Source organism: Mobula hypostoma, chromosome 12 (genome assembly GCF_963921235.1).
Source record: "Mobula hypostoma chromosome 12, sMobHyp1.1, whole genome shotgun sequence".
NCBI classification, from domain to species: domain Eukaryota; kingdom Metazoa; phylum Chordata; class Chondrichthyes; order Myliobatiformes; family Myliobatidae; genus Mobula; species Mobula hypostoma.
This window is the reverse complement of record NC_086108.1, coordinates 41,476,906-41,765,263: the sequence shown is the minus strand read 5'-3', so window position 1 is coordinate 41,765,263 and position 288,358 is coordinate 41,476,906. Positions and strand designations below refer to the sequence as shown.

Below are 288,358 nucleotides of genomic sequence, written 5' to 3'. Positions count from 1 at the left end.
TCATTACCCAAGGGACTTAGTTCAAACAGGATACATTCAGCAATGCAGACTGCTGTGAAATGTTATGCCATATATTTACACCAACAATATGTTGACTGTTTTGATTGTTCCTGAGTCATATCATAGCCTATTTGACAGTCTCTAATTTATTTTCCGTAATTAAATAACTGCACAGCTTCCTAGCATGCAGCCTATGTATTGTGAGAAATAGAAAGATAATGACGTATTTTTGATTCTATAGAAATTGTAATTGTGGCAAAAATTGCTTGTTGAAAGTGGGAAATTGCCTGTGGAGATTTTGGCACGCTGTTCTGCTTTTTGTCAGCCGTACGTATCGAAATATCAACTCAGCTCTAACTTAGTGACTGACTACCAATTACAAACTATGTCATGGAACCAAGGATATTGATGTCTGAGAGTTGGGATTGCAAGACTTGAGGGTGGAAGGTCTGCTACAATTTAATTTTGTTCATATCACATTACTGGTTTAAGGCTGGTCCACAGAGAGAGCTGGTCTGTTCCACATGCTGTCTCTAGACTAGATGATTGGCAGTCTTAATGGTAAGCATACCTTGATCCTGAACTAGTTGCGAAATTTGGTTTAACTATTCCTTAACATCTTTGAAACATGTGTGCCCTCCCTACCCCGGCAGTGCACATTATAGGTGCCATATGTATTTGCATCTGATCTTTCCTTGAATCTTTTCTCATTCTTTCCAAACATCCAGTATGTCCTCTTTGGAATAGATGCCGATAAAACTTATTTATATTGGATTCCTACCCACTTGACTACCCTTCCAAATGATGAAATTGTCTACAACAGTTGGTGATAGACTTACATGTGGCATCTCAAAGTCAAAAAAAGTTTAAGCATCTTACCAAGTTAGAGAGGATAAGCAGACCTGGCCACTTTTGCAGCATTGAACGTCTCCTCTTTAAATACCCACAGTAATCTGACCTCAATTACCCTCCAGAGTAGAATGTTCTAGAGTCAACGCTTTCTCTGCGAAGAAATTCTTATTCACCACTGTTCCAACTGACTTCCTCTTTCCTTGTAACTATGTCCTTTTAAGGAAACAGCTCGACGTCTACCCTTGATGCCCGCTTAGGATCTAATATACTTCATATCTTACTGGAGCTGAGAGGGCGGTGTGCAGGAGCGAGATATACCAGCTAGTTGAGTGGTGTTGCAGCAATAACCTTAAGCAGTGTCAGTAAGATGAAAGAGCTGATTGTGGACTTCAGGAAGGATAAGATGAGGGAACACAAACCAATCCTTGTAGAGGGATCAGAAGTGAAAAGAGTGAGCAATTTCAAGTTCCTGGATGTCGAGATCTCTGGTCCCAACATATCGATGCAGCTATAAAGAAGGCAAGACAGTGGCTATATTTCATTAGGAGTTTGAAGAGATTTGGTTTGTCAACTAAAAAAGTCAAACTTTTATGGATGTACCGTGGAGAGCATTCTGACAGGCTACATCAATGTCTGGTACGAGGGTGGGGTTACTACTGTGCAGGACCGAAAGAAACTGCGGAGAGTTGTAAAATTAGTAAGCTCCATCTTGGGAACCAGCCTCTAGTAACCAAGACATCTTCAAGGAGTGGTGCCTCAGAAAGTCGATGTTCATTAATAAGGACCCCCATCACCCAGGGCATGCCCTGTTCTCATTGTTTTCATCAGGATGGAGGTGCAGAAGCCTGAAGGCACACACTCTATGATTCAGGAACGGCTTCTTCCCCTCTTCAATACGGTTCCTGAATGAGCATTGAACCCTTGAACACTAACTACCTCACTTAAAAAAAAAATATGATTTCTATTTTGCACTATTTTTAATCTAGTCATAAACATATAGATATATATATAGACTGTAATTGATTTACTTTTTTTCTTCTTTCTATATTATTATATATTGCATTGTACTGATGATGTTAAGCTAACAAATTTCACGACACATGCGGGTGATAATAAACCTGCTACTGATTCAGAATCAGCTTTCCCTCTAACCTGTCCATGGGACCTGATGGTCATCACCTCAGCATTAATATCTTTCTAATTGCTCTTCCTTCAGGGAGCAGACTAACATCGTAGGGAGGAGCTAACAGTTGTGCTGCCCATCTTTCCTGCTTTTCAAGATGTAGAGGACAATTTGGAGTTTCATTTCAATGCAAAGATCATATAAACTCATAAAGTAAATCAGGAGTGAAAATAAAACAAACTACAGATGCAGGAAATCTGAAATTAAAAAAAAATAAAGGAAATGCTTTAAAAAACTCAACAGGTCAAAGCATCTGTGGAAAGTGAAACATTTCAGGTCTGTGGCCCTTCATCAGAACTGGGAAGGGGAGGAGAGAATACAGAAGGCGGCTACTCAGCCCCCCCCAAATGTGAAACACCATTTAGTGAGAGCAAACTGATCTGAAGTTAGAATCAGAATCAGGTTTATTGTCACCGGCATGTGATGTGAAATTTGTTAACTTTGCAGCAGCAGTTCAATGCAATACATAATTTAGCAGAGAGAGAGAAAATAATAATAATAATAATGATAATAAATTAAATAAACATGATAAATAAACAAGTAAGTCAGTTACACATAGTGAATAGATTTTTAAAAATGTACAAAAACAGAAATGCTGCATATTAAAAAAAAGTGAGGTAGTGTCCAAAGCTTCAATGTCCATTTAGGAATCGGATGGCAGAGGGAAAGAAGCTGTTTCTGACTTGCTAAATGTGTACCTTCAGGCTTCTGTATCTCCTGCCTGATGGTAACAGTGAGAAAAGGGCATGCCCTGGGTGCTGGAGGTCCTTAATAATGGACACTGCCTTTCTGAGACACCGCTCCCTAAAGATGTCCTGGGTACTTTGTAGGCTAGTGCCCAAGATGGAGCTGACTAGATTTACAACCTTCTGCAGCTTCTTTCGGTCCTGTGCAGTAGCCCCTCCATACCAGACAGTGATGCAGCCTGTCAGAATGCTCTCCACAGTACAACTATAGAAGTTTTTGAGTGTACTTGTTGACATGCCAAATCTCTTCAAACACCTAATAAAGTATAGTCACTGTCTTGCCTTCTTTATAACTACATTAATATGTTGGGACCAGGTTAGATCTTCAGAGAACTCGACACCCAGGAACTTGAAGCTGCTCACTCTCTCCACTTCTGATCCCTCTATGAGGATTGGTATGTGTTCCTTCGTCTTACCCTTCCTGAAGTCCACAATCAGCTCTTTCGTCTTACTGACGTTGAGTGCCAGCTTGTTGCTGCGGCACCATTCCACTAGTTGGCATATCTCACTCCTGTACACCCTCTCGTCACCGCCTGAGATTCTACCAACAATGGTTGTATCATCAGCAAATTTATAGATGGTAATTGAGCTATGCCTAGCCACACAGTCATGTGTATACAGAGAGTAGCGCAGTGGGCTAAGCACACATCCCTGAGGTGCGCCAGTGTTGATCATCAGCAAGGAGGATATGTTATCACTAATCCGCTCAGACTGTGGTCTTCCGGTTAGAAAGTTGAAGATCCAATTGCAGAGGGAGGTACAGAGGCCCAGGTTCTGCAACTTCTCATTCAGGATTATGGGAATGATGGTATTAAATGCTGAGCTATAGTTGATGAACAGCATCCTGACATAGGTGATTGTGTTGTCTAGGTGGTCTAAAGCCGTGTGGAGAGACTTTGAGATTGTGTCTGCTGTTGACCTGTTGTGGCGATAGGCAAATTGCAATGGGTCCAGGTCCCTGCTGAGGCAGGAGTTCAGTCTAGTCATAGCCAAACTCTCAAAGCATTTCATCACTGTCGATGTGAGCGCTACCGGGCAATAGTCTTTAAGGCAGCCCACATTATTCTTCTTAGGTACTGGTATAATTGTTGCCTTTTTGAAGCAAGTGGGAATTTCTGCCCGTAGCAGTGAGAGGTTGAAAATGTCCTTGAATACTCTCGCTAGTTGGTTGGCACAGGTTTTTAGAGCCTCACCAGGTACTCCATCGGGACCTTCCGCCTTGCGAAGGTTCACTCTCTTTAAAGACAGTCTTAACGGCGGCCTCTGAGACAAAGATCACAGGGTCATCAGGTGCAGCAGGGATCTTCACAGCTGTAGTTGTGTTCTCCTTTTCAAAGCATGCATAGGAATCGTTGAGTTCATCTGGTAATGAAGCATCGCTGCCATTCATGCTATTGGGTTTCACTTTGTAGGAAGTAATGTCTTGCAGACCCAACCAGAGTTACTGTGCATCTGATATCACCTCCAACCTCATTCAAAATTGTCTCTTCACCCTTGAAATAGCCCTCCGCAAATCATACCTGGTTTTCTGGTACAGGCCTGAGTTGCCAGACTTGAATGCCACAGATCCAGCCTTCAGCAGACGACGTACCTCCTGGTTCATCCATGGCTTTTGGTTTGGGAATGTACAGTAAGTCTTTGTAGGCACACACTCGTCCACAAAGCTTTTAATGAAGTCGATAACAACTGCAGCATACTCATCCAGATTCAAAGATTAATCCCTGAATACAGTCCACTCTACCGATTACTAAATCCTCTTGTAGGAGATTTAATATTCTTGTTTCTGTTCCATAGTCCAGAAGACTGTGATAGATATTCACTGTCCAGGACCAGGGGTCACTTTTTGCCAAGCTCTGCTTTCTAAACACAGCAGGTGACACTTCTAAAGATCAAAGAGTTGATTTTGAATTGGTTAAACTTCCAAAAAGTATTCTTTGTTTAGCTTCTGGTCATAAGCAGGAACCAGTTTTTAGAGCACAGTGTAAGACAGTGAGGTAATGTTAATTAAGTTGAATCAAACCAGACAACACTGCCTAAATTATTTAGTTCAACAAGTTTGCAGACCAGAATGATACTATCACTTAACACATCAAATAGTTGATCTATTAATGGTTGGAAGGTTTTTATGCTTGAGAGAAAACCTCACAACATTAATAGTGGGTTTCTAGGATATCTGCCCCCAGAAACTTTTAGACCATTTGTGTAAAAAAGGTAGTTGAAAATATATTGCATGTATGTGTGAAGATGGAGAAAAACAGTATAAGTATGGAGAGCAGTCAGGCTTGGTAGGAATGGTCCTGGAATATCAAGAAGAATGACAGAAAGACGGGGTGAACTCGAATCTATTCCTCTGTATTTGATTTCTGTAATGGACAATTTATTCATCTGCAATGCATTGCAATATAACTTCCCTTTAGTGAGGATTCCCATTGCTATATATCAAATAAGGTTTAAATCTATGTTTGAATTTAGAACTTTACTGTTAGCAAACTCTATACCATCAAAAGACATAGGAGCAGAATTAGGCCATTTGGCCCATTAAGTCTACCCCGCCATTCCAGCACAGCTGATTATTATCCCTCTCAACTCCATTCTCTTGCCTTCTCCCCATAAATCTTGACACCCTGACTTATCAAGAACTTATCAACTCCTACTTTAAACATGCTCGATGACTTCACATCCAAGGCCATCTGTGGCAGTGAATTAAACAGATTCACTACTCTCTAGCTAAAGAAATTCATCCTTATCTCAAGTTCAAGTTTATTGTCTTTCAACTGTAGACATGTAAACCACCAAACAAGACAACATTGCTCCGAATCAAAGTGCACAACACAAAGTATAACGCACACAAAAAAACACAGGTAATGTTACCACAAATAGGTCAACAAATAATAAAGTGCGTACATGAAACATGTTAAAAAGTAAGCAGTTTAACGCTACTGGCACTTCATGCGCGACGAGACCTGAGTGATGGCAGGGAATCCCCTTGTCTTACGGCTTGGGGAACGAAGCTGTTTCTAGTCCTAATGCTATAGTACCTCCTACCTGATGGTAGGGGGTTCAAAGAGGTTATTGGATGGATAGGAGGGATCACTGACAATGCTAAGGGCCCTGCATATGTAGCACTCCTGATAAATATCTCTAATGGGTGGAAGAGAGACCTTGCTGATTCCTCCAGCAGTTTTCACAGACCTTTGTATGGACTTGTGGTCAGATGCCTTTCAATTCCTGTACCAAACAGTGACGAAGCTGGTCAGGACACTTGATATGCACTCTTGATGAATGGGACATTCTGTTCTAAATGGACGTCCCTCTGTTCTGAGGCTGTGCCGTCTAGTCCTAGACTCCCCCACTATAGGAAACATCCTTTCCACATCCACTCTATCTAGGCCTTTCAATGAGATTCCCCCCTCATTCAACTGAACTCCAGCAAGTACAGGCCCAGAGCCACCAAATGTTCTTCATGTGTTAACCCTTAGTTCCCGGAATTGTTATCATGAACCTCCTCTAGACCCTCTCCAATGTCAATCCTTCTTTTCTCAGATAAGGGGCTCAAAACTGCTTGCGGTACTCCAAGTGCTGTCTGGCCAATGCCGTAAAAACCTCCTTTAAAATAAATCTCCCACATGAGGCTCATGCATTCTTGACTGAGTAAACTCCTGCTTACTGTGAGTTGATGGTTTCCCCCATTTATCTCCTGCTGTTGAGCAACTTGCCGATTTATTTTTGAAACAAAGTTGCTGATGTCTGAATGGCCACTGAGGATACTGGAGCCTGGGGAACTCATGGGTTTAATTAAAGTTGCTCCCGTTGGAAAGGCCACTGACTGAGTTTACTGGAGACTGGAGAGACCATGGTTTTTCCTGTTTGTAGTGAGTTAGGTTCAGGAGTTTGGTGCAGGATGTGGTTCCCATGGGAGGATGTAGGATGCAGAGAACAACAGGAAAACAGCAGGAGTTTAAAACTGACACTTTCTTTCTGGATATAACCGTTTCCTAAAAGGTCTGAGTTTCGTTGTTACTAGGAGTGTGCTCCTGATAATTGGGAAGTTAGTTTTATAATCTTGGCTGGGGGAGAGAACCAAAAAAGCAATGATCAAAGAATATTTGAAAAAATCAAGCAATTTTTGTCACATCAATTGATCTGTTTGGAAGTATCAGCTGAGTATCCAGTGTAAAGCAGTGATTCTTTTCGATGAACTCCTCAAATGCAATATATTAATCAATTCTGATAGTGCTTTACTATCGCTAGCAGGAGTTTACTGTACTAATCAACAAGTGCTGGGAATAGTTTAGTCATTTGCGCTCACTTGTTAAGTGGGGCTCTGCACCTCCCATAGTAAAGTACAGTGCTCCATGTAGATGGGATGAGCGTTAAAATGTGGCCACCAAGTATCTAGGTGCTAAGTGGGTTTCTTGACAAAATCCAGTGCTGCTCAGTCACATTTTCTATGCTATTGCGATTATATGCCTGCCAATATGATATTGGATGTGAAGCATTGGATTCTTGGCCGATCTGAAATTGTGAATATATTCTTTATCTGCACAGCTTGCCACGTTAAGTTTCTGCTCATTTCATTTCTGCATACATATAGCGTAGCATTCACTTTTAGGATTTCAATTCCAAGTATAATGCTCTTTCAAATTATTTGGTTCTGAACACACCTTGACTAATAAATCCACAATGATGGGAAGTAACAGATTTGTCACATCATCAGTCTGGTTGAGGGGATAAAATCATATCATCCATTTGTATCTAGTGTTAGTCCAATTTCACTAAAATGCATTTTTATTAAGAATTTGAATTCCAATTTTAAATACAGTGACTTTTTTTTTGATCATGTGACAGACCGTAATGGGATCTGGTACTTCCATTCATTGTGCCTCAGATTTATTTTAATTTAGATCCACATGAACTCCGTTTTAATTTTGTTTTTGCACATAGTTTGAATGTAATGGGAAGAACATGTCGTTGGTCTTCAGAGAATCGTGCAATGGATGTCTTAACAGAACAGAATTTGTTCTGTGAGACAAGTGACTGTGCAGCTCCCATTAAAATCATTACTGCTGGAACTGGGGAAATGTCTGTGGCAGACAGGGATCACTTAATACAGAAGTGATCACTAATACAGAGCACTTTGTGTCTGTTTTAGGTCTGGTGGTATATAGATTCACATAATTCTATTTGTCTCCAAACTTGGATGATCGGCTGCACAAGCAGTAATACATGTATTCAATAACCTTAGTTCACAGCTGACAGAGGTTTGTGGTATGGCCTATAACAAGATTGAACTCTTATTGATTTTTCATAAAAGTTTAATAAGATGGTACAGATCAAAAGCTTTGCGGGATTGGCAGTATATTTCTATTGCATGCAATGTGATTTTTTTTTAGATATGTAACAGAAATTAATGCTGCAAGAACATGTCTGGATTTAATTTTCAGCCAAGTCAAGCCTGATCATATTAACTTAATTCTGTCAAAGGGATGAATTTAACAATGCTTTTTAAAATAATCAACTACAAAGTGACGGAATTGCAATACCTGAGCTTGTCATTCATTGATGTTAACCTGAAGTAGGATCCAGTCAGGTACAAATCTAATCCATTTTGCTGCAGTGAAAATGGTTGCCATGGTTTTGGACACCATAATAGCATAGTGGTAAGCACAATGCTATTATGGCATGGGGTGTGAGAATCCGGAGATCAGTTCCGGCGCCATTTGCAATGGGTTTGTATGTCCTCACCCTGCAATGCGTGGGTTTTCCCTGGACACTCTGGTTTTCTCCCACAGTCCAAAGGTGTACTGGGTAGGTTAACCGATCATTGTAAACTGCCCTGTGATTAGGTTAGGGTCAAATCGCGGTTGTCGGTGGGGTGGCTGGGGTGGTGCTGCCTGAAGGGCCGGAAGAGCCTTCTCCACACCGTATTGCTAAATAAAATAAAAATAAAAAGTAATGCACGATGCTTATAACATGTTTGTACATGAGACACTTACAGATACCCATTTAAATACAAGGGTTAAAACTTAGGGCAAATGATCATCGACCTGAAGTGTTTCTCGTTCCACTGATGTGGCTCTATCTATTTTTATTTCAGATTTCTAGAATCTACTTTATTTTCCTGTCTTGTAATTGCCCTCTTCTCCTTTGGGGTAAGCAAAAAGCAAGCTAAGTGTTGACCTGGGCCACTATGAAGGCAGGAAATGGTCGCTTAGATGTGCTCCAAATTCAGTGAGTGGGGTAAGCAATGTGTTAAAATACACGTTGACATCCAGTTCTAATGATCATTTTGGGGAGTTCTTTTTCTGCAGTGTTTCACCAGTTACAAACTGAGTTATTGGGACTAAATGAACTTGACTGAAAAATGGGAAAGAATGAGAAGGGGGAGAGAAGCTGTTAATTAGCTGTTGCTACTGTTCAGCAACACTGACTTGACACATTAGAGGAATCTAGCACAATGATTGGTACACTTGAAGGAAAACCTATGCACGAGCCTTGAATTGGATTTTTCTAATGGCTTTAAACTTCAGGATTGCCACAGTTAGTTACTAGTAACACCAGTTGACCACTGAACTAGTTGACTTTAAAATCCACACATGCTCTGCTCAGTGACATTTAAATTCAAACTCTAGCTTTCAAACAACGAGAGTAAATATTTTGCCTATCAGAGGTGACAGCACAGTTGTACTGAGGGAGAGACATTGGGAATCTCAGCAGTTACACTGATCCAATGATGTCTCAGGGTATCAGATCAAAGATGAGGAGCAACAGTGGAAGAATGACTCAACCCAGTGTCAGCACAAAATGCATTTCTAAATATGAAAAAGCTTGGCCGATATGACCTGACAAGAGACTAAGGCAAGGAATTAATCTATTTGACTTCTTCCTCACTAACCTAAGTTCACCTTCTGTTGTGTGGGACAATCATCAGATCGTGCAGTTCATATTAATCATCCATGTAGGGCTGCAGCCAGTCAGTAGGATGTATTCAAATTCAATCCCTGACCTCAAGAACATTAAAAAAAATAGGAGCAGGAGTCAGCCATACAGCTCCATAGACTCCACTGCACCATACACTGGGATCACAACTGACCTGTTCTTAGCCTTAACTTCTCATATCTATCTGCCTGTTCCCCCTTTAATACCCGACTACCCTATTGTCCATAAAATCTATCTCCACCTGAATATATTCAGTGGTATATTTTCCACAGTTGCCCAGAGTAAAGAATTCCAAACACTTATGACCATCTGAGAAAATAATAGCCTCCTCCTCTCTGTTTTGACTGGTTGACCTCTTATTCTAAGACTGTGCCTCTATTTTAGAATATCACTCAATGGGAAACAACGTTTATCCTGCCTATCCCCTGCTGAACCTCACTTTCAGTGGCATCATCTCTCATTTTCATAATATTTAATCAGTGTGGGTGCTACTCTCTTATAAGGCACCCCTCATTCCAAGAACCAATTTAAATCTTTTCTGAAATACCTTCAGTGCAAGTGATCTCCCATAAATTGAGGAGAGTAAGACTTTACGCAGTGCTCTGAGTTTGATCTCACTAATGTCCTATTCAGTTGTAAGAAAACACCTCTACTCTCAAACTCCACCCCCTTACCAATAAAGGCCCAGATTCCATTTGCCTTCCTAATTCCTGGATTTGTGAGATTAATTTGCAAGGGCTTCCAGATCTTTGTACAGAAGCATCTGAGGTCTCTCTCCATGTAAACAATATTCTGCCTTACTATTCTTCCTATTATTTTGTTACATAATATTCCATCTACTAAATTTTTGACCACCCGGTTGACATTTTTACATTATACATGCTTGCCTCTTTGTGATCACTTTATAACTTGTCCTTGCCTAAAGTTGCATTGTCAGCTACACAACTCAAAATCTTGCATCTGAGCCAATATTATACAGTAAATTGCAAGTAGTTGAGGCCCCAAGATTAATCCCTGTAGCACCTCATTAATTACAGCTTGCCAACTTAAAAATAGTCTCTCGGCCATTCCTCTAAGCATGCTCATATCACTGCAAATGTCATGCCCTTTTGCAATCTGGGAACCTTTAACCTGGCACATTATTGAATGCCCTTCAATCAGCCTTGACCTTCAAAGCAAGGGTCCAGCTCTGGCACAATGAGAAGAAGAGTGTCCAGCATATTTTAAAATGTACTCTCAACCTGCTGATCACATATTGGTTAACCATCATGTTTAAGACAAAGCTAAACAATCTCTTAATCAACAGATCAGCTTAGAGCTCTGCGGTCCTTTTACATCCGTTGATAAATCACACTGGGCAGTTAGATGGCTGAAGTGAGGAAGTGGCTTCAGGAGCAGATCGGTCCTTGATGATGGAGTCCAGCAGATAAATGTCTTAGCGAGGCAGAAGCATTTGCAGCCGTGTTCAGCTCGAAGTGCTGAGTGGATGTTCCATCTCGACTGATGACTGACATTCTCACCATCATTGATGCCTGGTTCAGCCAATCTGATTGACTCCATATAATGCCATGAAATCTCTGAGTTCACTAAAATTGCTGTGTGGTCCTGACATCATCTAGTTATGTAGAAGATGTGTTCCTGAAATAGCTGTGCCTCAAGACAACGTATTCTGGATAGTTTAGGCACAAATATCTCTCAGCATTATGGAAAATATATTTATCTATAAAAAGCAGGGAAAAAAGAATTGTTGCTCCTATCTCTCTCTCTCAACTAATCTACTGTCAAACATCTCAAAGTGATAGAAGGTGACATGAAATCAAATCTCAAGCCCAACCTATTCAGCTGTTTCTTGACTTCATTATGGCCTACTCCATGGCAGGCTGTAGAGTTCAAGTTACTGGGTGTATTTAGGGCAGAAATTGATAGGTTTCAGTTTAGTGAGAGGGCTAAGTGTTATAAATAAAAGGTAAGAGAATTGGGTTCAGAAAAGGGAAAAAAAAATCAGCCATGGTTGAATGGGGGATGAGACTCAATGGACCAAATGGCCCAATTCAGCTTCTATGTCTTGTGGTCATATTTAAATGTGGACTAATGAGCTGAATTCACAAGATAAAGAGAGATGTGCCCTTGATCTCATTTCAGTTTAGAGTTATAGAATGATGCAGCACAGAACCACGTCCTTTGGCCCATTTAATTTTCAGTGAACTATCATTCTGCCTAATCCCATCAAGCTCCGTTTAAGGAGTTCCAGTAAAATTGAAGTCAAAGGAAATCAAGTAGAAACTCTGTACCACTTGGAGTCACAGTTAGGACAAAGGAGAAAATAATGATTCTTTTTATGAGGGGAGATTTGATAGAGGTATACAAAATTATGAGGGGTATAGATAGAGTAAATGCAAGCAGGCTTGTTCTGCTGAGGTTGAGTGGGACTACAAGTAGAGGTCAGGTTAAGGGTGAAAGGAGAAAAGTTTAAAGTTTATGGGCAACATGAGGGGAAGCTTCTTCATTCAGAGGGTAGTGAGAGTGTGCTACAAGCTGCCAGTGCAAGTGGTGCATGTGAGCTCAATTTCAACATTTAAGAGAAGTTTATGTAGGTACAAGGACGGTAGGGGTATGGAGGGAGGGTTATGGTCCTAGTGCAGGTCGATTGGAGTATGCAGTTTAAATGGTTCAGCATGGACTAGATGGGCCAAAGGGGCTTTTTCTGCGCTGTACTTTTCTATGGCTCCATGGCTCTATAAATGCATTTATTTCCTGGGATCTGAGCATCACTGACAAGAACAGCATTTACTACCCAACCCCAAAAGTCCTTGAGGTGATGGTGAGTCATTCTTTTGAACCAGTGCACTCTATTTGGTGGTGCTGATGAGAAAAGAGTTCCAGGATTTAGACCCAAGCAATGTTGAAGGACTAGCAATAGATTTCCATGTCAGGATGGTCTTCAGTTTAAATGCGAACCTACAGGAGGATGGAACCAACGCTGTCTTCTTGTTCCTTCATGATAGAGGACTCCAGTTTGGGGCTGGGATTGCCACTAGAGTGGGTAAATAACTACAGTGCATCTTGTAGATGGTCCTTAGTATATCACTGGTGGAGGGAATGAATGTTTGGGATGGTTCATAGGTTTAGGTTGGCTGGTGGCGCAGTGAGATCAGCGCCGGGCTCGAGAACGGAGGTTCCCGAGTTAGATCCAGTGACAGACCGCCCCCATGCGCGCTCTCCATCTGCGCCGGGTTGATGTCGAGCTCGCAACACAGCCTCGTAAAATAATACTGTGAAATGTCTGTGCGAGGAGTGGTGCCCCACACAGCCTTTCGAACTGCACCTTGTAAGGCATGAAAATGCCCGACGCTGGCCCCTCAGGTCTGAGTCAACGTCATCATCATCATCATCGCCATCATAGGTTGCTCATCAATCAAGTTGGTTTTGCCTGGATTGTGACAAGCTTCTTAAGAGTTTATAGCACTATATTTAACCAGATAATTCCATCACATTACCTATCTGTGCCTTACAAATGGTGGAAGAGCCTTGAGGTATGAGAAAGTGAATCATGCACTTCAGGATACCAAACATCTAAGCTGCTGTTGTGGCCATGCTATTATTGTGGTTAGTCTAGGTGAGATCATGATCAGTGTTGATTCTAGCACATTGATGATGGGGCCTTGGCATTGGTAATGCTGTTGGATGCCAAGGTTAGATGGTTAGATTCTGTTGGAGGTGGTTGAAGATGGTCACTGTTGGGCACTTCTACTGAATGTGTGTTGTCACTCATTAACCAATGTATAAATGTTTTCTAGGTCATTCTGAATGCAGGCACAGTCTGCTTCATCTACTAAGGAGTTGCGAATAGAATTGAACATTGTGTAAACATCTCAAGCATCCTGCTCCTCACCTTCTGTTGGAAGGACAACTACTGATGAAGGTGGTTATGTGATGGTATTGGGTTTGCTGACTGCAAAGTTTTAAACTCAAACAAAGATCTTAAGCCCTCTCTGATATAGATAGCTATGGGTACCCTCACTAAAAGACGGTTATATTGTAACAACCTGCGCCTCAAAAACTAATTCACTTCCCTGTTTATTTTCTATGGCAAGTTTAGCTGCCAATCCCCACTAATCGAGTGGTGCTCCCCACCCCCATCAAGGAGGAGATACTTCCAGCTAACAAAGTAGTTTAAACACAGTTAATTATTTTTAGTGATACACATTTAAATCCAGACAAAATTCTTAAAGCACGTTTAAAATTCTCAGAGGATCTATTATCTTATAAAATATTTCCACATTTGTAATGATTTCTAATCCATAAAGGAATTCTAAAACACAGATAAAATTCCTATAAGCTAAAAAGACATATCAATGATGCAAACAAATGAATCATATATCACATAAATTGAAGGCAGAGGAATGGTTTCTAGTTTTCCCCCTGTTTCTGTCATTCTTCTTGATGTTTTTAAACCATTCCTAATAAGCCTGAACTGCTCTCTACATTTGCACTGTTTTTCTGCCACTTGAATGATCTCACACGCATATGAAATTTTTCAGATACCTTTTTACACCAACAGTTTAAAAGCTTCTAGAGATACAGTTTCCAGTTAATCCCAATTAATTTTGTGAAGCTGAATCTCTTGAGTGTACAAATCTTCCGGATATTAACAGATCTATTTGATGTGCTAAGTGATAGTATCAGTCTGGTCTGCAAGCTTCCTTGAACTAAGTAATTTAGCCAGGTTGTCTGTTTTGAAACAAACCCAGTTAAATAACCCCATTGTTTACAACTACAATTCTTGAGAAGTCAGACTAAGCACTGTGAACCAGCATACTGAGTTCTACGGACAGTGTATTTGTCTGCAAAGCTCTCCTTTTACCTTCAAACTGTTAATTGCTTGCCATCTACATTAAGAACTGAAGACTGACTCAAGTTTATGTCAAGAAGCTAAACAAAGAATTTTGTTTGGAAGTTTATCTTACTCAAACACAACTCTTTGATCTTTAGAAGTTTCAGCTGTTATGTTAGAAAACTGACTTTGGCAAAAATAGGAAAGCCCTCCTAGCCCTGGACAGTGAATTTCCATCACAGTTGACACTCAGACACTGCAGAGAGACTCTTTCGGTAATATTCTGCTGATATGATTTACCTCCAGTAATCGCAAACAGCTTCCTATGTGCAATATTTGCCTCCAATCATGCAGTGTTTGTCCTTCAATGTCGACCGACCTTGGATCTACAAAAATGTGTCTGTGTGAAGGGTATTCACTCTCACATCACCTCTGGAATACAGCTCTTTGGTCCACGTTTGGATCAAGGCTGTGATGATGTCCGGAGCTGTACGGTGTGGGCTAAACCCAAACCTGTCATTTGCAAGTTATTGGTTTGTAAATTCTGCATGTAAGTACCGCTAACAACAGCCTCCGTGACTGATGATTGAGAGAAGACTGACTTGACAGTATCTAGCAAGATTCGATTTGTCCTGTTTTTTTGTGAGCAAGATGTACCTTTGCACATTGTCAGCTAGGTGAACTGATGAAACTCTACTAGAGCACCATGGTAGCACAGCAGTTAATCTGATGCTATTACAGCTCAGAGTTGCATTCTGGCACCATCTGTACAGAGTTTTTACGCTCTCCCTGTGAATGCATGGGTTTCCTTTAGGTACTCTGGTTTCCTCCCACGTTCCAAAGATGTACTGGTTAGTAGATTAATTGGTCATTGTAAATTGTTCCATGATTAGGCTCGGGTTCAATAGGTGTGTTGCTCGATGGTGAGACTCGATGGCCTGTTCTGTGTTGTATAAAAACAAAATAAATAATAGCATACTTAGTGATGCAGCTAGTTCTGGAACACAGATCTTTACTACTAAAACTACCTTATTGTCTGATCCTGGAGCCTTTGCTGTATCTCTTGATCTGAACCATTTCTTGTTATTAAATGGGTTCAAGTAAACTGACTGGAAATTGCACCTGTGGATCTGAGGAGGAAGCTGAGATGGATTTCCTCTTCCATGCTTCTGGCTGAAAATGTAAAAATCCCCCCTCCCCACCCAACACACACACACACACACACACACACACACACATTCTTGAAGTTGTGGATGATTTTGAGGTTCTTGTTAGTTGTTTGATTTCCATGACCATTCATGATCATGGTTGGAATTGCAGAGCTCTGATTTGTCCATTTGTTGCAAGATGACTCTTCTTTCTTTTGTTTGCTTCTTGCTGTTTAGACACATATTCCATCTGCACCACTCTGGCACCTCATTATTATCTGGTGTGTCTGCTGTTGCTCCTAGTAAGCACTCTCACTCCTAACTGAATCTGGGTTTATTCCTTGCTGTCTTGCATTGCAGAACATGTCAGGCCTTGATATTACACTTTGCGGTGGCGTACATTTATGCTGCTGCTAAAGATCCGGTGTGGCTCTTGGATACCCAGTTTTCAGCTGCCAATCCTGATCCAAGTCTATTCTATTTACAGCATGATGTTCTTGGGATGCAATGAGACCTTATCTTCACAAGGAATATGCTGTGGTCACAGCTGCCAAAGCTATCATGGACAGATGCATCTACCACAAGTGCATTGGCGAGGGAGATGTTTATCCCTCATATACTTTTCACATTATCTGCTGCAAACTAAACCTGGCAGCCTTGTCCTCCAGTAGCTGGGGTATCTATGTAAAAACCAGGCAAGTGTAGAAAGCTGGCATGGTGAGGAGGGAGATGTGGTGGGATGGGCGTTGCGGGTGTTGAATGGTGATAGGTCGACTGAGCTAGGGAGGAAGAGGCGGAGGGAGGAGGTGGGAGACTGGATAAAGATGCAGTGATACACCACATGAATACAAAACAAAATGCAGCAAATACTGGAGATCTAAAATAAGAGCAGAAAAAGTTAGGAAACCTCTGCAAATCAGGCAGCATCTATGGGGAACGTTTTGATGCCCTTTCTTGTAAGAAGCAGCAAAGAGGGGAAAAGAGGATGTGATGGTCTGTGATAGGATAGAGGGCAGAAGAGGTTAAAGAGCAAAAGAGCTGATGATGCAAGATAAAGGAACTGGGTAGTGGGAAAGGCAATAAAACAGTGGATACTGCTGCTGAGTAAAGTAGAATTGGCCTCATCTGCACACAACTCTAAATGTAGCAAAAGAATCATCGAGATCTTTCACTTATCCCTGAAGTGTCTGGCGTTTAGACAATATATACAAAGTAGTTTCTTCCTGCCTTGTTTCAGTTGTGTAAGGTAACTGACAACATGTCAACATGATTTAACTGTCTAAGTGAGGAAGCCATCACTTCAATTGAACAATGAATCTTTTCGTGACATGTGAGAGAGTAATGGATGTCCAGTACAGCATTAGAGAACAATGACCAGCACACTGTAGCACGAACATAGCATTTATAGAAATTGCACTTCTGGGTATAATCATCAAATTAAGAGTACAGTTTTGCAAAGATAGCATCATTCTCAGTGTAGCCCCCCTGGCCACCCTCAGGGTCGCTCGGCTCGCTGTCGTCTAGGGAAACAGCCTCGGCCCCGCCAAACTGGGTAATTAGTTGGTGTGGATGCTGTGTGAGGTACCCCATCCCGCCCAAATAACAGACAATACACCAGATGCAATTAAATGATATACAGTTTATAGATATTACTGGAACTATATAATTAAAAGAGAATAAAATATAAAAGGAAAATAAAAGGCGCCACACTTATCAAAGTTCAATCTCTTCGTGCACAAAAAACCCATTTGAGCTCAAGGACCTTCTTCTTCACCCCGTGACCCCCTCGGACCACCTCGACCGGCCGCCTGGGACCAACAACGGTGGTCGACCAGACGCTCCGACACGAATCCATCTCCGTCTCCTTGCCGAATGTCCCGCTCGGGGTCCGACCCCGTTAGCGGACTCACAGCACCTCGTCCATCCTCTGTCTCGCTCTCCCGCCTTCTGCTCCAAAACCCCGCGCATACAGTATCTTCAAATACACCAAAACCATAACAACTATCCCAATTGGTTAATAACGTATTTCTTATCACCCTCTAAACCACAACAAGCTGCTAGCGCAAACTTTCTCAGCGTTTAAGACAACAAAGCAGCATTCTCCAGATTAACATAACAAAGATGCCATTTTAATTAGCCTCCGCAGTAACATAAAAATCGAAACCCCCTTACACTCTCCCCCCACCAAATAAAGTCATGTCCTCATGACTTCTAAATAACTCGCCACCCAGTCCTACAGTCACAACAACACACACATACACAGATACACACAGTGACAGTGCTCCCCAAACAGTGGACCTTACTCCCGTCCCACGGGCGCTAAATAGGCCAATCTATCTGGGAGCTTCTTAACCCTCTGAGACCTCTGTACCCCCTCACCTAAACCCAAAAGGCTCAGACACTACTAGGGATACCTCGGGCCTGCTTGCCAACTCCTCTCTCACTCAGGCCACCACTACAGCTCGGACCCCCCCAGTCCAGTGTCCGGGGCCCCGCCTCTCCTCCTTCCCAATCCTGCCGCAACTCAGACTGCCCACAGCTAACCCTCCCCACTACACCTGACTCAGTGGGAGAAGGGCCAAAGGTCTCTTCCTCAGTCACGGGGAAGTTAGCGAAAGGCAGCATGTTCCACATGTGCAGCACATCATCCTTCGAATCCGTATCCTTCCTCATTCCATCGATCGGTAGCTGCTGTTTGAGTTTCTCCAAACTGAAACATTTAGCCGGGGCTACCCCTTCAGCCTCCTGCAGTCGAGACGTCAGCTTCTTCGGGGACTCCTTCAACTCTCGCCACAGCCTCCGCAGTTCTGACTCAGGGTTCCTGGCCATCTCAATCTGGGACGCAGTTACCCCACCAGCTTCTTCCACCCTGACCTGAAAAGCAGCAGTTAAAGAATGTTCAGCCTCCGGTTGTTTCTTCCTGAGGACGTCTTCCAGGTCAACGTTCAGTTTTTCCACTTCATTTAAACTCGCGATAGTCATCTTCAGGTTCCTTTCAAGCGTCCGCCTCCCCTTTCCGAGATCTGTCCTCCATTTCTTTACCTCCTCGGGAGTGTAGTCAAACTCCCCTCCCTGTGCTCTTGGTTTTCTGTTGACCTTAGTCAGAACACTTCCATGATCTTCTCCAACTTGCAAGTCTTCCAATCTGTTCTGAATCGACGTCTTGAGTTTCTGCTGATCCCTTCGAAGGCGGGTCATTGTTTCTTCTCGCTGGATTAATTCGTCAGTATATGACCGCAGTGCTGTGCAAATCCCCTCTCTTCCCTGTGTCTCATTCAGATTGACGACCTGGGTTTCCATCCCCCGGTCCACCACCGTCTGTCCCAACACCAGGAAGTTCAACTGGTATGTTGGGTCATTTTCCTCACATTGCACCAAACTCCTCCGGCCAAAAACTCCTCCACATTTGACACTTCGCTTCGGTCGCCCGGGCTCAGCCCACTCGCCTCGCCTCATAGTCCCCCCAGGCGAATCCAAGCTCTAGGCGGTCATCCACATACATCAAAACTCCACACACCTTCACTTCCCCCATGGTCTTCCTCATGCCCCGCGGGAAGGATGCAGGGGCTCCGGATATGCCCTTGGGTATCGTTTTGGATCGGAAGAATCCTGGGGAACTAGTAAAGGCCATCTTCAGCTCAACAGCCGCACTCCTCAGGATCTGGCAACATCCACCCCTCAGATGCAGCACATTAAACCACGTCGCGTAATCCCCACACACGCTGCCTTCATCTCCCACGCCACTAGGGTACATTTGCCGCGACCTCTCTCTCACTGAGGTGTCTTCAGCGGTCAACTCCCCTCCCTCGTGGTAGTTCGGAGCGTCTACTAAGAGGGTCTCACCCTCAGCTACTTTCCCCAGGCCGTACCACCGCTGGGTCTCGTTTAAATTCGGTACCGGCTCAAGGCTGCTACACACGTCCTCCGAAGCAACTCGACACGCTGGGTGCCCAGACAATGCCCCCATGAACTCCAGGGTCATTAACCAATCATCGGCTTCTGGATAACTACTGCCACTAGTACCCAAAGTCTCCGGTGCCCTTGCGGTTGTCAAGGATAAATGCTTCAGACACCGGTTGTAAAATGAACTGTCCAACAACTTGATCTGCGCCCCGGGGTCGAGGATAGCTTTAGCATCGCTTCCCTCTATTCATATTGACACCCTGGGGCGTAGTCCCTCTAAGCCTTCAGGAATAGGGTCTTTTCCTTGCGGAAGTGCAGTGGTACATTGCTGGGAACGTGCTTCCCCAGAGACCCCAAGCCTTTCCCCCAATGGGCCTCTACTAAGTTTCTCGATCCCTCTCTGATCAGCTGAACAACTGATCCCCTGAAATGATCCCCCTGGCACTACAAGCAATTTAGCCGCCCTCCTCGCCAGAGAAGACACACTGAAAACTTTCCCCCCTCTTTCAAATAACTGACAGCTGTCACTATGGTGTAAGTGAACCTGACAGCTCTAACACCGTCACCAGCCTGCCTACTCAAACTTTCAACCAATCCCTGTCGCTCTCCCTCAACTGAGCACTGCCACTCATCTAACAACTGAGAGATCCGCTCCGCCCACGTCTCGCACGCCTCCGCCCCTCCTGGGGTGGACACTTATCCCAAGTGCCAGGCGGAGCCTGCCAGAGCTAGAACATTTATTCGCAGACTCTACCTCCAAATCAGACCACTCTTCCCTCTCTCTCCCAACCGCAGGGACAGCCCCTAGTGCCACCTCCAACTTGTCAATGCTAGTCTGAACTTGAACAAAGACCTCACCCACCACGCATACAGCAATAACCAGCAAATAACCCACAGAGACACACATTACAGATTTAAACAGGGCACCCACACAGCATACCAACAGACTCAAGCATCCTGGACAAAGCCCCCACAATGTAGCCCCCCTGGCCACCCTCAGGGTCACTCGACTCGCTGTCGTCTAGGGAAACAGCCTCGGCCCTGCCAAACTGGGTAATTAGTTGGTGTGGATGCTGTGTGAGGTACCCCACCCCGCCCAAATAACAGACAATACACCAGATGAAATTAAATGATATACAGTTTATAGATATTACTGGAACTATATAATTAAAAGAGAATAAAACATAAAAGGAAAATAAAAGGCGCCACACTTATCAAAGTTCAATCTCTTCGTGCACAAAAAACCCGTTGGAGCTCAAGGACCTTCTTCTTCACCCTGCGACCCCCTCGGACCACCTCGACCGGCCGCCTGGGACCAACAACGGTGGTCGACCAGACGCTCCACACGAATCCATCTCCGTCTCCTTGCCGAACGTCCCGCTCGGGGTCCGACCCCGTTAGCGGACTCACAGCACCTCATCCATCCTCTGTCTCGCTCTCCCGCCTTCTGCCCCAAAACCCCGCGCATACAGTATCTTCAAATACACCAAAACCATAACAACTATCCCAATTGGTTAATAACATATTTCTTATCACCCTCTAAACCACAACAAGCTGCTAGCGCAAACTTTCTCAGCGTTTAAGACAACAAAGCCGCCTCACCCAGATTAACATAACAAAGACGCCATTTTAATTAGCCTCCGCAGTAACATAAAAATCGAAACCCCCTTACACTCTCCTCCCACCAAATAAAGTCATGTCCTCATGACTTCTAAATAACTCGCCACCCAGTCCTACAGACACACAACACACACATACACAGATACACACAGTGACAGTGCTCTCCAAACAGTGGACCTTACTCCCGTCCCACGGGCGCTAAATAGGCCAATCTATCTGGGAGCTTCTTAACCCTCTGAGACCTCTGTACCCCCTCACCTAAACCCAAAAGGCTCAGACACTACTAGGGATACCTCAGGCCTGCTTGCCAACTCCTCTCTCACTCAGGCCACCACTACAGCCCGGAGCCCCCAGTCCCGTGTCCAGGGCCCCGCCTCTCCTCCTTCCCAATCCTGCTGCAACATGATTTAACTGTCTAAGTGAGGAAGCCATCACTTCAATTGAACAATGAATCTTTTCGTGACATGTGAGAGAGTAATGGATGTCCAGTACAGCATTAGAGAACAATGACCAGCACACTGTAGCACGAACATAGCATTTATAGAAATTGCACTTCAGGGTATAATCATAAAATTAAGAGTACAGTTTTGCAAAGGATCGCATCATTCTCAGTGAATTCCAGTCCAGATACAAATGAGATAATATAGAATCGCTTTGGATGAATAATTTTACCAAAAATATTTTGGATTATTTGACAATGCAGCCTAATTCCCCATAATAATTTGAAAGATATGTCATGTTGCAATTGTGCTTAATGGCAACTCCTTCTAAGTTTATCTTCTCCCTTAAAGTGAATTTGATAAACAGCTCTTGGTCATTGAATTGCTTTGAAAGGTGTCAAAGTTTAAGCTTCATCCTGCGTAAATGTTTTGACTCTAAATTTGAATGACCCACAACAAATAAAAGTCTGACTTTTTAATTTTAGTACTGATTATGAATGTGTGAAATGTGCTGGTGTTGTGGTAAATGACGGATGCTTACGAATCATAAGATTTTGATTCTAGTGGTTTGAGATTGCTGTCATGATATATCACCAAATACACGTTTAGAAGAATTGCTGATTTTAATATTTGTAATGAAAATGCTCAAGTTCACTTATGCTTCTTTGTCATTTACTTCTATCATCAACCATTTCTAATTTTAATATAACACTATATTTATTCTGATTTATGACAATTCTAGTTACCATTGATTGTCTGATAGATGATTAAGTTCAAGTTCCAATTGTGGATGGCTTTAATTTTCACAGTTATGAGTTGGAGGAAAATTCTTCCCACCCTTTACTGGATTTCGAGTAGTTCTTGAAATGTAGGACAGTAGAGGCTTTGAGTAAGATTGATGGTGGATCTAAACCATAATCCTGGATGTTACTGCATTGAATAAAAAAGGCGATTTTGCTTGAACTCTTAAAAGGATGAGCTCCTTAATTATGCTATATAATCAAAACCACTGAATGAACCTCATAAAATGTGGTCACATACAGCTAGTTGTTGAGTTTATTTTTAATCCAATGTAAGACGCAGCGTAAAATCATGATGCATCAAGGTGGGAAAATTGAAGACAATAATATTTTTCAGGAAATTAGTCTTTAAAGATCTTGGCAGACTTGCTCTTTTGATGAAACGCTAGTTTTATTTGGGGAGATTGAAAATCTGGCTGAGTGGTACCATAACAACAACCTCTTACTTAATGTCAGCAAGACCAAGGAGCTGATTATTGACCTCAGGAGGAAATCAGAGGTCCATGAGCCAGTCCTCATCGGGGGATCAGAGGAGGAGAGGGTCAGCAACTTTAAATTCCTCAGTGTTATCATTTCAGAGGACCTATCCTGGGCCCGTCATTGAAGTGCAATTACGACGAAAGCATGGTGGCACCTCTGCTTCCTTAGGAATTTGTGAATATTCAGCATGATATCTAAACCCTTGACAAATTTCTGTAGATGGGTGGTGGAGAATATATTGACTGGCTGCATCACAGCCTGGTATGGAAACACCAACGTCCTTGAAGGGAAAAGCCTACAAAAAGTAGTGTATATGGCCCAGTCCATCACGAGGAAGCCCTCCCTGTCATTGAGTACATCTGTATGGAGCATTCATCATTAGGGACCCCCACAACCCAGGCCAGGTCCTTGTCTCACTGATGCCATCAGGAAAAACATACAGGAGCCTCAGGACTCTCACTGGCATGTTCAAGAACAGTTATTACCCCTCAGCCATTGGGTTTCTCAACCAGAGGGGATAACTTCATTCACCCCATTACTGAAATGTTCCCATAACCTATGGACTCACTGTCAAGGATTCTTCATTCCGTGTTCTCGATATTTATTGTTTATTTTTTCCCCCTTTCTTTTTGTTATATTTTGCACACTGGTTGTCTGCCATGTTGGTGTTGACTTTCATTGATTCTATTAAGGTTATTGGATTTATTGAGTACTCCCACAAGAAAATGAATCTCAAGAGTCTATGTGGTGACATGTATGTAACCTAATCATAAATTTACTCTGAACTTTGAACTAAAATGGCTGCTGTTAGCCTTGCCTTGTACCTAAATTGCAGTTCAGGCCATTGAATAGACATGTCTCAGTAACTACAGGTGTTATAATGAAGACCTCAAAACTGTGTTGAAAAGTTTCAGCCAAATTCCAAAACCAAATTGGCACATGATTCTAGACAATAACTATGGGTTTTAATTCACCTGAAATTACTTTTATGTTAAGAACAGCCACTCTTTAAAGGAGGTTCATCTCTCCTGATTGCATTGGTCTTATTAAGTTTTCACTGGTTTTGAGAATGAGGACTGGTTTGGCAATATAGAATAGGGAGTATTTGAAAGGAGACTGTAATCTGGAACGAACGGTGGGATACTGTTTTAGCTGCAGCATATTCAGTCATCTCTGGGACATTCTGCAGTGTTAATGATCATCTAAACTCAAATTTATAATGAAAGCCAGTGATGGCTGAACTTTGAAAGCGTTTCTGTTATATTTTGGAAAATATATTTTGTTCAGGCTCCTGTCTAACCTATGCTGTTGTTGGACTCCCCCTGTGTTATACATGGACCTAATATTTATATTGAAAGGAGCCCAAGAAGAGTCAGATCTGACCTTTGCACAAGTTTTTTTTTGCATTCGCCTGTCAGGAGGGTGGCAGTAGAGTGTTGTGCTTGGAGATATATAGAGGTTTGTGAGGGCTGAAGCATCTGTTATGGAGATTCTCAGCACAGGAGGGCATGCCCTACGAGTTTGGAGAAATGGTGGAGCTTTCACTGAGTTCCTGTAGGGTCTGTGTGGATTGGCTGAGGAGTGCTAGCCTGGAAAACCAGAAGTTCCCAAAAAACTGTGACCCAGCTGCATGACCAAAGGCTGGAAGGTAAACAGTTTTTAATCTTCCCAATCACAACTGATGTACCTCAGGTTGTCCTCAGGTTGGCTCACAGAGTGCCTCACTGATTACATCAACTTCTGTGTGGGCTGCAATGTTCTGACAAAAACTGTCCTTTATTATTCAAATAACAAGCCATGGGTGACAAAGGACATTAAGGACATCCTGAATGCTAAAAAGAGGGCGTTCAGAGATGGAAATAGGGAGGAGCTGAGGGCAATACAGAGTGACCTGAAAGCCAGGATCAGGGAGGCTAAAGACAGGTACAGGAGGAAGCTTGAATGGAAACTCCAGCAGAACAACATGAGAGAGGTCTGGAGGGGGATGAGGACCATCACTGGGTTCCAGCAAACTAGCAACAGAGGAGCTGAAGGCAGTGTGGACAGGGCCAATGAACTTAACCTGTTCTTTAACAGATTTGACATTGTGGCCCCTGCCCATCCCACACATGAGCCATCTGTTGTCGGCCCCCAACCAGCACATATTCCACTCTCCCCTCCTACCCCTCCTCACAGTCCCCCACCCTGCTCTCATGACTATACCCCTTCCCCACATGAAACCACCACGGTGGGCTTCACAGCTGTACAGGTGAGAAGACAGCTGAAACGTCTCAACCCAAGCAAGGCTGCAGGACCAGATGGTATCAGTACCAGGGTGCTCAAAACCTGTGCCCCTCAGCTATGTGGAGTACTTCGCCATGTCTTCAACCTGAGCCTGAGGCTCCAGAGGGTTCCTGTGCTGTGGAAGACGTCCTGCCTCGTCCCTGTGCCGAAGACGCCGCACCCTAGCGGCCTCAATGACTACAGACCGATGGCAATGACCTCCCACATCATGAAGACCCTGGAGAGACTTGTACTGGAGCTGCTCCGGCCTATGGTCAGGCCACACTTAGATCCCCTCCAGTTCGCCTACCAGCCCTGACTAGGAGTTGAGGATGCCATCGTCTTCCTGCTGAACCATGTCTACACCCACCTGGACAAGCCAGCGAGCACTGTGAGGGTCATGTTTTTTGACTTCTCCAGTGCGTTCAACACCATCCGCCCTGCTCTGCTGGGGGAGAAGCTGACAGCGATGCAGGTGGATGCTTCCCTGGTATCATGGATTCTTGATTACCTGACTGGCAGACCACAGTACGTGTGCTTGCAAAATAGTGTGTCCGACAGAGTGATCAGCAACACTGGGGCTCCACAGGGGACTGTCTTGTCTCCCTTTCTCTTCACCATTTACACCTTGGACTTCAACTGTTGCGCAGAGTCTTGTCATCTTCAGAAGTTTTCGGATGACTCTGCCTTAGTTGGATGCATCAGCAAGGGAGATGAGGCTGAGTACAGGGCTATGGTAGGAAATTTTGTCACATGGTGTGAGCAGAATTATCTGCAGCTTAATGTGAAAAAGACTAAGGAGCTAGTGGTAGACCTGAGGAGAGCTAAGATACCGGTGACCCCCGTTTCCATCCAGGGGGTCAGTGTGGACATGGTGGAGGATTACAAATACCTGGGGATACGAATTGATAATAAACTGGACTGGTTAAAGAACACTGAGGCTGTCTACAGGAAGGGTCAGAGCCGTCTCTATTTCCTGAGGAGACTGAGGTCCTTTAACATTTGCCGGACGATGCTGAGGATGTTCTACGAGTCTGTGGTGGCCAGTGCTATCATGTTTGCTGTTGTGTGCTGGTGCAACAGGCTGAGGGTGGCAGACACCAACAGAATCAACAAACTCATTCGTAAGGCCAGTGATGTAGTGGGCATGGAACTGGACTCTCTCACGATGGTGTCTGAAAAGAGGATGCTGTCTAAGTTGCATGGCATCTTGGTCAATGTCTCCCATCCACTACATAATGTACTGGGTGGGCACAGGAGTACATTCAGCCAGAGAGTCATTCCTTCGAGATGCAACACTGAACGTCATAGGAAGTCATTCCTGCCTGTGGCCATCAAACTTTACAACTCCTCCCTTGGAGGGTCAGACATAGGCTGGTCCTGGACTTATTTCATAATTTACTGGCATAATTTACATATTACTATTAACTATTTATGGTTCTATTACTATTTATTATTTATGGAGCAACTGTAATGAAAACCAATTTCCCCCGGGATTAATAAAGTATGACTATGACTATGACTAACAACACACACAAAACTCAACAGATCAGGCAGCATCTATAGAAGGAAATAAGCAGTTATACTACGGGCTGAGACCCTTCATCGGGCCTTATGAAGGGTCTCGGCCTGAAACACGACTGTGTATTCCTCTCCATGGGTGCTGCTTGGCCTGCTGAGTTCCTCCAGCATTTTGCATGTGTTGTTCAATATTCCTAGCATCTGCAGAATTGCTTGTGTCTCAGGATCTCCTAGATGCTGTTAACTATTGTTGGGAGCCAGAAGATCAGCATTTTTTTCCCCAAGTCCTACAATTCCAGACCAGTTTTTCATTCTGTGTGAAGCCTAACCAGGGTGAACCTGCACCAGTAAAGCTCAGTTGTGTCCTCACAGCACTGTGCATTTTACCTAGTGGGGACCTAGTGAGAATGGGTGGGGGTTGAAGTGAAGAGCAGAGAAGTAGACTACCTTTTAAAAGGTATTGCATCACTGTTTATTCTTTTACAGAACTCCATCTACATTCTGAATATTACAGTATAAACGCTGATTTATACTTCTGCGTCAAATTGATGCCGTAGGTATCAACCCGTAGTATAACTGCTTATTTCCTTCTATAGATGCTGCCTGACCTGTTGAGTTTTGTAGGTACGGCGTAGCTGTGAATCCTATGCAGAGCCTACGCGGATCCCTACACTGTAGCCTGACGCGCACCTCTCCCAAAATGTAACTACGCGTCGCGGCAACGCAGACCGCAACAACTGTGATTGGTCTGCTTGGTAGCATCGCATTTCCTCCTATGCTGCAATAGCTTCCCATTGGGCGACTGTAGGGTGGGGAAGGAACTCTGGCTGCAATGCTTTCCATAAAGCTTTACAGATCTCCGAAATTGTGGAGGACACATTTCGCTTTTACGAAAAAAGACGCTCGCTTTAAACTTGTTTACCCCGAGAAAGACTACCATGACCACGAAGCTTTGTGCGGGCAGGTGTGTGCGCATGCGCGACATGCCCGAATTGCAGAGCAACGCAGGCACACCAACGCACAAGTATAAATGCTCACAACGCGCATAGGCCACTTGTGTATGTTGCGGTGTCCATTTGACGCAGTATAAATCAGCCTTAATCCGTGTGCAACCCTCTCTGCAGACTCGTACACCAATGGCTCGTTAACTAACCCTGCTAATAGCCACAAAACTCAGCTGTGGGAAGGCTGTAATACACATCAATGGTCCGTATTCCTGCCTGTGGCCACCAAACTTCACAACTCCTCCCTTGGAGGGTCAGACACCCTGAGCCAATAGGCTGGTCCTGGACTTATTTCCTGGCATTTACATATTACTATTTAATTATTTATGGTTTTATTACTATTTAATTATTTATGGTGCAACTGTAACAAAAGCCAATTTCCCTCGGGATCAATAAAGTATGACTATGTATGATCTGGGGTTTAAGCAAACAGGAATGTCAGGATGTTCTGATTAAGGGAACCTCGATTTGAGCGAATGTCATGTAAATACTACACATACGTAGTTATTGGTAGCCTAGAAAGGACAGATTGTACACCAGCATAAAATTATAAAGAAAGTATATTTACCAATTTTCAACTTTATCAGACAGAGAAAGGAAAAGATAGATAAAAGGGCCTGTTACAGTTAAACAAGTCTAAATGAGCACATAGACATTGGAGCTCATTTCTGCAGTAGCCGGGAGTAACTTTACTTATGGCAGTAAATTCTTTCACCAACTACAGGTAGAACTTCCCTTCCTGGAATACTCCACCTCGTGAAGCACTCCTTACAGTAGGGGCACCCCTTCGGATGGGATCCCCCAGGCATCTTCCCTGCTGCTCTCCTTTCTACACCTCCCGCCTAAAGACCCAAACCAGACAACTGACCTTGAGAAAACTCTTCCTGCTCCGTCTGAAAATGTTCCATGCTATGCCACTGCTGATTGGCTGACACAACATGGCTCCTTATCTTCAGCCGAAGGCAAAACACTCTTACCAGCAGAACACACTGCTTTTCCAGAAAACTGCTAAAATAAAAATACCTCACAGCATAGCAGTAGAGCATCTGGGGGACAGTGACCACCACTCCCTGGCCTTTAGCATTATCACGGAAAAGGATAGAATCTGAGAGGACAGGAAAATTTTTAATTGGGGAAAGGCAAATTACGAGGCTATAAGGCTAGAACTTGCGGGTGTGAATTGGGATGATGTTTTTGCAGGGAAATGTACTATGGACATGTGGTCAATGTTTAGGGATCTCTTGCGGGATGTTAGGGATAAATTTGTCCCAGTGAGGAAGATAAAGAATGGTAGGGTGAAGGAACCATGGGTGACAAGTGAGGTGGAAAATCTAGTCAGGTGGAAGAAGGCAGCATATATGAGGTTTAGGAAGCAAGGATCAGATGGGTCTATTGAGGAATATAGGGAAGCAAGAAAGGAGCTTAAGAAGGGGCTGAGAAGAGCAAGAAGGGGGCATGAGAAGGCCTTGGTGAGTAGGGTAAAGGAAAACCCCAAGGCATTCTTCAATTATGTGAAGAAAAAAAGGATGACAGGAGTGAAGGTAGGACCGATTAGAGATAAATGTGGGAAGATGTGCCTGGAGGCTGTGGAAATGAGCGAGGTCCTCAATGAATACTTCTCTTCAGTATTCACCAATGAGAGGGAACTAGATGATGGTGAGGACAATATGAGTGAGGTTAATGTTCTGGAGCATGTTGATATTAAGGGAGAGGAGGTGTTGGAGTTGTTAAAATACATTAGGACAGATAAGTCCCCGGGGCCTGACGGAATATTCCCCAGGCTGCTCCACCAGGCGAGAGAAGAGATTGCTGAGCCTTTGGCTAGGATTATTATGTCCTCGTTGTCCACCAGAATGGTACCGGAGGATTGGGGGGAGGCGAATGTTGTCCCCTTGTTCAAAAAAGGTAGTAGGGATAGTCCGGGTAATTATAGACCAGTGAGATTTACATCTGTAGTGGGAAAGCTGTTAGAAAAGATTCTTAGAGATAGGATCTATAGGCATTTAGAGAATCATGGTCTGATCAGGGACAGTCAGTATGGCTTTGTGAAGGGCAGATTGTGTCTAACAAGCCTGATAGAGTTCTTTGGAGGAGGTGACCAGGCGTATAGATGAGGGTAGTGCAGTGGATGTGATCTGTATGGATTTTAGTAAGGCATTTGACAAGGTTCCACACGGTAGGCTTATTCAGAAAGTTAGAAGGCATGGGATCCAGGGAAGTTTGGCCAGGTGGATTCAGAATTGGCTTGCCTGCAGAAGGCAGAGGGTGGTGGTGGAGGGAGTACATTCAGATTGGAGGATTGTGACTAGTGGTGTCCCACAAGGATCTGTTCTGGGACCTGTACTTTTCTCGATTTTTATTAATGACCTGGATGTGGGGGTGGAAGGGTGGGTTGGCAAGTTTGCAGACTACGCAAAGGTTGGTGGTGCTGTAGATAGTGTAGAGGATTGTCAGAGATTGCAGAGAGACATTGATAGGATGCAGGAGTGGGCTGAGAAGTGGCAGATGGAGTTCAACCTGGAGAAGTGTGAGGTGGTACACTTTGGAAGGACAAACTCCAAGGCAGAGTACAAAGTAAATGGCAGGATACTTGGTAGTGTGGAGGAGCAGAGGGATCTCGGGGTACAAGTCCACAGATCCCTGAAAGTTGCCTCACAGGTGGATAGGGTAGTTAAGAAAGCTTATGGGGTGTTAGCTTTCATAAGTCGAGGGATAGAGTTTAAGAGTCGCAATGTAATGATGCAGCTCTATAAAACTCTGGTTAGGCCACACTTGGAGTACTGTGTCCAGTTCTGGTCACCTCACTATAGGAAGGATGTGGAAGCATTGGAAAGGGTACAAAGGAGATTTACCAGGATGCTGCCTGGTTTAGAAAGTATGCATTATGATCAGAGATTATGGGAGCTAGGGCTTTACTCTTTGGAGAGAAGGAGGATGAGAGGAGACATGATAGAGGTATACAAGATAATAAGAGGAATAGATAGAGCGGATAGCCAGCGCCTCTTCCCCAGGGCACCACTGCTCAATACAAGAGGACATGGTAAGGGGTGGTAAGTTCAAGGGGGATATTAGAGGAAGGTTTTTTACTCAGAGAGTGGTTGGTGCGTGGAATGCACTGCCTGAGTCAGTGGTGGAGGCAGATACACTGGTGAAGTTTAAGAGACTACTAGACAGGTATATGGAGGAATTTAAGGTGGAGGCTTATATGGGAGGCAGGGTTTGAAGGTTGGCACAACATTGTGGGCCGAAGGGCCTGTACTGTGCTGTACTATTCTACGTTCTATGTTTAACCGGGGTACCGTGTGAAACTACAAATTATATCAGTGCAAAATGGTTAAAATTATTAAATAGTTATTTCTGGGAGTCTTTCAGTGGGTAATAGAGATAGGTCCAACACTGGTGTATGCTTTTGTTTGGGATCTTAAGGTAAATTGAGTTGGCATTGACTTACTTTTGCATTTTCTTTCTTGCATATTCCCTTTTGGGTATTTTGGCTAATTAGTTTGAAATTCAGCTATTCTCACCTTCATAATGTTTTGGGTGGAGCTGATTCGGAGAATAAACTGGCATCAAAGAGAATTTGTCCTTTTTAAGAAAAGAAAGCTACTAACAACTTGCTGATATCAAAACATCACATTAGAGTATTATTTGAAAATGCATTGATGGCCTGTCGAGGAATTCCTCATGCAGATAATGGATTCGGTGGACCAATGTCAACATGTACCTTGGCTTAGTTGGTTGTTAATATTATTACTACATTAGTGTATCCAAAGGGTTTTATTTTTAGACCATAATTATACAATTGCAAGAACAAAATAGGGAACCTTGTGAACCTTTTGCAATTATCTGGTTTTCTGCATAAATTACTCAAAATGTGGCACAATAATAGAGAAACACATTCTGCCTAAACTAATAACATACAAACCATTGTACTTCTTCTTGTCATTACTACAATCACAGTCTAGGTTCAAAAAAGTATGTGAATTTCTGGGGTAATGCCTTCTACAAAAGCCAATTGGAGTCAGGTGTTCCAATCAATGAGATGAGATTGGAGGTGTGGGTTGTAGAGGTGCCCTGTCCTTTAAAAAAAGACACACAAAGTCAGGTTACTGACAGAGCCTGCTCTTCTCAAGAAACATCTCTTTATGTGCACCATGTCTCAATCAAAGTAACTTTCAGAGGACCTTAGGAGAAGAAATGTAGAGAGGCACAAAGCTGGACAAGGCTATAAGAGTACTTCTAAAGATCTGACTGTTCATCAGTCCACTTTAAGAGAACTTGTCTTCAAACAGAGGAAATTCAGTGCTGTTGCTACTCTCCCTACGAATGGGTGTCCTTCGAAGATCACACCAAGAGCAGAATGCTCAGTGCTGAAGAAGGTGAAAAAGAACCCAAGGTTTAAAACAAGAGACCTTCAGAAATCTTTAGAACTTGCTGAAGTCTCTGTTCATGAGTCCACTATAAGAAAAGCACTGAACAAGAATGGTGTTCATAGAAGGACACCATGGTGTAAACCACTGCTCTCCAAAAAAAAAATTGCTGCACATCTGAAGTTTACGAAAGACCACCTGGATGTTTCACAATGCTACTGGGATAATATTCTGTGGACAGATGAGACAAAAGTTGAACATTTTGGCAGAAATACACACTAATTTAGATGATCAGGTTTTAGATGATCTGAGCAATGGGATCAACATGCACAAAACAGCACACCTTAAATCCTTTACCATCATTTTGGGGGATTTCACCCAGGCCATTGTGTAAAAAAAATCACTAAATAATTACCATCAACAGATCACTTGCAATACCAGAGGAAACAACACACTGCACCATTGTAACACCACCATCAAGAATACCTACTGTGATATTCCATGCTGTCACTTCAGGAAGTCTGATCACCTGGCTGTACTTCTACTTCCTGAGTATAGGCAGAGACTGAAGACTGCAGCACCAGTAGTGAGGACCAAGAAGGTATGGACAAGGGAAGCACAGGAGCGCCTACAGGACTGCTTTGAATTGGTGGTCTGGACTGTACTCAGGGATTCATCTTTGTACCTGGATGAGTATGCTGCAGTCATTACCGACTTCATTAAAACCTGTGTGGATGACTGTGTGCCTACAAAGACTTGCTGTATATTCCCAAACCAAAACCTGTAGATGAACCAGGAGGTATGTTGTCTGCTGAAGGCAAGGTCTGTGGCATTCAAGTCTGGTGACCTAGGTCTGTACCAGAAAACCAGGTATGATTTGTGGAGGGCTATTTCAAGGGTGAAGACAAGTTCGAACGAGGTTGGAGGTGACATCAGATGCACGACAACTCTGGCAGGCTTTATAAGACATTACTTTCTACAAAGCGAAACCCAATAGCATGAATGGCAGTGTTGCTTCACTACCAGATGAACTCAACGCCCTCTATGTCTGCTTTGAACGGGAGAATATAACTGCAACTGTGAAGATCCCTGCTGCATCCGGTGACCCTTTGATCTCAGTCTCAGAGGCCGATATTAGGTTGTCATTAAAGAGGGTGAACCCTTGCAAGGTGGAAGGCCCTGACGGAGTACCCGGTAAGGCTCTGAAAACCTGTTGCAACCAGCTGGCGGGAGTATTTAAGGACATTTTCAACCTTCGACTGCTACCTCCCACTTGCTTCAAAAAGGCAACAATTATACCAGTGCCTAAGAAGAATAATGTGAGCCGCCTTGATGACTATTGCCTGGTAGCACTCACATCGGCAGCGATGAAATGCTTTGAGAGGTTGGTCATGACTAAACTGAACTCATGCCGCAGCAAGGACCTGGACCCACTGCAATTTGCCTATCGCCACAATAGGTCAATGGCAGATGCAGTCTCCATAGCTCTCACATGGCATTAGACCACCTGGACAACACAAACACCTATGTCAGGATGTTGTTCATTGACTGTAGCTCAGCATTTAATAGCGTAATTCCCACAATTCTGATTGATAAGTTACAGAAACTGGGCCTTTGTGCCTCCCTCTGCAATTGGATCCTCGACTTTCTGACCAGAAGACCACAATCTGTGTGGATTGGAGATAACATCTCCTGTTCGCTGACGATTAACACTGGCACACCTCAGGGATATGTGCTTAGTCCACTGCTCTACTCTCTCTGTACCCATGACTGTGTGGCTAGGCATAGCTCAAATACCATCTATAATACAACCATTGCTGATGATACAACCATTGTTGGTAGAATCTCAGATGGAGATGAGAGGGTGTACAGGAGCGAGGTATACCAGCTAGTGGAGTGGGGTCACAGCACCAACTTTGCGCTCAATGTCAGTAAGATGAAAGAGCTGATTGTGGACTTCAGGAAGGGTAAGACGAAGGAACACATACCAATCCTCATAGAGGGATCAGAAGTGGAGAGAGTGAGCAGTTTCAAGTTCCGGGGTGTCAAGATCTCTGAAGACCTAACCTGGTCCCAACATATCGATGCAGTTATAAAGAAGGCAAGACAGCAATATACTTCATTAGGAGTTTGAAGAGATTTGGCAGGTTAACAAATACACTCGAAAACTTCTATAGATGGATACTGTGGAGAGCATTCTGACAGGCTACATCACTGTCTGGTATGGAGGGGCTACTGCACAGGACCGAAAGAAGCTGCATAGGGTCGTAAATTTAGTCAGCTCCATCTTCGGTACTAACCTACTAAGTACCCAGGACATCTCCAAGGAGCGGTGTTTCAGAAAGGCAGCATCCATTATTAAGGACCCCCACCACCCAGGGCATGTCCTTTCCTCACTGTTACCATCAGGTAGGAGGTACAGAAGCCGTAAGGCACACACTCAGTGATTCAGGAACAACTTCTTCCCTTCTACCATCAAATTCTTAAACCCATGAATGAACACTACTTCACTTTTTAAATATATTATTTCTGTTTGTGCACGATTTTTAATCTATTCAATATACATATATTGTAATCGAATTATTTATTTATTTTTACTTTTTTGTTTTTATGTTATGTATTACATTGAACTTCTGCTGCTAAGTTAACTAATTTCTTGACAAGTGCCAGTGATAATAAACCTGATTCTATTTTTGGAGCAAAAAGGGCGCTGCACACCAACACCAAAACCTCCTAACAACTGTGAAACATGGTGGAAGGATCATCAAAGTTCGGGGCTGCTTTGCTGCCTCAGGGCCTGGACAGCTTGCAATTGTTGAGGGAACTATAAATTCAAAATTGTATCGACATTTTACAGAAGAATATTAGGGTAGTGATCTGTCACCTGAAGCTTAATAGAAGTTGGATGACGCAACAAGACAATGATCAGAAAGACAGGAGGAAATCAACAAAGGAATGGTTTAAAAAGGAGAACATTCATGTTTTGAAATGGCCAAGTCAGAGTCCAGAGCTTAACCCAATTGAGGTGCTGTGCCATGATCTGAAAGGGCTGTTCATGCAAGATATCCTAGAAATATTGATGAACTGAAACAGTTTTGTTTGGAGGAACGGTCTAAAATGCTTCCAAGTCAATGTGCAGAACTGATCAACAGTTACCGGAAGCATTTGGTTGAAGTTATTGTTGTACAAGGGAGTCAGACCAGTTACAGAAAGCAAAGGTCCACATATATTTTCCAACAAATACATGCAATATTGGATCATTTTTCCTCTGTAAATAATTGAACAAGTAAAACTTTTATGTGTTATTTATTTAATTGGGTTCTCTTTATCTAGTTTTAGGACTTACATGAAGATCTAGTTACATTTTAGGTCATATTTATACAGAAATAGATAAAATTCTACAGGGTTCACTAACTTTCTAGGACCACCTGCCTTAAGGAAATATATTTCTGCTTGTTACATTAGAAGCACCTAGAAGAGTTGGAATAAAGTTCCTACTCTAATGCATATTGGTGATCATTAGGTTAAGATCTAGCATTTATTTATCAAAGCCTAAGTGTTTTTATGTGTATGGTCCTAATACAAAAAAGGTAAGTCACTCTTTCCAAAAGTATTCTGGAATTATATGAACAGTGATTCCAATGAATTTGTGGACATAGTTCAACAGCTCCAGACTCTGGTCTTATCCCAGTTGTTGCGATGTTTCTGTTAGTATGGGATGAGGAATCACAAAACTGAGGTTTCCAAATATTCCTGTGATATTTAGGAGTATAAAGAAGTCTGTATCACTAAAACCATGTACTACTGCTCCATCAGTCAAATAATTAGACATCCTTTAGACTAGAGTGAGCCAAGTTATTCTGTTGGTTAATCATTGACAGTTACATGCTCTCATTTACTTTTCCAACACTATAAAAGGAGATTTAACCACCCTGCCGCCTATCATTGATAAAGGTACATTCCTGTCTGTCAAGTCACAGTTTTCTATGCAGCTGAACTAATAAGTAAGAGAGAAGCACGAAGAGTCAGAACAAATTAACTTCAGGAAACCCTTAATGCCTTTCTCACAGTTGCTCAATACGTGTCCTCCGTTATTTATTGATTATTTTGTTGGTATCAAATACAAGCAAGTCTAGCAAGTGTCTTGCACCATTTTAACTTGTATGCAAATTTCATATTAAAAGCAATTTGTCTTTATTAAACCAAATATTCATACTAGCCAAGATCAATGTAGAGCATTAAGATGTTATTTGAGAGATTGTTTCTGATCATGTAAAATTGCAGTTCCAACATCTGTTAAAATGGCCCTTAAAATTCTCTTAACACGAGCAATATAGAGATATCTTAGCTTGTCAGCTGACAGTTGAGGAGCATGTGGTTTTCGTACAGATGCTTGTGGAATTGTGATCAGCAGAACACAGCTCTAAGGAGCAGAGGTTATGAATGTACACAAGGTGCCTATAATGAATGCTTCACAATATTTTCTTTTGATTGATTGACACATTTACTCTTTCCTATAAAAATTTGGTATTGCCTGTGTGAATATTTTAATATTGATTTTTATTTAATCACATTACATTAAACTATAATACTAGGACTTTCTGAAGAGGAATTAATTGCAGAATGGAGCTGCCATCATCTTAAACATTCCCAGTGACCCAGTAAAAAATAAACTCTTGCACAATATTGTGGATGTAATTTTAGTTTCAAAATTCTAATTCACATAAAATTGTAAAATGCATTTTCAATAGGTTAGAAATCTTTCATTATTAAAGTACACAGAATTATACAAAGATAGTGTTGAATGTGTAAGCAAAAATATTTTTTTCAGAATTTAGAAAATAATTGTATCTTCTAAAATATTAGAGTTAGGAAATATTTCAATCCTCAAGGCACAGTAGCAATCTGGAACTCCCTTCCACAAGTACCCTTTGATGGCTTGGTCTGTTGTTAATTTTGAATGTGAGAATGAGAATTTTTTGTGAACCAAAAGGTTAAGAAAATAAAAAAAAGCAGAATTAAATGGAGTTTGATCACAATCAACTGCAATCTCAGTGTTGCAACTGGGGTTAAATTACAGTTCATGCATTTGATAATGGAATGATATGCTTTGATTTTATATAGATACCAAGCTCAAACTTCACTTTTCAAATAATAAAAAAAACACAATGCTTTGTTTTTATATATGTATCAAAGTCATAGCAGGAAGAATTTGTGTACATATAATTATTGAATCTTTATTTTATTCCAAGCTCCAGTATGAGGTTGAAAGACTATATTACTGTGTTCTATGTTACCCGATTCTGTAATGCTATGACAGTAATTGACCTTTTCAGTAACAATTAAATATGTGCATAAAGATTTCCTTAGGATGCTGTACATTTGCACATCCTTTCTGTTTAAGCTTTTTCAGAATTTCCTGTGTGCACTTATAGCCAAGAGAAAATCGTTTTTAGCAAAGCACAATGAACCGAGTATTACTGTCCTAACTATTATTTCATGACAGTGAAATATCAAGAGATAAGAGTAAATAATAATTAACTATTTGGCACACCAGCACATATCTCATTGATGAAGAAATCTTTTAGTTAATGGCGTTTGGAACAGAGGAGATTTTTCTTTTTGTGTCTTTTTGACCATATATTACATGTAGGTCAGAAAATCAATGCAAGAAAAGATCTATAAAAATGAACTATTATTTAGCTGCAGCTTTCTCACAGTCTATTACCATAATATTGCTGCTCCGTGAGCTAAAAGTAGATCACATTGTTATTTTGATGTAGATTTTAACTTCCTCCTCCCACCTGGTGAGCATAAGCCACAGGAGGTGTTAAAGTTGTCCAAACTGCACAGACTCTGCCCAAGCCTGTTTTACCTTTACCATCTGAAGATCAATGGTTCCATTTAATATCAGCGAATGTATACGGTGTATAGTACCTATAAAAAGTATTCACCCACTTTGGAAGTTTTCATGTTTTCTTGTTTGACAATATTAAATCACAGTGGACTTAATTTGGATTTTCTGACACTGATCAACAGAAAAGACTCTTTCATGTCAAATGAAAACAAATTTCTACAAATTGGTCTAAATTTATTACAATTATTATACACAAAATAATGGTTGCATAATTAGTCATCCCCTTCAAGTCATTATTTGGTAGATGTACTCTGAGTCTGTGTGGATAGGTCTCTATCAGCTTTGCACATCTGGACACTGCAAGTTTTCCCCATTCTTCTGTACAAAACTCCTCAAGCTCGGTCAGACTGCATGGGGATCGTGAGTGAACAGCCACAAATTCCCAATTGGATTGACAGCTGGACTCTAACTTGGCCATTCCACGCATTAACCTTGTTGTTTGTAAGCCAGTCCTGTGTAGCTTTGGCTTTATGCGTAGGGTCATTCTCTTCTCGTTCCCCAAGCCACAGTTCTCCTGCAGACTGCATCACATTTTCCTCCAGGGTTTCCCTGTATTTTACAGCAATCATTTCATCCTCTACTTTCACAAGCCTTCCAGGGCCTGCAGTGAAATATCCCCATAGCATGATGCAGCCATCACCATGCTTCACAGTAGAGATTGTGTGTTTTTGATGATGTGCAGTGTTTGGTTTATGCTAAACATAGCATTTAGCCTGATAGTCAAAAAGCTCAATTTTGGTTTCATCAGACCAGGGAACCTTCTTCCAGCTGACTTCCACATGCCTTGTGGCAAACTCTAGCCAAGATTTCTTTATACTTTTTTTCCAACAGTTGCTTTCTCCTTGCCACTTTCTCATAAAGCTGCGACTGGTGAAGTACTTAGGCAACAGTTGTTGTTGTTTATGCAGTCTCTTCCTTCTCAACCACTGAGGCTTGTAACTCCTCCAGAGCTGTCATAGGTTACTTGGTGGCCTCCCTCACTAGTCCCCTTCTTGCACAGTCACTCAGTTTTTGAGGATGGCCTGCTCTAGGCAGATTTACAGCTGTGCCATATTCTTTCCATTTCTTGATAATTGACTTAACTGTACTCCAAGGGATATTCAGTGACTCGGAAATTTTCTTGTTTCTTTCTCTTGACTTGCGCTTTTCAGTAATATTTTCATGGAGTTGCTTGGAGTGTTCTTTTGTCTTCATGGCGTAGTGCATGCCAGGATACTGGCTCACTAGCAGTTAGAGCTTCCAAATACACGTGTATTTTTATTACAATCTGTTTAAACACCTTGACTGCACACAGGTGATCTACATTTAACTAATTATGTGACTTCTAAAACCAGTTGGCTGCACCAATGATAATTTGGTGTGTCACTTTAAAGGGGTGAATACTTATGCAATCAATTATTTTGTGTTTTATATTTGTAATTAATTTAGATCACTTTGTAGAGATCTGTTTTCACTTTGGCACAAGTCTTTTTCTGTTGAGCAGTGTCAAAAAAAAAATCCAAATTAGATCCACTGTGATTCAATGTTGCAAAACAATAAAACATGATAACTTCCAAAGGGGAGGAGGTGAATACTTCTTATAGGCACTGTACAGCCTGAAATTCTTACTGTCCCCAGACATCCTTGAAACAGAAGAAAACTCTCAAAGAATGACAGAGAAACGTAAGAACCCCAAAGACCCCTGCCCCCTCCTGTGCATAAGCAGCAGCATCAAACCCTCCCCTCCCCCACATTCTAGCGTAAAGAATCAGCATTCGCTGCACCCATCATGCCAAAAACAGCAAAGCTCCGAAAGAGAGACTGTAGTCCACAGTGCATCAAAAGCTAACTGTTCGCTTCATCATTTTTGACATCTCACAGGCACTCTCTCTCACTAACGCTCCTTCCACAGTGAGAGGAGAGACAACAGTCGCAATTCGATGTTAGTCCGTCCGAAGTGTTGTTTTTTATTTCGAGATCCCGTACTTGAGAGTTGGCAGAGAGAGAGAGAGAGAGAGAGAAAATGAATGACTATGCATCACCGGTTGGTATGGAGGTTCCATGGCACAGTATCAGAAATAGCTACAAAGGGTTATAGACTCAGCTAGCTCATCAAGGTCACAAGCCATCCCACCATTGAGGACATCTTCAAAAGACAATGTCTTCATCGTTAGGACTCTAACCATCTGGGTCATACCCTTCTCTGATTGCTACCATCAGTATAAAGGTACAGGGGCCTGAAGATGCACAATCAGTGTATCAGGACCAGCTTCTTCCCCTCCGCTATCAGATTTCTGAACAGCCCACAGACACTACCTCACTATTTCTCTTTTGCACAATGTATTATTTTATTTTATTATAATTTATAGTTTCTTTTGTGCCTTGAACTATACTGCTGCCACAAAACAAGCAAATTTCACAACATATGTCAGTGATAATAAACTTGATTCTGATTCCTTGTAACGTGGATGCCATTGTCTGATGATCTCTTTGGCAGCTCAGAGGATACAGGCCCACTGACTGACTCATCAGGTTGCAGGAGAAATAAATTGACATTTTGGTAGGATTACTTCAAGACAAAGGGTGCAGCATTCTTCCTGGCACATGGGAGCAGTTCTTGGATATATATTGCCTCAGGCCATTCCTCTGTCCTCTTTCTGCCCATCCACATCAGCCGTTGTTAGGAAACATCTCTCAGCATTTCCATATGCCACAGCTATTTCCTGGATCCACAGCACCTTTCCCACCGGCCTTGAGGAGAAACATATTAATTGGATGCTATCTGTCTACACCGTAACAGATGGAAACCATGGATTTGGCTGAGCACTGACATAGTGAGGTGCTGCTGGGGCTGACTTTGGATGATGCAACCAGGCACTGGGTTTTTGTCACATTTTGTGAGCATCAGCACGGGTGCTGACATGCTGGGACTGTGAACATGGTCTCAGATTTGAGTTAGCCAACAGCAACCTTCTAACTAATACTCGTTGTCGTGGCTATCCCTCGAAGTCGAGGATGATGGTCTTCGTTCTGTTGATCTACTTATGGGCTCTCAAGTGGCTTACGAGTCCAATCTTGGCTTTGAAAGTTCTTTTGCATTCAGGACAGGTAGTTCCAGATGGCAGATTGGGCTTTGGTTGTTGCTGCCTCTCTTTCCATTTTCTTCTCTTTTCTTCAAATTCTGCACATCTGTTGGCTTCGAAAGTTGCCGTTCTTTCTCGGATGATGGCTTGCCAGAGTTTCCTGTCCTTGGCATTGGTTTCCCAATTGTTGATGTTGATGTTACAGTTCTTCATGTTGGCTTTTAAGACGTCTTTCAATCTCTTCTGTTGTCCGCCTCTTTTACGTGTGTCTTCTTTAAGCTGGGAGTAGATTTGTTTCGGCAGACGTTTGTCTTTCATCTGAACAACATGAGCGCTCAATCTTAGTTGGTTCTTGATGATGTAGGCTTCAATGCTTGTTGTTTTTGCTTCATTTAGCACACTGACGTTGGTTCTTCTATCTTCCCAGCTGATATTTAAGATGTTTCGAAGACAGCGTTGATGGAACTTTTCAAGTGCCTTCAGATGTCGTCGGTATGTTGTCCAGGTTTCTGATGCGTACAGGAGCGTTGGGATTACCACTGCTTTGTACACTAACATTTTGGTGTCTGTTCGGATATCATGATCATGAAAGACTCTCGTTCGGAGACGTCCAGAAGCCTGAAGCCAAACTTCCCAAACGTGCAGCAAAAAATTTTACTCAGATTAGTAACATCCCTTTGCAGCTAAGTGGCAAAGTTCTGTGCATTGCTATTATTTTCATTGGACGGTGGATGTCTGGTAATATATCAGAGCTGTATATTCACTTCTGGTTTTCTGTTGTTTGAACTTTAGATTGATGGTGTGCAATAAAAAACAGGATTGGGACGACCTATCTACTTTGTACTCAGGTTATAAGGTTTCACAATATTTACATTTTAAAGACAACTTCAAAACTCAAATCCTAACACTGTTTCTAAGCAGGCTACTCAACTTTAGACGTGTTCCCAAGTGAAGTGAATGCTAACAAATACCTTGACCTATTGAAAAGCTCTTCTGCGTTCCCAGGAACTAATGTTATCCCAGTTGTAAAACCCAGTATGGGAGAGTAATGTGTAAATTTGCTTCATGGCAGTATCACATTGCAGCCTTGGTGTGATTATAGAGTACATTGGTAACATCAGTGCATCTACCCACACCCATTTAAATTGATTAGTGGCACCTGCTGTGTTGAAACCACGCTGCATTTCCCCATAAGCCTTCAATCCAGCTCTTTAATAAATTGATTACCAGCTTTGGGTGATTCACACAGCTCCAGGATCATTAATTTTATCTGTTAGCACGGAAAGCTGATTTTGTTGAGGTATGAGCAGGATGGCAGAATTCAGAACCCTAGGATTCAGGTATAAGAACCCAGATGGCACAGAGAAGACTTTCCCCGTCTGAGACGGAGGTAGAGATTTTGTATTGACCTCACTACCTTAAGCCTGGCAAAGAGGAAATCACCACACAAGATTACAGTCTTGCAGCCTTATTAAAGTGCCCCTGCATCAACTTCAGACAGAAAACATTTCAGAATCCCGTGGCAGATCACAACCAATAACACTGTCCTAGCTTGCATGAAAGGAAAAGGTGCCTGGATAAGGAAATGGAAGATAGTCGAGTCTATTGCACAATGTCTCTGCAATGTTGTGAGTGGAGGATGAATTCAGTATGGGGTGCAGAAGGCAACAAAAGATTCATAATGTACAGTGGCAAAAACAGCACTGAGATTGACTATAATAGGAAATCCAATGTTTTGTTGGATTTGATGACCCTAAACTGGAATTGATATAGAAACAAACCTGATGCAGCAATAAACAGTGATGTGGGACCAAAGCTGATGTGATACTAAATCTGATTGTTGGACTGAATCTAGTGTTTTATACTGTCTTCAGTTCTTCATCACTAGCATAACTTTTTAATGTCGTTTAATTGCTCAATTAAACTTAATTGTTTATGTGTCTATGAATAAAAGACGAGCAAGACTTGGGAGAAATAGGCTGTAGGTATGTAGTCTTGAAGATTACGGAGGAGGCTGCAATTTCATACAATACGGCCACGTGCACAAAGGTTGTGTACTGGCACCCCGATGAAATCTGTAAATTGATGTGGTAATCACATGATTAAAATACTATACTGCAATCCTTATATTGAACTTTCATGGGTCCCAGTCCTTTGGAAGCTTATTCTCCTGAGCAGTTTTATAGAACATGGAACACTACAGCACAGTACAGGCCCTTCGGCCCTCAATGTTGTGCCAGCCTTTTAACCTACTGCAACATCAATCTAACCCTTCCCTGCCACATAGCCCTCTATTTTCCTTTCATTCATCTACGTGTCTAGCTAAGAGTTTTCAGAAATGTCCCAAATGTATCTGTCTCTACTATCACCTCTGGTAGTTTCTTTACTTACCTCTGACATCCTCGTTATACTTTTCTCCACTCACCTTAAAACTCACCTTAAGTGTTGGGCACGTGGCCAAGTGGTTAAGACGTTCGCTTAGTGATTTGAAGGTCGCTAGACCAAGCCTCAGCTGTGGCAGCATGTTTGTGTCCTTGAGCAAGGCACTTAACCACACATTGCTCTTGTGTCTGTGCGAGGAGTGGCGCCCCACACAGACTTAATCTGCACCTTGTAAGGCATGAAAATGCCCGATGCAGGCCTCTCATGGTCTGAGTCGACGTTCCCTTCCCCCCTTAAAAGTATGCCCTCTTGTATTAACCATGACACCCCGGGCAAAAAGGCACTGGCTCTCCGCCGTATCTCTGCCTCTTAACATCTTATACATCCCCATCATGTCACTTCTCCCTTGTGGCACTTGTCCTTGAAACTGTGCTAAGTGCGATACTTCCCTCTACAGTTCCTTAACAGACCTTACAAGTGAAGTGGCACTTTATCTGTAGGTCTGTCGGAGTCATCTGTTGTATCTGGTGCTCCCGGCGAAGCCTCATCTGTGTAAATGAGACCTGATGCAGATTGGGGACTGCTTTGACAATCACCTTCGCTCTGTCCACCACAAAAGGCAGGATCTTCCGATACCTACCCATTTCAGTTCGACATCCCATTCTCATACTTGCATGTCTGTCCACAGTATCTTCTACCGCCACAATGAGGTCAAACGTCAGGTTGAAGGATCAATACTTCATATTCCGTCTGGGTAGCCTCTAATCTGATGGCGTTAGCATCGATTTCTCTAACTATCAGTAATTACTCCCCCTTTCCCACTTCTCTCTTTCTTCTGTTCCCATTCTGGTTACCCTCTCACCCCCTTCTATTCTCCTTGTCTGCCCATCACCTCCCTCTGGTTCCCTTCTTCCTTCCCTATATTCCATGGTCCACTGTCCTCTCCCATTAGATTCCTTTTTCTTGAGCCCTCTACTTCACCTCACCTGGTCTCACCTTTCCGGTGCCTTATTCTGCCTTCTGTCCACTTCATTTCTAACCTTGATGAGGGGTCTCAGCCCAAAATGTAGATTATTTATTCCCCTCCATAGATGCAGCTTGACTTGCAGGGTTCCTCCAGCATTTTCTGTGTGTTGCTCTGGACTTCCAGCTTCTGCAGAATCTCTTGCTTTTGTGATTTACAGACATCCCTTCATTGTCACTGCATCAAGATTCTGGAAATTTATCTCTGTTTTCTGTGTGGAGTTTGTGTGGGAGTTTTCAAGTTCTTCCCATGATCTTGTGGACCACTCTGCTTTAGCCCTAGTGTAGGAGGGTGACTGTATTTTCAGGATGGATCTGGTGGTTTATGGAACAGAGAGTAAAACAGGTCAGTAAATAGGGGAGTGGGAGTGGTACAGATTTGATGGACTGAATGGCTCCCTTCCATGTTGCAAGAGAAATAGCATTGTTGGAGTACGTTTACCAGAAGGAGAGCAGGAATTTAGGAAGATGGGTTATTTAAGGATGAGCAATCAATGTTGAAATTGCCAGAAGCCCAAAAATGTTTAGAAAAATGTTGGTAAGAACACTGCCAAAAGTGGAAATGCATCTTGCCAAACTGTGCAGAACTTTCTGGTCTTAAGTGACTTCAGAACTACTTGGTTAAGATGTGGGAATTTAACCTGCCCTCAGCTCATATCTGGTGACTGGTGTTGGGAACTCAACTTGGATCTTGGGTTGAATGATCGCAGGATCTGTTACAATTTGGCTTCCTGCTAATGTTCGTTATATTTTCTTGAGATAATTATTTGAAGCTCAAGTTTAGATTTCTTTCTTTCACACCCAGAGAGGAGAACAAAAAATGCTCAACAGTGATTCAGTTTATCATGTGAGTTCTGTGTTGATAGCCAGAAGTCAAAGTGCCAGGAGATTACCAGTTTTACTCAGTAGATAAGAATACAGTGCTGCCGTCGTACTCCATGTTACTCAACTTTCAGTGTTATTTCAAACGGTGGAAATTACAGTTACAAAGATAAATACTCAAAAACTTTATTTCTATGGTGAGCTATTTCATCTGAGTTGTAGCTGCTATTATAACTAACAGTATTTTTTTAATCCTCTAGTAGCCTTTTCAGTGGTAAGTTGCAAAATATGATGCAGAAATGTCTAGGCAGTTCATAAGTATTAAGTACACACCTTATTTCGAATCCATTAGAATGTAAAGGCTTAAGAAGTGAAATCGGCCGTATGGCCCCTTGAAACAGCTCTTCCATTATAAGAGCTCTTGTGCCAATTTCCACTTTTCTGCTCAATCCCCACATTATGAGGGTCTCTTCAATGAAAAATCTATTTATCACTGCCTTAAATATATTCACAAGCTAGACATATGAGGTACAGCATTATGACATTCTCCGAGTAACTTTCCCAAGGCTCTAGCTTTGTAGATCGTCTTCCCTATCGGAAGATTGTAACCATTGCAGCCCGGCACAGCAGCCACTAAGTGTCTTTGTTCATCACAGGACCTCTCATGTCCTGATGATTTAATTTATTTTAATTAATTTTTTTACAAGTTCCTACAATGCAACAACAAAAAAAAAGTAAAAAAAAGAGGTTTATACAGTGCAAAACAAACATATCAAATGTACAGTTCATAACAGTTAAGGAGAAACACTCATAGTAGAATCGTATAAAGTTAGTTACCACCCCACCCTCCTACTACCCAACTTCCAAGCCAACCTTATAATATATAGAAAAGTTTTCTATGATTTGTTACATCAGTGTAATTTTAATAAGGTTTATTTCCTAAGATTAGATGGCCTTTGATGGGAAATGGGCAATTTTCCACTTATTCACTGCAATAGAAAGCTTGGCCCCAAGGTTTCTTCAATCATTTAGTTCATCTAGCAGGCAGCAGGAAACATTTCCATTTTTTTTTACGGCAATGAAGGTCAAGTCTTCCTTTTAAATGTTATTCTGTTTGTAGTATCTGTGCTGTCTCTAATCCTTGCTTGGCAGTGAAATTCTTGAAATGTCTCATTCTAAAAAACACAGTTGGGATTCTTCGTTTCATTTCTCACTTTGACCTTAGATTACAGTGCTAATTTTGAGCATGTGACCTAAAGTTACAGCCAGCCAAAGCACTCATTCTAAATCCTTGTGTATGCTGTCTTTATGCAGGTGTTGCCCCATTTAAAACAATCAGTTTTAATGCTCTCAATCAAGGCTTGTATAATGTTACAGGAATGTCGTCTGTATGATGACACTGGCAATTGTAACTTCTACCAAGAAGCTTTCACAATTTTGCTTCTGATCTTTGTCCCATTTTTAGACAGTGACTCAATCATGCAAGACTTTTTTAAAGCTATCGGTCTCCCTTTGAAGTCCACCATTGCTGTGAGAAGGATGAACTCAGGAAATGATTTTGTTATGTAATTTTTTAACTGTAAATTAATAATAATTAATACAATAAATTAATACAATGAGAGAGGAATTTGTTTGCAAATTTATCTACAGTTTAATATTTGGAATACAAACATTAATAGAATTTCTGATTTATAGATAATGTGTTGGTTCATTCATGAAATTCCCCTAGTACTCCTTAAACACTTGCATCAGTCCTCTTGTTTTAACATGGAGATTTTTTGATTAGCTAAGTTTATGTAAGTACGTTTAGCATACACATGTTAAATTCCCCTGTGTGCACTATATTTTACATATATGTGAGGGAGGGGTTGGTGTGGAAAGTGAAATTCATGATTATTTCAAGGGTTTATAACGGTATTTGGTAATGGGAAGTACACCTCTAAGGGGAATTTTGCCACTCTCTGCCAATGGATTAGATAGCAATGCCTCTGCGAAGTTACACAATACTGTAACTTAAAGCAAATTAATTCAGAAGTGTCTAGCTCACTTTAATAAGAAGATTTCACCTTGAAACTGTTCTCATCCACAGGCAGAAGGGGAAAAATGATGGAAGTGTAACGTGCAAACAACCATTACAATACACTGATTCTCCTCAAAGATGCTCCCTCTAAGTCTGGGGTTCCCAACCTTTTCTATGTCATGAACCACTACCATTAACTGAGGGTCTGTCGACCCCAGGTTGAGAACCCCTGCTCTAAGTTGTCCTCACAATGACAATAAATCAGTAAAGTAGGAACTCATATTGTCCCATGCATTCTAAGTTGTCTGCTGTTGCGCTTTAGTAAGAGGTTTCAATTCAATGTTACATTACTTTAGTTTCACACAAAAGGCTATACTGTTCTCAGGCACCACCACTTCGGTGTAGCTCTGGAAAATGTCTCCCTGATGTACCTTGGGTTAATCTTAATGTGCATTTAGATCTCCCAGGCCAATATTCCTTTTTCTTTTTCAAGCTCTTGAATGAGAGGGATGTTTAACTTTGACAGAAACGTGAGGGGATGGCAGAGTAACTAGCAGGAGCTGTGATAGGCTGCTGACAGGTTGACACTTGGGTGCTTATCGTGATAAGAAACAGTGCTAAACTAGAGCAGAATGCAAACCAGTATTCCCTCTGCTGATCCAATATCCCTTTGATCACATTATAGTTTAATAGGGTGTGTCACTAGTCTAAACCTTCAGCTGACTGCCATTGACCAGGATTTATATGTATTGTAACTTTGCAAGAAAATCACTCAAGGGGCTACTGGTAGCACTTGTTCATGCAGTGTTTGGGCTACAGCATTTTAAATATATCCCTTCCAGTGGAATCAGCCTCTTTTATCCCTCTTTGACTTTGGCCTGCCAGCAGTGGCCAGGCATGGCATGGTTACCGACATGTTTAATGGCCTTCTTCAGCTGTCTGTTTGGAGTGGGGTTTCTGAATTGAACAAACAGATGCCTGCAATGAAGACATATGTCCTGCTCTAATTTCTCATATCTCTGGTTTTTTCTTCTTAATACATCAACATGCAATTTGTCTTCTCTGAAACAATAGATGGGCACTTTAGCTGTACCTGACTTCTAGAGCAAAGCAATGTAAAGGGTGAGCTGAACATCCGACCCTGTTCTAATTAACAATGGTTTTACTATAGGTTGATGTGATAGTTTCATCACTGAACAATGCTACAATGGTTTTCGAAAATGTTACAGCGGCCAAGAAATTGATCATGTTGAAAAATATGAGGGTAGGTCTCAGGGGGCATGACAAACAAAAATAAGACATTCAGCAGATCATGCAATGTTTTAGGAAGGGAGTCAGTGTTCACGTTTCCAGTCCCAGATCTTTTATGAGTGCACACAGGGGCCATTCGAAGTTTTAGGGAATAGGTGGTCACACGGATGAGGGGAGAGAGCTGCATGTATCTCACAAATGCTTACAGGACCCAAATGAAATTACAATCAATGTCTCATCATAATAATTTGAACTTGCAACCACTGGTATTCACCAGCTTTAAGGAAATGGACAAATGGGAATCATTGAGGGTAGAAGGTTATAGGCGTGTAACTGCTAATGGACAGGCAGACAGTATTGGAGGAACCAAACAACTGTGAGACTTGCATGGTAGACCCCTGTGTCTCTGGGACAGGGGTTTCCAACTTGGGGTCTACAGACTCTTCAGTTAATGGTAGGTGACCATGCAGTAAAAAAGGTTGGGAACTCCTGCTTTGAGGCCCTAGTACAGCAGGATCTTCTTTCCATCCTACTTGGATACTAAGACCGTAGGTCGTAGAAGCAGAATCAAGGCATTCAGCCCATCAAGTCTGCTCAGCTATTTGATTGTGGCTAATTTGCTTTCCTCTCAACCTCATTCTCCTGCCTTCTCCTCATAAACCTTTGACACCCTAACTAATGAAGAAACCTGTTCACCTGGGCCTCCACACCCATCTGTGGCAATGAATTTCACAGATTCACAACATTTTAGCTAAAGATATTCCTCCTCATCTCTTATTTTATTTAAAGCTACAGCACAGTAGCTCCCCTGATTTATTTAATGTGTACAGTGAAACAATATTACAAAAAATAAGAGACATCTTGGGAACGCAAACACAAGGAAATCTGCAGATGCTGGAATTTCAAGCAACACGCATAAAAGTTGCTGGTGAACACAGCAGGCCTGGCAGCATCTATAGGAAGAGGTACAGTCAACGTTTCAGGCCGAGACCCTTCGTCAGGACTAACTGAAAGAAGAGATAGTAAGAGATTTGAAAGTGGGAGGGGGAGGGGAGATCCGAAATGATAAGAGAAGTCCTTGATCATTAGTAAAGAGGAGTGACTTGAGGTTTGGGGTCAATGTTACTAGTCCGGCCCCCAGACCAAGCCATAATATAAAATAACTCTGTGTCTAGGATCCGAAGATTGTGAGGTAATTTGGTTGAAACACTTAAGCTTGTGACGGATCTTGATGGGGTGAATCTGGAGAAGATGTTCTGTCTTGTGGAAGGATCTAAATCCATGGCCACTGGTTAAAAAGAAAGGGTCAACCATGGAAGTTAGAGATGGGGTGAATTCTTCTATGTCTTAGAGGATAATGGAAACAGGGTCTGAGTATCTTAATGCAGAATCCGACAGATTCTTGATAATCAAGAAGATGAAAGGTTATCAGAGAGAGTTAAGAGTACACCTCTTATCTCATTTCATATAAAGTTCCATCTGTCATCTCTCTTCACTCTCCTGCAATCATTGTGAGGCATTTTAGCATCACTTCCTCCCTCCACTCATATTACTCTTCCTAAATTTCAAAATCTCATGACCACACATCCCTGATGTGTTATACTCAAAAGATTATTTGACTAAGACATAGTATAATTTACCATTGTTTTGTAGAAGCCCTCCCTTCTCATCCAGGCAGACACTACCTTACAACAAGAGTCTATAACTGGGGGTAGCTGGCTCCATCTGAAGATTTTAACTACCACAGGAGGGAAAATCCTGGTATTTGTAGGCAGGGCACACCATGACGTATCGAGTGACAATGTTCATATTGTTTCATATCAACCTTCTTTCTTGATTTCTATTTTACTCATGAAGTCTTGTGACCTACTGCTGCTTTCACCTAGCTCTATCTTGTTGTTTGTGGATTGGACTCTGTAGTTCACATTACAATATGTTTCTCGTTTCTGGCCACTCCCTTTTTTGTTGCTATTTTGTGTGATTCTTGTTCTGGATGGACTAGCTCTGTGGCCTTAAGTTATTGAATGACATAGTGCTAAATTGAACTGAACTGAACTGAACTGAATATATCTGGCCTGTTTTGATGATTTCTGGTTTGGTGTTTTATATTCTGTCTTTTTCACTAATTTTTTTTTGACATTTGCGCAATTTGTTCTTTCTTTTTGCACATTGTGAGTTTGATGTTTTTCTTTGGTCAGGTTCTGCGGTTTTCTTTCTTTGTTTCGTGGTTGTCAGTGGGAAGACGAGTCTCGGGGTTCTTACTGTGCACATACTTTGATTATAAATGTGCTTTGAATCTTTGAATCCGGTTCCTTTGCAGTGTAATCAAACCCATATTCTCCTTCATTTCAATGTTCAAAAAAACTGTGTCACTTTAAGCAAGGGTGGACAATCTTCCTCAGCTTAGAAATATTTGGATTAGGTGCAGAGTAGCACACTCAGCTCTTGAGCTGCTCTTCGATTCAGGAAAGTCCATGACTTACTTGTGGTAATCTCACTACAGATTCTGCCTCGTGAAAATTCCACGACCATGCTTCTCTTGCCTTCTGAGAGAATAGAATCTCACCTACTCTCATTCTTAAGTGGACAATGCCGTATAAAATAGCGGCCCCGCTTCTAGATTCCACCACAGGAGGGAACATCCTCCCTGTCAAAACCCCTTAGGATCCTGTCTGTTTTAATCAAGTTGTCTGTCCGTCTTCTAAAGTGTAACTCACTTGAGCTGACCATTCTCGCAATAGTAGATTGGTGTCACGTGTTCTTCAGAGGACATGCTGGGGGAAAAGTCCAGTCATCAGTTAAAAGTCAACAGGAACAAACACAGTATGGTGGTGAGGTGAATAGGATGCCCTGGGTTCCAGTGGAGAGAGGGTTAGATAATATACTGGTTTTGCTACTGAAGCCTTGGACATAGGCATAGATGGCCTGAGCTTTTCAAGTAGGTTCATGGTCATGTGCAAGGAAGTATTAGGTGTATTGGGCAACTTGGTAGTTAGCTTGTACACAATGGCTTAGAAAATGGAGGAGTTTAGTTCCAACTTACATTGCGCCATTGTGCAGAACAGAGTTTCTAAAAAGACCGAAAAAAACCCCCAAAATAAAAGACTGATAACTGAGAATTGAGTTCACACTGAAGCCACCTTTTAAAAGATGACATCTTTTATTTAGTTGTTCTATTTTTTTGCAAAAGGATCTTTTTTTTGTCAATGTGCCCGCTTGGGCTTTCGATTGTAGGTAGCCTTGAATCTTTTATGTGGTGTCTGTACAATTTAAATGCCACTGTAAGGTTTAGTGACTGAAGAGGCTGAATTGTGTGTTTGTATTTTGAAACTGACAGATTGGTTTTCTAAAGCGTGTCCATTGTTCTGTTAATTAATGGAATGTTGGAAATGTTGTCGTAGGCTTCAGAGATTGTCACCACTGAATAGAAGAAAAATCTAAAGCTTTCATTAATACAATCCAAAGAACATCTCCAAATGCTCTGAATTTATTTTTATTGGTATTTGATGTAAACCAACATTACAAAATAGAACTTACTTTGTACCCATTATAATTTTATAATGACTTGTGTCATATGGAAGAGATTGAAAATGTGCTTTTTCAAAAAAGATGTGAGTTAATGTTTTAGCTAGCAACACATCATATTTCAAAAATATTGCCCAAACCTTAGATTTTGTACAGATAACTGTTGTAATAGAATTATATTTTATTTTAGTGTGCATTATACAAATAGATGATTAACAAGCGTTCAAAGAACACGGGGGGGAAAAGTGATAATCAACGTTAGAGAGTTGTGTTGGATATATTTTGCAGGAGCAGGTGGTAACTGTCAGTATATCTTTACCCAATTAAAAGGGATTGGACAGTTACCACTGGGAGTACAAATCACTCATCTGTGACTCTTTTGAAAGATAGTAATAGTTTCCGGGACATTTAAGCTCTTAAAGAGAAAGAAATGCTTCTCCTTGTCTTAATTCAATATATATTTTTTCAAAAAAATCTACCTACAGGGTTGCAAACCTGCCGGCCCGCTTCGCAGTGGACAGGAGAACATGGAGGATGCCTGCAGCCTACACGTTCCTTTAGAGCTTGAGGATCACTCTTGCTATTCGCTGAACGTCACATCAATGAAGCGAGTTGGCAGCTTGTATTTGGACTGATTAAATCAAAATGACAGGTGTCCTTCCGACTTGCGTTGTGCACTAGTCTGGAAAGTGACAATGCTGTAATGGATCCTCTGTGTGTGGTGCAGTAAGCTCCTGAGTGTCTTTAAAGAAACTGATGAAGTCGATTGATAATGGGTGTTCTGTCATCATTAAGGTTGAGGCCACTCTCTGCTACCTAAAAGTTTTTTTGTCATTTATAAGATCAAGGAGGTTAGCCTCCAGTTTAGCTCCAGCTGTGTTTCACTTGACTTAAACACATCAGACAACAGTCCTCTGAGGAACGGCATATTGAGTTTTTGTTGTAAAATAGCATGAGCAAATATTATTCATCCAGCTCTTTTTCTTATATTTAGAATATGATTACTGACGGAAATGATTAATCAAGTTGAAGTCAGCAAAAAATCATGACTGCAAATGTTTTAGATGTGTCCTAAGATAATGGTCAAAGCATCACAATTTAATTAGCAGAAAGATCAGACACAATAGCAGACTGTTTAAAAAAACTGGTGCAATGCATTCAGCCATCTTCAGTATCAATTAGAGCTGGTCCCAATGGATAGTAACTGGACATTGGCAATGCTATGTAAGCTTATCAAAAATTTTAAATAATTTAGTCAATGATAATATAAGGACCAGAACTAATTCTTCTTAGAAATGGACAGACAAGATTCACACCAGATCAAAATGAGGTTTTGCATGATGAACTCATTTTCTGATTTGATCACATGGTAATTTTATTTTATCAGATTTTTTTTTAGTTAGTATCTGTAGGATTGACTATGAAATATCTCATTTCTGGTAAAGGAATGTTGTAATACTGATGATGTGTTGATATTTGGGACGTGTAAAATTAATGATTGTCCTCATCTGTTTTTTATGATGGCTAAAGTATTTCATAATAATTGTAATTATGCTAAATTAACAGAAAATCATAACTCAAAGGACTAAAAACTCTCCACATAGTGACGAGGTTTATGGTATGTCACATTATTGTCACTTTCTACATGTCATACGTTTAAAAATGAATTGTAGCTGTTATGAATATATTGTAATAGGCTGTGTGTGTGACCCTGATTTTGGTTCTGTAGTAAGTGAAATCGCTTGTCTATGTGGCATTCTTGAGTTTCGCCCAACTGTAGGTACTTACGTGCAGAAGTGCTTTTAGAGTTTTAAAGCATAACTAATTACTTCTGCATAGATTTTCAATGCTGTTAACTGTTCTAAAGTGAATAGATGTTGATGTGCCATTGGTTTTGAAAGATAATCTGCACAAATACACTTGTAGATAGTATTCTAATATTATTGTAAAATAAGTGGCCCAAGACTATAATTTTCTAGTTAACTATGGAACAAATACAGGAGCTATAGATTAATGTTGGATTATATGATATTAACTAAGTAAACCAGACCCTTGAAACAATTGAAGAGAAAATGGACAATGCTTCATTTCAGCTTATTCTTGCAATCTTCTGATGCCTTCACGTATATATTCATTATCCCCAGAAAGAATGGAGATTAAAAACATAAAAGGTAAATCAAGGTAAGATTAAGATTAATGCTTGAAAGTGTTTCTTCATGAGGAATGTCAATTCCGTCTTATTGATCAACAAAATACTAATTTCCCCCTCAAAACCATTAAATTATTTCAAGTGCAAAACCAGGGATTTTGCCCTAAATTTTTTGAATTCTGCTCATTCACAGACTACTTATTGTATAAAGAGTTCAATGATCTCAATCCTTAAGAATATCTCGTATCATTCCAAAACATATGTTCTATTTTTTTGTTACGCAATTTAATTGTAGTGCTTTTTGTTAGCTGTCTCTTTAGTTGCTAAGCTGGAACGCTGCTCCATCAGTCACCTTTGCTTAGCTGTAAAACCAAACAGGCCAACTTTGGTTTGTCATAGTGATCAAACAAGTAGTGAGCTTTCCAATTGTATTGCCTGTCCGATCAGCCTGAGATGACTGAATGCACATGTGAGTTGGGGTTCAGTAGCTTGACCCAGTGAGTGATGGCTAGGTTATTTTCTGGACATGAACCGTATTAGCCTGTGGTGCAGCTTAGCACTTCTTTTCTGTGTAGTTTCCACCCCATGAGTATTATGTGCTTCTTGGTGACCAAACTATGGTTTCACCAAAGCACTGTAATGCTAATGAGGTTGATTGCAGATTATTGTTATATTAGCTGAGCCAGGAAGTTAGAAATGACACTTGTCCCATCCTGGAGAGGGAAGATTATGATTGCTGCTCAAAATGTGCATAGACTCAGTGAAAATCGGGTCAAATTGCCAACAACACATTCCTACCCCGGTAACAAAGCTGGTTTACAGTATTTGACTAGTGGCCTTTTGAGTGAGGTCCTGTTAGCTGGTGCTTAAGAAAAGCTGTGCCTTAAACGGAATTCCAGATTTTGGAGAGTTGGAATGTGGAGAATCAGGTTTTGCGTGCAGGAATTTTAAAATGCTGGTTTCTGAAGAGACGTACATGTGGGCTCTTGGCACTGTGGGTGAATGTGCACACATTAGTTTGTGTTGTATGTATTGTTGCAATGATGGTGGCTTACAATGGGGACAAGGTGACCTTCTTGTCCCAAGTTGTGTACGTCCCTGCAAGGAAATAGGATAAGCAAGTCAAATAGAAAACTATTGTCTGCTAAAAGCTTTTAGGCAAGCAACAATTAAAATGACTGGAAAGATGAGAAAATCTGCAGATCCTGGAAATCCAAGCAATGCACACAAAATGCTGGAGGAACTCAGCAGGCCAGGCAGCATCTATGGAAGAATAAACAGTCAATATTTCGGGCTGAGGCCCTTCATCATGACTAGAAAAAAATGAGAAGTTAGAGCAAGAAGGTGGGGGAAAGGGAGGAAGGTAGTAGGTGATACGCGAAACCGGGAGAGGGGAAGGGGTGAAGTAAAGAGCTGGGAAGTTGATAGGTGAAAGAGATAAAGGGACGGAGAAGGGGGGAATCTGATAAGAGAGGGTAGAAAGGGAAGAGGGAGGTGATGGGCAGGTAAGCAGATGAGGTGAGAGGGAAACAGGAATGGAATGGTGAGGGGGGAAGGGCAATTACTGGAAGTTCAAGAAATCAACATTCATGCCATCAGGTTGCCGACTACACAGACGGAATATGAGATGTTGCTCCTCCAACCTGAGTGTAGCCTCTTCGTGACAGGAGAAGCCATGGACTGACATGTTAGAATGGGAATGGGAAGTAGAGTTGAAATGGGTGGCCTCAGGGTGTTCCTGCTTTTCTGGCAGACGGCGGGTAGGTGCTCGGCAAAGTGATCTCCCAATCTATATCGGGTCTCACTGATATACTGAAGGCCACACGGGGAGCACCAGATACAGTAGATAACCCCAAAAGACTCACAGGTGAAATGTAGCCTCTCCTGGAAGGACTGTCTGGGGCCCTGGATGGCAGTGAGGGAGGAGGTGTAGGGGCAGGTGAGGCACTTGTTCTGCTTGCAAGGATAAGTTTCAGGAGGGAGATCAGTGGGGAGGGATGAATGGACAAAGGAATCGCATAGGGAGCGATTCTGGCGGGAAGTGGAAAGTGGGGAGGGTGGGGTGGAGGAAAAGATGTGCTTGGTGGTGGGATCCTATTGGAATGGCTGAAGTTACGGAGCCGGATGCTGATGGGGTGGTAGGTGAGGACAAGAGAAACCCTGTCCCTGGTGGTGTGGTGGGAGGATGGAGTGAGGGCAAACATACAAGAAAAGGAAAAGATGTGGGTGAGGGCAGCATTGAAGGTGATGGAAGAAAACCCCTTTTCTTTGAAGAAGGACATCTTATTAGTTCTGGAAAACTACTGGAAATCTGAATAAGGAAGATCGGTTGTTTCTTGAGAAGAGCCAAGAGATGACCTTACCTTTCTCTTTCAGAAAGAGATTAGCCTGTTAAGCATTCTATCCACTTTCACTTCCAATCTGAGATTCCTGGTTTTACTTATTGCTTTAAAAAAATCTGTACTAAGTCTTTTTGGGTTCAGAAATAAGGTAATCTGCTCGTATGCTTACATTTAGACTCAGTCCTATATCTTAAACTTTAATAGATAGCAAGTCCCACAATGGAAATTGATAGAAATATTTAATACATCAATGGAGAAAGCTGGAGACAGACACCCAGTTTAGGTTATAAAGACAGCTATTGATGGGAGAACTTATGAAATTAAACCCTAACCCTTGATGAGGCAAGTAATAAAGGATGTTTAAAAACCTGTTGGGACACATGATACTTTAGCATAGAATCTGGACGTGGCAGTCATGAATTGTTTTGCCCCCATGCTTTTGATGGTATGACAGTAACTGTCCACTTTATCATATATCTGAGTATGGGTGAGGGTGTCTGGGGGAGCAACTGGGTGGCAGTGTCTCTGTGTGTAACCTGAAATCATTTCCTTTTGTGGAATGAGGTCGGAGCATGTTACTTACTATTGACTGCAAACAGTAGTATTTAATTTTTGTTTTATTTTCGTTAGGTAAAACCTGTTGCGGTGTAACACAAATAACATGACAAAGATCTTGGACTCAACAAACGATATGCCGTGCATATCATTATTTATTGAAATACTGAAAAATTCCATCAGTGTAAAGAAACTCTTGGCAAGAAGTGACGTGACAATGCGTCATTCCACGTATTATATAGTACATTTAAAGTTAGGAACCAAGTATCTGCACACTGAGCAGGAGTTGAATGGTCTGAAATCCAAGGCAGCTGCAGAACATTAGCAATACATAGAAAGTACTGACTAGACAGAATGTCTGTTCACACAAAGTAGTACAATAATAAAACAGTAGAAGCAACATTATTTTGTGTTCTCTGCATCCTTTTATATTTACTACCAGGGCTTGCCAGATAAATCATTTATCACAGCCTATTTCAGTGAAGTACAGTTTTGGGCAGTGTGAGAGGTACCCGGTGGCCTGGCAGAGTCCTTGAAATCCCAAGGTAGAACTGTTCTGATTGAATTCTGTGCAATACACCCATTTAATACTCTCTAAAATAATTGTAAACAACACAACAGAGAATTAGCTTCACAATGTTCTGTAAGACATCAGTAAAGGGATTTCCAGGCAGCTAAGAGTACAGCGAGGAGACACAAATCTACCCCTCTGTTATGTAGCAGATAAAGCTAGTTCAGTGCTTATGTCCATTGAAGTAAGTATCACGGTTTTACATTCTGCACTGCAGTGAGACCACGGAATACAGAAAACATAAGCTAACTACAGTCTTTGGTATAGAACATATAGTTTACAAGACAATTTATTATTTAATGCAAGATTTCAACTTTAAAGCTTTCTGCTTAGCTAAAGATGAAGCCATAGTTCACATCATTTGCAACAGATTTATCTTTTCTTTATATTATCAGATTCGTACAATATATATAATATATATTTAAATGAACTGCTTGATTCTTTTTAAGATATATGTTTGTCCCTGAACTGGCTGTAGCTGCAAATTTTTGAAAGGTGCTACAATGAACAAATATGCAGTTATTTGGCTTTGTCATTCCTGCTCTCTTCCACAGAGATGAAACAATGGAGAAATAAATTAGTAACATAATTCTCTACAGCATAAACTATTGATGTACAATATAAACCGTACAATTCCAATAACAAAGCCAACAATCCTGAAAAAAATCTAATCGATTATACAATTCTACAAGTCATCATTGTGGCCGAAAATCTATCTGTTCAAATTAAAGTCTTAGTGAGATTCCCTTTTTGATTTTAGTGTCTCACGACATAAAAATTAAGTACTGGTAAAAAAGTTACCAATCAAACATAATTAAGGAAATCATTGCTTTGCAATTCATGTCATCACAGTTCTTTCCCACAGGAGCTAGTAAATGTAAACACCTTTGTTTGCAGAATTTACAGTATTAATACTTCAATTATATTCTCTCGCATATTCAGATTCACAGAAATAAGGCAATACTCTACCTAACTGTGACATCACAAATTTAATACTACTATGCTAAGTATTAAGAGTTGTGAATGTGAGATGAGCTTTTGAAATCCCAGATCAAGTTATAGTTCACTTTTCCCTCTCCTTTTACTGTTCTGCAGCAGGCTTTGGTCTTCAAATAACGTACACGCTTTGGCAAAAAAATCCTAATGGGTACGTTAAGGTGGTTGTCAAACTAATTACTTGACAGATGGTTCCTTGAAGCCTTTGCAGGCCTCACACATAGATGGGCTCTTGTGATCTAAGTGAACAAATGGAGAAAGAAGCCATTCTACAGGCAAGCCTTCAGATCCCCTATCAGGTACCACACCGACGATCACTGGGGACATTGCTTTGGGGAGGAGGAGGGATCAAGTAGATTATGGCAGCTCATTACTAATACCAGGTTTGCTTCCTAACCCACATGCTTTGAAATCTCAGGGTTTCTTAGTGCACTTGAGCCCCCAACTGTATTGCCATTAGTGCCCAAACCACAAGCTTATTTTTTATATTTCCCAGAATTAGTGATCTAGCCGAAGAAATTAGAAGTGAGTGTGAGTTATTTATTTGATCGGTTTGACAAAGTGAACTCTATATGAGTAAGCGCTTCCTGAAAGGCCTCACAGAGGTTTCCTTTGCGGATGAGGGATGTGCAGTGCTGTTGTTCTGGATTTACAGTTATCAGATTCCATGGCAATACCCTGATAGAACACTTGGCTTATGATGAACAGATCTCATTATAATGTCCCCTTTCCACTTAGTGCACCAAAATGTTTCTCGTTTCTCCCTTTTAAAATTACAGTTGCTTGGTGCAGCTTAGAATTTCTGCACAAGACGCAAAGGCCTCGGGGCTGTAGTCTAGGCTCGCTTGGCATGCAGCATTTCAATGAGAAGGTTGTTGCAGGGTACATCTCCATTCAGGTGCTTGTAGTAGAGGTATTCTTCGGCCTGCATGCTGATGGCCCGAATTTCAGGTAATCGCAGGAGAAGCTGTCCAAACTTGTCCGTTTGCTGAGGATAGTTACATATCGTATAGTCTAGCAGTGCAGCATTAACTTGTTCCTGTACACTCTCAACCAGGTGGTAGTTCTCCAGGTTTTTTACATCTGAAAGAAACATCAGAACTATGATCAATAAAGAGGCTAAAGCAGTCAGAGGTGAATGAAGAGGGAGCGGGATGCGGGACGTGGTGGTGGCGAATGAGAGGAACGTAGCAATCCAGAAAGCACTTAAGTCTTAATTTGCAGTTGAGCCCATTCTAAAAGATGGAATGTGAAATCATTAGTTGTTTTGAAATGAAGAAGACACAAATAAATAATCCTTGTTAATTAAAAGTAGAAAATTAGTGCAGCAGGTAAATACATAGGTGATGGCCCAACTTATCTAAATAATCTACTTAGTAACTGGGATCCACTGGCATTAAAATCCTTTCACTTTCAAGCAGTTATGGTTTGCAGGTTTGTGGAGATGATAACGCTGCTGCCTTTCACCTATGCATTTAGCAGGCAGAACAAACTGAGCTAAGGAACGTTAAGGTGCATTTGGTGTGACTTATATGCACATTAAACATATTAATCTCACAGTGTAATGTGTCTGAAGCACGAGAAACCATGTTGGGAAATATTCTGACAGCTACGAAATCAAGAACCAGTCCCTTTTTGTGCCGCCTATACTTCCAACATAAATGAGTTTTAATGTCTGACTAATTTACTGACTTGAGTTTGAATGAATATCCAAACATTCTGTTGTAAATTACAGTTAAAACCCGACAACATTCTTGTTTCAGTCCGACATGTCTAAATGATTCTGAAAGCTTTTGACCTGCACACACACTGCTAATGAACCATCTGGTACAGTCGGATAGCTTATAAAATAATCTTCAGCACAAGCCTTTGGACTGAGAAGCTTTTTGACTGATGAGTTGCAGGTAAATGAAGTGCAAGTCCTTCACAAGGGATACTCTATTGGAATACCCTTTGACCTTATGCCAACATTAAAAAGCACATTTGAAATTTCCCCGTTTTTAATGGCTGCTAAAGTGCTCCTAATTCTCACCGGTTCCTCATGGGTAAAAGGGCACTATGAAAGGGATTGTACATTAAAATAGTCTGTTTCACCTCCGTCTATTGCCAGCACTCAGTGACAATCAAAGTAATCATAAGCTTCCATAATCTCTATTGTAAATGTTCTGCTATGCTGTAATTACTGATTTTTAAAAAATGCTATTAAGTATCTACTACATTGTATGCAAGGTCCCTGAGGAATGTTTTTCCTTGCTACTATTTGAGTGAAAGAGACTCTTTTATTGTAATCTAGACTGAAGCAGATAATTCTTCAAAGACGATTCTGGGATGCAGTTTTCTCGAGGCCTGTGGTACACCTTCGAATTTAGATAATATTCAAGGATTGGCCACTGATTCTTCCATCAATCAAATGTAGGGCGAAAAAAATTCAATCAATACCAGTCATTATTTGCTCCCTGGGTTATAAATACATTCTAAGACTCTATCGTTGTGAGAGCTCATCATCAACTACCCCCAACCTCCCTCTAATACATAAGAATCTGATACATAAGATTCACTTTTAGTTTTGCGCAGTGTTAAGATAGCTTTATGAATTGATTTGATTATTATTACTTCAGCTATATGAATGACTCTATTTATATCAGCATGACCTGTGTGGAAACATTCCAAGATAATCATTCCATATTTTCTGTTGAAAATTAAAGGGAAGTGCATAAAAATGAGGCAACTACAACCAAAAGCCTGGAGAAGAGTTTACAAAGCAAAATTAAAATTGTGAATTACTGTTAATCATAGCCAGTAGGGAAGCATTGTTTCTCCTGAATCACTGTCTGTGTTATCCTTTATAATCCATTAAATATTATTCACTTAGGGATTAATTAACATTTATTTGCGAAATCCAGCCCCTCTAAATTATTGTGTTGTCTATCCACAGGAGTTAATAGTGCAGACCATTGATGTTGCTAAATCTATTGTTCAACACATGATGCCAGCAATATACTATACAGTGTGTCTGTTTGTAAGTTTTATTGGGTGTGTTTGAAATGCTCCATCCAAATGGTAGAATTTTACATGGGATACAACAAAGTTAAACAAAATAATTTCTGTATCTAACTAATGCAAATTGCTATTTTGAGCATTCAAACTTCACAGCAACCTAACAGTGCATGGATCACTTCTGAAATCTTTCCCTGCTGACTTGTGTATATCATCATTCTTACATGTTATTTGAAGACATAGTGTCAGGAAATGTAGAAGAGGTTTGACCCAAAAGCAGAGCATCAGAGACGGTTCAGCGATGACCGATAACTTAAATATCAGACTGCAAAATAATAAGCCATGGGAGGGCACAGAATGAGAGAGAACAGATACTAATCACCACAGGTAACAAGGTGCCTGAAGGCTAGGAGCAACTGGTGGAGGCTAACTGGTTCAATGGGAGAACAAGGATGTGAGCTGGGTTTAAATAGGCTGCAGCTGTGAGTTGGAAATGAGCGGCAGGTGACTCCTGTTAGTTGGGTGGAGACTGCGAGATGCCTGGCTGTGTAGGCCTTGATAGAAAGCCCTCTCCTACAGCTGGCACTCGACGTTCCAGGACGATCCAGATGGATCCAGTGGAACTCCTTGATGATGGATCCAAGATGAAACAGAATGGCACCCAAGACCTCTCCTCTGGGCCACATCCTTCCTAGTCAACCAGATACTGCACACACTGTTCGCCATGATGTGAATTCATCAGATAGTGAACAGTGTACACAGGACCACCTTCCATCATCCTACTTTCTGGAGGTGTAGGCTCAATGGGTTGAGTGGTCTATGGACAACAGGTTTGAGGTAAGACACGTGGAAGGTAGGTGAGATCCTGAGGATCAATGGCAGCAGGAGATGTTAAGTGACTGAATTGAGTTGATGGGTAATCTTGAAGGGACCAAGGAATAGGGGTAAGAACTGCCAGAAATGGTGCATGGGCGGATCCCCTGTGTACAGCTAGACACGGTCTCCTGGCTGGAATGGTCTAGCTAGGTGCAGCAGGTGGTAGTAGGAGTAGCTGGCAGTTAGTATGGCCCTCCATGCCCTCTGCCAAGCATTCTGGCAATGGTGAACCAAGACCCAGTCAGTTGGGACCTCCACTGTTGTCTCCTCTGCACGGAACAATGGGTGTGGGTAGCCATGAAGTACTTCGAAGGGTGGCAGAAGAGGTGTGTATATTGTAGGACAGTTTGCCCCCCAAAACAGACCCTCTTCCAGATGGAAGGACTGGAGGTGGCGAAGCAGCACAGAGACCCCTCCATTTGCTGATTAGCCCTTTCTGACTGACTGCTGGTCTGTAGATGATAGCCGGAGGACAAACTCACTGAGGTGCAGAGGAGGGAGGAGAAGGTTTTCCAGAAGTGAGAGACACATTGTGGTCTGATACAAATGTCCTGTGGGAAATCGTGGCAGCGTTTTGAAGAATAAGGTCCACCATTCATTGGCAGGTTAGAGAGCGCAATGAAGTGGGTGCTTTGGAACTGGTCCACCACTGTCATGATCACATGGCCCCATCAGGAGGTGGTAAAACTGTGAAGAATTCCATGATGTGGGACCCCAGGCATCCAGGCATAGTCAGTGACTGCAGGTGCCCAGAGGGCTGCTGGGTGGAGGGATTAGACTGGGCACATTGAAGGTCAAACTGATGTACATCTGAAATCAGGATAGTTGGAGATTTTGAAAGACATTGCCGAGTATTCCCAGAGGCCAGTGGGTGTTGTAAACACCATTTTCCACTCATCTGCCTGGTAGATACTGATTGGGTTCTATGCACTCCGTAGATCCAGTCTGGTGAAGATCTGGGCCCAGGAGATTATTTTGAATGTGCTATCCATCAAGGGGAGAGAGTAACGTTTCTTAATGGTGATTTCGATGAGCCCATGGTAGTTGATGCAGGGATAGAGACTCCCATCTTTCTTTTTGACCAAGAATGCTGCACCAGCTGGGGCCTGGGTTGGTCAAATGAGGCCTTGTTGTAGTGCTTCAGCGATACAGTCATTCCTGGCTTGGGTGTCAAGAAGGGAGAGGGAGAACAGAGGACTTGGGGAGGGGTCAATCACAGTTGTGTGGTCTGTGAAATAGCAGGGTGCTGGCTACGTTATGATACGTCTGAAGGAGTTTAGTGAGGTCAGAGGTTTTCTCCATCTCCACGGATTTACGGGGTGAAGTCAGCTAAGGTTGCAGGCAGGTGGGTCCCCCAGCTCAGCGGTGACCTGGATGACCAGTCAAAATGAGGGCCGTGAGTAGAGATCAGGGCTAATCCAAGATGAGAGGAGTGTTGGAGTTGATAAGGAGCAAAGTGATGGATTCGGGATGCTTGCTGATGCTGGTGTGTACAGGCCGTGTGCATGCTCTGATCATCCCGTATCCCTAGGGGCATCCATCCATCAATGGCCATGATGCAGAAGGGGTGAGAGACAGGCTCAGTAGGGACTCCAAGCTGCACACACAGAGTCCAGAAAATTGCCTGCTGCGCTGGAATCCAGCAGAGTCTCCTGTGCATGTAGAGCCACCAGGGCGTGGAGGTGGACAGAGAGAGTGAGTCTAGCTATAGTGATGGAATGAGGGGCTTGAGGGGGGGAGCTTACCAGTTATAGGGCCCCTCGTCTCTACCTGGTAGTGCCGATTACCCGTCGCCGTGGGGACTTGATGCATAGTAAGCGCACAAGTGGCTTCTCTGCTGACATTCATGCTCTGGGGGTTGGGGTGGGGGTGTGAATAAGGGAGCTGTCACTAACTGCGTAGTTCTAGTTCTGCAGGCATTGCTGATTGGTGGTCCTGCAGCCTGAAATAGTTCTGGGAATGGAACTGGTGTTCCGGCTGGGGATTTGGAGGGTTGTTCCCTAAGATGCTTGTCAATACGGAGAACAATAAGGGTTTCGAGGTCAGTGGGCATCTCCTGGACAGAAAGCTCATCTTTCAAATGCTCCGAGAGGCTGTGACGGTAATGTTCCAGTGGTGCTTCTGCATTCCGGTTGCACTCTGCCACGAGGGTCCTGAGTTCTGCGGTGTAATTCAGCACCGAGAGTAAGCCTTGATGCAGCCGATGTATCTGATCTGCTGCCTCCCTTCCATGTCCCAGATGGTCAAAAACTCAACACATCTCAGCACTGAATTCCTCATTTTTATTGCAAATGGTGGTTTTATTGTCCCTGTTAGAGATGGCCCAGGTGAGAGCTTGCCCAGTCTAGAGAGAAATGACAGAATAAATCTTGACCCGGTCTATAGAATACAGAGATGGCTGGAGTTCATAGTGTAAGCACTGGGAGATGTGGGATCCATTGAAGCATTCAGGCACCGGAATCTGGGGCTTCAAGGGAAGAGATTAGCTGCCGTCTGGTTGCTGTATGAGATGGATAGTTGGTTGAGATTGGTGAATAGATTGTCAATGGTTTCCTGCAGCTTCTGGATTGTGTTCTCATGTTGACGGACAATTTCCTTTAGGCAAGCAAATTTTGGTGGATCAATCATGGGCTCACCATCCTGTCAGGAAATGTAGAAGAGGCTTGACCCCAAAGCACAGCAGAGGAGATGAATTGGTGATGATCTCTAACTTTATTAATAGACTGCAAAAATAACAAGCCATGAGGGGCCAGAGAACAAGAGAGAACAGATACTCTATAGGCAACAAGGGAACTGAAGGCTAGGAGCAACTAGCTGAGGTGGGCTGGTTCGATGGGTGAGCTAGGACTGTGGATGAGAGCTGGGTTTAAATAGGCTGCAGGTGACAAATTGGAAATGAGTGGCAGGCGACTCCAGTTAGCTGGGTGGAGACAGGGAGGCCGGTGCAGGCCTGACACATCGGAGTCTTATTGCCAGTTTTTATTTGATGAATATCATGCTTGTTTTATTTTTCTTTTAAAAGTTGTAAGGGATGGAGGGCTACAAACTCCTAGTGCTGCAGGTTACAGGAGTACTGGCAATATTGCCAGTCTGCTTGCTGGAGCCCCTGAATAAGAAGCAGAATTTTCTAAGTATGTGGATACTTGGTGAGGTAAAAGTTTGATTATTCTTTCAGGCTTGTTCCACTCATAACCTACTTGTGAGTTTGATTGTGTGGAGTATATCATGTCCTCGAATTATTAAGCCATGCCTTAAATAGTGGTATAACATCAGAAACTACCTTGTCCACTGTTATCAATGTTGTTGCTTTACTAAAAGATTATTCTGAGTATTTGGGTATTCACTGGAGAGTTTGGCAATTTTGCCCTCTCACCCTATTTTAAAGGCCACTTGTTCACCTCACCTTCTATACTGTAATTTTTTTCCTCTAGAGAATCTTCCTTTTTTTTTACACCTACCCCCACCCAGTGTCTCAAATTAACCTGGTTATTTAAAAACTTTTCTAGAATAATTCAATATTTTATGAAGTGAGTAGCTTGATTGTAGACTTTGTCTACTGGTATTTTCCGTGCATCCTCATCTCAACATAATTTGATGCTCCCCATGTGCATCACAATGCCCGACATGTTTTATTGATAATTTCTCAAAGATTGGCACAATGTTAGTGATCACTAGAAAACTTTTCAGTGTTTAGTTTGCCAGTGAAGATTTATGTTTTGCTTTCATTTGATATTTTCTTGCAGGTAGACCAGCTCGCCTTGAGTCACTGAGCTGTGTGGTTGTATCTCACAGGATTGTGTTTCCCTCAATTCCACAAACTATGACTTAATACAAAATAGGACCTTTACATATTAATGATTATCAGTTCATATATGCATTATCCTCTATTCAAGACTGCATTAAGAATCTTCTGCTACATCCCAGCCCATCTGCATAATTGATTATCTTTAGATAGACTGGGGCCAATTTACTTTCAACTCATTATCTGCCCACAGAGCTTCACCTCATCAGCAATTTTAATCATACCACCATTCTGTAATATTCATAAGTATTGTAAGCAACAGAGATCCTGGAATTTACAGCATCATTTTCCACCTATCATTACTTCAGTGTTACGCTAGTTCTGAGACCAGGCAATCTTATCATCTGCCTTACAAACCACAACCTTCTTATTAATCCCACAATGGAAATTTGTTGAACATAGTTTGAAAATCCATGTAAACTTCTTCAATTATCAACTACCATCTCTTTGGCCCAAATTCTATGTCACCTCCTGCAATATGCAACCCACTACAAGTGTTCGGCTTGTAATGTCAGGGTGAACGTTTTATTTCTCCTTTGTACTGGTTTGGTTATCCTGAGTTGGCCAATATTTATCTGAAAAACAGCTCTGATTATCTCTCAATTTATTTTTTTTTACAGCTCAGTTTAGTAGCCTTTTTGTTACTTTGCAACTGCTGGCTTTTTTGATGTTTTGTCCACATTCCTTATTTAATGGCTTACGTCTTGTTATTTTACTCTATCAAAAGGCAAGTGGAATTTAGTTTACTGTTAAGTAGTAATCAATATATTCTTCCTGCTTCAAGCTATAAATATGGCTTTCTATTTAATTTTTCCTCAGCCTCAGCTTGGAGCTTTGACATCTTTTTGCATTATGGTCCAGATTGTAGGTTTTCATGTGGCTTTCTTTGTCATATGTTTGTGCATGAGTGCTTGTTAACATTTCATAACTTGCAGTGTATTTATTTCTATACTGTAGTTTCTTTGTCTGCAAAGCTAAGGTGCAACTCAGTCAGTACATGTTCACATCAGTTTGCAGTATAAAAGGAAATTAGTTTCTCCGGTTAGCAGACGATTTCCCTCCACGCCTCTCTGATGTAGTGGGGAACCACGTATGAGGCAAGTTACAGCAATGGTCTGCCATTGCCTTCTGCCAGGTTAGTTTCCAAAGAGATCACCAGCTCGTAATCCAGCATGGATGGAAGCATGCAGGGGAGCCGGCTGGATTCGAACTCGGGATCTTTCGTCCCGAAGTCTGATGCTGATGTCACTACGCCATCAGCCGGGTCAAAAGGAAAGTATCTACTCAAATTCCTTTGTTACTTTTTTAAATACCTTGCTTGCTGATACAGGCTGAATCTGTTTAACCTGTACTATAATGAACATATAGTAAATTGGCTGTAATCGTAAGATTTTTCACCTCATTCTTGACCTCTGAAGAACCTTCTGGACAATATCAGCTTCAGTTCTCCAAAATGCTTTTCTCTCCAGAGATGCAGCCTGACCTGCCAAGTGTTTCCCAGCATTTTCTGTTTTCACTACCACAGTACTGTTGGTGCCAGTGTGAAGGCAAATATTCATACCTAAACTTTACAGACAGCAGCATGCCAGTAACTACCACTCTTCTCTGAATAAGTTCTGTAGTAACCCAATGCAGGATTCCACTGAAGTCCAACATCACAGCGTAGCCAAAAACTCCCAAGCTGATAGTTTGGGACTTCAGGGATCCTAATAAATACACAATTAAAAAATCCAGAACAAATTGCATTGATGCTTAAGTGACAATGGTTACATACTAAACTGCTGGCCTTCTCCATAAAGTTTGTCTGAAATGCCTCCCAGACTGAATGTCACATCCAAGGCTAATTCTCATCTTGGTGCTGTCCACGTATTTATTAAAGGTGACTGGGTAATGCCCAGAAGAAACAACTTTGTCCATGTTACTAGATTGTGAAGGCTAATTGCTGCATTTGCATTAGCTATATGATCAGGATAGATAAGCTGCCTAGAATCTGGGACTTTTCCTCTCAGTTCACCTCAATTTATCAGAATCAGATACATATATATATACATATAAATACTGAGGAAGTGTTCATAGGTTCACTGTCCATTCAAAATCTGATGGTGGAGGGGAAGAAGCTGGTCCTTAAGTGTTGAGTGTGTGTCTTCAAGAACCAACTCCTCTTTGATGGTAACGATGAGAAGAGGGCAGAATAAGAATGAGATCTACAGGAAAGGTGCTTTGTTATTCAATGAAGCAAATCAAATATTCTTTAATCATAAACACAAGAGATTCTGCAGATGCTGGAAATCCAGAGTAACACATACAAAATGCTAGAGGGACTCAGCGGGTCAGGTAACATCTACGGAAAGGAGTAAACGGTTGATGTTTGCGGACAAGACCCTTCGGCGGGTCCTGATGAAGGGACAACTGTTTATTCCTCTCCATAGATGCTGCGTGACATGCTGAGTACTTCCAGCATTTGTATTTTATTTACTTACTGATTCAGCATAGAGTAGGCTATTCCGGCACTTTGAGCCATGCCATCCTAGAAAACCTACAACCCCAGTTAATCTTAACCTAATCATGGGACAATTTGCAAAGGACAGAGTAACACATACAATCCATCTAGCATGACCTTGGACTGTGGGAGGAAACTGGAGCACCTGGGGAAAAACCCAAGCATTCCACAGGGAGGATGTAGAGAGACTCTTTACAGAATGGCATTGGAATTGAACTTTGAACTCTGGAATACCCTGAGCTGTAATAGCGTTGTGCCAATTGCTACGCTGCCCTGGCCCCCGTTGTATGTGTTACTCTGTCCTTTCACCTATGATTTATAAAAACAGGGAATTCCAGGATTCTTCTGGGGGCAATGAATTGGAGAGGAACTTGAAAATATAGGAAATGTATTATGAGTTAGAGATACCAGGTTTTGAAGTGCTAGTGTAGAAGCCTTGGTGAATTGCTGCACTTAAATTGAATTAATTCAATTGGCTGGTTAATGGTTCAGTGTTAATGGAGTTCAATAGGATACTGAAATGGTTTATCCAGTCCTTACTTCTGCCTTAAAATGTTCTCAAGTGCTTCATTCTTAATGTGGCAATGTCTTGTTTGGAGGGTGTTTCAAAGACATTTCTTTTAAATGTTTAACTGTTTGCCGCAGTTTCTGATTGGATGTAAGAAGACTGCAGAGCTTTGATCTGAGTATTTATCCTATCTGTAACATGTGTGGTCCTGTTGCAGCTTGACCAGTTTTGAACCTCATTTTTGGCAACATGATATGTTTCTGGGATGCCTTCAACTTTCCTGACTCAACAGGAAATGATGACAGGAGTGCAGGAGGTAAAGTTCAAAGTAAAATTTTATCATCCAAGTGCATATATGTCACCATATACAGCCCTGAAATTAATTTTCTTGTGGGCATACTCACTATAGAGTCATTAATGGAAAGTACAGCCCATCTATAGTCCATGCTGAACCATTTAAACTGCCTACTGCAATTGAATAATATCTCGAATATAGAATAATAACTATAACAGAATCAATAAAACACCATCAAACTGAAGTGTTCAACCAGAGTGCAGAAGACAACAAACTGTGCAAATACAAAAAGAAGAAACAATAATAATTAAATAAAGAAGCAAGCAATAAATATCGAGAACATGAGATGAAGAGTCCTTGAATTTGAGTCCATTGGTTGTGGGAACATTTCAATGATGGGGCATGTGAAGTTATTTACTTTGGTTCTAAAGCCTGATGGTTGAGGGGTCGTGACTACTCCTGAATCTGGTGTTGGAAGCCCTATACAACCTTCCTGATGGCAGCAACAAGGTGAGAGCATGACCTGGGTGGTGGGGGTCCTTGATGATGGATGCTGCTTTCCTGCAACAGCATTTCATGTAGATGTACTCAATGGCTGGGAGAGGTTTACCCATGATAGACTGGGCCATAGCTACTACTTTTTGTAGGATTTTCCATTCACTGGTGATGCAGCCAGTCAGTAGGCTCTCCACCACACATCTATAGAAGTTCGTCCAACTTTTAGATGTCATGTTGAATCTCCACCTGCTCCTGAGGAAGAAGAGATATTCTGGGCAATAAGGATTCATAGTGTTGTGAAATTCTATTCTGCTGCTGATATTAATGTATAGTATGAGAAAATGGAAAGGATGGATACCATCTCTAGATTGATGCTGCAGTGGATTGTCACCACCACACACGGATAGAAGAGACTGTTAGAGGTAGCTAGAGATGGAAAGGCAATGTATGTTTTTTTTCTCCTGTTCGCTCTCCCTTCACTTGCTATTTCAATTATACAATATTTTAATTGTTAATTGAGTCTTACACAGTTATTGAATAGTTGGTTAGAATATATTTAAATATGAACGATTAAAATTTCTGTTGAGCTCAAACATTGTAGAGAATAATGCATTATGCTGTATGATAAAACACCGAGAAATATAATGAGTTGTGAGTGAATATTTAGCCTTTCTTGACAAGTTCAATTGTTGTAATTAGTTAATTCTGAATGAAATACTATAAATATTTGTAGAAAGTAATTCCAGTGCTGGATTACTTTCTCAGATACTTTATTGAAGAATGCTTAATTAAATCATTTGGCTGCATCGGATTTAACTCTTTGGTCCTGAAGCATGCAGGCTTCCAGGAAAGTGTTACCATGCCATTTCATTCAGGAAGTTCAATATAATTTTAAAACTAATTGGAGCAATAAATAGAATGTAGTCCTTGAAAAGAATAGTAATTCAAGCATGTATGCAGTTTTACTTTCAATAATAAGTGATATGCCTGAGGTGGCCTTGGATTCAGCAAACCATTACCAACCACCATGATGGCTCTTTGCCAACTAAAAGAGATGAAGGGCTGGGGGAGGAGTAAAAAAATGAGACAGAGAGTGAGAGAGAGAATGATCGAATGAGATATCCAGGATAGCTCTCTATCTCTTCCCACCTTTCTTTCCCATCCCCTCTGCCCCATCTTTGATTTCCAGCCAGTCTTCTTTCTCTCTCCCATTACTCCTACATCTCTCTCTGCCTTTCTCTCTTTCCCTAGCCCATTACTATCACGTACAGTTTATTTGACACTAATAAGAAGCCTATGGTAGATGGACCGAAGGTGCGTGAAACAAGAATAGGCATTATGCAGTTTAGTATGCCAAGCTGAATTGACTGCTTACAAGGAAAGTGTGCACAATTTATGGTGGCTCACAAAATGACTGGAATACAGAACAATGCCTCCGACTGAAACAATATCTGTGCACAATACATCCTTTGCATCTTTTGTACATCCATTATGGAGCTTGTTGCCCCATCCCACAAAGCAAATTTTTTTTTGTAACTTGGCTGGAAACTAGCAGCCATTGAAAATCTGTTCTTATATTTAATTCCCCATGAAGTCACAGATTATTGTTTATCACTCTCATCATTTACCACCAGCAGAGATTGAACATTCCACTTATTACAATGTTAAAGTTAAATATATAGTTATATATATATATATTTACCGACAGATTATATCATTAGCCTTTCCAAATCAGAACTGGGAAGTGGTAATAATTTATATAAACACACTCAAGGCAGAACAAATATCACTGAGAATTCCCCGGGGATTCCTTCTGCTTGACTGTTGTAAATTCACCTTAGAGGCCAGAAATATTGTAAGACAGAGTTTTTGCTCAGAATTTAACCAACATTAAAGTAACTAAATCATGTTTGTGTAACAAAATAGGAAGTTCCTCTATGTTTAGGTAATTCTAGATGAATGTAGCAAAGTTTCTTTTACCTTATAGCCATAATGAAAACAAATTCTTTATGATGCTGAGTGGAATAATACTTTACAAATTAACTGCTTTGTCATTTTACAATCTGTAGATGAATCATAAAGGTTCTTTTAGTCAGTAGATTGAAACGTGAAAGTTTCAATGTGACAACCATCATCTCCAGTCACAAACCACCTCAACTGCCTTCACTGTTTAAAGCTGTTTTCATTACATTGAAACTGCTTCTCTTTCATCCACTGACAAAAAAAAAATTAATGATTCATCTATGACCAAGTATCCTTGCTAACTCTAGGCTATGTTAAATGTAGACCTGATAATATTTGAATTCATACCATCTAAAGAGCAGCAGGCAGCAATTTGGATTTAATTTACATTGCAGCCAGGTGGATTTAAGGTTCCCCCTCCAAGTTCGAATTTGATGAAATTAGAGTAGAATTAACCTGTCTGCTCCTTCGAGCCTGCTGCAGCGTTCAGTTGAATTGCTCCAGGGTTTAACTCCTCTGCATTTTCCACATAACCCTCAGTTAGATGAGCTTTTAAAAAAAATCTATCTTTAAGTAGCTGCAGTGGCCTAGCCTGCAATAAACATCAGAGACACCCGCACTCGACAAGAAATTTCTTTGGACCCTCTGATTTGAAAGGCTGTCCCTTCATTAAAACTTTCTGACTGGTAGAAACTTTTTAACTTCTGTCATACCCTTGTAAGTTCTCATATGGTTGAACAAGATCATTCTTCATTCTTCTAAATTTTAAAGACTACAAATCCAGTTCTGGAAGTCATTCATGGAATGACAAGCCTCCAATTTCCGGAATTAGTACAGTAAATTTCTTCAGGACATCTCCAATAATAGTAACACACACAAAATGCTGGAGGAACTCAGCAAGTCAGGCAGCATCGAAGGAGGGGAATAGATAGTTAACAGTTCAGGTTGAGACCCTTCATCAGGACTGGAATGGAAGGGGGTAAAAGCTTGAATAAGAAGGTGGGGGTATGGAAAGGAGTACAAGTTAGCAGGTGGTAGCTGAGACCAGGTAAGGGGGAAGGGGAGTGGGTGGGGGAAGGGGAAATGAAGTAAGGAGTTTGGATGTGATAGGTGAAAGAGGTCAAGGGCTGAAGATAAGAGAGGTCAGTCAGTTAAGGAAGTAAGGGAAGGAGGAATGGTGTTCTCTTTATCCCATTGTCCACTGTACTTTCCTATTAGGTCCCTTCTTCTTCAGCCATTGACCTCTTTCACCTATCACTTCCCAGCTTCTTACTTCATTCTCCCCTCCACCACCCACCTTCCCCACTCACCTGGTGTCTCCCATAACCTGCATTCCTTACCCTCTCCCAACCTTCTCTAGCTTCTGCCCCCTCCCTTGCCAGTGCTGATCATTTGCTGAGTTCCTCCAGTATTTTGTGTGTCTTGCTCAAGGTTTCCAGCATCTGCAGAATCTTTTGTGTTTCCAATAATAGTACAGTGGATTCTGGTTAATTGGGGCAGCCAGTTATCTGGGACAAGTCTTAAAGAACACAAACTAATTGAGAACCAGGATTCCCTTCATTTATTTGGGACAATATGCCACTCAACTGGGGCAGTAGATGGTTGCCGAACAGTTTCTAACTAGTGTTAGTTGGGTGAGCTTGCATGGCTGTTAGACGCAGCACCGTATTTCGAGTAAACAGTTATTAAATAGTGTCAGCTGCATGTATTTATCTTCAAAAAGTAGTGGTTTTTGTCACTGGTAGTTGGCAAAAAATAAAAATAAGACAGTTCAGAACTTTTTGCTAACTTTTTGCAACAGTTTCTTCCCCCAAGCCATCAGAATCCTTAATACCCAGAGTCTAGACTGACATCTACATCATTTATTATTATATTGTAATTTGTCCTCTACTGTGCCTATTGTCTTGTTTATTATTTATTGTACTGCCCTGCACTGTTTTGTGCGCTTTACGTAGTTCTGTGTAGGTCTGTAGTCTAGTGTAGTTTTTGTGTTGTTTACATAGTCTAGTGTAGCCTTGTGTTGTCTCACTTAGTCTAATGTAGCTTTGTATTGTTTCATGTAGCACCATGGTCCTGGAGGAACGTTGTTTCGTTTTTACTGTGTACTGTACCAGAAGTTTATGGTTGAAATGACAATAAAAAGCGACTTGATTTGACTTGACTTGACTTGAAGGTATTGATAATCATCTTGAAGGCTACAATGAAAATGAAGGTTTGAAGGATGCAATTATCAACAGCATTTAATGAAGGCAGTTCATTATCTGCACTAGTTGTCTGCACTGATTCTGTTCACTAACAGTCAAAAGAACATGATGTGGATGAATTGCTCTGTCAATAAGTATTAGGAACTAATACACAGTTTTATAGTATTTCAGTAGTACTGGTAGTGTTATAATTTGTTCTGTATTCATTTAAATACATAGTGTGTTACTCAGTTTGTCCTTTTTTATAACTTTTTAACTATTTCAATTAAACTTTGTCCATTTGGTGCAGCTGCTTAGTTGGGCCAAAGTATATTAGTCCCAATATGTCCCAATTAAATGGAATCCACTGCCTAACCTTTCCAAAACTATACTGGAGTACTCTCGGAGTGGCTTCAACAACATGATGTGGGATTGTAGTGATGCTTTCCTGTCTTTCAGCTCTGATGCCCAGCAATAACAGCAATGTGCCATATGTCTTCCTAACCACATGCTTCACTTGCATGCTAGGTTTCTGTGCTACAATGTGCCATATGTCTTCCTAACCACATGCTTCACTTGCATGCTAGGTTTCTGTGCTTCATGCGCAAGAACACCCAAATCCCTCTGTACTCTGTTCATTTCCAATCTTTCTCCATTTAGAGTGGTATGCCTTTTGATTCCTCCTACCAAAGAGGTTAGCTTCACATTTTCACATGTTAAACTCCAGTTGGCAAGTTTTAGCTCTCTCAGTTAACCAATCCTTATCTTAGGGCTAAATCCACATATCTTCAACTGAAGCCTGTCCATCTATCTATTTTACCATCATCAACAAACCTCACACAGATTTCCTTCTTCCAGATGACTGTACAAAAATCTCTTATTTATCTAATACTTAGGCATCTGGAACTCTCAAGTAACCATGAAAAATCTATTTGATTAGCCTCAAAATATAGAATTGTAGTGTAAAAGATTGTTATTTAGAGGGGCAAAGAGATGGCATTATCAATAGGAATTTATTTAAAGGCCTGTGAGTGATGTGTAATGATACCTTCTTAGAGTAATTCTCATGCAACCAGAACCCCCAATTTGTGATGAATGCTGGCTGAGAATATGTCATATCGCAAATAACTGAGGGCCAGAAATTCACCCTTATGAGTGGGTAGCTACAACCTACCTGCCCAATAAAAGACCCATTTATTCAGATTTTTATTTTTCTATGTGATAATCAGTCCTTACTTCCCCAACACCATGAGCTCTTGGGTCTGTCTTTTTAAACTGCTTGTCAAATTAACAGATTTGATTACAATAACTAAACATAGCCAGAAGTGCATGAAATTTCAAAAGTTACATTACTGTTTTATCTCTGACTCATGTTAGAGTAATAAGTAAGTCTTTCTATTAATGTCCATTTGATAATTTATGTACATGAGGATAGCATTCCTCAAAATGGTAGCACATCAAATAATATGTTTATGCACAAGCAAAGGCCAAGCAATCTCAAGCCTGTCCCTGCTAAATTAGACTGCATTTTAGTAGCTTATCTTTATGAAAATGAATTTCATCAGCTCAGCAAATGCAAAAAAGCCAGTTACCATTTGCATTGACTGAAGAGCTTGGAAATCACCACCAATGAGTTCACATCAAAGAGTAACTTAGCTGGAAAATATGAAATCATTGAGATCTACAACTCTGTCCATCATTGTATTTCCAGGAAACCAGTAAAGATACCAGGATGCATTCTTTAAAAGAAACGTATGAGTTATTTAAACATCATGTAGGTTATTCAGATATCGGCCTGTAAATATATAATGCTAATAATGTATTCACAATGTTGAATTCTCAATCATGATAGCACTGCTAATATACATTTAATTTTGTACATAATGTATTTTTCAATCATAAATTTCCATTGTACAGATGTATAATGGAGCTTATAATTACGGTATGACATGTTAACATGCAGTTTCCATTCTAAATGTGGACATAGGAATTTATGAGAAAAATATAAAAATAACATTGAATCATGTCTCTGTGCTATTGATTAACTACTCCCTCTCTACTACATCCCCTTCATCAGAAATCAAGGCTTTCTCCTAACTTGTCACTTTCACTACCTCAATAGATTGATTCTTACAGGTTTGTGCAACCAATTCTATTTTAAGTTCCTATATCCACACTTATAATCAAAACTGTCTTTTTATAGTTGAGGTACTGACTTCAAAATGGAGATTGAATTGTCCCTGTATACCCAGGCCTAGATATCTCCTGCCCTTGAACCTCATTTCAAATGAATGTTATATTTTGCCTGGTAAGCAGTTTCATAGAAATCTACATATAATAAAATCAGCACAGACCTCCTTTGTCATTAACAAATGATGAAAGTACAGCAAAGCAGAAGTCTTTTTTTGTACTAGTCTTTTTCCCTGAAGTTATAACTTACTCAGTATTGGGCAGTTTAGAGATAATTTTATATACAGTATTTCACCAACATTCAAAACTAAGTATGACTGATATTCATAAGAAAAATAAAGAAGGATTTCCAAGCAAAATAGTCATCAATTAATTTAGATTAAGTAATTACATATTAGTAGATGAGTGACTGTGCCGATTTGAAATTAACAACCAGGATAAGAGATATCTCAGTGTCCTGAACTGCAAGATTAAAAACAGAATGGATTATTGTTGTAAAAATGCGGTATAAACATGCTCAAACTCTTTCAAGCCTCATTTTCTCCTCAGATACTAATAGAGCATGAAGTGTTGCAAGTATATTCTACAGTTCTTCTTTATGGCTCTTTTGATCAATTTTCCACCCTAGACTCAGCATAGATATTTGCAATCATCCCTTTCAATGATCCATTGTACCTATGGGACCTTGTGAATGCAATGTCATTCACTGATGCTTTTCTGCTCCTCAACGACACATGCAGGAAGGTTAGAGGATTAGAAAGGGAATGAAGAAGGAGGAAAAGAAAACAAAAATGAAAAAAGGTCACAGCTTCTGCTTGTGATTATGGCAATTTTCCTGAGATATTTCTCACTGATGCTGTGGAATTGAGAGTGGCAGATATAAGAATTAATTTCCTGTAGCTGTCTGTTCAGCTGAAGTTTCAGTATAAAGATACCAAAAGCAGAATAAGAAAATATTCATGTATTATACAACTCATTTTGATATTTTTTACTGCCTTTTTGTTAGGAAGACACTTCTTGGGAAGTGCATGGCAATTCTGAAATTGGTCAAATTTAAAACTTGGCATCAAAGGAAACTGCTGGATTTAGGGATAAATGTAATATTGCTTTAAAATTTAAAAGTCATTTTTATCTTTTTCCACATCTGGGAGTGAGAGCCATGCTAGACAAAGTGAAAGGAAAGGAAATCCAGTGTGAAGTCACAGAATGGATTTTGTAGACAGCTGATAGCATAGGCTTTGCTTCTATGTCCCTGGATTTTAAATCGATACATTAGCACTATTCTCATATATTGACTTTGATATTGGCACCAGTCGCATGCATCCAACAATAGGGCAATTCCTGTCCAGCTCCTGGAGAAGCAGCAAACACACCTGCTGCATGTTGGCATAGTACCAGTGACAATGGAAATGTTTGGAGCCTTCTTTATTACAGATCTACCTGCTGTTTTGCCAAAAATGTGTGTAATCATTATATGTTTTGCAATTTCTTGTTATTGTACAGTTGAGCGGGAATATCACTAGCATCCTAACAAAGAAATGGAGACAGCCTGCGGCTTGAATTAGGTTCCCACTCCCACACACTCCCCTTGCTAGATTTCTGTCCATATCCACGTGACTTAAAAAGATCATTGTTACAGTTAGTCTCCGAAAACTAGTGCACAATGGAGCCTATAGAGGTGAAAGTTATAATTATCGCTTTGTGACTGAGTTATGATTTGCATCACTCTTACTGCTGCTTTTCTTGAGAAAGCCTCCTCTAACGATTTTCAACCTTATTTGAGTTCCTTGATTACTGTCCCACCATTCGTGTTCCAGGTTTTCCAACTTCAGATGCATGAGAGGCAGCAGCTAATTTAGACTGATTATTTTTTCATTTTGTTGAAACAGATGTAAGCAGTTGATGGTGATTGTTCATAAGGAATGTAGCCTTTCTAACAGGGGAGTGAAATCAGAAATCACAGGAGCAATGGGACTTCAAGTCCTTGGGGCAGGATTCCCTAAAGGTTAACTTGCAGGTTCAGTAGTTAGAAAGGAAGGCAAATGCAATATTAGCATTCATTTCGAGGGATTAGAATATACAAGCAAGTATATAATGCTGAGATTTTATAAGGCCTTGGTCAGACCACACATGGAGTATTGTGAGCAGTTTTGGGCCCCTTATCTGAGAAACGATGTACTACACTAGAGAAAGTCTAGAGGAGCTTCACAGGAATTATCCCGTGAATGAAAGGGTTAACGTATGAGGAGCATTTGATGGCTTTGAGCCTGTACTCACTGAATTATAGAAGAGTGTGGGCATCCCACTGAAACCTATTGAATATTGAAAAGCCTAGATTGAGTGAATGTGGAGATGATGTCTCTGATAGTGTGAGAGTCTAGCACCAGAGGGCACAGCCTCAGCATAGAAGGACGTCTCTTTGGAGCAGAGATGAGGAGTAATTTATTTAGCCAAAAGGTAGTGAATCTGTGGAAGTCATTGCCAAGAAGGCTGCAGAGGCCAAGTCACTGGGTGTATTTAAAGTTGAAAATAAATCAGCCATTATTGAAAGGCGGAGCAGACTCGATGGGCTGAATAGCCTAATTTTGCTGTATATCTTACAGTCTTATATGTGTGGAGGTATAATTAAACGACAGCTCCCTTTCCCCTTCAATTTCCTGAGACAGGCTGGAGTTGCGTTATACCGTAAACTTGCTCTAACTGCCAGCACTGCTTCAAGAGGGCAACCTAAGGACTTGAGTGACATCGTGGTCATTTTTGGTGAAGGTCTGCCGGTTCTCCTGATCTGGTCACAGAAGTTAAACTTTGTAAAGCTGCTGTCTATATTCTATATTCACAAGGGTTACATTCAATTTTCCATTGGTACTATAAATAGAAAAGTCTCATCGAAAGGGTTGGTGGAGATGATAATCGATCTCTCTAATGCAACTTATGCTCACATAATAAAGATAGCAATCAATTTATATAGCATAAATGCCAAGAGCAACTGCGGAAACCAACTCTATCAATGCCTATTAGTAACTGTCCACTTTCAATTGGAAAGCAATAATGGTTGTATTAATGGGTTGTATTGGCCCAATGCCCAACTGGATCATTTAATACTTTTGACTGTCCCTGACCTAAAGCTCTCTGTGTACACCCACAGGACTTGCATGTTGGCAGCCGATACCGGCTTTCTAGTTACCTACTCAGTCCTGTGGCTAGGAGAACCTATTGGTTGAAAAATACGAAACAAGTATACTTTTCTGCATTGATTTTACTTTGTACAATGGGTCAGATCATGCTGATCAGGCCTGTCTCTCACAGTTGACTACCTGCCCTCCTCTCTGAAGCACAGACACATATTCCTTCCACGGCTGTGCAGTTCCGAACACACTGTAGCAGACATTCCACCCTGCAAAAACTCATTTCGGGGAGGTAGCACCATCAATTTGCAGGAGACTCCCGGAACTTCCGGGAGAGGTGGGATGTCTGCAATAGAGTAGCTCCTTAGCAGCTAGCCAGCTAGTTTAAGTAACGTTAGCTATGCTAATGAATGAATGACACCTGATAAACTCACCTCAACATGTCTTTTACAGTCTTAACCCACCATGGGCAATAGAAAAGTCACTGTTGCAAACAGTGCAGTGAGCAACACTGTCATTATTTTTGACCCCTATTAGGCAGGGGTACACTTTAGCGTAGTCTGGGGTGAGGTACGTTTTATATTTTCTTTTTTTGGAACACTCTGCCAAGGCGTGCGTGTGCTCGCTTGCTTTCTCGCTCTCATGCTCTCTTGCGCTCTCTCTCTCTCAAAAAAATTGGTCTCCGGGACATTGTATATAATTTGTGGGCATCAGGGAGCCACTATCAAAATGCGAGAGACTCCCGGAACTTCTGGGAGAGGTAGGATGTCTGCTGTAGGTTGGGTGCTGTTGTCACTGATTCTCACAGTGCTGTTGACATTCCAGGAGCTGGTGAGGGTCACGAGCAGCAAAAAGTGAGGACTTTCTCGTTGTTTTAACATGTATATGCTTCACACACTTTAAATTCTTGAAATTGATTTCAATTTAAAAAATCAGCTAAAACATATTTAACTGATGTAAACTATTTTGTTCATGTCTTTAATTAAAACAAAAATCAAACTTCTTACCTTCATTAGCTTTTCACATGAGGCCACCCTGTAGTGTTAGGTATTGCTGGTGCAACCTGAGAGGACAGTTAAGAACTGTACCTGGCCCCTCAGCTCATCATGGAGCACGTATGAATTTGATGATAATTCCAGGGGTGCGGTGAAATGTCTGTTGCACCCAGGTCTGGTGACCAGCATGTTCTGTATTGCCATGCTACAGTACTCAGGGGCAAAAGTGCTGCAGTAGTCAATGTTCCTTTGTGGAACTGTGAGCTCCATATTAGCATGATGTACCCCTGAACATAATCAGCAACGTTCAATGCATGAGTAAGGCGATTTGAAATAAAGAACTGAGGCCAACCTATAATGCATGAACAATAGTAAAATGAATATTTTCTATTTACTTAAGATTCAGAACCTTCTGTTCCTTATGAAATTGCATTTTAAGAGTGCCAGATATGTAAAATTGTTTCCTCTATTATCTTTTCAATTTATGCATTTCACCAACTGAGTGATTATGCACTGGTTGATTTGGGACTGGAAATATTCATCATAATCAAACTTTTTTTTAGAATAAAGGGTACAGGTCTATGTAGTAGAATAGTCCTTTATCTAACTCAGTTGAACAATAGCACATTGGCCCTGGATGTTTGAGACTACTGTGTGCAAATTTACTGAAACTTTTAGCTGAATTTCATACTTGTAAAACAGCCACAAAGTACTGATTGGGGCTGGGGTGGGGTGGCAAGGAGAGGGGAGAGCTCAGATAAGAACTGTGCGGCACAGTGGATCCTAGATTCGTGGAGGAACATCAATGAAGACTGGTAGGATAGATGAAAGTGTCAGCCAATGACTATCTCAAACAAGAAAGAGTTTAGTTATGTACACTTGGCATTCAGTGGCATTATTATTACTGAGACCCTAGTGCCAACATTCTTGGAAACACCACTGACCAAAAGCTCAATTGGATCAGCCATACAAGTACTGTAACTACAAGATCTGGACAGAGGATGGGTTTGGAAGCCATAGATGTACTGGGAGCTCCACTCTCTACTGAATATAGGACTGCAGTGTTCAAATCAGGTGACCCTGAACTTTACAAGAAATCAAGATGTGACCTCTGTAAAGCTATCAGGGATGCCAAAAGGCAATACCAGTCCAAAATAGAGTCCCAGATGAGTCATCAGTTATGGCAGGGCTTACGTGCTATAACGAGCTACAAAACAAAACAAAGCCAGGCAGCTTTGCCAACAACTGAATACCAATTGAATATAATTGAATACCAATTAGCTGAATGCATTCTGTGCACGTTTTGAACAGAAGGGATTGAAATGTCACCACCCACCCTGACAGCCTCCAATGCACCTGATCCCACAGTCACAGTTGTGGATATAAGGTCAGTTGTCCGGAGAATGAACCACGAAAAGTATCTGGCCCGAATGGTGTCCCTGACCTTGTCCTTAGATACTGAGCAGGCTAGCTGGTGGGAGGTATTTGCAGACATTTTTTAAAAAATTCTTCCTACTTTAATCTGACATTACCACCTGCTTTCAGAAGACCACTATCATCCCGGTCTCTAAGAATAACAAGGTAATGTGCCTTAATGACTCCCACCCAGTGACTCTGACATTACCACCATGCAGTGCTTTGAGAAGTTGGTCATGGCACACATTAACTCAAGCCTCCCAGACAACCTCAACCCACTGCAGTTCACCTCCTGCCAAAACAGATGGCAGATGCCATCTCTCACTTACCTCTGGTGCATCTGGACAATAAAGATACTTATATGTCAGACCATTGCTTATTGACTACAGCTCTGCCTTCAATACTATAATTCCAATCAAACGCATCTCCAAACTCCTATATATGGGACACATTACCTCCCTTTGCAACTGTATCTTTGACTTCCTGACCAACAGACTGCAATCAATACAGTAAGCAGCAACATCTCAACCATGATTAAACACCAGGCCCCCACAAGGCTGCAAACTGAGTCTCCTACTCTACCCACTGTACACTCATGATTGTGTGGACAGTTTCTGCTCTAACCCCATCTGTAAGTTTGCAGATGATACCATGATAGTAGGCCTTATCTCAAATAATGATCCATTGGAATACAGCAAGGAGATAGAGAGCTTAGTGACATGGTGCTCCGGATAACAACCCTTCCCTCAGTGTCACAAAACAAAAGACATAGTTATTGATTTCAGAAAGACCACGTGCTCCTCTTTACAACAGTGTTGAGGTTGAGAAAGCTGAAAATTTCAAGTTCCTAGGAGTGAACGTCACGAACAGCCTGTCCCGGTCCAGGATGCCGCAGTCAAGAATTCTCACTGGCACCTCAACTTCCTCAGGAGAGGGAAGAAATTTGGCTTGTCCCCTTCGATCTTCACCAGTTTTGAAATGTCCTACCTGGATGCATCGCGGCTTGGCATGGCAACTGCTCTGCCTGCAACCACAAGAAACTGCAGAACGGCGTGGCCACCGCTCTGCACATCACAGAGAGCAGCCTCCCCTCCACGGCCTCTGTTCACACTTCTCGCTGCCTTAATAGAGCAGCCAGCGATCCCAGCCACTGCACACTTTCTCTAGTCTCCCCATTCCCATCTTGAGCAGCGTTTACAAAGGTACCACCAGGCTCAAATACAGCCTTTATCCCACTGTTATAAGACTACTGAATAGTTCCCTGGTATAGTAAGGTGAACTTTTGACCTCACAACCTACCCTGTTGTGACCTTGCACCTCAGTGTCTACCTGCACTGCAGTTTCCCTGTGACTGTATCACAGGTGGTGAATATTGGTAGCTTGGGTTGAGGCATTTGATGCTTAGTGTAAACTATACAACCTTATTCTGCGTTCTGTTATTATTTTACCTTGTACTACCTCAATGCATGTTGTAATGGAATTGATCTGTATGGATGGCGTGCAAGACAAGTTTTCGACTACACCTTGATACATGTGACAATAGTAAACCAATTTACCAATATATCCTTTGATGAATGAGAATATCCTAGATCTTTTCCATAACCTACAAGGCACAAGTCTGAAGCTTAATGGAATACTCTTCAACTACATTCATGCAGCTTGGTGCTATCCAAGACCAAGCAGCCTGCTTGATTGGTGCCCTATAAACCACCATAATTATTTGTTCCCTCTACAAGTGGCTGCAGTGTGTAGCATATATAAAATACCTTTCAGTTAGTCACTCAGGCAATCCTCCTAAAGAAAAACTCACTACTGCCAAGAGCTTCAGTTACATGGGAACACCATGATCTGCAGGTTCCCCTTCAAGTCACATACCATCCTGACTTGGGAATATATCCTTGATCATTTATCATTACTGTGTCTACATCTGGGAATTTGCTGTCCCGCTGTGGGAGTATCTTCACCAAAATGCTTGTGGCTATCCTCCTGTTCGACAACATTTCAAGATAGACAATCACTACTGGTCGTACCATAACATCAAGTGTAATAAGAATTAACACATTAAAATTTAAAAAAAAAATCCAGATAGACAATCACTACTGGTCGTACCATAACATCAAGTGTAATAAGAATTAACACATTAAAATTTTTTTTAAAAATCCAGAACAAACATAAAGGTAAATAAATATAGTTGGCTAAAATATTTTAAAGAACAATTTTGGTTGCTGTCTAAGGACAGAAACAAACCAGTGAAAATAAATTTGGCATTGCAATAAGAATAAAAGCAGAAAGCACAAAGCAAAAATAAAACAAATAAAACTTAACCTCATGTTATTCTCATGTACAATAATCTTTCTCTTAGCAAGAGATTCAGTCAGAAGTTGTTTCCTCTGATGTTTATGGAGCTTCTTGGCCCTATCACTTGGCTAGCTCAGAGGAGGTGTAATGGAGTTAGTGCTAAGCTCCAAGGATGCCCCAGTGCAGCCTGTCTGAATGAGCCGTGTAGTGAACTCCCAGCATGCATTAAGGCAGCTTTCCATCGAAGCATTATCAACATATTCACATTCTGCAACTGGGGAGAAATTATTTATGATTGACAGCAGTACTGTATCAAGGCATAATAGTTACTTTACTAGCCTTCTAAAGGGCTGGGCTATTTCTCTGCAGAATTTAAGTTAAAAATGGAAAATTTGAATTTAGTTTTGAAGAATTTTGAAATAAATAAAAACCTGCTCTGGGTAAAAGTGACCATGAAAATGAAATAGATTCACAAGTACTTTTCAGTGAAGGAAATGCAATGTTCCACACTGTGTGCCCTGGTACGTGACTCCAGGATCAATTTCCTCCCTCCTGCACCCCCACCGTGGTTCAGGAAAGGCAACTATCACTTTGGGGCAATTAAATGGACAAAAAAATTCATTGCTGCCTACAATATATGTCTTGAGAATGAATTAAAAGTATATTAAATAAATGTTTTCCATTAACATCCATTTATTTTCTAAATAGAAATGCACTTCTAACATTTGCAGATTCGTTTATTAATTGAAGGGAAACATCTGCAGTTGAGGCCTTTGTGTTTATGTTGCTTACCTTCTAAGAACCAATCGAAACGCATTAGCATTTCAGGCAAAAGTGTCTCAGTTAAGTTGTATAGCCTGTACCCCACCTCAGCGTTCTAACTTGCCGTCCATATTTCTCAGAAAGATCTGCTAATGTACAAAACAATATTTCCTTACCTTCCCTGCATATAGAAATAAACCTGTGGATGCAAATGCAAAGGAAGCATGCCCAGAATTACATGTCATTGGGGTGCTGGGAGGAGCAGAGTGTCTAATTATTATTTTTTAGTGATTGAAGTGGATTGGGAGCAGTGTGGAAAAGGCTGGGCAAACCCAAAGCATCACATACAAAATAATGAAAGAATTCAGCAGGTCAGGCACTGTCTATGGAGGGGAATAAACAATCGATGTTTTGGTCTGAGACCCTTCATCAAAACTGGAAAAGAAGGAGGAAGAAACCAGAATAAGGTGGAGAGAGGGGAAAGAGTACAAACTGGCAGATGATAGGTGAGACAAGGGAGGGGGAAGGTGTGTGGATTGGAGATGGGGATGAAATAAGGAGCTGGGAGGTGATAGGTATAAGAGGGAAAGGCCTGAAGGAGAAGGAATCTGATAGGAGAGAACAGTGTACCACAGGAAAAAGGAAAGCAAGAGGTGATGGACAGATGAGGAGAAGAGAAGGAGTGAGAGGAGAACCAGATGGGGAATGGAAACAGAGAGATAGGGATGGGGCAGATATTACGGGAATTAGAGAAATCGATGTTCATGCCATCAGGTTGGAGCTAACCAGATGGAATATGAGGTGTTGCTCCTCCAACCTGAGAGTGACCTCATCGTGACAGAAGTGGAGGCCATGGACAGACATGTCAGAACAGGAATGGCAAGCCCAAATTTTACTTTTCTCATGCCCAGGACACTTTCAACCAGGGAAGTCAAAACAGGATTTAGCTTCCTCATTTATTGACCACTTCAGACTACTGCCAGATGCACGCTGAAGAGAGATCCATCTCAAACTGGTGCTCTCTGAAACACTGGTGACTATGTATCATACATCTGAATGAAAAAGTGAGGGTCAGAATGGACTAGACTCTATTTCACTGAACACAAAACTATAGCATGCTCCTGCAGGTGCGGTAATATTGAAGATTTTGCTGCCTGTTACTTTCAGCACTGATCTGCTTTGGTACAGAGATTATTCATAAATAGGTCTGTACATATATGCCTGCGATGTTGCTGCTAGCAAAATTTTCATTGCGTTACTTTATCATACTTGAAATAAAATTGGCTTGGCTTGACTTGATAAATACATTGTTATTGTACTGTAACATATTAGGAGACCAAATTGCCCAAGAGATCTGGATGTGTTCAGACATTTCAAACAGAACGAAGACCTCTGCTTGGACAGACTATGAATCTGGGATGTTTACTGATTCAGGGTACTAAATCTCTCTCTACCTCCCGTCACTGGATTCCTCGTGGAAACGAGCAGCAGCCCTCCATTTTGCTGTGATTCTATTACATCATGCTGATTGGGAAAGAGACCTTCCACTTAGATCCTACAATAAGTCAGACGTGATGTAGAATCCAAAACCTCACTGATCTCCATGGTAATTCTTGACAGCAAAGAGGAAGTTCTCTTTAAATTATCTTACAATAATGTTTTAAATTATTTCTACAGTTCTGTGCTTTAATAAACCAGAATTAGAGTCAGGTTTAATATCACCGGCATGTGTCATGAAATCCGTTACCTTAGCGGCAGCAGTACAATGTAATACATGATACATATAGAAAAACAATAAACAGATGAATTATAGTAAGTATATATATGTATATTAAATAGTTAAATTAAAAATAGTAGTGCAAAAACAGAAATAATAAAAAGTGAGGTAGTGTTCATATATTCAATTTCCATTTAGAAATTGGATGGCAGAGGGAAAGAAGTTTTTTCTGAATCACTCTGTTGTGTGCCTTTTAGTTCCTGTACCTGTTTCTTGACAGTAACAATGAGAAGAGGGCATGTTCTGGGTGATGGGGTTCCTTAATAAAGGACGCTGCCTTTCTGAGGCACTGCTCCTTGAAGATGTCTTGGACACTATGGAGGCTAGTACCCATGATGGAGCTGATAAATTTTACAACTTTGTGTAGTTTCTTTTGGTCCTGTGCATTAGCACCCCCCCCCGCCCCCCCCCCCATACCAGACGGTGATGCAGCCTGTCAGAATACTCTCCACCGCATATCCATAGAAGTTTGAGGGGTTTAGGTGACAAAGCAAATTTCCTCAAATTTCTAATGAAATAAGGCTGTTGTCTTGCCTTCTTTATAGCTGCATCAATATGCTGCAATCAGGTTCGATCCTCAGAGATAATGACACCCAGGAACCTGAAATCGCTCATACTTTCTACTTCCGATCCCTCTATGAGGAATCGTTTGTGTTCCCTCATCTTACCCTTCCTGAAGTCCACAATCAACTCTTTGGTCGTATGGACATTGAGTACAAGGTTGTTGCTGCGACACCACTCAACTAGCTGGTATCACTGGCTTCTGTATGCTCTCCCATTTCCATCTGAGACTCTGCTAACAATGGTTGGCAGATGCAATAATGGTTGTATCATCAGCAAATTTATAGATGGCATTTGAGCTATGCCTAGCCTAACTAAATTTTAATTAAAATGTTCGCTGATTTTTCACTTTTTATAATTATTTGCATCAATAATAGTTTTTTTAAATGTCTCTGAACGCCATAATTGCCTTCTGCCAAATGTTATGGGGCACAATTTTGAGTTGGATGGGTGGGGTGAAGGAAGAGCCCACTAGTATACCACGCATAGCTTAATCACCTTTTGGATCTTGTCACTGAGCTCAAATATGTAGAGAGCAAGTGAGATAAGCTTCTTGTATCATCCCAGGTGTCTGACATTCAGTCCAACATGTTTGGACAGCCCATAGTACGTAATTTCAGTTGTTCAGACAGCATGATTAACCATTTGTAACTAGTCAGACTGCATGAGTCTCAAATGATACTTATAGCGTCCACCATCCCAGCAAACTGTGAGTTATATACAGGGCTGGATTTAGTGGGGATGGGGTCCCTGGGTTGCAGGCACTGATGGGCCCCTGCCGACACTGTAAAATGCTGTACCAAGGAAAAAAAGGCAAGAACAAGAGCAAAGGTTGTATTGGTCTAAATATCAAAGCTGTGGACCAAGACATCGGTTTAGTACAATATGTAGGCTATAAACTTACAGGCCTTAAGAGGGAGGACAGAAAGTAATGCAGATTCTTAGTTTGAAGGACAGCATCTAAAGCACTCAAGAACTGACCTAGGCTTAGTTGGCTTAGTAAAGTTATGAGGGAGATGAAGTATGATGTACCCTATCTTAAATCTTTATTTAGCTGTTGCTGCAAATACCATAGGCCTTATCTCTCAAACAATGCCAAAGCATTTTTATCCGGTATTTTTCCCAACCGTGTGTTCTGAAAAAGTAAAATGGAAATGAGAGACAAAATGGCCAAGAGAGATGGCACTATTGCAAACTAAGAAACTTGAAAATACTCCAATAATCTTTTTGAAAAATGAGATCTAGCACATACTAACCTACTGCTGTGCTGTGTGGCTTGCAGAGTAAAGACCACTTATTACTTACTAGGTTTATCACTGGAGCCTCGGATAGCCAGTCACCTCTCGACCAAAAACTTCACAACCGTCACCACTCTTCTCAATACGTCAGTCCAGTAGACCAGCGGTCCCCAGCCACCGGGCCGCAAAGCATGTGCTACCGGGCCGCGAGGAAATGATATGAGTCAGCTGCACCTTTCTTCATTCCCTGTCACACGCTGTTGAACTTGAACATAGGGTTGCCAACTGTCCCGTATTTGCCGAGACATCCCGTATATCGGGCTAAATTGGTTTGTCCCATACGTGACCGCCCTTGTCCCATATTTCCCCCGCTAAGGTAGAGCGTTCCTATGCAACCTTTCGTGCTGAAATGGCGTAAAGCGAAGAAGCAATTACCATTAATTTATATGGGAAAAATTTTTGAGCGTTTCTAGACCCAAAAAATAACCTACCAAATCATACCAAATAACACATAAAACCTAAAATAACACTAACATATAGTAAAAGCAGGAATGATATGATAAATACACAGTTTATATAAATTAGGAATAATGTATGTACAATGTAGTCGGGAAGATTAAGCCAAAACCGATTTGTGGAAATAAAACTGGCACGTACGCACATGCGCACATCACACAGGTGCCTGCGCAAGGCTTCATGATCATGGTAGTCTTTCTCAGGGCAAACTCAGGAGTCCCGTATTTGACTGCTACTTTTGTCCCTTATTTGGGAGTGAGAAAGTTGGCAACCCTCACTGTAAAGGACATGTTGAGGTGAGTTTAACCCTACTTGAACACCTCCCCCCAGTCAGCCGGTCGGCAAGAATATTGTCAATAATAAACCAGTCCGTGGTGCAAAAACGGTTGGGGACCCCTGCAGTAGACACACTCTGACTTGAACTGTTTTTGCAGTTCTGTATCTATTCTTCCGCTGTCAGACGCTAGTGTAACGTAGGTCAGTATCGTTTTCCTGTCGTATTCACTATTTTCATGCTCTCCTATGCGCTCAGCGGCACGTTTCCAGTCGCTAAAGCCAGTTTCAAAGATGGACCGACAGTTACCATCACTGAAGATATGACATGCAAAACAAAACACACAGCCAGTGGATGGGGAATATAAGAGTCATTGCCTTGATCTGTACTCACCATTGTGTTTGAAGTGAAATTTGGAGAAAAAACGTCTTTGCTGTTTGTATACTCGTTCTGAAGCTTTGATATCCACATTCCTATTCTGGCAGGACTCCGGCCCTTTCTTAGCCCAGTATGCTCGGACTGAATTATGTAACGTTTCCTTTCCCCAGCGAGCAGGATCAGTGCTGTAAGGATCCTCAGTAGCGGTTACGTTAACATTAATGGCAGCCCGACTTGGTTGTTCGGAAGCCTCTGTGGTCAGGAATCCTAAAGTCATGCTCTCTGCCTCTTCAACGTTAGTTGCTGACTGTGGCAAGGACGGTGGTCCTGTGCTAACCCCGGTGCTAGCGCTAGCTGTTGAACAAGTCTCCATTTGTCCACTGGTCTCAGACTGTGACAAGAGCGATGGTACTGCTGCATCATCAAGAACAAGTTTAAAAAATTCTGTCAATTTCAATGGCTTTTTAATGCTTCTTTCTCACGGTCCTCTTTTTCTTGTTTCTTTTTTCCTTTCTGTGCTCCACTCTCATATTTTTTTTTGTCCACCATGATGGTAGCTACCTATCTTGGGCCCCTCTGCTGCTCTGGCCCCTGGGCTGCAGCCTAGCCTAGCCCTGCCCGAAGTCCGGCCCTGGTTATATAGGGAGCAGTGCATAAGATGCAGAGTTGGATATGATTTTATTAACATTCGGATTCCATTAATGTATATAGTTTACCAGATATTCTGCTCTGAAATGATAAGCAAGAAAGGGTTGAATTAAATCGAATATTCACTGACTATTGGTAAGAAGGGGCCTAAAATGACAGAAAATCATTCTGGGGTCAAGTATCTGGTCTTGTTTTAAAACCTAGAGAAGCTCACAGGCCTGTGGTTGGAAACTGCTCACCTAATGAGGTCATTAAAGCCAAGCTTCCATCAATAATTTTTTGACAAATTTTAATTAATAATTCATTGAAGTGTCTTGGGATGTATATTTTGTGTGTGAAGGACAGTTAATCCATATTGCAGATTTTCCTTTTCTTTCCCAAACTTTGACGACGGTCTAAGTGGCAATACCTGCTGACTAAAGAAACGTGCTGTCATATACATTTGTTTATTCCAAGGGAACGTTACCATAGTTATTATGGATGAATAATAACAGCAGTGAACATTTATCGATGTTCATGGGAATTTTATACACATTTTGGCTGTTTCTTCCAAAAAGGAAAACTCTTTATGGAAAAATCAAATTAATTTTTTTATGTGTATCAAAAATCAGGCATGGTACAAGCTAGAACAAAGTTTCCATCACCTCTTATCTACGGAAAAGTTTGTATTTGCTCTTTATTATACCCTTCAAATACAGTAAGTGACTCTTTATCCAAGTATTCAAGAGTATATTTCCTACTGTTATTAAGGAATAAATTTACTAGAGGGATGAGGAAGTAGTGATAGAGATTCCACTCACAGCACTTTGTCATTGTGCATTCTTCAATACATGAACTCGGAACACGACAAAAAGAGGTGGCCACAGTTATCATGGTTGGAATCACTATCCTGCGATTTTGTCTGAGAGTGTGCCCAACTTATGTGCACTCCACCTGGACACTATCAGGATAAATGATTATCAACAGGGACCCAGTAGCAGCTTGAAAATCAGTATCAGATAGAAAATGAGGGAAGAAATTATCCTTGTCCTGAAAAGATCTTTGGACCCTGTGTCCCCACAACGCTGGTACATCACACTTCTTTGATACACTGCATTTTGAGGAGCCTGACACCTACCACACCCTTTATAGAAAGGAAGGTATTCATTGATCTCATGTGAAGAACAAACATGACTTGCTAAATCAATCAGTTGTGCTCTTTTGATTCATTGGGTATTTGGTCTTCTAATCACATTGAAGTGCTGACAAATTATATAGTCAATACATGGTCTCTGGAGACAGGCAATGGCATTGAGTCCAGCCAAGTGAATATCAGTTACGTGCCCTAGAAAGGTGCCATCAGTTTTTCATTCTTGATTTGAGTTTTTTTGGCAAAAAAGATGATCAAATCTTCATTTTCTCTATATTGTGCTGAAGGGTTGTCCACAACGTGTGTTAAAACTTCAGTCCAGGAGTGGTGATGAAGTCTTTCCCTGGGATATTGGTGTGTTCTGTGCTGACCTCCACAGTTCCTCACAATTAAATATGATATATTGTTGGGAGTTTATCCTATGGTGATTTCTTCAATTTGAGCTGGTATCTTGACAGGCCTTTGTTATTAAGATGGATAAGATGTGATAGATTTGGGGATCATTCAACATTTTCTTCCAAAGTCTGAGAAAGTGACTTTTAAAAAGTGGCAAGAGGGAGTGAGGACATTAATGCTTCCGTAATGGTGTAAGTTGTACATGTATATTTTTAAGTTCAGTATCCTTACTGTTATGACTACTCAATCGTACATGAGCAGCAGTGTAGAGAAAGACAGAAGTAGCTACTTGGATGGTCTCTAACAAGCACCTGTAGAATCTGTAGAATCTTCTGTAGAATCTCTGCACAAGGCTTCAGATATTCAGTATTCACTGTCATAAAACACTTATGGGACCAGGTGGGCTAATCAGTATTAACAAATGTTTCTTTAGAATTCAAAGGATATTTCATGACATGTTTTGTGAAATATCACTAATCATTTTCCCTGCTTTGACAAATTGTTTTGACAACTTGAATGTTGGGGTAGAATTCATTTCATGGTAATTTTGAATAGATGTCTAGAAACACTTTTCAATTTGTGCTGTTAAAGTTATTGACACCAGTTATTTCAAAATACTTGGCCCCACCTTCACTGATGATACTAAAGACTTCTCTGAGATATTACAGAAGCATGAAATGAAGGCATGTCCACTATAAATAATAAAAGATAAAATCCCAGCAATGGATCAATAAAGGTGAAGAATGAATAATTAAACCATTTGGTACAGAAAATATGACTTCAAATTGTTTGGTGTTTCATGAAATAGTCATTTAAACAAAGAGAAAGGAGCCACTTTTTCTTCAGTGCAGTTGGTCAGAGCATGCACCCGTCACTATTCAGTGGCCGAATCAAGCGTGGTGATGAATCAGCAAATAGGAAAAAGATTGAAAATTTACCTGAATGGTGCCACAACAACAATGGCTCACTCGATGTCAGCAAAAAAAGAGAGCTGGTTATTGATTACAAGAGGAGGAAACTAGAGGTCCATCAGCCAGCCTCATCAGGGGATCAGAGGTGGAGAGAGTCAGCGACTTTAAATTTCTCTGTGTTATCATTTCAGTCCTCGGCCCAGCACATAAATGCCATTACAAAAAATGCAGGGCAGTGTGTCTACTTTCTTAGAAGTTTGTGAAGATTCAGCACGTTATTTAAACTTTGACAAACTTCCATTGATGCACAGTGGAAAGTATACTGACTTGTTTTGTCATGGCCTGGTATGGAAACACCAATGCCCTTGAACGGAAAAGCCAACAAAAAATAGTGGATATAGCCCAGTCCATCACGGGTAAAACCCTCCCCATCATTGAGCACATCTACAAGGAGTAACATCGCAGGAAAGCAGTATCGATGACCCCCACCATCCAAGGCATGTGCTTCTCACTACTGTCATCAGTCTGCTGAACTAGAGGGGACAACTTCGGTGGTAGCATCCGTTAGTCTCGTGCGACCATGGATCTGCGCCTGGAAAGTCTTGCTTCAGTCTGTGTGGTAGAGCAGCGTCTGTTGTGGCTGTAGAGGCCCACACGGGAGTGACAATCTCGACTGCAGTGACTGCACTTGAAGGTGCTGTCTTCCAGTGTTGTCTTGGTGCTGTTTTTCCGACGAGTGTGCTTTTCTTCAGCAGCAAGCCTCAGCTTCTCTTCTCCTCTTTTAAGAACTTTGCATAGTTCCAGCCTCCAGCGAGAGTGATCGCTTGCGATGTCCTCCCACCTCTCGACAACTTCACTCACCCCAATACTGACCTGATTCCATAACCTATGGACTCACTTTCAAAGACTCCACAACTCCACTTCTCGCTATTTATTGCTTGTTTATTTACTTATAATTATGATTATGTTTTGATCCTCTGATTTTTGTGTACAGTTTGTTGTCGTTTACACATTAGTTCTTTGTTCATTCTGTTGGGTGCAGTCTTCCATTGATTCTATTGTGCTTCTTTGTTTTTACTGTGAATGCCAGGAAGAAAATGAACCTCAGGGCTGTATATGATGACAAATATGTACTTTGATAATAAATTTACATTGAGCTTTGTTCAGGGGCAGAATTATTGAGAAGTTTTCTAATTGTCTATATGAACTTCATCTCACTGGATGCACGCAGCACTATCTACAGCTTATGTTTTATGCAGTATGCATTTAGTATCTCTCACAAAAACTATCAATTTGTTTTCATAATTTTCTATATTTTCTGTATTTCCTGCTTCACCCACAAAATAAGGGACATGCACTGATCTGGAGGTCCTGCTTTCCCATATTTGGAATTGATCCTCCAAGTACTCCTTCATGCAATGGGGCTCCAGGTTATGCTCATTCCCTCCCCGACAAGCACAGCTCCTTGTGTCCACTGCCTCCTAATCCCACTTTTCCTACCTGGAGGCACAGAATCTTTCTATCTGGTCTCTTTTCTCCTGCACTGTCAGCGTACAATCTGCTGCCCATCTCCTTTACACTAATGCATCCATTCATCTCAACTCCATCTCTTTCCGACACTCAAAATAGATCTGCCAAGCTAAAACCCCCTTAGTGCCACAAGAAGAATACACATTTTATCTTAGATAATTTACAATAACATCATATATCTTCTGCTTCAGGAAGAATTTTAGATCAAGGACAGTTTTTAATTTAAATGTAAAGTTACTATGGGGTGAACATTTAATGCAGACTATTACTCCGAAGTCATGTAAAATAAATTGCAAGTTCACATGTATCAAGTGTCAAACTCTGAAGGGACAACACACTAATCAATTTACTTATGGAGAGGACAGTTAAGGTAGCTGAAGTTCAATGCTTTTACCAAGTGGCGCAGTTCCTCGGTGTGCAAATTGCTACAAATTGCTCTTGGGATTCAATGTTCTTCAAAGGAATTGAATAACCTGTATGCACTCTGAATGTTCCCAAGAGTTGAAATCACTGTAATATCACTGCACAGTTACATTAGCTTAGCTCTTGCAATGATGTTCTCTTGCCTGAGTCAAAGACTTAAGCCCCATTCCAGAAGCTTGACAACACCACGTAATGAATGGACTCAGTTTTTACAGGGTCCACAAGTCCAATTTGTCCAAAAATACAGAAAGAGGTTCTCAATATAGTTGCTATACCTCCAATGAATGGCATCAAAAGCACTTGAAAGATAAGAAAGAGGAATAATATATAGGAGAAGGAGAGAGGGAGGAAGGAAGAGGGAGGGTGAGAGGAAGAGAGCGGGAAAGTAGGGGAGGGGGGAAGAGGGGAAAAGGGGAGAGGGAGAGGGGGAGGGGACGGGAGGGAGAGAGATAGATATCTAGTTCTGCCGCAAATAGGAACAAACAAAAATTTGTATATACGGGCAACACACACAAAATGCTGGTGGAACGCAGCAGGTCAGACAGCATCCATAGGAAGAAGCACAGTCGACGTTTCGGGCCGAGATTCTTCATCAGTGCTTCTTCCTATGGATGCTATCTGGCCTGCTGCGTTCCACGAGCATTTTGTGTGTGTTGCTTGAATTTCCAGCACCTGCAGATTTCCTCGTGTTTGCACTTGTACGTACATTGAGCTTTGGAAATTAATTATATTTTGGGAGCTTGTTCGTAAGTAGGGGTTCCATAATTTGGCCCATGAAGGGCCTATAACCCCTAGGGTAGGTTACTGTGTACTTGCTGAGGGGAACCCTATTTAGCTACATTCAAAATCAGAATCAATGTTTGGGGCAAATGTGGACAAAGTTCTCCAGACATGGGGAAAAAATCAAGTATAATTCATGGTACAGATGATAGTAAAGAGGATTGTCTAAATTTACAAAGGGATCGAAGCCAACCTGGGAAGTGATCCAGACGGAAAAAGAATTTAAACTGAGCAGAAGTAAGAAGTTGCACTTAGGTAAGTTAAACCAGGGCAGGATTTATACAGGAAATAATAAGGCCTGGAAGGTGTTGTAGAAGATAGAGCTACAGGTACATAATTCCCAGTAAGTGGAGTTGAGGTGTTGAGGAAGGCATTTCACATACTCGCCTTCATAGGTCAGGACATTGAGTACAAAGTTGACAGTACGTTACAGCTGAACAAGACGTTAGTGAAACTGCTCTTGGAATACTGTTTGCAGTTCTAGTCACCTGGGTATAGGAAGGATGCCATTAAGGGTAAAGGATAGATTAACAATGATATTTCCAGGACTGGAGGGCTTGGGTTATAGAGACTGAATAGGCTGCAACTTCTTTCCCTGGAGTGGAGGCTGTGTGGTGACCTTAAAATCATAAGGGTCATAGGTAACGTGAATGGCCATGCTCTTTATCCAGTTCTTCACTATGAGCTAGAATAACGCTATTCCTAATACATAACAACAGTGATTTGTACTTTTACAGCATTATTCACATAGGTGATCATGTTAGAGGTAGATCACATTTGTCTCATGAGTTAATTGGACCCCAAGCTAAACCAACCAGACCTAAAAATTTAAGGAATTTTTTCAGCATGTAAATTGGTCACTCAGCTAATTGGCTCTCATGGAGTTCACTATATAAGCCCTTTCCAATCTTTATCTGTCTATATCAGGAGGAAGTCACCAACATCCCAGCTAAAGTGATGGCCTTAAGAGAAGAGGTGGTATTGGTAGATCTTGGAGTGTGAAGCTATAAAGATACAGCTACTAGTGGAGTGAAAGGATGGTTGATGGACATTATTGGCTGGGCTACAAAAAAAAATCCACTTGTGAGGCAAAATGGGGAGAAGTTGAGAGAAGGAGCAAACTGACATCGTGAAAATCAATAATGAAGGCATTATAAGTGTAAATAATGGAATGACAAACATGTAAAATAATTTCCTTGCATCAGTTTGAGCCAGAAGACAGCATTCTGAATACTCAAATGATGCTAATACTGAAGAAGGGTCAGAACTCACTAAATTTAATGCAAGTGGAATATCAATGAAAATAATGGCATTATAAAATGCACAAGAGTGAGTTATTTCTTCCCCAGATGACCTAAAGAAACTCAGTGAGCACTTTCAGATCTCAGAATTTCCTGACTTCTCTCGATTCCTGATTCATTCCTGAAATGTTCCAATCATTTTAAGAAAAGAGAGCATGATAAAAATTAGCAGGAGATTATTTGAGTCTATGGTGAAAGAGCTAAGCAAACTAATACAGCGTGGATTTCTGAAGGTTTGATCGTGCAGGAGAAAGTTGATAGCAATTTTTTGAAAATTGATAAAGGCATGGACCATGTAATGTCAATGGAAGTTGCTTTCATGAGCTTCCAGAAGTCATCTGTTAAAGTCCCTCATCAGGGATTATTAGCAGATATTAAACAACCATGAGCAGGTGTTCTATGTGGCACAGTGTGACCAGTTGCTTCAAATAAATGTTTGTGCTGGACCCTTAGTTTTTCATCCTACTTACAGAAGATTTGGTTGGTTGGATAGAAAGCTACATATTGAGTTTTGCTCAAGACATATGGATAGGTAGATATCTGGAATTGAAAGGTTAAATTAATAAGAGGAATATCTAAACTAGGTTTATATGCCCTGAAATTTAGATAATCTAATAATTATCAAAACAACAGATTAGCTTTAAGAATATTCTTATTGTTAATGATAGTGGAGCATTGCACATGCTGTCAAGTGCCAAATGCAAAGTAGTCAGAATCATCTTCAGCCAGAAATGCCAAATGGCTAATTCACCTTAGGCTCATCCTGAGGATGAACCATTAGCCCTTTTCTTTCACTTTGCCTCAAAAAACAATTGGGGACACTACATATGATAAAGGCCCCTTTTTTAAAGAAAGGGGCTTCCCTTCCTCCACTATCAACTCTGCTCTTAAACGCATCTCCCCCACTTCACGTACATCTGCTCTCACTCCATCCTCCCGCCACCCCACTAAGAATAGGATTCCCCTGGTCCTCACCTACCACCCCACCAGCCTCCGGGTCCAACATATTATTCTCCGTAACTTCCGCCACCTCCAACGGGATCCCACCACTAAGCACATCTTTCCCTCCCCCCCCCCTGCATTCCGCAGGGATTGCTCCCTATGCAACTCCCTTGTCCATTCGTCCCCCCCCATCCCTCCCCACTGATCTCCCCCTCCTGGCACTTATCCGTGTAAGCGGAACAAGTGCTGCACATGCCCTTACACTTCCTCCCTTACCACCATTCAGGGCCCCAAACAGTCCTTCCAGGTGAGGCAACACTTCACCCGTGAGTCGACTGGGGTGATATACTGCGTCCGGTGCTCCCGATGTGGCCTTTTATATATTGGCGAGACCCGACGCAGACGGGAGACCGCTTTGCTGAACATCTACGCTCTGTCCGCCAGAGAAAGCAGGATCTCCCAGTGGCCACACATTTTAATTCCACATCCTATTCCCATTCTGACATGTCTATCCACGGCCTCCTCTACTGTAAAGATGAAGCCACACTCAGGTTGGAGGAACAACACCTTATATTCCGTCTGGGTAGCCTCCAACCTGATGGCATGAACATCGACTTCTCTAACTTCCGCTAAGGCCCCACCTCCCCCTTGTACCCCATCTGTTATTTATTTTTATGCACACATTCTTTCTCTCACTCTCCTTTTTCTCCCTCTGTCCCTCTGAATATACCTCTTGCCCATCCTCTGGGTCACCCCCCCCCCGGCTTGTCTTTCTTCCCAGACCTCCTGTCCCATGATCCTCTCGTATCCCCTTTTGCCAATCACCTGTCCAGCTCTTGGCTCCATCCCTCCCCCTCCTGTCTTCTCCTAGCATTTTGCATCTCCCCCTCCCCCTCCAGCTTTCAAATCCCTTACTCACTCTTTCTTCAGTTAGTCCTGACGAAGGGTCTCGGCCTGAAACGTCGACTGTACCTCTTCCTACAGATGCTGCCTGGCCTGCTGCGTTCACCAGCAACTTTGATGTATGTTGCTTGAATTTCCAGCATCTGCAGAATTCCTGTTGTTACATGATAAAGGCCAGCAGTTTGCCCAATATCCCAGTTGCAGTGCCAAAGACATGCACTCCTGAGTATGCCTCTACTCCAGAACAAGTGAAGTACATGCATTTTATGACTAGAAACATGTATCAAAGGCAGAAAAAGCCCAATTAGGTCAATTACTACCATTTCAGTCCACCCTCTGTCATCAGTATATTGATATAGGGTGCCGCCAAGAATGCTATCAAGCAGCAATGATTTGTCAATAAATTTGTCACTAAATCAGCATTTTGCCTAGACCACTCGGCTCCAGAGCTCATTACACCCTTAATCCAAACACGAACAAAAGAAATAAATTTTAGAACATTGCAAGAAATTATCTTGGGACATTTGACTGCAGCATTGGGTAATTCAACTGAAGAAAATTGGGTGGAAACTACTTAAATACAGTAGTTGAAGGCCAATCATTTCAAATTCAGTGCCACAGTTCTTCAGGTCGTGTATCATACCTATCCATCACAGTGAAGGGTGGGGTTATGGATACACACTCAATAAATCTAGTTGTAGATCTTCAAAAAATGAAGTAATCAGTGCACACATACAGGAGGACCTGGACAATATACAAGCTTGTCTGATTTGGAACAGTTAACATTTCTACTACATAGATGTCAACCATTTATCTTCTCCAATATCAGAGACTACACGACCTCCTCTTGATCTTCAACATCACTGAAATCAGTATCCCAGGCAGGGTGTGGTTCGCTGTTAATTGTCAACTCAATTGAGCCTATCAGAGGCTGTTCATCCAGTGGGAAATTTCCCACCTCCTGTCTCCGCAAACCCCCTTCACCATATATAAGGCTCAGGTCAGGTGTGGGATGGAATTTTTGTCACCTGCCTGGCTGAGGGCAGCTACAACAAGAAGCATAACTATCCAGGATAAAATGGTCCATCCCTATCCATCATCCTGAACGTTGCCCTTACTCCACCACAGATGTTGAGCAACACCGTTATCTACTAACCACCAGTTATACTGTAGTCATTCACCAAGGGACCTTCCACAGCACTCACACGGATTTGTGATCTCATTATCTTGGGAGAGCAAGGGAAGCAGGTATCCTCACAAGTTTATCTCTGATTTACTTCCTCAGATCAGGTCACTCGTCTGAGTGCTACTGGTACCATGTAACCCAGTACTACCTGTTGCATGGTCGGGTGGTCGGCGACTAAACTGGCTCCCCCACCTGGATTGCCTGGTGAGGATGTGTGGCTTGACACCCTGCAGGACAAAAAACAAGACCTGTCAAAGGGCAGATGAACCCTCGCATAGTGAGGGTTCTCAACTAGCAAACACGTACTGTGAAGCGCGGAAAGGGCATTCCTTGCATCGTAGCTTGGTCTGGCCACTCACTGCAACAGAACTACCCCCAGCTGTCTTGGACCCCACCATGCCGCCGGATCCGGGAGGGGATGTCGAGAGGGTGGGACTGGACCTGTGCAACCCCCTACTCACCTAAAATCTATTCACGCACACGCTGTTCCTTTCTGAGGAGTGGGGTACCACCCCGATAACTGACTGAAAGGAACCATCATCATCCTATGGGCTGGATAGCCAGAGAGAGAGAGAGAGAGAGAGAGACTTCCTTAGAGATCCCAGCCCATTCTCACTGCTGAAAATTCTCGAACTTCTGATTAAACAACGCAGTAGGAGGAACTTCACTACACATACTGCAACAGTTCAGGATTTTACTTAACACCACCTCTAACAGACAATTAAGCACGGAAAATAAGCTCTGACTTTGTCAAATGTTATTTCTTTTCAACTTAAGGCTGTTGAGGTATATGGGGCAAAAGATGGACATGTACTTATACCCAATTTAGCCATGATAATTGAAAGGGAGATAAAAAAGACTTATAGAGTCTTTACCTCCTCTAATGTTGTCCGAAGTGGGTAGAATTGTATATGCAGCTTCAAAGTGAAAGAAAACTGAAGGTTTGGAGGAATTTGAACAGAAAGATGATTATTAAAGTGTTGTATGATTGGGGGACAGGTGGAGGCTGGAAACTATAAATGTAAGGATAATGCACTTAAGCGATTGAATACAAAACTTTAGGGCTTTGGTTGAACTCAGAGTAATAGAAAGTGGGTGATGGGATTCCAGCCAGGGATGCAGTGGAAAGCTCAAGTTTGAAAGTGGAACAATGCATTTCATCAGCAGAAGAGTTAAAATATTGCACAGAACTGGATAATGTCCCTGAAGTGCAAATGGTTGATCTTTGTCTTGGACAGACAATCAGAATTAGGTTTACTTTCACTCACATAAGTTGAGAAATTTGTTTTCCAGCAGCAGTATAGTCTAAGATATGACATATATTGTAAATTACAAAAATAAATAAATAGTATAAAAGGCACTATAAAGATGTAGTGTTTGTGGACTGTTCAAGAATCAGATGGTGGAAATCCACTGAAATGTTGTCCCTCAGGAACTTGAAACTGCTCACCTTTTCCAGCACTGACTTCTTGATGATGACAGGAATGTATTCTCCAGACTTACCTACGCTGAAGTCCACAATCCTTCACTTTTCTGAAATTGAGTGTGAGGTTGTTGTGACAGCACTCAAACAGCCCTCAACTTGGGGCAACATCAGGCGGGCTTTCAAATAGTATGGGGGTGCAGTCTCTGATCATGGCTAAGGAAAGTTTTGGAGTACATGTTAAGGCACAAAATCTGTGTGGCTAAATTGGATGTCTTCAGTTTTAAGAGTTTGGCTAGATAAATAGTGAATAGACGGTCAAAGAATCAAAAGAGAGACATAAGGAGTACAGTGGAGTTGTGAACATCACGGATGGTGGAAATTTATATCAGGAAGCTGCGATTGCATGTGGTGCTTCAAGAGAAAGCTTTATTTGCCTTAAGTGGGCATGTAAAATAGAGAAGTGAGTAGAAGTCAAGTTTACTTAATAGTAATTTCAATGATTGGAAAAGGTTGACCCAAATTTCCAATGGGTGGGGAAAGCTTCCCACTGAAATTTAAGGAACAAACCCTCAAGAACTACATTTTGAGACAAACAAAAGAGACATCCATGTGCGAATCAGGAATGATTGGAAAACTTTTGGAGGCTGAGAGTAGAGACTGGTAAACATCCATTAGATCACTTTATGCTTTTACACTCTTTACTCTTCGGTGCTCATTAAACAGCGAGTCTGATAGAACAATGATATCCTCCCCTTTGTCTAAATGTCCAGTGCTGATGGTAGATATTGATTTGTCTGCTCTGGGTTCTAACATTGATACACGATGGATCAACAAGAAAGAATATCTGAGAAATCAATATATTCTTTGTGATCACAGCCTATGACTATTAACCAGCATTCCTTTTTCTGACTTTCTAATCAACATACGTGAACAAATTTGTTACTGCAATTTGAATAGTGTTCTGCAATAATCAAATATATGTCCATTAGTTTCCACTATGCCGGTAAAGCATAAATGTTAGTACCTTTACCTTCTATTAAAGAATTTGTTTTATTTGAACAAGCAGGTAATATGCCTACCATGTGGCTTTCAATGCCATATCATTCAAGGTGTCTAGATAAACTCCAGTAAAATGCAAGCTTATAAAGCTTACCTTAATACTAAACGAGGCAGTATGAAAAGGTTATTATCAGTTTGGTTTCTTGATGAACTCTTCAGCTTCTATTGATATGCAATATCAAATTTTGCATCTACTATTGCTATCTGAAATGTCTTCAAGCATCTGGTAGCCAAAGTACATAATGGACTTTGAAATGCCCCTTTTGAGATCATTAATATCACAGCATAATTGCCAGCAGTTCTTCCTAATTTAGGAAAGACAAGCATGTACCACTGTACCTTCTCAGCGATATCTTCAAAATCTTCCACCAGAACAGTTCCTTCCACGGTACCTTCAATACCAACTTAAACTGCTATCTTGTCAACTTCTGAAGGAATTGACTGCTAAGAACTTGTGAAGCTGGAGATTCCCTTTGCAGCTGCTTACAGTGAACAACCAGCAGAGCTATTTAATTTCTACGTACTACACCAAGCTTCTGCTGTGAAACAAAACTTACTCCTTCCATCTCCTCCATTCCACAGCTGAAATACAATGGCTGCAGCACCTTGATTGATAGCTGAAGTTCTTTTCAAACAAAAAACTGATGGAAGCTAACAATGGTACCCTGACTGAAAATGATGGGGAGTGAATGAAAAATGTCTACCCACTGTTAATATTTATGGATTACTTGAAATAGTTATCAAACATTCATCGCTTTAAACATGATGCTCTTTAATATGAATTTATGGCTCTCTTGCTAACTGGGAATACATTAAACAATTTTCTGAGAAACATGACTTTTCTAAGATGACTGCTGACTGTCTTCCACATATGATATTTCTTCTCTACAACTTTATTTTCAATCTCTCTACTTATCTGACTTCAGCAATAACTAGGAACTAATCATATGTGGAGCTATTAATCGATAATGCTTAGATCTCTTGGGGTTAGAAAGGGAATGTGTTCTGGAAGAACTAGGCCTTAAGCTGCTCCTGTATCGAATATACATATGGAGAAAAATGGGTGCTTGATGTTCACCTGAACTCAGCGGGGTGAACAGCATGTTACCATACTACAGTATCTCCCTTTATCAGAGATGCCGCAAAACTCTATCAGAGTCACCTTATGTTCAGATATTTCTGCACCTAGCGACACTTTGTGTACATCCATGTATATAATTTAATATTATGTATATACAAGGAATCCTATATATATACACACACACACATACACACACTATAAATGTATGTATGCTTTTATATTTATAATTATTGTGTTTTTTATGCTGCACCAGATCTGGAGTAACAATCATTTTATTCTCCTTTACACTCATGTACTGAAGATCGACAATAAACAATCTTGAATTTATGTCTTTATTCAAGGTTGATAACACTGAATGATATTTTAGTTCGCTTCAACCTGTAATTCTTTTTCAGAACCTGCTGTTCTTATTTGCTGTCCTCCATGTTGTCCTCAAATCATAAATTTTGCCCTGTCATCACCAAGTTTCCAATTATCTGTTGCCTTCAGCAGCTATTTCCCATAATTTGCATCATTAAGTAATTTTGTGTTGAAGGGTGACGAAGTTAAATAAACAGGGCATGTTGCAGATGAAACAGAAAGTGCTGGAAATACTTAGCAGGTCAGATAATATCTATGTAAATATCCACGTACAGAAACAGGGTTAACGTTTCAGGTCAATAGACTATTCATCTGAAGCTCCTTTTATTAGATCTATCCAAGATGCCCGGTCTGGCAAATTCTGCACAAAATTTATCTGCATGGAACTGTAGTAATCAGCTCTTCACCAACATCTAACTGCCAATTTGTAGCTTGTCTCATTTCTGGCTTGATATCTTTTCTTTCGCTGCCTCCTGGACTGAGGATCCCACAGAGAAAATACTTGCGGCTATTTTTCAGTGAAACTGAAGGAAAATAATATAACAGCATGTCAACTGGTTGGGTGGTTGCACAGTAGGAGCATCTATTTAACTTCTGGTCAGATCAAGAATTAATCAGCAGAAAAGCATTAAGTGCCAAAATAATAAGACCTGCAGGATGCAACACTTCCTTTCATCAATCATGGAAATAGTTACTGCCCTGAATCTTATTCATTACTAGGCATTTACACATTTGAAACTATTTACCACAGAAGTAACTGCTTCGGCATATTTTGTGAGTGAAGGCAGTCTTTTATTGACTGTACTCAGTTTTTGTAACGTATCATCATTGTCAGCTTTCTACTGGCTCTCCATATGAGTGCAAACCTTGTTAAAGGTTAAAATCCATTGACTGTTATGGTGTTTCTTACCTAATGTTTCTTTTTTCATAAGTTTTCCCTTGATTTTATTTTAAGTGTCTCAGATTCTCTTGCTTGTCACACCTCAAACAGTCCAGTGCTCACAGTTCCCAGCATGGACCAGCTTTCTTTCTTGTGTCCATATTGATTAATCTTAAACTCTGAACTTGGAAATGACTTATATACATGAACTGCCAAACTGCTTTGCTTACTAGAAAAAAAACTCCTATTATCTTGCAGTTAATTAAGACGTACCAGCAGTTTTATGCACCATAATGTGCTTCTGCCAACTCTCAGAGGTGTAAATATCGAACCGTCACAGCTACTGAATGTTAATCAATCTTTACAGAATTTAAAATTATTTCATATATTTAAGAAATGGTAATTTGCAAACAGTGTTCTCTTGTCTCTGGAGTATGTAACCACAGACTCCCTTGTATGCACATTATAAAGAAATGAACATCAATTTTGACAGCTGATAGTATTTGTGGTTAATTAGGTTATTATTTCTGGGAATTCAATAGAAACACTACCTCATTATTCCTTTTTAACACTATTTATTTATTTTGTAATTTTTAGCAATTTTATGCCTTTGCACTGTATTGCTGCTGCAAAACAATGGATTTCGTGTCATATAATAAGGTAATAAACCTGATTCTGATGGTCATCTTGTTGCTAATCTAGGCAGATTTAAGCCATTAGTGGATATGAATTATGCTGCTTTTAATCAATGTTCAATGGTATTCTTTGAAAATTCATTGCTCTTTAATATGAATGCTTTGTGTAAGAATTGTACTCAGCTCTAATGTTGGTCTACATAATTACAACTGCCAGGGTTATCCGTGTTAGAATAACAATATAAAGTTGCATTAATTGTCATTCCAGCCAGCAGAACTGCTCTTTTCAGTGAGAGGTAATCTGACTTGATAACTGATTGCTCATTTATCAATATCATTTCTGTGGCATTTTCCTCAAAAACATTAGTCGTGTTTGCCTCTGTGACTGGAAACAATAATAATTTCAACAAGAAATGGATAAATTTTATTTCTAAATGTGTGAGTGAATATTCCATCTGTGCAAAGTGGGTAATGAAATTGTAAACCATCTATTTGGAAAACTACCTACAATGTGTACTAGACCTTGTGGCAGAAAAATCCTTCTACTAGACCTTGTAGCAGAGGAAACTTTCACCTCTTTGCTATTTAGTTTGGTGCATACTTGCATCACTTCTCGCAGGGCTCAAACAGGGCTTAATGCTCTAATGTCAATGAAAAACAAAACTGGAATATGTACCAACCTTGTGTTCCACAAATATTAACAGCCACAGTCTATCTTGTGGCTGAGACGATCTTGAGTTCTAACTGAACAGAATTTAAAATGCAATGTGCCAATATTCAATTATTGTTTTAATTAGCTATTATCTTTATATTTGCTCCAGGATAATCTCTCAGCATACTTTATACAATGTTCGGATTTACAGTGTACTATGACCTGAGTCTACAAGGTATAGAAAAATGCTTGGACACGCTATACATCAGAAGCCACACTAAGTGGTGACACGATGCAGGGGCTAGGGCACTCAGATTTACAATTACAATGGCCTGACCTTTTGGTTGGTTTGGGACATCAAGCCGTGTCAAGACTCTGCAAATATTATCAGCCCTTCCCCCCACCCCCATTTGTGTTCAGTAAATATCATCAAGCTTTGTGTAGAATGTCTTTGAAACAATCCACAAGACAACACTGTCAGTTTGCTAAAGCTTCTGTTATCAGGCAGGAAAAGCAAAAAACATATCCTCTGCTGCACCATATAACATGTAGACAGAGTAGATTAAATATGTATTGTCAGGTCAGGTCATGGTGGTGTTTAAACTATCTTGGTCTTTCTTTACACTGGTTTGCGGCAGTTGAATGGAGTCCATTGTTTGACATGCATGCTGATTAAATGTTTACCATTTCAGCAAACCCTGATGTCCCAGGCTGAGTGAGATGCAGGGAATCAATAGTGCTCAGCAATTATTTGCCCATTGATAAACCCTTCATTTTTAAATGAACTACATTTATCTAAGGCTTGACAGTGATTGTAATGTGGTGCCAGTCACTTGGTGCTTGTTTCAGATTGTGTTCAGTGTAAAGACAAGCTGCTGAGTAAAGAGAACATGGGTCAAGTAATGTCTAAACTCCTCTTTATTGGCACTTCATTTTACAGGCACCCAGTCAAATGCAGCCAGTGACAAATCGTCGCTTATCTCCTCTGCCAAGTTCCATTAACACAAGCCCTAACTGTTTTACCCATTAAAGCTGCGCATGTACTGGATTAAAACTCTATTAACTTGCATTTACTTTTAGCTTCCCTGACCAGGAACTAAAACAAGGTCAAAGATGTCATCTGATCGGATTTTCCCAGCTCATTTCACGAGTACAGTATATTGTTCGCATGCAACCAGTGTGTGATTTGCAAAGTCACGTAGTAAGGCAAATATGTTTCTTTCAAACCAAAGGTTCTGTGCCTTTCCATTTTGATAGATGGTTGCCATATGAAAATAACTGTGTAGCTCATGTGTACTGCATATTGATTTGGATTGCATGCTCAAATCAACTAATTTTTCTCTCCCAATGTTAATATAAAACATTCACATATAAGTAATTCTGTCTATTATTCGCATTTCAAACAGGCCTCAAATATAATGTTTTACACTTTCCTACCAGTAATCACCTCTAATAGTTCATCCTACCATCCTCATGTTGATTGATTGTGCCAACCTTCTCCCAAGTTCACACCAGATGACCACCCAGAAGCGTTTGTTGGCAGCATCAATGCATTACTCACTGTCCTTTGCCCCAAATGTCATTCCACTGCAGATCACGGCCTCAATAATTTGCAAGCATAGTCAAAGCAAACTCCAAAAACTGGACATTTGAAAAAAATCGTATTTGAATAACACATGCTATGAAATAACTGTTGAACCAACAAATCTGACCATTATTTAATTCTGGGTAGATTTTGTCTAAAAAGTGGTTAAGATTAAATCATCCAAAAAATATAATTTGCTCTATCAACATGCTGTGCCCTCAAAGCTCACGACAAAACCATGTAGTTTGTATTGTAGTATTAGAACCGCAGCCTTGCCACACTAAATGGATAATAATTCTACAATTATCCACAGGGAGGAATATGACTTGCTATTACAAAGTCTTTTCACACAATCTAATTCTGAGAATGTCACAATCAATATTAACAATTTCTCTGATATGTGGTCTTAACTGAATTTATTTTCCATTCCTGAGACCAACCATGTTGGTGTATTGCATTCCTTTGAAACAAATGAGTTTGTCTCCTTGATTAATATTGGTCAGCTCTCAGTGTGCATTTTAAACAGCTTCATGAAAGGGGATTTTATTTTCTTTCTGTCAGGTCAGAACAATAACCTCAGACCAAAGTTTTGATGTTAAGGAAATTGTTAGTGCTGGAAAAAGGCACTGAGGCAGAAGATTTTGCACAAGTTTGACAGACATTGGAACAAGTTTGGAAGCTTGATGGTTAACTTCTGCTCCTACTTCTCGTGTTCTTATGCAAAGCTTGGAACCTGTCACTTTGAGAACTTCCACTTTGTCAAGGGATAACAGAGGCAAGGCTGGACTTTACACACAACACATTTATACATGTATGAGGTCTGGGATTCACAATTGCAATACCTCACTGAATGTTCGATACTTTAACGCACTAATCCTCTGTGGCCTTTATCAAACATAGCATGGTGCCTATAAAACTTCCACATGTAAACAATGCGGATGTCCATATTCTTCTGAGGAAAGTGGATGAACAAAGAGTAAAGCTTTTGGCCAACTTTTCATTTTAGCTTTACAGATGTTAATTTTTCTGGAAGCCTGTACAAATCTTCTGTTGGCTTTCCATGTGCTATATGAAAGAAGTTGCACCATTTAGCAGCACAGAGGTGAACCTAGCACATACCTCCTGCATTTGTTCAAGTAACAGTAGAGCCCTACTTATCCCAATAACATCCCCATTAAATGGAAGCAACCAGAGTGAGAAGTTATTTTATCCACAACATTCTCATCCATGAAATGTTATAAAGCAGGCAATCATTTACGGATCAGCAAAACATTCTTAAGGAGCTTGGTAACATAACCTTGGTTTTAGTGAGGATGATAGAAGTGAGCCTATAAAACATATACACTGCGTCTTGTTGCTGACATCTGTAATTTTCTGCATACCTACCTGTTGAATAATGCACAGAGCGATAATTGCCTCCCTGCTAAGAGCAAACACTCTCAAACACAGCACTTCAGTTAATTCCATATCCAGGCCAGTTAGTGCAATGAATTGCTCAGCAAGGATAAGGATATTCAGCTTCTCTTCGTTAATCAAACATGAAAAAATGAGAGATCCACTAATCATCCTGGGAATTTCTTCTGCATCACGGGCAATTCATAAGGAGCCCTACCAACAGAGCAGGACCTGCATTCTCCGCTCTGACAGAGTAGTATTGCCTTGTACATGGGATCTGCAAAGAGGCAATTATGGATAGTCACCTGCCTTCTTTTGCAGTCCCTTAACGACCAGTAGCTTGGCTTGCATCTTCCAGTAGTTCAGAATCAGGTTCATTATCACTGATATGTCATAAAATTTGTTGTTTTTTGGCAGCAGTACAGTGCAATACCTAAAAAATTACTATAAGTTGCAATAAAAAATATAAAAAATAAGTAGAGCCAAAAGGGAGCAAAATGTGAGGTAGTGTTCATGGTTTCATGGTCCATTCAAAAATCTGATGGTGGAGGGGAAAAAACTGTGGCCTTTCCCATATTATTGTAAATATCAAAGTTGCTGGTGAACACAGTAGGCCAGGCAGCATCTCTAGGAAGAGGTACAGTTGATGTTTCAGGCCGAGACCCTTCTTCAGGACGAAGGACCTTGGCCTGAAACGTCGACTGTACCTCTTCCTAGAGATGCTGCCTGGCCTGCTGCGTTCACCAGCAACTTTGATGTGTGTTGCTTGAATTTCCAGCATCTGCAGAATTCCTGTTGTTATTGTAAATATCTGCCAGATGGATTACAACTTTGGAAGCACAAGGGTTTACACAGCCTGCGATATCCCCAGAGGGGCAAGTTATGCTGGGGCAAGAGCAGGGCTATTAAGAAGTTTAAATAAGATTAATGAAATTATCTAGAATTAAACACCTAGCATCAAAAAATGTATTCTTGAAATTACTAGATTGTTGTAGAAACCCAGCTGGTCACTAATGTCCTTTGGAAAAGGAAATAGGCTGTCTTTATCCAGCCTGGACTATGTAAAAAAAGCTGTGCGATTAACTCCAAAATGGCCTGGCTGACCATTAAGTTGATTCAAACTATAACAGAAAAATAATGCAAACACGAGGAAATCTGCAGATGCTGGAATATCAAGCAACACACATAAAAGTTGCTGGGGAGCGCAGCAGGCCAGGCAGCATCTATAGAAAGAGGTACAGTCAGGACGAAGGGTCTCGGCCCGAAACGTCGATTGTACCTCTTCCTATAGATGCTGCCTGGCCTGCTGCGCTCCCCAGAAACTTCTATGTGTGTTGACAGAAAAATAATGAATGGGTTCCAAAGTCATCAGTAAATCTGCAGAGTGAAAACATTAATGATAGGTTTTTCCGATGTAGATTGATGGTAGTTGAAGTGCACCACTGCCATCCTTTGGTATTGATATTGGTATTAGTTTATAATTGTTACATGTACCAAAAAACAGTGAACTGCTTGTCTTGTACACTGTTCATACAGATTAAATCATTTCACGGTGCACTGAGGAGAATAATAACAATGGAGAACTGTGTTAAAGCTACAAATAAAATGTAGTGCAGGTAAACATAAAGATCATAACAAGGCATACTGAGAGGTCAAGAGTTCATCCTATCATACAAAAGGTCTGTTCAAAAGTCTCGTAACAATGTGATAGAAACTGTCCTTCAACATGGTGGTACTTGCCTTCAGGTTTTTGTATCTTTTGCCCGATGGGAGGGGAGGGAAGAGAGAATTCCTGGGTGGGTGGTATCCACCAACCAATAATAAAACTGACTGAATTGAAGAATTCTTATAAGTGAAATGAGGGAGCAAAAAGCATAGTGTCACTGTAAAATAGTTGCATTTTATTTGTCGGTAGCCCTGGGAGGCTTAATATGTATGAGATAATTCCCTTATGATTACCAACTACCATTTTCTCTTGGTGGATTGATTAGTGCTCCATTTTTTGCACGATTCTTGGCAGAAGCAGGATTACAGGATGGGTTATCAACGGCCACAACAAAGATCAGCTTAGTGGAGTCTGAGTGAGAGTAGGACATGGTTTTCAAATTGGAAAAGCAGCTGGAGATAAATCAGAATCAGGTTTATTATCACTGACATATGTTGTGAAACTTGTTTAGTGGCGGCAAAGAACATCTTTAAAAGATTGAAGATGGCATCCTCACCATCTAGGATATGCCCTCTTCTCAATACCACCATCAAGGAAGACCACAGCCAATGTTGTAGGAACAGCTCCACCCTCTCTACCATCGGACTTCTGAACAGTCCATGAACCCATGAACGCTAGAGAGCTGCTTGTTGACCCTACACATCAACTTTAAAAAGCGAATAGAGTCTGTTGGGACTTGTATGTGGACCTTGAGATCACAGAATGAGTTGGGGACAGCTCCTTGTGATGTTTATGCACCCATTTAAAAAGTGAATGGGGCCTGTAAGGACTTGTCTGTGGAGTGGGAGATTGCTTGGGTTATTGGTAACCTAGCAAGGGTCAATAAAAAGAAGTGAGGTTTATGTGGTCAGAGTTTGGTTCAATGGGCTCTGGTGACAACAGGCAGAGACTAGAACTTAAGCTTGAGAATTGACAAAGGTAGAGGATGGTGGTTAAGGCAATGGAATACCCCTACAGTAAGATGTAGGATTGCAGGGTACCTAATGGTCTCCCTGATGACAACATCTTCAGGAAGTGCATCCAGGTTCAGGTCCTGACTGACAAAGTCAAGGAACTGGAGCTGGTGCTGGAAGTACTCAGGACCATTTGAGATGCTGAAAGTACCTCTGATGAAACTTTTAGTGAGGTGGTCACACTCGGAGTGCAGACACAGTACTGCACATCGCTGTATTTGTCAACATGAAGCAGAGAGAGAGTTTGTAAATCTGGTGGGAGTGAAGTACGTTGGAAATGGCGATGGTGGAGTGCCGTGGGAGGGGTGTGGGACAGCTGGCAGAGAAGGAGTGCTAGGGGTGGGCGGGTGCGTTTTCAGACATACCTAGCCCTGAGACACCAGGCAACGTCATATAATTCCAAATAATTAGTTTATTGATCATTACAGAATCTCTCTCTGGTGCTTCCTGCTCCCTCCCCTCTCCCTTCCCTTTTTCCCAACCATGTTTCCCCACCCCCTACCGCCTTCCCACTCTCAGTCCATATTAGAGACCCATATCAGAGTCAGGGTTTGTTTTTTTGTAGCAGCAGTACAATGCAATACATTAAATAACTACAGTACAATGCGAAAGTCTCAGGCACCCTAGCTGTATAGACTTTTGCACAATACTGTATTTTGGGTAGAACTCAAAAATAAGAAGGATGCAAACTCTCTGATGAGATCATACTACAGACCCCTCCCAAAAACCACTGGGACGTTGAACAGATTTTCAGGCAGATTAAGGAAAAGTGTAAAAACAATAGGGTTGTTGTCATGTGGAATTTCAACTTCCCTAATATAAACCGGGACCTTCTGAGAGCAAGGGGTTCAGATGGGGCAGAAGTTGTCAGGTTTATCCGGGTTGGGGGGAGTTCTTAAATCAATATGTAGATAGCCCAACAAGAGGAAGGGCTGTACTGTATTTGGTGTTGGGTATTGAGCTTGGACAGGTGACCAACTTTTCAGCAGGTGAGCAGTTAGGGAACAGTGACAACAACTCCTTAAGTTTTAAGACAGCTATAGATAGGCTAAGTATGGACCTTGAGGGAGAATAGTATGTTGGAGCAAGGTGAACTATGGGAGTATTAGGCAGGAACAAGGGATAGTTAATTGGGAACAGTTGTTTTTGGGCAAGTCCACATCTGACACATGGAGGGTGTTTAAGGAACAAATGCACAGAGTACAGGACAGGTAAGTTCCAGTCAGAAGGAACGACAAGAATGGCAAGGTAAGAGGATGTCGGTAGATGTGATGAATTTAGTCCAGAAGAAAAATGAAAAGTATGTAAAGCATAGGAAGCTAGAAATCAAGACCGGAAGAAGCTGCAGAAGATTGTGAACACGGCGCAGCACATCACACAAACCAATCTTCCGTCCTTGGACTCACTTTACACTGCACGCTGTCAGAGCAGTGCTGCCAGGATAATCAAGGTCATGACCCACCCAGCCAACACACTTTTCTTCCCCCTTCCCTCTGGGAGAAGGCTCAGGAGCTTGAAGACTTGTACAGCCAGATTTGGGAACAGCTTCTTTCCAACTGTGATAAGACTGCTGAACGGATCCTGACCCGGATCTGGGTTGTACCCTCCAAATATCCGGACCCGCATCTCAGTTTTTTTGAACTACCTTACTTCCAATTTTTATATTTTCTATTTATGATTTATAATTTAAAATTTTAATATTTACTATCGATTTGTAATCCAGGGAGTGGGAAGCGCAGAATCAAATATCGCTATGATGATTGTACATTCTAGTATCAATTGTTTGGCGACAATAAAGTATAAAGTATCAAACAAAGTCCTTGAGGATTATAAGGGCACCAGAAAAGAACTCAATAAGAGAATTAGGAAAGCCAGGAGGGGCCATGGAAAGTCCTTGGCAAGTAGGATTAAAGAGAATTCCAATGCATTCTATATAAACATCAAGAGCAAGAGAATAACTAAGGGAAAACTAGGCAGCTGGTAGGACCACTCTAGGATAAAGGGGGAACATTTGGTTGGAAGCAGAGCATGTGAGTGAGGTCCATAATTAGTACTTTACATCAGTATTTACCAAAAAGGATGTGGAGGATAGGGAAATTATTGCTGAGAGTATTAATAAGCTAGGGTATTTTGAGGTAAAGCAGGAAGTAGTGTTTGGTCTCTTAAAGAGCATTAAGGTGGATAAGTCCCCAGGGCATGATGGGATATGCACCAGGTTGTTGAGAGAGGCAGGAGATTGCTGGGGCCTTGACCAATATCTTCATGTGCTCTCTAATCACAGGTGAGGTCCCGGAGGAATGGTGAGTGGCTAATGTTGTTCAAGAAGAGAACCAGAGATAATCCTGGACTTTGGTAGGTCAAATGCAAAGGTACTGTACACTCTTAAGGGCAAGACCTTTATCACTGCTGATGAGCAGATGGATCTTGGGGTATAATTTCATAGCTGCCTGAAAGTGGCTACATAGGTGGATAGGATGGTTAAGGCTGTATGTAACATGCTTACCTTTATTAGTTCAGGCATTAATTTTAAAAGTCAGGAAGTTATGTTGCAGCTTATAAACCCCTATTTAGGCTGCATCTGGAGTATTGCATACAGTTCCAGTCACCCCATTATAGGAAGGATGTCGAGGGTTTGGAGAAGGTGCAAAAGAGTCTTACCAGGATGAGGCCTGGTTAGAGGGCACGTGCTGCAATGAGAGGTTGCACAAACTTGTGTTGTTTTATCTGGAGTGACGAAAACTGAGGGGAGATTTGATAGAGGTTTATAAGATTATGAGACCGTATAGTGATAGGCATCCATTAGTCTCGTGAGACCATGGGTTTGCACCTTGGAAGGTTTCCAGGGCACAGGCCTGGGCAAGGTTGTATGGAAGACTGACAGTTGCCCATGCTGCAAGTCTCCCCTCTCCATGCCACCGATGTTGTCCAAGGGAAGGGCATTAGGACCCATACAGCCTGGCAGACCAATGTGTGGTTAAGAGCCTTGCTCAAGGACACAACACGCTGCCTCAGCCAAGGCTTGAACTAGCGACCTTCAGATCATTAGACAAACATCTTAACCACTTGGCCACATGCCAACTTGCGGAGGGAACGAGCGCCTTACATCTCCTTTGGTAGAGACATATCTCCACCCTACTACCCAACAATTACATAATAATGATTAAGTTATTCCGCCTAACTTGTAACCTTTTAATCTGTTATTTTCCTCATTATACTATTACCATCTGGTTATGGAACCATCTCTAGTTCAATAAGGAGACTAGAAGTGGATGAAAGGAGGTCCTCCAATATACCTGAAAATGAGTTTGCTGATTGTTTTACATGTGTATTAGACTGCAGATGCAGCACCCAACAGGTGAGTGCTAAGTGCTGAAGGATCCCACAGGCAACAGAGGAGATTATTATTGTCGTCCTGCTATATCTGGAAGTTGCCAATTAAGCAATCAATGAAAAGAGATATTGATTAAGGACAGATTTGTTTTATTTTTACATGTACATTGAAACATCGAAACATACAGTGAAATGTGTTGTTTGTGTCAACAACCAGCACATCCAAGGATGTGCTGGGGCAGCCCACAAGTGTTGCCCCGTTTCCAGCAGTATCATAGCATGCTCACAACTTACTAACTCTAATCCGTACATCCTACATGGAAGAACACCGGAGTACCTGGAAGAAACCCCTGTGGTCATGAGGAGAACATAAGAATTTCTTATAGACAGTGGTGTAATAGAACCCGGGTCATTAGTGCTGTAATTGTTTTACACTAACTGCCATGCCACTGGGCCACAAACAGTAATTTTATAAACATCATTATTTTCAACAATGACGGAACCTGTCCAGTGTAAAGGTCAAAATGGCAATGTTTGTCCATGGTATCCGCTTTACAGGTGCTAGTGCTCAGAGAAACAATGTAAGCACAATGGTTACAAGGGCCAAGCAATGGCCATCTCCAACTGAGAAAGCTAAACCACAACCCCTTAATCATCACCAAAAAAAAAATGGAGCCTTAAAACCATATGAATGAAGTGGCTGCCAGGGCCTGGGCAGTTTGTGACTCGCCTCCCCTCTCTTCAAAGCCTTCCAGAATAGAAAGAGCAGACTGCGGGAGGAATTCAGTGGGTCAAACAACATTTATACAGGGGGTGGAGAGGGTTGAGACCCTCTATCAGGTTAAGGCACAGCTCCAGAGAATGGATTGTCATTTGCTGCAGTCAAGAAAGTCAATACCACCCAGGTAAAAATAAAGTGCTTTAAATTAACACTTATTCTACCACTTGAAACATTCCCTCCTTCCACCATAAGTGGTGTGTAGTTTGGGGTGTGGATAGACCTTTGAAAGCAGCTCCTGAATCTAACAACTAGAAGGCTAAGGACAGCAAGTGTATAGGAAGGCACCATTTTCAAATTTGGCACCCCTACATAGCATCCTGAGTTAGAAATGTAACACTCCTCTTGCCAATTCCTTCAATCCGCTGGGTCAAAATCCAGATCTCCACACCTTGATTTTGAGGGAGCACATAAAATGCATCGGTTCAAAAAAATATACTCACTATCACTCCGCCAGAGCAGTTAGGGATGAGTGATACATGCTGACCTTGCCCATATCATGGTAATGAATAAAAAAAATATGAGATGCATCTAAATAATTTACATCCACTTGGAGTCCAGCCACATAGCTGATGGCTGTTAATCAGAGGTTTTGTAGTAAAGGGAGTGGAATCGTGTGGTACTTAAAGAACACAGTAATAGGATATGTATTTGAAACATAACCTTCACAGTTTGAAAATAAAATGTCTCTTATACAGATCTCCAGTAATTTCTTAATTAATAGAATTTAAATATTGAGTACAAGACATGAGGAAAAATACTGATATTTCCAAAGAATGTATTCTGAAACAAATTTCAGCAGCCTTCTGTGTGCAAAAACACAGCTAAGTGACACTGAAAGTGTAAGATATAAAAGCAGAATTAAGTTTTGATAGATTTGTCTAGCATTCACACATGAAGGCGACCTCTTCAGTGTGGTTTCCATGGTAGTCACAATCAAGAAATAAACAGTTTTTACTTATTGCTTTTAGATTTAAAATATGCTTAATTCAGCAGCAAGTTTGCAACTGACTTACTGGTCCTTCATGCCTTGAAATTTCATACCTGCAGGGATCCCAAAACTAAGAGTCAGAAATACTTTCACCAATACATGAGGATTTCAGGAGAAAAGTCTTTACTCAAGAGTGGAGAGATTGTGGAGCTGAAGCTAATGTCACAGATGCATTCATGAAACAACTGGTAATCCATCTTATGGAGTTAGTAGAAATAAGATGGATGATGAACCTTGCAGCTTAAATCTTAATGTACTTTAAAATTCTATTTATTTCTATAACTTTGCATTGTCAATCCTTGTTATGCAATACTACTAAGTGGATGCCAGAATCAGTGTAACACTTTCTGACACAGCCAACAATAGGTGCATGACTGATTTAACAGAAAGAGGACACAGTTAACTACATTGTGCGCTGAGCACCGCAGCTACATTTATTTAAATTGTTGTGATGTGATGAATTCTCCATGGAAATGCAGTATATGAATGCAAACTATTTTGTAAACCATAATTAGACCAAATAACAAAACACCTGCAGTTCATGTTTCAGCACATCCCTCACATCATATGCATATTTACAATGTGGATGATAAGCTAAAGTCGATGCCTTCACTATAAGCAGTCTTGTTAAAAGGTAAATCTGTGCCATCAATAATATGGCAGAGAACGCTGTGCTTCTGACATAAATATTTATCATTCAGTGCAAGAGCAAATGACCTTTAAAACTTAAGGCATTTATCCTGCACATGCAGTCTGTCAGGTGTGTGCATTGGCCTATGACCAATCATTGACCAGTCCATGAAAAAGTCACTTTACCTGAATTACATGAAATACTGCGCTTAGTTATCCTGCCCTGCTACCTATTGAATGAAACCTCACTCTGTCAGAGCTCGCCCAAATTGATGCTGGTCTGCAGTCCAACCATTCACCACAGCAGATGATATTCAAAGCCTAACTCAGTGATTTGCCTCCTTTGTTTTAACACTTTTATGCACAATTTCAATTAATTAATCTTCCCCTGACCTGGATGCATTTCTTCCATCACAGAATTTAGAGGGACAAAAAACAATATGTGGTACTCATCTCCCCAAATGTTCATGAACCACGTACCAAGCAAGTTTTATTTTGCAGCTTACTTCAACTCTAATAAGATTGCTGGAAGAGGATTGAATAGTTTTGGTAACTTGCAGAGCCCATGTACTTTGATATTATTCAGCAATACATTCAGTTTCTTTCAAAACAGATATGAATTTACATTTGTAGAATAAAGTTACCACATTTCTTTATGGTTTATTTTGTGGCATATCACAGGATATGTTTCCTGATTTAAATATCAGTAACTGTGCAGGGTAGATGCAGCTGGCAAGCATAAGGAGCAAAGCGCTAAAGCAATCCAAGATACTTATTTCTGCGATTGCTGTCTGTGGAGCCTTTTTTAATTAACAGCACTGATTATTTTACAGGATTCAGGAACATTTGCACACATATGTATATAAACCACTTGTTAAACAGACTATTAATGAAGTAATCTATGTGATACTATTGTGGTGTTATATGGTACTAGGATAAAGTGCATTAATACATTTTATTAATAAAATGTTTATACATTATTGCTTATACAGTGATGAAAAATGATAATGACACTGACACCAGAGTCATGTTTACAATCAGATAAATTATTGAACTGGTATCTGGAGGACTGGACAATTTACTGGAGTCACAGGTTCAATTACCACCACAGTAGTGGCCAAATTAAATTCAAGTATTTAAATAAAAATAGGATGTTGCCTGGATTGGGGAGCATGCCTTATGAGAATAGGTTGAGTGAACTCGGCCTTTTCTCCTTGGAGCGACGGAGGATGAGAGGTGACCTGATAGAGGTGTACAAGATAATGAGAGGCATTGATCGTGTGGATAGTCAGAGACTTTTTCCCAGGGCTGAAATGGCTAGTATGCGAGGGCATAGTTTTAAGGTGCTTGGAAGTAGGTACAGAGGAGGTGTCAGGGGTAAGTTTTTTACACAGAGAGTGTGAGTGCATGGAATGGGCTGCTGGTGACGATGGTGGAGGCAGAAATAATAGGGACTTTTAAGAGACTCCTGGATAGGTACATGGAGCTTAGAAAAATAGAGGGCTATGGGTAAGCCTAGGTAGTTCTAAGGTAAGGACATGTTTGGCACAGCTTTGTGGGCCGAAGGGCCTGTATTGTGCTGTGGGTTTTCTATGTTGCTATGTTTCTATAAGACAACTGGCATCAATAATAGTGAATGGAAAACAACAGGTTGTTGAACAAAAAAACTACCTGGCTCGCCAGTCTCCTTTAGGAAAGGAAATTGCCTAGTGTTCCATTTCTGCATGCTTTGGCTTATATAATGTAACTCCAGACCCATCATTATGGTGACCTAATTGTCATCTGAGATTGCTTTTCAGAAGAATTAAGGATTGGCAATAGATGCTGACTTTACAAGCAAAGGCCACATACTATGAATGGAGTTGAAATTAAAAAGAACTGTTGCATGAACAATGAATCACCAAAGTTTGAGATATCATGAATCCTCTTGCAAATCATTGGATCTTGTGTTAATATTCTGCAGGCACAGTTCCTTGGCAAATCATCTCGAAGCTTATGCTTGCCAACTGCAGATGACACTGCACAGTTACTGATACTCAAGTTTGATGATATATGCTTTATCTTTCATATGCTTTTGATTTCTATTTTATAACAATGTCTATTTAAGATGAAGTAGACAACAGATGCTGATGGACTGCTGAGACCTCATTCTACATTGCTTCTACGCCAGATGCACATCAGTATTCCACCTAAATATTTGATTAAGTAAAGAATGTGTAGATGGATTGGATCAATACCTAGTCATTTCTCTTATCTGCTTTCCATCCAGTGTGGATAATGAATGGGGAATGAGTGAAAAGCCTTTCTAGACTAGAAATTTAATTCTTCGTTTATTCTGCAATCTTTCACTAAAGTAAGTTTTTGTCACAGCCAGGAGCCACGTCTATCAGACTATTTGACCACTAGGGCACAGACTGTGGAGACATTATGTGATTGCGCATGATGTTTGCAAACTCCAATGTGCCATGGGACTGACGCATTTTTATGAAGAAGCTGCAAGGCGAGTGGGTTCAGATCTGAGGAGATCTTTGTCCCCTAAGACTTCTCAGGGAGCAAGTACTTCAGCAAAGTGGAAGGGTATCAGTGTTTTTGACAAGAAACACCTTGGTACGATACACAGTACAATCCTCCCTCAGCATCCCACAAAAGAAGGAGTAAAACCTGATCAAATATGTTGAGCCTCTGGATACCCGTTATGGAGGTGCTCATGTTTAAGACATGCATGGCGGCTGGTCTAGCATAAAGGGTAATTAGATAAAGCTGAAGATTAAGACTGGAAACATCATTTACAGTCATGATGCTTCTCAACGGGCATGAGCTATGGGCATGAGGTACACCTGGGACAGCCCAGAGTACAGCAAACCTGGGCACAAAATGACCACCTGTAAAGCCCTAGGTCTGCCAAGTTACAGGACGAAAGCTAGATATAGCAACCTGGGTAGGAAGACAGGTCACCTCTTAAAAATCAGTCCAATTTCACAGGAGTTATAAGGAAGCTGAGGGATAACTTTTTCACTGGAGGGGGGTCTACATGGAGAACGAGCAACTCAATGAAGTGCTGAGGCAGGCACATTAACATTAAAAAGGCACTTGGATAGGTAGATGGATAAGAAAGGCTTAAAGGGATATAGGCCAATGTGGGCAAATGAGACTAGGTCAGATGAGAATCTTGTTTGGCATGAACTTGTCCAGTTGCCATGGCATATGACACTAGCACAGCTATACTCAGCCATGGAGACAGGAGGAGACACAGGGACAGGAGGAAAGGATGTTAGCCATACTTGCTCGAAAGGCGAACAGAACTCCAGCAGCCACTGTCACTTCACATGATGTGTGCCCATGTCAAGGAGGAATATACACTGGTGGAGGGGGATACAGAGCAATGTGCCGGCATTGAGTGTGAACACCTGAAAGTTACCACTGAACTCAGTCTAGAGGACGTGGAGGACGGGGAAAGCCATCCACAGCTGGGATGGCCAAAATTAAACAAAAGCTTGCAGACCCAAAGGTACCAATATTCAAAGTAGTCAAGGGCAGTAATAGGCATCTGGAATCCCCACCTTGGGAGGTTAATGATTTCTGAGGTTTAAGACAGAGAATCAAACAGGAAAGTGTGAGGAGAAATGGGTGATACTGCTAACACACTATTGACAAGGAAGGCATAGCTGAGACAGGGCCAAAGGTACTCAGACCAACAGCAATGACAGACCCAGTTCTGGGAAATGGCAACAATGAAGAGCAAGGCATTTAGCTCCAGAATGCCGGGAGCCACAATCTCGAAACAAAAGAAGCAGAATTTCCCCCAAACAAAGTTGCCTCCTCCACTGCAGGGGAGCTGAGCTCTGGGGACAATCGGGACCTTGGAGAAGCAGCACAGTCATATTCAGCTATGGATTTCTCTCTTCAAGCTAATCTTATACTGCATGACCATCGTGTCTGTGGGATACTCTGTTAAAGTCTCTCTACTAATCCAAGCCAACATCACCATAGTTCACCTTCCTGTGCTGCTCATTAATGATCGTAAACCTGGGAAACACAACTTTGTCAGAATTTCCTGTTGGGTGCAGCACAGATCAAAGAAAAATGTGTTGGTGCACTCCCACACATCCCTTTATCTTGATGCAACACACACAAAAAATGCTGTTGAACACAGCAGGCCAGGCAGCATCTATAGGAGGAGGTATAGTCGACGTTTCGGGCCGAGACCCTTCGTCCTGACTTGATGATTGCTTTGGTATGCAGATACATCTACGTTTAGACCCCAGATGTGAAAGCACTAAATGCTAAGGTAATGTGAAGAATGTGTTTGGCCACACTTTATAAAATATTCTATTCTGTTGCATGCTACACATCGCTTGTAGAAATGCTTGTGTAAACAAATACCCTTAGACAGTCAGTCTGGCAGAAGTCTGCACAGAATGCCCTTGAGGCCTTACAGGAGCATTTGTCCTTTGCCAGAATGCCTTATCACTGGAACGCTCAGACAAGAAGTGAGATTTTGATTGGCTGGTGTTGGGAAGGGTTGTCCCCCGGGCCGGCTGATGGTGCAATGACATCAGCGCCGGACTCTGGAATGGAGGTTCCCAGTTCAAACCCAGTCGGATCCGCTCCCGAGTACGCTTTCCATCCGTGCCAGGTTGAGTGTCAAGATCGCAACTCAACCTCATAAAATAAAGGGAAAAATACTGTGAAAATGTCTGTGTGAGGAGTGGCGGCCACGCAGTCTCTCTCTCTCTCGCTCTGCGCCTTTTAAAAAAGGCATGAAAAAAGACATCGTCCCGCCAACATCGCACACGCACAGACGGAATGACGGACAGACGCACGGATGCACACACAAAAAAATGAGAAGGGTTGTCCCTGTCAGATCAGTCACACCTAACCCGAGGGTTAAAACCATTGCATATCACATTTGAGGTGGCTGTTGTGGAACTGTGACTATTAACCATCTCCTGATGGATTGTGTGTTTTTTTTTTCCAGGTTTTATTGATACAACTTCACAACACATGATTTTCTGTTCTCACTGTGACAGATATTTGTGGAGCTACTAGAGGTACAGTTTCACAGCTTCAGAAACCCAGATTCAATGCATAACTCCTGAGTTGAATATTGTCCACCGGGAGTATCCATTTTCTTCCTGAAACTGCCATGTTCCCACTACAAAAGAAAGACCAGAATTCAAGGTCTTCTCATCATTGCACTCCAGATGAACTGGAACTCAAACAATAAAAACCCCTTGAATAGATTGCTGAAAGAAAAGACGTCAAATAAAAATTTATGCCATGTTGACTGAAACGAAAATGGAACACAGCTTGTAATGAGAATGGTGACATACAAAAGTCCATTTTATGTTCAAAATAATATAGTTGATGTACAAAATGCAACATCCAAGTTGTTGGATATTTACCACTCTTCCTAAATATAATCGAATTTATTTCGGATAACTGAAAGATGAAAATAAATTGGGGAAAAAGGAGAGAGAAAAGAGTTTGGTCATCTGTACAAACTGTGCACATTTAGTCCCAGCTGTGCATTCCACCCTGCTTCTGAAACCTGGTTCCACTTACTTGAATCTATACATGTATGCATAAATGAGAAAAGATTCCCCATAGGTATTTAGATTCTGTTTCCACCTCTGAATCAGCCAAGATGCTCATAAAAATGAGGATCAAAGTCTCTTTATTTCTGCCCCAGAAGGATCATCCCAACAGTAAGTAAAATTATCCAACCAGTTAAGGAAAGTCATCAGCTTACATATGTCCAGTCAAGTGCTCTCCATTGTCACTAATCCTCCAAAAACTGTAACGTAACTATAGAACTTCCAAAAGAAAGTGCAATCAGTACTAGTTCAATCTTAGGTTGTCCATTTTCTAAAATGTACACCAGCAAATAATACTGCTGGAACAATAGTGAATTGGCTCACCTATGCATAGAACCTAAGCAAATTTTCAATCTTCCTTCTAGCTTCCTTTGGGCTTTCCTTTGGCCTAACTCCCAGCTGGCATGGAAATAATAATACTTATATTTTATATCCACTCGCCCCAAAAATCGATTGAAACACTTCAACAGGAGTATCCTTCCCTCAGATGGCTATCTTGCCCAACTTTCCTAAGTACACAGACAATATAGTTATGACCATCATGGCAAAGTACAGGGAACACCCTGCCACTGTATTCACTCAAACTTTTTCTTTATTGATGAGAATTAATTAAACCTATTGTTATGTCAGCAAACCTTCAAAACAGAAGCAGTACCTAATTCTAAAAATAATATAACAGAATTTTCATTTGGATTTACATTTATTGACTTGAAAATTTTCTAGGTGGTGAATGGAATGACATTACTGCTGTTAATTGTGTGATAAACCTGCACTGATATCACCACAGTACATTGGCTAACGATACGAGGGATTAACTAGACATATTATCCTTCTGATCAATGGCCATCATAGTACCCATTGCCATCAAATGACATGAATATAAAGTAAATAAAACTGCCCATGAATTGCATATAACCATATAACAATTACAGCACGGAAGCAGGCCATCTCGGTCCTTCTAGTCTGTGCTGAATGCTTACTCTCAACCCAGTCCCATCTACCTGCACTCAGCCCATAACCCTCCATTCCTTTCCTGTCCATATACCTATCCAATTTTTTTTAAAATGACAAAATCGAACCTGCCTCTGCCACTTCTACTGGAAGCTCGTTCCACACAGCTACCACTCTCTGAGTAAAGAAGTTCCCCCTCATGTTACCCCTAAACTTTTGCCCCCTAACTCTCAACTCATGTCCTCTTGTTTGAATCTCCCCTACTCTCGATGGAAAAAGCCTATCCACATCAACTCTATCTATCCCCCTCATAATTTTAAATACCTCTACCAAGTCCCCCCTCAACCTTCTACGGTCCAAATAATAAAGACCTAACTTGTTCAACCTTTCTCTGTAACTTAGGTGCTGAAACCCAGGTAACATTCTAGTAAATCTCCTCTGTACTCTCTCAATTTTATTGACATCTTTCCTACAATTCGGTGACCAGAACTGTACACAATACTCCAAATTTGGCCTTACCAATGCCTTATACAATTTCAACATTACATCCCAACTCCTATACTCAATGCTCTGATTTATAAAGGCCAGCATACCAAAAGCTTTCTTCACCACCCTATCCACATGAGATTCCACCTTCAGGGAACTATGTACCATTATTCCTAGATCCCTCTGTTCTACAGTATTCTTCAATGCCCTACCATTTAACATGTATGTCCTATTTAGATTAGTCCTACCAAAATGTAGCACCTCACACTTATCAGCATTAAACTCCATCTGCCATCTTTCAGCCCACCCTTCTAACTGGCCTAAATCTCTCTGTATGTATCCTTTTCAAGTTGAGAATTGACTGATTTTCCTTGAGCGAGATTAGTTTGCAATGGATCATTTGAATGTTTCACACACCGCTCAGCTTTTGTTCACCAATGTGAATGAACATCTGAATGACACACAGAGGAGACTCACTGGATTGATTTCATTACAAGGAAATACTGATCAGGTTAGAAGTTGGAAGATTTAAAGGTGATCTCACTAAAAACATTTAAGATTTTGAGGGATTTACCTATAATGCTAAGATAATGTTTTCTTTCATGAGGGAATTATAGCTAGGGCCTTAGAGTAAGTGCTTGCTCATTTAAGCAATGTATTTAATAATTTACTGAGATCCAGTGTGGAATAGGCCCTTCTAGCCCTTCGAGCCATGCCACCCAGCAATCCTCTGATTTAATCCGAGCCTAATCATAGGTCAATTTACAATGACCAATTAACCTACTAACTGGTAAGCCTTTGGACTGTGGGAAAAAACCAGAACATCTAGAGGAAGCTAGTGTGGTCATGGGGAGAATATACAAATTCTTTAGAGGAAGTGGCAGGAATTGAACTCTGGGTCGCTGGTATTGTAAAGTGTTGTGCTAACTACTACAAATTTGTCTTTCCAAGAAGTCATTAATCTTTGGAATTTACTGTCACAGCCAAAGTTGAAGCTAAAGCATTAAATATATTCAATACTGATTTTTGAACAATAGTTGATGTTTATGGGGAAAATTGGTTAGAAAGTGGAGCTGAACCCAAGTGTAGACCAGCCATAACTTTACAGAATGATGGAGCAGGTTTGAGGGGCTGCTTGATCTACTCCTGTCTGAAATATTCTTTTATTTTCTCTTAGTTTATAACATTTTAAGCTTAGCTTGAGAGCGATGTCTGTTTACAACACATCTCCCATTCACAGATAACTAAGGATATGTAGGGGATTCTATAGAAAAATGCTTGCCAGAAATATTTTCACAGAAAAATTGTTCAGCTCAATTTTTTTTTCAAGCGAAAAATAAGTCCTATCCACATTGCTGTTAGACAGTCATGGAAGCCTTTATGTTCCATTTCCATTCATCTTCTGCCTGTTTTACCGATTCCCACTGTTTGGACACTATAAATGACAGCAATATAATGCTTTGTTACTCTGAAGTGGAGAAATTCAATTTTATTCACTGGCATTTGACATGCCCAAGAGCCAGACTTACTCAGTACCACCAGTCAGCTGTGAGGGAGTCTAGTATACCAGAGGCCTGAAATATTAGCTTGTTTTCTCTCTCTCTGGCTAACCTACTGAGCATCCCCAGTATTTCTGTTTTTGTTTCAGATTTCCAGCAGCTGCAGTATTTTGCTTTTCTCTAACCAGCAGCCAAAATGCCAACATGTCTGTCAACATGACAAACATCTTTCTGTATTACTACTTCCCACACTGCTTTTCAAGTTTTAAACCAAGAGACAGTGCACCTTTGTTCAAAAAGTCCAACTAATAAGTCAAATGCATTGACATCTGATTAAAATTTTACAGAATGAGGTACTTACCAAGACTGAAGAGCACCAGGAACTTGAGGCACACAAACTCTCGCTGGTCGAGCTGTAATGAACGAAGTTTCACCACAAGCTCCTGAGCATGACTCATGAGATTATTGAGAGTGCTCCCGGCCTGTGAGGCAATCACTGAGAAATCCACCTGGAGAACAGAAAACAAATTGATCATTAAAATTTATAATTTATTATGGCAATTTTATTCCAACGAATAATTTTTATATTCCCTGCTTCAACTTAAGATGTGATCACATCGATAATAAAATGCGGTTTAACTTCTAAGCCAGGAGATAAGTGCTTGCTTGTGAGCTTTGTGGTTTAACAATGGAAAACAGATTAATAAAGGATACAGACCAAAGCCAACCCATCTAATGTGATGGTTTCCCACAACCCTTATTTAATCCAAGCAATCAACAACAAGTATGCAGCAAAGCAGAAGCTCACTAGAAAATGGTGTTGCCTAAAAAATTCTGAAGTATCCTTTAATTTATTCTTGGTTTAGGCCTTTGATCCAAAAACTGTGAAGTATTTTGTAGTGTTCAGGTAGATGATGACTCAAAGTGCATAGTGAGATGGCATCACGTGGAACCTACCTAGGGGCTTCTTTAACTCCCTAAGCTGTGCTGTAGGTCCTTACAGACTTGTCAGCTTGCCAGCAGCTCTTTCAGGTGCACTTAATATTTGCAGCAGTAGCAAATTTGTCTGTGAGGCAAGTCCATATCTGCCACTCACTCAGAGCCGACTATATTAAATTTTTATATTTATTGACAATTCATTACCATAATTGACTGCAGAATGTTCAGTGGTGAATGGAACATTGCTGCCTCTTAAGCAAGTGAGCCAGTCCCTGGAGCAGGATTTGCAATTAAAAACAAGGCAGACTGGAATTTTTTATTGAGTAAATATGATGAGTAGAATCTTTAGTTTTAACTGCAAGCCTGGAGAATTTTCGATGGTTCTAGCTCTTTTTCCTACAATGGATCAGTATAAATAATTATGTCAGTGAAACTATCACCCAAAGGCGTCAATCAAATTATATCAATTTAATTGTGCTGAAAAGTATGTTAATGATGCTACCTGAGTGCTTCAGGCAGAGTGGGCTTAGTGTTAGAATCAGTTACAAGTAATTGAATGTGACCTCCTGTGGCGTCACTCACTCTTAACCAGGTTTACAATGTGGCTCTGTTAAGTGTGAGGCAACGTAACAAGGATGCTCAGTATCCATGTTTGGTAATATCTCAAGCACTGGTTGAAGTAATCATAACTAGGAACACTCGCAGAAACAGTAATCTTAGTCATAGTTAAATATGTATATAGTTAATAATGACCATGAAGGTTTGTCATGAAATTTACACCATATAGAGTGATTGAAATGAAAATCATACATGAATTTAAGGGCAGGATAGATTAATATGGATTAAGGGTATTTAAAGATATACAGAATGGACTGGATAATGTTAAGACAGGAAGCAGCTCACGTGTAGCGTGACTGTTAGCACAGATCTGTTGTAGAATCATGTCCAGCACAGTACAGGAGAAGGCAATTCAGCTCATTTAATCTGCACTAGGTCTTTAATGGAGCAATCCAGTCAGGCACTCTCTCTATATACAGTATATATTTGCCACTTATTATCTTTCAAGTACCCATATTTACTGAACTTTTTGATAGGCTATATACCTCAAAGCACTGTAAAATAGATTTATTCAGTGTTAGTTTTCTTGATTGGGATAGAAGTGCAGAATACCTCTGGTGTACGATATAAACAATGATTACACATTGTGATACTATAATAGAAGTATGGATATTGGTGCCATAAATTTCACTGCACTCAACAGACATAACCAGTATAAACTATACTGACAAAGATTTCTCAGAAACTCATGGATTGAGTAGTGGTTAGGGGCAAAGAAGCAAAAGAAATAGTTCCAAATCCCCTTTCAGTGTTGCCTGTGGCCTAAGATTATTTCTCCTGCTTATCCTCTTACTAGTTTCTACATGGCCTGCGGATGTCTAAAAGATGGTAAAGAATAAACATACTTGGAATGTGAGAGGAGAAAAAATTCATTCAATAAAAATTAAATGTAAAATATGCCAGATAGTGTTTTTTGTTATTATTGATAGGAGAAGCACAACATTTTAGTCCATCTGTGAAAAGCAGTTTCCTTCCAAATCAGTGTTGACTAGCTAACTATTTTTATATCCATGAATAATTTTAATAAAGGACATAAAAGAATTCAGATCTCTCATAACTAGAGTCTTGAGGAGAGAGGTGTGCAGGTCGGAGGCTACCCAGACGGAATACAAGGTGTTGTTCCTCCAACCTGAGTGTGGCTTCATCTTGACAGTAGAAGAGGCCGTGGATAGACAATTCAGAATGGGAATGGGACGTGGAATTAAAATGTGTGGCCACTGGGAGATCCTGCTTTCTCTGGCGGACAAAGCGTAGGTGTTCAGCGAAACGATCTCCAAGTCTGCATCGGGTCTCGCCAATATGTTGAAGGCCGCATCGGGAGCACCGGATGCAGTATATCACCCCAGCCGACTCACAGGTGAAGTGTCGCCTCAGCTGGAAGGACTGTCTGGGGCCCTGAATGGTAGTGAGGGAGGAAGTGTAAGGGCATATGTAGCACTTGTTCCACTTAAAAGGATAAGTGCCAGGAGGGAGATCAGTGGGGAGGGATGGAGGGGACGAATGGACAAAGGAGTCCTGTAGGGAGCGATCCCTGCGGAAAGCGGGGGGGTGGTGGTGAGGGAAAGATGTGCTTGGTGGTGGGATCCCGTTGGAGGTGGCGGTAGTTACGGAGAATTATATGTTGGACCAGAGGCTGGTGTGGTGGTAGGTGAGGACAAGGGGAATCCTATTCCTAGTGGGGTGGCGGGAGGATGGAGTGACAGCAGATGTGTGTGAAATGGGGGAGATGTGTTGAGAGCAGAGTTGATGGTGGAGGAAGGGAAGCCCTTTTCTTTAAAAAAGGAGGACATCTCCTTCGTCCTGGAATGAAAAGCCTCATCCTGAGAGCAGATACGGCGGAGACGGAGGAATTGCGAGAAGGGGATGGCATTTTTGCAAGAGACAGGGTGAGAAGAGGAATAGTCCAGATAGCTATGAGAGTCAGTAGGCTTATAGTAGACATCAGTAGATAAGCTGTCTCCAGAGACAGAGACAGAAAGATCTAGAAAGGGGAGGGAGGTGTCAGAAATGGACCAGGTAAACTTGAGGGCAGGGTGAAAGGTGGAGGCAAAGTTAATGAAGTCAACGAGCTCAGCATGCGTGCAGGAAGCAGCGCCAATGCAGTCATCAATGTAGCGAAGGGAAAGTGGGGGACAGATATCAGAATAGGTTTGGAACATAGATTGTTCCACAAAGCCAACAAACAGGCAGGCATAGCTGGGACCCATACAGGTGCCCATGGTTACACCTTTAGTTTATCTACTGATGTCTACTATAAGCCTATGACTCACCAACCCACCTTAGTATCCAGCTGCCGAGGCTAATTACAACATCTGTTTTCTTGCTCTAGCTTGGATCAGAATGACTAATACACGGCCAGATATTGCAAGTAGGTCTGGAGACTTCACATTGCAAACTCTATACAATCTTCATGGCTTCTGCACATGCCATTGCATTCAATCTTGAACCAAACAGATCAATGGGACTGACCATGGAAATATGGTCCTTCATTATTTCAGCTTATATTCCACAAGCAATTCAATTACTATTTCAAAAATACAAAATACAGTAAATGTAAAAAAAAATAATGTACTTTGTTTCATCTATCCCTTAGCTTCAAGGTGTTCTGCATTCAGGGAGCTCCTGTTCTCTTGACCCACGAAAGATCATTAAATGTCTAGTACGCTTTCTAAGAGAATGGGTCTGAAGGATGGTGCTGTAAGTAGAGTTGCTGTCTCACAGTGTGAAGGTCTGGGTTCGATTATGACCTCAAATGCTGCCTGTATAGAGTTTGCACTTTCTCTCTGTGGCTGCATAGGTTATTTTCAGGTGCTCCATTTCCCTCCCACATCCCAAAGATATGAACGTTGGGAGGTAAACTGGCCACTATAAGTAGCCCCATTATGTAAGTAAGTGATAGAATCTTTGGGGAGACCAAAAAATAAAGGGATTAGTGAAAGACAAATATTGATGGTGATTGACTACTGTGATGGACTTGGTGCAGAGGGGTTGTTTTGGGGCTGTTTCTGGACTGTACCTCTCTGCGACTCCAACTGTAGCGAGGTGACCACACTTGTCACAAGGCAAGTACAAACTTACTTTCTCCAGATCAGCCAGTGTTGATTTGAAAGACATAAATAACGTTAAGGGATCAAATTTAAAACTTTGACAGGCTGCTAAGTCATATCACCAAATCTTGAACAGGGTTGACGCCAAATTGTCAATCCTGTTCAAGATTTAATAATTTCTAATATTTTAAATTTAAAGTTGTTTAATTAAAATATAAGTTAATTTATATACAGTACATTATTTACCCTTAACCTTGCAGGGATTTCCCTGTTGTCCAAGCACTAGGTCTAAATGTTTGTCAGCTCTGCATTCCAACACCAGACTCAAAGAGGAGAACAAGGTTGATTATAAGGACCGGACATCATCAACAAAGAGCAGTCTTCCAAACCTGCAGGTTTTGGAATTTGCAAGTTTGTGAACTTACTGTTAGTCCTGTTGAGAAATATCAGAAATGTAGTGTGAAACATTCATTTCACAACTAGATTTCCAGCAGTTCTCATAGTAAGTCTATTTAACTTACATATTCAGACCAATTCAGCGTGTCCAGTGTTGTTTGGCTGTGCAATATACAATTAGATGTCGCATTAACATCAATCGGAATTACTTGGAACGATAGCAAAGGGAGAATAATGTTATACAAACAAGTGCTTCCTAATAATCTAACTTTGTTGGGAGAGATGCTTGTTGAAGCCTGTCATTTTAATAGGGTGTAAAATAATGGAAGATAATGAACTGTTTGGCATCGAGCTTTTCCCCAATGGCTGAGGAATACCAGATGTTCATTAATCAAAGTATGCAAATACCAGAGAAGTGCAACACTTGTAATCTGGCAGTCGAGAAAGCAGTTGCTGTTCCCCAGCATCAATGTAAATTGAGTACTAATGTTTGGCAGAGGGAGGCTTACTCAGGGAAAACTACGGCAAGAGTAGTAAATTGGTACTATCTCAAAGGATCCTTTTGTTGTTAAGAAAATAGACTGGGGCTACTTTAAATCTACACAGACACTGCTTACCTGCCATATACATAGCAGCAAAATTCAACTCCAAAATTCTTAGAAAGGGTGTGCAGGAATGAATTTATACTTGGCATTTTTGATGTGCATTTATCAGCCAGCCAGGTTTTTCACATCAAATTAAAAAGGCTCTTATGCAGAAGGTTAATTAGCTATTTGATCCAAAGTATTGATTTTGAGAAGAAAGTACTTAGCTGAAGGAGGGGAAATTTTAGAATTCACAATTTTGAAGAATCATTGGGAAGATCTAGAAAGTTGAGCAAGATATTTATTTAAATACTTAGTCACCAATCAAATCACGTTTGAAATGTTGTCTTAATATGATACCAGATCGGAACAGATGTACAATGACATGGAAGAGATATGAAGTGTTTCTCTTTTCTGTAAGCAGCAGTTTCTCTTATCTACAGGAGAAAGAAATCGGAAAAATTCTCGAGTGTTTCCACGTAAGGTGAATGGTCATATTAAGATTAGAAATGAAGCTCCATGGTACAGCATATCCCCAGACTAGAACCACTGCTGTCAAATCAGATGCTATAACAGAATCTTGAAAATGTTTTGTTTTTGAGTTTCCCTTAAGTTACCAAGTTTACTGGTCCTTTAGCAGAGACGTTATTTGTGGACAAAGGCCTGTACTATATTCCTAGACCTATTTGTCCAAAGGCCTAAGATAATTGCCTCAGTCTCACCTGTGAACCTAATCAAGACTAATATTGATTATTTATTTGTAGTCGTTCCATCAATGATGGCGCAAACAAAGTTATGTATCGCTTTCCCCTACTGTCATAGCAGGTATCAGTGGAGCTCAAGTGTGGTCAACATGGTTAAATACTGCAATCAACGGTGAGTTGAATCTGCCTGTTGCTTGGTGAATCAAAAACTTCCCTAATTGCTCAATCTCTGTTAACTCATTGATGTATAAAATGAAGATTTGAAAACATGTAAAGTGATTAAATGATACTGTGGTTTTGTGTTCAAGCAGGAAAACTTCTCAAGATATATCAACTTAACTTTAAAGCTGTGTTGACTTAGTCAATAGAATTTTTAAAAAAACTCAAAACAACTTAATATATATGAAAACAGCGATCTTAAGCTATAGTGCTGTAATACCTTACAGAAAAGCATCAAAGCTTTTAAAATCCCTCAGGCTCTTGTGAATAAGCATCAAAGCATTGGGCCTTAATTATAAATAGCCTGCTGTTATGATACCAATCAAAACACTAATAACACTCTGCAGCAGACAATGCAACAAGACAAAAATTGTTATTCCTTTTATTTAGCCTTTGGCTGCTTTTCTAATGTCACACACAATATATCAAACCTAGCATTATGTGCAAACTAGCTAACAAACAAAAGCCTGTGGTAGAAATTGCACTGATGATGCAGAAAACTTCCTCAAGAACTATTGATTAAGTAAGAAAAGAACATGCCAGTCAGGGCCAGTAATTTAAACTGCAGCTTTCTTTAATTACCTTAAAGAGTGGTATGAGAGTGTCACATTTTTATTGCTGTATTTTTTGTAATGCTCTGGAAACACAGAAGTGATTTGTTGGCTTTTGATCAAAATAACCTCTCTGGGAGTAAGATCTTATCAACGACGATGACTTGAAGACTGTATGGTTCTTCAGCACACATGGCAGCACTATAGAACAGTGCCTGCATCTTTATGTTTATATTATATGAAATGTCACATTCAGTCTCAATTGTATGACTACAAAAATCACATAATATGAAGCTCTACTCCAAACACTCTGATTAGTGACTCCTCAGGGCTAAAGGCCCAATGCACGCAATAGTGCACCAGCTATGAGTGATCATTGTAGGAGGAAGAAAGATTTTTATAAGAGAGGTGGAGTTAGGAAACTCATTTTTGATAACTAATAATTCACATTTGCCACAAATAATGAAGCAAACAGAACAGCCAATCTCCACAACATTTAGACAGACGAAGTTAGTAAGAGGCAGTAACATTTCTGAGAAATAAAAGACTGGCAAAGGCCATCTACAATGAGAGAAGCTCTCCCCACCTATCTTTAACATTATACCGAATTACCACTGCTAAATACCGCACGCTCAATATCCTGGGCTACACCATTTGCCAAAAACTTGGCCCGATGAATCACAGAATTACGACAAAAGACTGAATGGTCAATTTCAAGTGACTCACAACCCCTTAAACTCTCCAAAACTTTTTTGTCATCTATTACAGTCAGCAGTAGGATAGAATACCCTGCATCTGCCTGGATGAGAGCAGCTCCAACCACATTCTGGAAGCACAACACCTGGTTAAAGCTAACCAAAACATTTGTTTACTCAATGCATGTCCTTGCTGACCTAAACTAACACCCGGTCCTCACGTGAAAACTCCTTTGCATCAATCTTACCCATTCTTATCTCTGGAACTTCTGACAACACTGCATTCCACACTGAGTTTCCTTCATTCCCTCCCTGGCATCTTTCATGGACCACTGTTAGCTCATAGTTGCTCATTTGCCCAGGCTTCATGTTCTCCGCTTCCTTCACAAAACCCTTACTGTTATGTTTTGTAACTACAGAAGCTTCTCAAAAGAAAAACACAGGAACCCGTACAAATGTATATACTTACTTTAGTATGGCCCGCACACGTGACATAATGACATATGCCATTCACGAACTTCATACATATAACCAATAATGAATTATGTAACCAAAGGATGATTAATCAAGCAGTATATTTATAACATTACTCAAATATTACTGAACTATTGAATTCACTACATTTACACCATCTCTTTCAACAAAGTCAACAATCCTCCTTTGGGCAATTCCTCGGAATGTGATGGCATAAAGTACCTTTCAACACTTTTCTGCACTGAGGGTGCAACACAAGTCAAAGCTAAACAGAAGACATGCTACAGAGCTTTGATTTTAGGTGTCTGCACAACTAAAAGTAATTAGTGAATTGTAGGTTAATATATATCACATTGCTATTTTGTTTTAGATCACAATCAAGCTAATGGAAATTCAGAAACATTGTAAAGCATTTTTGTTGATACCCAAACAGCTAGAATTCTGCCAATAATAGTATTATTGAAGTTTGTTGTGTAAGTGATGTCACACTTCAAGGTCTATTATGTACAGATCAGAAAGTAAATTAAGTTTGAATGTGAGGCTAAAATAGTAACTTAGCTGAAGGAGTGAGAAAGAGTGCGAAAGACAGACTGGGAGAGAGAGCCAGTCTCTTGAAAAAAAGCGACAACATAAAACACGAATTGGTTTTGGATGGATGATGTTTTTATAGAGTGCATTCTTTAGGTACAATATTAGCTATGCCATACTAAGTTAATATAGGAAAGTCATTCCACATTTAAAACTCCTTAACTGTTCACTCAACCTAGAACAGTGTCCCAGAGATGTCCTAGGCTGAATTTGTTAGGGAGATTATTGCCTCAGAATCATGGAAGAACCCAGGTCAGTGATGAACAATACTGGCTCTCCATACCCTACAGGTAATAAAATTTACCTCACAACACTCCTTTCAGTGTCAGACCAAGTCTGGAACCATTGTAAGGAATCCTTCATATTGAGATCCACAAGCCACACACACACACACAGTATCTTGTTAGTTGATCTAAGCCAGTGGTTCCCAAACTGTTATGGGTTATCGCCTCCTTGTCTCCCAGACCCCATCCCCAGCACCCCACTTTCTCTCTCCAGCCATTACATAAAAACTGTAAAGAATGTTAATTTATGATGCACAGTGAAAGAAAATAGGAACTGCAAATCCAAAGCAGTGATAAATAATTGCAAAAAAAAAATTCAAGTTTATTTAAAGCTACAAATAAAATTATTTCTTTATTTAACTACGGTAAAATAATTTTCCTCAATTTTAGGGTGTACATTAATCGTCCAACTGTTCACGGATTCATTGCTTTTTCACCTGGATGGGCTTGGCTCAGTGATATCAGCTGCTTGACATCAGGCTGAATAGTATTCAGAAGGAGACTCACATCCCGATCCCCACTTTTAGTCATTTGCAGACTGTTTTCTTGCTTTGAAAGAAGTCAGATGACTGCATTGAAACCGTATTCTACTAAATATGATGTTGGAAAGTCAATAAAGAACTTCTTGACCTTTATCTACAGTACAGGATAGCATTCTGAGATTTCTTTCTGCAACCATAAGTCTTGGTATGATTTTTTTGAACACTGGCTTCAGCTCAAAGTCATTTTGCAGCAAGATCAATTCATTCTCCATCCTTCCTATTAATTCCTCATCACATGTTCAGGAACGGGTTTATTCCCAGTCCAGAATTTGGATGGAGAGAAGATCCTGAAATCTCTCTGACATGTCCTTATGCAGCTCACCCAGGAGAACACAGTTTACTTGAAGATCATCAACTGGTATTCTTTCTTTCTCTTCCAACTCAGAGAAGCTCAGAAATTGGAAAAGATCATGACAGCCAATGAAGCACTTAAATAGGATTAACTTCTATGGAGAGAATTAATTTAACTTTGATAAGATCCACATCATTTCCTTGCAAATGAAGTTTGATTTAATTAAACTTTGAGAGTAATTCTGTCAAATAAGCAATGCTATGCCTAATATTCTTGAGTTGATTACTGAATGAAGCATTTGAGTCTTCAAAGAATTTTATCACAGTTTAAAAATGCACAGAAAAGCATCGCGGGCAGTTTCCCTTCGAAACTATGTGTACACCAGGAAGCATTCAAACTGTTCATCATTATTCTCAATACAAAACTCTTGAAATGGTTGAGAATTGAGAACATGGGACTTGATTTTATTTACCGCTATGATAACAGCATTTAATAATTTGTGCAGCCGTCACTGAGGCTTTTTGTGACAAAATGGTTGTCTATGAATTACACAGTGATTGGTAAATATATAGATATGTTGACTCAACTAACTGCAGAGCAACTTCTGATGTCCTTTGTATGTTGAACAAGGGGTCTTCTACATTCTCAGACATTTCATCTATTCAACTTTGAAAAGAGTTGTCACTGAGCAGAATCACTTTAATTATTTGGTCTGGTGACTTGCAAAAACATACTCAGAACCTCCCTTACTGCTGGCAGAATCAGTTCTTCTCCAATTGTGTGGGGCTTTCCAGATTTAGCAATGAGCAATGAAATGTTGTTTGAAGCACGCAAGCTATTACTGTTTTGTTGTGAGGTGCTGGCAAACATCTTTTGAAATGTTTTCCATTTCCGAAGATTTTCACTAAGTGACTGAAATAAGCCAGGTTCTTGTTTGCTTTATCAGAGTGTATTCTCCTTAAATGTTCAAGCACCTGGATATTTCAATGCCTCATTTGAAAAAAACTATTTCACGCAACAGACACAAAGGCTGCTGTTGGTTGCTTGGTGGCGGTATAAATCCATATTTTTAGTTACGCCGCACTACACTGCCTACACTTCTAAAAATTGCATTCACCAGCAATTTTTATGTGTGTTGCTTGAAATTCCAGCATCTGCAGATTTCCTCGTGTTTGCGTTTTTAAATTCACTACTGTAGAGCCTCTTCTGGTGATGCCTATGCTAAAGAAGTTTAAATCTTCTCTTCGACGGGAGTTTAGTGAAACCATCTCTCACTGCTCCCCATCTATAATTTATTCCAAACCTAACCAGTTCCCCTCTACCACCACTCAGCTCCAACTAGCGGAATTAGTCTTCTTTAAGTTAGTCCTGATGAAGGGTCCCGGCCCGAAACGTCGACTGTACCTGTTCCTATAGATGCTGCCTGGCCTGCTGCATTCACCAGCAATTTTTATGTGTGCTGCCTACACTTCTCTTGTTTGGTCTGCTTTCACTCTTTTCGTTGTGGATTAGTGACCATGATCAATAGCCTATTTTAAGTCCAAGCTCAAGCACTGTGGTCAATAAAGGAGAAAATTATGACATCATCACAGATCAGCCAAAACCTAACTCTGCCTGAAGGTACGTAAAGTGGGGCCACAATATTTCAGTTGTGCCATAGGCCAGAGAAATTTGGTCAAGACCATTTGAAAGGGCAGATTCTGAACTATACCCCATTGAATGCTATAGCCTAATTCACAGAAACTGAGTCATTGCATGATTCGAGTAGAGGAATTGTACCAGCTAACATTGTACTACGTAGTAAATGGCAATAATGCGCGGGCCGGGAAATAACACATTTTCTCTAGTCCAGATTTCTCATGATATCACGAATACAGAAGTGTCATGTTGCTTTTCAGAAACTATAATGTGCTTCAAGCAAATTTAAGAGAACAGTTAGTTAGCAAGTGATGAGGCGACCATGTGATCATCGTAATCAATTATGAGACACTGGGGATCAAATATTTATAATAAATAATTAATTTCTTAAATTAAGTCTGTACTCCTTCAACTTCTGCTCTTGCTACCGAGTGCCACACACCACCATCCCCTTTATTTTCATTGCTGCTTTAGAAACTCCCACTTTGGGAATCACCGATTTAAGCCATGCTCTTATTCTGGTCATGATTGCAGGAGGAGTAGGAGGGATGGCATGCAGGAGAAATTAGGCAAACATGTATAAAAGAGGAGAGAGAGGAGAGGGAGGGAGGGAGGGAGGAAAGGGGGAGAGGGAAAGAGATAAAGGAAGAAAAAGGAAAGAAATCATAAGACTGACTGAAGTGGAGCTCACACCAGCCTGTGAAATTTTTCTGAATATATTGTTATCACTGGAGTTAGGCAGATTTAGTTTTGTTTCTCAAGAACCAAAACTCACCTTCTGAAGCTTTGCTGCAGTAGTCGGCAGTCAATAATCTGAATTAGATTTAATTTTGGATATATTTTGTTCTTTCAAGTTATTATATTGCACAGAAACCTTATTGTGCTATTTGATGGCAATTACAGGTGTCCCCCGCTTTTCGAACGTTCGTTTTACGAAACCTCACTGTTACGAAAGACCTACTTTAGTACCCTGTTTTCACTTTCAGAAGGTGTTTTCACTGTTAGAAGAAAAAAAGCAGCACGTGATAAAAAGATCAGCGCGTGAAAAAATCAGTGCACGATAAAAGGCAGCGCACGCCCCGAGCAGCCGCTCTCCCCAGATTCAGAACTGCATTCTCGCCGGCATTGCTTTAACACGTGCCTGTGAGCAGCCATTTGCAAGATGAGTTCTATGGTATCGGAAAAGCCTAAAAGAGCTCGTAAGAGTGTTACACTTAGTGTAAAACTAGACATAATTAAGCGTTTCGATTGTGGTGAATGAAGTAAGGACAAAGTGAGTTTGGCTTGTGGAAGCTGACGAACATGATGTTGAAGAGGTTTTGGCATCCCATGACCAAGAACTGACAGATGAAGAGCTGATGCAATTGGATGGGAGTTGTGGAGTGGGGTACAAGGAAGGGGGCCACAGAATGCCATTGGAAGAAGAGTCCCTGCTGCAAGAAGTGCAGATGAATGGCTCCAAGGAGGAAGGGCTAATACTCCTGAGAGAGAGCCAGTTTGTTCCAGATGGACTTCGAGGGAAGTTCAGAATGTGGCGGGCGCTTTCACGCAGATCATGGGTCCGGCGTGTGAGTAAGAGAGTCACCTCCAAATACTCCAGTACAATCTCCAATGGTCAAGTACACATTGGATTGGTTTAACTGTAGTGCAATTTTTATTTTCTTTTCCCTATTAACTGTTTGATAAAGCTGAAATTGGTAAATATACTTTCTTTATAATTTTATGCAATGCATGATCTGCTATTTCTTGCTGACCAATAATTGTGTATGGGTAGTATTTACACAGCATTTGCTCACATCAAGGTTCCTTTAATTGGAACTTCACGACATTCCTCCTTGGTTGAACCTGGATGACCCTAGGTTCTATACTGACCCTAGATGTATATTGTTTATGAATGGTGGCCTTCTCACTTCTGAATCATGATAATAGAGTTAGCTAATGAGCTGAGTTTGTACATGAGCCCTGGTGAGAGGGCTTACATTTGTGGGGGCCATCGTCCGGGGATTGTGGATGCTGTGTGACTCCTGTTTTAGGATTGATTAAATGGTTTGTGTTTTAAGCCAGTGGTTAGGCTTGTGTCAGGGAAAGTGATTAAGGTACTTTATCATGGATTCCACAGAGATAAAGGTTCAATGTGATTTGAAGCGGTTATCCACAGATAATGCTTGTGACCTGAACAGGGTGGATGTCCGAACTCCTGACGAACTGCTACTGAGAGTGCTGAGTTCTTAAAAGTGTTGGGAAAAATTAAGCTAATTGAACACTATTTTGACCAATCATCTGGTAAGGATGTTGTGTTGGTCCAGACTAGCAGTGATGTAACTGAAGTTGTGCAGCCTGATGGCCAAGACCTGAAAGTCGTGAGTTTGAGCCCCAGCCGAGGCAATGTGTTCTGTCCTTGAACAAGGCACTTAATGCCACATTGCTCTGCGACGACACTAGTGCCAAGCTGTATGAGTTCTAATGCCCTTCCCTTGGACAACATTGCTGTCGTGGAGAGGGGAGACTTGCAGCATGGCCAAATGCTGGTCTTCCATACAACCTTGCCCTGGAGAGTGAAGACTTTCCAGGCGCAGATCCATGGTCTCGCAAGACTAACAGATGCTTTTATTTTATGTGCAGGAGACCTTGGAGAGGCAGGGTCATGGGCAGTCCATATTTTTAGAGAAGTAGGGCATGTAGCTGAGGGTAAAGATTTTGAAGACAAGTTGTTCTCGCTTCTGTAAAGAGTTGTCTGTTGGGAAAGGTCTAATGTGTCCTTCAGCGGTTGATGGAAATTCTGAGCTAGTTTCACCTATTAAATCATTGGTTGCTAAACGCCAAAGTTATTGTGGGCTGAGAGATTTCATTTTGGGTATATTTTGTTCTTTGAAGCCTTGCTGCAGTAGTTAGCAGTCAGCAATCTTGAATTAGATTTAATTTTGGATATTTTTTGTACTTTGAAGTAATTATATTGTACAGAAACTTTGTTGTGCTACTTGCTAGATATTTGCTATTTTGAAAAGTCAATTCTGTGTGTTTTTTACTTTATAAATCATATTGATCTCACTATAACACAAAATAAATCACTTTCTTTATTCAAGATAGATGCTAAAATACTTGAGTGAATGGTATACCATTCATGGGGTGTATGGGGTGTCAGGGAGGGGTAGCACCTCTGGTGGGGGAAGATGTCACATCCTTTTCAAGGTAGTTAGTCCACCTTTGGTCCCCACCTGGCACTCAGCTCTCACCTGTGGCTCCCTGTAGCTACTTGCATTCAATAGCGGCCATACACCGGGCAACGGCTTTGACAAGCCGGCTAAACCAGGTGAGGGTAGCCGATGGGTCTCAAACCCTCGGTGAGATAGGAAGTTGTCTATCCCAGCATGTGAAGACAGACTCCGGCGGATTGAGCCGACAAGACCAATGGAAGGTCCAATGGTCAAGAAGGCGGTCTCTGCAAGCATCGTGGAATGTGTAGAGCAGGACAAGACACGGAAGACGTCCTGGTCATCCACGCGCCTAGTCCCATCTCCAGCCGTCTTGACTCTGTCTTGCCCCTGGATCCAGATGGGAATTGGGAAGAGTGAGGCTGACGCTGTGTAATTCTCCCTCACTTAAATCCAAATCACGCGCTAGTCTTGACACTATCATAAAGGTGTCGAGGTCCTCATCGACGTTGACGATGGACGAACACACAATAACATTCATGGACAATGGCAAGATTTGGCGACAGGCAAGATTACAGGAGGAATGCTGGACACCCAAGAGATGAGTGAGCAATGTCATCAGATGAAATCTCAAAATGACATGAAACAAGAGTTGGCAATAAGGATACCCTTCCAGTTTTAATGACGAAAGGTCTATTATAGTGCCTTTCACAGTCTTATGCTTTTCCAAAATGCTTGTATTACATTATCATACTGTAATGGTGAAGTTAATCTTCCACAAATAACAATTTGATAATGATTAGAAATGTTTTGTGCCCCTGGATGATGGCTAAATATGTTCCAGAGCACAGAAAATAACATTAATTTGAAATGGTGCCATGGGATCTTTTAAATCTACCCGAGACAGCAGATGATCCTCGTTTAATGAACCAGGTGAAAGATGCTAACTTGGACAGAGCAACACTCAGTCTGTACAGGAGGCGTCACTGCTTAAGTACCCGGAGAAAGACCGTAGCCCTTACACTTCTCACCCAAAAGCATTAACAGTTTCTAGTTGATTTGCAGAGGATACATAAAGATGCAGCATTTACCAATAGCCCTTTCAAAGCATTCTGATGTAGCATAACACATGCTATGAGGTAAATGTGTATGTATTTTGCAGAAGTTGTCATCAAAATTCTAGAATGCACTGGAGACTGGGCTATTGACTACTTTGTGGGCCCACCATTGTAATCCCCTTGGTTAGCTCAAGGTACAGGTACTACCGAGCAAGAGATGGATACAGTATCCTTCACAGGTTAGATTGTCGATCATTGGGTTGGTGATTAGGTAAATGGTTATAGAGGATCAGGAAATTTGGTTACTGCTCTGGCAGATGATGATACTGCCTAGGCCAATCAATGGGATCATGAAAAGGATTACAAGGGGCATAATTTGTGATTGAAAGGATTAGAACTGAAAGAGATAAAAGCCAATTATGTGATTTACTGAGTTCCTGGTCTGGTGCTGGGTTATGAAAACCTGATCGTTTGACACTTCTGAGATATTGTTGACTTCCAGGTTGACTTGATTTAATTTCCTCTTCAATCTCTAAAAAAGAGCTTTGAACAAGTGATGAACTGTAACTGTTGCCTATATTGCATTGATTGCCCTGAGAGGATGGAAACCATTTAAAGAACTACGTTGCTAGATAACCAGGTAGCCAGTAACCTCAGAAGACAGCAGAGAAACAACCTCAGTGGGGTTAGTGTCACATATAGATTAGATTTCACTAGAATACATTATTGAATTGGTTAGAGTTTTATAACAATCCACCAATTTTTGTCAGATATTGTTTACTGGCAGTGGTTTATTTTGTTCTCTGTCTTTTTTAAATGGAATTAAAATTCTCATGGATGGGGCTATTGTGTCAACTTTTAGATTACTAATGCTGTTACATGAATACTGCGCTACTGTTCTATTCCCAATTATGAGACAGCCAAAATTAAATAGTTTTGCTATCAACAACAAATTCTGTTTGCACAATGATGAATATTACTATGCTGGAAGGTATTGATTTCAGTTTTCTTACCACTAAAACAAATATTGGCAGTATGTCATGTTTGGAAGAAAGCAAAATTGAATCACTGTACATTCCAATCGGCTTTAAAGTCAAATATTTTAAAGAGGTCAGAGAAAGGTAAATGGACCACAAAAGCCCTTGCAGTCCCCTCAGTGTGTTGCATTCTGCACTCACCTGTTGCCCAGTAACAAGGAGGATTGCGCCTTCTTTCCAATGTGCCACTTGCCTGTAAATGTGATCCAAGATTAAAAGCTCACTCCAGCAGTTCTGAAGTAGTTTCATTTGGTCGTCAACCTGCCAAACACAAAAAAATACATTTGGTCTGTGCTCAATTCCCCAAAATTTACTGCTTTGATAGATAATTGCGAAGAGCAGCTGCAATCCACCAGTTTGCATCAGCAATGAAATGACACGCATGCAGGCAGAATAATTCCAACACTATTTCATTGCATTAGACTGTACTTTAAAAGAAGCACTGGAATCGAAAGCGTTGCAAACTAGATTGATGATAGAAGATTGAGGAAGGTAGGGCAGTAGACGTTGTCCATATGGACTTTAGTAAGGTACATGGCAGGCTGGTCCAGAGGTTGATGCACATGGGATCCAAGACAAACTAGCTCATGGGATCCAAAACTGGCGGGGTGGAGGAAGGCAGAGGAGAAGAATGATGGAACAATGCTTTCCTGATTGGACATTTGCAACTAGTGCTGTACACAGGGATTAGTGTTGGGACCCATTTAGTATACTATATATTTTAACTATCTGGATGTGAACGTGGGATGAATGATTAGCAACTATGTGAATGACATGAAAGTTGGTGGTGCTGTGGAGAGCGAGAAAGTTGTGCAAGGATTTAGCAGGACAGATCAGGTGGAAAATTGGGCAGAACACTGGCAGATGAAATTTAATTTTGGGAAGTCAAATGGGAGTAGGGTATATACAGTAAATGGAAGAGAACTAAGGAATGTTGAAAAACAAAAAGGCTTTGGGGTTCAAGTCCACAGTTACCTGAAAACAGATTCGCAGGTAGATAGGATGGTGATGAAGGTATATTCTGTAGTTGTCATTATAAGTCAGAGCACAGAATGTAAGAGGTGGGATGTTGCAACTTTGCTCAATACTGGTTAGATCACACAGAGTATTATGTGTGGCTTTCATCACTACATCACAAGGAGTACATGGTTGTCCTGGAGAGACTGCAGACAAGATTTGCAAGATGTTGGCTGGATTGAAGAGTTTAGTTAGAGGGAAAATTGGATTTGCTGGATTTGTTTTCCGTGCAGCAAAGGAGATTGAGGAGTGATTTGATATAAACCAAAATTAAGAGGCACAAACAGGTGAGATAGAGTTTTTTTCTGTATGTCAGGAAAATCAAAAACAAGAGAGCATTGGCTTCAGATGAGAGGAAGGAGAATTTGCGGGGAAAGGTTTTTATTGAAACACAGAGTGTGATTGATATCTAGAGGTCTCTGCCAGAGGAGATGGTGGACACAGATACAATCAGTACCTTTAAGGGGCATTTGAATAGGCATGGCGCAGAAGGATGGTAAAGAAGTGAGACAGATCAGATGGTTGAGTGGGGTTGCAACAACAACCTTGCATTCAACACCATTAAGACCAAAGATTGTGGATTTCAGAAAGGGGAAGTTGAGGGAAAACACACCAGTCCTCATCGAGGGATCAGTAGTGGAAAGAGTGAGCAGTTTCAAGTTCCTGGGTGTGTCAACACCTCTGAAGATCTATCCTGGGCCCAACAAATTGATGCAATTACAAAAAAGCACCACAGCAGCTGTATTTCATTAGGAGCTTGAGGAGACTTGATATGTCACAAATTTCTACATATATATCATGAAGAGTATTCAAATTGGTTGCATCACCATCTAGTATAGGATTGAAAAATGCTACGGAAAGTTGCGAACTCAGCCAGCTCTATCATGGGCACTACCCTCCCCAGGATTGAGGAGATCTTCAAAAGGCAATGCCTCAAGAAGGCAGCATCTGCCATTAAGGACTCTCTTCACCCAGGACATGACCTCTTCTCATTGCTACCATCAAGGAGGAGGTGTAGGGGCCTGAAGACACATGCTCAATATTTCAGGAACAGCTTCTTCCCCTCCGCCATCAGATTTCTAAATGGACATGTACACTACTTCACTATTTATTTTGCTTTTATTTAATTTAAATTTTATATATATATATATAGTTATTTTTATTTCAGTGCAATTGTGAACAATAGCCAGATCAGAAATGCTGATCAAGTCAACCAGTTCTCAAAGGGAACTCTGGTAGGCCAATCAGATGGTTCACTGCTGCTCAGCGATAGAACACAAAAAAATCATGTGTACAATTAAGAAACATTAAAGAATAGTAGAAATACTGGAGTCATGATGATCATGACGAGCCTGTTAATTTATTATGTATTGCTGCCACAGAACAACATATTTCGTGTTCCATGCCAGTGAACCTGACTCTGAAGAATACATACATAATGCAGTTAAATGGGATTAGCATATACGAGCAATATGGTTGGTATGAACATGGTGGGCTGAAGGCCTTTAACAGCTCTATAACTTCAATTATATATCCAGATGATCGATTTCTTAAAACAGAAAACTGGTTTTAAGGTGTGTTAGCATACCACCAAATATATTGGGCATATTTTAATAACTGAGCAGTCCTCAAGTTATATTTTAGTGGGGAATATTAATAACTGAATTATGTAACTAGTAACACCTGACAGGTGATCAATAAATAGTTATCTGAAATCTATATATAGTCTGGGCTTGGAATATTTTGCTGCAACTTTGTAAGTACACTATGCAAATGAATTTAATCTAAAATATTTGTTCTTCAGTTACAAGACTTCAGTAATTCATTTTGATTTTCTGTACCCAAAACGTCAATATTCTTAAAATCTGGAAATGCGGTGAGTGATACCTAACTGTAACGCTGCTTGGGTAAAATTCATTTGCATTACCATAAAGAAGGAGGTCATAATTTGAAAGGCAAGGTCTGCTTCTGTGATATTCAAAATACACTAGCCTTGCCTGATCTGTGGGTCAAGGGAGTTGGAGGCTTCATTTTCCCGAGTGGGAAGTCCTTGATGTTCAATCCACATATTTCATTCAATGATGATGCCATATGATGCAGGGTCCCATCTAGTCTTTGTTACCCCTACTGATCACCTCCACACACACTCATCCTGCAGGACAGAGCAAAGTGGACTCAGCCCAATACATTCCAGGCACGTTACTCCCCAGGATCTACAGGAGGCACCGCTTCAAATAGGCAACATCTGTCATCAAAGATCCCTGCCATGCAGGCCATGCTATCTTTATGCAGCTAAAGTTTGGCAAGAGATACAGAAGCCTGAAGTACTACACCACCAGGTTCAGGAAGGTAAAGTTATTTCCCTTTCAAGTTCAGATTTAAATGGGTGACCCTTTATTTTTCCAAGCATTTCCACATGAGAAAACAAGCTTTCCACTCTGCCGTGACCCGTCAGCATCCCGCTGATTACATCATGGAAAATAATCAGCATGTGACATGAGGCTGACACTTCAGCACAATGGTTAACATAGCACTTCACAGCGCAAGTGATTGGATTCAGTTCCTGCTGCAGTCTGTAAAAAATTTGTACATTCTCCTTGTGACTACATGGGTTTCCTCTGGGAGCTCTGGCTTCCTCCCACAGTCCAAAGACATATGGATTAGTAAGGGTTAGCAAGTTGTGGGCATGCATTGTTGGCACCGGCATGTGGGCTGCCCCCAGCAATCCTTCGACTGTGTTGATTGTTGAGGCAAACAATACATTTCACTGTATGCGTTGATGTTTCAATGTACATGTGACAAAAAGCTGATCTTTAATCTTTAATATTCAATCTTTGAAATCAGACGATAGAGTCAATTATCTAAAATGTAAAAAGCATTCAACACCTTTAGTTTAAGATTTTCCCAAAGTCTGAAAAAAATATACATTGAGCATTTCATCAGATTTAATTAACATTTCATCTCCAAATACTTTTATTTCCTGAGAATAGAAATCATACAGATTGTTTCAGATCCTGAGAACCTCAAAAAGACTAATCTGCTAAGACCTCCCAGGTCATATGGTATCTTGCAAACTGCTCAAAAGTGCTTGAAAAATCTATGAGTTCATTAGTAGTGTGTCACTAGTACAATGATAATTTTAAATATCTTCTATGATCTTTTACCAGTTTGTCTCTGCTTATTTGTACTTGGACAAGGTGAGAGATGAGGAAAACCATTTTTTGTACCATGTCAACTTTAACCAGTTGTTTGGCCACTTTGTTTTGTGGGTTTCATGTCAAGTATTAGGAGATACACACATAGTGGCAAATCCATCCACAGTCAATAACAGCAAATGTTCTGTATATTCACATCAGCATGCTGTACTTTGCCTCAGTAATTCATTCAAAATGGAGAATAAATCAGAGGCAAATCAGCATACTGATATTACCAAATTGTGTTTATAACTACTAACTATGAACATTCTGAAAGAACCAAATGTATCCAGATAATAGAAATACTTAATTATGATCATCAAGTTAGAAAATGCTTATTTCATTGGCCAACGGTCTGTTTGATTTCCGTTCAGTGAATCTTGCAAGCAGAGTTACCAGAGTCTGGCTGCATCCCAGATGTTAAGGAGATTCTTGTCTGGTGCTGCAGACATGATCCTGTGAACATACAGCTTTACTGGTGGACTTTTCATTGTAAAGTATATTTCATTGAGATTAATTGTGAATAGAACTGACATGAAGTTTAAATAAAATCTCTAGGACGGTCCAACTTAATTCTATGTATGAAAATTAGCTAGATCAGTTAAATACTTCATTTTGTTTTATATACAATATTGAAAATTCAGTTTCTCAGCTTGCTCATTGGTGAGGAATGGAAGTGCAGGAAGAGGATGGGGAAATTCGGAGTAATGAACCTAGGGAGAAATAGGCAGAAAAATAAACCCCTCACTAAGTACTTACTCAGCTGAAACCTCAACTGGTATGTGATTTGCAACAGCGTATTTAAGAACTTCCAATAGACAGAAACTCTGTACCAATAACTGGAGAAAGACCCTTCATTGTCACCTGGACCAGACGGACTACACCCCTGGGTTCTAAAAGAGGTGGTTGAAGAGATTGTGGAGGCATTAAAAATGATCTTTCAAGAATCACTAGATTCTGTAATGGTTCTAGAAGACTAGAAAATGGCATGTGTCACATCCACTCTTCCAGAAGGGAGGGAGGCAAAAGAAAGAAAGCTAGTTACTCTGACCTCAGTAGTTGGGAAGATGTTGGAGTTGATTATTAAGGATGAAGTCTCAGGGTGCTTGGAGGCACAAGATAAAGTAGGCCAAAGTCAGCGTGGTTTGATCAAGGGAAAATCTTACCTGACAATCTGTTGAGATTTTTTGAAGAAATAACAAACAGGATAGACAAAGGAGAATTGGTTGATGTTGTGTATTTGAATTTTCAGAAGGCCTTTGACAAGGTGCAACACGAGAGGCTGCTTAACAATTTTTGAGCCCATGGAATTACAGGAAAGATATCAGTATGGATAAAATTATGGCTGATTGGCAGGAGGCAAGGAATGGTTGGCTTCCGGTGACTAATGGTGTTCCACAGGGTCTGTGTTGGGACCAATTCTTTTTATGGTATATGTCAATGACTTGGATGGTAGATTTGATGGCTTTGTTGTAAAGTTTGCAAATGATACAAAGATAGGTGGAGGGGCAGGTAGTTTTGAGAAAGTAGAGAAGCTACAGAAGAATTTAGACCGATTAGGAGAATGGACAAAGAAGTGATTGATGGAATACAGTGTCAGGAAGTGTATGGTCATGTACTTGGTTAGAAGAAATGAAAGGGTAGACAAATAAACTCTTATCAGTTCCAGCTGGGTACAGGTATCGATTTTAACTGAGATTTCAATGACAAACTTTTCCATATTCATTAGCGATGATGCCTGGGCATGCCTAGTCCGATGGTATTTATACCCCGATCATCCATCCCTCCTAATTGGTTAGTCCTCATCCAATCAGGTTTCTGCTTTCCCACCTTATTTACAAACGTAAATTTACAAGCTGGAAATCAAATTCCAGCTCTTACTTAGAGAGAGACCTGCACCTTTGTTAAAATTCTTTTTCTCTATTTTTATTTCAATGGCGTCCTTCACCAGGCAGTCCCAAAAGTCATTGGTGTGGCACAGTAGTTTTATGCCATCGAAGTCAATCCTATGGCCATTGCAAATGCAATGTTCTGCGACCACCAATTTCTCCGGAAACCCAAAAGGATCTTCTTCTGCGCTCCTGATGCGGGTTTCCACTGTGCATCCCGTCTGGCTGATATTTGCTGTTTTGCATTCACAGGGAATCCTGTAAATGCCTGCCATCCTGAGCCCCAGGTCATCTTTGACCCACATTAACTGTGACTTGAGCTTCCTAATGGGTTTGTGGATGGTATTAATCCGGTATTTCTTCAGCATCCTGGCGATCCTTGCAGAAACTGTGGAAATATAGATGGAGGACTTTGAGGAGAGGGCTATGAGTTCATCGCTCTTACGTCCCAAATGCTTCTTCAGATACATTGATGACACCTTCGTAGTGTGGCCTCATGGACTCCAGGCACTCCAACAGTTCCACAAACATCTGAACAGCAACCAAACATTCAATTTATGATGGAAATGGAGAAGAATGGTTGCTTCCCATTCCTGGACATTCTAATACGATGGAAACTGGATGGTAGCCTCAGACATGGCATCTATCGGAAAACCACTTACATGCACTTATACCTCAACAATAACAGGCACCATCAAGCCTCCCAATCCTACTTTGATTAACTGTGCGAGAACTATTTTGAACCCAAAGGGAAATAAGATAATTACACATGACATTCCTACAAAATGGCTACAAGGTGAAGGAAATCAATTGGGCCCTTAACAGGGCTGAATGAAAAACCAGGAACTCTGACAATGAGGAGGAACTCATCACTACCACCTGTCTTCCCTATATTTGCAAGGTTTCTGCAAGGATCGCCATTACCCTGAAGAAACACTGGATTAATATCATCCATAAATCCATAAGGAAGCTCAAATCATAGCTTATGCAGATCAAAGATGATCTGGGACTCAGCACGGCTGATGTTTACAGGATTCGCTGTGAATACGGGACAGAGCATATTGGCCAGATAGGACACATGGTGGAAGCCTGCATCAAGGAACCGTTTGGGTTATCTGGAAAAATCAGCGGTAGCAGAACACTGCATTCGCAATGGCCATAGGATTAGCTTCGATGACACAAAACTACTGTGCCTTGCAAATGGCTTTTGGGACCACCTGGTAAAGGGAGCCATTGCAATAAAAGTAGAGGAAATGAATTTTAACAAAGACAGAGGTTTCTCTCTAAGTAAGAACTGGAATTCGATTGTAAATTGGTGGAACAGCAGAAACCTGATTGGATGAGGACTAACCAGTCAGGAGAGACAGATGACGGGGGTATAAATACACCAGACTAGACATGCCCAGGCATAATCTCGGATGAAGATGGCAGAGTTTGTTATTGAAACATTGGTTAAAATCAATATCAGTACCTAGCTGGAAGCCCGAGAAGAGTTTATTCGTCAAATACACCGGGAGAGCACTAGATCCTTTTTCAAAAGGTAGACTATTGTCTAAATGGAGAGAAAATACAAAAACTGAGTTGAAAAGGGATTTAGGCATCCTTGTGCAGGATTTCCTAAAGGTTAATTTTCAGGTTGAGTCTGTGGTGAGGAAGACAAATTGGATGTAATGTTGAGACCTTATAAAGCACTGGCGAGGCCTCACTTGGAGTATTATGAGTAGGTTGGGCCCCTTATCTTAGAAAGGATGTGTGAAATTGGAGAGGATTCAAATGAGGTTCACAAAAAGAATTCCAGGGTTGAACGGCTTGAAGAGTGTTCGGTGGCTTTGGGCCTGTATACAATAGAATTCAGAAGAATGAGAATTGAAACCTATTGAATGGTGAAGGGTCTTGAAAAAGTGGGTGTGGAGAGGATGTTTCTTATGGTGGGAGAGTCCAAGACCAGAGGACACAGCCTCAGAATAGAGGGGTGTCCTTTTACAATGGAGATGAGGAGACATTTCTTCAGCCAGAGTGCGGAGAGTCTGTGGAATTCATTGCCACAGGCAGCTGTAGGGGTCTAGTCTTTATGTATATTTAAGGAAAGGTTGATAGATCCTTGATTGGTCAGGGCATGAAGGGATAAGGGGAGAAAGCAGGATATTGGGGCTGAAAGGAAAATTGGATCAGCCATGATGAAATGGCAGAGGAGACTCGATGGGCCAAATGGCCTGATTCTACTTCTATATCTCATGGTCTTATGGTCTTAAAAATATTCTAATTATGCTTAATAAGTGAAAAAACATAGAATTGATCATTGTGTTAAGGAGAAGGGAGAGAGAAAATAAAAATCATATTGCTCTATTCCGCAATAATTAAGTACTGATAAAGTGAAGTCAAAAATTCGAACTCAACTGGTCATCTGGCATAGTGACAGTTTGACTTCACTTTCAACATCACTTTCTAAGCTCTAAGTAGAGCAAACATTGCTTTGCAGAAATCACAGATAATAATTAATAACAACTTATGATGATTTCTGAACTCAACTGGGTCATGTACAGCTGTCAAAAAGGGTATAATACTGTGTCACAACCAATCCTCCTGGCTCTGCTGTCTCCTGAACTCTTTCCATTACCACAGGTGCCATTGGGGCAGAGGTGTTTAAGGCTCCATCCCCTCTTGGAAAAATCCGTCAGGAGGTGGGCCACTTCCCCAATAATCCACCCTATTATGGTGCATTGCTTGACATGCTAAATTACCCCATTCTACATCACTCTCATTGTCATTTCTCGTACCAAATGCACGTATCACTATTAATATCACTCATCATTGAACCTTTGGAACATAGAAGGTTGGGGGGGGACTTGATAGAGGTATTTAAAATTATGAGGGGGATTGACAGAGTTGACATGGATAGGCTTTTTCCATTGAGAGTGGGGGAGATTCGAACAAGAAGACATGAGTTGAGAGTGAAAGGACAAAAGTTTAGGGGTAACATGAGGGGGAACTCCTTTACTCAGAGAGTGGTAGCTGTGTGGAACAAGCTTCCAGCAGAAGTGGTTGAGGCAGGTTCGATGTTGTCGTTTAAAGTTAAATTGGATAGATATATGGACAGAAAAGGAATGGAGGATTATGGGCTGAGTGCAGGTCGGTGGGACTAGGTGAGAGTAAGATTTTGGCACAGACTAGAAGGGCCGAGATGGCCTGTTTCCATGTTGTAATTGTTATATGGTTATATGCTAATTTCCCCATCACTATAACCACCTATACATTTAAGAAGGTATTGTGGAGTTTCCACTTAGTCCCTTCTAACTAATTTTCCCACCCATCACTTTCAAAATGAGTCAAAGTGATTCCATGTCATTGTCGAAGTTCAGGGTTGGGTGGAGGAGGACACAGAAGGAGGCAATTTTACTGATTTTTTTAACAAGGTAAAGATTCTCCTGGCTGGCCAAGGAATCTCCAGCTGAAATGTGATGTAACTCACTTTTGACACAGGATTAGAGGAGTTAAAAGTACTGCTCTGAATGAGCTGCTTAGCTTGGTAGTGATCACTGAAGAGACCTACATCTTAGTGGTTGTCCCCCACTGAGCACCCTCTTCAAATACTGTTGCTGCTGATTCTAATCCCCACTTCTGGAGATACTTGTTATTTCATGCTCTTGCTGCTGCATCTTTCACCAGGGTCACCTAAATAAAGGATATTCTCTGATACAATTCTTACTAAGTGTTCACTAAAACAAGCAGCAATGACGCTGGAAATTCTCTGGTGGACTTGATGTACACACTGCAATTTTTATGCTATTCTATCGTGGGAGGTCATCTTCCTCCCTTGGACATCATGCACCAGGTTTTCTAATGCTGTCCAGGAAGCTTGCTGCCACCTCCCTAGTCAGTGAGCTATCCTATAGCATTCTTCTTTACGGCAGCTGTTGCACTTCTCAGTTTCAGTAGGCGTGCCATGGAATCGTAGACCATTGCCACTCGGCCCTTCCGCCGTGCAGCACCTGGTCGATAGCTTTCCACACCAAGGTGATTCAAGAGCTCAGCTAGACAATTCTTCAATGCATCTCATTTTCTACCCTTCTCTCAGGCAATGCATTCCAGGTACTGAATACTCTCTGGGTGAAGAAGCTCTGCCTTATGTCCCCTTGAAACCTCTTTCCACTTACCTCAAATCTATGTCCTCTAGTTTTATCTATGCCTGATATGGGTTATTTGCAGACTGCTCTATCTTTATGCACCTTGTAACCTCGTCTGCTCCAATGAGAACAGACCATGTTTCTTCCATGTCTCCTCATAACTAAAGTGCTCTATTTACTTATTTGGAGATTCTGTGAGGGGCAGGCCGTTTTGACCCAATGGACTGCACCTCCCGCAATCCACCTATTTAATACTAGCGTAATCACAGGACCATTTACTGTGATCATTTAACCTACCAACCGGTACGTCTTTGGACTGTGGGAGGAAACAGAGCACCTGGTGGAAACCCACATGGTTTATACACAAACTTCTTGAAGTCCAAACTACGGAACGTCCCAAGCTGTAATAGCATCACGCTAACTGCTATACTACTATGGTGCTCTCTATTCTTTCTATACCCTGCAGACCAAAACAGCACAAAGTATTCCAGATGAAGTCTGACCAAAGTTTTGGAAAATTGGAGCAAAGCCTTCCTGTATTCAACATCCCATATAATGAAGTCCAATATCCTACAGCCGCACCAGACTTTGAGGTGAGAGGTCCTGGGTTTGAATCCGGCTGGCCCCTTGCACGCTTTCCATCTGGGTTGTTTCTACCCTGTGGCCAAATAACACAGTCTTTGTGCATTTTGGAGAATGCTGTTCTACTTTAAAATTTGTTCACACAGAATGAGACATTATCATTTGGTCCTGTGTATCATTTCCCTTCACCAAATCTTATCCCTCATGGACTGCACCAAATATCTCCTTAGCTCTTTCTACCCACTCGTACAGCACCTCACCAAACAAAAAACTCAAAAGATTTTAAAGTTTAAGCATAAAGTATTAAATCTGCTTTTTGATTGAATAGAATTGAATTGAATGATCTTTATTGTCATTATACATAGGTACAATGAAACTCTGTTTGGCTTACTCTCAGGCAATTAAATAAAGCAGTCGATAAAAACAAGACAGTAATAGAAAAACAGTATTAAATAGGTAGGTAACAGAAAATAAACTGCAGCAGCACCAGAATATCACAGTAATGCACAAAGTGCCGTTAGTGCAAGTATTTGAGTCCTTGTGTATGCATGTGTGTGCTCACAGTTCCAGTCATTGTTCTGTGGGAGTGGTGTGAGGGAGGCCACAGCTCTGGGATAGAAGCTGTTCCTCAGTCTATTTGTTCTGGCTTTTAGTGTCCTGAACCTTTTGCTGGACAGCAGTGGGTCAAACAGGGAGTGGCCGGGGTGTGTGGTGTCTCCGGTTATGCTGATTGCTTTCCTCCTAAGTCGGCTGGAATTCCCCCCCCCCCCAATGTAGTTGCTACCTGCCTCTGTATGATGTTTCCACTATCTTTTGTTCCCCTTTCATGTTTTGTTTTTATTTTCTCTTGTTTGAGGTAATAACACAGTAGTTTCACCCAGAACTTTTCTCAGTTCAGTCAAACGTTCACTCATTTTTACAACTTCCGTTAGTTTGTTTTGAATAAGGCCACACATTGTTGCAACATTAACTATAATCTATTTGAAATATCAGCAACTAGTAATCAACCTGCTTTGAAGTCACCAATATTATTGATGGAATTAACGGATGACTCTGATTCCAATTGGTAGTAAAAGACATCAAACAGAACATTGAACAATACAGTCCAGGAACAAGTTCTTCAGCACTCAATGTTGTGCTGAATGAGTCAAAATTTCTCTTTGAAAGAGCAGAAAAACCTGGTTCATTACCTAGTCACTGAGTGAAGTTTCTGGATTTAAAACACAACCTACATGATTGAACAAAACAAAATGTTAATCTACTTCTTCTTCGGCTGACCTGGAAAGTGATTGTTCCCTTTTCTACTCCTCTTCAAAAGCCTTATTACTGTGAAGGAGGTAAAGTTCAAGAACGCCCTTGGGCAGGCAGGGGTAAAGAGTTAGCTTAGAATAAATGGAGTCAAAATTGTCCTAAAATCAGTCAACGTGCCCCTCTGTTCATGCTTGTTCATTTTGCATGATTAGTATCAGATCTTTTTCAATGTGTAAAGATGCTTAAAAATTTTAATGCTTTTTCTCTCCAACAAACTGCAGAATGAAAGTGTTTATTAACACAATGAGATTGTAACTGCTAAAATAGAGAATTAACACAAGTAAAGGGAAAGATTTGGGAAAGGGATAAAAAAAAATGAAAAAATTAAGTAAATAAGTACATAGGGATTGGATAATTATGTCTGCGGGCAGGAACAAGCACGAACAAATTGGGATATAAACACCTACAATGGTTGGTATATAGGCTTGTATGCAACATTTTGGACCAGTGGAAATGGTCCAGAAGGGTTGTATGGAAACTATTATTACCATTTTTCTTAACAACTAATTTCATTACTTAGCCTAATAGGTTAGATTTACCACAGTACATAATTATCTATTTAAATGTTTATTTTGCTTTTATATCATCTCAATGTGTACTTAAGAATGTATAAATAATTGTAGTTTTATACATATAAAAAAATGGAAAAGGTTATATGTGTGAAAAAAGTACATGATAATTGTGAACTCCTTATCCAAATAAAAATAAAATTAAAAAAAAAAGAGGTTGTAACTGCTGCTCCCCATGACTTCCATCAGGATCTTCCAGTTCATATCAGCAGAGGTATAGAATTCGGCTCAAACTCTCTGACAGAATTATCATCCTATCATTCTTTCTCCACTTCGATGCCAGCTCCCAAAAGTCAAATGACAGTGACTTTACTCAATGCTCCACAAAGAGGATTTTGTTAGACATGCAATAATCAAAGTGAGATTTTGTTTCAATCTAAAAATGAATACATTGCGTCATTCAGTAATGTCAGTATTTCTAACTTTATTTCCTTTGGCGCGCACTGCCTTTGTTAAAGTTATTAATTAAGTAATTTGCTAACAATGTGACAAGAGATCTGCATGATCATCTATTATTAATTCTACTATAGTTCGGGGTTATCTTAAGCAAGTGAGTCTGCAAGCCAAAACAAATGCCTGAGGTGTCATTAAATATGAAGGAGTCAAATCCTGAACAAGAGCATTATTGTTGCATGCATGGCTCTTCCCACACCTCCTTACATTAGTTCATTTAAACTGTTGCTGATAAATGAAAGCCATCATTGAAGTTAGTAAACAGAGCAGAAGAAAAATCTCTTTAATATGTAAGCAAAATGACATCTGTGTTCCCCTTATCTGCACTGTGTAACCCTCCTTTGTACACTCTGTGACATTCCACTAAAGACTATTTATCATTTTTCTTAATAAAAAGGGAAAATTGTAATATTCCCTTTGTGACAGGAGGTGTATTACTGTGGTCAATCCTAAGTCAAGGTGTACATCTGGCAAAATGTATCGCTCAACTGTACCACGTAAACAGGATTTTCCCTTCACTTGCGTGCAGACTTTTGTGGGAGCTTGCTGTGCACAAATTAGCAGTCTTTCCTACATCACTGCAGTGATTAAGCTTCTAAAGCAATTCATCAGAACAAGATACTTCCTGAGCTTGTGTAATGCACTGAATAAAGGCTTTCTTCCTTGTGTTCTGAGACCAAGTTCAGAATATAAAGAGATATTTCTCTGCATTTGCTACTTGCTTGGACTGATATGGAGATCCAAGTTACATTGCGGGATTGATATCACCTAATACGAGGAACTAAACTCACCGGGATTCATACCATTGTACGAGGAACTATACTCACCACATTTTGGGGCACAGATACACATTTGTAAATATCATACTCCTGAATTGAATGCTAGGTGAAACGAGAGTCAGAAGATTTGAAAGGCAAAACATAAATGCTTGTCTCTTTGATGCATTAGCATGACATATTCAAGGGGAATTGCAATAGTTTAAAAGATATTTTAAGCTTGCAGTTCATAGAAATTTATGGCCAACTGCCAGTGTGTACTTCCAGTTAATTTCATTTTCTCCAGGTTGCGACCACCACTGTTCTCACTCATCTAGTTGCTTTTTAAAGATGGTGAGAATTTCTGCGTCCAACATTCTTTCATCTATCAAGCTCAGAATTCCACTGAAATGTTGAGCAGTATTATATTTTCCTCAACTTCACCTCATTCTTTTACCAATTATTTAAAATGACCCTCATTATAAAGCTCTCTGCTAATGGCACTAAGTCCTCAACATTCACTCTGCCTAAGGTTTTCATAATCTTATTCACCACAACTATGTCTCAATTTCCATTATTCCAAAACTACCCCAGTCTCTGTTCAAAACTTTGCTCCTCCTGTACTGGCAAAACCCTCACGAATCTCCTCTGTACTCTCTCCCGTTCAGTTACACTTCCGAGTAGTGCAGTTGCCAGGAATGTACACAGCACTGCTTAATATTTTTTACATCTTTACTATGATGTTCCTGCACCTACACTCCTTGCCTTGGCCAATTAAGACAAGTTTTTACTATGCTTTCTTCACTACTTATCTACCTTTTGGGCCACAACATGACCTCAGGAACTTATGGACATGTATTCCACAGTACCCTATAATTTCTCCTTCTATTTGGCACAGAAGAGGAGATAAGGGTTGGGGCAGATCTATTATTGATTATTGATTGAAGAGGCTGGTTTGAGGGGTCGAATGGCTTGCCACACTCCTATTTTCTTATGTTCTTATTTATTTCATATTCCTCTGGCTCCCAGATGCGGAGTGAACTTCTCTGGAATGAACTTGTGCCCACCTAACCAGTCTACAGTTATACCCTAGATTTTTCTAGCTCACTACCAACCATGTGGGCAGTTTTAGTATCAATAGTAAGTGACTTAATTGTGGCCCTTACATTTACCTTCAAATCATAAAAAGCAAAAGGCCCAGAAATGTGCCTGGAAAATTCCTCAGTTCTTCCACAGGAAGGTGTGTGGTGAAAATGATTATAGTGCCCAGAGTTTTCTGCATCATTGCACTTTTAAACATCCATTCTCAGGAGACAGGGCTTACTATCATGGCCAGTAGTTATTACTACTTCATATCTACCCAGGAAAAAGATGGGCAAGTGTGTAACAGTTTCACCTGTGCTCCAGCTAACACTCCAAGTTCTTTAGTCCATCAGCTTCAAAAGGTGAAACAAATTTGTTACATGCATTTCACAGAAAATATATTTTCTCTACTAAACTGTAACAATAAAATAATGCATGAATTGGTTTAATTACTGAAGCTTTTTAACTCTATTCACATATAACAATAAATTGTGTTTGACAATGACAATCAGCGTTCAAGCAGGCTATTATCTACAAGTTTGTGTCTGCAAACAAAAATCAATTCAGATTTGTGACCCCAAATTCAGCGCACATTTTAAAATTGTTAAGACATGATCCAATTCTTAAATATCTGAAATATTTAAAAAGAAGGCTTTGTTCACTCATCAATAATTCATCTGTAGCTATTTGAAAAATTAAATCTTTACCTACAAAGAAAAATAAATTAATTATCAAAAACAATAACAGGAAAATGGTGTTCTTTTAAGTTTAATACTGTCTACATTTTTCTTACTTACAGGTGAAAATGTGCCATACTCAGTATAGATATTGTCATACTGGGAAATACACTGTCAATTGTCTAACCAAGGGCAAAATATTTGCATCATCCATCTGCTGCCTCCCAGCCCTCCACCCCATCCCCGTGGTTTGTGTCTTACTGAGGGTATTGCCTATGCCTGTTGAGTGCAGCTGTAGCTCAGAATAAAATTATGTCTCCTGGTTGTTGCTTTTACATTTTTAAATTCTGTAAAATGTTCAATCATTCTTGGAAATGGGGCACCCCTCTTGCTGCCATTGTTCAGAATTTACTGGTTAGAAATTGATTGACAACTGTTTAGGTGTATTACACTGTAGGTGCACAATTGGTTAACGACTACCTATTCCAAGGCCCCTTGCTGGAAAATTCAGTAGAGCATATCACCCAAGGGATCACAAAGTTCACAAATCATCTGCTGCCAGACACACATCATCTTAAGCACTAGTCTATAAAACAATCATAATTTCAGGAAGCCCTTAATTTATTTATTACATTGCTAATGGATTTGATTACAGTCTATCCAGGTATCAACACTCCTCGCATACCATTACATCTAATTTAACATGCACTGATCATGAATGAGAATCCCATGTACACACTTCCTTTGGACTTAGTATTTATAACTTGCTCTTGCTTTGTTTTCCCCAGGGATCAAATAATATTGCTTATGTGTGCAATTCTCACCAATGCCATACTCATCATTACTATGTGAATAATGGTACCATTCTTGTTGTGGCCCAGTTATGACAACTTTAGTCACTAAATGTTTCTTGCCTTTGCTCCCCTAAGTCTGCTGACAAGACTCTATGACTGGCAATAGCTGCTTAGGAAATAAATCATAGCCTGAAACAGATCAACAGGCTGCCAAGTTGCTGTAGTAATTGACTCCAAAATATATAAAAATGTGCCGGTAAACTTTACTCCCACAGACTGCATCAAAAGATTAGGGGAGCAAAATGATATTATTCTGCACAGTCTCAGCAATCATAAACTCAAGTTTTTTATATTACTCAGTGCGTACTTGACATTCACATTCTACTAATAGACGAATATTCACCAGAAACATCAGAAAGTCTCCCCGTATCCATCTTTGGAAGAAAGCGAGAATAATCTTAAAATTTGAGCTTGGCCACTTGGAAGGACATTGGACAACACTTATTGCATGTAATAGAAATCTGGACCTTACTCACTCAAAAATACACTCAGTGGCCACTTTATTAGGTACACTTGCTTGTTAATATTTACCAGCCAATCATGTGCAGCAAGTTAAAGCATAAAAGCATGCAGACATCGTCGAGGATTTCAGCTGGTATTCAGACCAAACTTCAGGATGGGGAAGAAATGTAATCTAAGTGACTTGGATCATGGAATAATTGTTGGTGCTATATGGGGTTATCTGAGTATCTCAGAAACAGCTGATCTCCTGGGAGTTCTGTGCACAACAGTCTCTAGATTTCCAAGGAAATGTGCAAAATACATTTAAAAATTCCAGTGAGCAACAACTCTGTCAGCAAAAATGCCTTGTTAATGAGAGCAGTCAGAGGTGTTAGACTCCGATGATTTTAGAAGTCAGGAATGAGGCACAAAACTTGTTGCTTCATAATAACTTTATTAAGCGTTAACAGAAAAAAAATTAAAAACGGACAGTGGTGGTGATTTAGTAAGTGAAGGGAGAAAGAAACAAAAAGAAGAAAGATGGAACTGCCACATGGTGAGCTCTTTTTATACTCCATAGATGAGAAGCATTCCATGCAAATTTGCGGATAAGGGATATCCAATCTGATAGTCCGTATTCAAATAATGTAACACCAAAGGAAGCTTCCACAGCTTACCATTAGGGGACACACTGAACAACTGCATAAACATACTGTGACCACTAGGAAACATACTAAACAGTTACATGTATATCCTGTAAGTAGTTATTAAAAAATACTAGCAGGTAAGCTGTTAAGCTCCAAAGAAAACAACAATTAAACAGTCTAGTCCAGTAAAGAATGACTAGACTGATTCAAGCTGGCAGAGAGGTGACAGCAACTTAAATAACTACGTGTGGTGTACAGAAGAGCTTCTTTGAATGCACAACACGTCGAAGATTGAAGTGGATGGGCTACAGCAGCAGAAGACCATGAACATACAAAAATATCTGGCTACTTTATTACATACCTCTTGCACCTAATAAGGTGGTGACTGAGTGTGGGCACGTAGCCAAGTGGTTAAGGCATTGGACTAGCTACCTGAAGGTCGTGAGTTCGAGCCCCAGCCGAGGGAACGTGTTATGTCCTTGAGCAAGGCACTTAATCACACATTGCTCTGTGACAACACTGGTGCCAAGCTGTATGGGTCCTATTGCCATTCCCTTGGACAACATTGGTGTCGAAGACAGGGGAGACTTGCAGCATGGGCAACTGCTGGTCTTCCATACAACCTTGCCCAGGCCTGCGCCCTGGAGAGCGAAGACTTTCCAGGCGCAGATCCATGGTCTCGCAAGACTAATGGATGCCAAAAAAAAGAGTATATGTGGACAACTGGCATTCTCAAGCTTTCTTTTATTGAACAACTATGAAGACTCAATTACTTTCAGTCTTGCATCCCAAATGGTACAGTTTTCTATTCGTTATTTGTTAGAGAATCAGTAAAGGTAACCTCTTGGGCAGAGTGACACCTACATAGACTGTTAAATGGAAACTCAGTGGAAATGACAGTGGACATTCAGATAGGAACATAGAAAACCTACAGCACAATACAGGCCCTTCGGCCCACAAAGCTGTGCCGAACATGTCCTTACCTTAGAACTGCCTAGGCTTACCCACAGCCTTCTAGTTTTCTAAGCTCCATGTACCTATCCAGGAGTCTCTTAAAAGACCCTATCACTTCCGCCTCCACCACCACTAATGGCAGCCCATTCCACGCACTCACCACTCTCCGCGTAAAAAACTTACCCCTGATATCTCCTCTGTACCTACTTCCAAACACCTTAAAACTGTGCCCGCTCGTGTTAGCCATTTCAGCCCTGGGAAAAAGTCTCTGACTATCCACACGATCAATGCCTCTCATCATCTTATACACCTCTATCAGGTCACCTCTCATCCGCCGTCGCTCCAAGGAGAAAAGGCCGAGTTCGCTCCACCTATTTTCATGACTGACATCATCAGTTCTATTGAGAACTGTATGCCACAGACGTTTCTTTTGAATCGTCTCCATATTAATTGGATTTGCTATGTTCGCTGGCAGAAAACTATTTATCAATTTTTGCATAAAGTGTAGATTTTTGTATTAGCGTACATTTTGCATGCCACAGTGGATTGTATAGAAGGAGAGAGAGTTTAAAAGAAGCCAGCGACAGCAGTTGGTACATTTTCAGCACACATTTCCTGAAGTGACATTGGATTGGATAGAGGGACAGAGTGTTTAAAAAGAGCGAGTGGGGGCAATCAGCACATTTTGCATGCCAAAGTTCCCAAGGAGACATTGTTTTGCCTAGAGAGAGAGGGAGAATTTAAAGAAGCAAGTGGGGACAGTCAGCACATTTTGCACACCAGTTCCCAAGGAGACAGTGGGTTGTGCATAATTAGGCACTTGGCAAGATCCAATGAAAAGAAGTTAGGTTTAAGTGGAGCATCCATTGTGTGAGTGGATCAGTGTTAGAGTGGTTAGTTGAGGCTTTGGCATAAGAAGAGCCGTAAGCTATAGGTAGATTTTTTTTTGCTACTTATTCTCTTTCTTTCTTATCGAACATTTAGAGCAGTAGGGATGCCAAATAGGATAGTAGAATGTTCCTGTTGTGGGATGTGGGAAGGCAGAGAGACTTCCAGTGTCCCGGACAATGACACATGCAAGGAGTGCATTCAGCTGACCTTCTAACAGACTGTGTTAAGGAGTTGGACATAGAACTGGATGAACATTGGATCATTTGGGAAGCTGACAGTTTAATAGGTAGGACACACAGGGAAGTTGTTACACCTAAGGTGCAGGACTCCAGTAACTGGGTGACTGTCAGGAGGGGGAAAGGGTATAGGCAGCCAATGCAGTGCATTCCCTCAACAACAGGTATACTGCTTTGGATACTGTTGAGGGTGGGGGATGACATAGCAGAGGGAAGCCATAGTAGTCAGGTCACTGGCATTGAGTCAAGCTCTATGGCTCAGAAGGGAATGGGGAGAAGAAATGAGCTGTAGTAATAGGTTATTGGTTAGGGGAACAGAAAGGAGGTTCTCTGGACGAGAAGGAGGTTTCTGAATAGTATGTTGCTTCCCACGTGCCAGTGTCAGGGACATCTTAAGTTGGGGGGCGGGGGGTAGCCAAAGGTTGCAGTCCACATTGGTAGCAATGACGTGGGTAGGAGTGGTGACAAGTTCCTGTAAAGTGAGTTCAGGGAGTTAGGTTCTAAGTAAAGGGACAGGACCTCCAGGTTTTGACCTCAGGATTGCTACCTGTGTCACATACTAGTGAGAACAGAAGTAGAAAGATCATATTAGTGAAAATAATAAAAAGCTTTTGGCTTACTTTTTAAATGCATTTGATGCTGTTGCTTTTTCTAAAATCAAATGATTTTCTCTTATCCTTTAGTCTTACAAAATAATAACAAATTTAGATTGTTCCACCTACAAGCCTTCTGAATCTGTGGATGTGACAGAATAGTTTATTAATTTAAATTAAAAGCTGTGATAGGTCAAACATTCAATGTGCCTTGTCTCTGTTCAATATCATGTCTGACCTAGAGCTCCAGCTCCACCTTTGCACCTAATCTATATATTCTTTGATTTCCTTATTTTTAAAACCAATGGATCTATTTTTTGGATATGCTTGATGATAACTGGTTTTGGAATGGAGATCTGTAATTATATGGAGAGATTGGATATGTTGGGTTTATTCTCATTGGAACTTAAGAAGCCTGGAGTGAACTTGTAGAGAATTACAAAATCATGAAGGGTGTATAAGATGGATAGAATGTTTGTTTCCCATGGCACCAGACTCTAAGCTAGAGGGCATGCTTAAGCTGAGAGGGGAGAAATCCAAAGGAGATCAGAGGAGTTTAATTTTTTCCGTGAACAGCTATAGAATTCTGGGGTGAAGACCGCCAAAATTTGCTCCCATCTCAATACGAGGTGCCCCAGCTTTTTAGCCCACGTAGCTCTAGGTTCAGCCTCTTAGCATATTTGATAAATGTTCCTCCACGCATTCCAGCATGTTCTAACCCCATCCATGTTAATGCATTATCCTAAAGCTCATGAGTGCTTAATCCATGCAATACACTCTCGAGAAGCACTTGAAAAATCATCCTTTGATAATTCAAATATGCTGACGGTCTTGGTTCTCTTTTATCTTTACTGATGGCTACATCCACCAAAATCTGGCACGCTCTACTTCCTTCCTCTGAAACTACAGAGATACTGAAAAAAAATGATATTGTGATTTCCTAAATGCCGAGTTATCATATTCTTAACTATAGATTCCATCATTTTCCCAGCAACTTATATTAGGCTATTAATAAACATCTCTCAATTAATCAGGTATATCGAACTTACCACTCAATAGTTAGTAATGAGGCAATTTCCTATGATGATGTATTGTAATAGACTGTTACTGAACGCATAGAATCTCAATAAAATTTACTCTTCCTGTCATTCTTAAAAACATTCTTATGATATGATTGATGTGCGCCTTAGCTGTTTTTATTGGCTGAGTTGCCAAGAGAAACTAATTGTCTCTGGGACTTCTCTTTAAACTGCTGGAGCCCTTCTGCTGATGGTGCTTCCAGAAAACTGCACTGCAGGGAATTTATGCATGTGGACCTACCAGTGAGGGATCAACAACATTTGGTGACATTAGCATGATGTGTGATTTAGAGAGTCACTGCTCTTCCATCGCCCTTATTTCAATCCTTCCTGAATGGTCAAGTAACGAGGGATGGAAATGTCCCTTGGTGAGTTGCTGCAGTTCATCCTGTACTTTGTTCATATCGCAGTAAGAAATGGACTAGGAACTGAGTACACTGGCACTGATTAAATGGCTTGTTCTACAATGACCAGCACAGGAATAGGCCCTTCGATTTACTTGCACTAGGTGGTGAAGAGCTTCTTAGCTGCATTTGTGATCTCATTCTTTGAGCTCTAAGCCTACGATTTCCTGACAATTCTGAATTAAGTCTTGTAGATTGTGGACAGGTTTTGATGCACTATCAATAACTCCAAAAGACTGGAAGTAGAGTAAATACTGAAAGGCTTTTATTAGCAGTAAAATGTGACCTCCAGCATGCTGAGTGTCTGCCCCTGGACTGAGGGAGGAGCAGTGGCACAATCGCCTTCATTCAGGGGTCTGTGGGAGGAGCCACAGGAGCAGTCAGCAGAGGGCTGTGTCCAGACAGGTAACCCAGTTACAACATATATATATATGGTTTACCACAGGTTTCAAGGAGTTACTGCAGAATACCCAGTCTCTTTCCAGTTCTTGTAGCAGCAGAGTTAACATGCTAGTTCATTTAAGGTGGTTGATCCTGCAGGATGCAACCCGGATGGTACCATTAAGAATTTTAAGGAAAATGGTTGGACTCTTTCTTAATTTAGCCCACATTCAGATGTTACTCAGAACTCTTTGGTAGACCAAAATAACATTTTTCTTATCAGAGGAGTTGTGAAGAGAATGAAACTCCATGTTGTTTCAAAGCCCAACTCCTGACTTCACGATGAAGGAATTATTATTGATGAAACTGCTGAAAGTTGTTTGGGTTTATCTTCCTGCAGTGATACTCTGTGGCTGTAATAATTAATCTCTAGCATCCACAGCCATCTCCCCTAATATCCTTAACCCAATTAATCTCAGGTTTGGTAAGGATGTTTCGGGACACAGGTAGTTTCACAAACGCTGGTACATGGCACAAAACAGTGTTGAGCAGATGTTAACATGAGTGTTATGACATTTTAAAATGATATGTGAGGTTGCCACATCTATCACAATTACAGGTTAGGATTCAGATCTTTAGGGCAGGGTTTGCTGCAGCGAGATTGAATGAACCCAATCAAAAGTACAGATTCAGTTACTTTAATCATTTTCCCTTATTCATGCTGCATGGCTAGCAACAAATGGGAATTCCTGATGATTCTAGCCAATGAGGATTGCTCCCCTGATGCAGCTAACGTTCCCCTGAGCAAGGACAAGTAGATGATGGGAATGGAGAGGACTGAGGCTGAGGAAAAGCCTGGCCATGGGGTTGCTCATACTGAACCTTCAATTGTAATATTCCTTGTTGGGTGACTGTTGTAATTTTAAAATTAATTATTGGGCTTGTTCTGCCTCTAGAGGTACTTTTTGTTTTGTAAAAACATCACTTCCTATTTGTAAGCTGTTTTTTTACCTCATTTCCTGTGTGAGTTATTTCGGATTTCAGCTCCGAGCAAATACGGTAGAAAGACATCCATCTCCATCCACTCTTTATTTATCTTTGAAACGGCAATATCTGTGAGTTTTCAGCTTTCTTAATGTTGGTAAATGGACTTCGTAGATGAGTAGATGGATTTTGAAGGAAATAATGTGTTTATCATTCATCGCTATTAAGCTATCGTTGTACCACGAGTTCACTCTGGTAATGTCATAGCTATAGAATGTTGCGTGTGTGTTTAACGCTGTTTGTGAGAATAATTGATAATATTAGTATATTTAGGCACACGATGACTCTATATTGAATTTAATACGTGTTTTACTTAACTTCCTGCATTTTCACAAAGTTTTCTCATTAAAAGCCCTGAAGAGAGATTCCGGCTTGGGTAATTTTTTGAGAAGGTGTTTAACTCCCTGCCTAGCTTCGTACACAATGCACTGCGAGGGCAGTAGAGGGCTGGTTTACACATTGTATATACTGGCTTAAGAAAGTCTTCAGGCTTTTATATGCAGCATTATCAGCCCTAAAGCCTCTTTCTTGCATTACCAAACCAAATTGTTTACACACTTCCATGTCGATCTATTTATATGGAGTTGGTAGTTAAGATTCAGCCTATATGCGGTCTAAACAACACCATATAATTACACAAAGAGCACAAAATTTGTTGCCAGCTGATGCACATACCTCATCTTTGCTCATGGTTTTACATCTTGGATTATAGATTGATTTAACACATTTGTACATACCCAAGGATTTTAACTCATGAGGGCACATATTCCCTCGGATCAGCATACTACAGAAAGCACCAGTTAATTCAAGGTTAACAGTTTGAACAATAATGAAGGAAAACTATCAGTGCCCTGATGTTTAAAGTGGTTGAGTGTCTTTCATATTCAAGAAGAAGAGCACAATTTTGTGGTGAGGGATATTTGACATTTACATCTTGCTAATATATTCTAAAGTGCTCAATGAGCTCTCAGCTGAAGTACAAATGGAAGCTGATTCTGGAAAATGGGAAGTAAAGCCGATTGCATAAAGTCAACATTCACTACTCTGCCATGGTTGGGTCCACTATATTAGCGACCACAATACAAAAATTCTCAATGGACTACAAAGCAAAAACCCGGGCTGTCTTGAGGTTAATGGCAAGCATAATATTGTCAGATTTTAGTTTCTTTCTCTACACCAATCATGCCACAGCAACCTGCTCCTTCGGTAAGAGGATGAATACTTGCCATGATCTGACCAATGCAGCAAACATACAAGTGAATAAGCTACCGTAGATGGTACATTAAACCACAAATATTTAAAATACTGGATTCTACTTTAAAACAAGCGTTCCTTGATTCCAAAGTACATAAAACAAGGAAATTCTTTGATAAAGCCTCTTGCACATTGTTCTATTTTATAATCAATAATTGGGACTGGTAGATTACAATTATTTATTCATTAACTAATAGCCCTAATAATAATTTAAACTGAGCAGTTGTTCAAAGTGCTTTAGGAATAAAAGAGAAATACTGTGCTCTTGAATTTTTTTTCTAAAAGTGCTATCAGAAACTCTTATAGAGTCATAGCCTCATACAGCAGTACAGCACAGAGACAGGCCATTCAGCCTTTCTGGTCTGTGCCATGCTATTAGTTAAATTGACCCGCTCAGAACATTGCAGTGACTTATAGAGCTTTAATGACAGCCAACCTTTTCAAGCAAACCTAACTTTCCAGGACCAGCACCAACTTCATACTCAGCAACTCTGACTAAATGCATCAAGATTGAATAATTTCAATGTCATCACACAACTAATTTCATTAGAACATCAGTGGCTAGGAATCCAAAGACTAAAAATTTGATGAATATGCATCTGTTGCAGCATTTCACACATTATGGGGCACGTGTTATGACATCAAGTTGAGCTGCAGGATTCTGAAAACAAAACTGAGAAGCATTCATTCCCTCTGCAGCCTTTTCTTATTTTTAATTGCCTTAATAGTGAAATCATACCAAATATCTATTTTAACCCCTAATTACTGGATCTTAATATTCCTGGTGAATGTCTAGGTGTTCTCATTATTTACATTAATGATGAATAACTGAACAATTATATTGGAAGCATAAAATAGTATGTAGATACAAAATTGCATCATTATGCATATAGGAGTGTACAAAACAAGAGTAATATATTATGACATATTCAGTTGTTCCCACATGTACCTTATTAAATATTATTATTAATATCACTTTCAATACATACATTTATTTGATATGTTTTTGTAATCTATTATTTTTTCTTGGCTGATGCTGCATCATCAATTGTATTCAAGAACCAAAATGCCCAACAAGAACAAAGAACAGATGAACTGACCACGACATTAATAGCCATTGGAAGGAACACTTTAAAGTCCTCCTCAACCATATATAGAGGCACAGTTGACTCACTCACCATGTGCAGCTCTAACAGAAATGGAGGGAGTAGCACCATGTTAATCTCACTATAAAACCTTTGTTAATCTCACTAAAATCTTAACTAAAACCCTCCTTGTCTCTGAACTTCATTAGAATCATGATGATGTGCAAATCACAAAATTAACCAACAGGTTTAAAACAGAGCCAATCTCAACAAAGACTGATGTTAATCAAATCAACATTTCGCTCACCTCAAACAAACCTTATGTGGGAGTGCAACAGTTCTTGAGAATAACTGGGAAATAGTTATAACTAGAGCAAGCACACTCCATGAACAAAGTCAGCTCAGTCTTCGTCGCTGAGCTGCAATGTACTGGTGATGCTTGTGTTCAAGCACGTTTGGATCCCAAGTCCCTACCCGGCCCTACTCAATGAAGCATAGGAGACAAAAGGCCTTACAATGAAAAACTAGGTAAATGGACCAAATTGCGAGTACCATTTCTTGGCAAAGCCCGATATCCATAATGAAATTTACCATTGCTGTCAATTTGCCAGCATAGCCTTTAGTCTATCAAAGTTTGGCACATAACTCATGGTTTATCAGCCAACAGTGATCCCTGCCTTCCAAAATGTTTCTGAGAGCTGAACTGCCTACCACAGATACCCAAGGCACTGGAATGGTACCAGTAACACCACATCAGCAATATCCACCAAAATCATGAGGATAAGCAAACCAACATCCCTTAGTATTGAGGCCCTAGTTGTACTCAGTTGTCTACTTGGCTGGCCAGTTTGTTTAAATACTCATCACCAGACTCGAAACCAACCATGGCTCTGAGCCCTGCTGTAGGAAAGTCTGTCCATGAAGAGGAAAAGATTCAAGAAGGGGTTTAAAGCTTCCTTGCTGCAACACAAAATCCCAACTGACCCCTGGGAAATCTCTGGACCATGACCATTCAAGGCATAGAAGAGCCATTTGGGATGGTATCAAAAACCTGGATACATGTGTGACGAGCACATGGATCATTTGCATTAGTAGTGGAAAAGGATGCACCAGGTCACAATTTACTTATCTGACCACTCTTCCTGTGCCATCTGTTCCACATTGGCCTCAACAGCCAACTCAAGACTGGACTGGAAGGAAGTCATCCTTGATCCTTAGAGGACACCAACAAAGGAGGAGTATATAATTTGCAGGCTCCCACCCCACTGATCATTTATAAAGTGGATCACTCTTTCCACATTACATTTCTAGAAGTTGTTTTCCCGAATATTTTTACAAAATTAGCTTCATTTGTCACATGTACATGGAAACATCAAAAGATTTAGTGAAATAGTCGGCCCTCCTTATCCATGAGTTCTGAATGCGCGAAGTCAACCAACCGTGAATCGGGAAAACCCGGAAGTTCTCTCTCCAGCACTCGTTGTTCGAGCATTGTTCGCCTCGCGTCTCATTCGTTCGCTACTTTGTTTCTGTGAAAAAATGGCTCCTAAAAAGCAATTACGTGGTCAAAGCAATTCCCCAAAGGCTCAGAGGGAGCGTAGAGTGCTACCTCTCGCTGAGAAATTAGTAATATTAGATCTTTTGAAAAGTGGCATGTCGCATTCTGAAGTGGGCCGTAAGCTTGGTAAGAACAAATCCAGCATTCGCACAATAAAGCAGAATGAAGCTGAAATTCGTGGACGTGTTAGTGCTAGGGATGGCTGGCTAGCTATGTAAAGCGCTACAGCCTCAAGAACATAAAGATCACGGGAGAATCGGGATCGGCTGATGCTGAGGCAGCATCAGCGTTCCCAGAAGAGCTACGATGGTTGCGTCTGTACTGAACATGTACAGACTTTTTTCCCTTGTCATTAGTCCCTAAACAATACAACTATTTACACAGCATTTACATTCTATTAGGTATTATAAGTCAACGGAACAGAAACAATGTGGGTGGTGGGTCCTGTGCTGCCCTGGGTCCTAAAGTCCACTGGCACCGTGACAGGTTAAATAAGGTCCGGAGCTACTCCAGGTCCTAAAGTCCACCTGCACTGAGACAGGTTAAATAAGGGACTTGAGCATCCACGTTTTTTGGTATCCGCGGGTGGTCTCGGAGCCAATTCCTCGCGGATAAGGAGGGCCGACTGTACGCTGTTTGCATCAACAATCAACACAATCTGAGGACGTGCTGGGGCAGCCCGCAAGTGTTGCCATGCTTCCGGCACCAAATAGCATGTCCACAACTTACTATCCTGAACCCGTACTTCTTTGGAACGGGGGAGGGAACTCGAGGAAGCCAATGTGGTCATGAGGAGAACGTACAATTTCTTTACAGACAGCAGTGGGAATTGAACTCTGAACTAGCGACTGCCAGCACTGTGAAGTATTATGCTAATTGTTACATGATCGTGCTGTCCTACATTATGTAACAGCATTAAAACAGGGCTGTGCAGCACAGCGATGGTTTGTAATACTCCAACGAAGCTCCCACCTTCAACTGCAAAATTCCCAGAACAGGGTTTTTCTACGTAATGCTGCACTGTATCAGTTTCAGTGCAATACAGTAATCTATGACCTATTGCTAAATCTCACAGCCACTGATACTTTATCTTGAAGCAGCAACCTCAGTAACTAGCTCTAAAAGCTAGTATCTACAATACAAGCAGCACTGAAGTGTCTCTTCTGAAAGAAAGGATCCTGCAAAGATGGGAGAATCAAGGGAGAAGGCTCCTAAGGACATTGTGGGATCTGAACAGGCCAACAGGGAAGAGGATCAGGAGGAACCATATTCTTTCTCAGGTTGCCGGAGAGATACACATTAACAGCACAGAACTGAAGGAAATGAATGCCACCTTTTGGAGAACTCTGTAACTCCATCAACACTTTGTCCTTGCACTGCCTTTTCCTGTGGGCTGACAAAGATGTAGGCAAAATCTTTTGTCTTTGAGCATACCATTGAGTTAACGTCTCCCACTTAGCAGGAAGTGGAGGACAGAGAGATGTGGCAGCAGCAGCCTGGAACAATAATGAGGCCAGCAAGTCGGCAGTGCCTATGACCCCCGACCTCCGTGGGCCATGCAACCTGGGCACTCATGTGCAGCCGCTCTTCTGTAGTCTGCCGAGCAGGTGCAGAAAGCCACATCAGGGTGGGGCAAGGGATCCCATTTGAACACTGGCCCTTTATTTAGAACACTTTCAGAAAGAATTGGGTTAGTAAAAATCGGCTGATCTACAAATAGGTAGGTGTATGTTCGGCTTTGCATTAGCATTGTCATCATTTGAGGGCAGTTCTGTGCTGGATAAAAACCTCTAGTGCTACAGATCATCCTCACAGAAGGTCAGGATGTACTTACCAATCAGTCACCAAGAAGCAACACCGCTAGTGCGATTTTTTTAAGACACCTGAAAAAATTTCTGGACTGGTGTGTTTAAGCACATCCTTCACATATGATTCAATTTTTCTATGTCTCACCATTACCAAAACATGCCAACAATCCAGCTCATTAACATCCACGATATGCTGTTTATCAGCACGTGCACCAGTTATTCCCCAGCCACTGAAAGTGTTGCATGGACTCTGTGCTTCCCTTCGGCAAAGAGACTCTAACTCTGACTGCTCTTCGCCAATGTACAGCTTGAATCAGCAGTCTGCCCAACTGCTCTTGTGATCACTTGGCCTTATTCACCTACATCCTGCATTCTGGGCATTCTGAGACCCTTTAGACTGTAGGTTTCAGCTTGGTGTAGGCCAATGCCATGGGATGTCTTGGTTGTGGGTCCACTGCAGTGAATTTCAGCTGCAACCAAAGACTGAGGTTTCTGCACTACTAATGGTCCTTACAGAGTTGTATCTCACACATTGCACATCTGGGAAATCGCACGTCACAATGGAGAACAAGTCTAAGGTCAAGAATTAGGCATGTTGGGGGAGGGGAATTAAAAATCTAACTGGGGCCTGGGGATTGAGGATGTTCTCACATCAGGGCCCAGTTGGGAATGGGAGGGGTGTGGAATGGGAAAGAAACAACCGTTTTGACTGGGAGTATCAGCCAAAAGGTAATAATTTCCAGGCAGGATTAAGAGTTGGTATTGGGGACTGACCACAGTCAGGTAGGCCTGCTTAAAATCAGAAGCTCCTCTAAAGTGGTATTTCACAGCAAGGGCTTGAATCCTTGCACAGTCAAGGCAGAAATCACATCATCCATAAAACTGAGCTTCACAACTGCCTGGTCAAATCTCCAGCGTGCTATGACCTGAACTTAAAATACTTACAATCACATTGCATCCCTGAACTAACTTCATTTCATTCAGGTGCCAGAACTTTGTCCTGTTTATGACCTCTGAACAACACTTGACAAATGTGACTTGAAAACGTTTGCCAACACTGGGATTTTAGTAAATATGTTCATATCTGAAGCTGTGATTTCAGCCTTCCATTGAAGTTGATGAAATCTGCACTCTATCAGGCAGCCAGTAGTGAGAAGGATATTTCACATGGATCACCAATGCTACACACGTGCAAAATGTCTGCTACTAGTTGTGCTGACGTACTGTATGCACATCAAGTTCCACTGAAGTGTTCAATTTTAAACACTTTCAAGAACATAAGCCATAAATGTTAAGTAGAAAGAAAATATTATATTTTAGGTATAATTATGGTTTAAATATATCATTTCAATAACCAAAACATGAAGAAAGTGCATTATTATTAAAACAAAGGTATTGGGAATAGCATGAGGGGAGCTTACTTCCTACATCCAATATGTTTGGAGTCTCTTGTGTGTTGCTTTCTGCTCTATAAAAGCAGATAGCTATTGAACAGGCAATACAGGAGTCAACAAGGGGTCAAAGGGAAGTAACAGAGGTTAGGATATATCCTGGATCTGGAAATGACTGGAGCTTCTGATAATTTTTGTATATTAGAAAGATTGTGAAATCAAATCAAGAGAGTTCACGTCTGCATCTATTCTGTAAAAAATCCAAACATCCAGAAGGGGAAGAAATACTCCGATAAATTGTGATAGAATCTTGTGCAATTCTTTGCAGAGGTGATTTTCCACCTTCATTTCTGTTACCTCTCAGATCCTGCACTCATAGTCCTTCCTCACCCACCCAGCTTCTTCAACCTCTTCCATTCTCTGGCAACTCTTTTAGTTTACCTTCAGCTCCCTCCACCCCCTCCCCAAACCAGCTCTTCAGTGATTGAAATTAGGCTCGATAAGATTCACCCTGATCCACCTAATATTTCGCCAACCACTGATATTAAAATATATATCCTGTTTATCTTTTACAGGGAACATATTTTTCATTGTGTAACAGTCAAGCAGGATATGTTACAAAAATAACTGAATACCTGTAAAGTGGCTGCAATGGGACTTGTTGCAATTCACTGTTCTTTCGTTGAATATCAGGCACCAACTGACGTCTTGTGTTTTAAACTATGGATCCAATGTGTAGTGTATTCAATATTTCATTAATATTTGAGTAATATTGTACATATATTATTTAATTAAGCATTCCTTGTTTGTTTACATAATTCATTGTGGGTTATATGTAAGAAGTCCGTAAATCACGTATGTCATTATTCCACCACGTCATATGTGAACACCTCACTAAAAGAAAAGGAAAAGGCCAGAACCTTGGCTCCTGTCTTCTTCTTTAATTAGTTCCGGGAGTTACAAAACGTAACAGTGGTGACGAGGAAGTTTTAAAATTAACCGGAGAGACTACCTACTTGTTGAAGTGTAGCACATTTTATTCGGAAGGGGAGAAAGACGTTAGAATTACAAAAATGGAAGAAAATGGATTAAATCAACAAGCAACAAGTATGGTAATGTGTTCATAATCAGTGAGTACCAGATGATGATGATGATGATGATGATAATAATAATAATAATAATAATAATACATTTTTAAAAAGTGGAAATGGCTAGCTACATTGGAAAGACAGACGTGTTCAATTGTACAACAAATAACTGCATGATGTATACTGAATGAATTTAGCAGTATTTTGAAGCAAAAAACAGCCAACAAAGAATGAGTGCCAGTGTTGCTGAGTACAATGGATGAAAAAACATACAGTTTACTTTGAAGTTTAACTGCTCCAAACCAGCCAGAATGAGAAGTAACAGCAAATTAATTAAAAAGGAATTGGCCACAAGCTCAGTTCTAGCTCTACTGTTCCTGGGTCATTCCTTGCACTCGTGCTTGGATCTCGTCAAGCCCAATCTCAGAAGGAGTATGCAGGACAAACAATTGTGACAAATTGGAGTTTGATGTTTCACTCCTGGACAAGCAGGAGTGGGTACTTGGAAAGATTAAGGACAGAACTGGGTCACTCTCCGAGAAAGTGGAGATTGTGTTGATATCATCTGTAGATGTGACATTGCTCAGTTAAAGAGAGTAAACTCAATTGTTAGGGAAGAGCCAGAGATGTCAGAACCATGCAGCAGGCCCCAGAACCTGAGATTGTTTCATAGCCACATGCTTCACCTGCCAAGCAAAGTGACCCCACCTCCCCCCCATCAGGAAAGACATTATCCCACAAGAGTAAGAAATCCTCCTCAGTGATTAAATCTTTAGGCATAAATGGGTCAATTTAAAAATGTACTGCTGTGTATGTCTGTATAGTAGTTGTGTTATATAGAAACTGTGTATATGGTTGAGATGCATTCTATATGGAGTTGGAGTTTATAGCTAAGCAGGGAGCAGTGTCATGTATTCAGTATTTCAGTAATATTTCAGCAATATTGTAAACATGTATGATTAAGCATTCTTTGTTTACATAATTGACTATGGGCTATATATCAGAGGTATGTGAATGGCATGTCATTATACCACCACATATGTGAGTGCCTCGCTAAAAGAAACATGAAGTATTCAAGAATCCCAGCTCCTGTGCCTTCCTTTCAATTAGTTTCTGGAGTTACAAAACAGAACAGTGGCGATGAGGAATTTTTTACACATACATTCCACACCTTGGGCATCAAACCATTACAGATGATATCCAGCATGGTTTAGGCAGATAATAAAATTCTCTTTGCTGTTCTCAACAGAGATAAAACGGACAAAACGCTGCACTTAACCAATTTTTTTTTGCAACTTTGGGACAGTCTAAAGATCATTTTTGCTGCTACAGAACTTTCTTTAATGAAGTACAATTATTGCTCTATTGTAGGAAAATTGACAACTAATTTGCACAGTGCATGCTGCCATAGTAGCAAAATTAAATGATTTAGATATTTTACTGATGTCTGAAGTATTTAGATTAACTTGGACACCATGGGTGGGTGGTGCTGGGCTTTCATTTTCTTCAAGATCATGAGATCTTTTTTACCTGGAAGGGCAGATGAAAAATCCTAAAATACAATTATTGGACCTTTCATTTGCCCTTCTTTAATATTGTCATTTGAAAGACAATGCCTCAAGTAGTATGACAGTCTGTCAGTAAAGTTTTCGACGCTGAGGGTAACTTCCACAGTTCTAGTGTCATGGATGATAAGTGGCTTCTCTATCATCAATTGCTGTATTGACAGCTTTTTGATCCTGATATGGCAGTGTTAAAAAAATGCCTGCTCAAAGTAAATGTTAAGGCAAGACTGTTAAAAGAATCTGGCCAGTTGTTTGCCAGCTCAGATGATTACAGGGTAATTATAATTTAACATGGTGAATGGAATTCTAACTGATAACCAACCAGGAAAACCAGGTTTATATAGGTAAATCATTTGTAAGTAAGTTTCAGATGAAATTCTCAGAGTTTTGTGTAAGGCTTGTCACACATGCAATCAGAAGAGGGGAGGACTCGGGATATTTTGGCGATAGCTCATTCTCATATGGTAAAAATAAAACATGCTGGAAACATTCAGCAGATCTGGCAGTATGTATGAAGAGAAAAATAATTTTGATTTGTCAGGTCAGTGACCTTTTATCAGAACCAGGAACTGATAATGTTTTAAGCCACTGGAGAGGAGAGGTGGGCAGAGAGACAGGGAGAACATCTGTGATAGGCTGGAAACTGAGAGAGAATGAATAATAATAAAAGTAGCATTGGTGTCAGGTGAGAAGGTGAGAAATCAAACTTTCTCTGTCTGTCTGTCTGTCTCTCTCCCAAAAGCAAAATACAGGAACACAGATTTTGAATTTGTGAAAGGCAAGATTGGAGCTGATGGCAGAGAAAGTGATGCAGGATCAACGGATGGAATGGATTTCCAGGTGGAATATTGAAGTTAAAAACCAGCTAGCCATCATTTCAGAAACAATCAGATATTGCAGTGCGGGTAGAGGTAAGTGTAAGGTCATTCTCGATGAATGAACTAAGAGAGGCAAAATGACCTCTCTCATCCAATTTAATCTTGTGATATGAATTTAAGGTCCCAGGGGTGACAGAATAGTGTTCCTAGGGAGACATTAACTTAAAGGAAAATGAAACCCAAAGGGTTAAAGCCCCCATCACAATAACAGGCTGAAGAATGTCAAATGAACTCATCAAGCATTTGTTCCCTAATGTCACCAGAAGTAATATGTAATCTTAGAGCTTCAGTACTGACACAGGCGGAATCAGGAAACATCTGTATCAGGTCAGGGGATTCAGAAACTGACTGATCAATCATTCAAAAACAATTCCTAATATATTTAAAATAAATTTTATACCAAAGGCAATACTTAAAAAAGCTGGAAGTATTTATTTTAAGCAGGATGTTGTACAAGATTTTAACGACTTGGGCTGTAGCTGAAGAAGTACACATCCCACCATGAGCATCTCAGCCTGAATTTGTTGCTTGTTTCCTCTATTCTGACTCTCCTGTAATCCTGTACCCCCTTTTAAATACATGGGCTGATTTGCACATTGACCAACTTCATTTTATAATCTGTGAGTCACAAAGCTGGATGCCAGACCTCAACACGTCTTTTGTTTTATGGTGTCTGACCCTGGAGATTGTTGTGCTAACGCAAGTCAAGCTCAGACAGGAATCACCTCCTGCCTCCCCTACTGCTTTAGAACCAGATTGCAATCATATATCCACATAGCCCAATGGCTTTCTTCCTCAACACCACTCCACACACAAAAAAAGCTTTTCTCCTGAGTGAGGGAATCAAAAATGGGGCAGTTCAATCCAAACCGAGAAGACAGCTGACTCAGGCCATTCTTCCAGCCATTCATAGGCAATCTCTTGACCATCATACTAAGTACAAATAAATGAGCCTGACCAAGGCTATTCAGCATGTTCTTTTTAATGACAGGAATTTATTATGTTATAAGGAAACCTTCATCTTGTTATACAATATCAGCAAATTAAAATAGATTTTTGGATAAAGGGAAAATAAAACCAATTTCAAGACCATGCTGTTTGACGATTTAATTTTGGTCTCTCACTGCTTACTCCTCTCCTACTGTCTGACACAAAATAAAATTCAATACTTCAAGGACTGTAATAACATTTCTGAAAATCTCAGCAGACTATAGTATATAGCCCCGGGTGCAGTGCACATTATTGTGCGGCTTCTCAACAATTATTTTCTTAAGAGTGTGGTGTTCATCCAAGCATAATGGAACACACATAATGCGAAAAGAAGCTTTTTATTGTTAGTTCCAATATTAGGCCCAAATTAACTGTACAATCTCAAACAACGCACACAAAATGCTGGAGGAATTCAGCAGGTCAGGAATGGAATAAATAGTCGATGTTTTGGGCCGAGACCCTTCTTCAGGACTGGAAAAGAAGGGTGAAGATGCTAAAATAAAAAGGTGGTGGAGGGGAAGGAGGATAGCTGGACAGTTGTAGGTGAAGCCAGGTGGGTGGGAAAGGTAAAGAGCTGGAGAGGAAGGAATCCGATAGGAGAGGAGAGTGGGCCATAGGAGAAAGGGAAAGAGGAAGAGGCTCAGGGGAAGTAATAGGCAGGCGAGTAGAGATAAGAGGCCAGAGTGGGGAATAGAAGAGGGGAGGGGGAAGGAAATTCTTTTCTACTGGAAGAAGAAATCGATATTCATGACATCAGTTTGGAGGCTACCCAGACATGTTGCTCCTCTACCCCGAGGGTGGCCTCATCATGGCACAAGAGGAGGCCATGGACCGACAAGTCAGCATGGAAAATGGGAATGGGAATTAAAATCTTCGGCCACCAGGAAGTTCTGCTTTTGGCAGCTGGAACAGATATGTCCGACGGAGTGGTCCCCCAATTTACAATGGGTCTCACCAATGTGGAAGAGGCCGCGTCAGGAGCACTGGGCACAATAGACAAACCCCGCAGATCCACAGGTGAAACTTGGCCTCATCTGGAAGGACTGTCTGAGACCCTGAATAGAATTGAGGGAGGAGGGGGGTGAGCAGATGCAGCAATTCGGCTGCCTGCAGGGATAAATGGCGGGTGGGAGATTCATGGGGAGGGATGAGTGGATAAAGGTATCATAGAGGGAATGGTCACTGTGGAAAGCAGAGCAGGGAGATGTAGAGATATGCTTGATGGTAGGATCCCTTTTGATATGGCGGAAGTTGCGGAGAAAATAATCTCAAGCTATTTTTTTGTTTTGATTTCCAATAATTGAAGGTTGGGGCAAAATTTCTACAGGACAATAAATACATTATCAAGCCTTTGGATGATTTGCAAATTCAGATTGATAATAATTTTGAGACCTTGCATAACACTGTAATGTTACTGTGCACACAGTACTGGTGTTTCCCATCCGGGTCCAAACCCCTGTATCACCCGAAGCCTCCGGTTGCTCTCTCTGACATCCTTGGGACACACCAAAGGGCTAAAGCTGTGAGGCAGGCAGACAAAATGAGCTTTGCCAATGTAGTAGCAGCAATGAGGAATAATAGTAGTCCGTGGTTTACCGTGAACACGCATGTGAAATCTAAGAAAAGTTCATGACAAACCTCTACGTTTCATTTGCATGTGAGGTACCTCAATAGGACAATATCTGGTTCAAAACATATCCTACATTAAAATCATCAGCGATCTATATTCTTTTGGGAGATTTGCTTGGTTCTGTAGCAACGGAGCCTCTAAGGGGTTATGATTGTGGTAGGAAGGTTGAGGTAATGGCTTAATAAGCAAGAACAAATTGGTTGGTAGCACAGTCCGTTGTTGCTGGTAAAGCAACAAGCTATAAGTCTAACTGAGATGTATTCTACACTATAAATAAGGTGTAGTGGGGGCGGGGGCAGGGTGGTGTTAGTGCTGGCCGGAGCGTAAGGCAAGGAAGGCTGTTTTCGACCTCCTTTTCTTTTTATTTATTGTATTTATGGAATATATTTTCTGACAATCACTGTCTTGTAACTTGATAAACATCCAAATATGAATCCCTAAGCCTCTGCTCTGTCCTGTCTTCCCTTCCCAACTGGAGACAAGATTAGTCAAGGATCAGTCACAACCAATCTCCTTTGAATATGCTGACTACGTCAACACTTATTTTATTAACTTTCTCAGGTAAACTCTTGGGGGATGCAAATTTAGGCATTTAATTTGATTGGTCCTGGCCTATTGACATTAAATAAAGCCAAACATACAAAATGCTGGAGGAACTCAGCAGGGCAGGCCTCATCTATGGAAAACGAGACACTTCTTCAGGACTGGGAAAGAAGTGGGGAGATGCCAGAATAAAAAGGTGGGGGAGGAAAATGGAGGATAGCTGGAAGGTGATAGGTGAAGCCAGGTGGGTGGGAAAGATATAGAGCTGGAGAGGAAGGAATCTGATAGGAGAGCAGAGTGGACAATAGGAGAAAGGAAAGAAGGAGGAGCACCAGGGCGAGGTGATAGGCAAGAAGAGGTAAGAGGCCAGACTGAGGAATAGAAGAAGAGGGGAGAAGGAGGGAAATTTTTTCTGCTGGAAGAAGAAATCAATATTCATGTCATCAGGTTGGAGGTTACCCAGTCAGAATATAAGGTGTTGCTCCTCCACCTTGTGGATGGCCTCCTCATAGCACAAGAAGAGGCAATGGACTGACATGTCAGAACAGGAATGGGAATGGAGATTAAAATGTTTGGAAAGTCTGTTTTTGACGGATGGAGCGGAGGTACTTGATGAAGCGGTCCCCCAATTCGCAACGGGTCTCACCTACGTAGAGCAGGCTGCGTTAGAAGCACAGGCAACCCCAGCACATTCGACGGTGAAGCGTTGCCTCACTTGGAAGGAGTGTTTGGGGCCCTGAATGGAGATGACTGGGCAGATGGAGCACTTCGGCCGCTTGCAGGGATAAGTGCTACAAGGGAGATTAGTGGGGAGGGACAAATGGACAAGGGAATCACAGAGGGAGCAAGCCCTGCAGGAAGTGGAGAGTGGTGGGAAGGGGAAGGTAAAGATGTCTTTGGCATCAGAATTCCTTTGGAGATGATTTGTTGGATACAGATGCTCATGAGGTGGTATGTAAGGTTAAGAGGAATCCTATCACTGTTAGGCAGTGGGAAGATGTAGTGAGCATGGATGTCCAGAAAATGGAGGAGAGGACAGGATTAATGGTGCAGGAAGGGAAACCCTGTTCTTTGAAGAAGGAGGATATCTTTGATGTCCTGGAAAGGATGGCCTCATCCTAGGAACAGATGCCACTGAGACAAAGGAACTGAGAAAAGGGAATAGCATTTTTACAGGAGACAGGGAGGGAAGAGGTACAGTCAAGGTAACCATTGGAATCAGTAAGTTTATAAAAGATGTTGGTCATTAGTTTGTCTCCAAAGGTGGAGACAGGGAGATTGAAAAAGGGGATGGAGGTGTCAGAAATGGACCAAGTGAATTTAGAGACAGGGTGGAAATTGGATGCAGAGTTGATGAAGTTGATGAGCTCAGCGCGAGTGCATGAAGCAGCACCATGCAGTCGTTAATGTAGTGGGTTGAGAGTTGGGGAGCATTACCGGGAAGGCTTGGAACGTGGAAATATCCAAGGAAAAGGCAGGCATAATTGGGGTCCATGTGGATGCCCATGACAGCCCATCAAGTCTGGAGAAAATGGGAGGAGCCAAAGGATAAGTTGTTGAGTGTGAGGACCAGTTCTGGCAGATGGAACAGGGAGATTTTTTTTATTGAGAAAAAAGTGGAAAGCTTTAAGGCCTTCTCAATGAGGAAGAGAAGTGTATAGGGACTGGATGTCTATGGTGAAAATGAGGTGGTCAGGGCTAGAGAATTGAAATAGTGAGGAGATCAAGAGCATGAGAAGTGTCAAGGATGAAGGTGGGAAGGGACAGAACCAAGGATGGGTAGAATGGAGTCAAGGACTGAGGACACGAGTTTAGTGGGGCAGGAGCAGGCAGAGACAATTGGCCTACTGGACAGTCGGGTTTGTGGATCTTGGGAAGGAGGTAGAAAGAGCAGTGCAGGACTAGTGGCAGTGGATGGGAGTTCTCCAGAGTTGATGAGGTCAATGGTGGTGTCAGAGACAGTTTTCTGATGGTGCAGGCTTCTCTTCAAGAGGTAGGTGAGAAGAGGTGTCTCAGAGATGCCAGCAGGCCTCAGCAAGGTAGGGGGATTGGTCAGTCCACCACAGTACAACAGCATCTCCTTTGTCTGCATGTTGTAAGGATGGGATTGGTGAGGACAGAGTGGAAGAGAGTGCATTCAGAAGGGTAAGGTTCAAGGAGGATTAAAAAGTGCAGAAGTTGAGCTGGTTGGTGTCTTGTTGGCAATTCGAGATGAAAAGATCCAGGGCTGGCAGAGAACCAGCACGGGATGTCCAAGAAGAGGAGGAGGAAGGTTGGAGATGGTAGAGGGGTCATTGGTATGAGGTGGAGAGTTGTTGCTGAAGAAATAGGCTGAAAGACAGAGACAACAGAAGAGCTTGGCGTTGTGGTGGGTGCAGAACACAATGAGGTGTGGGCAAGGTGGACAAAGGCCCTTGCCGAGGACAGAACGTCCTGCCTCAGAGAGGAGAAGATTGGAAGGAATGGTGAAGATATGGCAGGGATTAGAGGGGGGAGGAGAGTTGGTGGCGTCAGGGGGAGGGAGGAGGGTTGGGATATTCAACAAAAGTCGGGTGTGAGGAAGATAGAGGCTTTAAAAAATCTGTTAGCTCTATGTTTCATTGACAAAGTGTACACAGCACACATTCAAAGCACCTTCTTTCTGTCCAGTGATTAATCAGATAAGTTCCATTCTAATCAGCCATAAAAATTATTTAACACTCCACAGACCCCATGAATAAAGTTCTCCTCTTGTTACTCCATTCAAAAATCCTCTTGGATCTTGCTTCGGTGTAATAGGCTTAATGGTAAATCCTCTGAATCTCAGAGGACAAGCTAACTATTTGAGAAACACACACAAAAAATGCTGGCAAACGCAGCAGGCCAGGCAGCATCTATAGGAAGAGGTACTATAGATGCCGCCTGGCCTGCTGCATTCACCAGCATTTTTTGTGTGTGTTGCTTGAACTTCCAGCATCTGCAGATTTCCCCGATTAACTATTTGAGAGGAATTTCTATACCTTACAGTATCTGTATAGCATACTTTGAAATCCTATTAGTTTTGCTCATTTGGAGCACTCGCTATTGTTATTAAAGAGCAACTTATGTTTAAACAAAGTTTACAGAGAACAATAAGATTCCATTGAAATTATCTGCATTTCAGTATAATTCATATTTCCATAACTGTTTAGAAAAACAATGCAATGCCTTGGACGATCCATCAATCATTATAAGATCTCTCAGTGAGGTAAAGAAGCTGTGACTGCAAACACTTGTCCTGCTGCTTCTGAGAGTCGGTGTAATAATTAGAGGCCGCTCCACCCTACTTTCAGGGCACACAGGCAGGTGTGAGCAGCAAGCCTCCAGGATGAAACTGTGGTATAAATACACCCAACCTGTTTCACATGTTGTATTGGCTCTTCGGGGTCTTCACTTTCATACCAGCTGATAGAGTCCAAGTGGGATGGGCTGATGGGGTGTAGATCAATACATTAAGATATGGAGATTGATCAATTCCCTCAGCAACCACATTAACAGACTCCTAAATGTGAACTCTGACCAGGGGAATGGCTTAAATTCTATTCAACCTCACCATTTTCAAAATAAGAGTAATGCAGGTCAAAGGTCTCTGTTTCCTATTAATTAGTGTGGTTCTCCTTTGGGAGACTGACTGTACAGCTAAATAACCCTGCTTGTCAATAGCACAATCTGCATTCATGTACAAATTTCCAGCCTGCAAGTACTTCCTCACACATCTGTCACATACATCGTGAAAACCTGGCATTAAGGGAAAAAAGATGTTCATGCACCAAAGAGTCAGCATTACTCCATTTTAAAAGTATGAACTGTAGAAACTGCAGTTTATTAACTAGCCCAAGTGCAATTTAACTGATGAAACTCTGTAATGTAGGTCCTTAATGAACTGTGTCTGAACACATTTCACGCACTCGCCTGTTTTATGTTTGATGACCAGTTTCATAAATTAACTGTTGTTAATCAGAAATCTGATGTTACAGGAGCAGTCACTGCTACCCTTATATAAATGTCATGTCAGCATCTGTACTGAACATTTACCAAACAGGTTCTTAGTCTTGATGAGAAGATCATTTTGATGCCAATAAATGTGGAACCACAAACTTTTTTATCTCACTTATTGATTTTCTTTTTAAAGCACTCAGTAGGTGATGGGAATATTGAAACACTGGTATATCAATGCTGGGAATATGAAAATATTGATATATTGATCATAGGGAAAATCAATAATCCATGTTAATTCAGCATGATATGGCTACAAATCTGTTGAAGATGAAGTAATCATTGGAATTATCAAGATTGTGTCAGGAAGGTCAGGCAAATCAATCAATCCTTTTTTTAAAATCAACATGTAATAAGCACAATGTGTGTTTCTCTGCAGCAGTCCAGCAGAGCTCTGTGGTGCAAGACTAGAAGGTATATCAGCGTCAAAGTGCAAGTGAAGCTTTTATTGATTGATCTACAATATTTTTATGTTGGATTCCACAGGACTGACAAGAAAGTATTGTACATTTTGGTGTCTGATTTGTGAGGGTTGAGGGCAGCTGAACAGGAAAGAGAGCTCACTAATATACTTGCTTCATCATTTAACTATTTGCAAGAAGCAGAACGGACATATGCAACTGCAAGATTAATCTTTGAAATGCATATTGTGGGGTAGAAGTTTTTCCTGGTACAAACGGAGCAACATTATTATGACTATCCGGTTCTATTGTAGAAATCAACAAGAAATCAAAAGTAAAGACTGAAAATGCTAGAAGCACTCAGCTGGTCAGGCCACATCTGTGGAAAGTATGAATCCAAGGCTCTTCAGCAAATTTTCTGTCCAATAAAGGGACCAAGACAGATGCTGCCTGGTCTATTGAGTGTTCCAGCATTTTCTGTTTTACTTGAATATCTAGTGGGATGTATTTTCATCCACTTTTGCATTCCTGTCTGAGGCTAACTAAAATTCATCAGCTGGCTACAGAGAAATCAGTTTTGATACATTCTAAATGTTTCGCGCCAATAGCCAAGTATAAGAGCTTTCTATAAATCATTCTACAGGAAAGCTACTACAATTTTTAAAAGCTGCATGAGAACTTTATATTCACAAAATTATTCAGCATCAGTCTGCAGGTGCAGTGAGGACAGAAGGCATTTGAGGGAATCACACACTCCTCCTTTCAGCAGAATGAAGATGCTGACAGTTTACACAAAATCATACTTCCTTAATCTCAAATGTATTCCAACAATTTTGGTCAAAGAAAAGCAATTAGACCAGGAATAACTCACCTCAATTTTCAGTTAATGACTTATTAAAACTGTTGTGCTGTGCTGACAAGCTGGATTTACAAAGTAGCTACACAAAGTTATTTGATTTGTGCCACTTCTGAAATACAGTCTCTGGGCAGATCATGGAAAAGGAACTAATAATGATAAGCACATGGTCATGAAAACAAATGTTCATCAATAAAAGTCAAAGGTAGACTTCAACAGATACCTGATAACTAATATTGACAATCACCATTGACATTTCAATGACTCCGGTTTTATTAGCATTTAATTAAAGGGATTCTAATTAGTTCAGCACAGCAGGAACGTTTACAAGATTATCTGTGACTTGTATATAAATGAATGTGGCACATATTGGGGAGGTACTGCAGTTGTGACTAACATCCAGTAACGAGCAGAAAAAGGAAACTGGCTTGGCAGATGGTAGTCAGTCACAGACATGCCATCAGCCGGTATCTCTGTTTCGTGCCAAAGTTTTGCACCCTATTGAGGCAGAAAGGGCATGAACAGCATCCACCCTGCTGCTAGCACTTTTTATTTTCTAAATCTCCAGCCAGAAAGAAAGCCCTTAAGTCTCTCCTTTTAACACTCACCCCACATAGAGCAGGACACACATTTCCTTCGTACCGTCTGTATCTAAGCTACATCATAGGCTCATGGTCTCCTGCTTGCAGGTCTAACCTAAGCACTTTGAACACCCTCGATTACAAGGTGGAATTGAGTAACGGATGAGGGCTTGGTAAAGCAGATGGAGGAGAGGTGGGTCCTTAACAACAACAGTGATATAGGGATCCTTTGGCCATCACTGCAACAAGCTAACAGACACTAACCCAACAAAAAGGTTCATTTGATGCTTCCTTCTCATTGCTCTTGGAGAAACATTTGGTCTTACAATGAATAGTACTGTGAGGGTCATCAATCGGGAGCCAGTGAAAGAAAATCCATACATCCCACTGTACATCTTCTGCACTGCCTGTGTCAAGGCACAAAGAGCAAACCATTTTGCAGTGTTCAATTGATTTGTTTTTTTTTGTTTTTTTTTCTGCAGAGTGGCATCCATCATCAGTGGATTTCCACTTGCAAGACATAATTTCTGGTGCATAAACTACTGCTGGAGGTATGAACAAAGACAGTGTTAGGGTGCGTTCACTCCCTCCACCACCGGCATACCATGACTGCAGTATGCATTATCTACAAAATGCACTATAATTTATTCAATCAGGAAGCACCTTTCTGAAACCACGGGACCTCTGTTACCAGGAAGAGCAAAGAGAGGTCACCACAGGTAGAATCCCTTCCAATTCATACACCGTCCAGATTTGGAAATTCATCTGAGCTGAACTCCTGTAACTCTCTCTTCACCATACCAGGAGCAGTTTCACTAGAAGGACAGCAGTGGTTCAACAAGCTGAAGATCAGATTGGTATTGTTAATGAATGATGGCTTTGCCATCAATGCCCATATCCCACTAATGAACTTAAAGAGGAGGATCGGTCAAATGAAAGTGATTGAAAGTTGGTGAGAATGTTTCCTTTGTCTTTAAAGGGTGGTGGGGTGGAGATAAATCTCTTCTAAAGAAGGTGTGAGGTACTCCTTCCCTCCACTAGCCTACAGCAAGGTGTAGCACCTGCTTAGCCCCCCAGTCAGGGTCACAAGAAGCATTGGGATCAGGTGGTGGATGACCACAAGTCCTGGGTATGTGACCACTGACACTAGGCACACAATCTCTGAAGAGTATTGATAATGGATGGGGTCACCCGTCTTGCATAGACACTGCCCAGAAGGTGGCAAAGGCAAACCACTTTGGTAAAAAAACTTCCAAGAACAATCATGGTCATGGACAGCAAAAGAATAAGAACAACAGTGTGAAGGGATCTTCTGTACAGTCTAAAGACAGGTGGAACACCCATGTCATATGACAAAGCACATAATGAATGAATAAATGTAACAAAACTGTGATCAAAGGAAGTATTTTGAGTACTTGTCCAGGATTTTGTAGTCAGGGTGGGTGTGATGGCTCTTGCCACTAATATTGAAGAAAGTCACCAAAGAGGATCTTATGACCTCTATGGTATTGGATTTCCTTTCCCCGATGACAATTGCTTTCTGCTACCAGGTTCAAATGGATCACTGGCATTCTGGGCTGTGCAGCAAACCATGCTGACTAAATTTAAGACACCAAGCTGTAAAATAAGAAACGCATCTTTTAGTGAATAAAGTCCTAATATTTTAAGTATTTTAGGGTGGCTCAGCAGCTTAGCAGTTAGTGCAATCACTTTACAGTTTCAAAGATCTCCGATTGGGGTACAATTCCTCTGCTATCTGTGAGGAATCTATATGTTCTCCCTGTGACCGTATGAGTTTCCTCCAGGTGTTCGGGTTTCCTCCCACATTCCAAATACACACAGTTAGTGTCAGCGAGTTGAGGGCATGCTGTGTTGGTGCTGGAAGACACCCACAGGCTGCCTTAGCACAATCCTTGGACGATGTTAGTTATTGACGCAAAGCAACATGTTTCATTTTAAGTTTCGATGTACATGTGACAAATAAAGCTAAATCTTCAGTGAATGAAATTAAGTTTAGGGAACTGTACTAGGGCAAGGGATTAAATATCTTCACAGTTTTTTAAATAGAAAGGGGAAGTATTTCAAAAACTTGAAATTGTTTCCATGGTTCTTCATAAGTAACATTTTAAAGATCTATTATCACTGTAAGTTAACTAGTGAAAAAAACTCAGTTTTCTCCCAAATTTTTGACTGCCAGTTTCATCGCTAGAGCGGCCACCTGATCTTGATTCTATGTCAGTTATTTGGGTCAGGTTCTGATTAATTAGATGGTACTTGTGCAAGAGTTACCAATCCTTCAGAATTGCTCTGGAGTCATTAGGAATTCAAGATTAATCTCCTGGACACAGTTGCAGTCAAACCTGTGAAGAAAGCCACTGGGGTGTTGAAACAAAATCAATGTTTTTGTCATTTTCTTTGAAAAGGTTACTTATTAGTAGTGAAAAGAATTTAGGAATGTAAAAAGGCTCCTTCGGGTGGAGTAGCTGGGAACAGAGGGAGGTAAGTCATATAGTGAAAAATCCAAGTCCACATTCAATTATTGTTGATCACTTTAAATCGAGGTAACTTTTATGTTCAAACCTATCAAATTCAAGTTCAAGTTCAAGGTTCTTGTTATCTGACTGTACTCGTATACAACCAAACAAAACAATGTTCAACTGGAATGCGGTACATCCACACAACATATATCATATGCAGCAGATAAACCAAAAAATAATACGATAGATGAGTTAATAAAATATAACTCACCATGCATTTATTCGAGTACAGGTAAACAGAAAACAGTAATAGGTATGGTAAACTGCTCACTGCTCCAGTGGTGAGACCTCGGTGGTGACAGGGTATTCATTAGTCTCACAGCCTGAGAGACGAAGCTGTTATACAGTCTGGCAGTCCTAGTCCTGATGCTTCGGTATCTCCTTCCTGACGGTAGTGGATCAAAGAGATTGTGGGATAGGTGGGAGGGGTCCTCAACAATGCTTCTGCCCTTCATCTGCAACGCTCCTGGTAAATGTCACAGATAGGTGGGAAGCAGACCTGATCATCCTCTTGGCTTGTTTTTGCTTTTCATAGGATTGTGTGGTCCAATGCCTTGCAGTTTCCGTACCATATACCGATGCAGCCAGACAGGACACTCTGGATGGTGCTCCTGAAGAAAGTTGTTGGAGGGGGATCGGGGAGCCTTGCACACCTTAATCTCCTCAGGAAGTATAGATGCTGCTGTGTCGTTTCGACTAGTGAGGAGGTATTGTGGGTCCAGATTAGATCATCTGTTATGTGTACACCAAGGAACTCTGTGCTCTTTACTCTCTCCACAGCAAAGCCATGGATGTGCGATGGAGAGTGGTAGACCTGTGTCTTCCTGAAGTCCACAATCATCTCTTTTGCCTTAGCCAATTGAGTCTCAGGTTGTTGTTCTCACATCATTGGACAGTCTCTCTCCCACCTCTCTGTATGCTGACTCATCATTGTTGCTGCTCAGCACTGTGGTACCATCAGCGAACTTGATGATGCGGTTTGAGCTGAATCTGGCAGTGCAGCTGTGAGTCAGCAGAGTCAACAGCAGCAAACTGAGCACACAACCGTAGGGAGCACCAGTGCTCAGCGTGATGGAGCTTGAGATGTTGCTGCCGACCCAGACTGACTGGGTTCTTTCCATCAAGCAGTCCCAAGATCCAGCTACAGAGAGGGCTATTGAGTCCCAGTAAGCCAGCCACTGAGGGATAATCGTGTTAAACACTGAGCTGAAATCGATGAACAAAATCCTTGCTTAAGAGGCACTGTTTTCTAGGTGGGACAGGACAGAGTGGAGGGCCAAGTCTGAGCAGTAGGCAAATTGGAAAGGGACCAATATAGCTGGAAGGTGGGATTTTATATGGGTTTTCCCTGGCTGGGTTCCTCCTCACCCTGGCTGTGGCCAGACAGGGAGTTTGGTCCCCGTGAAGAGAAGGGGCTTTCCTTGATGCTGCATCATTCAAGTGGTTAAACTATGCACGGAGAGCATTCAGCCTATCGGGAACGGGAGGTGGTGCTGTCACTGGTACACAGTGTGGACTTGTAATCAGTTATGGTTTGTATGCCTTGCCACATGTGTTATGTGTCCCTGGTGTCACAAAGCTGCCTGCGGATCTTCTGTGTGTACTCATGCTTTGCCTTCCCGATGGCACGGAGAGTGCGGCTCTTGCTGACCTTAGAGTGATCCTGTCCCTCAATCTGAAGGCAGCATCCCAATCCCCAAGCAGTGCATGAACCCCAGCAGTCAGCGGTTGTTTCTGGTTTGCCCCGATATTTGCAGGGCCTGTTTTATTCTGCAATCACTGTACCATCAATTAAGAACATTCTCCTACAATACTTGATGCTTCTTCCTTAAACAATGCATTCACTAAGCGTTAGGAAGCTGTTCCTGTATTTCCCTCTGCCCTTGTTCAGAGGCAACAGAATTCCCTGTCCTACACCACAGAGCCTTTGCAGTGGCTCCTTTGAGCTTCAGTGTATTCTTCAGCACGTACATCTGCACCTCGGGATGTGCCAGTCTGCAGTGTTTGTACATGGACAGAAACCTGTTCTGAAAGACCAAACCTCAAACTTCACAGGGTTGTTGATCTTCCCATAGCCATTGATGTTTGCTTAGTATGTGTTGATTGAGGTAGTTTTATTCCTTATGGTAGACAGTCATACAGACATCTCATTTCTGCTTTGTGTCATTCCTTTTCATGTCCAAGAGACCAATTTTTGTTAACATACGCTTCTGGAGTTCAAAATGCTGTTGTGAACTGACTCATTGCTACCACAGGAATGACAATATTCAGCACCTTTTATGTGGCATGGCTGTTGCATCTCAGTGTGTGCGTTCCCTGTATTGTTCATTGGTCCCTGCCACTAGACCGGGGATGGCCAAACTACGGCGCATGCGCCAAAAGTGGCGCATTGGATGATTTAGAAGTGGCGCATTGCACCCCAGTGATAATAAAAAAAAGTAAGCCTACTCATGCAAAGATTATTAACCAAAAACCGATTTGTAGAAAAAAAATCTATAACAGGAGTTCAAGTAGCTTAGAGCTAGAAGTGGGTTTTACTGAGAATAAATATAAAACTTAGCAATTACTTTCAGCGATTTTATTATTTCATGCACATCTTTTGCTGAAAAGATCTTTTATCTTCTCTCACATTAATGCGTTTTCAATTAAAAAAAACAAATGTTCAATGAGTCAAACTAGGAAAGAAGGGCTTTTGTTCTGCAGTCGTTCCATAACTGTTCAATACACGTTTGATCCTGAGGCGCCAGGTGTCTGCACCAGCGGTGCGTCACAGGTTTTTGCCAGTCAGTTTACAATTGACACTCATGCGCTACGGAGTTGTGCTTTGTTCGTCCTTTGTGAACATTTGCAGTTTTGTACTTTTTCCAAAATTAAACCTTGTTTTTACATTCAGTTACCCATCACAGTACAAAAGAAAATGAGCAAAAGAAAAGCAGAAAGTGATAGTAAGCCTGAATTCAATGAACAGTGGGAAAATGAGTTCTTATTTATAGTGGGTCCATCAGGAAAACAGTTGTGCGTTGTTTGTGAAAACACTTTCTCACATAATAGAAGACATGATCTTAAGAGACACTATAAAACACAACATCAGACTGAAATAGATGGAAAACTGAAGCTAGTGCTTGGGTCTGAATTAAGGAAAGAATGTGTGATTAAGAAAAAGGAAGAAATCAAAAGAAGACAAAATATATTTGTTAAAAGTCTCTTTAAGGTAAGTAATATTCATCTTGCTTTTATATTAAATCAATATATCATGTAAAAATGCTAAATATGTCTATATTAACATATTTTTACAAGAATTGAATGGAGGTACAAGAGTTGTATGGCGCATCTGGACTCGTGCGTGAAAAAATTGACGCATGGAATGTAAAAGGTTGGCCACCCCTGCACTAGACCATTTGTCTCTGGGACTTCAGGGGAGGAGAATCACCAGTGATGTCACTGACTGGAACCAATAGGAACAAGGGCATCTTTTTATTTTAAAATTGCCACTGCGCAAGTATACTTCTTGTCCTTGTCAAGGATTCTTCAAACTCATTGTCTTTTGTTCATGGAAATGTCTTGCAAGTCAGAATTCTTCATCTCATATACCAAGCTAAAACTCCAACTTGCTCTTTGTAACCCTCCACCCTTTCTAATCCATACTAATCAACTACCTTCTGACAGAAGTGGACAGAAGGTATGTACTTCCTTATAATCCACCAAGGAAATTTGAACTGTCTTGAAGCATTAAAGAGACATCGATCTAGGGAGAAATCTGGAGCCTCTGTCCCAAGATTTGCAGCAATGAAGCCAGGAAATAATAATGAGGCAGTAAAGCTTTATGGTAGTCTGCTCTCGATCTTGTCACATTTATATAATGTATTATCATTACGGTACTTATATAATGTATTAGCATAAGACCCATTGCAAAAACAAAGCCAACAAACTGCAAGTTAGAGAAATTGATGTTCATGCCATCTATTCCCAGGAGGATCCTTTCCTTTCCAGAACATTAAGATGTCCTCCTTTAAAGAAAAGGGTTTCCCTTTTTCCACCATTGATACTGCAATCACCCGCATTTCCTCCATTTTCTGGACATTTGCCCTCACCCAATCTTCCCACCACCCTAACAGGGATAGCGATCCTCTCATCCTTGCCTACAACCCAATTAGCCTTTGCATCCAGCACATCTTTCTCCACAACATCTGTCATTTTCAATGCGATCTTACCACAAAACACATCTTTACCTCACCCCTACTCTCTGCTTTCTGCAGGAATCACTCTCTCCATGATTCCCTTGTCCATTTGTTCCTTCCCACTAATCTCCCCCCGGCACATCCCTGCAAGCGGATAAAGTGTTACACCTGCCTATTCACCTCCTTCTCCACTTCCATTCAGGGCCCCAAACAGTCCTCCCAGGTGAGGGAAAACTTCATCTGCTAATCTGTTGGGTTGCCTGCTGTGTTCAGTGCTTCTGATGTGGCCTCCTCTACATTAGTGAGACCTGTCGTAGATTGGGGGACCGCTTTGTCGAGCACCTTCATTCCATCCACAACAAGCAAGAGCCGACCATTTTAATTCCAATGTTGGTTCATGGACTGCTCTATTGCCACAATGAGGCCTCTCTCAGGTTGGAGGAGCAACACCTCACATTCCGTTTGGGTAGCCTCCACCTTGATGGCATGAACATCAATTTCTCTAATTTCTAGTAATTTTTCCCCCTTCCCTTCTCTCTTCTTCCATTCCCCACTATGGCTCACTCATACCTCTTTTCTTCTCTACACTTGCCTATCATCTCTCCCAGTGCCCCTCCTCACTCCCTTTCTCCCATGGTCCACTCTCTGATCCTATCAGAGTCTTTCTTTTTCTTCTTCTTGTAAAGTTTAATGGCGGTTGGCAGACCAACATGAGGTGCATTACCGCCATCAACCGAGTTGGAGCGTGGAGCAAAGAGACAGGAAGTACACCCACTAAGTTCCTCCTCCCAAAAAATCTCAGATAATATCAAAAAAGTCTAATGCTTTTCAGAAAGTCAAATATACACACAGTATATACATCACACTGGCAGTGATAGCCTAACAAACTTTCCACATTGATCTGTCCTAAATATCTCAATTAAGCAATTAAATATTTCCTTTGCGCCTCATAGGAACCGGATTCAAACAATACATGACGCACCATTTCTTGACAAATGCACTCTGTACAAATGACCGTATCATGCATATTAATTCTGAACAAAGAATTACTCAACCTAGTATGCCCAATTTATAAACATGCAAGTATAACTTCTTCTCTCCTTTTATACTAATCTCCCAGTTGAGTTCCCACCATCCTCTGAATTTTACATAAATGTCATCCTTTCTTCTCCCAATCCCAATTTTGTTGCCACAGTGACTGAACAGACTTTTTAAATTAGACTTTCATTTCCCCCTTATGCAAAGGCACCACTACATTTATATCCTTAGCTTTAAGTGATTGTTTTGCAGGAATGTCTACCACCTCATTTTTTCAACTCCAACATGGGCAGGGACCCACGAGAACTGGATACACAGGTCTAGACCATGCAGCCTAGACAGATGCTGTCCAATCTCAAGATGAATGTCTGGCCAAAAAATTTGAAAGACCTGTTTTAATAGCTGTCAAAACCCAGAGTGAATCAGAGCACAGATCAGGGTGCACTCCTTCGACCCATTCTGAGGCTAAAATGATAGCAATAATCTCAGACGTGAATACTGATACTTCATCTGATAATCTTTTAATTTTCATCTGAAACTTTGAAGCATAAACAGAAATACATGAACAGCCTGTCACTGGATCTTTTGAACCATCTGTGTAGATATGTAAGAAGCCAATAATATCTACCTTGCCCATATTGGGGTTGAGAGGGAATATACATCAGCCATGATCGAATAGCACAGTAGACTTGATGGGCCAAATGGCCTAATTCTGTTCCTATGGTTTATGGTCTTATGATTGTGTGGATAAGTACAGTTCCAATGTCATATTTGTTTGTTGCTGACACCACAGTTTCTGGCCGAATCAAAGGTGGTGTCAGATCAACTATAGGAAGGAGATTGTAAATCTGGTTGAGTGGAGACACAACAACGTCCTCTCACTCGACATCAGCAAAACCAAAGAGTTGCTTAGTGAATACAGGAGGAAGAAGCTGGAGGTTCATGAACCTGTCTTCATTAGGGGAAAAGAGATGGAGCGTGTCAGTAGCTTTGAATTCTTTAATGTCAACACATCGGAGTATCCGCCCTGGGACCAAAAAATAAGTGTCATCAGAGAGAAGGCGCAGCAGGATCTCTACTTTCTTAGAAATTTGTGGAGGTTCAGCATGTCACCAAAAACTTTGACATACTTCTATAGATGCACAGTGGAGAGAATTCTAACCAGTTGTCTCATGGTCTGGTGTGGAAACGCCAAAACCCAGGAACAGAAAAGGCCACAGGAGGAGGTTGATACAGCCCATTCCATCACAGGCTCCCCATCATTGTGCGCATTTACAAGGAGTGCTGCCACAAGAAAACAGTATCCATCATTATATACCCCCACCATCCAGGCAATGCCCTTTTCTTACAACTACCAGAGGATAGGAGGCACAAAAGCCTTATGTCCCACACCGCCGGGTTCAAGAACAATTATTATCCCACAGTCATCAAGCCAGACATCCCACCTCTCCCGGCAGTTCCGGGAGTCTCCCGCATATTGATCGTGGCTCCCTGATGCCTGCAAATAATATACAATATCCCGGAAATTGATTTATTTGAGAGCGAGCGAGCGAGTGAGAGAGAGCACGAGAGCGAGAGAGAGAGAGCGCGAGAGAGCACGAGAGAGAGTGAGAGAGAGCGAGAGGGAGCGCGAGAGAGTGCGAGAGAGTGAGAGAGAGTGCAAGACAGAGCATGAGAGAGAGATAGCGAGAGAGAGCACGAGAAACAGAGCGAGAGAGGGAGAAAGAGAGAGTGAGCCATGGCAGAGGGCTCCAAAAAAAGAAAAAATGAAACGTAATTCACCCCAGACTACACTAAACTGTACCCCTGCCTAATAGGGGTCAAAAATAATGACAGTGTTGCTCGCTGCACTGTTTGCAACAGTGACTTTTCTATTGCCCATGGTGGGTTAAGGCTGTAAAAGACATGTTGAGGTGAGTTTAACAGGTGTCATTTGTTCATTAGCATAGCTAACGTTATTTAAACTAGCTGGCTAGCTGCTAAGGAGCTACTCTATTGCAGACATCCCACCTCTCCTGGAAGTTCCAGGAGTCTCCCACAAATTGATGGTGCTACCTCCCTGAAATGAGTTTTTGCAGGGTGGGATGTCTGTCAGGCTCCTAAACCAACATAGCCTATTTAATTTATGGCTACTCTGAACTGATTCTACAATCTACAGATGCACTTTCAAAGACTGTCTGAATATTTCCTCAGTTTGATTTTTATCTGTACAGTTGTCTTCTTTTGCACACTGGTGTCCGTCAGTTGTCAATTATGTTTAGTTTTTTGTAAAATGTATTGTATTTCTTTTGATCCTGTAAAAGCCTGCAATAAAAAGGTAGTATATGCACCGTACATGGTTCCTTAACTTTGTCAAGGTGGGGAGATGGGGGTGGGTAGTGGAGTTAATACTCCCAGTGGCATGCATCTCAAATAGCCTCTGATAACCAAGTATAACTCATGGCCTTCATATGTGGTTTGGCTATGAAGCCCACGGAACCATTTCTATTGACAGGAGAAGGGGCAAAGGTGGGTTACTGGTGCTTGAAAACCAGTCACTTTGTAAAGCTCATGATACTTGTGAATTCCTTATCCAAATAAAAGTAAAAAAATTTAAAAAAAAGAAAACCAGTCACTTTGGGCAAATGGGGATTGTCAGCCGTGACTGGCAGTTCATCAAGGAGTAGGAAAACTGATTTCAAACTTCTACTGCCTTGTGGTTTTACCCACTCATGGGGAAGGCCTCTGAAGTAATTTCCAAGGAAAAATCCAGAGCTGGAATCTTTAAGCCATTACTATATTGAGTTTAACTCTGACTGGCAAGTCCTGCGATGCAACTGATGCCAAACTCTACCGGTCTCTATTGTTCCTTTGGATTTAACAGCTGCGTGGAGAGGGGGAGCCTGCTGAGTAAACAACAGCTTGCTCTCTATATTGTACTATCCTGGCTTGTAATTTGAATATAGACCCCTAGGACGCAACATCCGTAGTTAGCTCCATAGTTTGATAATAAATTTACTTTGAACTTTAAGTGATAACGTTGCCATCTGATGAGTTTGGGCTGGGTCAGACTGCATTTTCACTATCTTGGGGTCAGAGGAGCATCTGCCCCAATATTATTCCATTTTCACTTACACTACATCTGCTGTACTCACAACACCTGTTCTGCTGGAAGACCAAAGCAAAAATGCTTTTTTTTCTTAAAAGATTTCTTATCTAGTGAAAGAAATAAAATCAGAAAACGCTAGAAAGTTTCAACAGTTCAGGGTGCTTTAGTGGCAAGACAAATTGGTCCAACACTTCAGGTTAGTTTCTTTTCATTCGAGGCAGAATGACAGATCATTAAACTGAAATGCTTACTCTATTTCTTTTCACTGCCAGACATGTTGAGTATTTCATCAACAACAATAATGTGTATTTCTAAAGCAGTTGTGAAGAGATTAGGTCAGGTGACAAAAGCACGGTCACGGAGATCACTTTACAAGAGAACAGAGAAGTAAGGAGACCAAAATTATGGGAGGGACAATTTCTGAACTTTGGGCTTCAGCAGCTGAAGGCAATGCCACCAATGGTAATGCTCAAGAAGCTTGTATAAAATGAACTCCAGCTGGAGGGTTTGATAATTTAGGAAGAAACAAGTCCATGGACAGATTTTACACAAAAATGAGGATTTTTAAATCGAGACACAATGGATGTAAGTGATGGCAGAGGGGATGAGGACATGACGCTGTTACGAATAAGAGTAACAGTTTTGAACAGAGAATAGAACAGGAATACATTGAAATAGTCGACCCTTAACTAACAAAAGAACAGAGGTTTCAGCAATAGATGAACTAAAGAGAAGGAGAACAAAGGTAATGTGGCAGAGGAAGGAAAAGGTAGCACGGTGTGTATGTGGTGCAAAGTTGTACTCTGGGGTCAAATACTAGTCCAGTTTCAGAATGTTGCCTTTATGGAGAGGAATGAACAGACAACGGTTCAGGATGAGACCTGTCATTGGGACCTTTCATTGAAGTCCTGATAAGAGTCTCGGCCCAAAATGCTGATGGTTTATACGTCTTCATGGATGCTGCTCGACCTGTTGAATTCCTCCAGTATTTTGTGTGAAATACTTTGGATTTCCAGCAGGCGCAGAGTTTCTTGTGTTCAGAAAGTTGCCTGGAAGCAGAGTAACGTCACTGGCCAAGGAACAGACTTTTGTGATGGGGAAGTCAAAGGCTCTCCTAGTCTTTATTTCGAGAAATGCTTGTTCATCCGCCACTTAACATTAGATGAATGATCTGATGAGGTAGAGATGAGTATGCACGTGAGAACTAAGATGTTATTCCTCGTGGGTAGCATATGGATGAGGCCTGGGGGAGCCAGGATAGGTCTGTAGGAACAGCAGAGGTAACATTATGAGATGGGTCAGAGAAGTGATTGCAGGTAACTCTTTGGTAACTCCTGGATAAACAGATGAACAATCCCTACCAGCTGCAGAACTGGAGAAGAGCAGTGTATGAAACATGGCAAAGGTTTCGGATAGATCTAAAAGATCAAGGAAAGATTCACAATGAAGAGCTCATGAAGAGGATTGCAGTGAAGGAGCAAAAACTTGATTGGAAGAACTAATAGACAAGGTTACAGGAAATCTGAAACAAAAGCAGAAAATACAGGAAGAGCTTAGCAGGTCAACAGCATCAGTGGGGAGAAAAATATTGGGTCAAGCACCTCATCAACAGAATTAGAAAAATGTGAAGTCAGGCATACTTTAAATGTAGAGGGCACAAAAGAATGCAGATTAATATTGGTCAAAGGCTGCAGGCAAAAGTTGTTAAGATAACACTACGCAGTGTCCCTGGGTCATCAGTGCCTGACTTACGGAACATCCTGTGTACAAATGAACTCACATAATATCATTAAATGTAAAAGTCTAATGTATGTACTTATGAACATCATCCTTAGTTCCCACCCCCCTCTACTTTTAGTAATTGTTCTTTTTTCACAGCTTTATTTGTTTTTATCCCTCAATCGCAGGATTCTGCAGAGAGTGGTGCAGACAGCCCAGCACATCTGTAGTTGTGAACTTCCCATGAATTGGGACATTTACAAACACAAGTGTGTAAAAAGGGCCTGAAGGATCATTGGGGACTCGAGTCACCCAAGCCACAATCTGTTCCAGCTGCTACCATCTGGGAAGCGGTACCGCAGCATAAAGGCCAGGACCAACAGTCTCCGGGACAGCTTCTTCCACCAGGCCATCAGACTGATTAACTCACGCTGATTTGAGTGTATTTCTATGTGGCATTGACTGGTCTATTTATTATAAATTACTATGATTGAACATTGCACATTTAGACGATGTAACATAAAGATTTTTACTCCTCATGTATGTGAAGGATATAAGAAATAAAGTCAATTCAATTCAATTTTCATGCCATTCATTACAATACTGTGGAAATGAGTTTACCTTGTCAAGTCATTTTTGTGCATCTACCAACTTATGGACAAAATTGCCTCTTGGAAATATGTAAAAACAGAATTCTTTCGCTACCTGGGGATGGTCTGTTCTTTAAAAACCGATTGTTTGAGACAGAAAAGAAAAATGTAATGAATTGAAACAGAAAGGTGCAGCCATGTTAGTGAAGGCAAGGAAAGACTGCGATTCACCTGAAGTTGTTAAGTTCAGTATTAAAATTAAATGGCAACAGTATGCCAGGAAAGAAGATGAGTTGCTTTCGAGTTTCTGGTGGGCATCTTTGCAACAATGCCTAAGACTGATGAACGAGGAGTCAGAGTGGGAGAAGGATAGAAAATTAAAATGATCAGAGACTGGAAGTTCAGTCCTTGCTTTCTCTAAGAGTTATAGGTTCAAATTTGAAAGTCTAATTTTATGTCAGACTTCCTGCATCTATAGTATTTTGGAAAAAAATAACAGGCTCATGGTGCTGATGATGACTGCGCTCCCCTTTTTGACAGCTTACAAGTTTGCTTGTTGCCAGATTATTTATGAATGAACTGTCATCCAAAACCCTCTCCCCCCCCCAGCCCCCACCTCACCCTGCCAGCTATTCTCCCAAACAGGCAGATACAATTACAGCCAGACTCTGAAATAGCAGCCATGAAACAGAGGTTCCTGGCCACTGTGAGCACACGTCAGATTTCGAGAGGAATGCGAAAGGTTGAAGAGCTCAGCAGAATTTTTACATGTAGGATGAGGCCAAAGCAAAACTCACACGCCATCGCCTATTGTGTGCGGCAGATCATCTATCAGTGGACAAATGCAGGAACTTTGGAATGCAAGTTCTCAAATGAAATAATATATCTTTTAAAAGCCAATGCCCATTTCAGGTCCAAAGCCCATACATCAAGCCACAGGCGCTTGTGGATACACTTTAGAGTCATTAACCTTACACCTGTCTACTCTTGTCCTTCACCATGATCTCCTGCCCTTGATTTTATTTTCACTCCCTGTTCATCTTCCTACTCTGTAATATAAAACAGAGAGGCTCGCAGTATAATTCAAAGCCAGTGGAGCAGGGACATAGTTACAAATCTCTGCCACGAGCATGGTGACGGTGAAAGGCACTTTGTCAGCTCTGCACCAGGTGACCTTTGTGACACAGACATGAGGTGAAAATATTGTCAGTGAGTAAAACAACGGACCCTGGGTCTCTGCTTAAATAATTAACTCTGTTGGAGAGTAGGTCTCATTAATATATACATTCAGAAAATAAAAGGAGCCTTTGTCAAGTTTCAGCCAACTAATTTTCACTGGAAGCAGTCAATACATGAGGAAATTTTAACCCTTTCAGAGTCCCAAATGCAAAGTACATTACTGAAGATTGAATTGTTGTATTTGGACAACAGCTGACAGGCTCCCATTGTCTCTTGACCTGTCTGAGAGAATAGCGTCCATTTGTAGATTCTCACAAGCTGACTGTGTTGCTTATATAAACCATGGATGTTGTTGCAAGGACGGCCTGAGATGAAGACACTCTTGGAGCATTGGCCAAAACTTCTCCCCTCCTCGGTATTAAATGTCTGGTATGTGTTTTTGTATTTTTTTTCAGTCCCAGCATATGCTGGGGGATTCACATTAGCATCAGCAGGTCTTTGCTATTTTCACAGGGAAACTGTCACCAGCAGGGAAGCTCTGCACACTGATCTATAAACCCAATTGATTAAATAGGAATCTGAGACGCTCCAATAGCCTCCCATAACCTCCATAACCTCCATAACCACCCCCACCCTCATTCTGCTTAAAGTGAGACTGAATTTCGTAAGGTAATTGACTTAGAGTTGCTTTAATTCATTTCCAGAGCTTAGAAAAGAATAAACAATCAACTTTAATTGTTCAAAGCACATAAACCAATCCTCTCCTAGATGAGAATTTGAAAACATTCACATAGCACATTTCATGTTCATTTCTGAACTTCCAAAGGGTACTAGGGGAAATAGTGAACCAGTTAATGGCATACCTTTCTCAAACACTTAAACACAACCTAACAGCAGAAAATAGATGTAATCCACGCACTGTCATTGCCAGCTACTCATTTACAAGGCCATTAGTTAACAACCTTGGAGTAGATTTTCCTGTTCTTGCCCTTGATTGCATTTGGCTTCCTGACATGGAATTAAAGAAGAAAATCTCAATGCATCCTCATAATGGATTCTTCAGAAATGATGCACACATTAAAAGTAATGGATGGAATAGGGTGGTCTGCATTAAGGGTGCAGTCATCCCTTCTGAATTCCCTCCACAATTGATTCACAGGAAAATCTACCTTAACGTCTGCTGGATTAGGTACCTGAAAATAAATGACTAACACCCTTCCAACCTATGCCAGCAACATGTTCTAACGTCAGAAAAGCACCCAGGTTGTATCAATTTAACTAGTTTATTAATTTCTTACACCTACTGTCATATGGGCTTTTCTGAGTGACAGTGTATGGAGTCGGAGATTAGAGAGAGCAAAGGAGGCTGTTGCCCCCTAGAAATTAGAATAAGCCTAACAATGTCATTTGACATTGTGTGCGTTGTGGCAGCAGCCATCAAGAATCTAAACTAGTTTGAAATCCTGATTCAGAAATTAAAGCTGTGGCACCACCCACTGTGTCAGCCTCTTGATCGCAGACATTTATCTTGGTGTAATAATGTCCCTGCTAAGTCAGTGAGTGAGCAAAGAAGTTGCATATAGAAAGACGTAAGTATTTGACAATCAGTGTCTCCAGCAGAAATGATTTGACTAACCTACTTGCTGTCAAAGATTGCTACAGAGCGCTCATTTTTTTTTAAGATATCACAGACATCCCACCCTGCAAAAACTCATTTCAGGGAGGTAGCACCATCAATTTGCGGGAGACTCTCAGAACTTCCAGGAGAGGTGGGATGTCTGCAATAGAGTAGCACGTTAGCAGCTAGCCAGCTAGTTTAAATAACGTTAGCTATGCTAATGAACGAATGACATCTGTTAAACTCACCTCAACACGTCTTTTACAGTCTTAACCCGCCATGGGCAATAGAAAATTCACTGTTGCAAACAGTGCAGTGAGCCGCACTGTCATTATTTTGACCCCTATTAGGCAGGGGTACAGTTTAGTGTAGTCTGGGGTGACGTACGTTTTATATTTTCTTTTTTTTGGAACATCCTCCCATGGTGTGCGTTCTCTCTCTCTCTCTCTTTTTCTCGGTCTCTCTCGTGCTCGCTCTATCGCGCTGTCGCTTGCTTTCTCTCTCACTCGCGTGCTCTCGCTTGCTTGCTCTCACTCTCTCTTTCACGTGCTCTCTCGTGGTCGCTCTCGCGCTCTCTATCTCGCGCTGTCTCTTGCTTTCTCTCTCGCTCTCTCGCTCGCGCGCTCTCTCTCGTGGTTGCTCTCGTGTTTTCTCTTGCTTTCTCTCTCTTGCTCGCTCGCTCTCAAAAAATTGATTTCCGGGACATTGTATATAATTTGCGGGCATCAGGGAGCCACTATTAATATGCGGGAGACTCCTGGAACTTCCAGGAGAGGTGGGATGTCTGATATCATGATTCTGTAAATAACAGGCTAACTAAACTCATCCTTTACATTCTATTACAAAATATATGTCATGTACATTGGCTGCAAAGAATAGTAGCTGGAAATTGGATTTCACGTATTTTTGGTGTCTGAATGAACATGGCATTTTGCCCTGCTGCCAAGTCAGGGTCTCACCAAAATATAACAGCAAAAGAAGGGGAAGCACACTTTTCAAAATTGTTGCTCTTCCTTCCTCCTTTTAAGAAGAGTTTAATCCCAGTGTGCACAGTTCAGCAGGTTACTGCTGTGTCATTTCAGGATGTGAAGGAGATGAGCAGAAATGAAATGGGGTGATTGTGACAAACTGTGGGGAGATGAAAGTAAATGGGGCTGTAACTGCAGAGACACAACGACGAGAGGTACTCTGCGCTGAGTGTGGTCCAAGTCATGTTGGCATCAGAGCCACAGACTAAGGTACCTGGGGCCTGACGATATCACAACACGCAGGATTTCATCTGTGCTCAGCTGGTGGTGAGATTTTTAAAATATTGAAATAATTAAGGGAGATTGATGAAATGTAAAAATAACATTCCAGTAGGGAATACTTTCAATGATGCATGGGTCACTACTCTTCGGCTGATGTATTCTTTTTTGCTGAGAGTTAATAACATATGTTGTGACGTGATCCAGGTTCTTTTGGGAAGTAAATAATGTGTGATGTGCACACTGATGACATCATCATGAGTGCATTCCATCTACATTATAATGTACAGACATCCACATGAAGGGTGAATTAGACAGGAAGCATCTGATGGAATTTCCTGGTAGCAGGATGTCTCAATATGAAATGGTTTCATACACTTTATAACATGGACAAAATACACTTTCTGAGAGATTTACACATAAAATCTGACAATGCGGGTCCAATTTCCAGGCATATGTGACCACATACAGCCTTTTCCTCTTGCATCAAACATTAAGTGAAAAGAACTGATGATTGGGCAACAGCTGTGGCAAATTATACCCTGTCACAATATTCAATTGAACAGACTTCAGACAGTGAGTTTATCACATTTTCTCCATGGATAATGTCTATGACAACAGGAAAATCACAGAGAAATTCACTGATCAGCGTTGCACGCTGCACTCGAAATCTTGCATTACTAATCGTGCCTCAGGTTGTGCAGACATGGAACATAGACTATTCAGCAAACCTCAGGAACATAGAAAAGTCATGTTAAACCCAGTGAACAAAGGCCATGTCAAAGACAGAGCGAACGATAAAAAATAATGATCATTTATAATCAGACTGTGGGAATCTTGATCCAAGTAGAAAGTGACGTTCACCTTTAGAGGACAGATGAAGTATCTCAAACTTGAGGATGACCAAAGCTAAACCCATCTAGCAGTGACTTTTCTGAAAGAACAATAAAATCTGATAATGCATTATCCAATTGTTTGGGATTGTCAATCATTTGGCATCTAACTGACCAGGTGATATTTCCTCTGTGCACTTTAGATTCCTGGTGATGTCATGCTAAGGCCCGCTCTTGTACTTCCTTGAAATTCATTGAGGTACTGTTTCCCATGGTCCCTTGAAACTCATAGGGTTCTGTTTCCCACACTCCTTTTAAATTCACCGGGGTACTGTTTCCCATGGTTCACTTAAATTCATTGGGGCCCCAGTTCCTTGCTCACTTTAAACTCAATGGATCCTCCCCTCTCTCCTCAGACACTTTTGAAACTTATTGAGCTCACTGGAAAAGTTATTCTACCACAGTGGGTTATCTCAAAAATGTGAATTAGAATTATATTAGTGTATTAAAAAAAGTTATATCCTATTGTTCAGAAAATCTGACAGCCCAGTCCTTCCAAAGTGCTGAGCATGCTGGATTAACACGTTACTATAAAGATTACTATTGGTGAAAGTTCTTGAAAGCATCTGAAGTCTCCAATCTGTACATGCAACTGGCAAATACAGAAATAATTTAGGCTAGATACAGCACCTGGTACAGTTTGAAAACAGTTGAGGCAGAATTTCTGAAGACCTTGGTTATACTATTTGGTTTGTCTTTGATCATAAATGCTAAATTTTTTCTTAAGGAATTAATCAAGGGCTGCCTCACAAATTCCCAATCACCCCATTGCACAGAATTGCTAAATGGTCTCACTCTCAGTGTTTTCATTTACACAGAACTCCGCTAGAACACAGCTCACCAAAGGAAGTATGAAATTCAGCCAAGTAACAAACAGTAACATAAATCAGGAAAATGATTCTATAATATTAGTCAGTAGGATTCTTGCTTGTGAGTTAGAAATACATCGAGCTGATATTCTGGTTTATATTATGGACTGCATTCTTGCAGCCAATTTGTCCTCAGATGTTAACTCAAGGTCTTGTTTGCTGTTTAAATGGATGATAAACATTCCATGACACAACTCAATGAGCCCTTTCTAACACCAACTATCCCGAGTGCATTTTAACGAAAAAGCCAATTTAATGCAAATTAAACTTAAATTAGAAACAACTTTATTAAAAGGGGTCCACACGGATCTGGACTGGGTCCATTTATACTCAATGCGAGCAGACGTTCAAAGAGAACATTTGGCTGAAAATAGCGGGCATTTCACAGTCTGAAAGCTTGCCTGTGATGCCTGCAAGTGAGAAAACCCCTAGCTCTCTACGGATCTTCCTTTAAACAATGAGCTATCCCATAATGGCAAGTTCTTCTTCTCAGGCAAGGATCACTCCCTTTGTGTTGTTTCCAGTCAATACAACAAATACAAAATGGGATGAGTGCCCACAGACCATGGCTGGTGACAACAAGCTGTATTGTCCCAAGAACATCTGTTTCCGTCTCTCAGTCAGATACACGCAGTGAGCGTGAATTCTGGGCTCTGGGCTGCATCAGCCACAAACACTGCAGGGCAGCAGAATAATAACTGAAAATTATTGGCATTACATCTGGCTGAGCAATCTGCAGACAATCCACTCAGGAAAAAAAATCCCTTTAAAATATGGCATATTCATTCTATTCGATTTATATTGCATTGCTTTTTCTCTCTCATTCCCAGGACTCTGTCTTGATTCCAAATCATTTTTGATCTCAGCCTACAGATTTAACTAACCAACTAAATCCTCCATTCACTTCCATTGGACAGCAATCCCGATTCTAGCAGCACATTTAAAGTCTGAAATCTGATCCAATTACAAAATATTCTGCAACTATTCAGGCCTAAGTCACACTTGGCAAGCTGAGCATTGTTAGAGCTGGGCAGTTAATGTCAGTGACCAAGCACAACATCAGCATTCAGCCTTGTTTTTTGTGATGAAGTTGTTAAGATTTATTTATAAAGTGTCTCTAACATCTTCAGGATGTCCCAAATCAGTTCACAGCCAAAATAACCATTGCACAGGCAAATGAGACAGCCAGCTTGCGCACAGCAAGTTCCCCTGATAACAGTAGGATAAAAGGGGAACCATTCTGTTTACTCATGGTATTGTTTGAAGGAAAATATTGGCCTAGAATATTTTGGGAAATCTTGGCCAGTGATTCAGACATCTGTAGAAAAAAATGTTAAAATGTTATGAAACATGTAACACCGAGAATCAGAATCAGGTTTATTGTCTCTGGCAACAGTATGTTATGAAATTTGTTGTTTTGTGGCAGCAGTACAGCGCAAAGCTTTCACAAGTCTATAAGTCACAATGATAAATAAATAAATAGTGTAACAGAGAAATAACAAGGTAGTGTTCAAGGGTTCAAGAACTGATCAGAAATCTGATTGTGGAAGGGAAGAAGCAGTTCCTAAAATGTTGAGTGTGCATCTTCAGGCTCCTGTACCTTATTCCTGATGGTAGTAATGAGAAGAGATCATGTCCCGGGTGATGAGGGCTAATGATAGATGCCACCTTTCGAAGATGGTGGGAAGGGTTGTGTTCGTGATGGAACTAGATATGTCTGCAATGGCCCACAGCCCTTGCATTGGAGCTTCTATGCCAAGAGGTGATGTAACCATCAGAACGCTCTTCGCCCTACTTCTGTAGAAATTTGCTAGTCTTTTTGGGGGGGGGGGCAACAATATAAGGAAGTGAAGGAGAAAGAGGCCATTTGGCTACTGAAACTTGCTCAGTGAGATCCTAGAGCCAGAGACTCACACACTGGTTGATCCATGTTCCCACATTATTCCCAAATTTCCTTGGTGTCCGTCACTGTTCAAAAGTCAGCACTATTTTAGGACAGAATATCATGTCTGACAAAACAGAATTTTGAGAGGAATATTTGATAAAAAGAAAACGAGAGCTTTGAATGCCAGCAATGACAGGCTTTATTTAACAAGATGCCCTGGAGATACCGAGTTTCATTTCAATACAGCAATGAGGGTTAATAGCAGATTTGATGGAGGTGAACAACACTTTCTGATAGAGTAAATTAGGAAATATTTTCAAGCAGATTAGCAGAACAATGAAATATCATAACTTATCCTATTCAGAGCTGTAAGCATGAAGTACCCAATGTTATTTTAAAAGAAAAGTGGATAGCTTGTTTAGAGTTCTAGTGTAGGCTTGGTAGTCCTTGTGTACTCCTACAACTGCATGGACCAAGTTTCTGCAGAGAAGCAACAAATAATGAGTATATTTCTCTGTGTGTAATTTCATAGAACAAAGTCAGTACTACAAATACAAGAAGTTAGTTATACCTTAGCAGGAAGTACTTGAGCCTCTGAGTCACAAAGTTGTACAGCAAAACACTGCTGCCGACACTGGAGTACAAAATTTAGGCTGCCTTACCAATGCTGTACCAAGGGAGGTACTTGTCCTTGGATGATGACGCTTTATTTGAACAGAACCAAATGTCAGAATCAAAACACAAAGCACAGCTGTTACTGTGTCAAATTTTGGCTTGGGTTCACATTTATTTAGGCATCATAGATTTCACTTTTAGCAAAATTGGATTAATTTCTACCTCTTTGGAGGCAAATTTGGCTGAACAGCAGAAGCTCTTCCCAAGCTGAGCATCTGCAACAAGTGCAATTCCTTCTTTCTTTCAGATTATGATGTAAGGAAAAATACTGAGCTGACATTATCAAGGAATGTACAGTCAGAGAATATCTGTATGCTCCGGCAGCTGATGGTAGTCATCATAGCTACAAACTACCGCTTGGCAACAAAATTACAGCTTTAATTGTATTAAAACCAAATCAAGAACTACTGGATCTGTGGTAGGAATTCCATCCCTTTTCTTAGTCTTCCTGTACATGTGTTAAAACCTAAAGCTTCCTTGATGGGTTTAGGTTTTCCTTGGGGATACTGATTGAAATTTGGATTGTGCATGCAAAAAGCTATGATCTGCTCTAAGTCACTTACCCATCATCATGCCTATATGCAAGTTTCTATCATACTTTTACAAACAGCATTCTGGTAACCAATGTCAGTCTTTCATTAAAGATAATGCAGTTTTATGCATTCTAAGCCATACTGTGCTCATTATTCATTTGCAGAAACTACTGCTTATGTCTAGCTATTCTCAATACTTGGTTACAGACTTCAGGCACTTAGCTTATTATGTTATGTCATAGGACTGTGCAAACATGAACTACTGAACTTATACTGAAAAATTTGGGTTTACACCAACAACAGCAGACAAGACCCAGAGAATGCAGGAAATAATCAGCAGGTCAAGCACATCTGTAGAAAAGTTACCAATTTATTGTTTCAGGTCAGTGACATTTCATCACTTCAGATTCTTGTCTTGAAATGTGAATTGTGTTTTTCTTTCAGATTTCCAGCAGATTTTTGTTTTCAAATTATAGTAATCTTAACTCCAGGTCAGAAAATTATGTGTTTAGGTCTCATTACAGAGTAGAAATTCTAGGCTGACACACCACAGAGGTAGTGGGAAAAGGGCTGTCACAAGTATTGTCTTGTGGATGCAATACCAAACCTCGCTTTCTCAGGTGAATGTAAAAGTCTCATTTAAAGGAGAGCAGGTGTCCTCCTCAGTTTCTTTACTGAGACATTTTCCCCTGAGTTAAACAGATTTAACTCCTCATTTCCATACTCCTGCTTACTGAACTTGCTCTACATATTTAGCCTGTTGTGTTTCCTCTGTTACAATGGTGGCTCCATTTCATTGGCTGCAAGTATTCTGGGGCAGTATGAAAAGATGTCATTTGGACAAAACCTTTCTTTCTTTTTACCATTTTGCTTTTTCCTGACACAAACACAAAAAAAAAGCCCTGCAATGATATTTCACAGAGTTTAGTTCACCCATCCTTGATATGAACTTAACATTTTGAAATGTTTTTGTTCCCTTTCTTGTTATTAAGATGAGCCGTATACTGATCCTATTATTCAATTGATTATCTATTATATATATTAAACCTATTAATAGATGTTATATAGTTGAATATAAAATTAAAATTCCTATTGAATTTTATTAAAAATTAAAATTTAAAATCCTGAAATCAAACCCACCTTTTTTTTCTCAATTAGCTTCAGGGCAATTGTACATGAATGAAACATTTTTCTGCAAGATCAGATTGTTGGGCTCACTACCTTGGATTCATCCACATACTGCTCTAGTCCTGCTATTTTATCTGCAGTCAGAGGAAGAAATATAGTTTTGTTTGAAATTTCTGTGCATAAATAAAGGCACTGAAATAAAAGGTCCAACCTAATGTAAAGAGTTTTTTATTATAGCAATATCACACAAGGTAATACAACTTCGGCAAAAATTTTAAAAAAAGCCTCTTTTGCAAAGGAAAACCAAGTCAACAGTCCAAACACTTTTCTAAAACTGGCCCATTTAAGGTCATAATTAGGGGTGTTTCTATGGAAATTCAGATACTAGTCCAAGTGCACAGTTAAATTTGAACAGTGGAGACACAAGAGATTGCAGATGCTGGAATATGTAGCAACACACAAGACGCAGGAGGAATTCAGCAAGTTAGGCAGTATCTATGAAGGAAAATGCAAATTTTTAACTGTATGAAATAGGTACATTGAGTCAATATAAATTGCTATGGGAATGGGAATTAGTGGAGCCTTGCCATCTCTGCGAAACTATTCAACACAACGGCTGAGCCACTTGTCCTTGACGACACATGGAATATACTGCAAAGGCCAGGACGGGTGTGTGCTGTCTGCCTGATGCTCATTCAGACCATCTCCAGCGTGGAAAGAGTTATGAGACATTGAAATTATCATTAATATCTAACCGGTAAGGGCAGCAGAGAACTGGTGTCACATGGAGTTATTGTTCTTGCTTTGCACTGCAAATTCCAAGTGGAAAATTGACATTCGCAGATTGCAGGTGAAGGCATTATTTGTGTTATTCTGCACTGTAGTCCAACACTGAGGCCTGGAAACTCACCCCTGTCAGCCCTACCTCACTTACTGAAGGCTTCTGTGACAATAGGAGTGAGGCAATCCTCAGTCTTGATTTACTGTTTTCACTGTGTACTTCAGGACCCATGGCCTATCTTAAACCTCACCATTTGGGTCATAATCCCTGGTTCCGCACTCAAAAATGAATATCCCCAAAGCTCTAGGTCCTCCTGCTCACTTATTTTGGAAGGTTTCTTGGATGGGGTACTGGAGCTGTTGATTCTGGCAGGAAAAATTCACACCATTAGCAAAGGAATGGGAAACAAATGTGAGATTAAAAGGCAAAAGCAATAACAGTCCCACATTGCTGGCGAGACATAAATTTAGTAGATAATCCCATTTACAATTGTGTTTTAAAAGTCCTGTTCCTTATGCGAAGGTGGGGTGAGAGTGGGGTGAGAGTGTTGAGATGTCAAGTCTGAGAGAGATCTTGTTCCCATTCTTGGATGATGTAAAGATTCCCAGGCAATACTTGAAAGAGAGTAGGGGAAGTTCCTCCATACTCCTGGTCTATAGTTAAAGTTACTTGGTAAGTCAAAATTGGGTAGAATTTTTATACGTTAAATGAATATTATATAAGGAATGTTGATGAACAGAGGGATTCAAGTCCATTGTGTAAGTGATAGAAATCAATGACACATTTGCTTTTTTAGGTCAGACACGGAATATGAAAGTCAGGACTTCACAATTTTACGAAGATCAGTTCGACTGCACTTGGAACACTTTGTGCATCTCTGGTCACCACAAAACTAGAAGAATATAGTTTAATTGGAGAGAGTGTAGAGTACTTTAGTTATGGGGAGAAATTGGACACGCCAGGTTTGTTTTTCCTGGAGTGAAGGAGGCTGAGGAATGACCTGACAGAAGTATATAAAATTATAAGAGTCATAGATTGGATAACTATACAGAAGCATTTTCCCATGGTAGGGCTATTAAACACAAGAGAGCATAGGTTCACAGTGAGGGGAAGGAGATGTAAAGGGAAAGTTCTGTCTTCTATATACTAAAGGTGGCTGATACATGGAACTCGCTGCCAGAGGAGGTAGTGTAATCAGATACAAACATGATGCTTAAACATTAAATAAGCAAGACATAGCAGGACATAGATCTAATATAGGTAAATGGGATTAATATAAATTGGCAAAGGGTCACATGATAATGATGGGCAGAAGGACCTGTTTCTGTGCTTTATGGCTAAAACCAAAACAGATAAGCTATAATTTTATTTTATTGCTGTTGCGGGACCTTGCTATGTGCATTGGCAGCTATGTGACTTCCAGTATAACCACAACTACTGAAGGACATGCTTTGGTACAATCTGGTGTCAAGAAAGGTGTTAGGAAAGTACCAGAACTTCTTTCACTTTCAAACACAAAGATGATTTGTGCCTCAGAATCACCAAAAAAAATGTAATGAAATATAAAGAATTGAGAAATTACTTTTTAACTGCTAAATCACCACCTTACCATTTTTGATTAATGTGAATCAATATGAAACTATACCGATATTTAACCCTCCTGAAAATCGCTGTCCATTGTGACATTTTGTTTTTTGGGAAATATCAGCAGAGTTTGGAGATATAAAGGAGACATAAGAGGCTGCAGATGTTTGAGTCTGAAGCAACACACAAAGCACTGGAGGAACTCAGTGTGCCGATCAGCACCTGTGAGGGGAAAGGAATTCCTCCAGCAGATTATTTGTTGCTTGAACATACAACTTTGTTTGAATATAGTCTCCTCAATCTCTCTCCCAAATCCTATAAGGTAGATTTCACATTGCTTTTCCGTATGTGTGCATAGGGACTGTAAATAATATAGCTGAAATTCTTGCCCTGACCAGGAATGTATACAAAAATAATTGGTTTAAAACACGCAAAACATGGCTTTAAAAAACAAAGTCATAGCTTGCAGTCCTCTTTACCACATTTTATTCCATTTGGGATCTGTGCACAATTTCAGCTCAGGTCTCCTATACATCCCCAATTTTCATTTCTCTGCCATTTATGTCTACAGTTAAGTGAGTCCCAAAATCAGGTACTTCCCAAAATCTTGAACCTTAGCATTCCTCTTTCCTTTTTTAAGATGTTCCTTAAAACATATTTCTTTAAAAAGCTTTCGGTCACCTGTCTTTATAGTTCTTTATATGGCTTTGTTTTATTTTGTAAAACGATTATATGACATATTGATGATTCATCCACAAAGTACCTTGGAACTGTTACTGTATTGAAGGTTTGTAAATACACTTTTGTTCTGTGTGGCTTCTGGGGAACATTGGGAATGATATCTCCATATAGACCAGCACAATATTTATCTTCCAATGACTAACTTAGGACAGTTTGTTTGTGTATAGTTAGCTAAGAATAGCAGCCTCTTCACTATGTATTTATAGAGCAAGAGTACAATAAGGTTCCATTAGCAGAAAAGCAAGTAATATTTCCTGGCTTTGCTCTGTTCCAAGCTTTTTTAAAATTGCACTTTTTAGAGCTCGAAATTTTGATATTTACTAGATCTATAAAACAATACAAAATGTTTTGCAGCCGAGTGATATTCCAATGGAGGGCAGGTACTTCTGTAATGAAAGATATCTGGCTGAGAATTTGTAGACAGCAGGGTTCCATTAACAGATCTGTAATAAGGTCCAATTTATCTGATTTTCTAAGTGATGTTGATTGTGGGTAAGTGCAGAGGTACAAAAAAAATTTCCTCATTTTCAAAATGACATTGTAGGGTCACTCAGACCAGACATTTCCTTGCTTTATCAATGCCTTTGGAGGATGGCACTGCAGCAAATGCAACATTTTACAGTACTGCACTGAAGTCCAGAATTGAATCTGCTTTCTCTAGAGTGGGATAGCTACTCATAAACTTTTAAATCTAAGGCAAGACTGAGCCCACCTGACAGCAACATAAAATTATAATCATAAAAATGTACTCAGCACTTTTGGAAAGAATTTCAATTATTTCAGGATTACGAGAACCTGATAGTCTCCAACACATGACTTTCTCTATTTTCTGTGATCCTGCCCACATCTGGTGCAGATGTTGATGTCGGCAGCGGGATGGTTGTGCTCGTAGTGTCAGTCTGTATCTAGCCTTGGGTATACTCAAAGCGGAGACTGATCGGTTCTTGATTAGTAAGGGAGCCAAAGATTACAGGGAGAACGGGGTTGAAAGGGATAATAAATCAACCATGTTGGAATGGCAGAGCAGACTCATTGGCCTAATTCTGCTCCTATGTCTTATGGCCTTATGGTCTTTGGGAGTTATGCAACAAAGACATGGTAAAAGACTCTTCTCATTTTCTCCAACACATTTTTTCTGGATAAGCTGCGACTTTATTCACACTCTCACCTAAGAGCATTCACTTCTTTAAAAAATATCAAAATACATATAATGCATCCACTTCAGGTAATACAAAAAGAAAAAAATGTGGACAAAACTCTGCACTTAACAAAACAATAATTTCTACTTCTTTGTGTGCCTTAATTTCTTTGAAAATAGACTCTCTCTAATAAAACACACCCAAAGAGAAAACTAGCAGAGGAATGCAAAGTAAATGACATGGCGATGAACATTAACCTTAGCTTCCCTACAGTTTCCTGAGTTACAAGTAGCTGTTTTTCACATCGCCAGCACCTCTTCAAAACTGACGGCAGAGGCAACTGTTGTCATTGGTGCCTACAGTTGGGTTTGGCGGGACACATTCATCCAAATCATCATTCAACTCTTTTCTACTTTCCCATAGTAGAACTCACTTCATTTAATCCAACCACAGTAATCTCTTACAGACAAAATGGATTTTCCACATATGCTACACTGCAAAATCATCCAAAATGGCAAACAAATGGGCAATTAATTACAATCTAGAACTTTATTAGAGGATATATATAAGCTTAAAATTACAAATGGCAATGTACAAAAACCACTCTGTGTGCTGTATTCATACTGAATTCATCCTGACCCAGATCTGGGCCGTACCCTTCAAATATCCGGACTTGCCTCTCGGTTTTTTTTGCACTACCTTATTTCCCATTTTTCTATTTTCTATTTATGATTTATAATTTAAATTGTTAATATTTACTAATTTTAACTATTTTTAATATCTTTAAAATTTAATATTTGTAATCCAGGGAGTGTGAAGCGCAGAATCAAATATCGCTGTGATGATTGTACGTTCTAGTACCAATTTTTTGGTGACAATGAAGTATAAATTAAAGTAAAGTGTAATCAACGAACACTTCTGCAATTAGACCATCATTGTGAAAAGGAGAAATATATTCAATACATTATCACTTAGTCACCCCATAAAATGTCTTCAGTATAAATAAAAACTTTTGACCTTTGGTCCTCTTTGAAAGAATGAAGTTCACTCAACTTCACTTGCCTCATCATTGAAATGTTCCCACAACCAACAGATTCACTTTCAAGGTCTCTTCATCTCACATTCTTGATATTTATCATTTATTTATATTATTTCTTCTTCTTTTTGCATTTCCACAGATCATTGTATTCTGCACTCTGGTTGAATGCCCTAGTTGGGTGGTCTTTCATTAATTCTGTTATAGTTATTATTCTATAGGTTTGTTAAGTATACCCACAAGAAAATGAATCTTAAGGTTGCTTATGGTGGCATATTTGTACTTTGATAAAAAAAAGTTACTTTGAACTTTGAGGTTCAGCCAATTAATCGCATTGCTGATCCTTGTGTTCCCTATAGGTACTGATGTGGGGAGGGGAAGAGTCCAGTGGCATAGAGTAATGGAGCAGGCAGATTGCTGAACCACAGAAATCTTTTTGTAAACAGCCTATCTGGTATAGTAACTCCCACTGAATGCTTATGGGGAATGACGAAAACAAGGTTTGTAAAATCGTCCTTCTAAGGCACCTTTTCTTCTTCTTCATGTGCTTTGCGCGTTATACGCTTGAGCGATCATGGCACTCCACATCGAACGATCCCATGCAGCGTCAATGATATCTCACACACTTAGATCTGTTAGTTCTTTCACAGTGTCTATATATTTTCTTCTTTGCCTTGCTGTTCTGCATTTCCCAGGCATACGGCCTTGTAATGTAAGGCATTCTATTTCTCCCTTTCTGATGACATGGCCCAGGAATTTAAGTTTCCTCTCATTTAATGTTCTCATTAAAGATCTTTTTGTATGGGCACGTTGGAGTACTGTCTCATTAGTTACCCTATCTCTATATGATATTTTCAGCATTCTGCTAAGAAACTACATTTTCTGTTGCTTTTAAGGCACAAGGCTGGAAATTGTGTTATAATCTTACTTGCATTGCACAATGATTTCAAATTGCAATTCTAGTATGTTAGAACATGGAACATGGAACAGTTCAGCACAGGAACAAGATCTTTGGCTTATGATGTTGTGCTGAACTAATTAAGTTAGCAATTAAATACTTAACGGAACTAATCTTTCTACTTACGCAATGTCCATATCCTTCCATTTCCTACACGTTCATATGCCATTTTAAGAGCCTCCTTGAATGCCGCTGATGTATTTGTCCCTACCATCATCCATTCAATGCATTCTAGGCACCTCATACTCATTGGGTAGGATACCTGCCCCACACATCTCCTTTTGAACTTATCTCAGCTTCAGTCTATCTCCTCTGGTAGAAGACATTTCAATCATAAGAAAAAGATACTGGCTGTCTACTCTATCTATATCTCTCATAACCTTATAAACCTCTAACAGATATCCCCTCAAACTCTGCCACTCTGGAGAAACATATCCAAGTTTCTCCAAACTTTCCTTATAGTTCATGCCCTCTAATCCAGGCAGAATCCCTGGTAAATCTCTTTACACCCTCTACAAAGCCTTGACATCTTACCTATGATGGGACAATCATAATTGAATCTAATACTCCTGATGTGACCAACTAGAGTTTTATAAAACTGCAAAATAACTTCCTGACACTTGAATTTAATTCATCGACAAATAGTGACAAGAAATTCTGTTGTCCCTCTGCACTTTGTCCTTCAAGGAGGAAAAATTACACTCCTGACACAATCTGACTGATGCACAACTCCAGAATCAATGATATTGCTGACTCTTAGCTAATCTTTGAAATGGTCCAACAAGCCACTTGGTTCAGGGACAATTTGGGTTTGTTAGTAAGCCTTGGCCTATCCAGTGACTTCCATATCTCATGTATGTAATAGATAATTCAATGCACAGTATATACCCAGCATCTGTTTTGTTTTAAATTTCATTGGGACGTCTTTTGCTCAGGTATCAAAGTATCACCCTGATCATTATATCACAGGTTGTAATCATGGAGCTACTGCAATGGATACAACCAAGTTTAGAACATTCATTCCTAGGATGAGAATAGAGACTGAAAAGACACCAATAACTGTGCTCATTCAACCCCATGATTCATGGGCATCCCCTATCAAGCAAGATTGAATTGAAAGATGTTTATTCAAAGTGGTTTAGAAGAAAGAGACATAACAGGCCAAATATTGTGGGGCTCTTGCCCTCTGCCACCAAACCCTGATGAGTCTTGATTAGCTTCACATGCTAAATAATGTCAGATATTCCTGTCAGTACATGACGATGACTAGCTTCACAAGCTGAAAATTATTAGATATTTCTCTCAGTACACAACAGTTACTATTATTGAATCACAAAAAAATTGGATGATATCATTCGCCAATTCATATTTCAAAGGATGAAGCAGCTCTCCTCTGTTGTCGGCCCTTGTGTGAAAACTCCTGCTGACTGACTCTTCGTTCCATTTCTTCATTTGTGGCCCACAACTTCAACTGCAGTTCCTCATATCACCGCTCTGGGGCTCTGTGAAACTATGTTAATTCCATGCCTACCTCACACCAGCACCAGCTTTGCACGCATCAGTTATTTGTCTCCACTGATTCAGCTTGATAGCAGATCTCCTGACACTGTAATTGCAGCATCTCTTCCATAATGGTTCCCATTATCACCTTGCTTACTTTTCAGATGCCAGTACTGGTAGCCTTTGTGTTCTTATTTAGCATCTTCCTGACCGTCTCCACCTTCACCTTCCCCTCTCCCTACCTGACTCCATTTTCCTTTTCTTTGCCTGACCTCACTACCATCCACCTGCCTCTATCTCCAATCTCCATTCCTGCTCTCCCTTAGCCCGCTTAAGCTGGCCAGCCAACTTCATCACTCCTCAGTCCACCAACTACCACTTCCCCTCTTCTCTTTATACTTGCCATCTTCCCTCTCCACACTCAATCCTGAGGCAGGGTTTCAACCTGAAATATCGACTACTGCTCTCTCGCCTTGCCCCAGCCCAACTAGATATTGCTTAACTGCTGAGTTCCTCCAGCAGAACATTGTACTAACTATTGCAAATATTACTTACATTCAGCCCAAACTGTCAACTGTTTATGCTTTTCCGTAGACGCTGCCTGACCTGCCGTGTTCCTCCAATGTTTTGTGCGTATTGCTTTGACTTCCAGCATCTGCAGATTTTCTCTTGTTTGTAATTAATCCCCATACCTGACCAACAAGAGGGTAAAGTCATGTACCTGACTGGAAAGGTACAAATAATGTAAAGTAAGACACTAACAGCTGTGTTTCAGTATTAGCACATTCACCGCTGAGCTGGATAGTCTCAATCAGAGCCATGGACATGAGATCTAGACAAATTTTCTCCTACGGGCCTGAGGAAGTGCTGCATTGTTGGAGGCTCCAAACTTCCACTGAAGTTTTAAACTGAAGGCCAGTCTGTACTGCCACAAGAAATAAAATTTTTCAAGGCACCATTCTTCACAGTATCCTGACCAATGTTTATCCTCAGTTAATGTTACTAAACAACTTACTGTTAGTCAGATCCTGCTGAATACAAAATACTCCTTTGAATCCTGCATTGAGGATTCAAAAGTACCTCTCTGATTTTTGTAACTCCAGGAATCCTGTGAGGCTGTGAGTGATGTCCCTTAGACAAAAGATCTCTTTCACAAGTTAACTACAGTGTATCATTTAAAATAAAGTCACCTTGACAGATGATTAAAATAAGCTCCTCACCTGTTATATTAAACACCAATATTAAAAACACTCCATCTTGAAAGTTAACAGTACACTCTTTAGAGCACTTAATAATGCTATAAATTTATGCAATAACACAATTCAATATTAAAAAATCTAAATTAAGACAGCTTTCATTTACTAACCTTGTACAATAACATCCAGGAGATTTATAAGCCTCTAGATACCATATATTTTTCTATCGAAAACATCCTAATAAGAAACATACAGTTATACTGAGTGTTGCGTAACTCTCCCACTGCAATGAATATTGATATACCGAGCACCATAATGACTTCTCATAATAAGAACCTTCATCTGAAAATGAACACTCATAATTTGAAATTCACACTAAAATAATATCATGAAGTGTCAGCTTTCCATTATCACAGACTCCAGTCTCACAAACTTTTAATATCCAAATCCTTTTAATTTATTAAATGCTATTACACACATTGCCCTGAATATATAATAACCTCCAGCATAACGTTTCTTGTTATTAACAAATTATTTTCCCACTTTAGAAGAAAGTCTTTCACATGAGTAAAAGGGAGCTCCAGCCTTGATAACCCAACCTTCAATAATAAGGACAATTATGACGATTGCAAGTTTGTAACCAGCAGATCTGAAAGCACCAGGAGATCACTGGCTCCTACAGTACTTTGGGATCAATAGCTCATTATAGCTCTGTTAAGAATTTTCTATATAGCTCGAGCCCGTGAGTTCTTTTCTAATGCACACCATAGAGACTTACACTGTCTCTTATGTCTATTTTAAGAGTGGCACCTGCGATGTGTGCATTGTGAAGCACCATCTAAAAAGCCCCTCCTGGTCCTTTGCTGTTTTTGAAGGGATACATAAGGGGATGTGAAAGCACATAAGGGGATTGAGTCTTATAAGTTCCTGACCATCTGGATTTAATGTGTATGCCAGACAGGTGAATCCTGAACAATCTGATTTTAGAAACTTTTTACAGTGGAAACAGTTTTGTGTTTGAGGATTTTTTGTCTCAACAAAGACGCAGCACAATGCATCTTTGGCAATAAAACATAATTTCCTGCCAAGGATATTTCTTATTGTGTTCTAAGAATGGAATGCAGTGCTCAACAAGAATCTGATGAGTAAACAACTTTGACACAATCACACTTATCTTCTATAAACGGTCTGTGTATGATCAAGAAAATAGAAATCAATTGCATCCATTGGTTACTGGAAGGAAAAGCCTGATGAAAGTATTACTAAGATGCTCCCACAGTAACTGGACAATTTCTGAAATGAGAGTTGATCGAAGACTTCCTTCCACAATCCATTTGGACTCTAAACATCAGTAAAAGTGTTGGAGGAATAAGTTAAAGAGCAGTATTCAGATACTGTCTACAAAAAATTTAATTTATGCAAAGCTGCATTGTAGAAAAGAGCTGTGTATTTTCAATTAAGTTTGTTTCTGTGAGTGCCTCACCAGAAAATACAGGAAATGTGGCTCTTGTGTGACTTGGTCATGATGGTTCTGGTTGTTCACAATATTTCTTTATTCTCTTTAATAAAGAGGTAACATGAGAGGGCAATATGTTTCTATTTTACCCCAGAAAGGTGCTCAAGTTCCCTTACTTTTTTTTTAATATGGGCTATTTTCCATGCAATGTTCTAAGCAATGTATGACATTGCCAAGAATTTAATCATCACAGATAACCTGCTATTCACCCTAATGAAGCTTAATAGCTGCTATAATTTGAGAAAGAAATTAGGAAGGAATATTTCACTTTGGTCCAAATATCTTCTGGATTTCTTGTACAATATGTCAATTTTAAGAAGGTATAATTTAGAATACAATAATTGCAAAAGAATACAAAAGAAATATAAAATACAAAATACAAAAGATTACAATAATTTTATATACACAAGTGGAATGGAGCTTGCCTCCCTGATGAAAGCCAAGTGGAATCTGACTTTATATGTGTGGTTTGGGTTGGATTGTGTTTATTGCCGTATGGTTTAGGTTTGACCAATTTATGCCATGCTATCTCTGTATCTCATCCTGCTCAGGTGATCTGGTTAGTAAGTAGCTATAATAAACTGAGAACTTCAAGTGTATTTACTTGATGCTCTCAACAGATCAATAACACATTCCATTTTGTTATAGTGTATTTAAAGTGGACGTCCAATTTTGGCTGAAAATGGCAAAAGGAGTTAAGTACTCAAATTTGTGTTAGGTTTGGACTAGCTGTTATCAAGACAGATTTTATTTTTCTTTAACTTGCACAGATTCTACACTGAAAATACAATGGTCGAGGTAAAAATGCACTATGGCCTGGTATGGGAACACCAATGCCTTTGAGTGGAAAATCCTACAAAAGGTAGTGGATTCCACTGGGTACATCATGGGGAAAATCCTCCTAAACATTGAGCACTACATGATACATGCATTGGGCATCTACATGAAACACTGCCGTAGAAAAACATCATCCATTATCGAAGGCCCACACCACCCAGGCTATGCTCTTTCCTTGTTGCTGTTATCAGGTAGAGGGTACAAGATCCTCAGGACTAACACCACCAGGTTCAAGAGCAGTTAGTACCCCTCAACCATTAGGCTCTTGAATAAAAGGGGATAACTACACTCGTTCTATTTCTGGTGTTCCCACAACCAACGGTCTCACTTTAAGGACTGGTTATTTTGTTATTTCATATTATTTCACACTTGTTATTTATTGATAATTTGTAATTGCTTTTACACAGATTGTTGTTCATTGATCCTGTTTACAGTGACTGTTCTGTAGATTTGCTGAGTATGCCCACAGGAAAAAGAATCTCAGGGTTGTATGTGATGACATGTATATACTCTGATAATAAATTTTACTTTGAACTTTGAATGGTTGGTTATCGTTTCATCATATCACCCTAACAGTGTTGTGTCACTCTTGGTGTGCTTACATCATCTTGGCCACTCCTCTTTCAGAGGGGATGGTAGAAATAGTAGGGTGGGCCGGAAGGAGGGTCTATATGTTGCATTGGGATTTGGCTGTTCCAAGCAGATGTTTTCATGCATCCAGAGCTACTTAAACCACGGGTTTGTGATTTATGTCATAGCAAGACGGTAAAGTTTGATTTTCAGGCAGCATGACAGAGGTCCTGCTATTAAAGTTTAATTTCTGATCTACACCAGTGTCTTTGGTTCAGGCTTTAATGGGCATTGGTTAAACCTTTTAAGCTTTAATAGTAGAAAACTTACAGTAACAAAGCAGTAAGCAGAACTACTACTTAATTCTGAGGAGACAACTCATGGATAACAAGTGAGCTACAAAAAATATTGAGTGGATACGGTAATGACAGATGAAATTTAATCAGAACAGTTGAAATATCTGTACATAGAAACAAAACAAGAGAAGAATTGTTACTTCATGAAAAGAGCCAACAGAAGAATGGATGGGATGAGGTTGAATGAGACCTTCCAGCCAATTTAATGCTGGACATATCTAGTCACTTTCAGAGCAAGAGTAAACAAAGTAAATCGTCAAATTTTTAAACCTAGACCATAAAGGTAAAAGCCATCCCTAGCTGATCCAAGCACAGCTGATCCGAAACCAACCTTTGTATCTCAGTCAACCCCATCTAATATATACATATTATTGGTCTGTTTGAGATTGAAATATTAAATATAGATCAAGAATAGAGGACACGTGCAATAATATTGAGCAAATCATCTTGACTTAAAGTACTGAATCTGACCCAACCTAAACAAACCTGAATGCTGTACCAACAAGAGAAAATCTGCAGATGTTCTCCAAGCAGCACTCAGAAAATGGTGGAGGAACTCAGCAGGCCAGGCAGCATCTATAGAAAGCGTACAGTCAACATTCTGGGCCAACACCCTTCAGCAGGACAGGAGAAAAAAAGATGAGGAGCAGGTTTAAAAGGTGGGGGAGGGGAGAGAGAAACACAAGGTGATGGGTGAAAGCAGAAAGGGGAGGGGATGAAGCAAGGAGCTGGGAAGTTGATTGTAGAAGGCGATACAGGGCTGGAGAAGGGGAAGTCTGATAGGTGAGGATAGGAGGCTATCGAAGAAAGAAAAGGAGGGAGGAGCACCAGCGGGAGAAGATGGGCAGGCAAGGAGATAAGGTGAGAGAGGGAAAAGGGATGGGAATTGGTGAAGAGGGAGGGCCAAAACTGGAGAAATTAATGTTCATTCCATCAGGTTGGAGGCTACCCAGATGGAACATAAGGTGTTGTTCCTCCATCCTGAATGTAGCCTCATCACAACAGTGGAGGAGGCCATGGATTGATAAATTAGAATGGGAATGGGAAATGGAATTAAAATGGGTGGCCACAGGAGATCCCACTTCTTCTGGGGAATGGAGCGTAGGTGCTCGACGAAACAGACTCCTATGTCGGGTTTCTCCGATATACAGGAGGCCACACTGGGAGCACCGGACACAGTTTATGACCACCCACAACAGACTCACAGGTGAAGTGTCACCTCACCTGGAAGGACTGTTTGGGGCCCTGAATGGTAGTGAGGAAGGAGGTGTAGGGGCAGGTGTAGCACTTGTTCCACTTGCAAGGATAAGTGCCAGGAGGAAGATCAGTGGGTAGGGATGAATGGACAAGGGAGTCATGTAGGGAGCGATCCCTACGGAAAGCAGAAAGTGGGGAGAGGAGGGAAAGATGGGCTTGATGGTCGGTTCACTTTCTGCTTCTCTCTCTCCTCCCCCAGCTTTTAAATCTACTCCTCATCATTTTGCCTCCAGTCCTGCTGAAGGGTCTTGGCCCAAAACGTTGATGTGATCTACATGGATTTTAGTAAGGCATTTGACAAGGTTCCACACAGTAGGCTTATTCAGAAAGTTAGAAGGCATGGGATCCAGGGAAGTTTGACCAGGTGGAGAAGGCAGAGGGTCATGGTGGAGGGAGTACATTCAGATTGGAGGATTGTGACTAGTGGTTTCCAACAAGGATCTGTTCTGGGACCTCTACTTTTCATGATTTTTATAAACGACCTGGATGTGGGGGTAGAAGGGTGGGTTGGCAAGTTTGCAGATGACACAAAGGTTGGTGGTGTTGTAGATAGTGTAGAGGATTGTTGAAGATTGCAGAGAGACATTGATAGGATGCAGAAGTGGGCTAAGAAGTGGTAGATGGAGTTCAACCCAGAGAAGTGTGAGGTGGTACCCTTTGGAAGGACAAACTCCAAGGCAAAGTACAAAGTAAATGGCAGTGTGGAGGAGCAGAGGGATCTGGGGGTACACATCCACAGATCCCTGGAAGTTGCCTCACAGGTAGACAGGGTAGTTAAGAAAGTTTATGCGATGTTAGCTTTCATAAGTCGAGGGATAGAGTTTAAGAGTAGCGATGTAATGATGCAGCTCTATAAAACTCTTGTTAGGCCACACTTGGAGTACTGTGTCCAGTTCTGGTCACCTCACTATAGGAAGGATGTGGAAGCATTGGAAAGGGTACAGAGCAGATTTACCAGGATGCTGCCTGGTTTAGGGAGTATGGATTATGATCAGAGATTAAGGGAGCTAGGGCTTTACTCTTTGGAGAGAAGGAGGATGAGAGGAGACATGATAGAGGTATACAAGATATTAAGAGGAATAGATAGAGTGGATAGCCAGCGCCTCTTCCCCAGGGCAGAACTGCTCAATACAAGAGGACATGGCTTTAAGGTAAGGGGTGGGAAGTTCAAGGGGGATATTAGAGGAAGGTTTTTCACTCAGAGAGTGGTTGGTGCGTGGAATGCACTGCCTGAGTCAGTGGTGGAGGCAGATACACTAGTGAAGTTTAAGAGACTGCTGGACAGGTATATGGAGGAATTTAAGGTGGGGGGTTATATGGGAGGCAGGGTTTGAGGGTCGGCACAACATTGTTGGCTGAAGGGCCTGTACTGTGCTGTACTGTTCTATGTCTATGTTTACTATGTACTTTTTCCATAAATGCTGCTTGCCTGCTGAGTTCCTCCAGCATTTTGTGTTTACTGTTTAACCAATGGATACATTGGACTCAAACCAAACTTCACACACAGGCCTGATCCTATCAGGCTTGAGTCAAGGAGTCAGGAGTTCTATAAGTGAGATGTCAGTGGACATTTCCAGTACCCTGCCCAGTTGTAGCTATTCAAACAAGAGGAAATTTCAGACCTTGCTGCAAATTAAAAGACAACCTTGACTTTAACCCCTCAGAAATAGTAAAAGTCCAACAATTTTTCAGCTTTGAAGGGAAGTGATGGCATACAGGTACAGAAGAAATTAATAGTATAGAGTATAATTTTGGATCACGCTTCAAAGCAAATCTTTCACAGTTTCAAAATGCTCACAATAAGACAAAGGTTTCACAGTTTCAAAATGCTCACAATAAGACAAAGGTTTAGCATGTGAACATCAAGCAGTCTTCTACCCGTGGACAAGTATAGCAGGTAAGATTATAATTCTGAGTGGGATTCTGATTCTAGTCAAGGAGCTTGTAATTCCTCTGCCTAGAATTGTCAAACAGTAATAAAGAAATCCTCAGAAGAGTTCTCAAGCTAATCCAAAGTGCACATCACTCTGTTGATACAAAGGGGTGCAGTAAACGGTATGTTGTATATTCAATGTATTAATATACTTTATATGACTTTCTTGCAACCTGGGGGCTTCTCAATTCACCATATGGACCAAAGGTAGAGGTGGAGGGTTTCTTTCTAATCAATACTCCGTGGAGCATAGACGTGACAGTCCTGTCAGATTCCTGCTCACCCAAACTAGCATATCCAATAATGAAGATTCACTCATAATCCCTCCCATGGGAGTTCACTTTAAACTATCCTGATGGTACTCTACATCCCACCATAGGTAGACATGAAGCCTGCACTCAGGGTACTATACTCATTGGTCGACAGCCTTGAAACAGGATACCCTGAGTCCCTCTTCATCATTGCCAATGAGTTCAACCAGGCTAATTTCAAGAGCATATTACCAAACTATGTCTCTTAACCCACCAGCAGCCCAAACGCCTTTGACCATGGTTAGATAAGCATCAAAAATGCCCATTGAACCAGCCTCGCTCACACTTTGGTAAAGCGCTCCTCCCTTCATACAGAGAGAACCTCAAATGTGATGATCCAGTGCAGAAAGGCATACAGGGCTGGTCTGGGGAACAAGTGAGCTTCGACACAGCTGCTTTCCGCCAGTAGACACAGCTATGTTCAAAGACTCAGCACTCAGCCTAGGTGAGTACGTCACCACCACCACAGACTTTATCAGCAAATCTGTTGAGGACTGTGCACCAAAGAAGATAATCTATGAGTTCCCAAATTGGAAACTATGGATGAACCACTCCTGCTCAAGTCAAATATTGTGGCATTCAAATCAGGTAACCCAGACTGCTACAGGAAATTGAGATATGTTCTCCATAAAGCTCTCAGGGATGCCAAGAGATGGTAACAAGTTTAAAACTGAGTCCCAGATCAGCCATCAGTTGTGGCGGGGATTAACACGCTACATCAGGCTACAAAACAAAGTCAGGCAGTATCACTGGAAACAGTGCTTCCCTTTTTGGTGAGGTTATAGACTCTATGCATGTCTGGACCAGAAGGGGATTGGAACGTCACCATCTACCCCAACAGTTTGCAGTGCACCTGCACTCATAATCTTCACTGTGGACGTAAGTTCAGTCTTCCTCGGAGTAAACCCGCAGAAAGCCACTGCCTGGATGATGTACCCGGTTATGTCTTTATATCCCATGCAGATCAGCTGGCAGGGGTATTTGTTGACATTTATAATCTCTTTCTGCCTAAATGTGAGAATTCCACCTGCTTTAAGAAGATCACTTTCATCCCTGCATCTAAAACAAACAAAGTAACATGCCTAAATACTAGACAAATGGCTCTGACATCCACCTCCATGAAGTGCTTTGAGAGGCTGGTCATGGCACACATCAACTCCAATCTTCCAGATAAGCTCAGCTCACTGCCATATGCCTACTGCTGAAACAGGTCCATGGCATGTGCCATCAGCCTGGCCCTACATCCGTCTTTGGAGAGTAAAGACACCTACGTATGTTAGACTATTGTTTATTGACTACTGCTCTGTCTTTAATAACACTATAATGTCAAGCAAACTCATCTCCAAACTCCAAAGTCTGGAACTTAACATCTCCCTTTGCAACTGGATCTTTGATCTCTTGACTGATAGACTGCTATCAGCAAATATAGGCAGCAACACTTCTGCCACTATTATTCTCAACACTGTTGCCCCAAAAGAAGGTATCCTCAGCCCCATACTCTGCTCCCTGTACATTCACAACTGCATGGTCACATCCTGTTCTAACTCCATCTGTGACACCACCACAATGGGTCAGAGTACAGGAGAGTGATAGAGACCGTAATGGCATGGTGTCCAGACAACAACCTTTCCTTCAACACCAGCAAGACAAAAGAGCTGGACGTTGACTTCAGGAAGTGGGTGAATCATGTCAAGGCATCATAAAAAACATCCTCTCTGGATGCATTACAGTTTGGTATGGCAACTGCTCTGCACCTGACTGCAGGAAACTGCAGAGAGTTGTGGACACAGCTCAGCTTGCTCTCCATGGACTCTGTCTACACTTCTCACAGCCTCAGTAACGCAGCCAGCATAATCAGAGATCCCACCCACCCTGGACATATTCTCTTCTTCTTCCTCTCAATGGTCAGAAGATACAAAAGCCTGAAAGCACATAAAGCTGGGCTTAAAGTCAGCTCCCATCATGCTGTTACAAAATTATTGAATGTTTCCCTAATAATATAAGATAGATTCTTGACCTCATGATCTAACCTGTTATGACACTGCACCTTACTGTATACCTACAGTGCACTTTCTCTATACTGTAACACTTTATTCTACACTCTGTTATTTTTTTTTACCTTGCTCTACCTCAATGCACTCGTGTAAAGAGTTGATCTGTAGGAACTGTATCCAAGACAAGTTTTTCACTGTTCTTTGGTACAAGTGAAGCTAATAAACTAAATGACCAAATACACAAAAATCACTTGACATGGTAACCATAGTATGGAGGTTACTTTAGTTACTGTATTACTTGCATGTTATTGTTATGAATAACGTCATAAGCACACAAGACTGATAGGAAAGAACAGCTACTAAAAATGGAGAGAAAAAGGAATGCTAAACAAGTTTTTCACTTCATCTTCGTAGACTGTACGTGACAATAATAAACTAATTTTCCAATTTCAGTGTGAAAAGTAATTGCAACTAATTGTTCTCTTGGTTTCTTGTTCTCTGTCTGGCATATTTGGTGATTAGGTTCCATTCTCTCACTTCCACTATGCTTTCAGTGGGAGCTTGACAACATGGAAAGAAGCTTAATACCTGGGGTGATGATACGTACACTTCAGGACTCAAAATAATTAGCTTTTAATGAATTAAATTTTATCTAATTTGAAGAGTAAGATTAAAAGCCACATTTGAAGGTGGACATGTTCGAGGTGAACAGTATACTCTTTGTGCCAAGCAACATTTTGTTCCCTCTTACAGACTAATGTTTGGTTTCTTAAGGTTGTTTTAACCAGGGGTGGTAATGGGTACAAGTTCCCACTACCTATTAAATGCTCCCAACGGTGTGCGCATCACATAATCTCAGACAGCCAAGTCCAGCTCCTGGTCTTCACCTGTGGCGAAACTGTTTCTAATGACAGGAGAAGGGGCAAAAGCAGGTTACTGGCACCTTAAAACCAATTGCCTCAGGCAGATGGGGCTTGTCAGCTGTGGTTGGCAGCTCATTGAGAAGGAAAACTCTGGTTTCAAACCTCAGCTTCCTTGCGGGCATACCCACACATGGGGAAGGCTTCGGAAATAAATCCAGAGGCAAAAATCCAGAGCTGGAGTTCCTAAGGTGGTCCTACATTGCATTCAACGCTGACTGGCCACTCCTACAATACTGCTGATGGTAAACTGTATTGGTCTCCATTGGCTTCATCAGCTGCATGGAGAGTGTGGAGCTTGCTACAGAGGCAACAGCTTGTTCTCCATATTGTACTGCCCTGGCTCGCATATCTAGGCTGCAAGGACGCAATATACATGGTCAAACCTGACCAACAGAGGCCTATTTCAGACCAGTGTGTATGTACTAACTGTAACAGAGGTACCTTTGCTAAAAATTAATGCACATTTATCTTAATATAATTAAATTGTCCTATTAAATAAAGAACAACATTATTGTAAAATCATAGGAGCTACTTAATGCATTTGTAGGGTTAATTGCAATAATGGAACTTTTAAACAGACTAGGTGTTAAAGTGTTCTACAAGGAAATACTGTATGGTAATAGTGAGTGCACTCATCACAGCAGGATCCAGCTGCAGCCTATTAAAATTAGAACAGCTCTCCTTTTGGTCTGTCAAAACATTCCATGATGAGAGAAGCAACCTAGGAAATGATTCATTTCATCAGCTATGCGGCTATGTTAGCTCTACTTCCCAATCCAATCATCAAGCTGACACAATACTATCTCAGAAAACCACCCACAACGTAAATTAGTTTTTCTCCAACTTTGAACTGAGGACGTTTGCTATCTTTTAGAGAACACTGATGGTATAAAATTGCTTCCTCTTCAAAGGCCAAACAATTAAAAGTATGAAAACAAACTGATGGATGACTTAGCTTATTAGCAAGAAATGATCCACTAATTTTATCTTTAATGTCTTTTTTCTTCACAATTTTTTTCTGCAGAGCTGCCAATTAGAGCCAATTATTCAAAAGCTTTCCACTGTTGCCAAGTGTTGTACCTATCTGTAGTCTCAATTAAGATAACCAAGTCTCACTTTAGTTATCCACAGGACCCTCATAGAAACGTACTAGTTTTGAATCAATATGGACTATTGTATAGTACACAGGGTTGGAGAAATACTATTCCAAATTATTGTATTAACTATCCCTCTTAAAGCAAATCTTTTCAGAAAATGCATTAAAATTTTAATGAATTTAGCTAAGTTAAATTACTCACCAGAACCACAAACATTTCTCAGTCATGTTCAGAAAATGCATGCCTTTGAAGAAAGCTACAGGGTCTTGGTTATTGACACCATATCACTGGAAGTCACTGAAATTCTTGGCAGTAAAAGACTAAATCTCCATGTCATTATTCCCTGGTGAACGTTTTCTTATTGCAGTCTATTTCCTGACAATCCTTGCTTCAAATCAGCTGGTGAATGCTGCTCTCTGGTCTACCCAAGGGCCTTTTATTTTCTATATAAAAGTAATTGATTTCAAATTGACATGCACATCTTTGAAAGAAGGAAATATCTCTTTTCCAGTGATATGCCATCAGTCACACCAAAAACAAATCACCTGGGGCTCCTATGTGCTCTCCAGCCCCACGGCTGTTAAACTGCCCTTGTGCTCAAATGCGTTGTGGAGCTTGCAAGCTCACCGACTTTCAGTGAGTGGGTCCTCATATAAACAGCGGAAATTTCAATTAGAATCACAAGATGTGCCATGTCCGATGTCTTTTGTCTCTCACTAAAAAACCCAACATGAAGGTAGAATTTGTCCAGGGCTCCAATTACTAACATCTTCCTATTGATTATGGGTGAGATTCTGGAAGCAATTACTTTGAAATTCCCGGTTGCCTTGTGACTCTCCTGTTATTCAGTTTTGGGGTCTTTCAAAGAGCAAGTTACTTGGAAATTCTTTGACCTATGATCAGGAGTAGGAGCCATTTACTGGCTTGGTGCAACAACACACAGACAAAAATAAGTTCAGTTCCAGCTGCAGATGAGTAATTGAAAAAGAGAATCCAGAACATATGTATTCTGATAAGATGCAAATGGGGGTACTTATTATTTATAAAACTGCTCCAGTGATAACAACTACTACCTGAAGCAACATACACAACTTATATATGTGCAAAATTTATGAGAATTTATGTGCTCCAAATCAAAAATTAGAAAAGGCAAAACAAACATCAGTTGTTAAACAAGGAAATCATCATACCTGCCTTTGTGAATATTTAGTAGTGAATAACTGTGTACCTATCATTGGAGAATTAAAGTATGACAAAACTGTAATGTATCTTACACGCTCTGGTCTTCTGCCTGCTCTGGACCTCACGTTTGTCCCCCTTCGCCCACACCTCAGTGAGTTCCGTGTTCGCCACGATGCGGAACTTTTCTTCCGCCGTCTCCGTCTCCGAGCCTACTTCTTCGGCAAGGACTCTTCCACCCCCACCGATGACCCCTTCTCCCGTCTTCAACCCTCCTCTTCTTCATGGACACCCCGCTCTGGTCTTCTGCCTGCTCTGGATCTCTTTATTGCTAACTGCCGACGGGACATCAACCGTCTCGACTTCACCGCACCTTGTCCCCATTCCAACCTCACTCCTTCGGAACGCTCTGCTCTCCACTCCCTCCGCACTAATCCTAACCTTATTATTAAACCCACCGATAAGGGGGGTGCTGTTGTAGTCTGGCGTACTGACCTCTACCTTGCCGAGGCACAGCAACAACTCGCGGATACCTCCTCTTATTTACCCCTCGATCGTGACCCCAGTAAGGAGCACCAGGCCATTGTCTCCCACACCATCACCGACTTTATCCGCTCAGGGGATCTCCCATCCACTGCTACCAACCTTATAGTTCCCACACCCCGCACTTCCCGTTTCTACCTCCTACCCAAGATCCACAAACCTGCCTGTCCTGGCCGACCTATTGTCTCAGCTTGCTCCTGCCCCACCGAACTCATTTCTGCATACCTCGACACTGTTTTATCATACCTTGTTCAATCCCTTCCGACCTATGTTCGTGACACTTCTCACGCTCTTAAACTTTTCGATGATTTTAAGTTCCCTGGCCCCCACCGCTTTATTTTCACCATGGATGTCCAGTCCCTATATACTTCCATCCCCCATCAGGAAAATCTCAAAGCTCTCCGCTTCTTTTTGGATTCCAGACCTAATCAGTTCCCCTCTACCACCACTCTGCTCCGTCTAGCGGAATTAGTCCTTACTCTTAATAATTTCTCCTTTGGCTGCTCCCACTTCCTCCAAACTAAAGGTGTAGCTATGGGCACCCGTATGGGTCCTAGCTATGCCTGCCTTTTTGTTGGGTTTGTGGAACAATCTATGTTCCGTGCCTATTCTGGTATCTGTCCCCCACTTTTCCTTCGCTACATCGACGACTGCATTGGCGCTGCTTCCTGCACGCATGCAGAACTCGTTGACTTTATTAACTTTGCCTCCAACTTTCACCCTGCCCTCAAGTTTACCTGGTCCATTTCTGACACCTCCCTCCCCTTTCTAGATCTTTCTGTCTCTGTCTCTGGAGACAGCTTATCCACTGATGTCTACTATAAGCCTACTGACTCTCACAGCTATCTGGACTATTCCTCTTCTCACCCTGTCTCTTGCAAAAACACCATCCCCTTCTCGCAATTCCTCCGTCTCCGCCGCATCTGCTTTCAGGATGAGGCTTTTCATTCTAGGACGGGGGAGATGTCTTCCTTTTTTAAAGAAAGGGGCTTTCCTTCCTCCATTATCAACTCTGCTCTTAAACGCATCTCCCCCATTTCACGTACATCTGCTCTCACTCCATCCTCCTACCACCCCACTAGGAATAGGGTTCCCCTGGTCCTCACCTACCACCCCACCAGCCTCCGGGTCCAACATATTATTCTCCGTAACTTCCGGCACCTCCAACGGGATCCCACCGCTAAGCACATCTTTCCCTCCCCCCCTCTCTCTGCATTCCGCAGGGATCGCTCCCTACACAACTCCCTTGTCCATTCGTCCCCCCCATCCCTCCCCACTGATCTCCCTCCTGGCACTTATCCTTGTAAGCGGAACAAGTGCTACACATGCCCTTACACTTCCTCCCTTACCACCATTCAGGGCCCCAAACAGTCCTTCCAGGTGAGGCATCACTTCACCTGTGAGTCGACTGGGGTGATATACTGCATCCGGTGCTCCCGATGTGGCCTTTTATATATTGGCGAGATCCGACGCAGACTGGGAGACCGCATTGCTGAACATCTACGCTCTGTCCGCCAGAGAAAGCAGGATCTCCCAGTGGCCACACATTTTAATTCCACATCCCATTCCCATTCTGACATGTCTATCCACGGCCTCCTCTACTGTAAAGATGAAGCCACACTCAGGTTGGAGGAACAACACCTTATATTCCGTCTGGGTAGCCTCCAACCTGATGGCATGAACATCGACTTCTCTAACTTCTGCTAAGGCCCCACCTCCCCCTCGTACCCCATCTGTTACTCATTTTTATGCACACATTCTTTCTCTCACTCTCCTTTTTCTCCCTCTGTCCCTCTGAATATACCTCTTGCCCATCCTCTGGGTCACCCCCCCCCCGTCTTTCTTCTCGGACCTCCTGTCCCATGATCCTCTCGTATCCCCTTTTGCCTATCACCTGTCCAGCTCTCGGCTCTATCCCTCCCCCTCCTGTCTTCTCCTATCATCTTGGATCTCCCCCTCCCCCTCCAACTTTCAAATCCCTTACTCACTCTTCCTTCAGTTAGTCCTGACGAAGGGTCTCGGCCTGAAACGTTGACTGCACCTCTTCCTACAGGTGCTGCCTGGCCTGCTGCGTTCACCAGTAACTTTGATGTATGTTGCCTGTCTCTTACACATTGTAATTTCCTCTCAACAATCCCAACTATAGGTAAGGGTAGAGAGTCAAAATGGCCCCATTCCAGTGGAGGAGCTGAAGCACTTGTGGTAATCCAAATTCAGATTCTAGATTGAGGTAATTGTGCTAAGGATCTTCCCAAAAGGCTGAGCACCAACATGTTGTAGCTGGAAGGAAGGGCAGACAGGAAGGATGCATTTCATCAATGAAATAACCTTGCTCTACCTAACGGACTACAACAAATAGAGGAGTGAGCAAAATATATCATTGCCACTGATAGCCATGATGATAGACAAGGTTAGGGAAGAAAAAAAGGTATAGGGTAAGAGGAGATTAATTGTGAATAGAGTACAGATAAAGAAAATAAAATTGAGACAATTTTTAGAAGAAAATTGTGACAAATTAATGGTGCCAGATGAATTATGCTCACAGAAGTACCTATATAATGATTACAAAAAAGGTCTGGATATGGATAATGAGCACTAAATGAACAGGTAAAAAATGCCAGTCAATAATATCATTAAGCTGTCCAATAAGCGCTTGGTCACAGAAGTAGAATAGACCACCTCCCTGTTACGTTAACCCATCTGAAATTACCAATATTCGGGGAAAACCTTATCAGTGAGAAAGTCCATCCACCTCCAACCAAAACCCTGCTTTATCCTTTTAGTTAGGGTAACAAATTCCAAATATTGCTGGGAGGTAAAATGAATTTTGATCAATATCTGCAAGCTTGAAGGCAGCTGACAAATACATTAACTTTGCATTAACCACTGTAAGAGACAGGAACGGAAACATCCAAGCTAGAAGACTCGCAAGTCAAGTACCTACAAAAGTAAATATAATTCCAAACTCCAGCTGAACCATCTACAATTCAATCAGAAACATCTGTGCTGGGAATATAGTGTTACTGTGGTGCTCTGGGAAAAGTGGCTGTTTTCAAATGAGGAGGATCGATTGCAGATGAGAACAACTCAAGAACTGAAAGCAGCTCTTGCCAGAAGGAGATTGTAATAATTTATCTGTTTCCATTTCTTTATTTTCCAAGGTCACATCTGACAATACCTGTGGAGGTAAGCAGAACAGTCTGACTGTTTACTGTGGGCCTTCTGGTGTGTGGGAGGGGGAAGAAATGGGATGGGTGGAGTGAGAGAAGGGAGGTGGGTTGATGGTGATAAAGACAATGATTTTTGTGCAATTGCTCTTTCCTGCAGTCCAGCGAAGGTAATGAAAGAGAAGGAGATTGCTGGGCAGCAGCAAGATAACTGGTACTAAAAGAAACCAAAATACACTGCCGTGGAAGCTCAGAACAAGCAACTTACAGAATTAACAAACGTTAAAAGAAAGATTTTAAAAGAGAAAAAAAAAGATGAGCTTTATTTGTCATGTGTACATAGAAACATACAATGAAACGTGTTGTGTTTTTCAATGACTAACATGGACCGAATACATTCTGGGGGCAGCTCACAAGTGTCACCATGCTCCCGGTGCCAACACAGCCTGCCCACAAGTTACTAACCTATTGGAAGATGGGAGGAAAGCAGAGCAGAGATTCTGGAGGAAACCCATGTAGTCAGAGGGAGAGCGTGTAGACTCCTTACAGACAGTGGCATGAATCAAACCCCAGTCAATGGCATTGTAAAGCATTATGTTAACGGCTGCTGTACCATGCTGCCCTTGTAGGGTTATGTCTTGATGTAGCAAGGGACGGCATTATTTATGTCAAACGGTCCTACCGATATTAAACATTAACAGCAGCAACCGTTCCATGAGATTTAAGGTCTTTCACTCTTTTGTATCTGTGCTTAGTGTTTGAAGGGCATACGCATTCCTCTGGCCTCTACCTGCGCTCATTTCATTTCTTCATTAAGAATTTATCCAATTCCCTTTGCAATATTAATATTGAACCTTCTTCTACTAACAATGTCCATTCCAAACCATTGTGTAACATCAAAGTATCTCAATTCCCCTTTGGATCTTTGGTCAACAATCTTAAAATCGGAACTCTTTTAGTTAATATCCCCGTTGTAATCGTCAGCAGTGTCTCCTATTTGCACATCCAAATCCCCTTGTAATTTTTGCACTTTGAAGGATTCAATTCTACTTTTTAAAGGTGGTTTAGATGATCACCCATTTAATGTTTCTCCAAGCCGGCAGAGAGCACCAGTACATTATAGGATAATGAATAATTCTGATGATGTTAATCATCATCAAATATGAATGATGTAAATTAGAAGGATAAATGGGGAGAAGATGACTTTTTTTTTACTCAGAGGATGGTAGGGATCTGGGACTCACTGTCTGATAAGATGGCAGAAGTTGAAAGATTTGTACATTTAAACAGTACTTAAAACAATACCCGAAGAGCTGTGACTTGTAGGACAATGAACCTGGCACAAAAAGGTTGAGTCCTTTTTGACCAGCACAGATACAATTGGCCAAATGGTCCCCTTTTGTGCCATACATTTTCCGTGCTTCCCTAGTCCAACGATGCTGTCACATTGTAACAAATGTGCAGGAAGAACACACAGTGTGTCTGTTTGCACATCCTAAGATGCTGTAACAGAAGGAGAATTGTGCATTCTCTTTATCAGTGTAGTTTTAAGTAGAATGCAGTCCTTGGAATTCCAGTTAGAAGAACCAAAGAGGAACCAATTGGAGCTTCCATAAATAATCTGCAAAGAATGCAAATAAGTGTAACAATTATAGCTTAGTGGCTTGGCTGGTTCTACTTTGTTGGTTTATATCCATTGAGCAGATTGTTTTAGCCAGACTCCCAGAAATCTGCTGCGTTCACCAGCAACTTTGATCTGTGTTCCCAGAAAGCCATTCAGTTCAGGAAGCAGTCAGCATACAGAGGAGCTTACTGGATTCTAGAACCAGCCAACTGGCATCTTTTCACTTTCTTTTTATAAAATATCCCCCTTTATGTATGAATTTATAAGAATTTTCAACAGACAAACACTAGCACAATGTCCAAAGTGTTTTCGCAGTTCAAGATTTGACATGATTTTTAAATGTAGATTCTTACAAGTTTTCTCCCATATGCTGTATACTTTTGGAAAAAGGTGTTATTTTCCCTTTCTGAAATTCAAGATCTTTTTTGTAAGATCTCCTAATTGTACACCTTCAGAACTGCCAAATAGATTTAAGTCTCCAACAACGTGTACTTACATTAGACCCTCAGCACAGAATCATGACCACGTAGTTCACAGGGAAAGAGCTGCACTTATGCCAACAGGTCTCTGAAGTCCTGTTTTAACCTTCAAGTTCCAATTCCAATTATTGCTAAAAGTTAAAGTGAATTTGGATCAATATCTATAAGTTCTAGCAGCAGAAAGGCTTTCAAGGGATGGAATGCAGGTAGGTAGGTGCATGGAATGGTTTCCAAAGTGAGTTTCAGGGCATAAGAAAGCTGGGTTACCTATAGCGATGAGGGCATTAACAATGCTGTACTTTCCTGATCTCTCCTATAAGAAAGCCAATTAATTATTTGTGACACAATTGGGTTGTCACTGACCTAGGTAATATTATAACATTATATACATCTCCCCTATAATATTGGAGAATGTAAAATAAGGCTATCTAATTTGTAAATTATAGGTTATCGTAGAGCTATGTAAGAATAACTAGAAGGACATGCTTGAGATCAGCAGTCTTGCACTATAACAACGTCAGCAAAGTGGAAAATAGGAGGACTCAGTAGATCTATTGAGGTTTTGACAATAGCAGGTTAAGTTAAAGCCTCCGAAGAGCAGAAGTGAAGGGTCATGCTGCGCTCTGACTAACAACTGAACTCAGATGTGGAGGAACGACACACTCCCATGTAGAGACAGAAACAAGAGTTTATTCATAGGAATTGCAGCAGAACATTGGTGGCTCGACCATGCGACACCGCCAGAAGAATCACTCTCAAAACATAAAGGACCATAATCGCTAACTGGGGGTCCACTTTAAATAATCAGAGTATGCAGAAAACCCATGCCAGTCAAAATAAACTTAACAAGATTAAGCAGAAAGCAGAAGGGCTTAACGACTTTAGGTAAGACAAAATACAGATGCACAGGCTTGCAGAGCTCATGACGTGATGCTATAGTCCGTGAATCTGGCACTCGAGAGATCATAACGCTCGCCCTCAGCCTGGGTGCAGGTAAGACCGTACTTGTCCAAGTAGGGAGTGCACAAAATGCACCATGAACTTAATTAGACGTGATTTCTTCTCAAAATAGCAGTGAGCCTAATGGCAATTGGTAGTATTTATGCTCAAATCCTGCAGCGACTTCAGAGAAGGACAAATTTGTGGCTTATTGCTGAAATCCAAAATTTACTGTCTCAGAAGCCATTATTTTTGAGAAAATCGCACCTTGCTCTCTGCCTTGCCAAAGGAGTGAATCAACTGTACTGAAGATGCACAATCTACACACTAACCTCATTGCTGAAAATTGCCTTGTCCACCTCAGTCTGAGTATACTTTTAACAATGAAATTAGCACTTATTACTTTCAGATAATCACTGGTACTAAAAATTAATTACTGCAGAGTCTCATTCCTTCAGATTTGAATTCAAGGGATTATAAAACATTGAAATCAAATAAATAAAGATTCTTCCTGCTGCCTCTTTTCTCTTTTTTTAATCCAATCTCTCTTCCTTTTTTTATTTTGCTTCCCATTGTTGATCTGACATCGAATTCACACAGTTTAATTTGTACTTCTTTTCAGTGCATGCACTGTTAACACTATAGTCCCTCAAGTGGATTTTTGAAGCAGATATGCAGTTGCTTTTTCTAGTCACTCAGGTGCCAAATACATGGTTCCTTCAATGAAATATTATCAGTTCACACATACAGTTCTGTTATAAGAAGGTTATTAGTTTCAGTCCTGCAAAAATTATAATGGAAATAATAAACACAAGAGATTCTGCAGATACTGGAAATCTTGAGAAACATGCGCAAAATGCTGCAGGAACTCATCAAGTCAGGCAGCATCTATGGAAGGGAATTAACAGTCAGTGTTTTGGGCTAAGGGCCTTAATCAGGAATGGAAAGGAAGGCTGAAGAGGCCAGCCTAAGAAGGTAGGGGGAGGGGAAGGAGTATAAGAACGTAAGAAATGGGAGCAGGAGTAGGCCATCAGGCCTGTTGACCCTGCTCCGCCATTCAATAAGATCATGGCTAATCTGGCCATGGACATCTCCACCTACCTACCTTTTCCCCATAACCCTTAATTCCTCTACAATGCAAAGATCTATCTAACTTTGTCTTAAATATATTTAATGAGGTAGCCTCCACTGCTTCATTGGGCACAGAACATAAGCTGACAGGTAATAGATGAAACCAGTTTGGGGAAAGGTGGGTTACGCAAAAAGCTGGGAGATGGTAGGTAGAAGCGGTGAAGGGTAGGAGGAGAAGAAATGTGTTAGGAAAGGAAAGTGGACTATGGAAGAAAGGTGATGGCCAGGTGAGGCGAAGCAAAGGGGATAGGAGGGGAACCGGAATGGGGAATGGAAAAAGAACGAAGGGGAAGAAGGAGAAATTTCCAGAAATTAGAGAAATTGATGTTCCAGATGGAATCTGAGGTGTTGTTCCTCCAACCTGAGTGTGGCCTCATCCTGGCAGTAGAGGAGCATTGGTAAAAAATATTCCAAAGTAGAAAATATTTTAAATTATTTGCGTAAGCAGATTTAATATCCAACCCAAATGTCAGAGAAAAAAAATTGGTAAGAGAGGATGATACTAATTCTGAGCAGCATTGAATCCAAGTGCCGGTAAGTTAAAAACAATTCTTCTAGGCTGTGTGGTGATCAGATACGGGACCGGCTTCAACATGCAGCATTATTTTGTCACATGACCAAAAACCAACACATGATATTGTTGTACTTCCTTTTCAGTTCCTTGCATACAGTGGAGGAATCATAGCATTTGAAAGGAGCGAACACAATTTTAAATGTTAGCTGTACATCAGTATCACAAATTGGTGAAGCAGGTTTTCTTGAAGAAGAAAACTGCCCTATTCAATGCTGTTCCATCATGCACAAAATGCTGGAGGAACTCAGCAGGCCAGGCAGCATCTATCGAAAAGGGTACAGTTGGCGTTTCGGGCCGAGACTCTCAATCAGGACTGGGAATAAAGATGAGGAGTCAGAGTGATGAAGGATCTTGGCCCAAGATGTCAACTGTACTCTTTTCCATAGATGCTGCCTGGCCTGCTGAGTTTCTCCAGCATTTTGTGTGTGTTGCTTGGATTTCCAGCATCTGCAGATTTTCTCTTGTCTGCTCCTATCATAATATGTTAAGCTCCACACCTTCTCTCAGTGTCCTGTGTAAACTAATGCAATGCCGCCATATCATGAGGACAAAAAGTATGAGGAAACTGAAGAAACCATGGTTGTTGGCCAGGCAGAGGTAGGGAGGAGAATTTTAATGAGGTCACTAGTGGTATAGAAAGGAATCTGGGGTAAACCTAATATTGTCAGGAAATCATTCTCCATATACTGATGTGCTTAATTCAACATGTTACAGAAATACAATACTGTGCAATAGTTTTAGGCATGTATATATAGCTAGGATGCCTAAGATTTTTACACAGTATTGTTGTAATTTTATGTATTGCACTGTACTGCTGCCACAAGAAAAAAACAAATTTTATGATGTATGTGAGTGATGATTAACCTGATTCTGATATGGGTTTCTAAGGTGGACTGAGAGTTGAGAAAAGGGGAAAGGAGAGAGGAGGGAGCAGAATGCACCAGAGAGACATTCTGTAATGATTAATAAAGCACTTGTTTGGAATCAACTGATCTTGCCTGTTGTCTCAAGGCTGGGTGTATTTGCACCTGCACCAACTCCTGCCTTAGCACTCCTCTGTCATGTGTCCCACACCGCTCCCCTCCCATGTTGCTCCATCCTCACCATTCCCAACATCCTTTGCTCCTGCCAGATTTAGCTCTCCACTTCACATTGATAGATACAGTATTGCGCAGAAGACTTAGCTATATATATGCCCAAGACTTTTGCACAGCTCTGTCATTTGGGTTGAAAAACTGGACTAGGCAAGTCCCGAAGGAGCAGGAACTAGTATCATTAACAAAATTACAAATCTTTATCGCTGCTGGTGTTCACTGAACAAAGTATCAAAAGCTGTTCTAATAAGCTTGATACTTTTCATTGCCAATTCCTGCCTATCAATATTTAACATGAAATGCAAGCACTCTTTGTCGTTCTGTTTTGCACCAGTCAAAGAGATCTGGGAGCACATGCTGCATCAGAAGTGGAAGCAATGTTAAAGTAACAATTGTTTCATCTGAGGGTGACAAGTGAATAAATGGCACTAGGTTGCTCACTGATACTGTTTAGCTGCCATAAAAGTACAACTGGTCATGCTTAGTAGATATTGCCGTTATGACCAAGGGGCTTGGTTTGGGGAAAGGAAAAACCTCAAAGTTTGGTGTCCAGTTTCATTGTGAAATAAAACCTGATTTCAGAATCAGGTTTATTAACACCAGCATGTGTAATGAAATGTGTTAACTTTGCAGCAGCAGTACAATGTAATACATGATAATATAGAAATTAATAAATAAGTGAATCAATTACAGTAAGTACATATGTATATTAAATAGTTAGATTTAAAAGAGTGCAAAACAGAAATGATATATATTTAAAAAAGTGAAGTAGTTTTCATGGGTTCAATATCCATTTAGGAATTGTATGGCAGAAGCTGTTTGCTAAGTATATGCCTTCAGGCTTCTGCACCTCCTTCTTGATGGTAACAATGAGAAGAGGGTCCTTGGGTGATGGGGGTCCTTAATAATGGAAGCCCCCTTTCGGAGGCACCACTCCTTGAAGATGTCTTGGATACTACAGAGGCTAGTGCCCAAGATAGAGTTGACTCATTTTACAACTTTTTGTAGCTTCTTTCAGTTCTGTGTGGTAGCACCCCCCGCCATACCAGACAGTAATGCAGCCTGTCAGAATGCTCTCCACTATACATCTATAGAGGTTTTCGAGTGTTTTAGGAAACAAACCAGATCTCCTCACCATGAAATATAGCCACTGTCTTGTTTTCTTTATAGCTACATCAATATTTTGGTACGTCAGATCCTCAGCGATATTGACATATAGGATTTTCAAATTGTTTACTCTCTCCTCTTCTGATCCCTCTATGAGGATTGGTTCATGCTCCATCATCTTACCCTTCCTGAAGTCCACAATCAGCTCTTTCACCTTACTGATATTGAGTGCCAGGTTGTTGCTGAAACACCACTCCACTAGCTGATATATCTCACTCCTGTGAGCCCTCCCAACTCCATCTGAGATTTTACCAACAATGGTTGTATCATCAGCAAATTTATAGATGGCATTTGAGCTATGCCTAGTCACACAGTGTTCAGGCTTCCTTTTGATCTGACTACAGTAGAGGCGGATGCAGTTTAATGCTGAAAAATGTGAGGTGCTACATTTTGGTAGAAGTAATCAAAATAGGGCATACAGGTAAAAGGGGAGGCTTGATAGAGGTATTTAAAATTATGAGGGGAATTGATATAGTTGACGTGGTTAGACTTTTTCCATTGAGAGTGGGGAAGATTCAAACAAGAGGGCTTGGGTTGAGAATTAGAGGACAAAAGTTTAGGGGTAACATGAGGGGGAACTCCTTTACTCAGAGAGTGGTAGCTGTGCGGAATGAGCTTCCAACAGAAGTGGTTGAGGCAGGTTCGATGTCGTCGTTTATATGGACAGGATATATGGACAGGAAAGGAATGGAGGGTTATGGGCTGAGTGCAGGTCGGTGGGGATAGGATAGAGTAAGAGTTCAGCACAGACTAGAAGGGCTGAGATGACCTGTTTCCGTGCTGTAATTGTTATATGGTTATATGGTTATAAGATTAGGAATGATGCAAGAAAATAGGCTCAAACTTTTTTTTAGTAGTAAGAAAGGACTGTCCTTGTACTTTGAACTACAGGACAGGGTTTTGGATCATACTCAGAAAGAAATTCATTGGTGTCAATTTTGTAGCCCGTCTCAGTTTGATCAAATCATAGTGATCCTTTCACACACAGTGATTAAAAGCTTGCCAAAAATGCTCATGCACTGTATGTATAGAGCATTCATTATAAACTGTAATTGTCTTTTTTTTTAGCAGACTGGAGTTGGTTATAACGTGAAGCTTAAAGTTACTTGACAACAGAGAAAAATTGACATTGATAATGCCTTGCACACAGATTATTTTATATATTTCCCTTAATAAGTAGCCAGCCATCTCCCTAGGGAGCTGATGAGCAATCCAATAGCCAGAAGTTGAGTGAGAAGTCTGATTTTTAACATGTTCTTGTTGATTTATGGGTATTAGAGACAGAATCAACAAAAGAAAAAACAGCTGCTGGATTTATTTAATTAGTCAAATAGGAAAAACTGTTTCAAACAGGTGAGCACCTACATAACATATTCACATCAGACTCAGGTGATGCAACACGGGGGCCCAAAGATGTTTTGCAGTCGGTGTTGCTGCCATTTTTTTCTTGACTTGCTGCTAAACATTGGGTAGTGCAGCTTGAAACGCAGCTGTTTGTATATTATGCAAGGTTCGGGTGAATTAAAGTGGAGTTCATCTTAAAATGATATTTTTCTATCCATACATTTGTACTAGTTTAACTAAACAGACTTCTCTTAACATTTCCATTGCAATCTGCTATTCTCTTGATGGCCTTTTCAACTTTATTTCACCTATTCCCTTTAATAGGCTGCTAGAGGTTGATTGAGTTATTCCTGGCCAGATTTCCTTCCTTCCCAAATGTTGAACTGTCCAAGAGTTGTACAAGTAGCTCTGGCATCTTGCCTGGCCCACATTAATGGGGGTCAGCAATGAGAATTGATTGAGGTATTGTTACTATTGCCCCATGCTTCTTGATATAACTCAGTTACCTTCTGTGTATGGAGGTCCATTGCTTTTAGCCTTTAATATGATTTATTATTCATATTTTAAATGCTGGTGCAAGTGGGAAATAAGAACTCGAGCTTTTCATTATTGTAGGGAAACTATACAGATGATAAACTAACTTGTATAACTGAGGGATGATATTTCACTGAAAAGATGATCACTTATTATACGATTCAGTAGCAATTTTCTTGTTACTTGTGATCAGAGACTAGATATTACATAAGAAATATTATCAATGAGGGGTCACAAGGTCATTTGGGCATCTGGTCTACGGAGGAAACAAATAATACCTTTAATTGTCAAGAATTTAAAGAATTAAGTCTTCTTACAACAACGAACAAAGACCTTTGATTTTCAAAAGGACAAAACCCCATGCAACATCACGAACAGTACAGTACTCTACCACTTTGCTTTGAACATTATGTCTTGGAGATCCCCCGGAGAAGTTGAACCTATGGCTGTTGACTCAAAACTCAGGAAATGATTCCCTGAGTCATGGCCAACATCATTAGGTTCTTTTAACAAGGAAGAACGTTAAAAAAAATTGCTTTGATATATAAATTCTAAAATCTGGTGTGATCTGGAATTACAGCTAGCCTGTCATTAATCACCAGAACACACCCGCTGCGTATTGTTGCAATGTCCTTATGTGCTTTGTTGTTACACATATTGACTAAAATGAGTGATAATGAGTCAGAGCCTGTTTTGTTTTGAAAACAAAGACATTAAAACTAATTGTAAAACCAGGATGCCTGTATCTTATCATCTGTGTCATTCTATAATAGCTCAGAGCTTCCCCCAAAAGATTAGCCACAAGGAGGTTTAATGAATGGTTTAAATAACCGGTAGACATGTAGGATCTGAAGTTTTAGGTTTTTTCTTGATGATTACTGAAAAGCACTCCTGAAAACCTACTTTAAAAATTTGTTTCTTGCTCCTTACAATGATAAATCCCCATGTTGTTAATACTTTTATGATGCGATAATGTCCATAAACTACAGACCAATTACATTGTTTGTGAACATAAAGTAGGCTTGTCTTAGACCTGACTTGGTAATTCCATAGTTAAAAAACAACTGATTGGTAACAATACAGTGGCAATGGATGACTTTGGACATGCAGATATTATTTAATGGCTATTATTAATTTAGTTGCAATTTATCATAATTGAAGCAGTTGCCAAATTGTTTTAGCAACCCAATTTTACCAAAGGTAATGGCGAAATAAAGACCTCCACCCAAATTGACCCCAAAAAATTCAAGCCTTACCTACATATACTGTACATACACTTTTATTACATTATTTAAGCACACACTATTTTGAAAAGGATCCACAACTAATTTTTCTAGAAAGTCTGATCATTCGTGACATCTATTTTAATGTGGCAATCTTTCTGCAGCCGACCAGGGAGATTTCCTTTTGTAGTTAGACCTGAGTCATAGGCACTGAATCGAATGAAAGATCATAACTTCCAAGGTTTACTAAATTATAATGTTGACCACACAGAATGTCTTGCTCATGCACTACAATTCTGCACAAAAAGTTGAAAATATCAAAATGCCCGTTTTTCAAATGTACTTTTCTTCAGTCATGAATAATATAAAATAGCTAGAACTAAGAATTTTTCAGGACCACACAATTGAAAATTGTCATGATAAATTATCCTCAAAATATGAAATCAGACATTTCAGAATGTTTCGTTTTTCAAATGAACATCCTAATTAGAAAACTTTTTCTTTACAAATATAAAATCTATGTCCATTATTTTTAAAAGTAATGAAAGTTTGATTATTAGTGGGGAACTTATACCTAATTTTGTTTATGCACTTTGAAGTGATGACTTTTAATAGCTAACTTAAGCAAATTCTATTTCTAATATGAATTGAGTCTGATAGCGGACAATATGTAAAATATAGAATGTATATATTTCTCACTTAATGGCCATAGTGAAAAGTAGATGTGGCAACAAACAAACAAACAAATTTAAATTTATCACTATACAACTATAAAATTAACTTCATGTTTCAGCTATTCCATATACATTATACATTGATATAAATCTCAGAATGGGAAACTAGTGTTGTCGGGTTTCGGGAGTTATGATTTATTGATAGGGTGCTGTTTATATTTTGATTTGTTTTGATTTCTGTTCCATTTGTTTACAAGGGTGCACAGTCTTTACCTCCTGATTTCCCATGCAGCATCATGTCCAAGGTGATAACTTATACCCAAATGGCACAGATGGAAATCTACTACAATGGCTTTCCTAGAAATAGAAACTTGCCTGATAAAAATGCGGGTGTTGCACTGTTACTATATCATAGCTGCCTCAATTCTCTATTTCTCTCAGATGCACTGACATACAATTACAATACAAAATTATTGCCATACCTTAAGTTCTCTGAAGAATATACTGCTTCGGGCCCATTCAACAATAGAGAACAGGGTTTGATCTGCCATCTTACACATAAGCCCAAAAGTGTTGAGCTTTTCATGTTTTCCCCTGCTTGCCTGTTCTTGCTGCAGGTAGGCCAGGATCTTCGCCTGCACTTGCGGTTCATCTGGTTCACACTTCAAGAGTTCCACTATAAGATGTGGGATACTAGATGGAGAGCTGGATGGATAGGTGTCCATATAAGAGTAGCCCATTAGAGATTCTGGCGAGCTAGTGTAAGGGTCGGGATATTCTGACTTGATAGTACGACTTGGATAAGGACTATAGGTCTGATAGCCTTGCAGACTGCCATGAGTTGGCATCGCCATACTAATTGGAGATGTGACAAATGGGCTTCGGTCATAGTCTGCTGGAGGCAAGGCAGGATGGTTTAGAGGTAGGCCTTTTGAAGCTGAATGGATGTTCTGGATAGCAGAAGATATTGTCAGGTCTGTCGGCATTGTTTGCATCACTTGAGTCATGGCTTCTAGCTTAAGTCCATTTGCTCTGATCAGAGCTTTCTTCTGCTGTTTCAGAGCCCTGTCCCTCTTGTACATTGGCCCAAACTTGTTTCGACCTCCACGCATGCGATCAGCTCTTACAGCTGTGGAATACATAGTTTATTAAGAAAAAATCAATCTATTGGGTGACTGAAAAAAGCAATACAAGATCTGTAAGTGTTGAATTGTTTCTCAGACATCATTACTCTAAAATAATAAAGAAATAAGGAAGTAAATATTGTACACTTTAAAACCAATACAAGAACATTGGTTACAGGCTACGTTTCTGTAGTCCGTTTTATAGAATGCGAATTTAATATTCTCTGGCTGGAATGGCACTTTACCATTAACAGGCTGATCATTATTTTAATCAAAATATTAATTTTTATACCATAGAAAATCTGTGCTTTAGACTATGCTTCAGGACAGTTTGCATTTTTCCTAAGGGAAGAACGGATTTCAGCTCAACAGATCAGGCACACTTGTGACTGCATAGGTGTGTCTGTAAGTATGAAATGTACTGATCAACATGGAGGCAAAATAGTAGTAAGGGACAGTGGCACGAAAGAACACTAATGTATGCAGTAACTGTGTATAAAATATATTAATCAGATTCATATGTTTCAATATTGATGGAGGCTTCTTCCTTAGAAATCAGTTTACAGACTTTATCTGCATTTAAATGATTTTAAATTTCCTGTGCGTGGGTAAAAGAAATACATTAAAATAAAAAAAAGTTGCTTTTTGTAGAGGTTGCATGAGGGGTTCCTTTCAAACTTTTAATTTGTCTTTTGTAAATGCATCACTTTTTTCTATTTCCTTGTGCCTATTCTTTTGCTTTTATTTCTGTTTCAGCTCCTTACAATATGGCATTTGTATTTCTGCCTGTTTTCCTCCTCCTTTTCTTTAAATGGTGTTATACAGTAGCAATGCACCATTGTACTGTAATATTTTCCATGTGTAAAAAAGCTCAACGGGAGTCCTGGTTCAATTTAGTATATTCTAATATCACTGGAATTAAAAATAATTAAAACAAATCCAATTCAAAGAATGCCTCGGGAGTCACTTTAATCATCTCTGTCACAGTAGTGTCTGTCAGCAATGAGCAGGTCTCACTGCCACTGAGATGTTCTCACTGAGGCCGTTGGTGACCAGGGCAAAACCGGAACATTTGACAGCTATGTGATATATTGAGGCCACTGAGACGTACACCTGAGATTGCAATCAGGTTTTTGGTTCATCTTAGGAATTAGTACCACATTAAAAATTTATTCTAGGCTTTGCATATCCATTTCAAGAACTTTTGATGATTGGGAGATCTAAACCCACATGGTAGAATGCAGATCGGTAACTAATTGTGAGTTCCTCTGGGAAAACATTCTTGGCTTCATGAAATCTAGTCAAGTGTTTCCATTTGTGTCCCAATAACAGTTCACTCATTCATTATTAACCACCAATACATAGAGTACATACTCTTTCAAAAAAAATCAACTCTGTATCATATTTGTTCAGGATGTTTTAGTGGTCAAATCTGAACGTGAAATATTTCTCCGACTATTAAAAAGGGAACTTATGTTTTTCTTGGACTGACCACAGGATTGATTAATTCTACATTTGCTAGATACCATATAAAGAATTGTTTTGAGATACCATTTTTTCAGAAATTTAAATAAAAACATATTGCAATTGGGGTAGCATGCATTTTTGATATGAAAATGCTAATTCAGAGGCTATCTTGAAATTCTGACCATATATTAATGTAACAGGGCAGGTCACCCAAGAAATTTAAGCCTTACATAATTCAAGTAATATAAGGTTTTAGAGCAGAAATTTCTCAAAAATATTCCTTCAAATTGTTTGTTTTTGTTGGAATCAATTAATTATACATTGACAGAATTATTCCAAATATCTTTGAGTGATTTGTACATGAGACTAAATGATCAAACAACATGGGAAATGCTCTACACTGGAGCCAGAAAATTACTGTTAACTTTATAGTAGGTTGAAGCACAAGTGAGAACTCATATTGATTAGCAAGTATTTACAACGGTGATTTCAGATATCATTATATGTGTTATTCCTAATTCTTTATGTCTATAAAGGTCATATGAAGTGAGATTGTGTGTTGACATATTGATACCAAATGCTACATATAAATAGGGAATGAACTGAAGAATGTAGGTTAATGTGCATTGGTATAGAATGATGTAAATTAAGTGTAGAGGAATGTGAAATGAGAATCAAGAAAAACGTGATGCACAGAAATATAGCCCAGAAAGATGAGGAAATTTGGTAAAATTAAAGTAATTTATAAAGATAAATTAAAAAAATATATCCTGCATTGAAAATTATTCACATTTTCTTGTCATGATACCTAAATATAACTGTAAAAACATTTTATTTTTTACATTTGAGCAAAACTAGAGACTTCGGGGGCAACAAAACTGTATTCTCCAGTAGAGCTAGTGGCCAGCAAAATGTACATGAAAACTTGAAAAATCCTGAGTCGTACTACATAATATACAATGGCATGGAACTTTATTCGATAGTATCGACGTTTGCTGATGACGCCACTACTGTTGGCTGAGTCAGGGGTGGTGACAAATCGGCATATAGGAGGGAAAATCTGGTGGAAGGGTACCACCCTTCAGAGCTGATTACTGACTTTAGAAGGAGGAAGCTGGAGTCCTCATCGGGGGGATCAGACATGGAGAGGATCAGCAACTTTAAACTCCTCGGTGTTATCATTTCAGAGGATCTGACCTGGGCCCAGCATGTAAGTACAATTACAAAGAAAGCACAGCAGTGCCTCAACCTCCTTAGAGGTTTGTAAAGAACTGGTATGACATCTAAAACTTTTGACCAACTTCTATAGATACATGGTGAAAATTACATTGACTGGTTCATCAGGGCCTGGTATGGAAACACCAATGCTCTTGAATGGAAGATCCGACAAAAAGTTGTAGATGTGGCCCAGTCCATCACAGGTAAAGCCCTCCTTACCACTGAGCACATCTACAAGGACCGTTGTCATAGGAAAGTGGCATCCATTATTGGGGACCCCCACCATCCAGGACATGCTCTCTTCTCTCTGCTGCCGTCAGGAAGAAGGTACAGGAGCCTCAGGACCCACACCACCAGGTTCCAGAACAGTTATTACCCCTCACCATTAGGCTCTTGAACCAGAGGGGATAACTTCACTCGCCTCATCACTGAACTGTTGCCACAACCTATGGACTCACCTTCAAGGAATCTTCATCTCATGTTCTTGATATTTATTGTTCTTTTATTTATTATTATTTCTTTTTTGCATGTGCACAGTTTGTTGTTTTTTGCACATTGGTTGGTTATCTGTCCTGTGGGGTTAGGTTTTTCATTGATTCTATTATATTTCCTGGATTTACCTAATATGCTCACAAAAAAAAATGAATCTCAGGTTCGTATGGTGACATATATGTACTTTGATAATAAATTTACTTTGAACTTTGATACTAAGATGAGAAAGAAGGAAATGGAAAAAAGTAGTGGAGATTTGGAATAGGGAAAATGCTAGATTGTTATTGCTATTTTAAAAATATTTCACCGGATGCTGAGTCACAGGTAAAGTTGATATTTATTGTCTACCCCTAATTCTCCTTGAACTAAAGGTGCAGTTGGATGGCACGGTAGCATTGGAGTGGTTAGCAAAATGCTTTACAGTAGAGGCTGCTAGGGTTCAATTCCCACCATTGCCTGTAAGGATTCGAAACATTCTCCGTGACCACACAAGTTTCCCCTTGGTGCTCTGGTTTCCTCCTACAGTCCAAAGATTGCCAGTTGGTAGGTTAATTGGTTATTGCAAATTGTTCCGTGATTAGGCGAGGATTAAATCAGGGGATTACTCAGTGGTACGGCTTGAAGGGCCAGTAGGGTTTATTTTGTTCAGTTTGTCAATGAAAAAAAGAATCAACCACATAAGTGACACACATCAAAGTTGCTGGTGAACACAGCAGGCCAGGCAGCATCTCTAGGAAGAGGTGCAGTCGAAGTTTCAGGCCGAGACCCTTCGTCAGGACTAACTGAAGGAAGAGTGAGTAAGGGATTTGAAAGCTGGAGGGGGAGGGGGAGATGCAAAATGATAGGAGAAGACAGGAGGGGGAGGGATAGAGCCGAGAGCTGGACAGGTGATAGGCAAAAGGGGACACGAGAGGATCATGGGACAAGAGGTCCGGGAAGAAAGACGGCGGGGGGGGGGGTGACCCAGAGGATGGGCAAGAGGTATATTCAGAGGGACAAAGGGAGAAAAAGGAGAGTGAGAGAAAGAATGTGTGCATAAAAATGAGTAACAGATGGGGTACGAGGGGGAGGTGGGGCCTAGCGGAAGTTAGAGAAGTCAATGTTCATGCCATCAGGTTGGAGGCTACCCAGACGGAATATAAGGTGTTGTTCCTCCAACCTGAGTGTGGCTTCATCTTTACAGTAGAGGAGGCCGTGGATAGACATGTCAGAATGGGAATGGGATGTGGAATAAAAATGTGTGGCCACTGGGAGATCCTGCTTTCTCTGGCGGACAGAGCGTAGATGTTCAGCAAAGCGGTCTCCCAGTCTGCGTCGGGTCTCACCAATATATAAAAGGCCACATCGGGAGCACCGGACGCAGTATATCACCCCAGTCGACTCACAGGTGAAGTGATGCCTCACCTGGAAGGACTGTTTGGGGCCCTGAATGGTGGTGAGGGAGGAAGTGTAAGGGCATGTGTAGCACTTGTTCCGCTTACACGGATAAGTGCCAGGAGGGAGATCAGTGGGGAGGGATGGGGGGGACGAATGGACAAGGGAGTTGTGTAGGGAGCGATCCCTGCGGAATGCAGAGGGGGGGGGAGGGAAGGATGTGCTTAGTGGTGGGATCCCGTTGGAGGTGGCGGAAGTTACGGAGAATAATATGTTGGACCCGGAGGCTGGTGGGGCGGTAGGTGAGGACCAGGGGAACCCTATTCCTAGTGGGGTGGTAGGAGGATGGAGTGAGAGTAGATGTACGTGAAATGGGGGAGATGCGTTTAAGAGCAGAGTTGATAATGGAGGAAGGAAAGCCCCTTTCTTTAAAAAAGGAAGACATCTCCCTCGTCCTAGAATGAAAAGCCTCATCCTGAGAGCAGATGCGGCGGAGACGGAGGAATTGCGAGAAGGGGATGGCGTTTTTGCAAGAGACAGGGTGAGAAGAGGAATAGTGCAAGAGACAGGGTGAGAAGAGGAATAGTGCAAGAGACAGGGTGAGAAGAGGAATAGTGCAAGAGACAGGGTGAGAAGAGGAATAGTGAACCACATAGGTGAAGCTGGGTTCACATCTCAGACTTAGTAAAAATAATGGACTTAATTCCCTGAGGAATATTCACAAAACATGACTTTTATGACAATGCCATAGTTCCATGATTATTACTGGCAAGATTATTTTTACTTAAAATTCCATATTTACTTGAAGTTAAATTCCTCAACTGCTGTGGAGGGATTCAAAGTCATATCCCTGGATCAATGGTCCAGAACTCTAACTGCTTATCCAATAATTTAACCATTTCACTACCATGCCCTGCAGGATTGATGTGGCAAGACACTAAAAGATGGGACGAAATGACCCAGCATGACAAATGATGTCAAGGTATCACAGGGATGAAGGAAGGGGACACTTTAGGATGATTTTGAAATCAGTTCTCATGTCTGTTTTCAAAATCTATTTAATGAAGCTGACAAGAGAAGGATTTATTGTAGCTTCATTTTAGATAAACTAAATTCATGATCTGATTCCATCTGACAATAAATATTTCTAAAAAAGTAATTGCTGTAATTTCTGGCTCCATTATTCAGAAATAACTGTCAAAATCAATTATCTTTCAATTGTGTGGTGTTTTGGGGACCCTGTTTGGATACTAGAGAGGCTTTTAGACTCTTCTAAAAGGCCTCTCAGTACTCAAAGTGAAAGCAATAGAGCTTACAGATTGAACAGATCAGCCAGGTGCCAGATGTCCCTCACCTAGTGGATGTGCCCAGAGGGATATCATTGGATGATGATTGTGTCAAGTTTTGGAAGGGAAACTGTCAGGCAGCTTCTGTGGAGAGGGAGGCAGAAATCATGTGAAGTTATTGATAGGTTAGCACTGGCTCTCTCTCCAGAGATGCTGTCTGATCTGACCAATATTTCCAGCATTTTTTCGTTGCATTTGTACAGCGCGGTTCGCTCTCCCAAAGCAGATTAAAACCAGCCAGGCACTTTTTGAAGTTATCGCTTTGTAAGAAATACTGCGACCAGACTATGCAAGGCAAGCTCCCACGCAAAACAATGTGGCAATGGCCAGACATCAGTTAGGGTACCAGGCAAAACTCCCCCGCCCCCACCCCCACCTCGCTCATCGCTCATCTCTCAAATACAGCCGTAATCTTTTATCTTCAGCGGCTGGAGTAGCCGGAGACTTCATTTTACACCTCGACAGTAACTCTTCAGCGCTACACTGACGTGGATTTCAGTAATCAAATCTTTGAAATTGGACTGGAACCCAGAACCACTCGGCTCATAGTCAAGAGTGCTATCAACTCCAATCGCCGCCTACATGCTGTACATCTTCGCCTGTTTTCGTTCTGGTACTGTTTGAAATTAAACGGTGCAATAGTCAAACACTTGGAATTTGATCGCTAACACAGCCGGCTGATCTATAGTAGTCAGCGAGCCACAATTCAGAGGCGGCACGGTTCGCAATCAGCGCGTTCTGAGGCTGCGACTAGTTTAACCAAATCCTGTTGTTTATAAAGGATGGAAACCATACTGTACGGTGGGTTTAAATATGGCTCTGAGAAGTTCTGAACAACAGTTATAAAAGGAATCATCTTTTACATCAATTAATTGCTTTCAACTAATAACCTTTAACAACACGTTAAAATTTTACGAAGTCGGTGACAACACTTCATAACGTGCCACCATTTATATCACTAATTTGCAGATATCACGAAATTTGAATCAATTATAGTTATTGTTCTTTTTTTAAAGAAAAAGTTATTGTTCTTTTTTTAAAGAAAAAACTAAACTGCTTATTTGACGTGAAAGAGAAAGGGTTAGTTACTTCTGGATTGTTTTAATGTCAGTAACCCCACCCGACACGTTGGGTGAAGTACTATGGACCTCGAACTTCCCTTCTATTCGTTTCAATTAAAGGAGCCGCAGTCCGTTCCTTCCTCTATTTAACTTACATCCACAGAATCCGCTTTTTGTGCAGGAGTTCTCTGCGTCAGTTTCAAATTTGGCGAACACCGCGCATTTGTAATTCTGAGTGACTCCCTTCTGCGTGCTTCGGATCTGCTTAAACAAAACTTTACTCCGGGCTGGAGTCTGTACATGTAATCGAGCGGGTATGCAGTGGGGGGGAAGGGGAAGAGTTGAGTTTACACTACAATTTAAGCACCAACGCGTATTTACTGTAAGAGGAAAACGAAATAAATGCCTGTCCCGCTTTGATGTCTTCATGTTCAATATACCCTGACGGTATCATTTTAAATGCAGGTTAGAAGCTCCGACCGACGAGGCAGCAGCCCCAAGTTAGTTCTGATGGGCCTTACCTTCTAACTTCATCCCGACATTGAGGCATTTCTGAAAGCGGCAATAGGGACATCTCTTCCTCTGGGTTTTGTCGATCGGACAGGTCTGGTTTTCTATACACGTGTACCTTTTGTTATTTTGAACTGTGCGCTTGAAGAAACCCTTAAAAGAAACGAGAGGGGAGAAGGGGAGTCACATTGCCGTGAGGCGCAAGTTTCACCCTTCCCTTGAGGCGGCTCTTCTGTAGAGCACTCATTAAAAGCGCGGCCGGTTCTCCCACCATGATACCGAGGTGGGGGGCACCTCGTCACTTAAAGAGTTTTATTTAAGGGCGATTGCCTGATTTAGAAAGCAAATGGCATCTCTAGCGAGCGATACGAACGCTCTGCTGGGTAGAGCACAGCGATGGGCTGGCATTTGTCGGGATTTAAATGTGCACAAGGTCAGCAACAGATGCAGTCCGGTATTTTAATGGAACATCACAGCGGAGCTGTTCGATATTCCAGCAATATTCTGGCAACGGGCTGGAAGTTTGTCCCTGTAAATATCACGTCGGGGACGCCAAGAATCGTTTCATTCACTTCACCTCTTTAAACCTGCAGAGGTTTCGCGCTTTCACCAGACCAGAATTGGCTGCATCTTAAGGGAAGACTGTGAACTGGTGTAAACAAGATTACTCCCACCCCAAGGTCACTAAATCGGCCGAGAGGAAGCTGCAATGAAATAGATCCAACTTTCTCGTCTGTGCAAGCTAGAGAAGCGCCCAGTTTTGACTAAAAGTGTGTTAAACTTGATTAAATCATGGGAGGAAGAATTAAACACACGCCGCCAAGGACTTGGATCGTGGAAGGCTAACCCAAAACATATCGCCGGAGAAAGAGCGACGCAACTAACCTTGCAGCTTTCGCAGGTGAGAAGCCCGTAGTGATAACCGGAGACCTTGTCACCACAGACCGGGCACAGCTCGTCCAGATCTTCATCGTAGGCATACTCCATCATCTTAAACTGGGTAGCTGAGGAAACAAAATAAACGGCACTCCTTCAGATACTACTTGGTGTGTCTGCGAGTTAGTGGGCGGGTGGTGGCGGGGTGGGGAGGGAGGGGGTAGTTTTAATTACACCCCACTGGGGTATAAATCAGTTCGGCTAAATTCACAGGCGATCGATCGGGAATGGTTGGCAGTGAGGGCGGGCGGAGAATGCGCGGGTGTGCGTTGGGCGGGAGTGTACACACAAGCAATTTATTCCTTGAAGGACACATCAGAGAAAGGTGTGGAGGGGGTGGGGGTGATTACACAAGACAGGGTTCGCTGACAGACTGTGGTAACCATAATATGCACAGCTAATGACCACCGCATTACAGGAGCTGGAATCTTTTCAGTTTTATTTATAGAAAGCCGGCGCTGGAAAACAAAACGTGCAGGTAATAGTAACGCACCTTGTGAAACTGACTGCTAAAACTGTTGTATCCTTTTTTTCCTCAACACTAAGCTCGTCAATTTCGGGCCACTTTCAAGAACTGAAATTCGGGCAAGTAGTGTGGTTCTCTGCCCCCAGACTGACTTAGGTGCTTGGCGTCAGCGGATAGGTGACTGCAATAAAATGTAAATAACTTTTGAATGAAAACTTTATGGGGATGAGATAATAGAAGAAATTCAGACAGCTGCTCAATGAGATTATTTTGTGTGTCAGGAGGGGTGTTATTGTAGCATTCACTGGATACACGGGACGTGGATTTGAGGAAACGGGGAATGGGCTGGGGTAGGTGGGCTGGGGATGTTTTGTGCTAACGCTGTCATCCATATGGCGAACACAGGCTCGGGGTGCCAGCCTGGTACCGCATAGTTACAGACTACACCACTTTACTTTGACCAATTTAAAACGATGAGCCACACTTCTATTACAGAGCAAAAAGTATCGATTGGGCGCAACGCATTGATACTGGCACACCTTGACGCGGTACCCCTGTTCTCGGGAATCCTTGCCGTGCACACGACTTCAGCGCCCATAACTTCATCCCTGCTGATATGGAATCCTTACAGATACTGCACTCAATTTTGCCAAAAGCTCCAAACTGCTAAATTCATGTTTACTGGGAGAATTCTTTTTAGCAACCTCGCTCCTATCGGATTACAGAAAATTTAGTGAATTGAGCTCTGTTTTGGGGCACAATTTATTTCGGCCATCCAGACTTCACCTTTCAATTAAAAGTTGTCAGAATCTCACCTTTAAGCCTCATCTTTAAGATCCTTCATTATGAGCTGCCTGAATCTTACCTTTTTAGTCCCTCTGAGTAAATAAGCGGCCAAAGTCGGAGCAGAGTCGCACAGGCCACAAAGCTACCGCAAGAATTGCCCCCCGAGAGTCTTTCTGGCGGGGTAAATATTTGTCCTCAGATATTTGTCATCTGAGTTTAATTGCAGGTCAGCAATTGCCATGGATTGTCTGCGATTTGGTTCAGATCGGGGCACAGGATAATTGACAACTACAACAGGGACGCCTCGCAGGATTCCAAATGGCATTCTGTCCACGTGAAATTTAACATTTATCATTGAAAAATAGTGATGTGAAACAATTTAAATGCGACATTTCAATGAGTAAATAAGTCACACGTTTAAAACATATTGGTTGGATTATGATGCTAATTGTCTAGGATCCGCCGTATAGCATTTCTATAAAGATATATTTAAACCTTGGTTGAGTTCTGTTTTAATCACACGCCCCGTCAACCAGCGCAAATCCGCGGAATGAACGAGGGCTTGATGTTTAATATTGTCATTGATGGAAAACTGGGTACTGGGTGAGAGGATAACATTTCCCTAAGCATGACAGCATTTGTATAATATTTTCCCTAAACATGGCTGGAAAAATGGGCGCGCGTGAAGCATCCATCCAGGGTGTGAGGTGAGAAATGTTAATGTGGAAGAAAATATTTCGATCATCTCTGCAATTACCGAAGTATTCGATGGTAAACGGTCTAAACCTTTCCTTCTGCCCCGGGCAGTGTTGACGGTGTAAAAGTTCACATTCTTTTAAAACTTGTTCTCTCTCTCTCTCTCTCTCTCTCTCTCTCTCGAAGTAAAATGTTAATACTGCGCATTTTCTGGGAGTAACAGAAAAAAACACTGCTGGTGGACTCCTAAATATGAAAATTCCACGGATTGTGTGTCTTATTACAGGGCAATTCTCATCTGCCTGCATTAGGCACTTAAACCATAACATCAGTGCAAACGTTAACCAAGTCACTTTAGTCTCCCGTAACTCGTCCTCTGGGGTAGGATGTAGAAATTCAACTCGGGAACTAGAGTGAAATGGGTGACCATCCGATTTATTATCCGCCCGAGTGCTTTATTTTTCCATTCATTTATGTTTTTAAGTTCAAGGGACCGTCTCGGATGAACTTTAGTGCAGTGGCGCGTCATTTTACGAGCCGATAAACTCCCTGTTGTTACAACGCTATTTCCAGGACTATGCGAGCGGATCTATTTCGGGCTCCGTTATTTATAAGCCTATTGTAATATTCTGAATTAAAGTGGTTGGAATAACATACACGAGCACGTGCCTCCCACCCAAACAGGTGCTTTGCAAAGACTTAGCAATGGTTAAAATCGGGTTGGCCATCTGGCGAGTTTAGAAATGCAGGCACCTCGCAAAGAGCAGACACCTGACGCTTCTAGATTCGCTATTCAATGGAATTCAGCTCGTTTCCTTCCTCCATTCCAAGGACTTGAACTGAAACCCAGCATTCCGGGCAGACGGAAGGAAAGACCCTCACCGTTTGCCGGTCAGTGTGATGAGGCCGAAGCGCACAAAATACTGGAAGTCACACTTCCAAACAGATGAATCGGAAGCATGAGTAACGGAGGAAAAGTGTAGATTTCCTTAAATTGAACGTTGACGATAGAGTTCCGTTGCTGATTCGAAGTCGGTGTTACAACACATAGCAGTGTTAAGAAAAGCAAACTTTAGGATAAGGAAAGTTAAACACGCTGCAGCTGAACACTGATGGTTGCAAGCAGGAAACCCTTAGGTCCCCCGTCTTGTCACCACTGTTAAACGGGTGAACGGACACTCATTGAAGCTGCATGATACTGTATACTGAAACGGAGAAGCTCACAATGCAGGCTTTCCAAGTGCCCCGCTCACCTCACCAAGCAGACAGCACTTTCGCGCGTTGGACTATCGTTTCCTCGCATTGTGCCTACACGCAGGGAGAATTGAGGGCAAACGTGAACGGGGTCGCATCCAGCGATTCAACAAGCCAAAAGATTAAGCACAGGTAGCTCAGATCTGAGAGCAGGACAAGGTAGCGCTCCTTAACTTGTCATTTCCGTTGAACAGTTATTAAGAAAGTCGGCAAAAAAGTGCAACACGCTCCTCTTCATGTTAAAGCGCATCGATGACAAATTAAAATCGAATCCCGAATCTTTTTTTGGTTCCAGAAACACGAGAAGAAATAGTTTGCGAGGGCACGTGTCCTGGTTCGCAAGTCCACATGCTATTGGCTTAGGCTTTCGTAGGTTCATTTAAACGTCAAAACCACGAGTAGAAATCAATTTCTCAGCTCTGAGTGCACGGAATGATTATCTTTGCGGTTTATTTGAAATGGACCGTGTCTCTTTTTGAATAAAAAGACGCTTGAACCTCTCTGCACCCACTCAGAGTCACACGGCCTTTTGCTTAGTGAGATCCGAGTGTATTTTTTTCTTGGCCGTCAGAACTATCCAACAACTGTCCAAGTTTCAAGTATGCCGCCGCTCAACACGCTCAGCTGACTATGGGATTACAGCGCCGAAAACGGCGGCTCCTCGCTTTTACAAACGTTCGGAATCTTCACTGAAATGAGCCCGGCCCTTTTCCCCATCAGAGATCTAGTTTATCACAAACCAGTTTAACGCAGAGAAGAAAATAATTTGCAAAACTGTTAGTAAGGGTGCTGCGGGTTCACGCACATCGAGTGTGCAATCGCTTTCTGTCAACAACTTTGGTGCGCCTGTGTCTAATTTCACTCCAATGAAGGGTCTTACTGTTGCGCTTTTTTTCTTGCGCACCTTTCATAGGAACAAGTACTTCCCCAGCTCATTAAGTACACAATAATTAAGGACCACACTAGTAACACTTCAATTGTTGGACACATCTTGAGCGACCGGCCTTGGTATTCCTCTCAAAGTGCTTTAGTTACAATATCAGTTGCAGGCCCCCAGACCCCACCTCCCCACCTCGGTGTCTTCAGATGAATACATTTACCGGTTTGATCAATCGATCAACTGACCAAGCAGTTCGGAAGAAACCGCAGTTCCCTTACCGTGCATTGTTTCGGGCATCCGTTCCCCATGCGATCGTGCAATGCCAATGGATTCTGCCTCGGCTTTGGGCAGCATGACACTATTCCCCGCCTGGCCGTGGGGCGACACTGCGTCCAGTACCCGAAGACCTGAACGGGGAAAGACACAGCGCGATAGAAACGAGAGGCTGGCTTGACTTGACTTGCAGATGAGATCGAACGCAACTAACCGAGCGGTGTGTCAGTGTGTGTGTGTTTGCACTGGTTAACGTGTATTGCAGAAAAATCGGAAGGCATCGTATCCCTCCCCTCCCCCCCCAGATCAGACTGACAGAGGCCAATTCTGCCTTGCGTGTTGCTAATACATTGAGAGGTTGTATGAAGTTGGAATCTTTCGCTTCCTCCTCACCCGCGCTTTCCCGACCTTGATTACAAGCCACTCGGAGCCCGCTGACCAATCGGCTCTTCAGCCGGACCCAGCATCAGGTTCGGTGAACCAATGGAGAAACACTTAGCAACAAGGGCACCGCCTCTACTCAGCACCATCGCCCCACCCCAGAGCCCACCCCTGCCCTTCCATAATATCAACAGTCCTCCAGGAACAAGGAATAAGAAAATTAAATCACAATAATATCCTTGCTGCCTCTCCCCGTATCAGTGATTCGTGACATTAACACAATCTAATGGTAAATCCAAATAAAAACTCATTCTGGTGAAATCATAACGCTGCGCTCTGACCTGCTGTTTATGGGATTTTCTGTTTTATATTCAGTATCTGCAGTTTTATTCATTTAATAATAAATCCCTTTGCATGTTATAGAATATTATAAGCTTCACAACGTTGTTTAATATTCCTGCATCATCCTAACATTATTCAATGAAAAATTAAATATAAACGTCAGCGATTTCTGTGCTGAAATGGGCTTTGCATCAGGTGAGATACAGGCAGTTCAGTCACTCGATAAACAGGTGCGGATTTGAGAAATTCGCTCCGACTATGTGGACTCGAGCAGATATCAACCTGAATCCGAACTGGTGCAGCTTCATTAGGACGTCAGATGATGCAGGCTCAGCAAGTAGCTCCGCACAGGTGTGAACTGACAGATTCAACAAGCTCAAAGCTGTCGTTTTTTAGTTTTAGTTTAGAGACTTACATCTGACTGTTTCCAAAGCGTCAGGTCGTCAATTATTCAAAATAGAGATTTTGCACCCCGTTTTCTTCGCAACTCATCTACACATCTCAACGCCTTCCATGAAGCATCAGAAATATAACAGTCCATTTATTATGCTTCAACAGCACAAATATATAATGTTTCTTGGAATGTTATCCCATATACAAGTTTGGTAAACTATAGAATATTTTGAAGAATCTTTGATAGCATTTAGACATGTTGTTATTCGTGTGAATTGATGTCCGAAATACAATTCCGCACATAAATACAACCTTGATATCTACAGTTCCCGTCAACTTAGATGGTATGCTTAGTGAGAATCTAAAGAACATTTTACAGTGGATGTTGAAGGAAGTTAATGAAATGCGGAAAAGCTTCAGGTGACCCGCATAGCATCACCCAGCACTGCGTCAGGTCTTAACGAAGCACCGAGAAAAATCCGCCACTCTGCTCGTATAAACTACTTAGTTTAATTTGGAGACGGATTTACCGCGCAATGCATTCGATGTTGCAACTTTGATACTTGCAAAATATTCCCTGTTTAAATTATTGAACATCATCGAAAAATACATATCCGCTGACTAACTTTGTAGGCCAAAGACCTTTTATTCTTACAGTGGCGTTTTACTGGGTGGGAGGTGGGGTGGAGTGGAGTTGCGACAAGCAGAAATAAACATAGAAGATGTGACTATTTCACCTGTTATGAGCCGAGGTGTCAGCCGCGGCTCACAGGCAGCTCTTTTGCTTGAGTTCCGAGGGTGTGAGCATGAAAATCTAGATTTACAATCCCCGTCCAGTACCTGCTACGTCGGATGTTTCGGGTGAATCGTTAAACGAAGTCCTGTCTGTAGTAGACTAAGATAGTCTCAACACGCATGTTCGATTACGATCCTGGGAGATAGCCCCAGAGTCCTGGTTGATACTTATCTATTAATCAATAATACTAAAAATGGGTCGTTATCGCATTGTTGTTTATGAAGCGTACAAATTAGTAACTCTCGTTCACCATCCTAATGTGCCTGTAGAACAGTTTTGGGGTGCCCTGAGTTTGTGAAAGGCTCCATATAAATTCATGTTTCTTTTGCCAATTAATTACAGAATTTGTACTAAAAAAAAACTAGCAATGAACAGCTCCCACTTTCTCAGTTCTAGGATTTTGCACCTGGTTGTGGTATTAGTTTACAATTTTAACCATTAAACGACTGCGAGCGATTTTTGTCACTTCACGTGAGTTCAACCAACTCCACGTATGCCCAACCAAATAATGAGCTGCTCAATAGCTCCAGTGCGGATGTAACAGTAGCTAGGGCGACGTGGCCCAAATTTAAGTCGCACTGTCCCTTTGAAAAGAAATGGTCATTAATATTGCCGGGCTATTCTTTTCTCGGCTCTGACAGCTCACATACTTGGAAGTCTCTCTCTCTCTCTCTCTCTCTCTCTCTCTCTCTCTCTCTCTCTGTGGCCTGTGCATTACAGTCAGCTCTCGGGAATCTGCGAACAAAGCCAACAGAAACAAGACTAAAACACAGGACCAAATTTAATTATTATTCTCTTTTCCAACTAGGCTTACACAGGTAATAGTTTCATTTGCTTATCAGCACTTTTCTCTCAACTTGATCAATATATCTAAATAATAAAGATGTATTGCCAAATCACCGAGTAACAATTAGCTGATAACAACTATTTAAAGAAAGCGCAGTCTAACTAGAACAAGGTGTTATATTTTGCATAGTTAAATATTTTGCTGGGCACGTTCACGTCATTACGACTGTGGTCAGCGATGGAATTTCCACGGCTTTCCATCAACCATTTATCAGCATATGCCGATCAAGTTTCTATCAGATTATCTGTCAGTCGATCTGTACACTTACTAATAAAACCATCGACACTTCCGTGATGGACAGTTGCATAATGCTAAGTAACTACTATAATAATGCGATGATATCAATTATTCATGGCGCTGCAAGCGCCTAAACGCCCATCTCGAAATACATTAATTTTATATGTTCTTTACCTTGATTTTCTACCAATTTGTTTAGTATTTACTTCCCTCACAACTATACAACTCCCGAACGCATCTCCCATCTCTGCTCCTAGGCGTTTTTGCATTTTGAAAAGGGAAGAGGTCGCGACAATTTCAGATCCACCGTCAGCAGTGTGACAGGAGAATATCTCTCCTCTCCACCTCCCCACCCCCACCGCCACTGCCTTCACGGCTGTGCGAAGCCTCTTGGTGGCACTCAAACTTTAAAAAAAAACACGCCAATAGTTTCACTTTCTAGCAGAGTAAACTAAATATTACAAGTTAAATCTTAACTAAAAACATGTCTGCCTCAACGTGTCTTTTCTTCACAAGCACACACACACAAATGGTACCATTCGGGGGCACGATTTTATGAGGGAGTACTTGAAGTTTATTCTGAATTCTGTCTAAAGAGCAGACCACAACGCAATGTCGATAGTTGCATATTTTCCTGCTAATTTCGGACACTTTGAATGTATATAAAATCCGTTAAAGCCGAGAAACTGCATTTGGGTGCTCAGCTAGCCGGGGTGAAGTTTCCGGCGCTGCCCGCGCGTTCCTGGACACATAAAACCGGGAGTGCCTTACGTTAACACGCGGCCATTCACCTCTCCGGGACCACGATGACGGTTGTGGGGGAGCTTGTTGTCCACTCGCAAAACCTTAACTTCAGGACTGGGTCCAGGTGTCCGATCGTTAAACAGAAGCGCAACCTTATGGTCTCAGCGATGAAGACCCAAATCGTTTTGCGCGCAGGTGGTCGCGCTTTCACTGTGCCCGAAACAACGCGTTTTACAACAATTCCCCTCATCAATGGACGCACTAAGATCATTGATATATTATTCAGGGGACCTGAAAGACCTCTTGCATTTCCAGTGGACTAGGGTCATCTATGACCTCCTCCCCTCTATAATCCCTATACAAAGAAAATCATCTAATCGATCTGGGCATTTTGACGAGCGCGTTTGTCTCCGTAGAACTAAAGACACGCAGCGCCGTGAAGTGAATTCTGGGTTCCAGATAGCAAGGCGGAATTGCAAAGGTGTGACAACGCACTTAAATGTATCAATATCACAGAGAGTTTAAATAACTAGAAGCCAGTGAAAGAAAGGCATACATTTACCATTTGTTTGCCAGGTCTCTGAAAACTTTCCGAGTCACTATCAGTCTGAGGAGGCCCACACGCGTAGGTTGTTGAAGGACTATGTAAGATTCCCACTTTCGCGACCCGCTGATTTCTGTTTCCCCAGCACCCAGCGGAGACGTGCGGGGTGTCACCCACCTGTAGCATGCTCGGGTGTCGCCCGCTCTGTATACCCTTCCCATTCAGAGGCTGAACCACCAATAAATACCACTTACCAACAATCGCCAGGTTAGAACTGATAGACGCCTGTGTGATGCTGGAGGGAGGGCCACTGGACATAATTGACTACCGATGTGCCCTTGAATGTGCAACCTGTAACATCAAACGGCACTGAGTCGGCTTGTAAACTTTGGCGACCTTGGACGAGAACATGCAACAGTTGTAACTTTCACAAGAACTGAAATTGAAATATCATTCAAGATTTTGGGAGGATGCAGCGCATGTGCCTGGCCGGACTCTGAACGGCTTCCATGATCAATGACCTGCAGTAAACCATGCGAGCCATTCCAACTGGGCTTCAGTCAGAGAGAGTGGAAAACCGACGAGGCTTGGCCACATTATGCGCGCAGGCTGATAAGGCGGCCCTGTTATAAACCGATAAGCAGAAGAGATAAGAATCATGTTCAGATAATGGCAGAGAAATGATTAACCACAAGAACAGGAATGGGAGATGTTGCAGGCCTCCGTCTCAACAGAAGGGATTTAGGTGCTGAGAGAGGGTCAAAAGATCACATTCAGCGGTTAAGTACCTGACTCAACCACAGCCAGGGCTTCAGTGTTTTTTTGTGCCACTGACTGTAAATTGGAGCCAAAAGCTCTAGATGTTTCATAATTTTAATAACTATTCTGTGGATCAGTCCTGTCCACTTTAATAATTATCTTGCAATCAATGAAGTTTTTGATAAACATGATAATTTGAGTGCACACCCATTCACTTTCATCTAGCTTCAAGTCATTCAAAAGAAAACAACTCAGAAATATTGCACCAAGATAACCAACTAGAACAAAACAAAGAAATAAAAGCAAGAATAGTTCACCACGTCTCTCAAGACTGCCTTACCATTCCATATTATCATGAGTGATCTGTGCTGGTCTCAACTCTTCTGTGCCAGTTCCTTATAACTCTCAGTTCTTCAATCTTTCAAATATGTATCCTGTCTCTACCTTAAATTACATCTATTGATCTGGCCTTCACTCACGTTTAAAAATTCTATTGATACTCAAAACCGACAAACTTCAGACAGCAGACTCAGATTACGAGTGCAGAAAAAACAGAAGTGAGGAGGCCGCACTGGTCTACAATTTAGACTGAAACACAGAGGCCTTCGACTTCCATTCCGAACTATCCTGCTCGTGAATGTAGAGTCTCTGGATAAAATTGAAAACCTCAGAGCAAGATTGCTACACCAGAGTGACATCAGGGACTGCTGTGTGATCTACTTTATGGAAATATAGCTTACACCCAGATTTAGGATGCAGCACTGCTGCCCAATGGCTTCACCATTCTCTGCAAATACAGGACAGCTTAGTCTTTTAAAGGCAGAGGAGGTGGACCATATTATTAACTCATAATAGGACACAAATCTGGTGGTTCTGTCTCAGTCCTGCTCAACTGATCGAGGGAGTTTTCTGGCATCATCCTAGGAGTGGTGTACATTCCCCCTCAAGCCAATGTCAGGAAGCCACTGGAGGAGCTAAGCTTCATAATCAGCAGGCACGAAACTGTGCACCCTGATTCCTTCCCTGTCACTGCAGGAGATTTCAACCAGACATGCTTGAAGTAGGCTCTGAACAACTACCACTAACATATCACCTGTGGAACCAGAGGAACCAACACACGTGACCATTGTTATATCACCATCCAGAACACAGATGGTGCCATCTCATGCCCACCCTTTGGAAGGTCAATCACCTGGCTGTACTTCTACTCCCAGCGTATAGGCAGAGAGTAAAGTCTGCAGCACCTGTGGTGAGGACCATGAAGGTACAGTCAAAGGAGGCTGAGCAGTACTTACAGTCTGCTTTGAGTCGGTGGGCTGGACTATATTCAGGGATGCATCTTCAAGTATGAATGAATATGCCACAGTTGTCACCAACTTTACTAAGACCTGTGTGGATGAGTGTGTGAGTGCCTTCAAGAACATACCAGACATACCCTAACCAAAAGCTGTGGATGAACCAGGAGATTTCTAGTCTGCTGAGGGCTAGATCGGTGGCATTCAAGACCAGTGATCCGGCGTTATGTATGAAGTCCGGGTACAACGTAATGAAGGCTATTTTAAGGGCGAAAACCAATTCCAATTGAGGTTAGAGATGGAATTGGATGCATGTCAGCTCTGGCAGAGATTTCGGGCCATTACCTCCTGCAAAGCAAAGCCTAATTTCGTGAATGGCTGTGATGCTTCGCTCCCAGATGAGCTCAACGCCTTTTATGCATGCTCTGAAAGGGAGAGCAAAACTACACCTGCGGTATCAGGTGACCCTGCAGTCACAGTCTCGGAGGCCGATGTCAGAACATCTTTCAAGAGGGTGAACCCTTGCAAGGCATCAGGCCCTGATGGTGTACCTGGCAGGGTTCTGTAAAACCTGTGCCAACCAGCTGGTGGGAGCGTTCAAGGACATCTTCAATCTCTCACTGCTGCAGTCAGAGGTTCCCACCTGCTTCAAAAGGGTGACAATCGTACTAGTGCCCAAGAAGAGTAAGGTGAGCTCTCTCAATGATTGTTGTCCAGTGGCACTCACGTCTGCTGTGATGAAGCGCATTGAGCAGTTGGTCATGGCTGGAATCAACTCCTGCCTAAGCAAGAACGTGGACCTGCTGCAATCTGCCTATCCCCTCAACAGGTCAACAGTGGATGCAATCTCCTGGCTCTCTTTTTGGCCTTGGTTCAGCTGGATAATTGTAATGCCTACATCAGGTTGCTGTTTATTGATTATAGCTCAGCATTCAACACAATCCTACCCACAGCTCTAATAACCAAGTTCCAAAACCTGGGCCTCTGTACCTGCTTCTGCAATCGGACCTTTAACTTCCTCACTGGGAGACCACAGTCTGTGCGGATTGGAAATAGCATCTCCTTGCTGGCAATCAACACAGGCACACCTCAAGGACGCATGGTTAGCCCACTGCCCTGCTCTCTCTACACCCTTGATTGTGTGGCTAGACACAGCTCAAATGCCATTTATGAATGTTCGGATGACACAACTATTGTTAGTAGAATTTCAGATGGTGATGGAGAGGTGTACAGGAGGGAGATAGATCAGCTGTTTGCATGGTGACACAACGGCAACCTTTCACTCAGCATCAGTAAGACCAAAGAATCGATTGTGGACTTTAGGAAGGGGAAGTTGAGGGAACACACACCAGTTCTCAATGAGGGATCAGCAGTGGAAAGGGTGAGCAGTTTCAAGCTCCTGGGTGTCAACATCTCTGGAGATCAAGCCTGGACCCAACATGTTGATGCAATTACAAAGAAGGCATGGCAGCATCTATATTTCATTAGGAATTTAAGGAGACTGGTATGTGACCAAGGACATTCACACATTTCTACAGATGTACTGTGGAAAGCATTCTAACTGGTTGCATCACTGTCTGGAATGGTGGGGGGGGGGGGTGTGCCAGGCAGGATCAGAAAACGGCAACCATCATTGCTACCATCGAGAAGGAGATACAGGTAACTGAAGGCACACACTCAAAGTTTCTGAAACAGCATCATCCCCTGCACCATCAGATTTTTAAATGGGTACTGAACCCATGAACACTTCCTCAGTATTTTTATCTCTCTCTTTTTTATATACTTGTATATGTAATTATAATTTATCATTTTTATTACTATGTATTGTAATGTACTGCTACTGCAAAACAATAAATTTCTTGACATATGGCGGTGATATTAAATCTGATTTTGATTCTGACTCAGTACCAGAAAATTCAAGAGATTCACTGTCCTCTGAGAGAAGAAATTTCTCAGTTTTAAATGATTGGTCACTTCCTTATTTTGCAGGCATGTCCACTTATTTGTTACTTCCCCACTGGTGAAAGCATCAGAAAACTTACCTTGTCAAGTTTCCTTAGGATCTTATATACTTGAATAAGGTCACCGTATTTTCTAAACTCCAAGGAATACAGATCAAAACTTCCTAACCTCTCTCGATAGGACAACCCTCTCATCTCAGCATTCGCCTGGTGAATCTCTATTGTGCAAACTCAGTGCTACAATATTCTTTTTTGTTTGGTAAGGGAGGAAAATTACTTGCAGCATTTTAGATTTAGCCACTCCAACATCCTATACAATTGTGAAATCTTTCTATTCTTAATTTGCCATCTCTCTACAATGATGTCCGAGATGCCATTTGCCACCTTAGCTTGCTAGAGCTGCCTGCTAACATTTTGTGACTTGTACACTGGAACACCTAGATTCCTCTGAAATTTGCTCATTTGCTGTCTCCCTCTCTCTTACGGAAGTGCATAACCTCACACTTCCTCGCATTAAACTTCACTTTCCGGGTTTGTGTCCAATTACTCAGTCTGTCTGTAGCTCATTGCCAAATCTTGATTGGTCAGGGTACAAAAGGATACAGGGAGAAGGCAGGAGATTGGGGCTGAGAGGAAAATTGGATCAGCCATGATGAAATGGTGGAGCAGACTCAATGGGCTGAATGGCTTAATTCTGCTCCTACAGTACACCCTATGATCTTATGGTTTTACGGATCACAATGTCCTTATCACAATGTTCCTTTCCAACTATTTTCATATCATTGACAAATTTGAAAGCCTTGCATTTTGTTTTATTCTCCAGGCCATTAATGTAAATATTATGTAATTAAGGGCTAAGAACAAACTGCCTGAAAAAAGCTTCTTTATTTCAACTGAGACACAAGAGACAGCAGACGTTGGGATTTGGAGCAACACTTTCTGCTCCAGAAACTTCATGGGTTAAGAAGCATTGGTGGGAGAAAGGTAGTGTGAACATTTCAATTTGAAACTCTACATCAGGAATGAAAGTGCAGGGAGGGAATTAGCCAGTACAAATAGGAGAGGGGGAGTGGTAAGACAGAGGCTAGTGCTGACAAGACCATGGCACAGGAGCTGAATTAGGCCATTTGACCCATCAAATCTGCTCCGTCATTCGGTCATGGCTGATTTATTATCCCTCTGAAACCCACTCTCCTTCCTTCCCCCTGTAACTTTTGATGCCCTTACTAATCAAGAACTAATCAACCTCCGCTTTAAATACACCAATTGACTTGGCATCCACAGTTGCTTGTGACAATGAACTCCACAGATTCACCAACCCCGGCTAAAGAAATTCCTCCTCATCTCTGTTCTAAAGGGATACCCTTGTATACCCAGGCTGTGCCCTCCAGTCCTAGACTCCCCTACTATAGCAATCATCCTCTCCATGTTCACTCTATCTAGGCCTTTCAATATTCATTGGGTTTCAATAAGATCCCTCCTCATTCTCCTAAGCTCCAGTGAGTACAGGCCCAGATCCATCAAATGCTCCTCATATGTTAACCCTTTCATTCCCAGGATAATTTATGTGAATGTCCTCTGAACCCTCTTCAATGCCATTTCAACATTGATTAGATAAGTGGCCCAAAACTGTACACAATACTCCAAGTGTGGTCTGACCAATGCCTTATAAAGCCTTGGCATTACATCCTTGTTTTTACGGTAGTGTAGTGGTTGGCATGACACTATTACAGCTCGGGATGTTCTGGAGTTTGGAGTTCAATTCTGGTGCTGTTCTGTAAAGAGTCTCTGTTTGCCCTTTAATGGAATGGTTGGATTTTCCCCAGGTGCTCTGCTTTCCTCCCACAGTCCAACTATGCACCGGATAGGTTAATTGGTCTTGGTAAATTGTGCCGTGATTAGTTTAGAGTTGTGGGGTTGCTGAGGTGCTGTGGCTTGAAGGGCCAGAAGTGCCTACTCCATGCTGTGAAGTTAAATAAATGATAGATAAATAAATAAGTACACTAGTCCTCTCAAAATGAATGCCAACATTGCATTTGCCAACTTACTTCTGATTAAACCTGCAAGTTAACTTTTGGGGAATCCTGCAGGAGGACTCACAAGTCCCTTTGCACCTCTGATTTCTGTATTTGCTCCCTGTTTAGAAAATAGTCTATGTCTTTTTTCCTTCTACCAATGTGCATGACTGTGCATCATATTCCATCTGCCACTTACTTGACCATTATCCTAATCTGTCTAATCCTTCTGCAGAGTCCCAGCTTCCTGAATACAACCCGCCCCTCCACATCTCTTTGTAGCATCCACAAACTTGTCCACAAAGCCATCCAAATCATTGACATACTGCATGCACTCTGTGGCCACTTTATTAGGTACAGGAGGTATTGGGCTGGTGCACAGGTGCAGTAAAGCTGTGCTCACCCAGTGCAACATGAGAAGAAGTGGTTCCAACACCAACCCCTGTGAAAAACAACTAGTGACTAGCAGCCAACTAGAAGAGACCCCCTTCATTCCCACTCTTTAACTCCGCCATGGCGTGTTACTTCACCAGACAATGCCAACAGATTTGTCAGGCAAAATTTCCCGTAGAGGAAACCGTGTTGACTTCGGCCTATTTTATCTCCCGAAATGTCATCTTTAATAACGGACTCTGACATCTTCCCAACCACTGAAGACAAGCTAACTGGATTATAATTTCCTGCCTTTTGCCTCCGTCCCTTCTTAAATAATGGAGTGACATTTGCAATTTTCCAGTCTTTCTGAACCATTCCTTGAAACCGAGATTATTGTAAGAGTTCTACTATTGGTGGACTGAGCCCAACTGCTGGTTCATTCTTCTTCCTATTTTTTGTTTCTTCCATCTATTTGGTCTTCCAATTCCAGCCCTTGTCCTCACTCTCCCCTATGTGATTCCATCTGCCCATGATCATTCAATAGTGCCCTCCCCCACCTCTATCCAGCGCTGACCTCTGTCTGCCCACTCTCTGTCTCCAGTGGCTATTTTCCCTCTGTACACTCTGTCCTGACGCAGGGTTTCAGATGGAAACATTGACAGTTCCTTTCTGCCCACAGATGTTGCTCAGCCTGCTGAGTTCTTCCAGGAGACTGCCCATTGCTCATTTATTTCAATCCTTTGTTTCCATGTGGCCGCCAGTTTTCAGTCCATATTAACTTACTTTCTCCAATACCCTGCGTTGCAGAAAACATTACTGCCTATAAATAAAGGGGATTAGTTGTGAGACCATCGACACACAGAAGCTTTTTCAGTTTCCCCTGGTTTCTAATTTCACCCATCATCTGGGAGAGTTGTGGTTTGGCTGAGAGAGGTAGAGCTGAAGTTGGCCGAGAAGCCCTGGTTAAAGTTTCTAATTCTCTTGCTATCTTTGGGAAAGCACCGAGAAGGCGAAGAAACTTCCAATTTATATTCATAATTTGTACATGGTGAGATGGAAAAAAAATTACTCATTTGTAAATGCTAAGTGCCTCAGATTGGAAATATTCCCAGGCATTGACTCAGCTCCAGCCTTATCGATTACTCCATACTCATTCACTAGGGTTTAGTTACACATTAAATGGTAAGTACAGTTCTGTTATTGTTCTGGAAAAAGAAAATGTTGTTACCCTTTAAAAAAATCAAACCTGCTACAAAGAATCATGACTAACTTTACCATACATTCTGTTTTGTACATTTGTTTCAATGTTGTTTAAATCCATAGAGCTAAATATAATAATTAACATAATCATCTGGTTTTTTTGTACTTATTTTAACTGGCTAACTTTCTTGAATATGTTCAAATGACTAATATTGGCAGCATGTAGAGAAATGCCATTGAGAACTGATTCGCACTCAGTGCCGTGAACAAATATAATTTAGATGCCCGGATAGTTAAAATATTTGAAATACCTGTAAAACTTAAACTATGCGATCAGACAATATTGTTCATTGAACATATAACATCTCTTTCTGTCTGAGAAATACCGATGTCAATTTTTTTTCTGTCACTGTTTTTTAAATGCACCTCTTCTTTTATCCAATGTTAAAAAGTATTGTAAAGTAGCACTGTAATACTATGACAGGGCCAGTGACCCAGGATCAACTCCACAGCTGTCTGTAAGCAGACTGTACATTCTTCCCATGATCGTGTGGGTTTCCTCCAGGTGCTCTGGTTTCCTCCCACATTCCAAAAGCAGCTAGCTTAGTGGGTTAATTGGTCACATGGGTGTAATTCAGTGATGTGGGTGTGTTGGGCCAGAAGTTCCTGTAAAAACAACGCTGTACACTCACTGGCCACTTTATTAGGAACAGCTGTACACCTGCTTGGTATTGCAGCTGCCTAATTCTCCAATCATATGGCAGCAACTATTTTCTATGTTTCTACAAAAGCATGCAAACATGCTCAAGAGGTTCAGTGGTTGTTCAGACCAAACATCAGGATGGGAAAGAAATGTGACCTAAGTGAATTTTACCTCGGAATGATTGTTGGTGCCGCACGGAGTGGCTTGAGTAACTCAGAAACTGCTGAACTCCTGTGATTCTCATGCACAACAGCCTCTCGAGTTTATAGAGAATGGTGTGATAAACAAAAAAAAACCCAGTGAGTGGTAGTTCTGTGGGTGAAAATGTTTTGTTAATGAGAGGTCATTGGCCAGACTGGTCAAGACTGACAGGAAGGAAACAATAACTCAATTAACCATGTGTTACAACAGTGGTGTGCAGAAGAGCAGCTCTGAATGCATACGACCTTGAACCTTGAAGTGGATGTGCTACAGCAGCAGAAGATCACAAAGATACACTCATTGGCCATCTTATCAGGTGCAGGACCTTATAAAGTGGTCGCTGCGTGCACCTCGAATCTAAACTAAATATTTCAAACCAGCTGATTTCATAGGAAGGAGAGTCCCTGGAATTAGCACGTAAAGGCCATGCACATAAAGCATATTCATTTCTTTCTTCAGTATTTGTCCTGGGTTCTGTAAAAAAATTAAGTATGTTTAAGGAAATCATTTTGTCCTTCCCAGCCTATTGTTACACATAGACTTATGGCCTTTGCAAAGCAATATTTAACCAGCTCTTAAACGATCAGAATCAGGTTTATTACCCGTGACGTATTGTGAACTATGTTGTTTTGCGACAGCAGTAAAGGTATGTATTATAAGTTACAATAAGAAATATAAATAAGTGGTGAAGAAAAACAAAATAGTGAGGTAATGTTCACGGGTTCATGGACCGTTCTGAAATCTGGTGGCAGAGTGGAAGAGGCCATTCCTAAAACATTGAGCATGTATCTTCAGACCCTGTACTTCCTTCCTGATGGTAGTATTGAGAAGAGACCTTGTCCTGGGTGGTGGGGTGTGCCGAATGATGGATCCTACCTTTTTGAAGCTTCATGTTTTAAAGCTGTCCCTGATAGTGGAGTGCCCATGATGGGGCTGGCTGAGTTTCTGGCAACTGTGCATTGGCGCCTCCAGACCAAATGGTGATTCAAGCAGTTAGAATGGCTTCCACCGATCATCTGTGGAAATTTGCTAGAGTCTTCAGTGATTTACTGAATCCCCTTAAACTCCCAATGAAAGATAGCTGCTGACATGCCTTCTTTGTAATTGCATCAATATGTTGAAGCAATTACAAATAGCGATTTCATGGTAAATGTCTTTACTCCCCTACAAGAAATCTCTTCCCAGTACTACTCACTTCCAGAGGCATTGTCTGACATTAACATAATACTTGCTGCTTACTACATTCACTTTTTCTTCAGCCATAGTCTAACCTGAAATAACATTTAGTTTTTTTTGGATTTCATTTTACCTATCTCTACAAGGCTTTGCTGTTTTACCTTCCTTCAGGACTGAAATGTATATTTTTCTTTTGAGTCTTAGAGTCATAGAAAGTTACAGCACAGCACAGACAGGCCCTTCAGCCCATCTATTCTGTACTCTCTATACCCTTCATAATTTTATATACCTCTATCAAGTCTCCTCTTAATCTTCTATGTTCTAGGAATGAAGTTCTAACTTATTCAATCTTTCTTTATAACTCAGGTCCTCCACTCCCAGCAACATCATCTTAAATTTTCCCTGCACACTTTCAGTCTTATTTTCATTTTTCCTGTAGGAAGCTGACCACAGCTGCACACAATACTCCAACTTAGGCCTCACCAACATCTTATACATCTTCAATGGAACATACTAAATTTTGAACTCAATACTTGATCTACGAAGACTAGTGTGTCAAAGGCTTTCTTTATGGCCTCATCTACCTGTGATGCCACTTTCAAGGAATTATGGACCTGTATTCCAAATCCCTACTGCTCACTGTGTAAGACCAACCCTGGTTGGTCCTATCGAAGTGCAACACCTCGCACTTGTCTGCATTAAAGACCATCTGCCATTTTTCAGCCCATTTCACCAGCTGATCCAGATCCCACTGCAAGATTTGATTGCCTTCCTTGCTAAACACTACACCCACAAACTTGGTGTCACCTGCAAATTTACTGATCCAGTTAACCACATTGTAATCCAGAGCATTGATAAAGATGAGAAACAACAATGGAACCAGCACTGATTCTTGAAGCACACCACTAGTAACAGGCTTCTGGTCAGAACAGCACCAATCCACTACCACTCTCTGACTTCTCTGGCAAAGCCAATGTCTAATCCAATTTACTATCTCATCTTGAAAGCCAAGCGACTGAACCTTCTTGACCAATCTCCCATGCGACCTTGTCAAATGCCTTGCTGAAGTCCATACAGACAACATCCACTGCCTCATCTTCATCAACTTTCCTGGTAACTTCCTTGAAAATCTCTATAAAAATGGTTAGGCATGATCTACCACACACAAATCCATGCTGACTATCCCTAATCAGTCCCCGTCCATTCAAGTACTCAGATATCTATTCCCTTCGAATGCTTTCCAATAACTTTCCCACTACTGATGTCAGCTCACTGACCTTTAATTTCCTAGTTAGTTCTTAGACCTGTTCTTAAACAGCAGAACAACTTTAGCATTCCTCAATCCTCTGTTACCCCACCTGTCATTAAAGATGTTTTAAATGTCTCTGTCGGGCCCCTGAAATTTCTGCTCTTGCTTCCCCCAGGGCCCCTGTCAGGCCCTGGGGATTTTTCCACCCTAATTTGCCTTATAGCAGCAAACACCTCCTCCTCTGTAATCTGTACAGGATTCATGAGCTCACTGCTTTGCCTTACTTCTATCCACTCTGTGTCCATCTCCCAAGTAAATACAGATGCAAAAAATCCATTTTAGCTCTCCCCTATCTCTTTTGGCTCTGTGCATTGATTATCATTCAAATCTTCCAGATGACCAATTTTGTCCCTTGCAATCCTTTTGCTCTTAACATATCTGTAGAAGCCCTTAGCATTCTTCTTCACCTAGTCTGCTAGAGAACCACCATACTGCCTTTCAGTCCTCCTGATTTCTCCCCTAAGTGTTCTCTTGTATTTCTTTGCTCCACAAGTTCTTCGTTTGTTCTACCTGCCTCTACCGACTCTGTACCTCCTTTTTCTGTTCTCTTGAAGACCAAGGGTCCCTAAACCTGTTATCCTTGCCTTTTATTCTGACAGTCACTTACAGGGCTTGATCCTCTCAAAATTACACTTTTAAAGGCCCCCCACTTACCCAGTACACCTTCTCCAGAAAACAGCCTGTTCTAATCCACACTTACCAGATCCTTTCTGATACCATCAAAACAGGCCTTTCTCCAACTTAGAATCTCAAGTCGAGGACCAGACTTACCCTTTTCCATAATTATCTTGAAACTAATGACATTATGATTGCTAGATACAAAGTGTTCCCCCTCACAAACTTGTCACCCATCCTGTTTCCTTCCCTAACAAGAGATCAAGTTAGGACTCCTATGTACTGAGCACACTTGTCAAACTCTATCATATTAGCCCCTTTACAGTATGGGAGTTTCAGTTAATACGTGGAAAATTAAAATCACCTTCTATCAGAACCTAATGTTTCTTCAACAGTCTGCGATCTCTCTACAAATTTGTTCTTCTAATCCCTTGGATTGTTGGATTGTCTGTAAGATAGCACTATTAATATGGTCACGCTTTTCTTATTTCTCAGTTCCACTCACAACATCTCACTAGATGAGTTCTGCAGTCTGTCCTGACTGAGCATTGCCTGAGCTGCCACCATCTCCCCGTTTGTCCTTCCCACTCTATCGTGTCTAAAATAACGGAACCCCAAAATACTGAGCTGCCAATCTTGTCCCTCCTGCAATCAAGTCTCATTAATGACTAAGATATCATAATTCTATATGTTGGTCCATGCCCTGAGCTCATCAGCCTTTCCTACAATACTTCTTGCATTGAAATATATGCAACTCTGAACATTAGTTTCACCATGCACAAACTTTTGATTCCCGACTTTGTCTAAGGTCGTAACAACTTCCACAAACTCTCGACTATCTGTTCCTATACTCTGGATCCCATTCCCTTGCAATTCTAATTTAACCCCCCCATGTAGTACTAGTAAGTCTTCTCACTAGGATATTAGGATATTAGACCCCTCCAGTTCAGGTGCAAATCGTCTCTCCTGTACAGGTCCCCTCTTCCCTTGAAGAGACTCCAGTGATCCAAAAATCTGAAGCCCTCCTTCATACACCAACTCATTAGCCATGTGTTAAACTGTATGATCTTCCTATTTCTGGCCTCCCCAGCACATGGCATGGAAAACAAACCTGAGATAACAACTCTGGAGGTCCCGTTCTTTAACTTAGCATCTAACTCCCTGAACTCACTTTGCAGAACCTTGTCCCTCTTCCTAATTACGTATGTCATTGGTACCTATCTGGACCGTGACCTCTGGATGCTCACCCTCCTGCTTCAGAATGCCGAGGACTTAATTCGAGATGTCCTGAACCCTAGCAACCAGGAGGCAACATACCATCTGGGAATCTTGTTCTCTTGCACAGAACTTCCTCTCTGTTCTCCTAGCTAATGAATCCCCTGTCACCACAGCTCACTTCTTCTCTCTCCCTTCCCTTCTGCGCCACAGAGCCAGACTCGGTGCCAGAGACCTGGTGGCTATGACTTTCCTCTTCTAGTTCACCCACTACCCCTGCCAAACAGTATCCAAAGTGATACACCTGTTGTTGGTGGGGTGGGGGGGGTGGCCACAGGGGTACTGTGCACTGGCTCCCTAACCCCTTTAACCCTTCTGACTGTCACCCAGTTTCCTGTGCCCTGCACCTGGGGTGTAACTACTTCTCTATATGTCTTGTCTATCACCCCCTCAGCCTCCTGAATGATCTGAAGTTCATCCACTTGTAGCTCCAGCTCCTTAGTGCAGAGTATCAGCTGGATGCACTTTTTACAGGTGAAGTCCTTAGGGATACTAGAGGTCTCCCTGCCTTCTCACGTCCTGCAAGAGGAGCATTCAGCTAGTCTATCTGGCATCCCTACTGCTCTAACTGTGTAGTTATAAAGAAGGAAACAATAAATAAACTGAGAATCAATCTACCTACAGCTTCTCTCCTTCTCTCACTCAAGGCTTTCCTCACTGAATCTCGAAGAGCTAAAGCTTCAAAATACCCACTCTTACACCATCCACTCCAATAAAGTCTACTTTGGATGTGCCCTTGCTAATGAATCCTGATCTCTGATTCGCCACTGTTCAAACATAGAAACTCCCACAAAGCACTGCTTTTTGAGGCACACTCACTGACCTGTGTGAGCCACTTCTTCTCTTGCTCCTGATCTCTGATTGGCTATTGTTCAAACACCATTATTATTAATGGTGTTTACAATTGGCTGACACAAGGGATGTGAATTAGCTTTGTGAGATACCAGCATAACTATGTTTAACCAATGCCTGATATTCCCCAAATTACTTTTTCTTGAAGAGTTCTCTATTTGTTTGCATGAATAGGTTTGCTCTTTCTCTGTTCCTCACTGTTTTCTACCTATATAATTTAGGCAATGCTTGAGTTTCTGTCCAGTTCTGGATGCCACAGCATTTGAGATTGTGCAAAGGAGATGAATGGATTAACATCAAAGATGCGAGACTTCATTTTTGTGGAGAGATAACAGATACCTATGATTGTTCTCTTTAGAGCCTGGAAGGTTAAGAGAAAATTTAATAGAGTTAATTCAAAATGTATATAGGCATTCATAGATAATTCAGAACAGTCTCTGATGGAAGACAAGCTATATACAGTGGGACACAAATTTAAGGAGGTTTATAAATAGTGAAGAGAAGAGGTGAGGTCTTTTGTTTACTTGTACACATCTATTATGATCTGGAAGGTATTGCTTGAAGGAGTTAGATTCAATCATAACTTTCAAAAGTACAATTCCTGATGGGAAAAGCATCACATGAAATTGGGGAAAGGACAGGTGCATTAATTAGATAATTCTTTCAAAACCTTGTAATCAGCAAGAATGACTTTCTTCTGTGTTGTATCGACTAATGATTCTTGCACTCTTATCAAAACTTAGTCTTGTAAATTATTTTCATCTCCCCATACTTTCAAAACTATTCTGTCCTTGTGATCTGAACTCTTCTTAACTTAAATGTAACATTACCAGGCGAGGAATAAACAAATAACTGTATCAAATGAAATACAGGAATTGGCTAAATGGTGCCTCGTGCCTGCTCTAACATTCAATCGGGTTCAGACTGATCAAGTCAGGGAATCCTCAGATCCCCTTGTTTTCAACAATCAATCTCAGCCTTGAATGTACTCATCCACTGAACATCCATAGTATCTGCACTTAAGAGCTGCAAATGGTCACAATAAGAACATTGAACTCCATATAGACAGTACTGAACTTGGGTATGGGGAAGCAGCACTTTCTGCTGTGTCACTGTGTTATCAAAACAAAAATATATCTAAAAAAATGAAATATAAGCAAAGAAAGAGATAGCAGCTGAATAACATTGATCTTGACTATTAAATTCTTAAAACTGCAGATGGTGGGAGGGTCCTCAGCAAAAACTGAGCCAGAGCTGGGGTCTGGGCAATAGATCTTGATTTCAACCCACAGTGAGTTGAGGAGGATAAACAGCATATAATAATGCATAGAAAAATTTGCAAAGAAAACTTGGGATATTGGTAGTTTCCAAGCTTTCCAATGTTAGCACTGGAGGTCAGAATCAAACTGGAGCTGTAGGAGCTGAGAGTCATCTGCAATCATTGTAGCCCTAATGTGTCGCCATCACTTAGAGAATTAGGCACCAGTTCTATCTAAGACCAAACTAAATGGTGCACCTTTGTCACATCCTCAAGTTAAAAGAATTGTTGAAATTAGTTTCAGACAACCCTCTTTGATGTTCAATTGCTTGTAATTATGGAAATTAAGATCAGGAATTCAGCTTTGTGAGATCTTTTCCTAAGCCACTTGGAAGCTTTTTTTATTTCCCTTCTCTACCCAGTGATCAGAGTAGAATGGAATACCCAAGGCAAGGCTCTAGGGAAACTATAACTAGTATATTTATGTGGCCTTTATTGTAATCCCTGCTGCAGCGTTGTCAAATAAAACTGGAAACTTATGGTTGGTCAAAGAGGTTCAAGGTACTTCGAGAGACTTTGAGACTTTTTTTTACTGTGCCCATGGTCTGTTCTTATCAAATTACAGTATTGCTTTGCACTGTTGTAACTATATGTTATAAATATGTGGCCTTTGTCAGTTTTTCAGTCTTATTTGTCTTGTGTTTCTGTGGTATCATTCTGGGGGAACATTGTATCATTTCTTAATGCATGCATTACTAAATGACAATAAAAGAGGACTGCATGTCCTCATAATCTAAAAGAGGAAAGTGATGCATGATCTGGAGATGCTTAAAAAGGAGATTCTAGAATTTTACAGATCTCTATTGGAAGGTTCATAATGGCAACATAATTAAAATTGGTGATGCATAAAAGCCAAGAATTGGTGGTGAGGGTAATATCTAGGGTGGCTCTGGGACTGGATGCGATTACTGAGATAAGGAGGAAGAAGTCTTTGGAGAACGGTAATTGGAAAAAAGATTTTAAATTGATGTGATGTGATGGTGGGGGAGCCCTAGTGGATTAGTGAGCTAAGGCCAAAGAAAGAACAGAAAACAGTGTGAGTTAGGATAAAGTTTCAACAGCTCAAGTATTTATTGGTCATGAAAGCACTGGATTAAACTGGTCAAGAGGTAATCCACTCCAAAGCATGGATAAGATTATAAGCAGTAGACATGGTGGAGGCAGATTTGAGCTGACACTGTTTAGTTTTGATGAAGGGTAGAAAGCCTATTTGGTTTCAAATACAAGAGCCACTTTTGACTATTGTGTTTAGCCTCAGAAAGTTGCCTGAAATAAGAGGATATAGAGGAAATAGAATTTAAGGTATAAAGCATTGGTTTTGGTCTTCGTAATATTTAATTGGAGAATCTACTGGTTGTTAGACAGTAGGGTGTGGGAAAGAAGCTACTGCATAAAACTCTATTTACTGCTACAAGTCAAGAATGGAATCAGACTGGAACATCTCAAAAGCAGGAGAGGCTTTGGAGGATGTTGGTCTGGTCAATTGCATTGGCATCAAGAAGGATAAGGGGGGATAGTACTGTGGGCATTATCATTATCATCATCATCATCATCAGGTGGCGTGCTCAGTTTGAGCTTTGACTGCCATGGCCCACACACTCCTGTTTCAGGTCAAGTGGATCAATTCATTAGTGTTAATTTCTAGTTCTCTGGCTGCTGTCTCCATCATCATTTGTCTTTGTCTTCCTCTTGCTTTCTTCCCTTCAATCTTTCCCATAATTACCGTGCATTCTAACTCCTCTTTCCTAATCACATGTCCAATGAAGTTATGTTGCCTTTTCATGATCTCATACATTATTTCTCTTTTTGTGTTTTCTCTGTTCATGATATCCTCGTTAGATAATCATTTCGTCCATGATATTCTTTGAATTCTCCTCAAAAACCACATCTCTGCTGCTACAATTTGTTTCCTCATGTTACTAGATATTGTCCAACATTCTGAGCCATATAACATAACTGGATAAACGTAACATTTCAGTACTCTGAAGCGGGTTGTCATGCTTAGTTTAGTATTGGTCAGTATACTCTTCATTCTCGTAAAGGTGTCTTTTGCCATCTCTATTGTTCTTTTGATGTCCATGTCACACCTGCCATCTGATGTCACCCAGCTTCCTAAGTAGCAAAAGTTCTGTACTTGTTTTATGTCTTCCCCATTTTTTCTCGGCCTGCAGAGGGCTTTGTGGGCATTATCACAAAGGACACAACTTGTGTTTCAGGAGGTCTGTTTCACTTCTTCTCTGGAAGTTGTCAATTGTTGCTGTATATTGACTTGATCCCCTAAGTGCCCAATCTACTAGATCTCTTTCAGATTCCCTCCAGTCAGGTTAAGAATTTTCTCCCTGTAACTTACAATGTTTTATAATTATGATTTGTGTTTCATTTTAATTTGTCATACTTTTAAATTAAATTAATTTGTCATACATTTGTCCACTTGTAAATGTCCTTTGTCAGCTTCTCAGATTACAGTCTCATCCCTAGATTAGTACCTACTGAAACAATAAGGACTCCAGCCCAGACCTCATGCAGTACCCCACTTGAAACCGATATTTCAGCAGAACCTCATGGCATGTTGAACAATATTCAATTCTGAGTTTGTTGAAGGCAAGCTATTAGTAATTTTGTAAATAAAAATTGTCTTGTCATTTAAACAAAACAGTTTTCATTAAGTCTCATTCCAAAATAGATCTCAATGTATGTCTATTCCTTCAATGTTAAAACAACAGAAACTATTTTTTGCTGGATATTTGATAACAATCTGTGAGGAGGAAATGACATATTGTCTTCAACCTTGAGACTTCATTCTCATGTCACATTATTGGTTATTCTTCATCAAATTTAAAATCACGTTTTGTTTCAGTGTGTTCTAGTTATTATGATGGACAGGAAATTTTATGGATCAACTGGTCTTTCCTCTGTCAATTATTAATAATCATAACATTCACAACTTATTTCACCATAACAAGTGCTTGAACAATATTTCATGGAATCCTGTTTAATCTAATAAGAAGAAATCATGCTCTGTAAGTCTTCCTTTACAAATTAAAAAAAGTTTTACTTCCACTACCTGAAACTTGGTACCCAAACCATTTGCAACCAATATCATTGCCGATCTACATTTTCATTGCTCGGCTTTACAGCAGCCAGTTCTCCCATTTCCATTTTTATTCCTGAGAATTTTTTGGTGAAGTGGTGAAGCCATTAAGAATAAATGAGACTGCAGCTGATGGAGATGTGTCTCTGAATGATGGTCCTTTGGGACTTTAGGTTAAGTGGACAATTTAGTAACCTATCTAAGTCTCTTTTTCCTTTGTAGTATTATTAAATTTGTCAAAATACCTTATGTGCAGTTGTTAAAAGGTTGCAGCAGTGATGAATCTATCCATGGTATGATCTTTTGTTTATGTCTGTAACATCCCCAGCTTTCCTCCTTTTACTATAACTTGTCTGTAAGTGATAGAATTCAATCACACAAATACTCTAATGTCACTTCAGTGTGTGTATGTAATCTCCAAGAAAGTCTGAACTTTTCTGGAGTTTTCAATTCCAACTCCCTTGCAAATACTTCCCACCTGTTTTTCAGGATGGGATTGTATAGTGCTCCATCTAGTGGACCAGTCTAGAAATAGTGAAGCTCGCCAGTATAGGCGGATGATGACTAAGATTCAGGATTCAGGTCTGATACTGATTGAAAATATAACGTCATACTGAAAAAGATTGCTTAATTCTAGAAATATATATAGTATTAAGTCAATAAATAGAATCCACAATTATGATGCAACAAAATCTGCTTTGGGACACATAGCTTCCTGTCACTCAGATCGGCTGCCATTGAGAATCATCCATGTTCAGGTCCATTGTATAAAACAGGACTTCACTGAAACTGATATGACTCGAAGACTTAGGACTACAATGGTCAATTTTACACTTAGATTTAACTATTTCACAATCCAACAGCAACCTAAATTCCATCTGCCTCAACTTAAAAGTTGTCCATTTCCGGCCATGGAAACATTAAAACCCTGTTTCTTTTTCCACAGATACTGCCTGACCTGCTGAATATTTCTGTTTCTTTCTATTTTTGATATCATCATCAGTAGTATTTTGTATTATTACTTGACTGTTTTTTTCCTTTTGAATAATGCTAACCTTGAAAAAAAACGACTCTTCCCCCTGATAAAATTTCAAGTTATCTAGCCTGAAAGCTAGTTTTATGACCATTGTATTTACCATTTCTACTGAGAGGTCTGAACAGAAATCATGACTGTTTCATTCTACAGATGTTCCCTGTCCTAACTCCTTCTAGTGATTCCTTTACTTTATTTACAATAGGTATTCTAATGCTTGTACAACGTAAGAAACACATAATTTAATATAATCTTTGCCAAATATAGCACCTTAAGATTTAAATGATTAAATAAAGGTTTTGTTCACTTGTAGAGCTAGTGCACTCAATGTCAGTAAATTGTATATCTGAACCTGGCAGTTAAGCACCACTGTGATAAACTCCACCATCATTCACTATTATCTCCCGTAACAGGAAGAGATGTCACTGGAGGAACTGAACTACTTCAAATTTTTGGTCTTGATTTTGATCACAAAGGTTTTGCATGAAAAAGGACCTGGAACAGGAAGAACTGCCATACGGAAGGAATGGTTAGCATAAAACTGAATGGTATGCAAAGTGTACTCCATCTGGATAACATATCTCCTGTCAAAGGTACATCTGATAACAGCTGCCGTTTGAAGGTTCCAGTGAAGTTCTTACAAAACTGTGTCATCTCACTCCAGATTTGCGAAGGATTGCTGTTAGTATCTGCTTCACTTTGGGTTCTAGACATGCATCATCGGTATGCCAAACAAGCGGACCAAGACCTCTTGCAGAAGCAGAGCACTGGATTTCTCAGCGTCCTGCTTGCCTATGAGTTGAACTGCATACCCTCTGTTGAACATCACCCCTATTGCAAAAACTGTCCAGTTCCATCTCTACAATATTATCCTCTCATGCCACAACTCATTTCCTTTAGAACCTTACAGACATTCCATGATCTCCACTCAGATCAACTACTCACAGTGGTCTCCTGCTTGACTCCTCAACCTCAGCCTGTAGGATTCAACCCACTCAAATGTCAGGTCTGCTTATCCTATCCCAGGCTAACTGGCTTCTCTCTGCATCCCATCACATTGCTAATTTAATGTTCTCTTCATCTTATTTAATCATCTTTGCTTCTCCATCAGAATCAGGTTTATTATCACTGACATTTATGCACGACATAAATATATTATGTTACAATAAAACATAAAGTAAATAAACGGTGGAATAGCGGAAGAGCAAGGTTGTGTTCATGGATTGTTCAGAAATCTGATGGCGGGGGAAGAAACTTGTTTCTAAAGCATTGAGAATGGGAGAATGGGTTTTCAGCATCCGGTACCTCTTCACTAATGGTAGTAAAGAGAAGAGGGCACGTTATGGATGGTCAGGGTCCTTAGTGACAGACACTTGATCCACTGCGCTTTGAAGATATCCTCGATGGTGTGGAGGCTTGTGACCATGATGAGCTGGCACAGTATATAACTCTCTGCAGCCTCCTTTCATCCTGTGCATTGGCACCTCCATACCAGGTAGCGATGCAGCCACCCAGAATGCCCACAGTGCACTTGTAGAAATTTACTACAGTCTTTGGTAACTTACCGAATCTCCTCAAATTCCTAATGAAGTATAACTGCTGTCATGCCTTCTTCATGGTTGCATAAATGTGTTGGATAAAAATAAAGGTTAAAAATGATTTAGATTAGATTAGATTATGAGGACATGCAGTCCTCTTTTATTGTCATTTAGTAATGCATGCATTAAGAAATGATACAATGTTTTTCCAGAATGATATCACAGAAACACATGACAAACCGACTTAAAAACTGACAAAAACCACATAATTATAATATATAGTTATAACAGTGCAAAGCAATACCGTATTTTGATAAGAACAGACCATGGGCAAGGTAAAAGTCTCAAAGCCTCTCGGAAGTCCCATCACCTCACGCAGACGGTAAACCTCCAGCACTGCAAACTTGCCGATGCAGCATCCTGGAAGCATCTGACCACAGTCCGACTCCGAGTCCGTCCGAAAACTCCGAGCCTCCGACCAGCTCTCTGACACCGAACACCGAGCACCATCTCTGCCAAGCGCTTCGACCCCAGCCCCGGCAACAGGCAATAGGCAAAGCCGAGGATTTGGGGCCTTCCCCTCCGGAGATTCTCGATTGCACAGTGGCAGCGGCAGTGAAGCGGGCATTTCAGAAGTTTCTCCAGGTGTTCCTCTATGCTTCTCACGGCCGTCTCCATCAAATCAGGATTGTGCACAGCCCCCTAGTTAACACATACCGATATTATCCGGAACAGCTGTGTGCGCTGCGTCGCGCCACCGTCTTCTCCTCCTTCCTTCAATGTTTAAATTAGTTATTAACATTTAGTGAACTTTGCAATATTCTTATTTTTATATTATTTGCTAGAGCTTTTTAAATGTTTCTGAACATTTGTGGTAAGTCAAAAGCACCAAAATGCCCCTCACAATATTTTCAAAAAGTCTGACTGAGGGTAGCATTTTGGTCAGCTATAAAGCACTGTCAGAGATGGGCTTTCCATGTGCAGCAAAGCTCAGGCCATGCTGCTGCATTGTGGGATACTAACTGGCAATGAGATTGACTTATTGCATTTGGGCCAGGCAATTAAGAATGTGTGGAGAATAGATGGTCAGCTTGGGCAGGAGGACTCTGCCAGCAAAATTTGACCTGTGTATCTCATATTTGGATTAGTGGCCCCTTGTTTTTAATTGCACCTTTTTGGAACAATTTGCCACTAACACACTCAATGATTTAGGAACAGCTTCTCCCTCTTTGTCATCTGATTTCTGAATGATCCATGAACCCATGAACACTACTTTGCTAGTTTTTTTTTCGTGCTGTTCATTTATTTTGTAACTTATAGTAATTTTTATTTGTTTGCACTGTACTGCTGCAAAAGAACAAATTGGTTAGTGATAATAAAACTGATTCTTCATCTGATTCCGAAAAGTGCATCTGTTACAGCTGGTGTGCTGTGTAAGAGAGGGACAAGATTTGACATTGCTCTGCACCATCACTTTTGTAGTTGATTATCTTTCCATCTGTGCATGACGGCACATGGTGCATCTAGTTCTACTACTACAGCAAATAATGAACCTCCTATCTAAACGTATAACAGTTTCACATCTCTAATCATGTCTCCCGCTAAAGCCTCTGAATGAAAATTAAGAGATCATTGTTCTTGAAAAACCGGTCATTCCCAGGTTAACAAGGTTCCATCTACCAACAATAACTGTGCTCGGCACTGCGATGGCCAGCTGCTGTGCACAGAATAAACTTCCAATCACAGGTATTTCTTAACAATACAAGAGGCGTGTGACAAATCATAAACATGAAAAAGTCGCAGATGCTAGAAATCCAGAGCATCACACACAAAATGCTGGAGGAACTCAGCAGGTCAGGCAGCATATATGGAAATGAATAAACAGTCGACATTTCGGCCCGAGACCCTTTAACAGGACTGGAAAGGAAGGGGGAAGAAGTGGGAATAAAAAGGTGGGGAGAGGGGAAGGATGCTAGCTAGTAGGTGATAGGTGAAAGCAGGTGGGTGGGAAAGGTAAAGGGCTGGAGAGGAAGGAATCGATAGGAGAGGAAAGTGGACCATAGGAGAAAGGGAAGGAGGAGGGGACCAAGGAGGAGGTGATAGGTAGGTGAGAAGAGGTAAAAGGCCAGAGTGGGGAATAGAAGAAGAGGGGAGGGGGAAGGAAAAACATTTTTGAACATTTTCGAAGGAGAAATTGATATTCATGCTATCAGGTTGGAAGCTATCCAGAAGGAATATAAGGTGTTGCTTCTCCAAACTGAGGGTGACCTCATCTTGGCACAAAAGGAGGCCATGGACTGAATGTTGGCATGGAAGCGGGAATCGGAATTAAAATATTTGGCCACCGGGATGTTCCGCTTTTGGCGGATGGAGCAGAGGTACTCGATGAAGCCGTCCCCCAATTTAAGATGGATCTCACCAATATAGAGGAGGCCGCATTGGGAGCACTGGACAGAATAGATGACCCCAGCAGATTCGTAGACGAAGTGTTGCCTCATCTGGAAGGGCTGTTTGGAGCCTTGAACGGAGGTGAGGAAGAGGTGTAGGGGCGGGTGTAGTAGTTAGGCCACTTGCAGGGATAAGTGCCGGGAGGGAGATCTGTGGAGAGGTATGAATGAACAAGGGAATCATGGAGGGAGTAATCCCTGTAGAAAGCAGAGGGGTGGGGGTGTAAAGATATGTTTAGTGGTAGGTTCCCTTTAGAGATGGCAGAAGTTGTGGAGAACGTTGTGTTGGATGCAGAGGCTGATGAGGTGGTAGATAAGGACAAGAGGAACTCTACCACTATTACAGTGGCTGGAGAGTGTTGTGAGCGTGGATATTCGGGAAATGGAGGAGATGTGGGTGAGGGCAGCATCAATACTGGAGGAAGGGAAACCCCATTCTATGAAGAAGGAAGACATCTCTGATGTCACAGAAAACCCTCCTGAGAAGGTTTATGTGATACATCCTGGTTGACTGGCAACAACTGACACCTAGTCCTGACGAAGGGTCTCGGCCTGAAACGTCGACTGCGCCTCTTCCTATAGATGCTGCTTGGCCTGCTGCGTTCACCAGCAACTTTGATGTATCTACTAAAGTGTTACTGTTTCTTTACTGGCGTTAAAACAAATGCTGGCGATAACTTCTGGCTTTTAAAGACAACAGATCAGATGGAATCATTCTGAATTAACCAAAGATGTCATTGATAAACAAATCCCACAATACTCATTTGAGAATAGGTAAAGAGAGTTGCATGTGAGGCATATTTTGTTAAGACATATTTAAAATAAAATATATATCTAAATTCAGTTAAGGATAGTTATTACAGGAAAAGGTAGTTACAGAAGAAAGTATAGAAATCAACCATAATCATTTTAAGCATTAGAAAAAGGAAATTTAATGAGAGGATACTTGAAATGTGTGTGTATCTAAAGGGGGAATTGGAATTGGAAAATATTTGATGTGATATTTTTGACCTTTGCTCATGACAAAAAAGTATAGTTTGGATCTGTTCAGCAGATTAACAAGGCACTGGAATCTTTGATTTTATCATGTCAAAATTTTCACAAATCAACGAATTTCAAGTTATGTAAGTCAGTGATAATGAATCTAATGCTGTTTCTGAATCCATCTCAAGGTACTTAACTGGAAATTGAATCAAGTTGTTTGAATCTTGCACAAATCATTATTGAAAGGACATTTCAAATGTGACTCACAGTTTTCAGAACATAACATAGACTGAAGCAGGAGATTTTGGGATTCAAGTTGTAGCATAGTGCTTAGCATAACACTGCCACAGTGTCAGTGAGCCACGTTCTTTGTAAGGAGTTTGTATGCTCTCCTTGTGACCATGTGGATTTCCTCTTGATGCTCTAGTTTGCTCCCACGTCCCAAATGCATATGGGTTTGTGGATTAATTGGTCACATGGATGTAAATGGATGGCATGGGCTTGTTGGGCTGGTAAGACTTGTTACCCTGCTGTATCTCTAAATAAAATAAAAAGAAAATCATGAAATAAAGTTCAAAGAGCTGAATTTGTTTCCATTGGGGGAAAAGAAGGCTAAGCAAAGTATGAGATCAGGTTTATAAGAGAAAGGATATTTTTAAAACCAATATGAAGCAGCATTTGAGGATAAGGACATAAAATGGGCAAGAATTTAGTTTGTCTTTTACTTATACTCCACGAGCACTGGAAGTGCACTTTAAACTTACAGCTAAAATTGTTGATTCACTGTCTGAAATCTTTAGAAGGGAGGAGGCTAAGTAGCTGATTAAGAATGGCATTGCAAGTTACAATGAATAAGAAGGGAAGAACATTTCTTTGAATATATTCATTGCTAACCACAGGGACTATGGAATTACAATACTAACGGTGAATAGCAGAAGAGAAGGATGAGTAAAAATCCTGGATTTTTGTTCCATTGATCTTTCGGAGCAAAAATTATTCTACCTTTTCTCTTAAAATAAACAAACTGAGTTGGTTTTTGGGAATAATGACAATACAGAGAAGGGTTGGTTAAATGGCTGTTATTTGTTCATTCATGCTTAAAATTCCACTTAGTGGATGATACTGCAAACAGCACAGCTGTAAAAGTGGATGGTAAAGAGTCTGTAACAGCCAAAACCAAGTCAAACTTTATTCAAATGTTTGCAGCACCACTGAGTGTGACCTTGGTAATCGTGCAAAAACAAATCCTTCCAGCTGAAAAATAATGACATTTTAATTTAACCTATTAGTTGGAAAATTGACAAGATCAGTTCTGGTGCTGAATTTAAATCTCCAGTGAAGTTCCTGCTGAGCAATATTGAATGATGTGTAAAAGTGATATTTAATTTGGTCTTGTTGATAACTTCATAGGAATATTTGGGCTAATTGACCTCCATACAAACAACTATAATTCTGGTGTAGTCCAGTTAGGATATTCACAATGGTATCCATGGCAGGGAAAATGCAGCAACCTAAACTCCCTCTGGTTCACATTTTCATTTAGTCACAATGGCTGTCTCCTGGTTCAGATGGATGACAATGTGCAGGATGACAACATAATAACAGGTCTTGTTGGCCCTCCACACTTTCCACCAGGAGATCCAGCAATATTCGCTTAATTATTAGCACCATAAAATGTCGGCATATTTACCCTCTTTTGATTGTGCTTTGTAAAATACCTTATCTGCACTACCAGGTGCTGGGGTTCTCAGTATCACTAAGAAAGTCGGCAAAAGAGGTTTGAAAAATGACCATTTC

General features: G+C 41.0%; 1 protein-coding gene across 9 annotated transcripts; it reads right to left on the bottom strand.

Annotated features, from left to right (window-relative positions):
• Positions 1–57,277: 57,277 nt before the first annotated feature.
• Positions 57,278–262,995, bottom strand: nr5a2 (nuclear receptor subfamily 5, group A, member 2). Of its 9 annotated transcripts, XM_063063894.1 has the most exons (10): positions 262,669–262,679; positions 258,136–258,264; positions 254,269–254,422; positions 253,725–253,843; positions 252,851–252,992; positions 244,730–245,376; positions 142,991–143,110; positions 126,393–126,540; positions 89,884–90,282; positions 57,278–59,800 (listed from the first exon to the last, which is right to left on the bottom strand). In XM_063063894.1, the coding sequence occupies exons 4-10, from the start codon at positions 253,827–253,829 to the stop codon at positions 59,553–59,555; spliced, it is 1,809 nt and encodes a 602-aa protein (XP_062919964.1). In that variant the 5' UTR covers positions 253,830–253,843; positions 254,269–254,422; positions 258,136–258,264; positions 262,669–262,679; the 3' UTR covers positions 57,278–59,552. The 9 variants fall into 9 exon arrangements, with proteins under 9 accessions (XP_062919964.1, XP_062919957.1, XP_062919965.1 ...); XM_063063887.1 differs by lacking the exon at positions 254,269–254,422 and having other exon boundaries at positions 262,669–262,995; XM_063063895.1 differs by lacking the exon at positions 258,136–258,264 and having other exon boundaries at positions 262,669–262,995.
• Between the last annotated feature and the right edge of the window lie 25,363 nt (positions 262,996–288,358).

Bases quoted from the DNA above. Each gene is read 5' to 3' on its own strand.
- nr5a2 (XM_063063887.1), bottom strand. From the start codon at position 262,732: ATGTCCAGTGGCCCTCCCTCCAGCATCACACAGGCGTCTATCAGTTCT. The intron at 258,265-262,668 runs GTAAGTGGTATT...TTCCCCGTTCAG, and splicing joins TTCTAACCTGGCGATTGTTG to GTCTTCGGGTACTGGACGCA. The intron at 245,377-252,850 runs GTAAGGCCCATC...TGTATTCCACAG, and splicing joins TGTCGGGATGAAGTTAGAAG to CTGTAAGAGCTGATCGCATG.